The sequence below is a fragment of the Cupressus sempervirens genome, chromosome 2 (assembly GCF_028749045.1).
Source record: "Cupressus sempervirens isolate cs-2001-9-10 chromosome 2, ASM2874904v1, whole genome shotgun sequence".
Taxonomy (NCBI): Eukaryota; Viridiplantae; Streptophyta; class Pinopsida; order Cupressales; family Cupressaceae; genus Cupressus; species Cupressus sempervirens.
This window is the reverse complement of record NC_143119.1, coordinates 773,055,096-773,343,453: the sequence shown is the minus strand read 5'-3', so window position 1 is coordinate 773,343,453 and position 288,358 is coordinate 773,055,096. Positions and strand designations below refer to the sequence as shown.

The window sequence follows — 288,358 nt, the reverse complement described above, 5'->3', positions numbered from 1 at the left end:
ATAGGTCATATTGCCAGTGTTTGCAAGTGCAAGACTGAAAATTAGAATCCTAAGCAAAAGTTCATGGGTCATCGCCATAAATACAACAAATAAGGACATCAGGCACATGAATGCAGAACCAAGACCTTGAGCAAACAAAGATTTGAAGGATACTGCTACAATAGTCAGAAGTAGGGACATAGAGCATATAAATTCAAATCCAAACCTTAATGGTCATCAAACAAGCAAACAAACATAAAGCACAATGATAACTCTTCTAATCGGGATTATAACACTAGGTATAGTTGTCACTATTGTCAAGAGTATGGACATGTTGCTGAAAACTGCATAAAAACACATTTTAGAAGTGACTACAAAAGATGGTTGAGTCAAACTACATGTTTTAGTTGCCTAAAGACTGGTCACATAAGCAGGAATTATCCAACAAGGTCAAGAGCTCCAAGTAGTGAATTGAACAAAGGCAAAGGAAAGGCATATGTTGAGAATGTTAGAGATGAGATGAACAAGACATGGAAGAGAAAGGAGGATTGCATTACATCAAGTTCAGATGGGATCACTTCACCCAATGGGTTAGGTGATCAGACCACCTCTAGTTAAACAATCAAGAAGTATATGTAGCACTAATATTTTAAAGATATACTATACATCAGTTCCAAGGATTTAGTTCTAAAAATATTATATTTTCATGAAGAAAGATGCAAAGTGTTGTTTGGAATCTTGAAGAAATTTTTTAGTTTTTCATGTTATTATCGAGCATGAAATGTTTCACTTAAGTTGTCGAGTGAAATTTAGTTAATATTGAGATATTGCAATTGATAGTGTTGATCAAGCTTGTAGTGGCTGTTGAGTGTAAAGGAAAATTCATGGAAGCCAAATGAGTTGAAATTTCTATTCAAATCGAGCTTATAGTTGTGTAAACACTAAGCATTAAGCATTAATTGTAAAGTTTTAAGGTCTATATGATCGATTTTTGACTCATTTGACATCATTCAAATCTAGAGTGAGCATGAAGGGCTAAAGGCGAATTAAAGAGATCATTCCAAGAATTTGCAAAGTGAATTCAACTACCGTTCAACACCATTCATCAAATTTGTGAAGGTATTTATCATGTGTTGAGCTACGCTATTTGAATTTGTGCAAACCCTAGGTATTGAATATGGCGTCTAGTTCTTCTACTACTAAGGTCAAAGAGGGAAAGGAAGTTTTAAATGTCAATTAATCAACAATGAGATTAAACAACCAAATTTCAAGTAATTCCTAACATTTCTTATAAATAAGATCTTTTTGGTGCATTATTCATGATACCACTGCAAGTCTTAATGATTCAAGATGTGAGATGTTGTTACACCTACAAGTTGGGTATCATAGGTGACATGGAAATCAAAGATATATATGGAAAACTATGTGAAAATAGAATATTGAAGGAGGAATAAAGATTGTAGAAAGAAAAGGATTAACTCATAACCTAGATTTCTCAAACGTCTTTAAGACAGAGTGGATAAAGATTATTTTTAGCAGAATTCATGACAAGTTAGTATGGTTAGAGAATGGACCTATAGAGATTACAAAGAAGATTGTACAGAGGGTAATAGGGTATCCAACCCTAGACAGACCCAAAACCATGAGAAGTGATGCAATGTAAGTTATTGAGAAAAACACATGGGTAGTGTGGAACAAGAGAGGAATGACAATTGACACCATCATAGATCCCCTAATTTCTTTTGCAGTAAGGATTATATCACACAAATTCTTTCAATCAAGTAGGTTGAGTAGTGTACCTTATATTGTTATTGACGTAGGTTATAAGATAGTGAAGAAGGATCATTCTTATGACCTTATAAGCTACAGTTGCAACAATTATCATAAAATTTGGGAGCCATAAGGAAAACCAAGAGTGCACAATGCAAGTTTGGATCAATACTTGTATGTATATTTTTCTATGTGTAGAACACATTTCCTTCCTTTGGTAAAATTGCATGGAAGACAAACAGATCTATTGCAGTGCAAATAGGTGAATTCATTGAGCAAACGGGAGAGAATTTTGAATCTATTATGACTAGTTACTTTGAGGACTTCAAGAGGTCAATGAAACAAAGGCATAGGATTCTAGTGTCACTAGTTGAGAAATTTTTTTATGATGTTTTCTTTCTAGTTGATATTGATTTCACATATGTATAGGTTGTAGTACTAAGGGTAAGATGGTTAAGACCTCTAGGATATGAGATTAATGTGGATGAGACATCTGGAACATTCAAAACCTTGCTTGTAGAAGAGGTAGACATTAAGGCTATTGCCTTTAGCAATTATGATGTTGCAAAATCAAAGATAACTATGGACTTGAAGACAACATTAGTGATAAGAAAGAAGAACAAAATTATTAAGAAGATTAAAGAAAAAATTGGTGAAGGAGTAGAGGAAGACGAAGAAGAGGAAGACAATGAAGATGAAGAAGAAGAAGAAGTTCCTACTCAAGCACTATTAGCCATAACATAAGGGCAATGTGAGGATCAAGGTGAAGCCTAGCTTGAAGAAGGTGCCAAGGAAGCACCTATAGCCATAGAGAAGTAGAAGAGAAAATCTAAAGCTCCAGTAGTTAGCAAACTAAAGAAGGTTGTAAAACCTAAGCCTACAGTTCTAGCTACCAAAACCAGCACAAAATTTATTGCTAAGAAAGCTCAAGAGGTGGAAAAGCTAAAAGAAAAGATGGCCAGGAAATCTATACAAGTTGATGAGTCTAAAAAGAGACAAAGGAGAAAGTAAATTTCTCTAGTCGAATTAGATGAGGAGAGGATAAAGTCTGATGATAATAGCCAATTCAAAGTGGTAAGTCACAGTCCTTTTGATTTGGATAATCTAAGTGAAAATATAAAGAATAATGTAGATTTGAGTGGATTTTCACATTTTGAATTTGATAAGCTTGGAAAGCTAGAAATGGATAAGGTAGAAGAGTTAGTATATGCCATGATGACAAAATTTAAGATGACTCCAATCGAGGTTTCCAACTTTCTACCAAAGAACTTATATGATAGAGTTTAGCAAAGATGAAAATATAGTCTCACAATTGAGAGAAATATATGAGAAACTACACTTGCAAGAGTGATGTTAGATTTAGATAAATCTAAGATGACAAAGGCCATTAAGAATTATGTAGGGAGATTTGCTCCAAAGTACTGAGCATTCCATATTTTGTAGAATAAAATTGAAGTTGTTGTTGAGCAGAGTACCCAAATCTGGAAGGTAATTTATGGGCTGACAACACCTAAGGCAATTGAGCAGACACATATTGAGGTAGGTGATGAAAAAGGTGAACAAGAAGTAACTGAGGTTACTAAAGTTGATATTGGAAAAGATGCACATGTGGATGACACTAAGACAAATGCAGATACATAAGCAATAGCTGAAAATGAGAAGCAAACTAAACAGAGTATACTAGATATACAAATGTCAAGTGCCAGTCCACAAATTGTGACAAAAGAAGACATCGATACTATAAAGATCAAGAATGTTTCTAACAATGTGACTCAAAACATCAATCCCTTGACAAAGGAGGACATGTGGAAGATATTGCTAAACACCACCACCAAGGCATGACTATGTATTCATCCTATATTGGTGAGTGTAGATGAACATAAGAAGGAAGAGAAGACATTTGTAGAGGTGGAAACACAAGACATATCACAAACCCCTCAATTTATTTTTATACAACCTACATTACCCATTGCAGTGTCTCAAAGAAAAGAGACATCCATGAAAGACATCAGCAAATTGGTGCACTCTATATCAGTACCAAAAGTTTCTACAGAAGCACAAGATGGAACACAAGTTCAAGCAGGTTAGGTAGATACTCTTGTACCTACAACACAAGTTCAAGGTGCAACTAAAATCAAAAGGCAAGAAGAGAAGAGGACTGAAGAGTCAGACTTTACTACACAGCCCGAGGAGCAATTAGCAATGCAAATAATGGTTTTTTTGCCAACAACTGCTACTCCTCCAAGTCAAGCACTTCATAGGCCATGTGTAGAAGCTACACCACTATAGTCATCAAGGCCTAGTCCTAGTACATCCAAGGTAGATGAGGCTACATCATTTGGTGATGTAAACTTGGATGAAGTGATTGTTCTACTAGAGTTTGACCTTGCCACAGTAACTATTGAACAAATGGGCATACTAAAGGATGTACTTGCAAGGAAAAAGCATCAAGAACTGCTTAGAAGGGAACTTAGGTGGAAGCAAGCATTGCAAGACATCAAGGATATATTTCTTGATGCATTCAACCTACCAATACCTGAAGAAGACAAGCCAATCATGGAGCAATTGGTAACCATTGTAGAATAGATCAATGATACAGACCTGGATTCAAATGTAAAATTACTTAAATGGTCTTAAAGAAAATCTCAAGGAAAAGTCACTAAAAAGATATCAAGTGCTATTTCACTTAGTCAGGTTGAGTTAACAACCAAGTTTGATAGTGTAAAGAAAGTCTTAGAGAATTTTTTCTTGGTTTACACCAAGTTGTGTGATACAACTCTATTCACACAAGAAGTGCATCAACATATTGAAAATCTAGAGGGAAATATGAAGCTAATAGGTACTACTCTACCACATTCTCTAGCTTAGAGTCAAAAGCACTTCAAGAATTTGATGAATTCCCAAGGTCATTTGGCATCTTTGCATGCTCAAAATGCACATATTTGAGCTACACTAATCAAAATCTAATCCATGTTGACCCCACACATGGAAATACTTCACAAGGAGCTAGCCTTTGCCAATATATTAATGCAGAAGGATCCCATTCTTTCTACACTTAAAGGCTTAGTTTATCTTGTTGCCGAATTAGCCATCCAAATCAAATCATCAGAGGTAGCTTGTGATAACTAGAATACATCTATGAAGTTAATACTTGAGATCCACAAATCTTTCTTGGATAACGCACTATACGTGTATAACCCTTTGTCATTAATGTCAAAAAGGGGGAGAAATAAGTTTTGCGGAGCACTAAGTTTTGAGAGTGTCAATGAATTCAAGGAAATAATAGATATAATTTTGGGGGAGACCAACCCAAGGGGGAGTCAAAGATAGAAACATAGTACAACACAGTTCAACATATGCATATTTACTCAGGAGGAGTATTGGTTTCAAATTCAGAACACTACAATCAACTCAGGGGGAGTTATAAGATTTTGATGTACGACTGTTAAGTCAAGTTTTTGCAAAATTTTGAAAAATTGAAAACTTGTACACATGTTGAGCTGAGATAGTGAGTATCTAAGTTATGCTTATAAGTTAAGATCATTCATGCATGAACAAGTGTTTTTGCCACTCATGTCAAAAGGGGAGATTGTTAATCTTAGATTGCTTTTGACATATGAGTGGCAATACACTTAAGTCATTTACTTAGTTCATGCCAAACATGTAATACATGCCGAGCATAAGTTGTCAAATAATATATGCCAAGTGAGAGATATACAGTATGTGCCAAGTAACTAGTAAGTGCCAAGTCACTCAAGTGTCGAGAAAATAGTAAGTGTCAAGTCATTTAGATGTCGAGTAATCAATGGATACCGAGTCATTCAGAGGCTGAGTTACAACATTGAAGTTACATTTGATGCTGAGCATCAGGGACTTCAAGTACCAAATAATACAGTTTTGACATATTTTTTTGTAATGGCACAAACTACTATGTAAACCATTTTCAAGTTGACTTGAGGGTTGTTTTATGATATTAGATGATATGAACGAATCTTAATTGAGAATCCCTATGCAATACATGCAAACAATCAGTAAAAAGGATGATTGAGTAGCTAGATGGATGAATCACAATCATTGATTCATACCTAACCCTAAGTCACCTAGGTCTTCTTAAGGAGGACAAACCCTAAACTTTTTATGAATGTAGAATGAGAAAAGAGAGAAGTTTTCATGATCAAATAGAGCATTCATGGTGACTAAGAAGTTGTCAATTGAGATACATTGCAGAATTAGTTAGAGTAGAATAGAGGAAAGGAATTAGAGGATAAAAGAGATACATTTGATCAGAAAGATCAAGGATACATGTAAAGAGGTGATCTGTTATCTAGCAGCAGGGTGCTAACCATAGGATCATTGCTAATACATTCTAGCAGGTGAATTAGTTAAATCTCTTAACAGAGTAGTTTTAACAGGATGTTGTAAATCCTTTGATAGGGTGCTTACTTCATTGTAAGTCAAAGTCCTTGTACCAAGCACACTTCTAATAGGGTGTTGAAATCTTTTAATAGGACAAGATATAACAATCTTGTAAACCTTTAACAGGACAGACCTTTCACAAGGTAGATCGTATTTCATGGTTAAATATTGTAACCTTCATTGGATACACTTTATTATTACATTAGTGGAGATTTGTGGGTATCATCCCCACCCTAGTTTTACCTTCTCATTGGAGGGTTTCTGGTTAACCAAATATCTTGTGTCATACATGTGTTGAATGTTTATTTACTTTCAAGTTATAAATGTATATGCTTAATTTGGTATTTTAGTTTACATGCATAGATTGTGAGATGGATGTGTGTGAATGATTTCAAGGTTGAAGTTTTAAGTACTAATTCAACCCCCAACCCCCCAGAGTTTACTTTCCTTATTTGTATTTCCAATAGGCATGATCTTCTAGAAATAGATGTTAATTAGGAAGCTTTTGGAACTAAGGGCAAAGGGTGTATTGTGGATGACCTCAGGAATAAATTAATCCCAATGGTTGAAGAGGTTAACCTAAGAGCTATTGAATCTAAGGAAGCACTTTCAAACTCTAATTTAAATAAAATTTTAAGAAAAAGAGGTATAAGTAAGTACTTGAATAAACTAAGATCCCAAGTTGCAGAAGCTAAGGGGAAAACAAAACTAACTGATTTGTTTGATGTAGGGAAGGGGAAGTTCCTTCCCAAGGTGAAATTAAGATCTTGAATTGGAATTGCAGGGGCCTCAATGTCCCTAACAAGCAACACTTACTTAAGTGGTGTTTAAATGATTAGAACCTAGTATTGTTCTATTAAGGAAACCAAAATGAATTTAGAAGAATTATTAACCTTCAAAAAGAGACTGGGTTTCAAAGATATTATTAGTAGCCCAACCATGGGAGCTTGAGGGGGCTTGGCTATCATCTGGAATCTCCACAATGTTGCTCTTAACCCTTAATACATTGATGGGCATTGGATGAGTGTTCATGTTACATGTTTCAATTCCAAATTAAAATTCTCCTTAATTAATATAAATGATCCTACATCCAATGTTGATAAAAGAATCCTTTGGTTGGAACTAGACTACCATCTCTAATTTATTTTTTCCTTCTACATAATAGGAGGAGACTTTAATGCTATTGCCTCCCCACCTAAGAAGAAAGGTGGATTATCTAAAATATCTCAAGATTAGTTGGATTTCAACAATCAAATTAATCATTCTACTTTGTTAGAAATTGCCTCCAAGGATAACTCATTCACTTGGAATAATAGAAGGCAATGTTTCAATCATATTGCAGAAAGATCTTGATAGGTTCTTCTCCTTGGGTAATATCCCTAACTAGGTTTCCTACCTCGAGTCCGAAACCCTCCCATTTTTTGGGTCTTATCATTACCTGGTCCTATTGGGGATGGAACTAGAGGAAACACCCATCATGAATTCTTTTAAATTTGAGTAGATGTGATTCAAAGATGAGTCTTTAACCCATTTATTAGAGTATTGGTGGATAAATTCATATCAAGTTCAAAGTTGTACAAGGTAGTCCAAAAACTTAAAATCATTAAACGAAATCTCATCCAAGGGAATAAAAATTAATTTGGGAACATTTTCAATCTTAAGACTAAAATAGAGATGGAATAGGTAAAGGTCAATACAAAGGTTATGAAGAAGAGTATGGGTGAAAGGCTCTTATCTTTGAGGAGAAAGCCTAAGGCTTAAACTGGAAGACATTTTGGCAAAAGAGGAAATATTCTAGTAACAGAAGTCAAGAGAAATTTGGTTGAAGGATGGGTATAGGAATAAAAAATTCTTCCATAATAGTACAAAACTAAAGAGATCAATAAACAAATTTTCTAAGATTAAAATCAACGAAGGAACTCTCCATGAATAATTGAACTGAAATAGATTTAGAAGACATCTCTTTCTTTGAAAAAATCTTAAATAATATTGATAGTTCATCACTATAAGATCAAACATCCTCCCTCAAGATCATCCCCAAGATCTTATCCAAAGATCATAACACCATTCTTTTCCAAGGATGAGGTCATTACAACCCTCTTCCGAATGCATCCTGATAAATTCCTTGGTCCCGATGGATTCCCCTCTTCTTTCTTTGAAAAATGTTGGCATTTCCTAGGGGATGAGGTTACTGAAGCTTTGGAAGGTGTCAAGAACTTAGACAACATTCTCAAAGAGGTAAGCCATACTTTTCTAGCTTTGATTCCTAAGGGGGATTTTTTTGAGATCTTTAAAAATTATTGACCAATTTCTTTATGCAACACACTATATAAATTACTATCAAAAACTCTAGCCAAGTGTATGTTGAAACTTCTTTCACTTCTAATCAATGAGGAACAAACTAGCTTTGTACATGGGAGATCTATATATGATGAGATTATTATAGCTTAAGAAGCATTCCATTCTCTTCAAAACAATGGACACTCAGGTACTCTAATCAAATTGGATATTAGTAAGCATTATGACAAGGTGGATTGGAGGTTTTAATACAAATTTTTAGAAGCTTTTGGTTTTGCTAAGACTTGGATTAACTTGATATCTAAATGTATCTCTACTCCCAAGTTTTCAGTCCTAGTTAATGGCTCTCCTAAGGGTTTCTTCTCACCATCTACGGATCTCAGACAAGGGGACCCAATGAATTCCTTTCTCTTCATCTTAATGTCAAAATATTTGGGTAGAGAATTTTGATATTATTGCTCTAATTGGTCACTTAAAGGTATTCAACTTATAAATAATGAAGAACCATTCACTCATCAACAATTTTGAGATGATACAATGTTGTATGGGGAAGTTAGCATACAAGAAGCTAGAGAAATTAAACACATCCTCTCTTTTTATATGTTAGTTTCTAGGGAAGAAATTAATCCATCCAAATCTTCAATGTTTTCTCTTTAACACAAAATCTAGTATTCAAAAACATATTAGCAATACCTTGAACATTAAGACTAGAACCTTTCCTTGTAAATATTTGGGTAATCAACTTGAAGTGGGTAAGAATAACTCATAGAGTTGGGATAGCCTCTTTGGAAAAGTAAAATCCAAGATCTAGTCATGAAAGGGAAAATGACTTTCATTGGCATGTATAATAACTCTTCTAAAGGTAGTTTTAACTAGTATCCATATCTACCAACTTTCGGTTATTAATTTGCCAGTTCAAAAAAGGGACAACTTGAATCAATTCTTAAAAGACTTTTTATAGCAAGGATCTAGAAATCATCATAAAATATCCTTAATATCTTGGGATAAAATTTGTAGACCTAAAGAAGAGGGTGGTTTTGGGATAAGAAATATCAATGATCATGCTTTGTCTCCTAGGGAAAAAATGAATTTGGAGAATGATCAAGAAACCCCATTTAACATGGGCAAGAATCCTTTATAATAGGTATCTTAACTCTAGGGATCCATTAAGCCTTATTAGGACTAAAATTCCCTCAAGGGGATCCAAGTTGTGGAGCTTTATGCTTAGTTGTTGCTTTGTAATTCTAGACAAGATCACATGAAAATTACTAAGGGGAATTAAGTGAATTCTATTCAAACTCTTGGGAAGGCTATCAAATCATTAATAATATAGCCAATCTTTAGTATGCAAAGAAATCTTGGTAAGAATTATAGGTCCTTATTTGCATAATTATGTGGTCTATGATGATAATTGTTTAAAGGGATGGAAATGGAAATCCTTTTCTGACTACAATATCCTCCCAAAGGAAGTTGACATCCTCAATAATATTATGAAGGAGAGTAGGTTTTCCCTTTGTTAGCAAGAAGATGTGCTAGTCTAGGATGGATCTAAAAATGGATAATAGAATACAAAGGATGGTTATAATTACCTTACTAGTTTAAGGAACCACCCCAAGAAGGCTATTCCCCACTCTCTGTGCTGGAACATCCTTTGTATTCCCAATCTCAGAGCATTTTCCTGGTTAGCAATCCAAAATATAATATTAATTGAAGATAAGTTTAGAAGGATGGGAAATGAAGGGCCTACTTGATGTCCCTTGTGTGAAAATGTAGAAGAGGATCCATATCACACCCTCCTTAATTGTTATTATGCTAATACTCTGTAAAACTAATTCTTTCAAAAAATGAACTTTAGACTTTCTCTCCCTAATTCAATCAAGAACCTCCTCCAATCATGGCCAAGGTTGAATATAGATAACATTTAAAAAGGCCTCTAGATTATATCTTCCTCTGTCATATTATGGGAAGTTTGAAAGGAAAGGAATAGAAGAATCTTTAAAAACCTGAGTATGAATCATGATAAACTTATGGGCCTACTCGATGTCCCTTGTGTGAAAATGTAGAAGATTGTTCTTATGCTAATGCTTTTTAGAACTAGTTCTTTCAAAAGATGAACTTTAGACTTTTTCTCCCTGATTTAATTAGGAACCTCCTCCAATCATGGCCAAGGTTGAATATAGATAACATTTAGAAAGGCCTCTAGATTATATCTCCCTCTAATATATTATGGGAAGTTTGGAAGGAAAGGAATAGAAGAATCTTTAAAAACTTGATTATGAATCATGATAAACTTACCCTCAAAATGGAAGCCTTAAATTAGGTTCTCTACTTGCAAAGGTTGTAGAGATATCTAAAATATTTAAGAATGTTGGTGAAAATAAGTATTTACTATTTACACTTTACTTAAGTTTACTTAGGTTAATGCATTTTCATATTAGTTGTCATGTAGACACCTAGGAGTTTTCGTATTCATATGAGTTGTCATGTAGACAACACAGTGGTCTGCACTCCAATCGAGCACATATTGTCTACTACATCTCTTTATGAGATACACCTTTACATTTTTATCCTCTTATTGTTGCACGTACATTCATGCACAATGGAGGATAATCCACTCTTGGTGGACATGTGCTTAGTTGGTATGCTAATCTCTTTGCTAACTCCTAATCATATTAGTTGCCTTTATCTACAAGATACTTCTGTGATGTATTCATCCAATAATCTAATATCCATTCTCATTTGATCATATCTTGTCTCTCTTGTGCTATCTCTTGAGCTTCTAGATCTTTGCATTTCATTCTTGCATCAGACAAATTCTTACATAGTATCAAAGCAATAGGAGTTTCATTGCATAGCCATTAGAGAGATTTTTTTTCGCATGGTCAATATTGGAGCTTATTGGTGCAAATAAAATGTTGGTGTCACATTTAGAAGGTCAAAAAAACCCCTAAATCAGATTTTGTTTCATCAAAATTGGATATCTAAGGTGAAATCTAGAGTCATTTTTTTTGGAGGTGCAATGACAGCGATTCAAGAAAAATAATTATAGAGGTGATTTTCAAACAATGATATCTCCCTCATACCAACTCCTTTTTTCAAGCAATATTTTTTGTTTTGGGGTAGAATTTCGTGATCTACACATTGCTGCAGGTTGTTTGCAATCTTTGTTCTTGATTTTTTTTGAAAATCGCAAATCCTAATTTTTGCAACTTCAAAGGCTTTGTTCGGGCTCATATGGACATATATTCAGGTGCTATTTTTTTGAAAGTGCATTTTTTTGTCTACTTTCTAGATCTGGTATCAGTTTGGAATAATTTTGAGTAGACATAATACTTTCAACATTTGGTCGTTTTTGGCCTATTTTGGCACTTGTAATTAATTAGATCCTTGAGAGGTCTTGTGTCTTATCTTGTTGAGTCAGATATAGCTTCATATTTGTTGTTGTAGTCATCAAAATTAGAAGTTCACTTTGGTTCAGTGGTATTTGTACACACACTAAGTATAAAGTGCCAAAATCATCCATTTTGGGGTTCTTTGATTGAGTGATTTGGGGGGTGTGTCTTGAGTGTTTGCACTTCTCTTTCTTTTGTGTTCTTTTATTTTGCATCTTGGGTTCTCTTGGGCTTCCACTTTTAACTCTACATAATTATGCCACATGGAAAATTAAAGCATAAAGTAAAATGATGGAAAAAGGTTTAATTGATTATGTTGATGGAACCATGGTTGCACCATCTGATCTTGATAAACTAAATGAATAGAATCATAAGAATAAGGTTGCTATTGGTACTTTGAGGAAGTAGGTACATAAAGATCTTATCTTCCATATTGATAATTGTAAAACAATAAAGGAAGCATGGGATAAGTTTGCTAGCTTGTATGCAAAAGTAGACAAAGCTAGGGGTTTCAAAATTGATGAAAATCTCGTATCATTAGATCCAAAGGAGTTTGACACAATTTAAGACTATATCACCAAGGCACATAAGCTAAGGTCAATGGTTAAGGATTGTGGAATTACCATACAGGATGAAAAATTGATCTATAATTTGATGAGAAAACTTCCTCCAGAGTATGCATCATTTGTTTCAAGCTTCAATAGTCATAAGTTGACCTTAGGTTCTTCCTACACCATGCCTTCATTTGATTCCTTCATAGAGATTTTGATAGTAGAATAATCAAAGTTGATGAGCATGGGGATTCTCAAGTCTTCAAAGTCCAAAGCATTGGTGGATAGTAAAGGAAATCAAGGAAAAGGGTCTAAAAAGAAGCATAAATTATGGCAACAAAATTCACAAGAAGAGAAAAAACACTCAACCTCCTCACCATAAGACAACTCCAACAATAAGGAAAAATCATCCAAGAAGGAGTTTCTTACTTGTGCATATTGCAAGAAGAATGGACATGAAGAAAATCATTGCTATAAGAAGGAGATAGATGAACTCAAGAATCTTCTTAAGAAGAATCAAATTGGTCTACCATCAAGAATGACTACTTCACCATCTTCTTCGCATTTAGATTTTGATAAAGGAAAGGATCTCATGGGAAAAGGTCAAGCCCTAGTAGCTACTTCAAATCAAAATTTAGGGAGATGGCTTCTAGATTCAGGGGCTTCTCATCATATGGCATCTTCATAGTCTATGTTTTCATCATTTGATCCTTGTCATACTCCACCTATCTTGATAGGAAATCATACTTACTTGAATGTTGTTGGGAAAGGAAATATTGATAAAGGGGAGGGATACTTCAAAGATGTGTTGTGTGTACCTCACCTAAGTCATAATCTTCTTTCCATCTATCAGCTCACTCATGGAGATAGAAGAAGGACTGTGGAGTTCACACCTAATTCAATTTTTATCAAAGACTTGGAGACTAGAAAGATCATTGCTACAGGGGTAGTTGATCATGCATCTCAGCTATGCTACATTTCAGGCTTTGGTCATGATGATGACAGTGATTATTTAGTAGATTCTTCAACAAATTTTGATCACACTTGTACTGTTGATTCAAACTTTGAGGAGAACTTTGGCTACTTGAACTTAGGTGTTCTTACATATGATCAAGTTCTTGAGCCTTCCATTTCTTCTCCTCCTACTAATATTCCATCTACTATTGTTCTTGATGATATTTGTATTCACATAGCCATGGATTCAAGTGATTCAGTGCAGTAGGATATTCATTGTCTTCTAGACTCAATTCCATGGGATGACTACTTGACAGACATTTCTAGTTTGTTTGTGGAGTCCTACATTGCAGATTTGGGAGACACTATTGATGACATTCATTTTCTCTTTGGTGAAGATGATCCTTATTTAGTTGTTGTGAGGGAGCATGTTGACACATCTTCATTCTCTATTTGATTAGTCTTTTGAGGTTGACATGATGATAGATCCTTTGATACAACAATTGGAGGAGGTCACTTTATTTTCAGAGAAGATATTTGAGTCTTTGATACATGTTCTACATTCATCCTCGGTTGAGCCTGATTTGTCTTTTTCAACAGAGTGGCATAGTACACATGATTTGGAGGAGGCACCTTTTAGTATTGACATGGGGACACTTGAGCATGTTTTAGAGATTTCATACATTTTGAGGTTTCTTCCTACAAATGGGAGAGGCTTCATTGATACACCTTTGGTTCTATTTCTTCCTAAGGGGTGGAATGTTGTTCTACACTCATGGTGCAGTTTCTACATCGAGCTTGGAGCACCTACCATAGGTGTACATTCTAGATTGAGGGGGGGGGTGTTACTTGGTCTATCTTCCTCTTCTTCTCTCTTATGGGGGGTATCTTTTCCTCACATGAGGTTTTCTTCTCTCTCATTTTATTTTATTGTACTTATCTCTCCTTTTGGAGGGGGGTTTCCCATGTGGTTTTCCCTCTTTCTCTACTTTATGAGAGATTGCATTGCATATCTTTTTCACTTGCAATTTTTACATGGGTACCTAACATGGCCTAGTAGCCAAGACACTTCTTACATTATTATCTAGATTTTGTGAGCTTAAGTACATTTCCCTAAGTTTCACTTAAGGGGGGGTGTTGGTATAAATAAGTATTTACTATTTACACTTTACTTAAGTCTACTTAGGTTAATACATTTTCATATTAGTTATCATGTAGACATCTAAGAGTTTTCATATTCATATGAGTTGTCATGTAGACAACATAGTGGTCTACACTCCAATTGAGCACATATTGTCTACTACATCTCTTTATGAGATACACCTTTACATTCTTATCCTCTTATTGTTGCATGTACACTCATGCACAATGGAGGACAATCCACTCTTGGTGGACATATTCTTGGTATGCTTATCTCTTTGTTGACTCCTAGTCATATCAGTTGCCTTTATATACAAGGCACTTCTATGATGTATTCATCCAATCATCTGATATCCATTCTCATTTGATCATATCTTGTCTCTCTTGATCTTCTAGATCTTGGCATTTCATTCTTGCCTTAGGCAAATTCTTACATGGTATCAGAGCTATACCAAATTCTCACAAAGAATTAAATGCTAATCTCGTATCTTTAGGGAAAGCAATAACCTTGCCAATAATTAGATAATGAGGGTACAAATGGTATTAATGAAACTATCTTTTATCCCCACACTTATCCTTCCTAATCTAGCTAGGTAATTAAATCCTTTGTCCTTTACTTTACCTGATAATTAATCCACATATTTATTTATTTTGCACTCTAACCCCATCTTGTGTGTTGTGAAATTTCTTTTTCTAATGATATGTTTATTCCCACAATTGAGATTTTAAAAGATTTTTTGCATCCCTCCCTCAATCAGCTTATGCATTTTTTTTGTAATTATTAGGGTGGTTTCCTTTAGTAGCATCAAGCTCTTATAGAAAGGGAGTTGTTGTTCAGAATTATTATACTGCAATGATGGATACTTCAATTAAGTTTAGATTCCCTAATAGGGTGATGGCCTTCAATACCTCAATAACCATTAATAGGATTAGGCAATTTGTCATAGTTAAAATCAAGGTAACATAGAGGGCAGTGCTCTGATGTGTTGGTATCCAATACATCAATTATCCCAATAGATTTTGGTCCAATGCAAATATTGTAGCAATGTTCATTGTTGTTGATAAACATATCTATGAAGACCAATGCATCATAGCTATCTTATGTAGAGAAATATTCAATGAAGAGCTTCTCAGTGACCTAGATACGGTCATGGTTAACATCAGGGATGACCTAACAATCTCTCTAGCTGCAAATGATTGCATCTTGTATATTAGGGGGGAGTCTGTTCTTACCTACCCAATTATTTTTATGGAGGACCCAACTAGTTTTTGGGAGGACAGAGATATCTATGAAAGGAACCTTTGCTTCCTTATGTTTTTCTTTGCCATTCTTGATGTTATTGAAGAAGATTGGATTGAATCCTACTTTGAGGATGAGGACATTCTACATGAATGGTCATTGCATGTGACCATTGATGATATTAGGGAGGCATTTATGGAATAGGGTGATTTCTTCCTAAATGTTAGTTTTTAAACTTCTATTATCAAAGAACTAGTTTAGAATTTTAATTTGTTGAGAACCTACATTCTATGGTTTTAATTGGATACATAATTTTTACACAAGGAGTTAACAAAGTACAAAAGGGGCTTACTGATATTGATTTATGTTATGTTTTATGGTTATCATCTACTTGAAAATTTTAAATTCTAGAGAACCTATGTACTTTAGTTTTAAATTGTTGCTTAATTTCTGAACTAACAAGGAACTTAGCAAAGATAGTGAATTTTCTAAGAAAGATTTTTTTGTTTTATCATATTATATTTAGTGGCTAATTTGAACTTGGAATGGATATGGTATCTTGAGATTTTATCTTATATCATAAAGTAAAGAATGGGTTATGGTAGCTTGAATGGTGACCAAGGAATTTTAGGGCCCTCTCTATATTTCATAGCTTTGGCTATGGAGAGCTTTGGAGGAAATATCTTATAAGGGCATCTTTTTCCTAACTCTTTTGGTTTTTACAATTAATTTGTTTAATAAGTTTAAGAAGTTGAGTAGTTTTATTTCAAAAAAACATCAAGATTTATAATAATATGACTATGAAGGTTGTATATTGATCTTTAGCCACTTTCTGGATAAGTACAATGGTTATGTTTTGTATTTAAGTCTAGGTTCTTCTAGCCTTGTGCTTCTCAAGCTTTATGATGTGTTGTGTTGTGGAAGATGACCTTATCTATATAGGTTTTAATATCTTCTTATTTGTAGGTTTTCAATGATCGATACATATCCTCTTTTAAAAGAAACACCAAAAATCTTTTTTTATTCATTTAGGAGGATTATAGATTTACCCAAGTAATTTGTAATTTTTTGTAACCATCCTAAAGGCATAATCATGTAAAAGGAGGAATGCCTCCTTTAATCTATATAATAGGAAAACTATGTAATATTGAGTAAAGTTAGGCCTTGTTACTTATAAGCTTTAAGAGTATTTGGTGTAAAGGAAGGCATGCCTTTTCAAAGTTCCTGAATGGGCAATTGTATGTTTGATATTATACTTTGATCTTGAGCTACACCAGGGGTTTTTTCCCCATTCCTTTTCCCCCAGTGCCTCCACTTTAAACGGGGAAAACATGTTAATACATTTGATATTAATAAAAAATGAGCATTTGCCTTTTATTGACCAAAACAAACATATTTTAAGAACTACATTATAAAATTTTAAAATTAATGAAACTTTCGCATGATAAAATTTTAAAAATAAAACAAGATTTATAGGAAAACATTTGATGGATTGAAGACTTCGAAATAATGAGATTGTTATAAATAATTCATTATATTTGATTATTTGAAAATAAAAATTGTTTTACAATTTATGTTTCAATTCATTATGTACTTGTTTCTAATGATATACGAGTTTAAAATTTTATGTGGTGTTGCAGGCCTCTATTGTAGAATGAGCAGATGAATGTCACGATACTAATTTTCCAAAGTTTCTCATGATTAAAAAAAAAATCAATCCTTTAATGGGAGATTTTGTTAGTAATGCTTACAAAAAATAAAATCTACAGTTATTTATGGGTAGCACACGAATGGAAGATTATAACCCAAGAAGTTTATTTTCCACATGTAAGCCACTTTATTTATAGCTAGAGTAACATATTATTGTTGTGGTTTCTCCAAAATAAAAGAATAAATGTTATGCTTTATTGTTTAAGTAAATCTTTTTAGTCATCATTCTTTCAGCTATGCTTGGAATGAATATTCTTTTGGTAGCTTGAAAAAAATCTAATCAAATCGATAGGAAAATTATATTTTTTGAACCTCCTCTACTTATAATTACAATTGGAAAGTTTCTAATTCTCTAACCAGTCTCTAATTTTCCTCAAGGATTTATCTATAAAATAAAATATCTTATGAAATAACTGAGTGGAAGTGTTTTCTTTGTAAGAACAACTTCACCCATGCGAATGTCTACCTTTGCACCTTATCCTTGAAATATATTTGTTGAGATAATGAACCTTGCTTTTTGTTTTTGATTTTTTCTTCCAGCCATTTGTATTTGTTCTTAGGCTCTATGACAAGGGTTTGATCTTTGTAAAATGTCTCAATACTTTGTCACATGATTTTTGTTTTTATTTATAGTGCCACTAATGGAGGATTTTATGGATTTCTATGCAACAACATATAAGAAAGAGACGAGTCTACAATGGAATATAGGAAAATATATTAGCTTTTAGAAACATATTGGTTTTCCAAGTTATTAAAAATACAAATGATGATTGCAAGTACCATTTATAAAATATAAATATTATTATAATGTGTTTAAAATAAATAAATTAGTAAATACATTAAAAGTAGAATTATAAAATTTTCTCTATAATCTATCATGTACTTATTGGTATAAACTTAGTTTAAATTATATATAATATATGTTTGTTGGGAGCGTTATTAGATTCCTTAATTCAAAAAACAATTTCTATGACTTTAAAGTCTTCTCTATAGTTTATAACATAATTATTTCGTATAAATTAATTGGTTGGCCGAGTCATTTAAAAAAAAAAAGGTTTATGCTTGCCCATAGTTTTGGATATGGCTTTGAGAGTTGTCAAAGATCTAGATGTTACATTAGGTGGTTTAGGAAGTTAGGTTTTAAAGGCTCCTTAGTTTGTTAGTTGGCATTCTTTCTTTGGTAAAATCTTCATCTTCACAGTGAAAACATTCCTATTGTCCCATCTTTGTGCATTACAAAAACACACAGCTACTAGTATAAGGTTTTATAACCTTATGTTAGAGTGATATATTTAAGAGTTTACCTAAGACAGAGAATAAAAATGACAAGATTTAGAATCTCAATAGATAACACAATAAGAGAGACAAAATGATATGATCCTCAAATGACCAAATTCAATGATGATTAATAGTTAAGCAATAATAGGGATAATGGATCAAGATACCCAATACTCATATTGAGTATAATGTAGATGTGCCCCAATATATAGGCAATACACAACAACTAGGAGTGATGCAAGTGATAACCTATCAACTAGACAAGGTGTAATCACATGTCCACTAAAAGCGAATCATCCTCTATTATGCAAAAAAGTATGTGCAACAACAAGAGGATGATAATGTGACAAGAACATAAAGGCGGAGCTCACAAACAATGAAGTGTGAACAAAAACTATGCACAAGTGGAACTATGTTAGAATAAATTGCAAATTCCTAGTTGTCTCAATGATAAGTAATATGTAAATGCATTATCCTAAGTAAACTTAAGTATAATGCAATTAGTAATGTTTAACTATGCCAACAATACAAAATGTTATAAGGACATTACACCTAATAAAATTGGGTAAAAGCACAGATTTGTGTCACCGCTTAGGATACCAAAACTTGTTTTGGTCAAATCTCATTTCTCTATCAAAACTCAATTTTTTTCAAAAACTATAAATACACTTTTATATATCTCAGATTCAATATCATCATTATATAATTTTTTGAGTGTTTTGATTAGTTATAATATGTTATAATCTCAAAATATTATAAGTCGATATTTCAATATTTCAAAAGATGCTCCCTCAAAAAAGGAAAAAAAATAGTAAATCATATCAAAAAATTTAAAAAATCATATTTATCTCTAGAGGAGAGAATCCCTTTCACGAATATGTGATTTTTTTTCAAGAAGGTATAGATTTGATAGGGAAGTTTTGACGGGGGAAAAAACTATTGGATTTTGATAAGATCAAAATTGAGTACTTATAAAAAAGAAAATATACATTATATATATATATATATATATATTCCCTAGCTATACATGTCATCTATCAGATATTTTCAAAAAGATGATTTGCATATACTTGTTTGACGGGAACTACACCCTATATTTTTTACAGTTCAAAAAAGGCACTTCAAAATAAAATAAAATAAATAAAGTCTTACTCTAAAAAATTATAAAAATTATAGGCATAAAATTTGTCTAATTCTACACATTTCATCAGTTTACATCATCTTCATAATCTAAACACAAATACCATTTTTTTTGTCATTAATGTTAAACTGTCGCATTTTGATATCTTGTTTCTTTATAAAAGGTGACACGGGTTTGTGCTTTTACCCAATTACATTCCAATAGACACGAATACACAAGAACTAGGTTAAATGATGTTGAATTGACAAGACTTAGCATAAACAAACAAAACCATAAAGCTAAATCTAGAATGAGATTCAGAAAGGAACTTGATATTGAAATTTGGAGCTAAAAATAATGGTCAAGTGTATCAATGAACCTAGACCAAAAGGTATATTTCAACTATAACTTTAGATCCTAGGTCAACAAAATTTAACAAAAAAATATCAATTAAGGTTAAATTTTATCATATACCAAGGGTTTTGGCATGTTTAAATACTATAAGTGTACATACTTCAACTCACTTTATAGAATTTCCCTAGCTTTCGACAATCAAATTCGTGACTTGCATAGAAAGTGAGGGAGAAATATTATTCTATAGAGCGGCTTGTTTAATTCACAACCCAAGTAAGTGTTCCAACCCCACAATTACAATGTTGGTTAAAAGAGATCTTTCCCATACTAGGAAAGAGGCTAAAAAACTTAAAGGAAATTCTTAAATTAACAAATTATACATTTGATATTAGATCCCTTGCCTTGAAGCCTCACACAAAGCTTAATGTTGCTTGATAATAGTTAATGCATAACTTTGTCATGGACCACATACAACCTGATCGTAATTGTTCAACTTGAGCACTTGACTTTGGATCTCCTCTTAATTGACTTGAAAATCCCTCATCTAAAATTTTAATTGTGTTGGAGTAAATAAGTATTTACTTATTACACTTACTTAAGTTTACTTAGGTTAATGCATTATGTAATTATTTTGCATTATTTTATTATTTATTTAGGTGAGACACTTAGGAGTTTGTGTACTCTCATGAGTTACGCAACTCTAATTATGCACATGGTGTCTACAACACAAGAGTTTGCATCATTCATTGAGTTGTCACGTTGACAACACAGTTATTCGCACTCCTAATTTAGCACATGTTGTCTACACCACTGATTTGCATGCTACACCATTTTAGGCTTATCCTCACATCATTGCACTTAATTCCATGCTTAATGGAGGATAACCCATATCTAGTCGACATGTGCTTGGTTGTATGACTTATCATGATGTTGACTTTTATGCATTCTAGAAGCTCTCTCGAGGCCTTTATATACAGGCACTCCTAGTGTACTCTCAAGTTGACATATTGAATGAATATCGTCATTCTGATCATACTCTCTCTATTTTGGTCTAATATTGTGCTTTTGTTGAGTTCTTTGTTCTTGGGTGAATTCTGGCCTAATCCAAATTCTTACATGGTATCAGAGCTGAGGGAGATTCTCTACACATAGCCATTCGAGACCATTCATGCTTCAGCACCTCGACTTGAATCTAGAAGATCTATAGAAATTGGGAGCATCTAGAGTCAGATCTGACCTCACCATTGTGTCTGAAGCGTCGATTTGGTGAAGATCGACTATAAATTTGCCTATGCTGGGTGAAAGTTGATCATGAGGCAAAAAAAATTTGCAAATCAGATCTCGGAGGCCCCAATTTGCAGTTCGGGTATGATCTAATTCGATCTGATTATTTGCATTTTTGGATCTATTAATTCTATGTAATTTTTTGATTTTATTTTTGAAATAATTGTATGCCCGATCGGGTAGGCAAAGAATTTTTTTTGCCAACCAGGCAGTGACACCCCAGCTCGGCTCTGTATTTTCGATGGAATTTTTTATTTATTCCTAGGGTATTGGTATTTTAATTGGTGGAAAAAATCTACATTATTTTGAGATTCATTATACCTATGGCCAAGCACATAATTCAGTGAGCATAGAGAACCTCTGAACGAATCTGACAGATATCAGTGAATCGACATCTACTCCAAGCCAGCGGCTACCCACAACCCATGACCTTTTTTTGTTTGGTAAGCGTGAAAGGTTTAATTTAAAAAGTGCATAAGCCTCCCACCCCACGCATGTGGGATTTACCACATACATTTGATGACGATTATTTAAATTTTGATAGCATCTTTTGCATATTCTAAGTGCAGTTCAAAATCTGGACCCATGAGTAAGAACCTGGCAGCTTTTTCAGTGCCAACAACATATTTTTTTTTAGAGTATATTGTAGCAAGAACAAGGTTCTGGTGCCATTTATTTTTCTAGCGATGTCGAATGAAAACCAGCACGCAAGAACAATCTACAGCCTCTGCTACCCCTTGACATGTGGACTTTCTCCGATGTTGCCATGTGACAACTCTTCATCAGCCTCAGCAGCCACATCCATTGGATCACTGAAACCCAGTCAACGGTGAATCATTCACCACACGAATGATGTGTGAGGCCCAGATTAGAACAGTGCAACACATAGTCAACACTTATTTGGTTGCCAAGTAAGCAGTCCAATTGGCAATTGTACAATCCAAGTAAGCTGCATAGTCACTTGCTTTGTCAGCATTTCGTATAGTAGTTGTTGACACGTCAACATCCGACCAGGATCTATGTCATTTTTTGCTTCAACTATTTGTACATTATGGTCATTTGGAATCGTACAACTGACATCATCATCCATATAGCTGACGTCATCATAGCGGCTAGGTGTGCTGATGTCATCCTTTCACTAGCTTAAAATTGATGGTTGTCTGACTGTCATAACAACATAAATTAAAACTACTGCAACGACCATATGACCGTCAAATTTAACCCCGTCATTCGCTGATGCAACCCCTCTCCAGATTGATTTTTAATTTTGCAATCCAACTTCAAGAGGCCATAACTCAAACATCTAGACTCCAAATTAGGTGCATTTTTTTTTGAAATTGGGTAGAATTTTCTAAATTTTTTAATGGTGTGGATATTTTCTAGTTTTGGTGCAAGGATTTGTTAGAATTTGCATTTTTTTGGCAATTGTACCTACATAATCTTGCATTTTACAACTTCAAATGCTCCATACGGGCACATTTGGAGTCAAAAATAGGTTTCATTTTTTTTGAAAGTATGTTATTTTTTGTCTTCTTTCCAGATCTACTATCAGATTGTAGGGTTGTGTGGACAAAAGTGTCACTTTCAGCAATAGGGTCTTTCTTTGCTTTGTAAAGCTTCAGAATTGTAGCACATTGTAAAGTTCTAAATTTGTAATCAATCAAGAGGTTGTAACAAGCAAAATCAAAAGTCCATGAAGGTCAAAATTGGCAAGTGGCCCTTTGTAATCGCACTACTGATAAAGTGCCCAAAGCATCTATTTTGGGGGGGTTTCTTGATTTAGTGAAAAGGAAAGGGGAGGTGTTCTTGGTGTTGTGTTCTCTCTTTTCTGCACTTTTCTTTCATTTTCTGCATTATGAGAAATTTTAAGTTTCCTAAATTAACTCCTCATAACTATGCTACGTGGTCAATCAAAATGTGGTATCACTTAATGCATAATGGAGTTTCACAATATGTAGATGGTACTCTTCCTAAACCAACAGGTGATAAAGTTTCAGATAGTGATATTTCAACTTGGGTAGCAATGGATAGGAAAGCCCTAGGTGATATATGTTTGGGGGTAGATGATAAAATCATGTATCAAATCAAGAAGTGTTCTACATCCAAGGAAGCTTGGGATACCCTCGAAAACCTTTATGGTAAAGTGTTTGAAGAGGATGTTTTCAAAATCAAAGATGAGCTTGTATCCTTAGATCCTAAGTCATATGACTTCATGCAGGATTTCATCATCAAGGTGAATGAACTAAGGACTAAGCTTACCGATTGTGGGAGTTCTATCAAAGATGACAGATTGATTTATCTTATACATAACAAGCTACCATCGGAGAATTCCACATTTGTATCTTCTTTTAACACCTCAAAGACTACCTTAGGGTCTACCTATAAGAAAGTCACTTTTGATGAATATGCTAAACAATTGGATGATGAAGAAAAGAAATTGAAATCAATGGGGATTCTCAAATCACCTCAGTCCAAAGCATTGGTGGCCAATGAGGGTTCTCAAAATTCAGCTAGACAGTCTTCAAATAAAGGAAAGGGTAAGAAGCAATGGAAGAAAAAAGCTGAGGATGCAGAAAAGACAACACCATAATCCAATCAACAAGGCAAGTCCTCAAATTCCAACAAGAAGGGGGACAACAATAAGGAGAAGAAGAAGTGCACTTATTGCAAAAAATTGGGTCATGAAGAGCATGAGTGTTATCTCAAAAAGATTGATGAGTTGACCAACATCATGAAGAAACATAATGTTCCATTGCCTACTGCTTGCAAGGAGAAAGGGTCTTCTTCAGATTCAAAGGGCAAAGGGCAAGCACTCATGAAAAATTCAAACTCTTCAAAGGAATGGATATTTGACTCAAGTGCCTCATATCATACGGGTTCTTCAAAGGAGGATTTTTCTTCAATGAAGCAGTCAAAGGTACTACACATCTTCATGGGAGATGATAGCAAAATGGAAATTGAAGGAAAAGGAAAAGTGGAAATGTAAAATGGAGAGTTTCAAGATTTTCTCTATGTTCCAAACCTAAGTTCAAATCTCCTATCAATCTACCAAATCACTCACCTCGAAGATGGACATAGAGTTGAGTTCCTTCCAGACTTAGTAAAAGTGCATAGTCTTAAAGACGATTCATTGGTTGTAGTGGGGAAAGTGAATCATAACAAAAGGTTATACTCTTTCTCTCATTTTGTGCCCAAGTCTCCTTCAAAGGCCTTATTATCACAATCCAATTCAACAATGCAATTATGGCATCAGTGGTATGGTCATCTTGACTTCCACTACCTTCAGCAACTTTGCACAAATAGAATGGTCAAAGGTCAACCTCAAATCAAATTTTCTAAGGGTGAATGTTCAATAGATTTAGTGGATATGCATCTAGAGGGGAAGTTACAGAGAGGGAAGTCTTCTAGAGCAACACGTGTTCTACAGATGGTTCACATGGTTTTAGCAGGTCCTTTTGCATTCAACTAGGGTCACTACATACTTACCTTCGTTGATGACTTTTCAAGGTTCACTTGGGTCTATTTTCTTCATAACAAGAATGAAGTGTTGGAAAAATTTCTAGACTTCAAGACTCATGTAGAAAGGAAATCAAGAAAGGCCATCAAAGTACTTCAAATGGACAATGGAAGCATGTATGTGAATAGAAGACTTATGGACTTTTGCAGACTAGAGGGAATTGATCTTCAGACTCCGCCAGCATTCAGTCCACATAAGAAAGATGTTGTAGCATTGAGGATCTAAACTCTCAAATCTATGGCAAGTTGCATGATCCGTGCCAAGTCTCTAGATCCATCATTAGAAGTCGAAGCAATCTCCAGTGCCACTCACATTCTTAATCGTTCTCCTCATCTAGCCTTAGATAGCAAAAATCCTTTTAAGGCACAGTGCGGCATACAACCTATTGCGATACACTTCAAAGTCTTCAGTTGTCCTACATGGGTAAAGATATCTTTCAGGGGATGCAAGGCATAGTCATCTTGGCCTTGTACTTTCATTAGTTATGAAGATAGTGTGGAGGCATACATACTTCCAGATCTAGAGACACATCAAATTTTTGTGGAGAAGGATGTGTACTTTGAGGAAAGTTCACCAAGCTTGTCCTCTACTCCTCTTTGCACATCATACAGTGTGGAAATTGATAGTGACACTAGCGATAGTGCTTCAACAGATTCAAACACGTAGAGTTCTATCGACAATTGCAATGAGAGGTCACTATATCAGTTTAGTCCATAGGCATATAGCCACAGTGATAGGTCCAGAATAGCAGGGTACATCCAATCTTCTAGATACAGGTTCAGTGATAGATTTGGGAGATAGTATTGGTGATCTGCTTCTTATTCTTGATGCAAAAGTACCTTCTTCAGTTGTCACGAGGGTTCCATATAACTCTCTTGTTCATTCTCTACATGATCGATCCTCACAGGTTGAAGTGATTGTGGATACTTATGATCAGTAGTTGTAGCAAGGTTCTTCATCAATTGCAGAGATAGACAATTCTTTGAGACAGGTTCTTCAGCTAGTTGAGCAAGTTTTAGAGACATCACTTATCCATGGGATTCTTTCTATGCATAGAGAAAGCATCTCATTTGTACCTTGGGCATTGTTTCATCCTAAGGGGAGGAACACCACTTTGCAGTCTTGAATCAGCTTCTTCATCAGAGTAGTCATTGTTCAACATTCTTCTTTGGGGGGCGGGGGAGTTTATCCTATCTCTCTTCCTCTTCTCATCATTCTCTTATGTATATACTGGATGTATGTCATAATGGGGGGGGGTCTTGATTACTCCATCCATCCCTATTCATCTCTCTTTTTCCCATGAGGTTTTCCCTCTTTCTCTGCTTTATGAGAGATTGCATATCATTATGTATATGGGTACCTAACATGGCCTAGTAGCCAGGACCCATCATGCATTTCATCCTAGATTTCATAGGCTTAAGGGCATTCCCCTAGGTTGCACTTAAGGGGGGGTGTTGGTGTAAATAAGTATTTACTTATTACACTTACTTAAGTTTACTTAGGTTAATGCATTATTTAATTATTTGGCATTATTTTATTATTTATTTAGGTGAGACACTTAGGAGTTTGTGTACTCTCATGAGTTACCCAACTCTAATTATGCACATGGTGTCTACAACACAGGAGTTTGCATCATTCACCAAGTTGTCATGTTGACAACATAGTTATTCGCACTCCTAATTTAGCACATGTTGTGTACACCACTAATTTGTGTGCTACACCATTGTAGGCTTATCCTCACATCATTGCGCTTAATTATGTGTTTAATGGAGGATAACCCATATCTAGTGGACATGTGCCTAGTTGTATGACTTATCATGATGTTGACTTCTTGCATTCTAGAAGCTCTCCTAAGGCCTTTATATACAAGCACTCCTAGTGTACTCTCAAGCTGGCATATTGAATGAATATCGTCATTCTGATCATACTCTCTCTATTTTGGTCTTCTGTTGTGCTTCTGTTGAGTTCTTTGTTCGTGGGTGAATTTTGGCCTAAGCCAAATTCTTAAAAATTGGAATGATAGAAGAATTTATTTTTATATGCACAATGTATAAGATGTTTAAATGGATAGGGGGTGTATTTATACACAAGTTACACCTTCTCAATGGGCTCATATTTTGAATAAGGGGAACATCAAGGAACACTTTCCCATCAATAAAAATGTAGACCCTTGTGATTTTAAAATTATGCCAAAATAGGTGGAGTACATGTATAGTCCAAGAGGTCTATGGTACTAGGTACCATTGTCCAAATAGTTTAGGCAAAAACTAGGGTTAGTGACCCGATGATTGTGTCAAGCTTTTGGAAATTACCATGGATTGAGCATAATTAGACATCAAACAAGTACACAAGAGAAGCCACCAAAGTGATCCAAAGTGATTCCAAAATAAGTGTAAAATTATAAAGAGATAAAATTTATGATACTACAAATGCTAATGCTAATACACAAAAGAGATATCCAACAAAATCTTGACTATTTCCTTCCACAACTTATAAGACATGACCTATGCAAATAAAATTATTGTGGTCTTCCATATACCTTGACAATAAGGGGACCATAATGATAAGTGTATATTCCTATAAAGCTAGCACTCATTAAATTGGAATCTTTGTGACATATTGGGTTGCACTTAGTGCTCTTCTTGATTTTGGAATGCTTTGCAATTAATTTTCCCATCGATCTTTATTTTTCCTCTAAAATATCAAATACTCATTGAACCCTTGTACAATTTTCCTTGAAATTAGCCCTTCTAGGTAAAGGTCACTTTTGTGGCAACTTATACCTCAGGGGTTTTGTTTTAGTAAATGTTGGTCCTCAATGCAAAATATTTTATTTTCTCTCTCCTAGTGGAGTCAACCTTTGCAAAAAATTGACCCCAAAATAAATACAAAAGGCTACTTTCTCTCTTTATTTTCACATCACAACATCTCAATCCATTAATGAAAAGCTACATAGAACTGCAGGATCTCAAGCATCCACTCTCAAGCAAGCTATTATGCATTCAAGGAGATCAAGCAAGAAGTGATTCATTAAAGGCATTTAATCCATCCATTTATCATGTATTTCTTTCCATGAATCTAACTTCTTTATTCATAGGAGACAAAGGAGTTGACCATCAAAAGAGGAGATCTATGTCTATTGTTCTTCCTTTTTTCATTTAAGCATATCAATTATTCATACATCCATCATCTATGATTTCTGTATAGATTTATCACATAAGCAAAGGCATCCCACATTATACATTCCTACATTCAACATACATTCAAGAAATTATACTTCTTTCTTGTTGTAAGTGGTATGTATCCATTCACAAGGGTTTGACAAGAAATTTAATACCTATATTTTACATTTTTTTTACATGAATTACTTATTTCATTTCAAGGTTAATGTCTAAATAAGGGCTTGACCAAGCAAGCCACTTTCCCCCAATCATTTCCCCTTGCAAGTGCAAATTCACAAAATTTCAGATTTGGAAATATATACTAGACTATATCTTATGTTTAATCAAATTTTCATTATTATTTAATCACTGATTCTTGATCAAATCTTATTTGATTACATCATATGGTTTAACCACTTTATGCCAAGCCTTTATTTAGTTAGAATAATATGCCCCCTTTTATCCTATGCATGGACATGAAAAAAGAATTTCCTACTTTAAAAATAAAAGAAAAAGACTTTTTTCTACACATTGAATGCACACTTTCCAAGGTGATTTGAATCTCTTTTGCCTCTTAAACAAAACCATTGATTTTTCCTTTTGAGAATCTTTTGCATGAAGTCAAAATGAAAATAAACCTACATTGTTGATTTGTTTGTCTTAATTTCTATCATCCACTTTTCATTAAAAAGAGGCTCTCTCCTTATACTCTCATATCTTACGCTTTCATGCTATAGTTGCAGTACTGAACACTCACATTTGCATCCTCATTTAGTTTACTTGTATATTAGCTTAATATTTCCTTTATTAAAATTATCTTAGATTCACATAGTCTAATTAGGAGGACTGATAATCTTGATCTTGTTAGATTAGCTTTACTTTCCTTATACTTGCATTACATCGTAGATTAGCTCTTGTATCATCATCTTAGTTTACTCTCATTTGCACCTATATTTTCACTTGGAAAATCTTGAATATTAGGATCTCGTTGATATTACTCCATTGAATATTCCATCTTGTAGTGCACTTTGCAAGGGTCTCTTATCTTGGTTCATTTGAGAGTCACAAGAACAATACTATGTTCATTTCCCTTGCACATTATAAGTAGGAAGTTATAAACCGCTTCTTGAGACTCTCTACTTCATGGGTTCTCTCAAGTGTAATGATTTATAGAAGTGTACCCAAATTTTGGTATACATTTTTGACACCCATAGTATAGCTAGAACCAAGTTTCTAGGTCCACTTGCTCATTTTTTTAATTTTTTTTGCGGATCTATCATTTTTATTTCTCTGGAAAGGAATATCATATGACATTTCATAGGTCTATTGGGATATTTCTCTCTGTATTATAGGCGGTACTTGTTCAGTAACACTCTGTCATCTACTAGTTAGCTGGAATATTGCCTCTTGTAGGTGATTTATCATACAACTATTGTTTTTTCTATTTCTCATGGCTAAAATATTGTCTAGTTCACAAAGAAACATTTCATGATATTCTGGTGAATTATGAAATATCATAGAGAACTATTATTGTTTTCTTCTGATTTTTTATAAACTAGTTTGTTTTCCTTTCATTGTATTTTGGGTTGTTCGATCTCTAATAGATCCTAAGAAGTTGTTTTACAAGGTTTTTTGCTTTTATTTTGATTATATGTACTAACCTTGTCTTGTAGGAGCTTGCATTTAAAATAGCATTGAAAAGAAAAAAATAAAAGAAAAATCAAGTGTGCTTGTTGTTAGATTTCATTTTCATAGGCACTTAATTACTCATTAGTAAGGGTTCTCTTGTCTTTCCAAGGCAGTAAACAATCTTGATACATTAGTGTGAATCAAGAAAGTGAGTGGAGAGGTCACTCTCTAGTTGCTTTAATTAACTTTGATTGTTGTGTTTGGGAGAAACATTTGGAGTGGGAAAGTATCCTCTTGGCCTCTTTGAGGTGAATCATATATCTTGACCTCCTTGTGTAAATCCATTTTGTGTCTAATATCTTAGTGATATTATTACCTTTAGAGGGCCTATTGTTGGGGGAAAAATCACAATGGGGATGACCCAAGTGGGGGCAAGTGAACCAGGCTACCCAAAACCACTATAATCTCAAGGCCCTTGGAAAAGAGTAAATTCTTGGAGGGATATAGTATCTTATTTCACTCTAGTGAGGATGCTCATGGGATTGTGACAATGGGAAAATTATTAGTTTCAATACACTTGTGGTTGTGAGGCCCTAGTTCCATTTTGGATGTAAGGGGGGTGCTATGAATGGAGACCCTTACTAAGAACTTTAGGTTAGAAGATACCCTATTTTAGTTGCTCAATATATTTGTGTGTGATTGACCCAAGTGGATTACCTAGGTCACCCAAAGATTTGACTCACCATATTTGTACTTTTAGATGTATTAAAAACACTATATGACAAAGCCAATATCTATTGTAGGAAACCACTTTGTGTGAGGCAGAGGGGCATCAATTTGTGGGAAAAGTTATTGATTAAATTTTGCATCCTTTAGGTAACTCTTTCTTGATGTATCTTCATTTTTGCTAAGACTTGTAGAAATAATTGGAACATACACATGACAATAACATTTATAGGTTTTTCATTTTTTTGAGATATCCCCATGTGTTTGCGTCATCCAAGATTTATTTTTCCCTTGCTTTATTACTTGAAAACTATTGTATATATCATATTTGTTTGCCAAAAATATGGCATCTTAAATGTCAACTTGTTGTCACAGCTAAGTTTTCTTGCTGTAAAAATACTTCAACTTGTTAAACCATAAAAAAAAACAATTTAAACTAAGTTCCTTAGTCTAAATTTGATCATTTTTGTAGTTACTATTTTCTTGGTCACTTTGTCACTTGTTGATTAGGGCATCTCAAACATGGTTTATTTGGTCATTAGTTTGCTCCAATAGGTCAAGAGGTTGTTTCTAGCTAAAAAATATTACTTGAATCTCTTGATTACATACTTGGTTTGTCAAAATTATTCACTTGTCCAAACATTCTTTCATACATCTTTTCTCTTTTGTCTTGGCTTAGCTTTGCTTGTTCACAAGTGTGGTACATAGGGTCCACTATATCCACAACTTGGGCACCTTGTGGCAAGTCTATCTTTCCTAATTTAATCCCTCTTTTACACTTTTTTCTTGCTCTTTAGACTGGTGGACATTTTTCTAATCTTGTTTGGACATCAAGCTAGATAGAGTCACCTTGTTAGCTTTCACACTCTCTTTCATGCTAGTGGCAACTAGGTATCAAATCTTATGAAGTGAAAATTCCACCCTTACTAACTCATAACAAAAAAAAATAACAATATGGAGACAAAGAGAAGATAAAATGCTTTATAAAACATTCATTAATACTTTAAATTCATTACAAGTTCTCCAAATGAGAGAACTCCAAATTCTTACAAGATAAGAGAGCTTTCACACTAAGAGATTCCTACTAGCTTGCATACAAAGAACTTCTACACAAGAAGAAATTCACCAAGAAGAACCTTCCTCTCAAGATCTTACACACCAAGATATTTCACCTCAAAAGCTTGATTACAAATTCTCATATGCCTTGCCAATATAGGTACTTACCACCCGAGATATTACAAACACAACCAATGTGGGATAAAAGATAGATGCAACTACCTTACAAAAAATATTAAATTCCCACTCAAATACAACCAAGCACCACCATGTGGGCCAATTCAAAAATTTCATTTCCTTTGTCGATCACAACAAATGTTAAATGCATGATTTAATGAACTTTGCACAAACTTCTGAGATGCCACCTACACACCTTAACAAATGAATGACAATTTTTTTTCATTTTATGCCACCCATGCACCTTGGTAAACGAAAAAACCCTCTTCTCTCCATTTTCCATTTTCTATTTTTTTCCTCTAATTTTCATCACTTTCTCTCTCCTCTATTTTTTTTAAAATAAAAAATTATCATGACCTATTTCATTTTGTGATGTAGATGCTCTTGCATCAAAATCTAACAAGGAAAATAACATAATATTATTTTTGATAAGTTACCTTGACAACTAGACATTATTATCACCAAGGAAAAGAACCTGAAGTGATCTTTGATGAATCATCTAAATGCAACTCTGAAAATTGGTTTGATCCTCTTGGTAGCATCTATGAGACACCACTTGCTTCACCTAGGTCAAAAAAAAGTCTCTCTTTTACTATGGATAGAAAGGACTATGAGAATCGTGTACATCATGACCCTTTTAGGGAGAATGAAAGACTTAGACAAATTGAGCTAGGAAAATGAGCCTACACGAAAGAGGAAACTAGGCATTTGGCTAAAAAATTTAACAATAATTTTTTTTTTGAAAACTTTGTAAACTTTGGCAATAATTCATCCCCAAGCACACCTCCAATATCACATCCCAATCTCAGGTATCATTCACCACCTCCTAGGTTTACACATACTAGGCATGCCTCACATGAATTCCAAAATGGAAATGACTCAGATCCTGAGGTTCCTGAAAAAGAGCTCTTATGCTTTCAACAAGATGATCACTTTCAAAAACTCATAATGAAGGCCTTAGAGGAAAATGGTGATCAATACTTCACACATCTAGCTTTTGAGGGGTAAAACTTTCACATAACTTTGATGTAGACTGTGATATCCCCATTTCGGCATATAAATTAACGAAGTATTATATATAGTATAATATTAATAATTGATAATTTATGAAAGAATATTATTATACTAAGATACAAATATAATTTGTTATATAATTACAAATATTAATTATACATATATATGTATGAATATTTATATATAATTAGATATTTATATGTCGTAGATAATTAATACATATATGTATGACAATAGTCTATGATATTATATCTTGTTATGATTCATATATAATCATATATAATTAATATAATAATATATAATATATAATCATTTATTATTATAAATCATATATAATATATAATCATATATTATTAATATTAATATATATTATTAATTTATAATCATATATAATTAATATAATATAATATAATAGAACTACCTTATTAAATTTAATGAAAAGACACATCCCTATGAAATGCTAAATATATAAGATTATCAAAGTTGAAGAGGATATAATGGAAAATATTATAAAATTGATTTAGATAAGAGGAAAACCTGAAGATGTCTTGAAGCGAGACATTACAAGTGGTATCAGAGTAGGATTTCCTACCATCCTATGAAGAATATATCTTACGCATGAGAAGAATCATAATTGCAACTACATATAATATTTGAAGAATAATAGTACCAAAGTTGAAATAGGATATATTTATTTGGATAGAAATATGGATGAACTTAACTCTGTCTCACATTATCAGTAATTCACAAGAGAAAAGGATTTGAACTAATTCAATCAAAGGTCATACTTATTTGAAGCCATACTCTGCACTTCTATAATACAAAATTGTTTCTCTGCACAAGTTTTAGATCAGACTATTAATATGGAAAGCATTCCATTGATGCTATTTGAATAAATCAAGTGATGATATCGGGAAGTACATATGTTTCAAGTGGGAAAAAATGTTTGTTTGTGGTTTAATTCTTATCTACATATCTCATCGGAACCCTATAATTGATAAATTGTAGAAGATTACACATAGTGACTTGATTGAGAAATTCTTGGATTGATGTAATTAATAATAGAAGTCTGAGTATTATTCTCTCATCATGAGCAATAATCTTTATCATGAGTGATTTCTTTATCTCGAGCCACAAGATTCCACTCATTGCATCACCTTTGGATTATTTTTTGGACCTCTAGACCATTGCGTCGAGATCTATTATGAATCTTGGCTAAATCAGAGTAAGGAATGCTTGTTTAAATTGAGCATACCATAAGATTTTTAAAAAATATACTCATTTGATAGAAAGCACCTTCAAGGGGATGGCCTTTGATTTGAAGAGCTTTTTGGGCATCTGAATATCATTGGGGATGATCACAACAAAATTTATATGGTAGAGCTGCAGGGATAATGGAGTTGTAAAGGAAGCACATAAATGATGATTATTTCAACAAATTTTAATGAGGATAATAGTATATATTTTGAAGAGTCTCAAGGGCACATGTTCATCTCTTAGACAAACCTGCACTAGGAATGAGTTGAGCTAGGGGCTACTATGCAAGAAGCAATAAAGTAAAATGTGTAGAGGGAAGATGTATTCTTCTGAAGGTCAAGGAATAATCACATGCAAAAGCATATTTATAATGCTCGGGTTCATTGGAGAAAGGAGTTGCGGCAGTTCACATGAGTGAATTGCTGAAACCCAACATGCTTTAAGACCAAATATAACTTTGTGTGCACCTTTAAGTGTCAACACTTATTGGTATAAAAAAGATACCTTTATCATTGAGATTTCCATGTGCTGGTTTTTCTCCTTGGAAATTTAGTCTGTGAAGTTGTTTTGTATTTACCTTTCCATATATCTTTGTGTAAGAGAATGATTTCAAAGGATGTTATGAGGAGAGTATGCTCTGCAATAAGATGCAGATGTTGATGCAACTAATGTGTGTTGATCAACAGGACTGATGTTTTAGATGACATGCTTACTTGTATATTAGGCCTTGAGCATTTAGGCCTTGAGCATTTGCATGCTTTCAAAAATATTTTGAGGGAGGTTTGCAAGATTGATTAGGTTAAGAATGGAATGCTAGAAGCTAGAAATGTGCCATATTGATCAACATCGAATAAGGGAATTTAATGTGGAAAGTGGATACGAAGATTACTTGGTATTCCTAAATTACCACTTCGATACATAAGGTAAGGAGGTAAGTTATATATCTTCTTCAGATTTTGTTATCATATGAAACATTGTTAACATAAGATATAGTTATTAGTATCTTTTTTATTATGATTGAATAGTTATAAAAAAAAATGAGATTGATGTTCAATTTGATAAGAAATAATCGATTTATTATGATTATTATTATCAAATATGTTATTTATGATTAATGATTGAATAGTGTTAAGTTTTTGATAAATTGAATTCTAAATGAAATTAGTTTTCACAAATAATATTATTAAGTAAAATCAATAAGGTTATCATCTTCCAAGATGAGATAAGGCCTACGGTGGAATGGGCTGGGTAACACCACTCGGGGTACCAAATAAAGCCTATGGGTACCAGGTAAGGCCTATGATGGAGCGAATATCCCAGGTTACATCATACAAATGCACCTTCTTAGGAATGATGATCGGAGTGAGATGATAATAACGAGGGAGAATGGTGAGGCCCACTAATTTGGGTAATAGGGCACCCCATTATGGTTTCTCCTCCTATAATTGAATGATAAGATTAAGTATCTGATATTTCAAAGATTATGGTTTAAAAGACTTCTTATTGAAAAATAGTTGATAGAATCACCTTAAGATCACAATTCTCCAATGATGAGATAAGGCTTACAATGGAATGGGTTGGGTGACACCACTCGAGGTACTAGATAAAGCCTACGGGTACTAGGTAAGGCCTACGATGGAGCAAATACCCCAGGGTACATCATACAAAGGCACCATCTTGGGAATGATGATTGGAGAGAGATACAAATAATAAGGGAGAAGGGTGAGGCCCACTGGTTGGATAATAGGGCACCCTATTATAGTTTCTCCTCCCATATTTAGAAAATGATGAGTTAATAAATGGACTATACTTTGATTGACAAGACACTAAAATTGAGACTATAAACACCTTGATAGGAGATTAATTTATGTGTACTATTGATTTTTTTTGGTTGCAGGTTCACAATTAAAGAAATGCATAACATGTGTCTTGTGTGTTTGCATCGTGTTTGCTTCATGTCTTCATCTGTTTGCATCGTGTTTTCTTCGTGTCTTCATCTATCTGCACTGTGTTTACTTTGTGTTTTCATTCATTAAAGATGTATATTTGATAAATCTTTTAGGACTTTGTATGCAAATATGTTTTCTATCTATGAAGCAGTTTTTGTGTGAATGATTTTGTTTGAGGACAAGCAAATTTGAGAGGGGAGGATTGTGATATCCCCATTTCGGTATATAAATTAAATAAGTATTATACATAGTATAATATTAATAATTGATAATTTATGAAAGAATATTATTTTACTAATATAAAAATATATTTTGTTATATAATTACAAAGATATATATATATATATATATATATGAATATTTATATATAATTAGATATTTATATGTCGTAGATAATTAATACATATCTGTATGACAATAGTTATGATATTATATCTTGTTATGATTCATATATAATCATATATATTTAATATAATAATATATAATATATAATCATATATTATTATAAATCATATATAATTAATATTAATATATATTATTAATTTATAATCATATATAATTAATATAATATAATATAATAGAACTACCTTATTAAGTTTAATGAAAAGACACATCCCTATGAAATGCTAAATATATAAGATTATCAAAGTTGAAGAGGATATCATGGAAAATATTATAAAATTGATTCAAATAAGAGGAAAACCTGAAGATGTCCTGAAACAGGACATTGCATTGATAGATTGATTTAAAAGAAGGAACCCTCACAAATAGAGGTTGTGTTGAAAGAAATACAAGACTTGAAAATTAAGGTGGCATGCATGGAGAAAGAAAAGGAAAAGCCTAAAATTTCATTTTCTATTGACTCTATATTTCATTTTCCTTTCGACAAAGGTTTATATTTGACTCCATATCCACGAAAAAATGAATTTCATAAATATGATAATTATGATGGGAATGGAGACCCTTATGATCATGTCAAACAATTCTGCACTTTAAGAATGGAATTTGTGCATGATGGCACTTACCTCATGAGGTTGTTCCTAGAAGTCTTTGTGGTCAATCTATGAAATAGTTCACTAAAATATCACCTCCAGTTAATTCCTTTGATGAGCTTGGACAAAGATATTTTCAGCACTAATCTTACAAAATTCAACAACCAATCACTATGTTAGATTTGTACAATCTTAAACAAAAACAAGGTGAGCCTTTTGTCACATTCTAGCAAAGGTGGGGGAGGTTGCATTCAAGATACCTACGTCAAATTCCTTAAAAGGAAAATTTTAATATCTTTGTGAGTAATCTTGTGCTTGAATTACAGTTTGACCTTAGAAAGCAACTATTTGACATGTTTGATACCATGATAGAGGGTGCTTTCCACATTGAAGATGTCTTGGTCAAACAAGGGATACTTACCTTAAATAAAGATAAATACAACGTCAATAACAACAACAAAGATAAGAGTAAGACCAACTATTGGAACAAAAACAAACACATTGTTGATGGTGTGATTGATGCCTCTAAGCCTAAGGAGGACATTTTTAATCTGTCAAGTGTAATCCAAGCTACAAAACTTTAAGAGGCTTCTTCAAAATCAAATGACACCAAAAAGTCTAATAATTTCAAGGGTAAACCTTCACAGGCATCAATGCCTAAACACAATTTTACACCCTTAGGAGACTTTCTTGATGTGGTTCTAAAGACCTTTCTTGCAAATAAGATAATCATTTTTCCAAACAACACCAAACCGTATTAGCCATAAATAAAACCTAAGTGGTGGAATGACAACCACTATTGCAACTATCATAGAAAAGAAAGACATAAAAATAATAGTTGCATGAGACTGAAGACCGTTATTCAAGATCTCATTGATAATTTAAAAAGTTGGTGTAGATGGACCACTATCTAATTCTGACCACAAGGTTTATAATGAACCTTTCCCTAAGTATGAACAAGGGGAAACCTCCAAACCAAATAGTGGAGATGGAAAGATTAACTACACCTACACTAGCATGGACAATGTGATCAACATGCTTGAACCTTTAAAGGAGGGTGTTAATATGATCTAATTGAAAGGAAATAATACCAACTATGACTAAGATGTTGATGAACCACCTAAAGTATCCCTTAGAGGTTGAGGTCATGCATCCTCACATGCTCATTTAGTATTGAAGCTAAAAATGAAGAAAAAGCTTTGATTATTCTTAGAGGAGTCAATTCATATTCCTTTGAGATTCTAAATGTAGTCACTAGGATTCAACCCAATATCATTCTTAAGGGTCCCAACTCCTCTCAACAATCCAAGTCTAAGAAAACTGCATAAAAAAAACTACATCTAAGAAAGTGTCCACCTCAAGTAAGTCAAGCTATAATTTAGTGGACCAATTGCAAAGGAATCACAAATAAATATCAATCTTTGAGTTTCTAGAATTTTCTCCAACTCATAAGAAAATCCTAGACAATGTATTGCACACAACTAGTGTTCCCAAAGACATTGATGTAGATCAATTGCAAACTATGGTTAACCACATTTCTACACCTCACTACCTTTCACTTTCCAAAGAGGATGATAAATCACTAAGTCATTCGCACAATATTGCCTTGCACATAGAACTCTTAATCCATAAAGCCTGTATTAGATGCATATTAATAGATGGAGATGCAAGGCTAAATATTTTTATAGATAATTCACTCAAATAGTTGGGCTTTTTAGAGCACATCATTGTTCTTAGGAAGAAGATTACTATTAGATCTTATGACGGAGAGGAGAGGTTTTCCAAAGGATTAGTTGTTCCAAGTACTTGATGTAGGTCTACTTGCTTACATCTTTCTAGGGAGACCATGGATTCACATTATGCAAGTTGTGCCATTGACTTACTATCAATGTATTAAATTTCCTTATAATGGCATTGGAGTATCTATTCCTAGGGATAATACATTATCAATCAATGTGATCACCGCTGAATCATTTGTACCTCACAATAGAGGTGCACAAGAAATCAACAAGAGGAACTCGCAGAATGTGAGAAGATGCTTAAAAAGTTGTACATAGGAATGGGGGAGTATAGATTAGAATCTTTTGCTAAACTTCCCATTTCTCCATGCTCACATGGTCAACCCTTTGAAAAGATGAAACCTTCATCTTTAGCTATGATAGTTTATGGTACCTTTTTCTAGTCTTCTATGATGCCAAAAGATGAGAATGAGGAAACAACAATTATAAATTGGATCTATCACGGAGAAGAAAATAATCTAACGAAACTACTATCACAATTGAAACATCTCCCAAACAATATGGAAAGGTCTATGAATTTCTTCATGAGATGGGTTTCTGGTCATGGTCCATTGAGTGCTAAAAAGAATGCTATAATCTATGAAACTTGGGGTAGATGTCATCCATACTTATGAAAACCAACCCAAAGTGGATGATGAGTCACACATAGGACCTAAAGAGTCAAACCCTCATGTCAACTTATTGATCAAGCTGACCACCTTAGGGGACCAAATGATCTAGGTATCTTTAAAGGGGACCCTATAGACTCTAATTTTCTTCTCACTGGAAATTATTCTTCACATATCAATAACCTCAAATCTTTCACGTCACTCTCGCATGTGCATCCCAATCTTATAGATTAGTCTCAAAAAAATCAACAACCAAAGATATTGACTTTTTAAATTGACCATGAGATCAATTTTTACTTGAATGGCATAAAACTTGTAGTGTCTTCCACCAGTGAACCAAATACGAATATGGCTAATTTGGATATCAAGTACCTAGTCAAAAAATAAAATTAAAATTAAAAAAATAGGCACTTTGTTGGTGAAAGCCATCTTGTAGTGGTGTTAGAGCTGAAAAAAGTAAAAACAAAAGATGTATCCAAGGGTGAAAATCTCCCTTAGGTGCTCAAGGATAACGTACTTTGTAGCCTGCCTAGTTATTTTTAGGAAAAATCATAAGTATTGATAGAGTCTACACATATGATAATCTTGGAACATAAGAAAATTCTCAAATCATCCACCTAGCTCAATCTTTATCAATGGAAGAGAAAGAGGAATTCACCAATTTCTTTAGAGATAAGAAAATAAATTTTGCTTGGACATATTCTAATATGTCGGGGCTTGACACAAATATGATTATGCATCACTTTTCCATAGCTCCCGATGTAAAAATAGTTAAGAAAAAGGTAAGAAATTTGTATCCATGTGTATCTCTCCAAGTTAAATTGGAGTTGGAAAAGATCCTCAAAGTTGGATTCATAAGAGCTATTGACTATGCCAAAAGGATTTAAAATATTGTACCAATTTCAAAACATGACAAATTCATTCTTGTATGCATAAAATTTTGAGAGCTCAATAGAGCATGCCCAAAAGATGGCTTTATGCTTCCAAACATATATATGATAGGGATATGTCTGTGGGTTATGATATGTACTCTCTCATTTGTGGGTTCTCAAGATATAACCAAATTAAGATAGCTCTTAAAGACTAGCATAAAACAACTTTTACATGTGCATGGAGAACCTTCTGCTAGAATCTCATGCCATTTGGATTAAAAAAAAATTGGAGAAACTTATCAAAGAGCCATGACCATAATATTTCATGACATTATGCATAAATCAATGGAAGATTATGTGGATGTTCAGAGCTTGAGATACAGTTTAGATATACATGGCACTTGGTTCAGAATCAAATTTAATGATCAAATTCTGACTTACGGTTTCAAAGATCACCCTCCAAGCCCAACTTCATGAGCATAAGTTGTCAGTTCAAATAATGAGATCATCAGTTTATAAGGTTAGATGCATAGTTCAAAATTGCAAGTTTTTCCAAAGTTCAAATGTGAGTACAGGGTTCAAAGTTCAGAATGCAGATTCAAGTTTATTTTAAGGTGATCATGGCTTAAAGGATAATGAACATATGTAGAGTGTGTTTTTCCACACGTATGGCTCCACTGGAATCAACTTTCATGGCATTGAGGTAAACCACATTCTTTTCAATAAGTATTGATTAATCTGCATCGAAATATATTAGTTCAGAATATCAAAGAAGCATATCAAATAAGGAATGAACATCTGAAGTTTTCAATATAAACCCAATGGTGAATCGAAATAATGCATGAGACCAAGCATTGCAAGCTAGGAATATTTTGAGACTCCATGAATATGGGAGATGTCATGGCTATTAATAAAGAATCAAAGGAAAATCCTCAAAGTCTACATCACATGTACAATATGCATTCTAATCAATTAATAAAGACATGTTTGAGACACTTATTGGGAGCCCCAAATTGCTCATTAGATGGGCCACAAACTTCTGCATAGATCCCAAGTGTCTTGTAGATGGAAACCCGATTGTATGAAATTCAATGACAAATTCTATCAATAGAATTAGTCACAATAGTGTGTTTTGATGTTAAATAGCTATCCTTTTCTTTCATCGAGAATGTCAAAGTTTAAAGAGAAAGAACTTATCATTATGATGGTATCCAAACATAAGAACTACACAAAGATATGAGCACATGGAGAATAGCAATGGATTCCTTGTATTGGTAAGAAGACCCCAAAATTTGACCCATGACTACATGGATACAAGATAGTTACCAAGTCCATCACATGCATGTAGAAAAAGTGTTAAAACCAATCACATACAAATAAGAATAATGTTCACTAAATTTTGTTTGGGGGTGACGATGAATCGTGTAGGTGCAGCATGGAGAATATGGTCAAAGTGTTTGACCAAATGCTGATAGTCTCCATCAGGTGATTAGCTCAATGCATTATGTGAGCTTCAAAATAGCTCATAGTTACCCGATATAAAGGAGGATCTAAATAATAAGATGAAGGAAATGTTTCAATATGGAGTCTATGCTTTGTCCTATGCTCATGTCCTAAAAGATACAACCGCGACTAATTGAAGGTATCTTTAAATACAGTCAGTGAGTCTTTCTTCATGCCAAAATCCATAGAAATCATGGTGACTGTTTGACAAAATGTCAATATAGTCACCACAACACTAGAGGTCATGCGACATCACCCTTTCCATAATCACAATGAACAATGCACTTCATAATGGTGTCAGTTATACCAAGGAAGATGTCAGAATCACATAAAGAATGTACCGATTCAAATTTGCATCATGACCAACATTCTAAGGAGCGTATATACATGAATGGTGAATAGCACACATCGTCACTTGAATGAGGATCTAATCGAATATGGAAGGTCACGAAAAGATATATAAGAGGAACTTGATGTGTGCACCATATGTTTGACCAAATGTCTAAAGTTAATAAATTAATTTTGAAGACACTGAGTGAGAGGGATTGACTATAAAGACCTCATCATGTACTCTTCAATTAGCGGAAGTCATCCACATTCAGACTTCGACAACAATCAAGATTCCTAATTTCATTATTCACGACACATGTTGATCAAAAGAAATGGGAATTTGGGAAATGTTTAATCACACTAAGGAATCATCTATAACAAACTCGACTGTAGTTAACCTCATAAACTATAGCTAGTTCAGAATATTTAGATCAAAGGAGAATACATCTACACAATTCCAAAGGCTCATGGGATGTAAAATGGTTACCAAAGCTCATAAAATAAATGGGTCTTCTTCATGGATTGACCACTCTAACATGTCAAGATGTTTCTAATGGTGATAAATCTGCATATAACAGACTGACAAGTCATGACATTTGAAGAGACATGTGTCTTGCTAAGTTAAAAAGAGATTGAATTGGGAAAATTTTGACACAATACATCTTACATCAGAGCTAATTAACAAGAACTGACACATTATGTGGTGATTCATTCTTGAGAGATTTGAATCCTCAAATTGACATGTGGCATGCTCAGACTACTGCAGTGGCAGAGAAGAGAAACGCTATAGGAGGCAACATTGTTGAAAATGTAATAGGGAATTTAATGTTATTTTTTAAATGCTTTTAGTTTTTGAAGTTTGTAATAACATCCTACATGTGGTGGCATACCTAGAGTAGCAGTTCGATAAGCTCTCCAGATATAGCCACCTAGGACCAGGTGTGTGGATCTTAAATTAGAATAGTTTTTTTTTAGTTCGTAGGTGGAGTGTTTAATGATTTTTAGAATCCAATAATAGGTAGTAGGCAGTTTTTGGAATATTCCTGATTTAGAAAATGACTATTTAATATTGGTAGAAAAAATGTTTCAAATTCTTATCCTTTTTTTGGATAGAAGACGTTCTTCTTTTCTAAATAAGAAGAAAACGTTTCACATCCTTTAATAGGAAAAAGAAAGTCAGTTTTAAAAGAGAGCCAGTCGGCTATGTAAGAGGGGAATCGAATTTGGAGAGATATGGAATGTTTTTCATTTTTTTCTTTGTGCAAGTTTTCAATGGTCTGAGTTTTGAACGAATTTTTCTTATCTTCTCACTAGAAATAAGTTGATAGTTTGCAGAAGATTAAAAAGTTTTAGTTTTGGGTCGAATTTGGTATGTTTTGCAAAAAAATGTACTCCGATGCGTGGTCAATATCTCGGGTTTGAACCATTGGATTTCTCTCAAATTTTTATATGTTGTTTGAAACCTAGTTACGCCAAATCTCAACGGTTAGATTGAGTAAATATTTTTTGGTTCGAAAGTTATTCATGTCTGAGTGCAGGTCTATCCGGAGGCAGCAAGAAGATATTTTGGGAGATTTTATTTTCAAAGTTTTGTTTTGAATCTAATTTTAGTGTGTGATCCTGAAGGTTGTAGATGCCCCTTGAAGCAACTCAGTTGAGTGACTGATTCCTCCTGACTTTTCCAAGGTGTGGCTCTGCATCACAGACAATGGAGAATAGTATTCCCTCCTATTTTAAATATTGCAAAGTAATAAATCCCAAAAGCATAACCACATGAAAGGATGGGAAAGTTAAAAGACAAAAAATGAAAGAGCTTGCCAAAAGATTAAGTTTTAATAACTAAAGAGGAAGACTTACCACCAAAAAAAAGAATAAATGGGAGAGAGAAAAAGATTGAGGGGTCTTCTTTTCTACAAGAGACAGAGAGCTTGAGTAGGGGGAAGGAAATTAGTTTTGTTTTTCTACATTTACATTATGCATATTAAGAGTTTGAATTTTTGTAATAAATTTAGCAAAAACTGCAAGCAAATAAAATCTGAGCATTCTTATTTGTGATGTTCTAGGCAACGAAGTTTTTAATTTTGAATCAGAGCATTTAGTTATTTCTCCTATGATTATAATCAATCAAAGTATTGTTGTATTTGGTTTTGGATATCATCTTGTATCTTGTGCTGAATAATGAATGGGTTGTAGATTGAAGTATTTGCAGATATCCCTAGTACGGGAATTGGGATTATTTAGTTTTCTTTTTATTTCATTTTGCACTGCATTTGCATAGTTATCATTCACCTTGCATTACCAATGTTGGGGAATCATAGGAAGTGTGAATTCTTGGGGTTGGCTAGGTTTAGAACTAAATTCACTGCCTGAGTTAGTTCAGCCTAGGGATGGCTTGGTTTTCCTCTTCCGTTCTCAGGTTAAGAACGTACCCAGTTAATTTAGGAATAAAACATGATTCATTGAATATCATTCATAAGGGAGCTATACCTTTCAATTTAGAGGTAATCTATCAACCCTATGATAAATTATCCAACTGTTGGTATCAAATTGTTTCTCACGGATTCAGACATTTAAGAGTTAAATTGAAAAGAACAATTTGTTTACCAACGAATCCCTTACAAGAAATTGGTTGACGATCAAAGGAACTACTTTACTTTTATCATCTTTCAACAAATTCCTAGAATATAAAATAAATTGGTTCATGCTATAGAAACCTTGGCTTATGTCATAAATTTGCACAAAAATGAATCAAGGTTTGAATTCCTAGTGGAAGAACTATGTTACCTTGCGTATGAATTCCATGAAAATCATTTTATTTGCACCAACATTGGTCACAATTCATCTCACTATTCCAATATATATTCTTATCTTCATGACTAAATCATCCCCAATTGCTCAACCTATAATGAAAAATACCAATCCATCTATAACACTTCCTATTATAGCCTCATCTCTAGTGACTTATTTGGGAGAAGCCTAGACGTAACACTTTTTAGGTGTTCGGAGAAATAAGAATTTGAATGTGCACTTGTTGAAGTACACGAGGGCATATGTGGGTCTCGTTCCAATAGTATTGTGTTAGCTCAAAAGTTTCTTAGGGTTGGTTACTACTGGCAGGGAACTTATACCATTAGGTATACCTTTCCCTTTTTAGCAGCAGGCCTTTGACTTAGTAGGCCATATTCACCCCAACTCATTAGGAGGTCACAAGTTTATCATCACTGCTACAAAATATTTTTACAAAGTGGGTTGAGGTTGTACCATTATTTAATGCTATAGGAATATAGGTCTCTTTGTTTATCCTAAATTAAATCATCTATCAATATAGTGTTGCATCCTCCATAGTTATCGATAATGAGAGAAAATTCAAAATAAGGATCTCAAATCCTTGTACAAGAAATTCAAGATCACACAACACTGGCCTTCTATTTAATTCCCCCAAGGAAAGGGTCAAGCAAAAGCCTCTAATAATATTTTTCTTAATATCTTGCAAAACATTGTTAACAAATCAGGTAGGGATTGAGACCTTCAAATCAACCCTGCACTATAGGCTTATAGAACTAGTAAACATCACCTAAAAGAGTTACATCTTTTGGACTTGTCTATGGTTCAGAGGTTTGTTTACCCCTTGAGGTTGAGATTCATTCACTTAGGATAGCTCTTAAAATTCTTTTGATAGATGAGGATTACACAATTATGTGTCTACGAGAGCTAGAACTATTGGATGAGCATAGGAAATATGCCTTTCATCATACGAGGTTTATTAGAAATGGAAGCTGCAAAGCTACAATAAGAATTTTCATTCTAGGGAGTTTGAGGTTGGAAACCTAGTCTTGCACGAGAATCCCAAGAATCAACAAAATAGAGTTCAAAAGGGGAAATTTGAGCCTAATTGGTTGGGTCCATATATCATTACTATTGCCTTTAGATTTGGTGCATATCTTCTCTCAATATGAGGAAGAACAATTCTCTGATCTCATCAACATACTCCATCTAAAAAAGTTCTACGCTTGATGCTCTCAACATCTAGAGCTTTGTACATATCTTATGATGTCGAAAGAATCCAAAAAAATCATAAAATATCCTAAAAAATGACCGTCATTGTGAAAACCTAGCAATAGGCACTTTGATGCATTACCAAAATAAACAAATATAAAAAACCATAAAAAGCATTAAATATAAAGTTTCTTCCAAGTGACAAAAACATGGACATAGGAGCTAATTGAGACCTATGTGCCTCTATCCATCAACTTGTCACTTTGACTTAACCATTCGATCCATCTCACACTTGTTTCCTAGTCTAGAATTGGTCTTTATCTAGGTCTAGGGGGGCATGAACTGTGTCATATTTGGTCTCTAGGATGTGCTAGTATATAATGACACTACACAAATAGAATTTATCAACACTTTTCGTTTGACACTGAGTATTTCTAAACACTTTTTGGATATTGTACTTAAGGCTTACACTTAGTCTATAGTCTAGTTGTGTGATATATCTCACTTGTAGCCATAAATATAGAAATTCAACAATTTTCTTTTTCTTTTCTTGTACACATTGCCCTTAAACTGAAACGACTGAGATATTATTGTTGATTTTCTGTGTGTTGCTTGTTATTGATTTTCACTTATGTTCCCTCTGTAGCTACTTTGGGATGTCACTCAATTGGAGGATTGGGAGAATGGAACATATTTTCTTTTCTTTTTTCTACCCGTGGGTATAGTTTGATGACCTTAGGTGTCTCTTGCTTTGACCCATTGGACACTTAGGTGATTTGGAACTATGTCCCTAATTTTTTCATTATGTTTGTCTTGCAAGATTGTGCTTATATCCATCTCGAAATTTTGTGTTTCTATACAAGCATAATCTTGCTATATTAACTTGGAATCTAACTACATTGTCATCTCTCCTACTTTGACACATTGGACACTTAGGTGATTTGGAATGATGTCCCTGATTGTTTCATTGTGTTTATATTGCAATATTGTGCTTATATCCATCTCAACATTTTGTATCATGATGCGAGCATAATATTGATATATTAACTTGAACTTTAATTGCATTGTCATATTAACCTCTAGGTCTTCAATGCATAGGTTAGATTCCTACACCCTATCTGGTAAAGATCATATTTATAGCTTTATAGTTTCACTTGCACTAGTGATGATTGTATGATCTTGTGATGTTTATTACTAATGCTTGATGATAAAAATAATGACCTATTAAGGAGACCCTTGCATGTTTGAATTTTCATTTCTCACCCTAGTTTGCATATTAGGTTGCATTTTAGTCTAGCATTCGAGTTAGGAGAGAGTCTCCTTCATCACTTTTTGGATGTCTCACTATCAACTACTTTTGATCATATTTTCTTCTATCTCTTGATCATGTCTTCATTACCCCTTGTTTTTTCATCATCATTTCTCATCAATCTTCTTCTATCCTAGAATCAAAGGGGTTAATCTTATCATCCTATCTAATCTATCCTTTTGGACCCCTTATATAACATTTTGACCTAATTTTCAAAAGTCTCATTTTTTAGCAAAAAATGTATCCTTACCTAATTTTGATGTCCTTTATCCATTTTTGGGATAAAAATAAAAATTCGGATTCATGCTGACAATTAGAATCATGATTTAAATTTATTTATTTTGTGCATAGTTGACTAACCCTTTTGAGGCAAATCTTTTGATTTTTTCAAGGAAATCATCATTATTCTCATGTATTCATTATTTCTACCTCTCTATCATCTCCTCTTTCTCATTCCATCATATTTCTTCTTTCATTTGACCAAATTTTTATGGTTCATCATTTCTATCAAACTAGGGTATATTCTTAAAGTTTGGTAGTCAAACTCTGTTGTATGATCTTTGCATTGCCTATCTATCAGTATGGACCTTATCTTAGCTCAATTTGATCAAATATATCTAGTTTTTGCATCTCCTTTATTTCATTTCAATTTTGATCACAATGGGGTAGAATACCCTAATATTTCAAAACTGCAAATTGATTTTTCTATGCTATCAATCACTCCGGACATCTCAACTTTATTGCTTCACACCAAGTTGAGATCCTTAAAATATTTTCTTCTTTGTAGATGCTTGACATAATATTATCACTCTTGGACATATCAGTTCTCATCACATAACATCAGTTCTTATTTTGTGTTATCAACCTTTCCCTAATGTTCAGTTTCATCACTTCACTAAGCATTCAGGATTACCAACCTCACTAACTTTCATTCACCACTAGTTCAGAGTTAGTTATCTCACTACATTTCATTCACTACTAGTTTGGAGTTAGATCTCTCAATTAGCTTGAGAACACCATTCTTTGAGCTAATGTGTTCCTAGATCTCTCACACATTAGTTAAAGATGGGCAAATGGAATCACCCAAAAAATGGTCTAGTAAATTAAGCACCCTTTTTAAAATTGTAAATCTCTATACTCGACTACATCATATGCTTAATCAAATTTGCATAATTATTTAATCGCTAATTCTTTATCAAATCTTATTCAATTATATCCTATGGTTTGATTGCCTTATTCCAAGTCTTTATTTAATTAGAAAAACATGTCTCCATTTAATTAAATAAACCCCTCTTATCCTATATGTGCACATGAAAAGGGAATTTATAATTTAAAAATAAAAGGAAGACTTTTGTCTATACATGGAATTCACACTTTCCAAGGTGAGTGGAATATCTTTTTCTTCTTAATCTTCTCCACACATGTTTTTCCATTTAAACACAACCATTGATTTTTCCTTTTAATCTCTACCATCCTCTTTTTTTATAAAAAGAGGCTCTCTCCTCACTCTTTCATATCTTAGACTTTCATGCTATTGTTACGCCACTACATTTTCATTTGAACACTTAAGCATTTACATTTACATTCTCATTTAGTTTACTTGCACATTAGTGATAGTACTATGTGTTGAGATAATAGGTGTTGCACACATTGCATAGTATTGTTATATTGTATTGTTTTATTTTATTATGTAATGTTGCATCTAAATGGATGTGCAACATGTAAAGATTTCCATGGGATATACTTGATGAGTTGTATTGTAACATCGTAATAACATTTTATGTAATAATTTAATATTAGGAAAAAGAATTAAAATTCCAATATTAAATGTGGGGTCAATGGGTTAGGTAGTACATGGTTTATGTAATACCACTTGGTAGTTTTGTGGGACTTGCTACTATATAAACAACTATAAGGGTAGTTGTTGTGTGACTAAGAAAGAAGGCAAAAAGGGAAAGAGTCAAGTGGGACAAGGCTTGATAGGTTAGCCAAGGGAGCATTTGTGAAGTTTGGAAACATGGCATGAGATGTGTGGATTCATGCTTGTTCACATAGATTGCTTGGTTATGGCTATGGCTTTGAAGGCTTCCATGGTTGTATTGTAATGGTATTTTTGTTAAATAATACATGGTGATGGATGCTTTTGCAGACTAAGTTTTTTTCCCTCAACGAAGGTTTCCCAAGGTATATCTTGTGTCACAATTTTTGTGGGTGTGTTGTTTATTATCTTGCTTGTGGATTTTAATTTTGTATTTATTTAAGATCTATTATGGGTTATGTGGAAATAATTATATTCTTTGTTGCAAGTTTCCTTACAAATGGTATCAAAGATATGGTTTTTATTATTGTAACCCTAGATTGAATCCATGGAAATGCATGAGAGGATAAAAGAAAGGGAAAGATGTATGAGTTGTTTATTGCAGATTTGTGTTTGTTGTCATGATTGGATATTGGTAGATTTTAGGCATGTGAAATTGTTGGTCAAAAGAATTTTTTGGATATTTCATGTAAATGAGGGTTTTAGAAGGAGCTTGCAAAAATGATCTCTTGAGTAAAAATAGACCTCACCATTGGATCTGGGTCAACATTTTCATAAATTTTGATTTATAATATACCCCAATTTGGCCATGTTTAGATGAAATAAAAGAGTTTTTTAGTTCAGCCCACGATGGCCGTCAAATTTAATCCCGTCAAAATTTTCATCACAAAAAAAATCATAGTGAAAATGGTAAAAAGACTGTCTTAGTAAATGACCATAACTTTCTCTCAAGATATTAGATTTTAAACTTCTTATGGGCATTGTAAAGCTAATTCAGAGCACTACAACTTGGTGTAAGTTTGGTTCTATGATTTTGACAATGTGTCAGGCTTTAAGAACCTGAAGTTAGATGTTATTTATTTTAAGCACATATTAGGGCATAACTTGGGCATATGGAGTTGAATTTTGGACTTCGAGTAGTCAATGGAAAGCTCTTGGAGAGCTCTACACATTGGTTCAAATTTGGTGTAGGTTTGGCATGGTTTATTTGGTGATATATTGATCTAAACTATTTATGGTATATATTGACTATGGTAGCATTGCGAGTTTATGACATTGTATGTTTGGAAATTTAAGATTTGATGCCATTGTATACTCAGTTTATATTTTAGATTAGTCTAGTGATGATATGGTTATCAATGTTTGGTTTGGATATGTATGATGATTTGTTGTGTCTACAAGTTGTACAGTGTTGTAAGCGGTCTATACTTACATGTTGCATTTATAGCTTGGAAATGGGTTGTCTTTGCCCATTGATTTTTCATTAGTGATGCATATTCAGATTGGTGGCTTGGATTTGGGTTATCTATGCTCTAAGTCACATGATTTGCTAATTTTTTCTTCTTATAGAAGGGATGAGATGTTGTTACTAGGTGCAGTCATGGTGGAAGATTGTGGTTGACTATTTTATGTTGACAAGTTGGACACATATTGAGAGCCAGATGCTTGATTCATGGATGTTATCATGGTGCCATGGATTTTGGCATGATATGATTGGATAAAGAGGTACATCCTTGATTTTCATTGGTTTGGATTCTTGATTTGGTTATGGTGGTATATCTTCTTGGTTGAGGATCATGGTTATTTGGTTTCTTTTAAGGAGCCCATAATGTGCACTTTGAGTTCTTTGGTGGTTTGATGCCTTGGTTGATTCTCATGGTTAGAGGATGGTTTTTCATCATGATGTCATGGATAGCTTGGATACATGATTTAGTGGGAGCTTGTGATAGTGATGAGGTGACCGTGTAGGATTAGTTCCTGGTTTGGTTTGTATCTTCTTGGTTTGGAGATCTTGGTTTCATTTGGTATTGACACTTTATTTGTGAGTGTAGACCTTGAGGATCTTCATGTAGGAAATAGATTTTATGATGCCATAGGTGACTTGGTACCACAGTTGAGTGGGAGTTGTTGGCATTGATATATTTATTGAGTGTTTGTAGATTTTGGAGGTTTGTCTTAGATCTTGTTGTTGTAGAAGCATCTTTGACAATTGCATGGTGCACTTGTTATCTTCATGGTGTGTGAAGATAGTTAGATCTTGAGGACTCATGGGGTTCTTGGTTATATTCATTGTGTATAGAGATGATTTTTCATGGTATGTGGAGATGGTTTTCTTCATGTTGTATGGAGATGGTTGCATCTTGAGGACTTGTGTGGTTTTTGGTAAAGGTGTGGTTTATGCTTTCATTCGATATGTTATCCTTGGTGTGAGGATGGTTTCATTATTATGTTATGATATACTCTTGTTATGCATTTAGATTTTTGACATGTTGTAGTATGTTCATATGGAGCATGTTAGCTTTTTGGTTGAGATGGTTAGATCATGTTGTCATGTTTATGTTCTTGAGGCCATGGTTGGAACTTTGACATTGATCTTGGTTTAGTTTCCTTGTATTGAGTACATTGATCATAAGCTAGGTACTTCATGATATTGTTATGTTGCATTTGGAGTTGGCATGGATTGATCAATTACAGGTGCTCATAGATACTTAGACATGGTGGTGATGTTGATTTGTCTTAGATTAGAGAAGTATTTGTTGGGATAGTTGATGATTTTAGTAGGAGAGTTTGAGGGGAACTCACCTAATATGGACATGAGAGGAGATGTTCTTAGATGAGTCTGGGCTTGAGACTTGGATATCTTGATGAGCATTCTCATTCCCCACTCTTGGTCTACTCAATAGTTTTCTACTTGAGAGGTATAGACCATTGTTTCTCTTAGGTCCATCATATATATAATTTTCTTTCATGGATATGGATCTTGAGCTATGGTATATGAGTTAGTTATGGAGGGTTCATTTGAGAGATGGTTTAGCATTGGTTATCTCCATTTGCATATGTTCTTATGCTGGTTGAATTTGGGAGATGGTTTTATATTGGGCATATTCCTTGGATTAGGAATGGTTTATGAGTTTGATCTTGTTGTGAGAGGCTCACATCCATGATTAGTTATATGGTATGGTTTGGGTGCTGATGTGGCTTCTTGGTTGGGATTTTATGGAGGAGATCATACTTGCATAGTTTACATCTAGAGGTGTGTGTAGAAGGACATGATACAAGTTATGATTTTCATGCTTTCCCTTTGGTCTTGGTTGTCTTCCTAGATGTTTGGTTTCACTTACATTGGATTTGAGATTGGGTAGAGATTGTGATCACTGGTTTGTGCTCATGTATGTCATGTGAGAGATGACATGGTTATTCTTTTATCTCTTTCCTTTGTTGGTTGTGGAGAACTTGGGAGAGCATTGGAGACTTTTTATGGGTGTTGTTCTTGCAGGTTATTGTTTACTGTGTTGTGGATCTCCTTGAGACTACATGGATTCACTTCTTTGAGATGTTGTGAGTGGATTGGTTATAGATTTGACATTATCTTTTGTAGTGGGAGCTTCTTGGTATATATGTGGTAGATATTGCTCTTGAGGTTTGTGATTGTAGGTTATAGATTGGATATGTTGATGATGTGAGATTCACTTGGTATACCTTTGGAGGTATGGATAGTTGGATGATTTTGGCACTTGTTGTGTGTGCTATTTCAACTATGGATATTTTGACAACTACAGATACATATGATTACCTCTGGATTAGGTTTTTTTGTGCTTGATATTTTCAGTTGGTACAGGATTTTATGATCTTCTAATGTGACAAGTTGGGTGGCTTTCTCTTTGGATGGCTTCCATGTATGTCCAATGGTAGTGGCATAATAGGAGGTGAGATCATTCATGTTTGAGATGCTAGATACTTTGGTTTTGTTGCAGGTACCAGGATGGAGCATACAGTGTATTTTGATCCATGATGGTGGATGTGCTAGGAGGGATTGTTCCCTTGTTCATTTATGTGGCTATAGATTGACCCTATGCAATGTATACAACAAGTGGGAGATTGTTGAGATAATGGGTGTTGCACACATTGCATAGTATTGTTATATTGTATTATTTTATTTTATTATGTAATGTTGAATCTAGATGGACATGCAACATGTAAAGATTCCTTTGGGATATACTTGATGAATTGTATTGTAATATTATGATAATATTTCTTGTAATCATTTAATATTGGGGAAAATAATTAAAATTTCAATATTAAATGTGGGGTCAATGGGTTAGGTAGCACATGGTTTATGTAATACCACTTGGTAGTTTTGTGAGACTTGCTACTATATAAGCAGCCACAAGGGTAGTTGTTGTGTGACTAAGAAATAAGGCAAAAAAGGAAAGAGTCGAGTGGGACAAGGCTTGACAGGTTAGCGAAGGAAGCATTTGTGAAAATTGGAAGCATGGCACAATATGTGTGGATTCATGCTTGTTCACATAGATTGCTCAATTGTGGCTATGGCTTTGAAGGCTTCCATGGTTGTATTGTAATGGTGTTTTTGTTTAATATATACATGGTGATGGATTCTTTTAGAGGCTGGGTTTTTCCCTCAATGAGGGTTACCTAGGGTATATCTTGTGTCACAATTTTTGTGGGTATGTTGTCTATCCTCTTGCACGCGGATTTTAATTCTATATTTATTTTACATCTATTATGGCTTATGTGGAAATGGTTATATTATTTGTTGCAAGTTTACTTACACTATGAAATGGTATAGTTTTATTGGATTTTATGGTTATTTGAAGGGTTTTTTCCTTATAAGTTCAAAAGACTTTTTATTATATACTTTATATAAGCCTATAGCTACCATGCTTTGTTATGGTTTTGAAGACATCATATGATTTCATAAATATAATGCTATAGTTAGAGCTTATATGTGATAAATGAGATCATATGTGTATATATGTTGGTAGATAGAATACTTTCTTCTTTCAAACTTTTAAGGGGTGGGTCCCTATACCCATATGTCGTGAGCAAGGATTAGTATATCTATGCATTTAATGCTATCCATGAGTTATTAAGATGGATATATGTTTTGATATTTGACATGTGTACTAATCCTTTGCAAGAAAAAGTTAAGGAGAACTAGAATAATCACGATCAAGGGAAGTAATGACAAATTCATGCGATTGCCCTGTGCCAATGGTTCAGCTGAATATCAAGTAAATGCAATTGTCACCCGCCCAAGCACAAATCCAAAGTTATGGCATGCTACATTTGATGAAGACTTGTTCAATTAGGAAGAACATGTTCTATGTTGATGTATTTCATTAATGATGTTGCTAAATCCTTTTTGTTGAAGGATCCTAGATGTAGGGAAGATTTTTTCCTTTTATGTTATAAATAAGTTGTTAATTTGAACCTCTGAGTTAGTTCATAAGTGATTATAATTTATAACAACATTCAAGATATAGTCTATTATTTTTAAATTGTATTGTTGATGGTTTTATATCAATAAAGATGACACCATTATTTTTTAGCACTTTATCTTGAGTTTATATTCATTCACTCGTCCAAGGGGGCTCACTTGGTGAGTGAATCTAGTTAGTAGGAGTAGTTTTTCATTGTTCTTAGAGTAGATAGAACTTTGTTACTCCTACAACCATTGGTAATAGAACTATTGGTTGTTCCTACATTAAAGGAAAAAAATGTAGAATCCTATTTGTATTTTAATTTCTGTAATCTAGATTAATTTCTTAATCTCGTACTCATGTTGAGTACTTTCATTTCCAATAAGTCTAGAATTTCCATTTTCATAGATTAGTAATGGAAAATAGGAGGGTTTAGAGCATATACTTTGTAGATACCATTTCAAGTCTATGTCCCTAGTTGATAAATTAAATGAGTTCAATGGGGCACTTGTATGCTACTTAGGATGTTCAATCCATAAGCACAAAGCTCTAGTTTCCAAACCAATCATTTGACCAAGAATTTTTGGCACCATTTACGGGAATGGTTTCAATCTAAACCTTTCTCAGGGGTCATTTTTCCAAGTTTCATAGGATAGAATTGTTATTTTCATTTATTTTGTATGAAAAGAATAAGAGATGATCTTGGGAGATTCCTTCCTCATAATGACCCCTTAGAAATAGAAGAAATTATATACCTAAGAAAGAAGATCCCCAAGTTGAGAACCAAGAAGAAGAGAACCAACCTATTGAAGAAGAACCAATATTTGAAAACCCATTTTTTGATGCCCAAGAAGAGTTCCCTTTACCACCATATTTTGAATCATCATTGCACTTGAGTGACCTTTTTGCTGGACCTAAATACTTGTAATTTACCAACCAAGACAAGCAATACCACCTCTACCACCAAGGATGGCTCATCCAACTTTTCCCTTTCGTTTACCTAACCTACATGATAATAAAAATTTAAAGAACATTCCTTCTTCTACATTGCGAAAATTCTATGGCCTTATTATTGAAGACCCTAAGGCCTTCTTGTTTGAGTGGAGCTATGACTATATAACTAATGCCCACAAATTGAAGTTGTTTCCAAGTATTCTAAAGGAGGTAGATATGAGATGGCTTATGGGGTTGGGTGTAAATACTATAACCGAATGGGATGCTATGAAGAATTTTCTTCTTAAAAGGTACAAGGAGTATTGCAGAGGTTGTGATATGAAAGGGGATGAAATTTTTAAGATTTCACAAAAAGAGGACAAGACATTATAATATTATGTCTCTAAGTTCATGTTCAACTTCCAAAGGAACACTCAACATTAGTTGAATGAAGAATCACAAAAATATATTTTCCTTAAAGGTGTTAACGATGAAAGTATTGAAGCATTGGACCTCATGGTGTGGGGTGATATTACCCAAAGAAGTTGGCATGATATCAAGAAAATATACCTTAACTACTCAACGAAAACTGCAAAGAAAGGAAGAGGAGTTAGGAGTACACCTAGTAAAATTAGTGGTTTTGGAGTATCAAAGGTGGAGATTTCTAATCTGTTATATGATTTCAAGCAAAACATTATAAATAATGTTGTTATACAATTGGACACCATCTAAGCAAAAAGGAAGCATGATGAAGCTGAAGCAATGCTCACTAAATTTTGTCTAGACTACAAAGAAAATAACAAGAATTACAAGTGTAAGACAGTGACCAATTTGGAGGCTCATCTAATGCCAACTAAATTCAAAGCCATAAACGAGAATGAGAATGTCCTTTATGTTTCTCAATGTAGGAAGTGGGCCCAAAGACAAGGTATGCCTCAAGATCCTTTGCATAATTCTGGTTATAATAGTAGTCAATAGAAAAATTAATATTTCCCAAATTCTAGACCTCAAGGTCCTAATTGGAATAATAGTTGGTCTAATCAGTCCCAAAATTAATGGAATAGTCAATGGTAACAACCCCCACCCAATAAATGTAAATAAAATAAGAATCAATGGCATCAACCTTATCATAAGAGGATGATGATATTATTACATCTATTTTGGAAAATGAGTTTGGTATTAACTTTTCTCCATGTTAGGACAAATGTTGTTCCTTAGAAACAATTCTTCACCTCACATTTTTGAGACATCTCATTGCCTTCATAATGTATACCTTGTGATATTCAGTAGCCTAATTTATCTGAAGTAGCCATGTTAAACAAGATATCCAAAGTTGAAGTCAGTCTAGGAAAAGAATTGAATGTTAGAAAAAGTCCTTCCCCAATCCACCAAAAAAGTCTTCTCAAGTTGCTACAAGAAAACCAACAAGCATTTGCATGAGACTATAAGACATGGAAGGACTTGATCCTAGACTCTATACTCACAAAATCTTCATTAGTCCAGAGTGCAAACTAGCTAGACAACCTCAAAGAAGAATTAATCTAGTCTTAAGAGATATAGTGAAAACTAAACTACAAAATTTGTTAAACACAAGGCTCATTTATCCAATCTTTGATAGTTAATGGGTTTCTCCTTTGGTTATAGTGCCTAAATAGGAAGGTAAATGGGGATTTTGTGTGGACCATAGGGAGATAAACTCAACGACTAAGAAGGATTATTTTACCTTGCCTTTCAATGATCAAGTCCTTGATACCTTGGCTGGTAAGAAATACTTTTCCTTTTTAGATGGCTTTGTTGGAAATATAAGAGGAGTAATTGAGAGGGGAGGGGTGAATTAGTTAATACTAAAATAAATCCTAGATCCCTTAGATGTCAGTACAAAATAAACTCTAAAAATTGAATACTGCAATGATCGATAAACACACATAAAATGTTGTAACTCGGTAGGTGTTTAAATATGCAAATCTTTAAATGTTATCTAATATTATCCTTACTTCAATTTAGTTGCAAACACATAAAATAAAATAACATGAACATATTTGACACCAGGATTTAATGTGGAAACCCAGTTTGGAAAAAACTACAAATTGCAACTAGTTACTATTTTCACTCTTCTAAAGTGAGCCCTGTTAGGAGCCAACCTTGTTAAGGGTTACAAAACACACTATTAGGTGTGACCCTGTTAAAGGATTTAATCACCCTATTAGGAGTGGCCTTGTTAGAGGTCTTAAGACAATTCAATAGAACTACAACCTTTGTAGAGAATTTACAAATAACTATTGAGTGAACTCTTTTAAGAGATTTAGATCACTGCTACAATGGTTAGAGAGTAACAATGAGATGACCTGATTTGAATGCAATTGAATTGTTGATTATAGATCTTCATTCTAGCTTGTACTTGATCCTTCTTGATCAAATATAGATTTTCTGCTCCACAAGGATATTCTACTTATCCTTCAAATTCACGTCCTCTCTTCATCATTAAATCTTCAATACGTTCATCACATCTTCACACTTGCACTTGTACACTTCCAGACTTTTGAATTCACAACTTGACCTTATGATTATATCTTTTATATTATCAAGTTAGCTCATATACAATTTAGAATAATGAATATTCATCACAACATTCGGCTAAAACCAATAGATGAATCAATTAAGCTCAATATGCCAAAATAAGAAAATCCTTCTTTGGCTGACCCAACTTGGTAGACATTAACTCAAAAATGATTTCCTATGCTAACCAATAAAAGCTCGATTAACACTACATATATGCAATGATCCTTTGGCAACCAAGTGAGCTCGGTTAACAATGGTTCCATCCAACTTTTCTTCATTTACTAAGTGAGATTGGTTAACACTCATCTTCCATAGACTTCCCTTTGATGCTCGAGTGAACTCGATAGACATTATCATCTTAGCTTGGCAAACTCATGAACTCTCAGTAGACACGAAAAAATGTATTTACTACCTGAGTGAGCTCGGCATATGCTGAATGATAATGATATGACATTTGTGTAACATTAAAGACAATACACAATTTAATCAATTGTATCCTACATGTTTTAGTGGTTATAATCAAATAAAAATATCACACGAGGATTAATATATGACAAATTTTACTTGCCCTTGGGGAACCTTTTCTTATTCAGTTCTACCTTTTGGTCTATGTAATGCACCTACCACTTTTTAGAGAGTTGTGATTAACATATTCTCTTATATATCTATTGATTGTATGGAAATATATAAGGATGATTTCACTATATATGGTTCCACTTTTGAGGAGGCACAAGCTAACTTGGAAAAGGTTCTCAAAAGATGTCAAGATTATAATCTCTCTCTAAATAGTGAAAAGTTCTACATGATGATGGAGGAAGGAGTTTTTTTGGGGCATTATATTTCTTTGTGGTGTTTAAGTTGATTCAGCAAAGATTGGGGTAATTAGCACATTGTCAACCTCTGAAAAGAAAAAAGATGTTAGAAGCTTCTTTAGGCATGCTGGTTACTACTGGAGATCCATCAAAAACTTTAGTCAACTTGTAGCTCCATTATAAAATCTCTTGAAAAAGGATGTTGGTTTCCCATGAAATTCATAGTGTGACAAATCATTCAACCAATTAACAAAAGTTTTGACTACAACACTTGTGTTACGTGGTCCTAGTTGGAGTCTACCATTTCATATTCATACTGATGCTTCTAATTATGCTATAGGAGTTGTTTTGGGGAAGAAAGAAGGAATTTTTGAACATGAAATCCATTATATTAGTAAGAATTTTCAAGGAGCATAGTTCAATTATACCATCATAAAGAAGGAGCTGCTTGTAATGATCTATGCACTTAACAAGTTTAGACACTACATACTTGGTTATGAAATGTTTGTGCATGCATATCACTCTACTATCATGTATTTGATGAATAAGCCTATAATTTCTAGTAGGTTGGATCATGAGTTGTTGCTCATGCAATAATTTGACATGACCATTGTAGATAAACTAAGGAAAGCTAATGTAGTGGCTGATTTCTTTCACGCTTACATGCTCCAAAAGACCCTACGATAATTGATTATAGCTTTCTGGATGAACATTTTTTCTTTATATAAGTGCAAAACTAATGGTATGCTAATAATAAAAATTACCTTTCTACAAGAAGGACAACAACTCATTTCTCTTTGAAAGAGCATAGATTGTTAGCAAAGAAAAGTTTCAAATTTTCATGGATTGTTGGTTGCATGTTTTACGCTGGACCTGATCAAGTAATGTACATATGTGCTAGGGAAGATGAGACATATGAAATCTTGAGAAAATGTCATGATGAGCCATGTGGAGGACAATTTGTAGCCAAGAGAACAACATTCAAAATTCTTGATAACAAGTTACTACTGGCCCACTCTACACAAGGATGCAATAAAGTATACTAAAAAGTATGACAAATGCCAAAGAATGGGAAGGCCTACTAAGTTTGATGAAATGCAGGTAATTGTTACACCTTTTGATAAATGGGGAATTTGATTTTTTGGATACATAAAACCTTCATCAAATGGGAAATCATACATTTATTTGTATTGGTTATGTTACTAAATGGGTATAGGATAAATCTATGAAGTATGCTAGGGATAAAAATGTTGCAGATTTTTTGTATAAAGCAATATTCACTAGATTTGATGTCCCTAGGGAAATAGTAACTAATTAGGGGTCACAATTCACTTCCAGTCTAATTACTACCCTCGTGAATGAATGTACCATATGACATGGCACATCTGTTGGAGTTGAGGAAAGCCAACTTCGAAGACGTCCAAGATCACCTGCATGCGTGAACCTGTCAAAAAGAAGCCAAGAAGAGGAAGAGCATGGAGCAAGGGAAAAACCCTAAATGGACATGAGAGACCACATATGTGCAAACATAAGAGAAAATGTATTTACAATATACACAATGTGATGAAAATACAAAGAGAGAGAGGTTGCTTATAAAGACCTCATGGAAGCTTGTAGAACAAGATGGAAGGTTGTAGAAGATAAGCTTGACAACTCAGCACACATCCACAAAAGGTGGAACATGCTAGAAGGGAACAAACTCCCGTGTTGTCAACAACTAACCACTACATGCATTAAATACAAAATATTAAATAAATGCATTTACCTAAGTAAACTTAAGTAAATAGAATAAATAATTAATAAATTAATTATTTACTCTAACAACCCCCCTTAAGTGCAACTTAGGGAAATGCCTTAAGCTCACAAAACTAAGATGAATGCAGAATGGGTCTCGGCAACGAGGCCATTTTAGGTACCCAAGTACAATGCGAAGAAAGACGCAACCTCTGTAAATGGGGAAAGAGAGAAAACTACGTGGGAAAAACCCTCCCCCAAAAAGAGGTAACCTAGTGAAGAACTAAAGAAGTCTCCAACTAGAAAATTTGTCCCCTAAAATAGGAACAAGGAGTGATCATGAAGAAGCATCACTAAAGCATGAAGAAGTCGCAAATCTGCCAAACTGTTGATCTGAAGAACCTCCATGGAAGAAGAAGGCACGAACCGAGCATGTCTATATGGTAGATGATCCATCTCACCGAAATGCATAGGTAGCTAGCCACTGCAATTGCCTTGTACATAGGATCAACCACTGAATACATAGTTCACACTATCGAACCATCGAACCACGGATGCATTAGAACAACAGAATAACCCCCCCTTAATGCAGACGGGGTGTGATGATAGGCAACTGAGAAGGTGGGCCAAAGTCTCTTGCAGACGAACCAAGAACGAGGAGAGAGGGAAAGAGGTACAGACACCTATAAAGACATGATCAAACTGAATCTACATGGGGCTAATGTCGTGGAAGGGACACTCACTTGACAAAGGGAGAAGGCCTAAAACAACAAACAACTATCCCCCCATGGTGCTTTATGAAAATAGTGCAAGTACAACTGACTCAAAACAACGTTCATAACTCCTAGAATGCAAAAGTGGCACTTTATCTCAGTGCGATACAAAAAAGTGCTTCAAAATGATAGCTAGAATGATCAACACTTATAACAAGCTGCAACAAAACAAAGTAGAGCTAAAAAAAAGAGAATCCATGCCAGGAAAACGATCCTCGGGCCTAAAACACTCAAAATATCCACCATATAGCAAAAATGCCAAAACTATGATAGAAAGAGCAAAGGTCAAAAAAGAAGAAGAAAGACTACATTTTTGAAAAGGTGATAGAACCAGCTTTCCAAAAATATAAAGTTTTCAAAAAACAAGCATGGGACGCAAAAGATATCCATGTCGGAGTCAAAAAAGAACTTCAGACTTCAACTACAAAAACAGGCAATAAAATATCATCAAAACCTAAAAATACCTACACCAAATTCTCCATCTCGAAACCAGCTTTTCGGTGCTTCTTTCAGATCGGAAAAATACCTCCGTATGCAAAAGTTATGGCCAAAAAACCAAAGGTAGGTCCAAAAGTGAATCAGGAGAGGTGCAAAGGGCAGATGATGCAAGCAATGACATCATGCTGACGTCAGCAGGTCACTAGTTTAAAATTGACAGCCACGTGGCCGTCGCCGCAAAAAAGGTGCCACGTAGCACCTAGGCCACGTGTCACCCCCACAGTTGCTGACTGTGCTGTCAAAATACTGACGTGGCAACTGCACAAGTGCTGACAGAGCAGGTGCTGATGTGGCAGAAAATCCCTGCTGGCGCTAACACCTGTCGCTGACGAAGACTGGGCGATGAACACCTGTCGAGCGAAGCAAAAGGGAGACGGAACCAGGGCTGAGCGGCAGAGGAGGCGACCGAAGGAGCTGAGCAGCGGCTGAGGTCAGAAGCGCCACCGGTGGAAAGCTGCAGGCGGGCGGCGATCGAACCGCGGCGGTGCAGGAGCTGCGCAGCAAGTTGTAGTGGCCCGCGAGCGGAGCGCCGATGCTGCGACGATGGCCCAACGGTGGCATGGTGGCGATGCATAAAAAAAGATGTATTTTTTTAATTTTTTGCTGTCGGAATCGTCCGTACAATCCGTACAAAAGCTCCTGATGTAAAAAAAAAAAAAAAATTGCCTCCCGGAGCTAAGTCTCCAAATTTGACAAGTTTTATATGAATCCTTACTACAAACGACCTTCTAGATCCAATGGTGATGTCTATTTAGTCCCAATGTGCTCCAAAAAATTGCTAATCCCCTTATTTGAAGAAAAAATGCACAAACAAACTAGGGTTTGTGACTTCAAATCATGGCTTCAAAATTTCTTCAACCAAGTAGCAGCAGGAAGGCTCTGATACCATGTTGGAATTGAGGAAAGCCAACTCCGAAGACGCCCAAGATCACCTGCATGTGTGAACATGTCAAAGAGAAGCCAAGAAGAGGAAGAGCATGGAGTAAGGGAAAAATCCTAAACGGACATGAGAGACCACATATGTGCAAACACAAGAGAAAATGTATTTACAATATACACAATGTGATGAAAATACAAAGAGAGAGAGGTTGCTTATAAAGACCTCATGGAAGCTTGTAGAACAAGCTGGAAGGTTGTAGAAGATAAGCTTGACAACTCAGCACACATCCACAAAAGGTGGAACATGCTAGAAAGGAACAAACTCCCGTGTTGTCAACAACTAACCACTACATGCATTAAATACAAAATATTAAATAAATGTATTTACCTAAGTAAGCTTAAGTAAATAGAATAAATAATTAATAAATTAATTATTTACTCTAACAACATCTTCCCCTTATCATCCTCAAGCCAATGGCCAAATAGAATTCACCAATAGGGAAATTGAAGCCATTTTGACCAAAATAATATCTATCCGTAAAAAAGCTTGGGCATATCATCTACCTGAAGCAATTTGGGCTAATAGAACAACATGTAAGACTACAATTGGTTTCACTTCCTTTGAATTCGTCTATGGAAAACAAGTTGTCATGCCTATATAATTTCAACATAAAACACTAAGGATGACCCTATTACTCAATATTGATCTCACTAAGGTACAATGAGAAATCATCTTATAACTAAATGGCCTAGATGAGTATAGGAAATCTGCCTTGCACAACACTAAAGTTATCCAACAAAAAAGGAAAAATGACATGATAAGTTTATCAAGGATAAACAATTTTATGTTGGTGATTGGACGCTTTTGTATAGTTCACACTATCAACACACTCTAGGTCAATTTCAAACATGATAGTTGGGGCCATATGAAATTGACAATGGTGTAGTACAACTTTCTACAGTTGATTATTTCTATTTCAAATTGTCTTTGAATGGTCATAGGCTTAAGCACTATCATAAGCCACAAAATAAGGAGGATTACCTACACCAGCTTGAATTTGAAGAACCACACAAACCTCTTGTGACCATAGAAGTTGGGTATTCTACCTAGTTTGCCTCATCTCTTTGACTCTACTCAAAGACACATAATAAATGACCTCACATTCTTTGCAATAATTCATCTTAGATTCTCTCTTTTCCATTTTATACCTTGTCCTCACTTCAACATCAAAGTATGGAGCAACAAATTTTTCATCAACAACATTACCAGGTTAGTATCATGATTTTGTACATATATTTAATTTATTTAACTTTGTAGCTTAGCAATATTATGTACATTAGCAATGTTTTCTCATGTTTGCATGGTGGGACCCATGCTCTCATTAAATTTGGAAGGAATTGTGTGATATTTCTGATTAAGTATGCATTTTTTTTTTTTTCACATGATTATGTTGATTTCAATATTATAATTAAAGGACATGACATGTCATATTTTTAAAACCTAATTTATTGATGTGACACTTAATCATATAAGAAAAATGGTATGAATGTATGCATTTATGGAATGACAAACATGATTAAGTTAAAGATTAATGATGTTATGACATTGTTAGTGAACAAATTGTCCTCCAAAAAAAATACATGCAAATACCCTGAATGCCCAAGTGAGAAGACTAATCAGCACTAACAGTTGAACAGGTTATCATTGGATTGATAACCTTCTTTTGAATTTTATCAAGTACAGCTCCCTGTGTAAGATATATAATGAATTAATAATGGATGCTTTTAGCCAGAAAGAACGAAAGGTCTACAAACATCTATCTGTAAACACACAAAGTAGATGCAAAAACTTAAGAAATTGAAAAGAAAAGAACAACAAATGACAATAGATGACACAAAGTTCACTCGCCCAAATGCTACATTACATAATGAAAATGAAAATATATCTTCCATCCTCTTCAGAGAATTAAAAATCAGAGCTTTAAAAGATATTTTGAAATGATAGTGTAACAAGAAAACAATGACATTAGGATGTATTTCAAAGAAAACTGAAAATGACACAAAGGTCATGATCAGAAGGAAAATACATCATAATCAAAGTTCTGATGTGATTAACCTCTAGTCTCCCTTCCCTGATTGTAAAAGACCACAAAGACTCTTTTACCCATTTACAACCAAAATCACTATCTAAAGAAAAACTGAAACTCTTTTCAATATTACATTAACAATCAAAATCTTATTCCTATCTCTAATACATAGTTCAGATAAAGAAAATCAGCCCATGCTCTGCCTCTCACAATCTCTCAAGAAAATGGAATAATCTAGAAAAAAAATCCTCCCTACTGTAGCACATAGTCTGTAGTCTGGAAGAAAGAAAAGAATGGAATCCTTGTATTCACTTGCTATTGTATATTTTATCTTTTCTTTGTCAGTTTCAATTCAATTTGTGTAATTGATTCTTTGAAAGAAAACCCATCTTTTTATCTTCCTGAGGCATTAGATCAACTCTAATATTTTATAACTTGACATCCCCTTTAACTTTTAAAAAGTTTTCCCTTTATAAGATAAGCTTTACCGCAAGTTCGATTATTTTCAATGGCCTCCCATCTTTATAATATCTTGCTATGTTAAATAGCTTTCAAGGCTTTTAAACAACATTTCAAGATTTCTCTTCGACTGCATTTAATTATTTAATTAAGCACTTTGTGAACTGTTAGAATCTGAAAAGATTAATAACCCAGAAAACTAGTGCAAAGAGTAAATATCTAAACTATGAATGCAAATGATACAAAATCAAAATAGCATCATAGAGTTAGTCTCCAAGAGAGTAATGCAAATGCTGGAAGCAAAATAGCATTAAGAGGATGCAAAAACAAGAGATACAAATACAAGCCAGGTAGCATGCTTATATAGGCTAGGAAGAGGGAGGAGGTGGCAACACCAACCAATGAGGAGCAACCATCTATTGGACTAAAGATAGAAAAGTATCTTCCCAAGATAGCTAATGGATGCTCACATGTAGGAAGGTGACACCTCACAACCATTCACCTAATAAGACATGCTTTATTAACCTAAGAAAGATTATTAAAAGTGTAGGAAAAACCTATCAAAATAGGAAAAATAAAAAACTACACTAACACCCCCCCATAAGCGAAGCTTAGGTGGATGTAGAAATGGGTCCCGGCAAGTCAAGCCTGATGAGGTACCCATGTACATAAAATTCCCCCAAAAGAGAGAGAGAAGAGACCCCCCAAAGAAAATTAGGACTCCAAGTGAGAGGAAGCGGCCCCCCCAAAAGATGAAGCATCCCATACCCCCAGCAAAGCTTGCAAATTTTGTCCGGTAGATCCACTTACATCGAACAATTTTTCTTCCCTTAGATAAAGGGACAATATCCCAAGTGTGGTTCCTCATCAAGGAACTATACTCTTCCTGCATAGCTATATCCCACTCAGAAATACCAGAAGCCTCATGAAAGGACTGTGGATTTGAGGCAGTAGCAATGAAGATATGTAGAGCATCCTGGAATTGTGAACAAGTCTGCTTGGTGTCTGATGGATCCCCAACCCAATCACCTGCAAACTGCAAGGTCTGTCTAGCCCAAAGTGGACCAGAAGATGGAGAATCTAGAGGAGAATCATCAACCTGTGAATGATGACTAGGAGAGGAAGGAGGTGAGTCCTCTGAATCACTCTCTACATCAAAAGTGGAGGTAGAAGACTGCTCAAGTGAATCTGACCCATCAGAAGATCTATCATGTATTCCAAGTGACTCCAATGTCAAAGTAGAAGGCAACCCTGTGACCATGCTCTGCTGGTTAAGCTGATGCAAGTAGTGGAAGTTAAGATGGCCAAACTGCTCATGCCATAATCTGCTCACATCATTAGAGTGAGTGAGAAAAATAGTCAAAGGAGGATCAGGAACAAAGTGGGAAAACATATAGAGTCTTGACTGATGATCTGCTCTCCCAACTGCAATTGTAGAATCATTGTGCAACTCACGTATCTCCACTGAATCAGGAGTGAACTCAACCCGCTTGCCTAAACCTGTGTGAGTGATCTGGTGTACCGATAAGAGATTAGTTGACAATGAGGGTTCATAAGGAACATCATGGAATGTGCCATCCCCCACATCAACAGACCCTCTCCCACACACCTCAATATGAGTGTTGTCACCCATCAACATAGAAGGCATAGTACATTGCTCCAAGGATGCAATTTCTTCCTTAGATGAAGCCATGTGGTGTGAAGCACCTGAATCAAGAACCCAAGTGGATGGTGAGGAAGCAACTGCAAAAAGGGCCTTGCCCTTTCCTTTCCCCTTGCTGTTTTCTTTTTCTTTGTTAGACCCTTCATTAGAACTTTGTTTGATAGACTCAGGAACACTGATATTATTCTTCTCAAGAATGTACGTCAAGTGATCAAGTTGTTTCTGCAAACATTTATGTTCATCATGACCAGGTCTTTTACAATAAGCACATTTGACCTTTTCTTTCTTAGGTTTATCGCCCTTGGAAGATGGTGTATCAATAGTTGCTTTTAAAGAAACTGGCATCTGATCCTTCTTCTCCTCGCTATTCTTTTGTTTCTTGTCCTTACTATTGTTATTACTACTTTGTCCTTGATGTTCTTTTGTGCCTTGGTTGGCAGCCAAGGCATGTGACTTAAAGGACTTAAGAATGCCCATTTGGATTAGCTTGTCCTGTTCTCGAGTGAGATTGATAGCAAAATCATCTAAAGATGGCATGGTGAATTGAGTACCAAGTGCACCCTTAGTAGCATAGAAGGTAGAGACAAACACAGAATATTCTGAACTTAGCTTAGAGAGAATACTAAGAATCAGTTGTTCATCTTTCTTTTCAATTCCACATTGTTTTAACTGCAGCCTTAGTGATTTCAATTTGGTGAAGAAATCTTGGATTGTGTTGAAATTACCTGGACTCAAACTAATTAATTCATTTTCCAACATATGACCCCTCATTGAATCTTGTGTACCAAATAGTGTCTCTAGCTTTGTCCATACTTCATTTGGTGTATCCAAAGACTCAATGTGAAGTAGCAAGTCAGGAGAAACAGACAAACACAATGTTCCATATGCCTCATCACATTTGTTAAACCACTTAGGCTTGTCTTCATCTTTAGTAGGTTCAGTTTCAAGTCCCATAGTTATCCTATTTAATCCAGCTTTCTTTAAGTGAATTGTCATGCGTGATTTCCACTCAAAGTAATTGTATGGAGTTAGGATGGGCATATTTTTTTGATCCATGATGAAGAAATGCAGAGAAGAAATGCTAAAAAGAAGAGAACCCAGCCACGACAATGCCCCCCCCCTCTTTACTCAATCAAAGAACCCCCCCTCAAAGAAATATGATTTGGCACTTTATTTTAGTGCATTTACAATTACCACTAGAAAGAGATGTTTAGTGGTCTTGATTTCAATGCATTACAAACCCTCATGAAGAGCATATGCTAAAAGTGAAACTTGGGCACAATAATCAAGGAAACAAATAGCACCACTGCGATCTACTCGAAAAATCATGCACTTTCAAAAAAAGAATCGCCTTGATACGAGGTCGTATGAGAAAGTTATGATCCTCCGAAGTTTCCAAAACGAGAACTGTGCACAGTCACGGCTGAGAATCTGCAATTTCTGAAGAATTCATGCATGAAAATCAAAAACTAACTCCATTAGTGGATAGAGCACAAAAAAATAGCCAAGTTCATAACAAGAATCATCAAAAGCGGAGTCCGTATGAGCAAGAACGAGACATTTGAAAACTGCATTCAGATCTGCGGCTGCCAACGGAGAGGGGTATGGCTGTAGCTTTGCATGCTCGATTCCGAAAAATATACAACTTGCATGCAAAATCTAAAAGATACCCAGATGGTTTTTCGGGGCTGCGAACAAAACCCAGAAAGCGTTTTTCTTGCTGATGAACAGAAGATGTTGCTGTAGTGTAAATCAGACGCTTTTAACAGTAAAAAACGGCTCCAAAAATCAGAAAACGACCCCAGCAACCAAAATATGACATGCAAATGCTGGATCAGCTTCTTAAGTCCATCAATGGCATGTTGGAACCTGCAAAACTGATTGAAAACTCCAAATATGCAAGTTGGTTGTCAGATTTGAGATTGAAACCCCAGAGAAAAACTGTTTTTGTCAAAACTTTTCTGATTCTCAAGATCATCCAAAGATGCAAGAGAAGAGCATACTTCGTTTTTCAAAAAACTAAAATAAAGTTTATTTGCCCCCCCCCGAATCTCTCAAATAAGGAAACTAAAATCTACTCTTGCACATAAAAAAGCTCTGATACCATGTTAGAATCTGAAAAGATTAATAACCCAGAAAACTAGTGCAAAGAGTAAATATCTAAACTATGAATGCAAATGATACAAAATCAAAATAGCATCATAGAGTTAGTCTCCAAGAGAGTAATGCAAATGCTGGAAGCAAAATAGCATTAAGAGGATGCAAAAACAAGAGATACAAATACAAGCCAGGTAGCATGCTTATATAGGCTAGGAAGAGGGAGGAGGTGGCAACACCAACCAATGAGGAGCAACCATCTATTGGACTAAAGATAGAAAAGTATCTTCCCAAGATAGCTAATGGATGCTCACATGTAGGAAGGTGACACCTCACAACCATTCACCTAATAAGACATGCTTTATTAACCTAAGCAAGATTATTAAAAGTGTAGGAAAAACCTATCAAAATAGGAAAAATAAAAAACTACACTAACATGAACATCCCTGTGATATATGCATGGACAAGTGGCATCTTCAAAATTTGAAAAGGAAAATGAATATTATAAAAGATAGGTGCCCCGTGGCCCATGTTTCTTTATGCAACACCTTTAGGCTTCAAATAATAACCTCCATTATTCTCATATGATAATAGCAGAAATTAGGATCTTGTTCTATAGATGATTATTTCATCATTATCTCCATGCCGAGCATCTCTAATACTCTACAGTTTTTGCCTCATATTCCCAAGTTCCTTTCTCTAATTGTACTAATTGCTTCCATCTCCACTTTACAACAACCCAGAGAACATCTAAAAATGGGTTTATACCTGATGAAATTCGGGTTGGATCTCACCAGGAAAACAATAGTCCCTTCTTACATGTGAAATAGTATGTACTAAGGCCGATGCTAAGAGTGAATTGGGGTCTTCGGCCAGGGCTTTCAATAATGGAGAGATTCCTCAACTAACTCATGTAATAATACATATATCTCTGAGTGTCGATTTTGATGAGTGATTGTGTATTGTAATTCAATGACCATCCTACTTTGTAAGTTATCACAACACATTCTGGTTATCTCTATCCCTTTTATTTTTGTGCTGGGTGATGGGGCACGTACATGTACCTGTTCTTCAAAGTACTCAGTGCTTCCACTCGAAACATGTCCTCTACAATTGTTTGTTTTTGTCATGGGAGAGCCTGCGGGTTCTTTTATCAGGCTTGTATCAGATTTGAAAGGAAACTTATTCAAATGCCCTTTATGTTTTTACTGAAACTCGCATTTTCCCGATAGAACTAATGGACCATGGGGCTTCATTCTTCCTCCTCAGCTTCCAATGAAATCTGCCTGATCTCCATTGTGTATGGCCTTGTTGTGAGCATTTCACATTTGTGGCCTTTCATGTCTTGAAGAGAATTGCTTCCCTCATATTCGTGGCATTCTATCAAACAATCTGTCTACATAACCTGTGATGTGTTGTCTCTCTCAAGACATAAGCACCATGCTATTCTCTTTGTAGAAGCATTTAGGTTTCACTTTCATCATTAGACTATAAGCTGTGAGTTTTATTTAGGTGTCAAAACCATCAAACTAATTCGTGCCCTTTAGAGGAGATCCGAGGTCATAGGGAATGTGCATACAAACTGTGTTTTCCTTTGACCCTGCATGCTTCCACCTTTGTATGCATTTGGAAATTCTTTAAAAAAATTCTTATTGCACTTGTATATACCATTGATGATGCCTTGGTATATTTTTATTCAAGTGTCTTTACATTCGCATTTGCCCAACAGTTCACATACACTTGCTTGAAATTCTCCTTCCTCAGATGAGATTGAGTGGCCTTGCAGGTGAGGCAAATATTCATTTGGTGATTCCTATGTTCACCTCATTGGATTTATAGATCCATGTTTTGATTTTGAACTATAGCCTTAAAAACTCCTTGATTAGAATATGTGCCTGCATCTTTATCAAACGATCTCCTCTTTTAAAGTTTGAATCATCAATCTGACATAGGAGAGTCGTAGGGCCAAAATATGAATCATTAAACCTGAGGTTCTCACTATAGCTTTGCACATTCTGGGCACGATCTTTTGAAAATACATGTATTAAACCACTAATTTTATTGAACCTTTGAAACTGCTGATCTAAACATGCATTATGAACTGAGTTTGAATCTGGGTATTAGACTGAGCATGGATTCTGGACTTTGCTTCAACATTTCCATCCCTAAACCCTTTTGAACTAAGCCTTCAAATTTGTGAATTGAAAAACTGCATCTTTGAACAAGAAATGAATCATTGAACCCATGCCACTGAATTGAATATGTGAACCTCTCAAAATAGATCATCAAACCTGCATGAGCACATTGAACTGTTTTGAACCACTTCAAACTACTTCAAACTTTATTCGAAGTGGTTCAAAACTCTACACTTGAAATTTTAAAGTTGTTTACATATTAGGTACTAACAGACATGATCTAAGATAGATACGCTTTTGTAAACCATTCTATTTTCTTTGTTTTGTCATCACTTTCAAGAGAAAAATAAAAATTTATGCTCTGCAAAATTTTGAAGCTAGTTTCATTGCCAAGTTGTGATGATTCGTGATGTGGGTATGCTAATGTAAATAATTAATCATTATTACACATTACTTAAGTTTACTTAGGTTAATGCTTTAACATATTAGTTGTCATGTAGACACTTAGGAATAAGCATAGACATATGAGTTTTCTTGTTGACAACACAAGAGTTAACAACTTATTTGAGCACATGGTGTCTACAACATCTCTTTATGAGATACACCCATGTAAACTTATCCTCTCATCATCGCACAAACTCCTGTACTCAATGGAGGATAATCTATCTTTGGTGGACATGTGTTGAGTTGTAATCCTTATCTCTTTGTTGACTCCTAGCCATTTTAGTTACCTTTATATATAAGGCACTTCTAGTCTATGTTCATATCATATCCAATTATATCATATCCAATCACTGGATATCCATTATCATTTTGATCATTATTGAGATTCTCATTTGATCACTATTTGTCTCTCTTGTGCTATCTATTGAGCTTCTTCATCTTGGCATTGAATTATTGCCTTAGGAAAATTCTTACATGGTATCAGAGCTATACCAAATTCTTACATGGTGTCAAAGCTATACCAAATTCTTACATGGTACATAGCCATTGGAAAAAAAAAATTTGTAGGTCAAGATTGGAGCTTGCTAGTACAAATTAGATGTTGGCATCACATTCAGAAGGTCAAAAAACCCCCAAATAGACTTTTGTTTCATCAAAATCAGACATCTTAGGTGAAATCTCGAGTCATTTGATTTTTGGAGGTGCAACGACAGTGATTCAGGAAAAATAATTGCAGAGGTGATTTTCAAACAACAATATCTCCCTCATACAGACTCCTTTTTTCGAGCAATTTTTTTTTATTTGGGGTAGAATTTCATGATCTACACATTGGTGTAGTTTTTTTATTGATCATTGTTCCTGAATTTTTATGAAAATTGCCAATCCCAATTTTTACAACTTTAGAGGCTTTGTTGGGGCTCATATGGATACATATTTAGTTGCTTTTTTTTTTTTGAAAGTGCATGATTTTTTTTCTACTTTCCAGATCTAGTATCAGTTTGGAGTAATTTTGAGTAGACATAGTACTTTCAAATTTTGGTCTCATTTTGGCCTATTGGCACCTGTAATTAATTAGATCCTTGAGAGGTCATGTGTCTTATCTTGTTGAGTCTTATATAGCTTCATATTTGTTGTTGTAACCATCAAAATCAACACTCCACCTATGCCCTAAATTAGCAAGTGGCCATTGTAATTGCACTAAATATAAAGTGCAAAATCATGCATTAGGGGGGGTTTCTTTGATTTTTTTTACATTTTGGGGGTGCATATATTATTTGATCTTATGGAGTCATGTCAAAAGTGTCACGTTGGTTTAAGATTCAAATTGACAAAAAGGAACTATCATAAATGGAGTGCTTTCATGATTGATCGTCTAAGAACATAAGGAAGTGTTTCCTTATCTATATTCAAAAATATTTCCACCTAATACTAATTGGGGACATCTTTCTCTTCTTCTTCGCTTTATGTATAACAGTATGGGTAAGGAATCTTTTGCTCCTCTTAATAAGGCAAGTAGTCCTCATGACGTTTGGATGTGTCTTTGGGAAGCATATGGAGATCCAAGTCACTCCATTACTACAGGACATTCTACCTTCAGTTACTCCAATTTTGGTACCTATAAATCCAGTTGAGATCATACCTCTTGATGCTCCTATTGCTTCTATTGATCCAGTTCCAGTCATCTATGCTCCTAATTTAGTGCAGTAGGAAATGCCATGTCTTCCTATTTCAGCTTCATGGGATGACTTCCTTCTAGACATTGTAGCATTTTTTGTGGAGTCTTATATTGAAGATGTGGGGGACATTATTGATGACATCCATCTTCTCTTTGTTGAGGAGAATTCTTCTTCACTTGTTGCAAGGGAACACTCTGACCCTTAACCATTTGATCTTTCTTTTGAGAGTACCATGATTGAGGACCCTTATTTTCAGTAGTTGGAGGAAGATTCTTTTACTTCAAAGGAGACATATTAGTCTTTGGAGATTGTATACCAGTTTCCTCAGACATCATATCTTTTGAGGATTCTTCCTACTAGTTGGGGAACATTCTCTACTACACCTATGGCACCACTTCTTCCTACAAGGAGGAACATCATTCAGTTTTCATGGTGCAGCTTCTCTAGTCATCAAGGAGCTTCTTTCATGGGTCTACATTCATCATTGAGGGGAGGCTACATTGCTTCTCTTCCCATATATTCCTATAAGGATGATTCCTTGTCTTTAGAGTTTGATTCACTTTCATACATGGACATGTTACCTTGTTTGCCACCTTCTTTTGGGCATCCACCAGATTGGCTTGTGGCATCTATATTCATCAAGGACTTGTCAACGTATGAGCAGACTTCAAAGGCAACATCCATAGCATACTACATATGGATTCCTCATCCATCTTCCTATCCACAATGGAAAGTATACTTGCACCTATACTTGGTGTATCTTCTTCCTAAAGGGAGAAATGTCATTTGTAGGAATTCGATACTTTTTTGTCTTCATGACATCCTTGTAGGATATTATTCAATATGGAGGATACCATCATGTATTTTTTCTTATGGAGGATATATGCTCGTATATGCATGATGTATGTCATACAAGGGGGGTATTGATTACTCCATCCTTGCATGCATCTTGTATTTCTTCATCTCTCTTTTTGGAGGAGGTTTTTCCCATGTGGTTTTCCCTCTTTCTTCATTTTTAGAGAGATTGTATTGTATTGCATAACATTGTATGTAGAGCATTCCATTTATGCATGGGTACCTACCATGGCCTAGTAGCCAGGACCCATTGCATCTTGCATTTAGCTTTGTGAGTTTAAGTGCATTCCTCTAAGTTGCACTTAAGGGGGAGTGTTAGTGTAAATAATTAACTATTATTAATCTTTACTTAAGTTTACTTAGGTTAATTCTCTGACATATTAGTTGTCATGTAGGCACTTAGGAATATGCATAGACATATGATTTGTCTTGTTGACAACACAGGAGTTAGCAACTTATTTGAGCACATGGTGTCTACAACATCTCTTTATGAGATAAACCTATGTAAACTTATCCTCTCATCATCGCACAAACTCCTATTCTCAATGGAGAATAATTCACCTTTGGTGGATATGTGTTGAGTTGTAAACCTTATCTCTTTGCTGACTCCTAGTCATTCTAGTTGCCTTTATCTACAAGACACTTCTAGTGTGTATTCATATCATATCCAATTATCTCATATCCAATCATCAGATATCCATTATCATTTTGATCATTATTGAGATTCTCATTTGATCACTATTGTCTCTCTTGTGCTACCTATTGAGCTTCTTGATCTTGGTGTTGAATTATTGCCTTAGGCAAATTCTTACAGGGTATTAGCTCAATTTGGTGAAGTTTATGGATAGCGGTCATGGGAGAATATTTGATACAGCATGAACAAACAATTCATGACATTATTCTATGAGATAATGTATGCCATCCTTTTTTTGAGAATCAAAGATGGTTGTATTTTTTCCTAAAGTTCATAGCATGGGATGATGAAGTGGCATTCCAATTTATGAATTCTCTACACAATGGTATTGTTGTAGTTAAATAGCTTAGAGTGGAATCCAGTGAATAAATAAATTTTGAATTCTTTGGGTTGTTGTAGGAAGGGGAAATTTTTGAAGAATATTTGGACCCAAGATCAGCTAGGGCCCAATTCCGCCTACATACAGATATGCAGTTGAAAATTGATAGGACACAAGGAATGAGAATAATATATGTGCAAGAACCCTACAATAAATGTTCCCTCTACATGTTGTAGTACATTACTTGATGACATCTTAAGGTAGGCATCAATGGTTGTATGACATTCATTTCAAGCTTCTAAGTTGCCTTCATCATGAGAATATACCAGTGAATCTTCCACATTTTCTATCTAGTTTGTTGAAGAAAAGAGTAACCTTTATTTAGGAAGGTAAGATTAACTTTGTGTCTAATTTTTTTTTGATTAAATTATTAGTTGTGTTGAAAGGAGATTGTTGAAACCTATCATGGAACAATCATTATTTTGTCAGTGATGTCAAACCTACTATTTGTTGGTAAGACAATTGCTTACTTTTGTTTGAATGCTATCTATTGTTTGATTAATAAAGAGGATTTGAAAAGAAATGATAACAAGAGAACTTTGAGAAAGGTTGAGCTATATGGTGTATAAAAGGAGCAGCAAGACCAAGCAAGACATTGATGATGTACTATATTGTTTATCTACTTAAGACTATAATGAAAGGATACTTAAAAGACTAGAAGAAGGCTAAGTAAAGAAATGTGTCTACCAAGCTTGACCGAGAAAATAGTGCAAGCCAAGTAAAAAATTAGTTGAAGACGAGCAATAAGTTTAGTATGAGCCAAACAAGTAAAATATAATTGGTGCCAAGTGAAGAAAGTTATTATGAGTCGAGCAAGAGAAATCTAGTTGGTGCTGAGTAAAAAAAATTATATGTGTCGAGCACTAGTAAAGACTTAGTGGATGTCATGTAACCCAGTGTTGGCCGAGCATCAAAAGATAGTGTTTTTCGAGCAAACATAGTGTTCTTGTCAAGTTCCAGTAAAATGTATTGCTTCATATGGTGGCTGAATAAAAGAGTTTGCAATTAGCATACAAAGAAAGAAGGCTTAAGGTGATGAAGGCTTGAAGGGTGAACAAGCTGTCAAAGATGAAGAGGATGAATGCCAAGCATAATAGAGAATTTAATGTGAGATATGCAATCTGCAAGTGAGTTGTTACTATTATCAGATCAAGTCTTGTTGTTACTCTCTAACAATTGTATCAGTCTTGATAAATCCTTTGGATTAAGGTTGACCTAATAGTCATTAGTAAATCCTTTAATAGGGTGACATTCTAATAGAATGTTCTAAATTAGTACTCTAACATGACTCACTCCTAATAGGGTGATTGAAATCCTTTAACCAGGTCACATTTAATAGTGTACATTGTAACTTTTAATAGGGTTGGCTCCTCATAGAGCTCACTTTAGAAGAGTGAAAATTGGTACCATGTTACTGGTGGTTTTTCCCAAATTGGGTTTCCACATAAAATCCGTGTGTCAAAATGTGTGATTAATTTTGTGGTATTTCATGCTTACATTTTTGGAAATCTATTTTGATATAGGATAACAATATGCATATGTTTAAGATATTTAATGATCAATGCATGTATAAGAATAAGTTGCAGTACTGAAAAGTTTTATTTGTACATTTGGACCTTGGATAATTGATTCACACCCCTTCTCATTGTAAGACTTGGCTCACACTCAAGTTATGGCATGCTACATTTGTTGAAGACTTGTTTAGTCAGGAAGAATGTGTTCGGTGTTGATGTATTTCATTAATGTGTTGCTAAATCCTTGTTGTTGAAGGATCCTACATTTAGGGAAGATAGTTTTACTTTGATCTTATAAATAAGCTATTAATTCCAATCTCTAAGTTAGTTCATGAGTGATTGTAATTCATAACAAAATTCAATATATAGTACATTTTTTTCAATTTATGTTGTTGAACTCTTATTTCTTAGCACTTTATCTTAAGTTTAAATTCATTCATTCATCCAAGGAGGCCCACTTGGTGAGCGAATATAGTTACTAGGAGCAACTTTCATTGTTCTTACAATATATAGAACTTTGTTGCTCCTACAACCATTGGTAATAGAACAATCATTTATTGCTGCAACAAAAGCAAAAAATTTAGAATCCTATTTGTATTTTAATTCCTACACTCTAGATTAATTACTTAATCTTGTACTAATTCCATTTACAACAAGTCTATCATTTTCATTCCCATAGATTAGTAATGACAACTAGGAGGGTTTAGAGCATATACTTTGTAGATACCATTTCAAGTCTACGTCCTTGGTTGATAAATTAAATGAGTTTAATGGGGTACTTGGATGCTACTTAGAATGTCCAATCCATGAGAAAAAATCTCTAGTTTCCAAACCATTCATTTGACTGAGCAATTAGCTTAAATTTACTCAATCACAAGTAGCTTCTAGATTCACATAGTTTAATTAGGAGGACTTGTAATCTTGATCTTGTTAGACTAGCTTTACTTTCCTTGTTCTTGCATTACATAATAGATTAGCTCTTGCATTATTATCTTAGTTTTCTCTCATTTTCACTTGAAAATCTTTGGATGTTAGCATCTCATTGCTCTTATTTCATTAAATATTCCATCTTGCAGTGCACTGTTGGTCTTAGATTGGTTTTGACAATTGAGTGTCAACACACTTAAGAAATTTCTAAGATGATGTCGAGTATAATATAGATGCCGAGCTACGGTATGTGCTAAGCCAAAAATTCAATAGGTGCCAAGCAAGTTTCAAGTGCCGAGTGACAAGTAATGCCGAGTCACTACAGGTGTTGAGCAAAGTATATATGCCAAGCGAGATAGAGTTACTATAGGAGCCGAGCAAGACAAAAATCCTATATGTGTTGAGCATTAGTAAACAGTAAGTGCCAAGCAACACATAATCAACATATGAGTTTGTGCCTCCACAAAATCAAATGTAAACCATTTTTGAGCTTACTCAAGATGAATCTTGAAGGATCTAAAAGATAAGATTGAATCTATTACATTTCCTATGTAACCAGCATGCAACCAATCAAAAAAATGTAGAAAACATGCAACCAATAGGAAAAGTGTACAGAATTGAGCGAGAAAGATGGATGAATCTCGATTGTAGATTCATACAAAACCTTAAATCTCAAAAACCTTTATGAGGAGGTCTATACCCCATAATTTTAGAGGATGTATGTAAGAGGTCGTGTGGGAATGCATGAAAGAATGCTAGTGAAGTCTTGAAGGAAGAAAAAGGGGTGTAAGGACTTAGAGGAAGAGCAACACTGCAAAATCAAGTTGATCAAAACAGAGCATCAACACTATGAACAAAGATATATCAGATCAGGAAGGATCAGATCAGATTGAGTAGAACAAGGATCTAGAATTAACAATTAAAGATTGTAAGTCATTAGGTCAAGACATTCTACTATACTTTCTAACCATTATGTTAGAAGAATGAAAATCCTATGATGATAGGTTGGTTTAGCAGCCATATTGTAAATCCTTAACAAGGTTGTAAATCATTTAACAAGGTAACATTCCAAGTGAGTGTTTGTAAATCCTTTAACCATGTCACTTTTAACAGGGTGTAAAGCCTTTAATAGGGTAGGCCTTTCACAGGGTAGACCATTGGTGGTCGTCAAACTTTGTAACCTTAAGTAGTTACATAATGCTGCTACAGTGATAATTTGTGGGTTGTCATCCCCACCCTAGTTTTACCTTCTCATTTTGGAGGGTTTCTGGGTGACCAAAATCTTGTGTTATCTATTTTTCATGCATGTCTTTACTTTCATGTTAATTAGATGTAATACATGCATGTGATTAATCTCAGTTAAAAGTTTTGGAGGTTAAAGTTTGATACTTCTGATTCACCACCACCCCCCCCCCCCTCTCAGAAGTAAATCTTCCCACTTGTAAATTCCAACAATTGGTATTAGAGCCTAGTTCTCATAAGGAGAAGCCTTACAACTTGGAGAAAAGATCTAGAAATGGAAGTCTACAAACTTGGGAAGATCATAGAAAACCAAAAAATTGAGATACACCTCATTCTACATTCTTTGGAAGAAGCCAAGGAAGAACTGAGAAAATCCTTAAAGAGAAGAAGAGAGATTGCCATAGCTAAGAATGATACACAATATAAGGAGATTGACACCTCAAAAGTGTTTGCAAATGGAGATTCCAAGGAATTTGATGCAGCAATAGCATGGAGAAGAATAGAGCTCAAGTAGAAGAGATCAGAACTCTCAAACTTGAACAAGAATCTCAAGCCATGATGCTTTGTGATGTGGTTGAATAGAAGAAAAGAGCCATTGAAGTTAAGGCTATGATAGAAGATGACAAGAGAAACCTTGCCAATAGATTGGAGGAAAAGTCAATTGAACTTGCAAGAATTTCCAACATGTAGCTAGACACCCTAAGCTAGATGATGAATGCACATCATGAACTGAATGTTAAAGATATTGAGATCTCCACACTGAAGATGCAAAATGAACAACTGCAAAATGACTTGAAAAGAGAGAAAGAGATTGCAAAGAGCTTCAACAAACCCAATGAAGCCATCAAGTACTTTGAACAACTTCTTAAATCACCAAGAGCCATCAATGATACTTTAGGACTAGGATACATCAGCACTGAAAAAGGAGAGTCATCAAAGACTACAGAAGAAAGAAGTGACAAAGGTAAGAACACTAAACCCACTTGTCATTTTTGTGGTAAAAAGGGACATACCTCTAATGTGTGTAGGAGTAAGAACACCCATCAGTATGACAAACCTAAGAACATGGGTCACTATCACAAGTGCAACAAGAAAGGACATCAAACACATGACTACAAGACTAGAACTATCAGGACACCAAGATTTGAAGGTCACTGCTACAATTGCAAGACATATGGACATAAAGCTTTTGAGTGCAGATCAAAGCCAATGTGGACACCTAATCAACTAGCAAGGGGAAATAATTATGGACATCACTACAATTGGGACTACGACACTAGGCATGACTATCACTACTGTCAAGAATATGGACACATCCTTGAAAATTGCATAAGAACACATTTCAATGGAAAGTACAGTAGATGGTTGAGCCAAACTACATGCTTTAGTTGTTTAAAGATTGGTCATATTAGCAAAAATTGTCCAATAAGGTCAAAGCCACCCAACTCAGATTTCAACAAAGGAAAATATAAGGTAGATGTTGAACACATCAGAGGAGAAATGAATAAAACATGGAAGAAGAAAGATGGAAGCAACACATCCAATGAAGGGATCACTTTACCCAAAAGGTCAAGTGGTCACACTTCATCCAACTAAGCAAAAGAAGGTATGTGGGACTGATATACAAAGATTTATCATACATCAGTTCCAAGACAAGTAAGTACTGAAAAGGAGAGATCAACATGAATAGAGATGCAAAGTTAAGATTTCAAGATTTTACAAATATTGTCGAGTTGCTTTTAGATGTCGAGTAAAATCATAATACATGCCGAGTTGTCTACCAAAGTCAGTAGAAGGCAAGTGATTGGTTGCAACCGAGTTAGTAGTGGATGTCGAGCAAAAGGAAATTTCAGTTGAAGCCGAGTAAGAGAAACTCCAGTGTATGCCGAGTGTTTGAAGACAATGGAAGCCAAGTAAAGCAGAATTGCTTAAGGAGCCGAGTAGACAGTTGTAAACACACTAAGCATTAAATGTTATGGAATAAGGGTATATGATCACATTTTTAATTATTTTTCACCATCATTATCAAAGAGCAAAAGACAAGAAGAGTGTAGAACAATTTTTGAGCCAAGTTTGAAGCATTTGTACAGATTTCTATAAAGATTCAACATAGTTTCTTTGAATACAAGGTATTTATACTAGCATCGAGCTATGCAACTTCTTTGTGTTTAAACCCTAGTTCAAAGAAATGGCCTCCAGTACTACGAAACCTCATGAGAAAGAGCCATTTGAAAGTTCAACTAGTGTCAAATGAAGTTAAGCAACCTGATTTTTGACCTATCAACAAAATTGTTTGCAACATTATATAAAAATTTTATTATATGAAATTCCATTGCTGCTACTTATAAATTGAGAGTGAAGATTCATATAGCTACTAGAGCCAAGTTTGTGTTGGCCAACCTTTTGTAGTCTCGCTTTTGTAGCTTTTGATGTGTCCTACAGTCTATGAAAAATTTGAAATATGTTAGATTATATATTTACAAAGATCACTAATTAGTGTATGATTACATTCTACTTAATATTATCAATACATACCTTCTTTATCCCTTTTCTGGTTCAATTCCTTTACCATGTAGCCTTTTCTCTTTTGCATCTTCTATTATTTCATTCCACTCCATCGGTGGAATTATAGGAGGATGCTCATACTTTGGGTTATCCTTTAGACCCCTTCTATATTGGTCCCTCATAATATTTATATGTTTGGATGCTCTTTTAAGAAGTAGGGCATTGTCAAAAATATTTTTTCCAAAGAGGTCCTCAAAAGATGTAATCAGCTAATTTTTTAAATTTAGGACCCTATTCATTCCACCTTTTTTTTAAAATAAGATTGTTAAATCAATAACTTTAATATAGTACAATAATTGGAAGAAAAGAAAAATATTGTAGAAATGATACGAAACTACATACCTTTTATGTATAGTGGGTCCAAATAGCTTCAATGTCATTTCAAAAAGATGATCATAGAAAACATCATTTCCTACAAAAACATCATGGGATTATCAGTCCAAAATGATTTATGTATAAGTAAACTACAATTACACTATAAATAATAACAATTTTAAAGTATCTAGAAGCTTTGGTAATTTTAACAGAAACATAGTTTTCTTGTTCAACAACAATGTCCCCGCAAATGAACTAGTACTAGTCACACAGGCTACTCCAAGAAATGGTTTAACTTCACTAGTAGTGATCTCTGTTGTTCTATCAACTATAGGTGTATCTATTAGTGCAAAAAATAGGTCCATGAGTATAAAATCCACCCAACAAAAAAAATAATGCATGATTAGCACATTACAAAATATAGCAAACCAAGGTTTTACCAGTTGTACTTGGTATAGTCAAAGATGTATGCAAGCTTCTTGTTGTCGACAATGCAATTAGAAAAATCAAAGTGGTGACCAAAGGAGGCATCCGCACTTCAAATAGGATACTAGCTAGAAGCATCCAAAAATAAAAATTAAGTGTTATAATATTGATGAAAACAAACAATGTTGCACTAGTAGGGCCACACTCTTTTGTTATTGTTCATATTGTTTCACATGTAGCTAATGAACTTCATGTACCAATTCTTTCATTTGAAGCATCATATCCAACTCTCTCATCATATTAGTATGGCATGATTGGTTTCTATGGGAGAAATGCATAGCTTCTTGTTGTGGTTGCACATACAGATGATATGTATGGAATGATGTCAGTTGTAGTTGTGATTGGTTTCTATGGTTGGAAAGATATTGTGGTTGCATATACAAATGATGATTATGGGAGAAATGGAGTAGCTTCTTTGAATGATGTGCTAGAAGACATTAATGCTAAGATTGTTAACAAAATACCATTTCCTCCTAGATTCAGTAAAAATAACATTGGAAGTGTGTTGGTGTAGTTAGCTTTGATGGATTCAAGGGTAATTTTTGTGCATATGAATCCAGACATAGGTATTGATCTATTCTCTAAGGTACTGTACCTTGGAATGTTGAACAATACCTATGTCTGGATAGCCACACATTGGCTCTCTTCCCTTCTGGACTCTGATGGACTTGATTATGAAACCATGAATTCAATCCAAGGAGTCCTTGCCATACACAAGCATATTCCAATTTCAAATTGGGACCATGATTTTAGAGTAAGGTGGAACAATCTTTACAAAACTAAGATAATTGATTTCCACTTGAATGCATTTGGACTGTATGCTTATGATACAATTTGGACTGTATGCTTATGCTTCATTATTGATGTGTTTGTTGCTGTAGTGGCCTTGTTACCTTATGCCCTTCTATACAAATTTGAACCTCTTGGAAATGGAAAATCAAACCCCAATTATGATGAGCTTATGCAACAGGTTGCCTCAAAGTTTGGTTTGTAAAAATATTCTTATATCTGCTACTATACTTTAAGATAATCATATACAAGTTATAGTTCTCATATAATTCTCACATTGCATTTTTTGGTGCACTAGAGTTAATTTGCATACGCATACTAGGGTTATCTATGTATAACTGCAGTAGTGCAAAAATTTGATGTAGGAATGTGGTGTACAACTGTTGTATTCTTTCTTCTCATAGGAGTTTCTTTATGGACTTTGGAGCATAAATCAAACTGTGATTTTCAAGGACGTCCAAAGGAGCAAGCTACATTGTTAGCAAAGACATTTGCAACATTATTTGTTTTCATTTGCAATGGATAAAGATCAAAGTTAAGTGTTATAATATTGTAAAGAGAAATTATTATTGCTTAAGATTAACTACTACTTACTTTCAAAGAATTAACTCTGAGTATCAATTCTTCTTTTAGTGCCTTTGTATCCTTGGTTATGTTTTGATTGAGGACAAGGTTAAGAATTTCATCACTATATTTTTTTATAAGTTTATGGGCCATGAAGACAAGGTCAAAACACACAATGTCATCTACAAATGATGCCTGAGTTTCAGATCACATTTGATCTGCATTTTCACTTTTCCCTATCAATAAGTATCAAGTTATGACATCAATGTCAATAAAATTCCATCAAAATAACTCCAAAGCCATAAAGAAAAGAACATAATAATATGACATTTGTTTCTATATAATTTGTACAATTACACTAATTAAGGTTTACCTTCACTAAAGAAGATGTATGAAGTACATCCTCGCCTATGCCTTGTGGTGTATCCATGTCACCCTGTGAAAAAAATTAGTAATTCGTAGCAATCAACATGGAAATGAAAGTAATAGACTTACTAAAATAATAATAAAATAATAGATTGTATATTGGGGTCAATATTAATTGGAAGCAATTGGTTTAAATGTTATACTTACCAATCGCATGATAGAGATTTTTTTTGTATCTACATGATTCAAATTGTAATATACTTTATGTGTAGTAGCTATGCAATATCATTGTATATACTCCATGTTAGTAGAGTTCAACACATAATAACTTAATTATAAAAACATACAAGTCATACATTTCATCGATCATGTCATTGATCATCATCTTCATCCATGTAATCATCATCACCATCATCGTATTTGTCACTTTGATCATTGTCATCACCACCACCATCTTCATTGCCATCATCATCATCTTCATCACCATCTTCATCAGCATGATCATGATCATGATCATCATCACCATCACCAAAATCATCATCATCCTCTTCTTCTTCATCATTGTGTAACAATCAAAATTTTTGAGTATCTTCTTCTTCCATCACATTATACTTTATCGGCCTTCCTCTTGGATCATGTCTAACAAAAAATGACTAACTTGATTTATGTGGAATACCAAAGTAAAACACTTTCTCACATTGGCTTGGAAGAACATAGGGCTCATCTCTAATTGGCTCAAATGACCTTGTATTAATCATTGTAAATTCACTATCATGTTCAATAACAATCCTATCAGAATCATTTCGATTTACCTGTAGCCTATACCATTTGATGATAAAGAGAACTAATTTGAATGAATTAAATTTGCACTCAAGTATATCATCCAAAATTCCATAGTATCACTTTTCAGATTGTTGAGGATGTATGTCATTTCTAGACGAAATATTGGTAACCTTGAAGACTGCACTTATCCCAGAATCACAATTTTTTCTCATTTCGTCTAATTTTTTAATGCAAAATTTATAGCCATGGTAGTACATAGCTTTGTGGTGTTTGATCTGCAATTATTCAAACATGTCAAGATTATTTGCATTAATCTGTGAGTTGATATTAAACTTATGGGTCATGATTAGTAATCTTCTATGTACCTTTCTATATGTTAATGTAAGGAAACTCAGGTGCGAAAATAGCTTCCTACACTAATCTCTTAGGAGAAGTATGGTGCAAATCCTATTAAAATCTTCTACACTTACAGATCCAATATCATGTAAACAATAATATTACAACCAAGCAAACATAAGGAACATAGACAGAGAAAGAAACACATAACAGAAAGATTTGTCGGTGGGGAAAAACCTCTTGTTAAAACAACCCCACCCCTTCAGAACCTATACAATGTATTATCTTCAACACAAGGTTACAATACACTTGCAATGCAAGTTCAACATCGACAACAGAAGACTCTAGTAGCAACTCGCAGTACCAACAATACACCTTTTTCGCATCCACTCTTCGCAACCCTAAAAATGATTATAACATGCGCTTCACTTTTAGGGCTACTCCCAAAGGTAAACCGTATTAGGGTTTTACCATTCTCCGAGAAAATAGGAACCATATGTCTTCACCTGTCATTGAATCTTCCTAACATAGCTCTTACGTGTCATAGGAATCCGTCATAACCATTTTAGCTATGATCTCCTTATACACAATTCAAGATGCCGACACATCAATATTATTTGCAAGAAATACATTTTACAAAACAAATAATAAGAATAGGAATTATCCAAGGTTGAGACACCTTATTCCTAACAGTTAAGCCATATGCTAGATCAAGTGTCATTGGCATAACATTGGGATCTTCGTTATGATGAGCTTCTTTAACCAATGATGCAATACTATCTCATGTTAATGAGCAAACATTTTTTTGAGATTGTTGAATCCAAATTGTCATTCAGTCAAGATTGTTTGCAATATACAAATGTAGTGCATCCCACTCACGACCAACTATAAAGAAAACAACTAGACCAATTAGAAACAACTTATATTGATGATGGATAAGAATTAATTAACTACAATAACATCTTATAATTACCTCTCACTTTTCTCAATCTACCTTTCCCCATCAAGTATTCCCCTTGGAATCTGTTAATGGATTTGGGATCCCAAATGTGATCTACATGGATCTTTTATTCAAACTTGGGAAGATATTCACTAATGTACACCATGGTTGAGTATACTATATATCCCTCTACCATATAACCCTTAGGACGTGCTCTTTGTCGAACCAAGCCCTTCATAAATTTTAAGTGCCTCTCAACCATCCACATTGACCTAGTTTGTATAAATTCACACAATTCAATCTCTTCAACTTGATGTATGAGGTAGTGTTCTTGAGCATTGAAAAAATTTGAAGGTAGACACTTTTTCATTTCACACATAAGCTGTGGAATTTTTCTCTTCAATATTTTATATTTTTTTTATCAATTTCTTTAGATGATAACCACCTAAAAGCAATTCAACATGCAAGAACATATAAATGAGATTTTAGATAATAATATACAATAAATTGCATAAAAAGTAAAGCATGTCATAAATATAATATATGTACAACAAATCTAAGAAATAACACTTCTAACCTCGTGTATTTTCTAAGATCATATATAACTTGTTTAATACTATTGTCAAACTGGTGTGGGAGGGATAGAGGTAGGACATACCACAACCATTAAAAAATATTATTTTCAATATATTATAAAATAATACAATAGATAGTACATGCAATTTTACAAATATATTATAAATAGAGAACATGACTTACCTTGATGAAGGTATGCCAATCATGTGTTTTCAACCCTGGCCTATATATATATATATATATATATATATATATATATATATATATATATATATATATATCTTCTTTTAATGCATCACTTTGTTGCTTCATTAATTACCAAGGAAAGGTGCTCGTAATTATGCGGTCTCCATAGCTATTTGATTCAATGAAATTTTTCAGTGCATGATTAGATTAATGAATGTCATTACAAATTTTGACAATTTTTTCTCTATCACGCCTTCCGTCCAATATTTTTCATAGTGTCTTTGTTACATTCTTTCCAATATGCATAACATCAAACAAATGCACGATTGGAAAATTGAGTAGGATAATTTTTTATTCCTCTAGGAAGTTGATCATCGATGCCTTGATGACTTCACGAGCATCAATTACATCATTACTAAATAAAAAACAATATCACAATATAAATTTCAAACTTTGGACCACAAACTAGACATTACCTCGGTGATTTAGTTGATTGTATTCCAACTTCCATAGATGAGGTGTCATTATTCATGGCCTTGATGTTCTCTCTTCTTTCCCATTAAAAAAATATTTTTTAGCAATTTGATACTTATGATTATTGTGGAGAAAGTGCATAAACTCATCGAACACCTACTTTCCTAAACTTCTTGAATGACAAGATTTCATCTCTGGACCATAAGCTAAACATGTGAATTTTCCCTTTGTCTAAAGACCTCAAAGATCATGTACAATTATCATGCACAACTTAAACATACAACAATAATGTGTAAGCACTATAACAGACCAAAAATATGTGACCTTAAGAATATAAGATACCACAAAAATGAGTTAGCCCATGGGCATCATGTATTGTCTATACAAGCATTGCATAGAATTGAAATTGTCTTTGTCCTATTGGTCTAGAGATGGAATACATAGTAAACTCATTCCATAACTTCAACAACTTGTCAATAAGGGGCTCAATATATATGTTCATATCTTTAACTTGGTACTTACCTAGTAATTGAATGAATAGAAACATTACATAATTATTATGACCATTTTGGTGCACTTTTTATAAATTAATTTAGAGAACTATTAAATGAAAAAATACCTAGTACAATCATTAACAATATTATGTGTTCCCTCTTTATGGACATCCAAGGAGGAATGTTATTTTTAATAACAAAAATAGGCCACACCGAGTAAACAAATTTCGTATCTCCAAATGGATTGCCACCATCTGCTACCAATAAAAGCCTGAGATTACGAGGCTCTTCTTTAAAGTGTGGCCATGTTTTTTCTATGTCTTTAAATGTAGAACCATCCACAGACATTCACATAATGTCATCTTGACTTCTATTGCATACATGGTAATACATAAATTGTGGCAAGCTAGTGCAGTTGAATAATTGTCAAGACCTAGAATAATGAGAATGTACTAATGAACCTTATAAGGCACCTTTTTGGTTATTTGATATGGCCGATATCTACTAATTGTAGACACCTAAAAACCTTTAGAAAATAAAGTATTTTTATTTTCTGAAAAAAGTCCTGATGACATCATCATTTATTAATTAATTAATTATTTAATTAATTAATCAATTTTTATGCCATTAAATCCCTTTATCTTAATTAAAAATATTTAATTAAGGAATCCCTCCCAAAAATGTTTAAATCTTATTTAAACATTATTTTCTTATTTATTAATTATTTAATTAATAAATTGACCAAAAATCCTAAAATAAATTAAAAATTTATTTTTTGCCCAAAACTTGGCCAATTTCCTTATGACCAATAACCTCTTCCAAAATCTTCTAATCCTTCTTTAATTTTGATTAAAGGCTAATCCCATCATTTGCTACCCCTAATCCCAACTCAAAATATTTAATTAAGATTAAATATTAATCCTCATGTTTATTAAAAAAGTTTTAATAAATATCTCCTCAACCCAAACCCTTGAAATAAATAAAACTTTATTTATTTCCTAAAAATCTAATTTATCCTCATCCTAAGAAGTTCTAGACTCTTCTAGAAAGTCTTTATCCTCATCCTAGGAAATTCTAGACTATTCTAGAAAGTCTTTATCCTCATCCTAAGAAGTTCTAGACTCTTCTAGAAAGTCTTTATCCTCATCCTAGGAAATTCTAGACTATTCTAGAAAGTCTTTATCCTCATCCAAAATCTAGACTCTTCTAGAAGATGTCTTTAAACCTAATCCTAATCCCCTCCTAACCTTGTCACATTCCCTAAACATGGGTTAAAACTTACTAACCCAAGCCAAAGTTAACAAATATCTCCTCCTTCACCCACCCTCATTAAATGCCATCCACTTGCCTATCCCTAAGCTAATCCTAAACCATCCTAATCCATCCTCTAATCATTTGCACAAGCCTAAGCAAGCTTAAAACCTTCCTAATCAAGTCCAAGTCAAATTTGCTCTCATCACCCTCAAAATATCTCAACCATAAAACTTTATGAAGTCCACTAGGTCATAAATGACTCTTACAAGCCCTTTTATTGCTCTTACAAGTCATTATGAGGGTCTTTATGAAGATTTTATCTCTTGAGCCTCCTTTGTTGACTCATCCTTGCCCTTTCCTCCATCCTCTCACCATGTGACATGTGTCACTCCTTGATTGGCTATAAGGAAGCACAATCCATGTGCTCTCCTCTCATGCAATCTGAGCCCTCCATAAGCTTTTTCCCATCCTTGCATCTTAGCCCTCAAACCCTCAAGCCTCTTGCCTATAAATTGAATCCTTCCCCTTTACAAAATAACACAATCCATGAAGTAAAGTTATAATGCTATTTTGAGAGCCAAATCCATACTAAAGCCATCTATCCACACCAAAAATCCACAATCATCCATTGAAGCTTTTGGAAGCATATTGAGCATACATCCTATCTATTTAGACAAAGCTACTCAACAAGAGAGCTTCTTATTGAGAGAGTCCATTAATGGCTCATATTCTCAATTGAGAGCTCATCTTAGTCTATCTTGAAGTTTATGAATTTTGTTTAGTTTGTAGAAGCTTTATTTAAATTTGGTTTCTATTAGCATACTAACATTGCTCATATACACTAATATGATAATTAGAGCATTCTATCGTAAATTCATGTTGTTTATGATATAGAATGTGATCATTGGGTCATGCATGTATTGCCTGATACTTCATTCCAATTTGATTCATAATGGTAGATAATTCTTGGTACAAATGAGGCAGAATGTTTGATGGTGGTAACAAAAACTCACCTACAAATACAAATTGTTAATATAATGAATAATAATTGTATGCTAACATTGAAGATGACAAAAATGGCATACCTTAGCATACATAACATTGCTACATTGGATAAACCATTCATAACCTTCAATTTCATTGACAACATTATAGCAGAGAGAAGAGTTTTTTGGGAGCTTTGGTATAGGGGCCCATATGCTTTCTCAAGTATAGGTGTATCAAGACCATCTTCATCATCATTATTAGATGTGCTAGTACCATCATCGTGATCATCTTCATCAGATGGGCCAATACCATCTTCTTCAATCATGTCCTCTGGCACATTATCATTTTATTATGTGGGAGTGTTATCCTCAGCTTGGATATTTACACCTCCATGTTCCTCCAGTTGGAAATACACATTCACCAATCAATAAAAATCATGGCCCCCTTCAACGTGACCATGTTGCCTACAATGACTCTAGGCCATTGTGATTAGAATTGTTTGTTTCTTTAAGCCCTTGTACTTTTTGCAAGGATAATTAGATTTATCAATTTTTCTTCAAAACTGAGACTAGAATCTAGCAATTGTCTCGTTATTTTGTTCTGGGTTCATATTGCCAGGCGTAGTCTTTCTTCACAGGAAAATATATTTGCAAAATTATTAGACATGTTGTACTCAATGTTTATATCTGCACATATGGTTTTGAAAGAAAATTTTGGTGTAATTAATGTGTATATCTACAAAAATATTGGACATCTTGTACTTAATGTTTATATCTGCACATATGGTTTTGAAAGAAAAAATTGGTCTAATTAATGTGTATATCTACAAAAATATTTGACATGTTGTACTTAATGTTTATATCTGCACATATGGTTTTGAAAGAAAATTTTGGTCACCTCGCTCAAATTCACCCATATTATAATAAATGAAAAGTTGTATGCTTACAATGCTCTTTATTAATATCCTCCTTTGTGTCACTTCATTCTTAATTCTTCTTGAAGATGTAAATTCTTAAATATTTTTTATTTCGTTGGTTTCTGAGCTTCATCACTAAAACACCTAATTCTTGGTTTTTGAGTGTTTTAGTGTTCAATAATGGAAAATGTTTGTTTCACCTTATACATGCATTTCATTCCTAAAGGTTTGGGATTAGTTGGTTTCCATTATGGTTAAAAATGCAAAAAGTATTTGACAAGAAATTGCAAATATGCAATTTTGGAAAAGTTGTCAAAAATGTGTTTTTGGCTTCCCAATGTTCATAACCATCAAAAATTGGTTTGAACCAATTAGATGAAGGTATTTAAGACTCATTGTGTCCATTTCAAAACTGATCATCAAGTTGTACAAAAGAATCAACATTTTATGAAGGGAAAACTTGAGACCAAATTCTAATTCAATCGAAAAATCAGAAGGTACATCACTCATACTTATTTGGATTTGTGATGACCTCATTGTTAACCTAACAAAAAGATAGAAATGAAACACATATATGGTCAAGGGGAGGCAGACCTTGAGCACCTCAAGATACTAAATAGAAATTGGCAAATTGTACATAGTAGTTAGAAGTTCAAGAAGGTAATTTGTATGTTCTTTCAATAAATTCAATAGCATCAAGGTCTTGTCAAGGAAAATTGTGAAGTCTTATATATATGATGATTCTCCTATCTAGCTTCAAGTAACTACACAAGAGAATTGAGATCAAGTGATGTGAGTCAGGGTTGAAGATATTGAGTACCTTTGTCAACATAGAATTGAAGTATGATCTAAACATCGAGCTCACATGTTATCAAGTATAACAATTGTTTGAATGCCCAACACCCACCTTATCAGTATGTGAATCATGAATTTAGTAAATAATGATAATTCCATAATCCATCATGTCCTTAAGATGACATCCTTTATCGATCATCATCTAGAAAACATGAAGTATGATTCCTAATGAAGATATGGTTGTCACATCATAACATTCATTCGTTGATCATATATGAATACAAAACCTTATCATTAATCATACACATATGAGATAATAAAGTTAGCAAGCAACATGATCATCCAACAATTATTATCACTGAGGAGATAACCAAATAGAACATCAAATACCAAACCAATCTGCAATAAATAGCAATGTTGACCATAAATATTCAATTAACAAGCATGTCAAGATTATCACCTTATGTATTGCTCAAATGATCATCATAATCACCCATCAATTATAACCATTACAAGAGGAATTGATTAGGAAGATTGAACATCAAAGGACAAATTTTGTCACACCATTCAAGTGTTCCCATGTTCACATCAAACAACATAAATGCAACCATAGTTGTGTGTGTGTGTGTGTGTGTGTGTACATATGTATGTAGTTTCCTATTAGCAAATAGACAGTCACATTATCAAAAATCAACATGTTATTGTCTTTATCACCACCCATGGAAGATTAATCAAATAATGACAAGTGAAGTGAATGAACTAATCAATATTGATTATTCTCAACTATGAAAAGACAATGACTAACCATTAAATGCCCATTTCCGAAAAAGAAAGGTGTTATCCCAACCTATGGTGGAAGTATCCAATAACAATGAGATCTATTATAAGAATCAATCCCATTCTCAAAGACATCATCGATTATTTTTTATCAACTATTTATCCTTATTGGATTGCTCAAGGGAGTACTTGCCTTTCAAAAATCAGTTTGCAAATATTGAAGGAAAGTAATCATGAAGAGCCCACTATCTTGTATATTTCCAAAGACAAGGTAGACATAACAATATCATTACTGTAAGCAATATTGATGACAATTGCATACATATAAGGTACATATCAAAATTAACAATATCATCACTAGAAGTGATGTTGGAGACAAGTACAAATAAGAAATAACTATATCAATGCTATAAGTGATATTGACATATTTATGCACTTATAATATAGATCAGGAACAACAAGATACATCATTTCTATAAGTGATGAAAGTAGACTTCAAAATATTAGTGCCATATCAGAGTCGACTATCAACACATTGAGAAGACTTGTAGCATATCTTATATTGATAAATTAGAAACAATTGGAAGGGGACTTCACACAATTCATATTGTTATAATAGAAGTGCAGATCTGATTTATAGTAGAGATCATATTGGCACAAATCTCATCAATATATCTGAGATAGATGTGATACTCTATTTTATTGATAAGTAATATATCTTATAGCGTCATATTATAAGAAATATCAATTGTAAGTCATAATATTTTATTCTTATAATAATTGGTGTCAATTACCGTCATTACAAGTCTTGTAAAGGACTTTTAAAGTCTTCTTGGAAGGAAGTTTCTCACTGATTTTTGTGAGTTAATTGTCCCTAATTCCTAAGAATTAATATAAGGGGATATTACAAGATTGATAACATTATTTTAGACCAATCTACATCCACATTTATAACATTCCATCCAAAATTGGAAAAAATATATATTGAGAAGGTGAGAGTCTCTAACATTGAGACATTTGTAATCCTTTGGGGAACAAATAGTTTCTCAATTAACAAGTGAAAGACACATTTTTCTCCTCAACATCTACCCAAGAAAATTGTCTCTTAATAACATCAAGCATTTTTGCCAAAGCAATTGACATATGGAATAGAGAAATAATATATTCATGGGAAGAAAGAGTGAAAGCATTACTAGCTTGTGGGAAGCAAGCCATTTGCATCCTAATAAAGGCCTACCAAAATAAAGCTGAAATCACTCATTAAACTAAACGAGCATGATAGACTTGGAATGCATAGTGAGTTGTGGGATACAGGAAGAGCTATTGTAGTAGATGAATCAACTGCACCAGGGAAACATAGCAGATTTTGGAAGCCAGAAGATGTTGAACTAGTTTTAATGAAAGAAAACGTGAGGTTTTGAGTTCTCTTTACTTCATTCTTACTCCCAATACTTTTCTAGTTCTTACACGAAATTTGTGAAGTGATAGTTAGTTTCCTTATGAACTGTACCTAACATTGTTGTAGGCAGAAAATTTGAGATGTGCTTCTAGTTTATATATTTATTTGGTATTTCCATTGGATTTCATTGGTATGTTGCATAGGACAATAATTGTTTCTATTTCCCATACAATAATTCAAATTTAATACTAGCACTTGCTAATAAAATGTATCGATTGCAACTTGATCTGGGAACATAAAAGGTGAGATGTCCTATCTACCTTCAACAAGATGTAAGACTTCAAACTCATAGTTTTCAAGGAATGTGTCAATTGCAATTTCTTTGGCTTAATGTAGCTTACATAGAGAGATATTATAGGAAAATGCCTGCAAACTTGAAGTTGCTAAGATGGGAAAAGTGACCTCTAAAATGCTTTCCATGTGAATGGAATATGGAACATTTAGTAGGACTTGATCTAAGCTTCAACAAAGGCATTGAGGTGCTGTGGTCATAGGCAACCAATATAGAAGCAATTTCTAGAATTCCATCATTTGAGGAAGTAAAAGAGATTGAAGACACAATCACAAAAGCTTTAGTGTTATAAAAAAAAAGATACAAAGACTTGCTTGATAAGTTCCTAATGATACGCCTTCCTATTTGCAGGGTCCAACAAATCTTAGAGTACTTAAGTTGAATTACTACATAAATCTTTAGGTCCTTCCAGGTTTGGAATAAAATGGTAGATTTAAAAATTCAAAGTATCTCAGAAAAGGGAAATATGAAGATTCTTTGGACTTTGATGAGGTAGGAAACTTTGAAGATAATAGCAGATTTACAAATTCAAAGTATATTGGATGAAAGAGGCAAGAGGCAAAAAGAGATGAGAAACCCTATCCCTAAATGCAGAAGAAGAAACTTAACTTCACCAAATAGCAGGTGGTGTTGTTTTTTTGGCCCATTTCCACCACATAGCATGCTTAGGTCAAGGAGTTGTATGAACAAATTTAAAGAAGCTTTTTGGATCAAGCCAAATTGGAGAGGAACTTTTTGACAAAGTAAAACACTTCAAAATTATGATAATTACACAATTGAATAAGAATAGTAATTCCATAGATAAAATTGTCAATGAAATATAATAGGAAATAAACTTTCTTTATTCAGTAACAAACTTGAATCCTCAAACACCGATGATCCGAACCCACAAAGATAAGTTTATTGAAAAGAAAGAGAATCAAATATCGTTGATATAGTTACACATATAAAATTACTTACACATCTTAAAAGGACGGATGGACTCGGTAAAATATATAGTATTTGTAAATTATAATAATTTTTATTTACTATTTTAAATACTAATACAAAAAATATAGGGTTGTGATTAGATCTTACAACATACAATTTTTCCAATTTAAACCAATTCTCTAAGACTAATTACAGCTCTACAACAATTTTATACTACAAGAATGTTTGGAAGAACTCTTCTTACCTAAAATCCAACCTCATATATTGCCTACTCATCAGTTAGCATGCCACTACATCCAAAATCAAACCAAAATTGTTACATCATTAAACACTAGTTCTATCTATCTATAAACCCAAAACATTCTAGCCATGCATGAGGTACAATTAAAGGAGTGTTATATGGTGGTATCCTCACTTATAGAGAATATTAAATTGAAATTCATGGTAGCGCAATTATAGGTACTGTAGAATACCAACATTACTGATTCTATTGGCAACAGAACTTTGATCTTACCAAATCATATTACAATGCCCCAGAGACCCTTGTCAAATTTGCACCAAACAAAACAATACAGTTTGAGGTAAAGTTTAAGTAGAAATGACACCAAAGACACTACCATTCACTTGAGGGTTTGGCTCTAGTTCGAAATCCTACAACTTATAACCTCCTTTTGCATTCACTTGCTTTCTACCATTACTAAAAACAAAAATGAGCTCAATTTCTTTGTGATTAGAGGGCATGACTATTATAACCTCCTTTTGTATTCACTTATGTTCAAAATCCTACAGCTTATAACCTGCATCCAAAATGACATGGGGTCAATGACTTACTAAAGAAATGAGCTCGATCCCTCCTCCTGCGCCCGCGAGTGATTAGCTCGTAGTGAAAATCAAACCTCCCACACACTTTTCTCTCTCTTTTTGTTTATAATCCATGTTGATCAAAATTTCAACCAAACAAACTCATGTTCATCGAATTTTCAACCAACTCGAGATCTTGACCAAAAAAAATTTAAAATCAAATGGAAAATGGCATAAGGTAAAAAATGAACGCCAAATCTACTAGTGACCTTGTTGCATTACAAGCATTAAAGTAAATAAGGTTAACCTGTGAATAAACTATTGTGTAATTGTTTTAGTTGTGAGTTTTCTTTCAAACTACATTACCTTCGTTATCTTGGTGAATCACCTTAGTTTAAGTTCAAGTTATATTATATGCACTCCCTCTATCCCTTTTCCTATCAATTTCACTCAAGTTTTTGTTAGGATTAATCTAGATAGAAATAACAATTACTTGCAAATATAACCAATATCAAAAAATAATAAAATACACATAAGAACATAAGATACAAAGATTTAACGTGGTTAACTCAATCCCCAGGCTACGTCCACCAATAACGAATCCAATATTCTCATTATCTAGTGATTATAGACTAATTACAATCTAAAATCCCTTACAACTCAATATTTTTGCAAGAAACTACTATCTCATCATACATAATGAAATCCCTAACCCTATTCCATTTTATACAAGCTTTTGTCACTTACAAAATTAGTGCTAGATTACTTTTTCTACATAAGTTAACCTAAAAAATACTTGATGAGTCAACCTTGGGAAATGGTTGACGAGTCAACAAAAAAATCCTTCACGAGTCAACCCAAATTTTTTTCGGGGGTGATGCATTGAATCCCAAAGAATTATAAAAAGTGCACAGTAATTTCTTGATCAGTTATCACATATCAACAATTTTATTAGGTAATTCAAGGGAAGCCAACCCTTTGTACCAGATATTGATCCTTATCATGGCATATCCATAGGCCAAGGATCATTCCATGTTTCACTAGATTGCTGAATGTTCATTTCAACAAGAGGGTGCAATCTAAGTGACAAAAAAAACTTTAATATTTAATTAATAGAGAAAGGACTATTCATAAAAAATTTAAAAAAATATAAATGTAGATTTTCATATTATTTTCTCTCTCTTTTTGTTTATAATCCATGTTGGTCAAAATTTCAACCAAACAAACTCATGTTTGTCGAATTTTCAACCAACTCGAGATCTTGACCAAAAAAAATAAAAATAAAATGGAAAATGGCATAAGGTCAAAAATTAACACCAAATCTACTAGTGACCTTTTTGGATTACAAGCATTAAAGTAAATAAGGTCAACCTATGAATAAACTATTGTGTAATTGTTTTAGTTGTGAGTTTTCTTTCAAACTACATTACCTTTGTTATCTTGGTGAATCACTTTAGTTTAAGTTCAAGTTATATTATATGCACTCCCTCTATCCCTTTTCCTATTAGTTTCACTCAAGTTTTTGTTAGGATTAATCTAGATAGAAATAGCAATTACTTGCAAATATAACCAATATCAAAAAATAATAAAGTACACATAAGAACATAAGACACAAAGATTTAACGTGGTTAACTCAATCCCCAGGCTATGCCCACCAATAACGAATCCAATATTCTCATTATCTAGTGATTACAGACTAATTACAATTTAGAATCCCTTACAACTCAATACTATCATAAGAAACTACTATCTCATCATACATAATGAAATCCCTAACCCTATTCGATTTTATACAAGCTTTTGTCACTTACAAAATTAGGGCTAGATTAGTTCGTCTTAATAAGTTAACCTAAAAAACACTTGATGAGTCAACCTTGGGAAATGGTTGACGAGTCAACCCAATTTTATTTTTTGGGGGCGATGCATCGAATCCCAAAGAATTATAAAAAGTGCACAGTAATTTCTTGATCAGTTATCACATATCAACAATTTTATTAGGCAATTCAAAGGAAGCCAACCCTTTGTACCGGATATTGATCCTTATCATGACATATCCATAGGCCAAGGATCATTCCATGTTTCACTAGATTGCTGAATGTTCATTTCAACAAGAGGGTGCAATCTAAGTGACAAAAAAAACTTTAATATTTAATTAATAGAGAAAGGACTATTCATAAAAAATTATATATATATATATATATATATATATATATATATATATATATATATATATATATATATATATATATATATATATATATATATATATATGTAGATTTTCATATTATTTTTTAAATCCAGAAATCAAAGGAATCAATCAAATATTTAACTAAAAAGAAAAAATTCTAAATAGGCAAGAGCCTACAACACAACAATAAATTGTGAGCCTCTTATGGGGGAGGTCTTGGGTTTGACTCTATGTGCGTTTAATAAATCACAACACAATAATTAATTTTGGCTTCAACCTCTTATCGATCGAAAAAAGAAGAAGAAAAAAGAACAAGAAAACATTCAAAATATTATTAAACTTATATTTATTATTATATATTCTATAATTTATAATATAATATATTATATTGTGATTAATATGTTTGTAGGCCTCTTTTTAGGGATTGAATCGATAGATATGTAATAGTAGAATCAATAGGAGCATGGGAAAATGAAACATAAGCAAGCATGGAATGCTTGGATACCTTAGTAATAGAGGATTGAGGGATCTCAGAGGAGGAAGTTCTTCAATTCCCTTCTTTTATGCCTATTTATTGACTTTTCATCTAGACTATGTACTTTGAATTCAATTTTTAATAAACAAATGCTTCTTATGTTCATCTTTATTTTTTGTACAACTTCTTTGACTAGTTATTGTTAGTTTTAAGACCTCTTATCTCTTTTAAAGTTATATGGATTAGAATAAATGATAAATTCCAAGTTTATGGCTTTATCATATCATGACCTAACATATTAACAAGTAAACTGGGAGTTGTTTGGTGGTTTGGTTGTGTTATTGGAGGATTGAACTAGATGAGGGGTATTTGATTGGGCAACATAATGCTAGAAGAAAATTGCGATCTGCATATTATATCTCTATTTTGTACTTCTTCAAATGTTAGGCAAAACTAAAGGACTTCTACCAAAATCTATCCTTTCATTGCCTCTCAAGACGAGTTGTAAATTTTTAATGTTTTAATCGATGGCTTCTACCTCTTGTTTATAATATTAAAAAAAAAACAAAAAAAAACCAAAAAAAGAAAAACCCTATACATTAACATAGTTGTAAAATATTGTTGAAGGATTTTATTTTTTATTTTTTTCTAAATAGATCTAAGGAAAACTTTACTTCTTACTACATTATTCTTTATCTATCTATTCAAATGTTCAACCAACAATAAAGTATTTGTTATACGACTTCTATATGATTCCTTTTATGACATATACATTGTTTCATATGATATTATGTTAAGTGAAGTTAGGGTTGCACCTATAAAGGCAATTGCTATGGTTTGCCTCATTAGTTATCTAAAAAAATGAAAAAATGTGTTAAGGTAGATGGCCTAAAGTGGTATTAAATAATATATTGTGCAAACGTGAAAAGACATGGATGCAACAAAACATCAAGTGGATGAACAAATGAAATATTCATTTTAGTACGTATCTTGCAAATAATAAAGAAATAACGATCTTTGTTATGGAGAAATTCTATAGGAGAAATTAGGGAAAGGAATTTGGAAGAAATTTTTTTTATTATATTAGCGAGTTCAACTCCACATGTGATCAACTCCAAAAGGCATACATAGGGGCCAACATTTCTTGGAGAGCTAAAAGTCTTATTGCACAACTTAGAACCAATTCTCATCAATTGCGATGTGAAACCGAGCGATAGAAGAGGCCAAAAGAGTCTTGGGAAGAAAGAGTTTGCATGCTTTTCAACTTTGGAAAGGTAGAAACTAAGAAACACTCTTATGTTATAATGTGAGGTGTACAAGGATATGTGGTTCAAATTTGTGGACATTATATTTGGTAGCTCTTGGCACAACTTATTTAATGAGGAGAACATTGAGAAGTTAGATAGGCTCATCATTAGCATGCATAGAGCCAAATTGTTAGGTGGACTCAATAGACTCCTTGTTTAGAATGTATTTTGTACTATTCCTTCACTAAAGAAAACTATTTTTTTCTTACAAATGTTAACATTGATATCAAAAAAAACATTCCATCTAATGTACGAAGAACTTTTTTTAAAAATCTTTTAATTTTTTTTGAAGTGTCATCAGAATTTGATCATAGCAAATTGATTATAACAGCTCAGTTTATATTTTTAAGGAACTTCGTTGTACCCTTGTCGATAATGTTTTCGATAATATTAATGTTCCATGCAATTCAAACAATGTTAGATTATCTGTAGGGTGTGCATACCGTGCTCTGGTCGTTTGTCTATCGTTGCCCTTTATTTATCCGATCGATCGACAGTCAGTGATGGCACGTGCAAAGATGAACAATCACCATGGAAAGGAATGCAATTGTTGTTCCAAAAATGCTTACGGTATAGCAGAATCCATGGAAGAAATGGATTTTAATCGAAGTTTATGGGGATCATGCGTGATTGGTGATTTAGAGCGAATAGAGAGGCTGCTTTCCAAGGGAGTTGATGTCAATGCAGAGGATTCATCTGGATATGCACCCTTGCACTATGCTGCCCGAAATGGCCACAGCCAACCGTGCTCGGTTCTCTTGAAGGTACCCATTTCATATTTCAATTTAGTTTTGCTTTTCAAAGTTGCATCTATTTAAATTTCAATTTGATTTTCCTTTTCGAAGACGCATGAATTACATTTTTAACGCCATTTTTGTAAGCCAAATTCTCTAAAGAAGTTAAGCAAGATGAATAATTCAGCTTCCCCATTTTTATGCTTGACATTAGAAAACTTGAATAAGCAGCAACGAATGCTGATTAATAAATGTCCTATATAGAATTAAAGGGTTGAACACTGAATTGTGTAAAATTCTTTGCACGGCTGTATAAAATATATGACAGATCTAGTGCCCCATTTAAAAGTGAAAATAAAACCATGTTTATTTTATCTAAGAAATTCAAAAGCTTTTAATCTTCCAGCAAAGAATACTAAAATTAAGTGCTCTACATGGATTAAATGGTTGAAGGGTAAGACACTATATATTGAATTGTACAATCGGGACAAAATTAAGAGGCCCGGTTATAGGTGTAAACTCCAGTTTGCATGTTTCTTATCAACATGCAAATGGATGCGAAAATGGGATATCAACATCCAATCTTGCCTGGATAACATTAAAGAAATAAAGAAGTTTGTCAATGAAAAATTCCGCAATATTCTGTGGACAAGACACTTAGGGCGGAAAAAATCTTATTACATTAAAGAATTTAATCCCACTTCTAGTCATGATGAAAAGGCCTATATAAGAGCACCTATTAACTGGAAAGCAAAAATGTTGATGGCACAACTTAGAACTAGTTCACATCAGCTGCGATGTGAAATTGGTAGATGGCAAGTTCCAAAGGAAGAGTGGGTAGACAGAACATGTTTATTCTGTAATATGGGAACAGTTGAGACAGAGAAGCACTTTGTCAAGGAGTGCCTGGCTTACAATGACATCAGATCTAGTTATACAAAAATACTGCAGAACAAGGATTTCAACTATTTATTCGAGGAAGATCAAGTGAAGAGAACAGCGGATTTGATTATCAAACTTCAGAGAAGGAGAGACAAGTTAACCAAAACTTTGCAACTGACTAGTTCCGCTCCTGACTCGGGAGGGTGACTGCATGGGTCCCATAGACTACTTTACTCTCATGGACATCATTAAAATCTATCATATCATATCATATCATATCATATCCCTTAGAATTTAAAAAAAAAATAGTTTTACCTTCTTAGAGAGGTGTAGACTACAGAGTCAATCTGAAACCTAATTAATTTTTACTTTCTCTTTTGTATTAGTCTCATCATTTTGATAGCTTAGGGCAAGTGTAGTGAGGGGTATTTCATTGTTTCTACAAATGATTGTTACCTTCATCATGCCACATAGGTGTCAAGAATCACATTCTCTACAAATAAAAATGCTACACAATCTAGTTCTTCTGTTTTTGACATTGAATGCTGCAATACATTTTCCATCTTTGTTGATGAATTCGTTCAATATAGAACTGCAGTGTGAACATCTTATTGTGTGCTAAAGTTTAAACAATTTGAACTAGACTTTATGTGCTAATTTGTTTTACCTTATCTGTTTTATTATATGTATGAAGTTCATTGAGAGTTCTTGTGTGAAATCTATCATAAAGTGACTTTATAAAGAAGTCTACTATGCCAGCAAATGAAAAGGTTGACATATTTGTGAACCTGAGAGTTTAAAGAAGATAAATTTCTGGACTTATACTTCTATGACAGAATGGGGCACTTGTGAATAAGAAAACACGATCTGGGCAGGCAACTAGTCTGCACCGTGCAGCATATGCAGGTCATGAAGAAGTTGTAAAAGTTCTCCTTGCTGCTGGCGCAGATCCTTGTGCTCAAGATTCTTATGGCTGCACTTCATTGCACAAAGCAGGTTTGTAGTGTTTTGCTTGTTGTCTGCATTTAGTTAACTTTTGCTTCTTTTGTTGAAGATTTTGGTATATCAATATGGATTACTATTTAGGGTTTGTTTATGCTATTGATTGATTCGTAATTTTGATGAAGATTTTGTTATATTTATATGGATTACTATTTAGGGATTGTTTATGCATTGATTCGTTCTATCATGTAATATCCCTTTTTTTGAAATTAATCCAAGTTGAAAACCCAAAATGTCCATGGGTCTTGGGAATTTCCTACAAAGGAAGTAGGATTAAAATTATAATTAGGGGGGCCTCGGGAAAAGTTAAAATATCAAACAAGGTCTTTTATGAAGAGCCTTGAATTTTGGAGGGAAATTTTATTTAATAGAAGTCAAGCAAGAAGTGGAAAATATTGATAAACCATTCTGCTCCTTGTTGGAGCATTGAACTTTAGTTCAATTAACTTGAGGATAAAAACCCTCTATATTTGGAATTAGAGGATAAAAAGTTAAAAACTAATAATTACTTGGAGTGAGGGATTTCACATGGAGATTGTTGGCGAAATGGTCAGTGCTCCTGTCGAGATTCATAACAAAGGACTAACTACCTCCTGTGGATTCTATAAGTCTAGTGGTTGGATCAGGCATTGGTAGGTCGATCTTTTGCTGCAACGACAATCACACCTCTAACAAGTGGTATCAGAGCTTGGTCACAAGTTCGAATCCCCTTGGGTAACCCTGAGGGGGAGATTGTTGGCAGAATGGTCTAACACTTCCCTAAGAATTCATGGACTAATCTTCTCTTAACGGTCCGTTTGGTTCGTGGAATTTAAAAAACCAGGATTTTTACAAACCTTGGTTTAGCCAAATCAAGGTTTTGCAAATCTTCATTTTGATTTTTGGGATTTTACTTGAACTGTTTGTTTCACTCGGAAGATGCGTGTGAAGACACATTTTTATGCGTAAGCTTGGAGTTGAAGGCAAACTTCAAAGTAGTCCAATCTGTTGTTTTTACACTCTTTAAAAAACATAACCAAGTTTTGATTTTCAATTCCTACTTGCTAGTAGGAAGTTGGAAAACTTGGTTTTGAGGCAAAATTGGAAGTCTGGTATGCTAATTCCATTTTGCCAATTTTGAAACAAATGCAAAAAAATTCAAATGCGGATTTTGAAAAAGCCAATTCCTGTCATCTTCGAGGAACCAAACAGACCATGGACCTGTAAGTCTGGGGGTTGTATTGGGCATTGACAAGTTGATCTTGGTGCAATGGCAAACATACTTGTAACAGAGATCACCATTGTATAGATTTGATTAATATAGTGGAAGCTGCATTATCTTTAGAAATATGAATTGCAGCTTTGGTAACTGAATCAAATCTTGTTTATCTTTGCTGCCATTTTCTTAATTTCTATCGTACCGTATAGAAGAAGGATAGTTGGTCAAAGAGGAGCTCAAACCAATTTAATATACATTTTGCTAACATTTTACCCCAGCTGCTTCATATCCTATGACTAATGAATCGATTCCAATTTGCTGAACTCTTGAAGACATTAAAGTGATCATCATTGCTGCTTTCTAGGGTATAAACTCTGACAAATACCAATGTAACATTTTGTTATTGACATGTTTTATGATATTTTTCTCAACCATTGATATTTTAATAGTAGCTATAATAGCTTGCAATACCCGATAAAGACTAACTGCAACCCCGTAAGGTTTTCATAAATTTGAACGAAAGACTATTGATTTTTATTTGCTACCATATTTGATTTAAAGGTGATTGCAGCATATTGAGATTAGTAGCTTCCGTACAATTTCAAGTTGTAGTTAAGTCTGCCGAATGCTTATCTAGCACGATATATATTTTCCTTAGAATAAAAATGAGATATATTTCGGAAAATTATAAAATATCAGAAAGTTTGAAGGGATATACGTATTCAAGAGCTGTTTTTCATATTCTCACTAACATCACCAATTGTGTGCACCATAATTTAAGTCTGCAATTCATTAAATGTTTAAGGGTTCAAATAAGTCAAAGATTTAATGGTGGACCTAACAATTGTCTCATGATATTCTGAAGTGTCAAAGAGATAATTGGTGACTTTGTGGCAGATTTATTTCTGAATCTAGCTACTCAAAGACATACATTCAACCTCTACAGAGCTTTATAATCGGTGTTTTTGTTTTTGTGTTGATCATTATATATAAATTAAATTATATAAAATATTTCCTCCAGGATATTAACATTTTGTATGATCTATTTGCAGCTGCTACAGCTGCTCTAAATTGAGGATAGGAACCCTGAGTTTGGAGAAGGAATTAAAAAAATGTAAGTCTGAAACTGTAAATATGAAAACAAACTGAAACTCTTGATTGATAAGGAAGCTTTGAAATATCTACAATGACCCCTATCTTGAAAGTTGTAATCTGAAGTGAGAATGATACATGAACGTCTGAATCATTTTCTATAAACCCAGGTCTGAAATTAAGATTGAACTGGGAACTGAAATTAGATAGTACTATGTGTTTGATAAATTCTAAAATTTGAAAATTGGATTGTAGTGGAAATTGGGAAGCTGCAAGAAACCTGATGCCAAAGGAATTGCCAAAAGAAAAACCTGATGCAAAGTTTCTTTTACGAATTTTGCAAAGGGAATGCCTCTAATATTGGCTTGCTAGAAACTTGGTCTTAAATGACAGAGAAAATAAGAAAGCTTCCTTAAGAAGGTTTTGATGAAACTATACGTGGAATTGCCAAAAGTAAAATCTGATTCTGAGTTTCTCTTATGAAAACTGCAAAGAGAATGACTATAAGATTGGCTTGCTAGAATATAGGTTTCAAATGAGAGAAAGAAGAAGAAAGCTTCCTTAAGAAGGTTTTGATGTCAGCTTGTGGCCAAATCAAGAACAGGACAGTGACAGTCTTGGCCAAAACACAGTCTCAGTTCTTTGCCTAGAGATTTACTTTCCCAAAGTATGTACCACACGAGATTCCATTTAATAAAATTTTGGCACTTCAGGTCTTTTGCCTTTTGCACATGTGGTAATTCAATATTAACATACAACTGAGTATCATAAACAGAGAATTTAAAGTGAACATAAAACAACTCCTAGTGGACCTATAAGATTCACACAGAAAATCCTCCACTAACTTAAACAGACTATTCTTTTGATATCAGAACAATCTATGCGTATTTTTGCTTGTTTTGAAACAGTCTGAACTTTGAGTTTCAGATTCTAAGATTATGATCAACGTAAATGAGAGGAAATGTGAGATTGAATGGTATCTGTAATTTGTTAAAAAGGCTCTGTTCAGTATGACACTATCCCTCCTATTGCGAATCTATTTATTTCCATGTTTCCATTATTATAACTACCATTTTCTGGGAAATCTCAGGTAAATTTATTATTATATCTTTGAACCAAGTCACTTTCTGCTTGGAATTGTTTGAGATGGAAAAGAATTTTGGAAATATTAACAGGATTGTGTTTAACATCATAATTACTTGTATGAGGGAAGGTTTGATATGATAGAGCTAAAATGGATGATTTAACAAATTATTCCACCAAGCAAAGAACCGCTTTCCAACATCTTGTATCTTTAAATGCATCACTAAAATTTGTGATGAAAAGCACCTTAGAGCAACATGGACAAAGAAATCCTTGTTTGCAAGTCCTGTCTTTTGGATATCTACTCTTACAGCTTGATAATTGGGCAAAAATCATTGAACTTGCATATTGGAGCAAATTAAGAAATGCATCAACATCTCTTCTATTTGAAGCAGAAATTGCCTTCAATAATGGGATATCTACAGTTTCTCTATGATGAAATTGTGATAGGATTAATGCTTAAGCCTCAAAAATGGCTTCCAAGCTTCTGTGTCACTTTCCTGTAAATCTGACTGTAGCATATTGCTAGCCAGAAGCTTCTAAGTTCAAAGGCTTGTTCAGGTTGTGAAACAGTAAGGGAGCCTACAATATCGTGCACTACTGCTCTCTTCTTTCTGAGACCACATTGCATAAAACGAGAGTAATCCATAGCCTTCAGCATTGATATATTTCTTTATGGGTTTCAAAAGATTTTAGGTCTACACATTGGGGATCCTTATTTCACATAACACTTTGTCTAACACCAGAGCATACAACAACCTTAAGACTAGGGCTACCTCTTTATTGATTTAAAGAGAAACTCACCACGGCTTTAGAGTAATTAAATGGTACCTTCTCCTGGGGAAAAAACTAGGAACTTCTTATTTTCTCCCTACAGTACCTCTAGATGCATGCGAATAATAGTTGATCTCAAATACATTTGAAACAATTTGCAGATGACTACTGGGGTGACGAGTTCTTAGGCAGGGGATATTCTTTAGGATTTAAATGGCATCTAAGGGGTGATGACAAGTTTGTGGATGCGGTATATTCCTTAGTATGACTTAAATTGCATCCATGTTTCATTGCTACCATCCCCATTGAACCTCCAGGTTGTATGCTTCTTTGTAGACTTTTATGATGCTTTTATCTCCACCATCAGAGGTTCTTCATGCGTGGCAAATTTTGGAAGCATAATTTCATTATTTTTATTACCGTGACTAATATTCATGTTCCTTTGCTTGTGCTTGGGCTTTCTCCATGCTCTTTCTTCATTTGTAAGATTGGGTTGCAGCCTTTAGTTATTCAATCATTAGGAAATTCAGCTTTTCTTAATAATCATGTTGCTTGGGACTTCACAAATAATGTTTTAGGTACAATCTTACACTTTTTTTCTTAGAATCAATGGAATTGATTTTCTCTTTTGAACAGTGAGCCAGGGACATAAGCGGATTGCCAGTATGCTAACAAAGGTCAACGCGAAGGCTTCTGAGATACAAGACAATAAGGTGAGCTTATGACACCTATAAACTTGAATTGTAGTTGTATTTGAGGTCATATATGCATTCATGTGTGTTGGAGAGTCAGATAAGTTCATGTGTGTTGGAGAGTCTATTGAATCAAAATAAATCTTTGGGATCCAAAAGAAAATGTTTGGGGAACTTGGATCAAGCTAACTTCTGTTATAATTAACCGACACCAAGATATGTACAATTTTGACTATAATAGGAACTATAAGAAATCTATTTAAAAATTGTAAAAATGTCCGGCTCATGTTAAACTGCTTAAGCTTCTGGTTGTTTGGAATTGTATTTTTGGGTTCACTGTTTGAGGGTTTGTCTGATGGATGTTACTTTCTACGGTAGAGGTACTGCTTTTCGAAAGTTGAGGTACATCACATCTTAACCATCTATTTTGATAATGTATTAATATGATTATAAGATAATGAGTCTATCATAAATATATGCAAGTACTTCTTGTGATCTATGTATTGTGACTGCCATTTCTTCTTAATTCCTTGCCATTTCTTTTTAATTCCTTTTGTCTTTTTCACATTTGTGATCAAAAGATCTCTCTCTATGATATTTCTCAAGGTCTTTTTCTGATGTTTATTATTTTTTTAAACACTATGTATGTGTGTTTGTGTGCGTGTATGTTGCTTAGGAGCCATTAGAGAATTCACTTTCTTCAACTTCAGTTTTGTTGCTGAATAAGAGAAACTCCCTCTTCAACTATAATTTTGAGACTCCATTTAGGCAATTTGCTGGTATTCCATTGGGCATTGTCATAAATCACCCAAAGAGCATGTTTTCTGCTCGTAATGTTTCACACTCAACAGTATTTTAAATAAGAAATCTTTTTGAGGGAATTATATATCCTGCAAACCACTTGTAAGTAAATTTTTTTTATTAGTTATTGCTAAGGGGATAAAATTGAAGTTGAATTGGTGAAATGAAAAATTGAAGCCATAAATGGAGGGATATTGACTGCCAATTGAATATTTCTTGGGACATGAGTTGACATTTGAAATGTTGGTATCAAATGTTCAATCTAGAAAATAAAATTATTAACAAAATGATTAATAAAAAGTGCGGATTTTCCACTCATTGCTTTATCAACATGAATGTCACATGTCCCAATCAATTATTGGTCGATCTAGTTGGGGATTTTGAAGCAGACTTTTTATAAAACAGTCCTTGAAATCCTTTTTGTAGTTGTTAAATGCAAACAGGAATAAAGAAAATCATAGGAGTAATTAGAGAGCATAAATAAACATGAAAATTGATAGAACATAAAAAATGACTTTGAGAAACCCAATGTGAGAAAAAAAAAAAAAAAATCTGGAAGAGAGGGTATTTTTTCCCGTATGCTAGTATCCCCTTGCTAGTTACAAAGGTATAATGTTTTCTTGAGGCCTTTCTGGTGCAGTCAATTTGATTCTGCAACACCTGAGTAACAATGCCACTACTTGGCCTTCCCATTTATGCATCAACATAGCTAACATCACTTGATTATTGCAAAAATGCACAATTACAGTATGTAGAGTAGAAACATCGAATTACTACGAAGGCCAGTTAGACCCCTCAAGGACTCAATATCCACTCCAAGCAAACTGTCAGGGTACCTGAACCCCTGAGTTTCTTATTAGGATGGTCATGTGTGTATATATCTGTGACGCTTAAAGACAAAAGTGTTTTGACTTCAGAAACCAAAAGTACTAATTGTCAAGACCTCTTGGACAACTCTACACATTCTATCTAGGAAATATGCACTAGTCAAGGATGATAGGGCAGCACACAAGCATCATGTATATATGAGGTATTATAGCTAGTACCAAAAAATGTGAGGCAACTGAGACTTGAAATTGATTACTAAATGTGACTAATACGGTAAATAGAATAGTAGTAAATAAATTGTTGTGCAGATGAAGAAAACAAAGGAATGCTCACAGAGGTCCAAAGCTAAAGCATCCAGCACAGACTGCGGTCTTCTTTGTTGTACCTACACATGAAGAAGTGAAGGTGAAAATGTTGGGGGGGTTGTGATTTAGAGTTTTGCCACAATCAAACCCTCACTTTGGTGTTTTGACCTCCATGGACAACCAAGATATAATGATAATAAAAATACAAGTAGAGAAGATGCAAAGAAACTATGCTATTATCGAAGACAAATGGAAAGAGCAATGTGATAACTTGGAAGGAAGAAACTTTCTTTTGACACCACAAACTAAAGGCTTCACGACGTGAGGAAATAATGTAAACCTCCCAAGACGATGAGCGAAAGAAGTAGGGGAGAATCGAGACAACTAGCCAAGAACCTGAAAGTGTGAATTTCAGAGATAAAAAGTGCTCAAGAGTGTAGAAGAGAGAAAATGAAGCAAAAAGAGGCAAGATAAAGGGACTCGCCATTGTACCGAAATTGTTGAGTGTCCAGAGAGACACGTAATTGCCAAAATTAGTAGGTGTAATGTCTCAATGTCCACCTTTAGTTTGGAGTATTGCAAGATGAACATGCGGCATACAGATGTGTTTGCACACAAGTGTTTGTGAATAGTCCAAATTGAAACTTTAAAAAATGGAATAATTGTATTAACAAATCACACAAATAAATAGAGTTTACAAATGCTATAAAAAGTGTGAACTAATAAGGAAAGTTGTATAAATAAAAATAATGTCTAAAAATCAAAGTTGCATGGATATAGACATAGGTACAGATACAGATACGGTATCGGGTACAAATACAACCATTTTTTAAGACCTCCAATATGAATACAGCTGGATACAACATTAATAAATAACACATACACTTGTATTTTATACAGCGTTCTAAGTTATGAGAGGAGGTTTTCATTACTTCAAAGCAATATTGACACATAAATGCTACATAAATATTTATAAGTTAATTTAACACTGTACAATGTGCAAAAATAGTAGAGTTGCATTAGAAAATAACCCAGAGTTTTGAGTTGCTGAAATAGAAATACTTTTTATGTCTTTCTCATTTGGTGCACAATTTTCTTATTAAAAATTGCATAAATATATATTTTTTAAATTTAATTTGGGGAGATTTACATCAAATCTTTAAAAAATTTAAATCACGTAGTATTTGGCACAGTTGGAAAATAAAGTTTTTTTAGGTAGACATGTGTACAATATTTGATGCGCATTCGGGCAAATATCGGATACATTTCCAAGTTGGACGGGGATACCCGCGTCCAAGGAGGGGCATGGGAGTTTCCAGCAACTCTACTAAAATAGATCAGATTAAGATAGCTAAAAATAAAGCCTAAATGATCATTAAATAAGGTTCTAGAATAATGAGCTAAATATAGCAAGAACCTGGGATACTGAAATTATTCTAATACAAACCAAAATCATCAAGAAGACATGTGGTGAAAGGCGGTGGAGTGGGTTGAGCAAGCCGTTGAAGTGGAAGTGTGACCATTGTCTTTGATCTAATCGAGGTGAAGGCCTTACGTGACGTGAAATTGCACTAGGTGTAATTTATGTCTTACATGTTGCCCCCACTTTAGCTAGCATAGAAAGATTCAAGACAGAGTAGAGAGAAAGGGTTGAGAGGATTATAATTTATAGCAATGTCCTTTATTCACATGGAGTTTCTCCTAGCAAAATATCTAGTCAACCAACCAAGAGCAATAAAGTGTGAATTTGAGAGCTAATAGCGTTCAACAATGTAGAATATGGATAATGAAGCAAAAAGAGGCAAGATAAGGGACTGAGCGTCATATCAAAGTTGGGGGGCATCCAAAGAGGCGTGACATTGCTGTAATAGTAAGTATAACATCTCAACAACCGCCTTCAGTGCAAGTGTTTGTGAGTAGTCCAAATTGTAGTGATTAGGATGATAAATGATGTAAGGTGGTGGAGTGGGTTGAGCAAGTTCATGAAGTGGACGCACAACCATTGTCTTTGATTTGGCTAAAGTAAATGCCTTATGTGATGTGAAACTACACTAGGTGTAATCTACGAGATTACATGTTGGCTCCACTTTAGCGATCATAGAAAGATGCAAGCTAGAGTAGAGAGAGCATTGAGAGCTTTAACTTGTAAAGGAAAACAAAGTCTTCTATCCATGCGGAGTTGCCCCTAGGGAAGAGATTTGACTCGGACCTTTGTGAGATAGTGTTTTGTCATCGTAACCATGTCAGTTGCAAATGAAAATGTTACATGAAAAGTGAGAATTTAATACAAAAATGATAGTAGATCAAACATATATTTTGAGATCATTCATAATCTACAAAATAACGATCATTAAGATATATGATCATGGAGATAGTGCCTGTATGGGTAGCAAGTTGTGTTATGCTAGATAGCCATAAGATTAGTCAGCATATGACTGCCAAAGATTGCATTGTGGTATAGACACATAAAAGATAGGAAATTAAATTCGATAAACATGATTTTTTTTTCCCCTCATGCAAGGCAAAAGCTATGATGATAATTGCAAACATATTTGGGAAAGTAATATTTGATAAAAGGCATGAGATCAAAATGAATATAATGCATATATGTTTTCCCCCTTTAGAATTGAGATGTATTACACATAGAGAAACATTAGTCATTGTAAGGAGAAGAGGGAGGGGGGATCTGATTATTTGGGGTTAGTAGAATGCATGGCAAGACACGTATTATGTGTGTATGAATTACTTATCATATTCCTGAAGTGTTTAGACCATATGAAGAAGATCGCATGCAGACAAACATGAAATAAAAAATTGTGACAACATTGAGGAAGGCCTAAATGCCCCCAATACTTTGTATCATCCTTGAATGCTGAAAGTAAAGCTAAGATGAAAAGAAGAATGATTAAACAAAGAGAGGAAGTGTACAACATATATTATCCCCTGTTTCCAAGTGCCTACAATGTAACTGGGGTCCTTTAGGAGAGCACAAATATATAAAATTAAGTACGGGGGAATGCAAAACAAACACCCTCTAATCTAAAGATAGAAGCACTACTCTAGTAGTCATCCACAAGCAGGTCCTCATCCTCCCAATCAAGATCTTAAGGGGAGGGAACGAAAATCTGAAAGTGAACGACAGCTAATACAGCACTAGATTCTTCACCATAAGAGCCAAGGATGAGAGCGCCTCGACATTCATATCCAACAAAACTGTGAGGCGAGAGTAACAATTGTGTTGGTATAGTTGACAATGCTGTGATTTCTTCCAAACAGTCAAAACATACACTCTGTAGAGGAGTGAGGTGACTCAACTGTTCTCTTTCTGCCTTTTTTTTTTTCATCAAACTTCTTCCACTTACCCTTGAAGTTGACTGGAAAAGCTTTCTATGAACTCTCATTCCAATTGCTACTACCTTATTTTTTCCACCTATCTTATTCCAAAATCTTAGTACTCAAATCATCAAATATCAGGTTAACATTAGTAGTAGCAAAATTAAATTTTTGAATAAACTGCTAGAAGGAAACAAGTAATAGAATGATGATCACCATATCTTTTTCTTTCATTGATCACCAAATGGTTTTCAACTACTCACTGCTCTTGCAACAAATCATTTTCATCTTTAGGAAGAAAACTAGATCTTTATCTGAAGTTCATGCAAACTCTTAAAACTTTGCCAAATATTTGTCTCGTACTACTTCTAGTCAGCATTTCGTTAATAATAGATAGAGCTTGATAAGCTTTATGACTTTCTATTGTGCTCATAAAACTTCTTCTGATTTCCTCTTTCTAATGGAGGGCCTACCCCAAGACAAGTTGATCCAAGCACCTGTACTTAAAACTTTAAAAGTAACGAATTTCCTCTATTTCCAGGTTTCATAGCTCTTTTCAAACACTTTTGGTTAGCTTCGACCGATATGTACAACAAACTAACCATGTTTAACAGAAAATTTCAGTCTAGCTGTTACTGCTGGCATTGTGCTTTAACATAAAAAAAGATCTGTTCATCCATCAAACAGCAATCTGAAAAAAATAATAGACAATTTTTATTTTCAATGTAGCAGTCTATATGACCACTGTAGCAATCAGTATAACTGATTCAGTGCTTCACATATGCAGCAGCAAAATCCTGAAAAAAATTGTATTTCCTCGATTGAAAATCCTTTCAGCTCCTTAGTACACATTGAGAAGTAGTTCATTGGTTGCCACTGATCAACAAAATCACTAGGCCTTCACCCAATTTATATTTGACTTACTCTCATTGCAGCATTGATACCATACTATGAAAACCAAACAGAAAGAAAGGAAGCATGTTGAAGAGAAAACTAAAAATTAGAAACACTTGATTGATAATAAAATGGAGACTGCAAATATCCTCTAATACAAATACATCATAAACCTGAAAACCAAAACCTAAAACAACTCAAACGTACCTTAAGTTATATTTATAATTTATAGGTTGCCAAAGTAACTTCACAATGAAATGAAGAATGTTGAAGAAAAAAACTAATAATCAGAAACACTTGATTGGAAATAAAAAAGATCTCTTTATAAAATACATCATAAACCTGAAAACCAAAACCGAAACAACTCAGATGTACCCTAAGTTGTATTTATAATATTATGCTGCCAAAGTAACTTTATTATGAAAAGTACATAAAGTAGTTATGACTATCTAAAACCTAAGATACCAATGCGCCCCCTAGCGCTGGGATCTGGAAGCGGATGCCTGCAGAAGCCAATGCGGGAGTGGATGTTCTCTGGCGTGCACAGGATGCGTTGCTCTAGAGTTCACAGGGTTTGTGGAAGTATGGTGCCTGTATATATTTTATAATCTGAAGTGGCTGTTTGATAATCTTTTCCAAGCTATTTGATAATACATGAATTGTAATCTTCTCACGATCGCAGCTCCTCCTGCCATGGCCTTCCTACCTCTGGCAGCCTCATCTCTACTATTTCTCCTGCTAGTGGTGACACCCTTGAAGGACTTAATTTCAGTTTGTGCAGCATCCCAATGGCCGTTGCTCTCCCTCTTTCCTCTTCTGCACTGGATTTGGGGATGTTGGACAACCTTGCCATTGGCTTAGACGCCGGCACTGCACCTGTGTTGTGCAACACTCAAAACAGGGGGTGGTTACCACAGCATGGTTGGGGGCACCTAAGCCTCCATTTATTTCTGCATTAATGATGTCTTTGTTGCCCTGCTGCACACAGGTTTTGGCCTGATCGGATGGAGTTTTTGGTAGGCATATGTAGACAATGATGTCTCAAATATGACTCTCCATTTGGGAAAGATTATCAAAGAGTCACTTCCCATGCCTATATGTGTGTGTGTGTGGGGGAAAGATTATCAAAGAGTCACTTCCCATGCCTATGTGTGTGTGTGTGTGTGTGTGTACACACACACACACACACACACATATACACGCATCCATACGCATCCGCATACCCCCTCCCCACCCCCCCCAAAAAAAAAATTCCCACATCCGACACCCACTTCTTGCATCCACTTCCGAATCCGCACCCGAATCGGTAACTTAGTCTAAAACTAATAAATTGCCATTAGAATAATGTGATACCAACACAACATATAACACTGGGAAATGAATAGTTTTTGGCTTTAAAAAAAATGTAAGATTGCATGTGATGGGTTGTATTCAATTTAAGATATAACTTTAGATGTGAGTGAGGGAAGCTTTTCAACGGCATGCTTTAAACTATGGGGAACTTCATGTGTGGCCAGATATTGCTTTCAGGATATTTGGTTTCCTATTTATAACCCTAATCTGAATGGCACTTTGAATTCTCAATTTTTTTGTTAACTACAAGGAGATAAGTTGCATATTATATCTTACTAGGATTAATCATCTCCTAGATCAGAGTTCAAGGCATAAGTCATGGCTGCTTGTATTTTTTGTTGAATTCCCATTCAATTGGATGCATTGTAGGTTATAATTTCATTAAAGCGATTCTTTTACAATCAAGGTCATAGTGTCATCTAGATTCTAACTAATGAGGAATGAGTAACAATTATCCATTACTTTAACTGGACATGTACTTCAATCTTACAAGTAATTTATTCTTCTAATAAGTTACTCTGATCATTACTCGTTACTTTCATTAACTCGCTTCTATAAAATGCCATAGGTAATATTCTTTTTTTTTGTGAAATTGAACGTGCTTTAATTTTATGCAATAAACATTACAGGGCCTCTTCCCAAGCAACTATTAGATCCTATACACTGGGATTGGAAACTGATGCATAACAGGGACACTTTGTTGATGCAGCATCACAGGGCAACTTTGATATTCTTAGAAGATGTGAGTAAAATGCAATTCCTTTTCATATTTATTGACTAATGATTACACATTTTGTGTGGTAAGCTTAGTTGGAATTTTCTGAATTTGTAGTATAAGGAAATACAATCAGTAAGTTCTCTAAAAATATGCTTGTGGAAATGAAATTTTTGTCCTAGCTGAAACTCCTTGAATAAACTCCAACAGAAATAAATCGACAGTGTGTTAAGAGTGATATAAATTTGCATGGAATTTGTAAACTATTTGAATAATTATGAACAACATAAGGAGAAGGAAACAAGACACATTAGAAACCTTAAGGTGGGGAAACTTAGTTGGAAGTGGCAACTGCATGTCTTCTTGTCTTGATTAATTAAGTCAATGCAATTAATTCTGAGAGCATAAACTTACTCTTTGTTGTCTCCTATCTTCATAGTATTGTCATGGAAAGATTTTTGAGAGGCATATAGTTCTAAACAGAGTTGGACTTCTTGAACTCAGCAAAAACTGGCCAGGCCCAAAAACCTCGACTTGGCAACTCATAATATTGCTTAAATTTCATTAGGAACAGATTGTTTCGGAAAAATTCAATGAGAAGATACATCTAGTGAGTCCATTAATGAGTACAAAGGTGGTTTCTATTATATTTGATTGATTTGAATGCAAATTGAGTACAAAATGGCATCCTCGTGCAGAATGCTGATGGCTGATAGACTGAAACAATGAAAGTTGTAAAGTATGTTAGTAAAGCTGGGGTCTAGTCCTTGGAGTCTATTTTGGCTCCTACCCCCCACTTGGCATGACAGGCTGTGGCTGGACCTCCATCGTGGATGTAGATGCTGGTGGTAGTGACACGTCGTTAGCCTCATCAATGTCTAAAGCTTTCTTGATCATCTCCTAGAGTGAACTTGGTCCAAGGGCCTTGACCCACCCTCTCAATGGGGCCAAAACTCCTTCTATGAATAGGAAGATTAATCTCTTTTCAAATATGTTTGTCACCAACACTGAGAATCTTTGGAGTTCGGCAATGTAGCTGTCAACTGATCATCCTTTCTTCAGTTGTGACAACTCTTTGAAGTTGAGTTCATGATCCTTCCCATCAAACGTCTCGATAAATCTCCTTGTGAAGTCGGCTTATGGAGTGATTTGATCATGTTGCATGACCATTTTGTGATGCCACAACTCATGACCAATTCTATCAGGATTTAGTGTTGTGAATATGATTGCTCCATCTTCTGGCATGGGGCTGAGCTGAAAGTATGTGTCCACTTTCCATACCCAGGCACATGGTGTTGTCTTCCCCGAGCCATCAAAGAATGGTAGACTAAGCTTGCCTATCTTCCTCAAATTTTTATTGTGGTCTCTATTATCCCTGTTGATCAAGTGTCTCATTCTTAGGTCCATGTAGTTTTTGAGGGACATACCCAGCTGTAACCCCCCACCTAACCAATCTTACTAGAATTGATCCGATCAATGTGGGAGCATGACTCTTTTGATGCTCAATTCTAGGCAAGAAGATGGGCTTCATGGGCTTTGAGGACGTGAGTCCTTCCATTGAATGAGCTGTGACCTTGCTCATTGTTACTTCCATCATTAGTGTCATTATTCTTTGATTCTAACATATAGTCTATTGCTTTGACTATTCATTGCTGACCTATTGACAAATCACGCAATATCACCAAATGGCTTAGATCCGGTTGAAACAGGATTAGACAATTGTGCCTGTTGCCTTCTTTGGTAATGATGTATGCTACTTCTCCACCACTCATAAATCCTCAACCCAGCAAACAACAACATACAAAACGTGGAAATCTCATGAGGTCTTCAAGTGCACACAACTTGAATTTTTATTTGGATCTGAAACTGTATACAATTTGAAAATATTTGCATCTTGCTTATGTCATTTTATGTTTTGGAAGGAGTGGGAGATGATGATTCTGGTGTTATTGGACTGAAGGGAGCTCTTAGGACAGTCTGTCCAATCTTGAAACTATTATTACCCTTAGAAATGCTCGGATCAGATAGCTGTGTTCATGCCAGCTGATTGCCACTCCAAAAACTTGATAAATAGTTCTCAACATGTGGCATTGATGGAATTGACGAAGTGTCCATCCTTGTATATCATTTACCTTTTCTAGCTTGAATTACTTTTCACTATGAGACAATTGATCGACTTTTTGCAAGAAGGTGCAGATTGATCACATCTCTTGTAGAACACTTATTGGAAACATATATGTCGTGCTATTGTTGGAGACATATATGTCACAATATTGTTGGAGACATAGATTCAATTATTTGATCATACTCTTCTGGTAGTTCTTTTGAGCATTATGGAGAGCTGAAATCACACTTGCTTGATAATTCGTTTGCAATCCTTGATGTGTGAACCAACTCGAGGTCCCTCAGACTAAGTCTGCGGATTAAGTATTTCGTTGCTTTCGGGACAACAATATTGGAACAATGAAACTGTTCCTTCTGCTTAAGATTTTGTAGTCTCACAGAACGATAATTGTTAGTTGACTGCTCGCACTACCCAGCAATAATTGCCTGACATATTCCAGTGATTTCTCAATAAGTACAATTAAGCAATTAGTGAATAATACAATCAATCCACACCACACACTTGGATTAATTCTGTTTCTTTTTGTATCAAACAAGGATGGCAACTCAATGATTGGTGAAAGGACACTTTTGGTGTTTGTCAACATTTGCCATAGGGCCCCAATATAAGGCCTCACTTCACTGGTTATCACTCTACTTACAATGTTCAACAGAATTCAATCATGACGTGCTCTGAATTGATTCGCAGGACCACCTAATTTCGAATTTTGAAATGCTTCAGTCCACTATAATTATATGACACCACTCCTACATAATTTTCTCTTCCTTGACTTGTCTGACATTCACACCAATCTTGATACAAACTGATCTTAACTACTGGAGCCTTCTTGGTCAGATCTTCCTTCACTTCTCCAATTTGTAAATTTGTCTCCAGGTGGAGACTTCATGAATTTGATCTTGGAGACTAGGGTGGTAGAAACTCCACCAAAACTTCTTTCAGTCTTCAACTCCTAAGCCTTAGACAATAAGAAGAAGAAATCCAAGAACATGCATGCCTGATGTTTTGCTCAAACTCTCCTTTTGTATACCCCTTCTAGAACCTTTTCCTTCCAAAACATTTAGATTTCAATTGGGAGGGAAAATATAAAGTGGCCCAAAAATAACATTATTTCAATTCCACTGGAGCCTTAAATTAATTTATTAATCTATCCCCTTAATCAAATAAAGGGGGCATGACAGCCCACTCTTCCCGGATGTTACTTACCCTCAAGAAATTACAAGCGTCTAATACTCCCAACAGTACCGGGTTCCCAAATCAATGTAGGGCCAGGGTATGTTGACATGCTGTACTCCATCAAGTTTCCACTGCTCCACTCTGATGTAAACATCACCATGTCCAGAGTTGTGATATGCTCGCCATGATTCCACTGAAACAATGCACCAAACATGCCACAATTCTGTCAAGTTTCAACTGCTCCACTCTGATGGAAACATCACCATGTCCAGAGTTGTGATATTCTTACCATGATTTCACTGAAACAATGCACCAAACATGCCACAATTCCATCTGAATCTGAAAGAATTCGTCTTGATTGTTTAATCAATCCTCCCAGTCTTCTATATGCTTCTGTTATCAATCAGAACACCGTCTATGTTGCTGGAAATTTCACTCCCCACGATGCACCAAATTCCTCCTGTGGCGGGAGATGGTAGGAGCTTCTTGAAATGCCACACTCCAACAAGTAGAATATGATTCAAACATTTCCGCTCCTCTCATCAGCTGCTGCCCTCAAAGGACAAATGGAAACCTCTTTTATCAACTGTACCGAACAACCTGTAAAGTGAGCAGCTCCATACTCCATTAATGCAGCTCGAGGGAAAAGTGTATTGAGAATTTGAGAGTGTCTGCATAACCAAGCAAAACAGAATCAACAATGCCACCATCAATGTGCAATCCCTCATAGGCTGATCCAAAAGATCTAAACCCTACTGTGAGAGCTCCTAGAAGCGGTAGCCCCCTAACTCTCCACGGATGACCACAGCTTAACCAGGAATGATTCACTGATGTCTCTCTTTACATGTGTAAGTACAATGCTAGAGGCTGATCCCCTGAGCGTGTGCTTAATTGTCACATCCTTATATAGCTCTCCAAAAGAGGACAGTCACGATTCTCATGATATATTCAAGATACCTCAATAGATTTTTCAGAATCATGCTTTTGTTCACCCCCATCTACACATTCCTCTTGCTTCTTAATCTCATCCTCTCTTCTCCCTCTACTTGCCTTCATCAGCTGGAAAGAAGAGTGATCGAATATCAGCTTCATATCATTGTCTTATCTGATCTGTTTGATTGTAGCTCTTTTTGATCTCTTGGAGACATTGCTTTGCTTGGCCTGCTAGCAACTTGGCCTTCCTAGCTCTTTATATAAACCATCACACATCTCTTGTCTTAAGAATGTCCCCTTTGATGCAATGAACAAAATTTGATTCCTTGTGGCTCGTATTGACAACATAATCTTCATGTTTAGATCCTTCACTGTGTCTGAAAATCACATCCATGTGCCTAGCTGAAGTGTCTCTAGATCCTTCTTTAGGCATGCCTTTAAAGACCACCTTCTCCCTGTTCACCTTGAAAGTGTACTCTAAGCTCTTGAAGCTTTGGGAATACTTCTCGAGAGACTTCATCCATTGAATGGCCAACATAACATCAGTGTCATCCAGTGCTACAATATAAAAATCATTGGTACTCATTTAGTCACTAGGAAACCAATTGTGTGCAAGGCAATTGATGACCACTAGCTACCTTAACATCAAATCTCTCATGTTCTACCTATAGCTCTTTCTTGGCAACTGCAGTAGTACCAACGAAATTGTGAGTGGGCCCACTATGAAGCATGATAATGACTTGTTGTCCTTGTAATATACCTTGCACCCGAAAAATATCATTTCGTGAAATACCAAATGGGCAAGCAATAGTTCCTCTCCGCTTCCCAAGGGGTGTTCAGTTCTTCCCATACACCGCCTTTAGTGGACAATCTCTAAACTTAGTAAAAAAACAACAAATTTGTATGTAACCTTTGCATGGGCATCTGATCCACAACCAATTAGATTTGATCTAACCCAAGTGCTTTGTAACTCATGGAATGCTACAATGGTTGACATGCACAACATGCAAACCTAGGAAAATGACAAAACTGACACCATAAAGGAGCCATTGACATATTTTTATCTTATTTAATAATGTATGTTTTAGTTTCCTAATATGTTAAAAAACGTGGTATTGTCCTCGTGTTGTCCTCAATTTTGGCTTCAAAAAACTGGGGCAACTCTACGCAATTTTCATATGGATTTGTATGCACATCCTCTTTGTTTTAATTTGTCGATAAGGTGTCATGGAACAATTCGCTATCCCTAAAGTGTACTCTATGTGATCCTATCTCTGCATTCTTTTTGAAGGTTTTTGTTGAGTTAACTCTCAAATTGTTTGCTAGTGTGAGTTTTTCTTCTCTGACCGCAAATGCTCGACTTTTGGCAAACTTTTGTGTCTTTTCTTTATTTTTCTTTGTGTTGTAAATATCTTTAGTTACATATTAAATTTAATTACATAAGACACTTTTTATTATTCATTGCATATATCAACATGCAAATCACTATATGAAAACCCACTTCCAATAAATTTTAAGTCCCAACATCATTAAAGTGTACTTTTTCAAAGCGATAACACATTTTAATGTGTTAAGTGGGCTTTTAATATGCATTTACATATTTAAAACTTATTAAATCAATGTAAGTGGCAAATTCTAACCCATTTACATATGTTTTTGCATTTATAAGTTCATTTTAATGTTTTAATGCATTTAAGTGGAGTTTTTCAAACCTATGATATATGCATTTTTAAAATTGTCACTTAAGTGGACTATTCAGATTCATTTACATTTTATTATAACATGCAAATACATGTTTTAAGTGAGTTTTCACTTAAGTAAACAAAAATGTTTTTTTTACCCTGTTGCATATGTTTTTGGCTATGTTCCCCCAAGTTTCCGGTACAGGGACAGTGAGGGATGGCGGGACAGATTTCCGGGATGGCAAATTTTTTTGATGATTTTGGGGAGGGGGGGGGGGGGGGGGGGGGGGGCGGGGGATGGCAAATGGGGACGGCTATATATATATAGGGAACTTTTAAACTATATATTGAAATTTGCAAATATACATGTCATTCATATGAGCATGTCATTTAAACATTATAGAACCATAAAATACAACATTTGAATGCCATCTAGGAAATAATATCCGATTTTAGTACCCAATTGTCAAAATGCATATCAATATCAGTGAACACTAAACAATGAACATTAACAATTGTCAATATCATAATGTCATAATTATAAACATGATAAATCTGAAAATCAAAATCAAAATATGCCCAAAGCTATAGGCCCAAAGGGTAGAGGGCTGCCATAAAGTCATAAGTATCAATGTATCATAATCATGTTCATGTTCAAAATAAAAATGAAAACGTAGAAAAATGAAGCAGCCTGCTGCTCCTATTTTGCCTCTACTGCCTTTTAGGGCATTTGGAGAAGTGGGGACAACTTGGCCGACCAAGTTGGAAGCTTTAAAAAAAAAATTATGTTAAAACTTTTTTAATTTTATGCAAACAAAAAAGGGGGACGGCCACCCTTTTTCCCCTCAGGGGTCCCCAAGTTTCCGAGACGTCCCCTGCATTTTTTCACTTTTTGGGGATGGTTGGGGGACGTCCCATACCTGTCCCCTCGTCCCTGGGACGTCCCCGTCCTCGAAACGCTGAGTTTTAGGCCGGGTATGCGTCCCCGGGGAACATAGGTTTTTGGTAAAAGAAAACCCATTTCTATAAGCCAAAACTAGATGTGGCGAATTTTGATCCCATAAAAGGTGTTTTAAATACTAAAAGAACATATATATGCGTTGAAAAACCCCATTTTTCACATAAAGATCATAACTGACAATTTTTCATGCAATAACATGTAGTTTTAAACATGCTTTTCACTTCTAATGCATTTAAGCAAGAGTGGCAATTTTAGACCCATTTGCTTATCATTTAAACATGTAAATAGTTTTTATGGCTTGTAGTGCATTAAAATTTAAAGTGGCGATTTTTCCAGCCATTGCATATGTTTTGAACATGCAAACGCAACCCAAAAGTGTGTTTAACTTCATAACATGAGGCTTTTTGATCAAATACCTCATAGTGGCAATTTTTAGTCTGAAAAACGCATGTTTTTGGCTCTCAAAACTTCATTTTTTTGGACATTTTTCTCCAAAAACGGGTTTTCCAGCCTTCAAATGCTCATATCTTGAGCATTTCTTGGTCATTTTTTATGATCTATAGGTCATTTTTGCCTAAAATCACCCAAAGAACACACTGGGCTACTCAAAAAGAGAGTTTGTTGAGTGTTTTCTTCATTTCTCAACCCATCTAGGGCATGTTTTTGCTCAAAAATGCCCTAGTTTTGAGCAATTTGCACCATTAAAACATTAAGTGTTTGAGTCAAGGTAAATTTGAAAGCATTTCCTATCCTTCCTCACTTGCATTCAAGTCTTTTAAATCACTTGATATGCTTTTGGTGCCATTTTCCAAATTCTTTGCATGTTGTACATTGTTTGGTCAAAACGGTTGCTAAAATAATTCAATATTTTGCTCTAACTTCCTACACTTTGGCAAGCTACGAATTTTAACTCATCTCTTGCAAAGATCAAGTCAAGATTTGAAGTCTATTTAACACTTCATCTTGCAATTTTTCTAAATCCAAGAAATCTCTTTGATTGCATTTTCAAATTCTTCATGTGTTTAAAACGACTTCTTCTTTTGCCTCTTGATAAAAGGGTATGATTCCTTGTTATTTTTCTTAAGGTATTTGTTGTGTTGTGTATGCAAGTCTCGTCATTCCCATTTTTAGATTTGCATTTGTTTTGTATATGTCAAGTTGCTTCTTCTATTATTTTGTCTTCTTCTCCGAGTTGCAAGTGCAAGGTTTTATTTACTTGCATGTGCAATCGGATGTAAAATCTCGTTCTCAAAGGAAAGACAGGTTCATTTTCCCCCCACATGCGAATGCAAGCTAAAACCCCACTCTCACGCATTCCATATACCTCCATATGGGTGCCCTATGGTTGAAGTTTCTCCCATGTGCTTGCCGAATAGAGTATCACTTTTTGCACTTATTAAAACATGCTATGCCCAATGTGTTACTCATTTATTCTTCTCATTCACTTTACTCCAAGCTTGTTGGTTGTACATGCAGTGGACTTTGAAAAACCTTAGTTACCAGATTCGTGCCCTAGAGGCCGGATCCGGATTCGGGTCCAATCCGGATCCAGATTCGTGCCTGGATTCGTGCAGATCCGAGCAGGATCCTTGTTTTACACAGTGGATTCGTCCGGATTCATGGCCCATGAATCCTGACAAATCCACTGTGTAAAACAAGGATCCTACCCGGATCTGCATGAATCTAGGCACGAATCCTCAAGGATCCAGCATGAATCCTCAAGGATCGACGGGTTTAAGTGAGTCTAAGTTATTTAATATGACTTTTTTAAATATATTTTTTTGCTTTCTAGTGCTAAAATGACCTTTTTATGCATTATATATACTAATAAATGAGAGAAACAAATATATATATATATATATATATATATATATATATATATATGTATTCACGAATCCTCCACGAATCCTAATCGGAAAAAAAAAAAAATCACGAATCCATGGATCCGATTCATGTGCCCAAATCGGATTCGTATCCCGAATCGGTAACTAAGTGAAAAACCCATTTTTGGGTTTTCTAATCACTTTTTAGCCATTCCGAGCTTAACCCATTTGCTCCTTTATTGTCTGCAATCATTACATACAATTCCCTATTCATATTGTGCCCAATGGACCCATCTATGCTTGAAAGAACAAGCGTTGGTTTTTCTAGAAACTCAATAACGACATGTATAACACCAAACATGCAAAGAAGAAAGAGGAATGCGAAACAAGAGCGATCACATAATGAAGCTTACAATGAGATGAGAGAATGATTGAATGCATAAAATGTTTTCAAAACAGAGATGAAAAGAAACAAAATGTGTTTTTGAAGAGACAATCACCATTTCACTACAGAGCAAGCAAGGATGCAAGTTCATGTTCCAATTCAAGAGCTTCCACCAAACCTGAGCACGTCAACCATTGACCATCCTATAGCAACATGAAGACCAATTAAAGCTTGATGTAATAGAATTTGTGTCTTGTAAGGCACTTAGAATATTATTTGTAATTGACATATTACATGTGATGGATGTCATGTCCCCTTCTCAGTTCAAGTTAGATGGGCGCCAATTTAATCTATCTTCACATCTGGATAGGTTAAAAATATTATTTGGCAGGATGTCTACCAATCACAACAGGGGTTTAAAATAATTTACTTCAAAACTTTATTAAAGTGAGAGAAGATTAAGTCATTTTAATGTTATAAGTTACTTTATAAAATGACTTTAAGTGACTACAGTACGAAAATGGAGTTTTATCCCACATTCTTTACTCCTTGTGATTTCCCTCATTTCGAGGCTATAAAAGGGAGCTTACATTGGGGTTATCAACACACAACAGAATTTATGAACTAAATGTTCTAAGTTCTAGTTGCTTTAATGTGAGTGGTCTGAGACATTGAGGACGAAACCCCTCAAATCTGGAAACACTAAGGGAGTTGGACATAGCCTCAATCTTCCTCTATTTTTCAGTTTGCATTGGTGTGGGCAAAAGTTGGCAATGGCATGAAAATGTGTAAGTACAATTGCTTATTATTTCTGGAAGAAATCGTTTACACAGGAGTTTACTTGCAGTGTAGCTTGGTTGATTGAATTAGCACCCAGATTCCTTTAGACGGCTGAGATAGTATACAATTGGAAGTGCATTATTTTTCTATCTGCTAGACTGAACTACGTCTTGGGTCGGGTTCACCATTACCCACTGGAAGGGGTATTTGCAAAGGTGAAGTTGGAGTCAAAAGATTGAAGTCACGGCTTAATACAAGGCAGACATTATGCACAGAACCAACCAGTCATTACGTAAGGCAGGAGGTATGACATCCTGAGTTTGCTAAGAGACCTTCACGGCATGTCACGTTTAGAATAGCTATAGTGTGTGACAGCTTTCTCAGTGTCGTGGTCCATAATACCAGTCGGACTATGATTTTAAAATGAGTTGGTATTTGAAAATAAAACTCTAGCCGTTCGTCCTCCAATAGCATTCAAAGGAAACCTTGCCGTCAACATAACACTGGACATCATCTACTACAGCAGTCGAAGGGAGTGAGCCGGGATACACGACTCTTACAGTGGACTAAGAAGCAAGAGTATATATCACCATCTGCCATAAATCAAGGTCGGAATACTTCCCAGTTGTGGTCGGAATTGAAGCATCACTACAGTCGGGCAAGAGTCAGCATATAATCCAAGTGGAGTTTGAATCCTTCCAGTATGGGTCATACTTCTTTGTGTTCAGGTCTATTATCTCTGAATCCCTGTGTTTCTTTATGCTATAATTGCTATTACCAGCACAGGTAGTAATAAATACAAATGCCAATATAAAATCAAATTTCTGTCTATCGGACATATTTTGTACTGAACGTTGTATGCTGAACAAATTTCCAATATGATTTTATGTTAGAAGCCATTGAATGGATTGAATAGTGTTAATGTTTTGATGTATGGTTAAAGGGGCAAATGTTTGACGAAATTCCTACAGCCAGAATCTTATTGTTGATCAGTATTAGCTGAAAACTTTACAGTTATTATTTGACCTGTATTAGCTGAGAATATTACAATGGTATTAGAGCCACAAGACCTGCCATCTTGTGGGAAAAAAGATTAAATTTTTGCAGAACTCTTTCATTCTGAAAATGAGCTAGGAATGAGTAGAAGGCCGCATAAATTCAGTCACCTACAGTCGGAACATGCAGATTCCTCAGTGCACGTTGACATTGAAGATAGTTTCTCGGTGGATTAGGAAATAATTTTGGAAACACGTGAACACGCTAATATAACTCAACAGGTTGAACCAGAAAACAATAATCAAATGGCACATAACAGTGATGAATAGGACAGGGAAGTACGGGAGACTTTACGAGCTATCAGAGATGGACAAAACAACATTGCCAATGCTATTCAGCAATTAGCAGGTACTATGCAACAGTTGCTTCCAGTCCAAAGAAGGGCTCCTAGTCATCATAGCAGTGGTGGAAGTATAGCTGGGTCTCCCCGGGCAGCTAGAGCTCACACACATAATACGGACAAACCTTTGATGCCAGTTTTTATTGTTGAAGAAGAGGAAGTTGTATCACCTGCAGCCCCGAATGTGTTACCAGATAATGTTATGGCAACTTTTGATGAGTGGGATTTGTTTCTGGATCAAGTTAAGCAAAATTTGACTTTTGTGCAGTATTTAAATCAGAAAAGGGAGGCTGATAGGCAGCAGCAAGACCGAAGACCGAGGGCACCTAACAGGGACTTAAAACATGTAATAAACAAGCTTACTCTTGCCACCTTTGATGGTAGTAGTCAGACTTCTGCTAGAGCTTGGATTCACAAGCTAAATACTTATCTGACACTTAAGCCAATGGCTGAAGTGGAAGCTATTAGATTTGCGACTATGCATCTAGAGGGAACCGCATACGATTGGTGGCATCATGGGTTAGTTACGCAGAATCATGGTCTCATAACTTTATACGAGATTTTAACCTCTAAGTTGATCACCCGCTTTGACAGGAAGGATATTGAGGTTTATTACAGGGACTTGGCTTAGTTACGTCAGAGTGGATCATTAGATAAGTACATAGTGCCAGACATGACAAAGTAGCGAAAGGTGATGCTATTCACAGAGGGTTTACAGGATAGATTTAGGAGTTTGGTTAAGGTTCTTAAACCAAACACTCTAGAGGATGCAATCAAGATAGCTCATGATTTGGATTCACCCTCATCTATATTACAGCCTCCGAAGAAACCATACAGGGGATCTACATCAAATCAAGGGAATAAAAACCAGCAAAAAATCACTCCTCCCAGGTTGGATTTTGAAACATGGAATGAGCTCAAAAGGAAGAAATTGTGCTTTACATGCAAGGAGTCGTGGACCCCAAATCATGAATGCCTTGGGAAAGGCAAGATACATTATGTAGAGGTTCTATCCAAGGATGAAGGGGAGCAGCAGGAAGGTGAAGGGGGTGAGGACAGCGAAGAGGAAGAAGTTGAAGAGCAGACCCTAGAAGATAAGAAGAAGAAGAACATTACGGAACAACCTCCAGTCATAGCCACTCTTTCCAGTGATCCGGCATGTCATCCTTTCAAAGTGCAAGGCGTGGTTAAGGAGCAACGAATAGTATGCCTTTTGGATATAGGGGCTTCACATAACTTCATCAACACACGGATGGTAGCTAGGAGGGGTTTACCGGTAGTCGACATTCCTGAGTTTGAGGTCAAGGTAGCAGGCGGTGAAGTTCTAGGGTGTATAGGGAAGGTAGCTGGTCTTCAGATACAGTTTGATGATTATCTTTTGGAGACTGACTTCTACGTTGTTGACTTGGATGGGTTGGATGCCATTTTGGGAAGACAGTGGTTAAGGACTCTCTGTAGGTACACCTTTGACCATGAGACTATGCAGTTGGAGTTCTTACAGGGTGATCGATTGGTAATCCTCATAGCCATACTAGATAGTGGACCCAGATTGATTTCAGCTCACAGGATGGAGGCCATATTGAGACGTGACGATATAGAGTGGGCAACACAGTGTTTCATCTCCTCCAAGGAGACACAGGATCTAGGGCAACGATATCATTGTGACATTCAAACAATTATAGATAAGCACAGGAAAGTGTTTGAGGATATACCTCCTGGGATTCCACCAGATAGAGGGTTTGAGCATATTATTGAGCTTGAGGAGGGAGCCAAACCCGTTATTACTACCCCTTATCGTCATCCTTGGCATTACAAGGAGGAAATAGAGAAGACGATAAAGGAGCTTTTGGATATGGGGCATATCAGACCCAGCTCTAGCCCCTTTACCTCTTCAATAGTGTTGGTCAAGAAAAAGGATGGCACCCTTCGAATGTGTATAGACTACCGCGCATTGAACAAGAGGACCATCAAGAACAGGTATCCCATTCCCCACATTGATGAGTTGTTGGATGAGCTTCACGGGGCAGTTTATTTCTCAAAGATAGATCTTCGATCTGGATACCACTAGATTCGAGTCCGTGAGGAGGACGTGCAAAAAAAAAGCTTTTAGATGCCATTACGGACACTATGAGTTCTTAGTGATGCCATTTGGGCTCACTAACGCTCCTGCCACTTTCTAGTCATGCATGAACCATATTTTCAAGAAATAGCTCAAGAAAAGTGTTCTAGTCTTTTTTGATGACATTTTAATTTTTAGCAGGACTTGGGAAGAGCATTAACAACATTTGGATGAGGTCCTTAATCTCATGGAGGAGTAGTCCTTATTTGCAAAAGAGTCCAAATGCGAGTTTGGGTTAACAGAGATTCTTTACTTGGGGCATGTGATTAGTGCTGAAGGTGTTAAGGTGCATCAAGAGAAGATATAGGCAATTCTAGATTGGCCACCACCTAGGGATGTATCGGAGTTACGAGGTTTCCTTGGTCTTTGTTCCTATTACCGGTGGTTTGCCAAGGGGTTCTCACAGGTAGCAGCCCCCCTTACAGATTTGACACAAAAAGGGGCATTTTCTTGGATAGAGGATGCTGAGGCAGCTTTTGATAGGCTGAAACAAGTGATGAGTTGGTGTCTAGTGCTAGCACTTCCTAGGCCTTTTGTGTTAGAGTGCGATGCTTTGGGTAGCGGGATAGGGGCAGTATTGATGCAGGAATGCCATCCCATTGCTTTCGAGAGCAAGAAACTTAAGGGCAGCGAGTTGTTATATTCCACCTATGATAAGGAGATGCTAGCTATCATGCATGCTTTAACCAAATTTAAGCAGTATTTGGTGGGAAGTAAATTTACAGTTAAGACGGATCATAACAATTTGTGTTACTTCCTAGAGCAGAAGGAGTTGAACGAGAGGTAGCAGAAATGGGTCAGTGAGATACAGGCTTACGATTTTGACATCGAATATGTCAAAGGGAGGAATAATATAGTTGTTGATGCTCTTTCCGGACGACCCCCAGTGCTTGCATGTTACTCTATTTCAAAGATTTCAGCAGATTGGAGACCCCAGTTAATAGTGGAGTCTTCCAAAAATACTCATGCTTGTCAGATTCTAGATGGTATACTTCAGGACGAGCGATACAAGGTAATGAATGATGTTATTTATTACAAAAACAAAATTTACCTAGTACCTGAATCTAAACTAAAGGACATTATGCGCACCATACATGATGCACCAGCAGCAAGGCACCCAGGGTTTTCCAAAACCTATAGGCAGATCAAAGAGAGATTCTTGTTGAAGGGGCTTAAGGATGATGTATTACAGCATATCAGAGAGTGCTAGACTTGTCAGTAGAACAAGTCAGGTAGGGTTTTCCTGCAGGAGTACTTCAGCCTCTCCCTATTCTAGCTTAGAGATGGGAGAGTATTTCCATGGATTTTATCACTGGGTTGCCAAGGGTCTAGGGTAGAGATTGCATCTTTGCAGTGGTGGACAGATTGACCAAGTACGCACATTTCTTCGCGATAGCTGCAGACTGGTTAGCTTCCCAGGTAGTTGAATTGTTTTTTCGAGAGGTTTTTCGGCTCCATGGATTACCCAAAACTATTGTGAGTGATAGAGACAGTAGGTTTCTCAATACTTTTTGGCAGGAGATTTTTAGATTGACTGGTACAAAATTGACTCCTAGCATGAGTTATCATCGACAGACTGATGGCTAGACCGAGATAGTGAATAAGTGGGTGGAAGGTTACTTGAGGAACTACATTGCAAGACAACAAAGGGCGTGGGTCAAGTGGATGTATTTGGGAGAGTATTGCTATAACACCACCTACCATATGTCCATTCGGATGGCACCCTTTCGTGCTCTATACGGTTATGAGGCCCTATCTTTTATTGATTTGGCATTACCGGATAGTCGAGCACCCTTGGCCAAAGATTGGATAATGAACCAACAAGATATCCTTAGAGCTCTCAAGGATAATATTCATCAGGCACAGAATCAGCAGAAGCTATACGCTGATTGACATCGCACCGAACAGAGTTTTGAGGTGGGCGATAGAGTTTTTCTTCGTCTCTAGCCCTATAGATAGAGTTTCTTGAAGAAAAGTGGGTCCGAGAAACTCAAGCCAAGATTTTATGGACCTTATTATATCACCAGGAGGGTAGAAGAAGTTGCTTATGACCTGGATTTGTCGGGTGATAGCTGAATTCACAATGTTTTTCATGTCTCGTGCCTCAAGAAGGCTGCGGGTCAGCAAGTTGTACCTTCTGTGAGTTTTCCCCCGCTTGATGAAGTGGGTAAGCTTATTTTGGTGCCAAAAGAAGTGATTGAAACCCGAGAGAGGAGGCTGCGCAACAAAACTGTCAGGGAATATTTGATCTGTTGGAAAGACTTACCTTATGAAGATGCCACTTGGGAAGGTGAGTCTATATTGCAACATCCATCATTGAGATTTCTTGAGGGCAAGCAATCCCGGGAAGGGAGGACTGTCGTGTCCCCTTCTCAGTTCTAGTCAGATGGGAGCCAATTTAATCTATCTTCACATCCTGATAGGTTAAAAATATTCTTTGGCAGGATGTCTACCAGTCACAACAGGAGTTTAAATTAATTTACTTCAGAACTTTATTAAAGTGAGAGAAGATTAAGTCATTTTAATATTATAAGTTACTTTATAAAATGACTTTAAGTGACTACAGGACGAAAATGGAGTTTTATCCCACATTCTTTACTCTTTGTGATTTCCCTCACTTTGAGGCTATAAAAAGGAGCTTACATTGGGATTATCAACACAGGAGAATTTATGAACTAAATGTTCTAAGTTCTGGTTGCTTTAATGTGACTGGTCTGAGACATTGAGGATGAAACCCCTCAAGTCTAGAAACACTAAGGGAGTTGGATGTAGCCCCAATCTTCCTCTATTTTTCAATTTGCATTGGCGTGGGTAAAAGTCGGCAATGGCATGAAAATGAGTAAGTACAGTTGCTTATTATTTTTGGAAGAAATCATTTACATAGGAGTTTACTTGCAGTATAGCTTGGTTGATTGAATTAGCACCCAGATTCCTTTAGACGGTTGAGACAGTACACAGCTGGAAGTGCATTATTTTTCTATTTGCTGGACTGAACTACGTCTTGGGTTGGGTTCACCATTACCCACTGGAAGGGGTATTTGCAAAGGTGAAGTTGGAGTGAAAAGATTGAAGTCACGGCTTAATACAGGGCAGACGTTATGCATAGAACCAACCAGTCATTATGTAAGGCAGGAGGTATGACATCCCGAGTTTGCTAAGAGACCTTCACGACATGTCACGTTCAGAATAGCTATAGCGTGTGACTGCTTTCTCAGTGTCGTGGTCCATAATACCAATCGGAGTGTGATTTTAAAGTGAGTTGGTATTTGAAAATAAGACTAGCCATCCGTCCTCCAACAACATTCAAAGGAAACCCTGCCATCAGCATAACACTAGACATCATCTACTACAGCAATCGGAGGGAGTGAGCTGGGATACACGACTCTTACAGTGGACTAAGGAGCAAGAGTATATATCACCATCCGCCATAAATCAAGGTCGGAATACTTCCCAGTCGTGGTCGGAATTGAAGCATCACTAGAGTTGGGCAAGAGTCAACATATAATCTGAGTGGAGTTTGAATCCTTCCAGTACGGGTCATACTTCTTTGTGTTCGGGTCTGTTATCTCTGAGTCCATGTGTTTCTCTATGCTATAATTGCTATTACCAGCACAGGTAGTATTAAAGACAAATGCCAATATAAAATCAAATTTTTGTCTATTAGACATATTCTATATTGAACGTTGTATGCTGAACAAATTTCCAATATGATTTTCTGTTAGAAGCCATTGTATGGTTAGAGTGGCAAATGTTTGACAAAATTCCTACAGCCAGAATCTTATTGTTGATCAATAGTAGCTGAAAACTTTATAGTTATTATTTGACCCTTATTAGCTGAGAATATTACAATGGAAAAACAAGATGTAATTGCATGTGATAGTGTTATGTGCAAAATTGTCATATGTAATCAAGTTGCAATCTCATTAGGCATGCAACTTTGAATAAGTCAAATTAGTTAGTTAGAAGTTTGTTAGAGAATAAGTCAAGATGGTTGAGGATTTCCCCTTTTTGCTTCACCTTTCTCTCTTCTATTTTCTTATATAAAGGAGGAAGTTCATTGTAAATAATCATCTTTGGCAAGTCAAGAAAATTCTACCAGTTTATATATGCACTCTAAGACTTTGTGCTTGGATGTAAATCTAAGTTGCTATCAATAAAAGAGGCAACTTGCTTTCAAACTTTGTGTTGATTGAAGGTGTCATGTGACGACATTTTGTGGATATTGATTGTGAGTTTTGATCAAGAGGGATTTGAATTTAATCGTGCAGACTTTGAGCTGCCTATTGCATTTAGAGCCAATTTGAACTTTTGAAGATTTTGTGCTGCAGGAGGACAAATTGTAAAAGATAGTTGTGGCTGCAATTACTTAGAGCTTAAGACTTTGGGCTTCAGTTGTAAGTGTTTTTATTAAATTTGAGAGTATCCAGTAAGGGTCTATTTGGTTGGTGGAAGATGACGAGAATTGGCTTTTTCATAATCCGGATTTGAAATTTTTTGCATTTGTTTCAAAAATGGCAAAATGGATTAGAATACCAGACATCTAATTTTATCTCAAAACCAGGTTACTAGACTTCCCACTAGCAACTAGGAAATGAAAATCAAAACCTGGTTATGCTTTTTGAGGAGTGTAAAAGAATTAGATTGGACTATTTTTTGGAGTCTACCTTCAACTCCAAGCTTACACATAAAAATGTTACTTCCCACTCATCTTCCAAGTGAAACAAACGGTGCAAGTAAAATCTCAAAAATAAGAATGAACATTTGTAAAATCTTGATTTTTCTAAATTGAGATTTGTAGAAAACTTGAATTCTACAATTCCACGAATCAAACGGACCCTAAGAGACTTTGTGCCTTACTGTTTATTCTGCTTGAATCTTCATTTGAGACAAGTGCAAGAGGCATTGGGTTCCTGTTTTTGTTTCACAAAATATAAAAAGTAAATTGCTGCCCCTGATGTTGTTCTTATGTCAATTCCAGGGTCATCGGTATTATCATAGCAATAAGGAACTTATTTGAAAGTTGGAAAGCTAGAGTTGTATGCAAATCATTCTTGAAAAAAGAGGAATTAATCAAAAGAATCATCCTTTTTGTAATTTCAATTAAGTTCCTGTTGCAGCCACCTACGGTAAGAAGGGAGCCTCCCCTATTGTTGAGAGGAGAGAAATCTCATGAAATGTTGGCTAAAGTCACAATTTTGTAAGCCGTAGTCAATTATGCACAAAAATTTTAGCCAACAATATGCAAATCTACAAGCCTAGTAACATTTATCATACAATTAAATGTTGCTATTTTATATGCCATTGTGTTTATGTGTACAAGGTCTTTCATTGTATGTCACCCACTGATGACTAGTCTCTTCTTGGCAATGACACTCTCAATGGAAGCGTTGATATTTGTCATGTCACAATCACGTAATAGCAGCAAATTGTAGTTAGTCCTTGTTTTCAAATTCTTATAATCAAACTATTCAGAATTATTACTAATGGCTATAAAATAATGTTCAACAATTTATATTTGGGTACAATAGTAGCTATACCTCATGACTATCATAACTAAGACCATATCATTCACAACTGAACATTTTAGTTAATGTATACTTAACAATATTAACTTGTATACAAGTAATAATGCATGGTGAAATTCAGGGCTATGATAAGTAGATTTCTTAAAATCCCCCTTGTTTTCTCAACAAGTGGAATTGATTCCTTTACTTACAGAGTAGAGTTAAATCATTTACTTAGAGCATTTGGAAACATATACAAATTTGAAGACACTTGTGGAATGCTACTCAATGCCCATACATGTGAATGCAAGTCAGCATGTTCTTTGCAAACTATACAAATGTTAAATTTTTTAATGCAATAATCAAATGAAATTTTCTCACCATTATTTGCTTGCAATTTTAATGAAGATATGTATGGATGGTTTTCTTCTTAACTATTGTGCTCTTCTAGGTGCTTCCTACCCATTTGATTGTGGTAACCTATTCTTGCTTTTGTCATTCTTTGTGTGAAGATGTGGATGGAGTTTCCAATACTTTCCACCCCAATGTCTTCCAGGTTTAATAGCTGGAATCATTGATGTAAAAATCGCCTGAGGAGATTAATCGCCTAGGCCTGAAAAAGTTTAATCGGGAAAAATCGGGAAAAAATCGAGAACTAAAAAACCAGTGAATTTTAATAAAAAAAAGGATCTTTTTACAGAATTCAATGGTTTTTTGCATCTAATGACTTAATTACTAACAATACATAAGAAACAATCATGTTTAGATATATATCAATGCAAAAAGAGTTATTAATCGGTAAATTACTAACAAGTAAGTAGTGACAAGTTGTAAATTACTAACAACTAACAAGTTCACAACACATGAGAAGTATTCTCATAAATAAAATGTCAAATGTAAAGAGTTCAAGTAAGCACATCAACATGACTACAAATAAGTACAAATGTCAAATACAGGACTACATCTTCCTCTTCCCAGTTGCTTTACTAGCGAGTGCGAGAGAGGGTAAAGCTCTAGAACTAGAACCCCGCAGGGTTTGTGCCCGTGTCTGTGTTTGTGCCAATGCAGGAGATGGTGTAGCTATAGAACTAGATGTCAGTAGCTCCACATTCGCTGCGCGCAAGATGTCAAGGTCCTCTGCAATAAGCTCAATGTCATCATCCTCATCATCGCCCTCCTCGATGTCATCCAAATCAATGTCATATCTAGTTCCACCCCCTTCCTCCTCCACAGCCTCCTCCGCGGCCTCCCTCTCCAAATTGGAGATGTCCTCCTGTGTAAATAAAGGAGCCTGCTCCTGTGCCGTCCAATCATAATAAGGATCTATCTCATCCAAATCGATTGGCCCAGGAGGATCTTGTTGTGCCTTTTTCATGCGCAATTTAAGATTATATTGCACATAGACCATGTCATTCATCCTCTTTTGGGACAATCTGTTTCTCTTTTTTGTGTGGATGGCCTCAAACGAACTCTAGTTGCGCTCACAAATCTGATGTGCTGCAAGGCTGTGATAGGATTCTGAGAGCAAATTTTGCAAGATTTGGAGTGCTTGCACCCCAAGTGGTCCACCAAGCCACTGCATCACAAAAATTGTACAAGTTAGAAAATACTAATAGACAACAAAAAGTGAAACATAAATGTTAATTTAGCATTTGAGATTCAGAAGTTTGCAAATGTATTACCCGGGGTTTGTGTAAGCCTTGCTCTCTTGCAGAGAGAAGTGGAGAACACCTTGCCCCCTGCTGAAGTGATGATCTCTTGCGCAACGATGATTTTATCTCTTGTTTCCTCGCTGGTTACCATCTTTTCAACGCACTCACTTAGGCCTCTGATGACCTCTCCATCAGGATCTGCATATGTATCATCAACCCTAAAACCAAAAACCAAAAACAAATAAGTCTTGCAATTTTAGTACACACCCAACACCCTACGAAAGCAAAATGAACTCAAGTCTTCGTTAACTTAAATTTGAGTAAGAATGAGCTTACGGTATACCTAAAACGTGGGTTGAGGAAATATCTTGTTGCATGAATGGGTTGGTGGAGCTGATTATTCCACCTTCTATCAATGATCTGCCAAATGGGTTCATATTTGATGCTTTCCCCCTTGTAATTTTTGACAGATTCTTTGGCCTTGTCCATGGCCTCATATAGTTCACCCATTGGCATTTGGTCTCCATCAACCAAATGGAGAACTCTGACTAAAGGCTCAGACACCTGCAATATAAATTTGAAATTAGTTGATAAGTTACAAAATTATTATTTACTTGAGTTACAAACTTAGTATGTTATAAAGTTTTAAAGTGTAAACTAAAACTTAAAGTTTTGTAGTTACCTTTACTATTTCATCAGCCTTATCTTCAAAATATTTATCAAACACAATCTGCACAACATTCTCTCCTTCACTCTTCTTTGAAAATGTGGAAGCAAGCCATTTTTTGGAAACAAACATTTGCTTCAAAGAAGCCAAATTATCGAGAATGCTTTGCAATGTCAAAAAAATCGTTGCAAACCTTGTGACGGCAGGCCTGACAATTTCTTTGCCATCAGTGTGCTCTATCATCAGGCTAAGGACCCATGGGTGATTGTATATGTATTTTGTCACCCGCCTTGCATCCTCCACAATTGGAGTGACCCACTCAAGTTTGCCCATGTCCTCCAAAAGAAGGTCAAGGACATGTGCTGCACACGGGGTCCAAGAGAGAGTGGGGTGCCTCTGCTGTAGGAGTTTTCCTGCCAATTGTAAAAGCAAATACTAATTAGTTTCCAACTTTTCAAAAATATCAAACTATTAAAAATTCTTGTTGTGAAATTCACAATGCACATGCAACATAAAATTACGGTTTACCTGCTGATACATATGCAGCAGCATTGTCTGTGATGATTTGCACCACATTTTCAATGTCAATCTCTAAGACCATGTTCTCCAACATCAATGCCAATGTCTGCGCATTTTTTACCTTGTTGGAGGCATCGATTGATTTCAGGAACACCACATTATCATTACAGCGGGCCAAAAAAAAAATGATGGTCCTGCTCTTCCCATCCGTCCACCCATCAGAAAGAATGGTGCAACCAAATTTTGTCCATTCTTGTTTCTGTTCGTCAACAAATGCTTTGGCCCTCTCAACAACATTTCCAATAAGCCTACAAAAACAAAATTTAGTTATGCCTTAGATTCTTAGTAATTTAAAATTGATTTAGACTTTAGTAATCAACATTCTAATTTCTAGATAAATTAATTAAAATTTAGAACTAAGTAAAAAGTTAAAAATTAAAAGGAAATTGATTGTAATAAAATTATTCGCTTACCTGCCACCCAACACAAAACGAGAAGGGGACTTGTACCCCTTTCCTGCAACTGTCAACCCTGTGGCCAAAGCCTCCCAATAGAGACTGTCAACAACACTAATAGGAAGGTTGTTGAAAACCCAGAAATCTGCTAGTGCATTGTCCAACTGGTCATGGACCTCCTTATTCCATCTAGTGGCCTCTAATGAAGGTTGTGCACCAGGTGTGTGCCTCGGCACAAAATAGCTCCCTATCCCAAAAGCACTTGCTGATCCTGATGGTGCGGAAGTGCTAGGAGGTGTAGGAATGGGAGTGGGAGCGGAACTCGTGAAAGAAAAACCACCCTGTTTGCGGACACACGGCCCACGATAAGAGCCAGCCATGCTCTCAATGGCTGCCTCCTCCTCCTAAACATCAATGAAACTGCCCTGGGTCTCTGCTATGGCTGCCCTGACATGCAATTTATTCCGCTCTCTTTGCAATTTTTTTTGCTCTCCAGCTGCAAGCAAGGCATTTGCAAACCTTTTTATTTCTTCTGTTGTACTCTCACAAGGATTCGTATCATGTTTTGAGATCCTTGCAATGTGATATTTGAACCGGTAAATGCCCCCGGATATTACTTTTTCACATCGAATGCAAATCACTTTGGTTGGTTCATCGAGTGCTTCATAGGCATATTTCCATGCCTGATCTCTCGCATTCTTTAGCTTGGTGCCAATGTAGCCTGAGGGGCATGGAGTCAATGGCCATTTGTCTACCATTTAAAACTGCTGCGGGCTGCCTACACATACAAATTTTTAAAAAAACTATAAATAAATTATAACAAGATCAAAGTTAACAGTTAAACAAAGAATTCAAGCAACATTCCAATAATAGCACCAATAAATTGAAATCCAAATAAGATTCAAACAAACTAGCTGCTAGGGTTTCAAATTTTTCAAAAAAGTGCAAATTTCTAGCATAAATTCGATCTAGAATGGAAAAAAATGCAAATGAATGCATTTAATCTTGCGTACATTCATCAAATGCATTCTTAACTAATTAGGAATGTATTTTTATCCATTTACATGCAAGGAAAAAAAATACAATCTCTTGCAAAAATAAAAAACAAAGATTCAAATCACTTACCTAGTAACGAAGAAATCGAATCAAAACGCCTCCAAATGCATTCGATTCTGCCTATTTCTTGCCAAGAACTCCTCCTCTATCCTCTCCTCTCCAAAACGCCCTAAGCAATGTAAAAACAGAATGAAAAAAATGTGTTTTTTCATCACCTTATGTGACTGCCGGGCGCGGGTGATTTTTTTGCAACAAATCGCGAATTTTAGGCGATTAATCTGCGATTTTTTGGAAAAAATCTGCAAAAAAAAATCACGATTTTTGGGGCGACTAAATCGCCGGCCCCAAAAAATCGCGATTTTATCTCGTATCGCCAATTAATCGGCGATATTCACATCTATGGCTGCAATAGTTGTTAGATTTACATTTGCTCAAGTCAAGTGATCACTCACATTTTTGTAGATAGTCTTGAACTCTTTTAATTCGCTTCTAAAGTGCATACCTCTTTGGATGTCATTTTATAAAAGCTTGGGACCTTTAGCAAGAGTTTGCTTCTTTTTGCACATGCTCACATTTTGGTAAGCTTTACCACAAAAAGTACATGAATTGAATGCCAACATTCATGTTTAGCATGATCTTTCTACGTTGTGAACAATGACAGAAGTTATGCTTTGTATTACAATAATAGATAAGTCGTCTATTATTAGTTAATGGTTATGTATTGTAAATATCTAGTTAGCTTTAGTTTGCTTTTGTTTTTTGCTTTCTCTAGAATAAAATGTTTCTATTTTTTACGATGATTTCCTAAGGAAACATCGTTTTATTGTTTTGTATAAATTGACCTTCTGGTCTCTATTAAAAATAAGCAAGTATTTACCAATTACTTCCGTAATATGGTATCAAAGCAAGGGTGAACCTTTTTTTTTAAATAATAATTTCTTATTGAAATTTTCAGATCTTTATTTTCAAAATTAATTCTACCTTAAATTACCTACTTCAAGCAACCAAAGTTCGGCGAGGGAATTTTTATCCTAGTATCTGTAAATCGCAACTGGATGTTTTGCAAAAAAAAAAAAAGAAGGGAAATCGCGACTTTTTCTTTGGTCAAACTCCTCTGGAAATCGCGTTTGGAATCTTAAAGGAGCTCGCAATATTTCTGCAATATTTTCTCTACCGAACGTGCGTCATTCTTTGGACCATTTTACAGGGTCAAGCGACGGGTTTTGTAGTCATTTCTTCCTCTTGGTCGCACGCTTGATAATTGCTATACAAATCGCAAAAACAAAGGTCGTTTTTCATGCCCATGACTAGAAAAATCAATGCCTCTTTTTCCTCTGTTCACGTGACCTCTAGGCATCGGTTTTCTGAGTTTATATGCGCTTTTCCTCCATGTTGCTGTGACCTCCTTCCAGCATTGATCGCCTGTTAAAACTGTCATTTTTTTACCCAGTTTCTGCAACTTTTTTGCCCAAACCGCCATTAGTTGGAACTTGTTTTGCTATCGGATAAGGTTTTGCCCAAAACCCTAATTTTTGGGCTTGGATTTTTATTTATTACAGATTCTTGGTGGGTTTTTCGAGAGCTCAATTGGGTTTTTTTTTTTTTTTTTTTTGGGTGTCTCGATTTTTGGACGAGCAGATCCAGAAACCGACAGCATATTCCTTTTGGGTTTTTCAAACTCTCTTCTAGGTCACTCCGATTTTTTTGGGTCTTTCGTATTTTTGCCTCGAAGAATGTGCCTTCACAAATTTTTACAGTTTTTAATTGAAAAACATGCCATGGCATCTCTGACAAACATTCTGCTCGAGCATAACTCCAAATTCAATGATCGAAATTATGGCACCTGGAAGCAGCGTATCATTGCAATTTTTGAGTATTGGAACATCGATCAACTTGTTCTGGGTGTTACTAAGCGTCCGACTTCTCTGGGTCCTGATCAAGATACATGGGATCTGAACAATTGAGAGGCAGTGATGCTTCTCAAATTATCTGTGGCTAATGATCAGCTTCCTTAGATTCCATCCGGCGAGACAGCTACCGAAATCTGGACACATCTCAAAGGTTGTCATGAGACTGCTAACAAAAGCAAAGCCTTCTTTTTGGAAAACTTTGTTTTCTATTGTCATGGATGAGCGCACCTCGCTCCAGGCACACCTGAATCGGATTCAGGAAATTTGTGATCAGTTACTTGCCATCGGTCGCAAGATGGAGGAAGATGATATTGTGGTTATCACTCTTCGGAGTTTACCAAAATTCTATGAGCATTTCACAAGACTCAACATCACATCTTCTGGTGTTGATTTGAAGTTCACTAATCTCTGCATATTGTTGCTTTAGCAAGATCGGTGGAAACAATAGTTTGGTAGCAGCTCTAGTTCCACCTCCACAGAGCAAGCCTTTGCTGCGAAATCCTTTCAGAAGGATAAAAGCAAGTTTCAGTAGCCATCTTAGCAAAAGTCTTCTACTCCAGCATTAGATGGTTCTCGAAAAAACATTCAATGCAACTACTGCCACAAGTTTGGACACATGAAGGTTGAATGTCGAAAATGCTTCGCTACACAGTCTAAGCAATTAGGTTCGCAGCCCAAAACACACTGAGCAAGCGGAATATGTCTTTTACGCTTTCATGGCTAAAAGACTTGCAGATCATGTGAAGTCGTCTACTTGGTACATTGATTCAGAGGCCTCGTCATTTCACTCACTGCAGAGACTGGTTTACTGACTACCAGCCTTATTCAGATTCTGTTATTTTTGGTGGCGGAGAAGAGTACACGGTTGTCGATAAAGACAACATTCAGATTCACTCTATTGGGAGGAATCTCATATTCCTTGATGTGTACTACGTTCCAGGGATGGAACTAAATCTACTCTCAGTCAGTCAGTTGCTGCGATATTCTCCACACTTGGCAATCACCTCCAGTTCACATTAGTGTACAATCACTTATCGGGCGACTAAGTCTACTGTTGCAGTAGGTTTTGAGGATCATTGTCTTTTCAGACTTACTGATTCTGGTGATTCTCAGGACTAAGCTATGGTTGCTCGACGGTTTTTTGTAAGCACACTTTGGCATCAGCGATATGGGCACTTAAATGTGCATTATCTCTCACAGTTTGCTTGGGATGAGCTTGTTCTTGGATTGCCAAAGATTTAGACTCAACAGCTTGGAGTTTGTGACGCATGTTAGGCTGGAAAGCAACAATGCACACCTTTCACCTGGTGATACTTGGTGAGCTTCTCAAGTACTTCAACTTGTTCATGCCGATATCTACAGCCCTATGGCCACTCCTTCTGTTCTTGCGTCCAGGTATTTTCCATTGTTTGTTGATGATTTCAGTAGAAAAATGTGGGTGTATTTCCTTAAAAAGAAATCAAATGCACTTCCTGTATTTCAGAAGTTTAAACCTTTAGTTGAAAAAGAGTTTGGAAAATCTATTATGACTCTTGGATCAGACAATGGGGTTTTGTTCTAATGTTTTCTCTAGCTTCTTGGATACACATGGCATCAAACGCAAGTTAACCACACCCCACATGCCACAACAGAACAATGTAGTTAAACATCGGAATAGGACGATCACCAAGATGGCTCGATCTATGCTCAAACACAGACATGTTCCGAAGCAATTTCGGGTAGAAGCAATTAACACGATAGTTTATCTATTGAACCGGTCACCCACAATGGCGGTCAAAGGTAAAACACCGGAAGAGGCTTGGTCAAGTTGCAAGCCCAGAATAAGTCACCTGAAGGTTTTTGGCTCCCTTGCTTTTGTTTGGATCCCTAATGCGTCACGCACCAAGTTGGATGCCAAGAGTCAAAAATTGATGCTTGCTAGATATAGCAGTCTTCACAAAGCCTACTGCCTAATCGATGTCGAGACATCTCGTCTCATCTACAGTCGAGATGTAGTCTTTGATGAGCAGTGAGGACCATTCATGCCTGTTTCTTCTGTTCTTGATCCAGTAGACCAGCCTATGATGGCTCATGATTTGGGAGTTCAGCTTCCATTAGGTCCACCTGATGGGAGGGCTTCAGTAGCTCCTGCAACTCCAGTTATACCAGTGATGCATGTGCAGACACCTCCGGCTTCTCCTGCAGGATCACCTCGCTTTGTAGATGCTTCACCTGAGTTTGATCCAGATTCTTTTGATGAGGATCCTGCTGATCAAGCATCTCCTAGTACTAATGTTGGTCATTCTCCTATCCGGCCTAAGTGGTGGGCTAAGGCACTTGCTGTTCTTTGTGATGATGAGCTCATTGATGGGAGAACTACTCGGAAAAAGAGAAAAACTACAAATTCTATTAACTTTGCTCTCATGGCCAATATTCATAGTGTGTTTGAACCTCAAACATATTCTGAGGCTAAAGGAATTTTACAGTGGGAATAGGCCATGACATCTGAACACCAGAGCCTGCTGAAGAACAACACCCGGGTCCTTTCTGATCTTCCACCAAGGACGAAACCCATTGGCTGCAAATGGGTCTAGAAAATCAAAGACAAATTGGATGGTACTTTGGATAAGTACAAAGCTCGTTTAATGGCGAAGGGCTTTTTTCAACGTCAAGTCATTGATTATGAGACCTTTGCTCCTACTGCAAAGATGAGCACCATCAGATTAGTCCTAGCCATGGTAGCACAGTTTGACTGGAAGGTCCATCAAATGGACGTCAAGAGTGCTTTCCTGAATGGTGATCTCCATGAAGAGGTCTACATGACGCAACCTCCTGGTTTGAAGGTTGTTGATAAAGACCATCAGGTTCTCAGATTGGTAAAAGCTCTCTATGGCTTGAAGCAGGCCCCTCGGGCATGGTACATAAAAATTGATAAGTACCTCAATGATCAAGGCTTCAAGAGGAGTTCTTCAGACTCAAATCTATACATCAAGACTACTGACAGCGACATCATCCTTTTGGTTATTTATGTGGATGATATGATCATCAGTGGCAGTTCGACATTTTTGATTGAGGGAATCAAACAAAATTAATGCCAGTCTTTTGATATGACTAACCTTGGGCTCATGCATTATTACCTAGGTGTTGAAGTTTGGCAACAGTCTTCTGGTATATTCATCTCTCAGTCCAAATATGTCAGGGCCCTATTAGACAAATTCCGTATGTAGGATTGCAAGCCTACATCTACACCTATGGAGAAAGGTCTCAAGTTATCAGCAAAGTCTGATTCTCCTTTTGTTGATGATACTACATACAGGCAACTAGTAGGCAGCCTCATCTACCTCTTTGCTACCAACCCTGATATCAGCTTCGCATTCAGCTAAATTTCACACTTTATTACAGCTCCTAAGGCTGATCATTGGATGACAACAAAGCGTATGCTTCGTTATGTGAAGGGCATTTCAAATTATGGACTTTTGTACTCTCGAAGTTCTAATCCTAAGCTCAGTGGGTTCACAGATTCAGATTGGGCAGGCGTTGTTGATGATAAAAAGTTAACCTCTGGATATGTGTTTAGTTTGGGATCCGGTGCAGTCACATGGACTAGTAAGAAGCAACAGACAGTTTCTTTCTCCTCTACAGAGGCCGAATACAGAAGGACTGTTAAGGCAGGATGTGAAGCTGTTTGGCTTCGTTGGATGCTTGGGGATAATGCAGATGTCACCAGCAGGATCGACTACTCTGTTGATAACAAAGGCATTATCAAGTTAGCACGAAATCTAGTCTTCCATGAACGAACCAAGCATGTGGATGTTCACTGTCATTACATACGATAGTTGGTTGAAGACAGGACTACAGATTTGCAATATGTTCCTACCACAAGTCAGACTGCATACATTCTCACCAAGCCTCTTGGTCTTGATAAGTTTGTCAAATTCAAAGGACAGCTTGGTATTCTAGATAGATTAACCATTAAGGGAGGTTATTACAATAATAGATAAGTCGTCTATTATTAGTTAATGGTTATCTATTGTAAATATCTAGTTAGCTTTAGTTTGCTTTCGTTTTTTGCTTTCTCTAGATAGAATGTTTCTATTCTTTATGATCGTTTCCTAAGGAAACATCATTTTATTCTTTTGTATAAATTGACCCTCCGATCTCTATTAATAACAAGCAAGTATTTACCAATTACTTCCATAAATACTTTGTACATGCCTCTTCTTAATACCTTAATGCTTGCTTGTTGCCTGGTTTGGTCTACCAAATGTTGAGGTTGGTAAGAGTTTAAGTTCCTCTTTCCTCTTTGCTTTTGCTAGACATGGATTTAGTAATATCCCTTTTGTTTTGAAGTGCTTCCTTTTCTTTGTGAGGTAGATCCATTCTTCCTCTTTTGTTGTTAGTTTTTGTTCAGCCTTTGGAGTCTCTCTGCGTTTCTTCTCAAGACTTTACAAAAATGTTGTAAACTATATATTTACATTCTTTGGGTGGCACTTTAGATTTGTTTGAAATCTTCCTACATGGAACCTTCTCTTCCTTGAGTTGTGCTAGAGCATTTTCCAATCTTCATTTATCATATCCATGGCCTGGATATTGAGGACTTTACTTAATCGAAAGGGAATTAAAAACTTTGCGACCATTATTACCAGGGTTTCCTTCCATCATAACCCATCCTCATTACTAACTTAAAATCATAGAATTGATTAAGCATCTCAAAACTTTTCATGGGTTCATTTAATGTATAATTGGAGGAATTAAGAAATCATGAAGTATTTTCCATGCATACCTCCTATATATTCTTTGAACTTATTTTTTGTTAGACACTGCTCCTCATTTTGTGTCAAACTCTTCTCCTTTCCACTCCAACATAATGTATTGTTTTGCCAATATCCCTTAAACAACAAATCTTGTTGCGGATCCTCTAAGATAGGAATGAAGAATTCTTCTTAGTTAGTCCATTTAACATGCAACTCTTATCTCTTCTTTTAAGTGTTGTGCCACCATTATTAATGCTCTACTCTCCTCTTGTCCTTGAATATGACAAGCTTTGAGCTCCTCAAGCTTTCTATTTAATGTTTTTGTCAAGATTGTTCTATGCATCCACCAATTCATACAATACTTTGTCAAAGAACTTTGTAAATATTCTTGCTATGCACATAAACTCATGTTTTAATTTCAATTAAAAACATGTTTGTGGACAAACATTTTGATTTTCCACCCCTGCTTCAATTACTTGAATATATCGATGTAGTGGTTTAAAAAAAATTAATGTATTCAAAGTAGTCAAAATGTCCTCAAATGTGTAGGTTACTTCCATAACCATGGACAATGTGAACAAAGGAAACAAACAACATAGCAATATGATTTTATTCCCAAAAACCCAAGACAAGGAAGACCAGCTGGACATGGCAGTTGGTTTCTAATGCTGCTATAAAAAGATTTACAAGGGGTAAAGAGTACCAGTTTAGAACAACTAGTTACTCTAGAAACATCACCAATCAGATCTGTCAGTCATGCATATTCTATCTCATGCATTACATCAAATGAGTGTTGCATCATATAAATAAATGCTAAAACATCTTTTCAGTTATCATTGATCAAAGGATGCTCAGGTGTCTCAAAAATGAAGAGATATATTTTGTTTGTTACTTTTCCCATATGATTTCTCATGACAAAATTGCCACATTATGTAGTTGGCATTAACAAAACCAGTACATTCTGTAGGTGGCTGAAATGAAACCTACCCTCGACAAAATAAATCCTCTGTTTTTACAAAACTGCCCTTTAAGACAAGTTGTTTTGATAACGTAATGAAATTTCCCCTTTACCGTTAACAAAATCATTGTAGGCCATAACTTCTGCATACGACTTGAAATAGGGTTCTGTCTTTTTGAAGTCCATACATTTTTTAGAGAACCACATATGTTATAAAAAATGGATGATTGATTAGTTTAGCCCTTTTGAGGTTGATACTTCTTTTTTCAACTTGTCTTTCTTTTATTGTTCTAGACATGTCTCGAGTATATGATCATTTTGATGAATTTCTTGGTTTCTTGCTGATTAACTTGACTTTTTTCAGGATAGTGAAGCAATTCAGAGCAGTGTCCTACATAGACATTATTGGAGTAAGTTTGAGCATTTCGTTTAATGATAATTTCTTTGTTGTTTGTAAATGATAACTCTAGCATTGTGTATAATGTATTTAAGTCCCATTCTGAGAACCTATAAACTACTTATTCTTCATATGATTAGCAATGTCAATATTTCAATCCTTTCCCATGATTATATCATGGGATGTACAGAATTTGAAATAACTATTGTGGTATTCCACTTCAGAATCCATTTGTTGCCATAATGGCGGTTGAAAACTACAAGCTTTTATATGAAACCCACAAGCTGGGAATAGTTGAATCAAATGATGAATTGTGCAAGTCCCTACTACATTTACAGGTCTGCAAATAATTCTGTCTGAACCCAAATATAAATATTAGTTGCCTTCAATTGCATAAAGAACATTGCCCACATTGTGTATTGCATTTACTCTATTTTTTTTGGTGTCGCGCATTCACTGCTTATTCATATCTTTAATGGGTGTATGTAATTTACTTTTGCATTGAAAGGTAAATGAAATATTTGGGTATTAAATATTATTTCTATTAATATTGCATTTTTTTTTTAATATTCAACTAACATAGAGTAGGTTCGTATCTTCCAAACTTTGAAGGTGTTCATGCCTTCATCTAACATTCCATCTATAGAATTTTGCTGTAACTCATTCATATGAGATTGTTATAAATTATAAAGGTTAAAACTGTTTTATTTAGAAATTTCATCCAATTTTTTTTGAAATGATTTAAACTAACAAAATGTATTTTTTGAAAGTATATTTAAGTTTGTAATTTTAAAAATAAAATAACATTTTATTTGAATTTACTTTAATTAAAAAGACACTATAATTTATTTGATAAAATTTTGAAAAATGAAATTACAGGGGACATCAAATTTTACATAGTTAATGTATCTTACTTCCTTGAATATTTTTATATATTCATAACTTAACTTTAGTTCATGGATTTAATTTTTTTAATATGTATTTTCAAAATAAAGCTTAAATTTTATTTAATTAAAATATACATTGGTCTTAATCATTTATCTAAACTAGAAAAAGAATATATTGATAGATTTTTTTGGTCTGAAAAAATAGATGAGTCGATTAAGTATTTTTTCTTGACAAGATAATCAAGCTTATATTTTGTATTAATAGTCCACTTTTAATAAAAATATATGGATAAGAACTGATTAAAATATTTAAAAAATTATATTTTCGAAAATTTAAGTTACAAATTCATTTAAAGAATATTTTTAGTTTTAAGATGTGTTATTCATAAGACTAAATAGTTTTCTTAATTCGATATTAATAGTTTATTAATATTTGAAGCAAAAGATACATATAAGCCACTTGAATTGGCTCATTTGATCGTGATCCTAATCTTGATCCAAACAAAGTTAACCATGTTCTCTTTACATAAAAACATATTAGATCCATTTGATTACAACATTAAACTTAACCAAACAAAACCTTCTACATACCATTAACACTATTAATTACTATACTCGCTTAGATTATCTTAACAAAACATATTACATCACATATTTTCAAGCCCAACATGCCAAAATTGTTGTCCAACCAGAAAACTAAAACATCTTGATAAAGTGAACAAAGACCAGGTGAAAATAAAGGTGTTCATCATACCCTTGAGTTTAACATTTCTTCTTTGGACTCCCTCAATATGAAAATTTCACTCTACATCTTGACTTTCCCCTTCTTCCTCTCCCAAATTCGCTTGACTAACTCCTCAATGCCATTTGGCCTAAGCTTAGCAATGGATTTACTTCGAGAGAACTTCATCTTCCTTCATCGTTCACTCTCAAATCATTCCATTTCATCCTCTGCTTCCACCAAGTACAACAAAAGATCCTCCCAACTACCCCTAGCCTTCTCAATTTGTTTTTATTTCAGTTTGGAAGAATTTCAAATGATAAATGGTTGAAATTCCCTGCTTTTGCCCAAACTTAAACACGTCACGAGAAATTACTAGTTGTCATCCTAACCCTTGGTTTGACTAAACCTAGCCTTGAATCATCTCACCCACCCACTGTGACTTCATGCACGAGTGCACTGCTTTCAATGTCGCCTTCTTGGTACCTAATTGAAGAGCCCATACAAATAACAACAATAATGTGTCCAAATGTTTCCTCTGTTTTAAGTATGTCTTCAAATACTCACAGTAACTCTGCTAATATAACCCAAGAATAGGGGAAAGGACTCAGTAATTTGAGTGCATTCCAATGGTTTAGATAGGAGTTGTTCAGTTGATACACACACTTACTAATTCAATATCCATACTTAGTATCTTAATGCCCAACTTTTTTGGCAATATTGTGCTAATAATTGTGAGTTTAAAGTTGAATGAAATGTACCCTTAGTTTTAGAAAGCAACCAATGATGTGATTCCACATCACCTATGCAAACATGGGTACCCTTTTTGTGTCGATCTTCTGAGGATCGCTGCAAATTTACTAAGCACTGCCATATATGTGGTATGTGTTTTCGATTTGCAACCCCCCCTTATATTTATAAGAGAGTGAGAGAATATATATATATATATATATATATATATATATACACACTCCCTCTTAGGTAGGGAGGATAAACACATGACCATATATTACCTCTATGTAATATAATCTGAATATCTTTGAGTATTGGCCTTCAGAATATCAACATTTGATATTCACCATGTACTCAATAAGGCAACGGTCTCTAGAATATCAACATGTGATATTCACCATTTTGATATCACATATAAGTATTGGTTTGTAGAATAACAATATATGATATTCACCAAATACTCTTTGACTAATGGCCTTCAGAATGTTGAGATGCAAGATATTCACCAAGTATTGTGAGTAATGGTCTCCTGAACATCAGGTTGCATGATACTCACCAAGTACTAAGTGTAATGGCCTCTAGAACATCAATTTGCATTACATTCACTATGTACTAAAAAATGTTTATAAGGTATGTGCACACGCATTCTCATAATGTGTACCCTATAAACATCCGCCATGCAAAGTATAATCTATCATGATCTACATAAACATTGTAAGATATCCATCATAATAGAAAATTAAATTATTGTAAAATTGTCACCTTTCAAAAACTTCTGCAAATACAAGTGACATCAATTGGAAGTCGTCACTTCCTCATGATGTGCACAGGGGGTAGGCCCATTAAAATTACATAGTCCTGAGGTATATATTCATGAATCATAGTCCTCTTGACTGCTACAATTTATTGATCACTTGAGAATCTAGTTTAACATGGTTTACTCACTCTGAATCAATATGATCGAGATCACCGAAGGTTGACTGAATCATTTCTTCTATCTGCTCCCTCAAAGTTGACTCTAGTGAAATGTAAGGCTCCCCCTGAATCTCAATCTCCCTATTTTCCTTTCAAGAACATTCTCTTATATCCTTCCATCTTTACCTCTCTTCCTTCCAAAATGTAAATTGCATATATTTTCTTCTTTTAATGTAAAGGGTCTTCTAATAATTGTTTTAACCCTTTCACCTTTATACTTAATATATTATATTGATCTAAAAATATATCAATTATTTCTTAAATAAACATTACTTGTCTATTTAGAAAAATTCACAATATTCTATGCAACATATTTACATTTTACGGAACATATATATTTTCAACTATAATATCCCACATATTGATATGGCAACTAAACAAATGTCAAAAACAAATATTTATACTTGCCCCACTAGTCCTCGTGGTGGTCAATGGCAGGAATGACCTCTTGAATGTTGTGTTGATCATTTTCATATATTCGATCGAGGGCTCCAATGTTACCTTAAAACTAAATTTATCGCAAATATCACGTCTCTTACATCTTCCATATTGTCGATTTCATTCTATCTTTGTCTTACGTGACAGTGTGGGTAAAGTAATTTCTATTCTCTGTTTTCAGACAACTTAAACATCACACACTAAGCTTTATTCCAACACTAGAAGTGTTAAATAGTCAAAGTTGACTTATTTTTTCTAAGCTCAATTTTCTCCTTAATGTGTGATGTTTAAAGGTGGCCCTCTGTTTTAACCCGTAATTCTCCTACCATTGGCAACATTTATAACTTCCTCTTATTTTTATTTTTATTTTTCAATTCCAAGTCACGATGACATTGTTTTCCTATTATGCATGTCGCATGGAGGATGACACTTCTTGTCTGACTACTTGGGGTCTTGGCTAAACCTTGATTCCCTTAGTTGGAAGATTTGTACAAACACACCTCTGGTTGTATCTTTTGTTAGTCAATTTGATATAGACCAATGTCTGAGTCCGGACCCTTGAATTATATCTTCATTTCTTAGTTTTACCCTCTCATGTGTCATCCTCTCTAATCGATGTTGTCAGTCCTTTTAAATGGTGATTGGACTTACTCTCTAGCGGGGTATGTCAATTTGTTGTTCAGGCATATAGAACTCTTTTTTTGCTTATTCACCAATGTTCCAAGGTCTTCATTCTAAAGTTGTTGCTCTTATATTTCTCTTTGGTTTGAATTGGGTAACTGTGGGATTATTCATCAAAGAAGATGGAGTGGACATCAATACCCACATGATATGATCCACTGTCAACATTTGGATTTGTACATAACCAATCGACGATCTGATTGTGCTCCCTTGGAATGCCAGTCAGATCCTATTGTGCCACTTCTCGCTCAAATAGCTCCATTGTCGGCCTCTCTGTAGCAACATGGATCATGATCACACACTGGCAATCGATCACCAAGCATCCATCAAGCATTGTAGGGAGTTATCCCAACAAATCATGATCCCCTCTAATCTGCACACACCCTCCGAGAAACCCACACACATTTGGAAGAATCAACCACTTCACAATGATCTATTAGAGACATGGGTTATACAAAGTCAGATGGCTTAAACATCACACACTAAGCTTCATTCCAAGAGTAAAAGTGTTAAATAGTCAAAGTTGACTTATTTTTTCCAAGTTTAATTTTCTTCTTGGTGTGTGATGTTTAAGGGTGGCCCAAAAAGTCATTGGCGATATGCGAAGGTCATTGATATCCTAGCATGTGATCCTTGAGCCACGATATCCATAGTGGAAGTCACAAGATATCATCAACAGAGATCACCAACGATTTGCAAACACACTATTCATGTATATATGTTCAATGATGTTGGTCAACTTTGATCAATCTTCCTGTGGGCAAGTGTGTTCGGTATGCACTTTGCAGTATGTATAATAACCTCTATAATTTGTATCATCCTATTCCATTTATACTCTTTAGACTTTGCAAGTGCAAATGTATTTTTGTGATATGTGCCACGATAACTATGTTATCTTCTACATTTGCAATTGGCTTTGATATCATCTTGATCTTCTGCGGATCGTTGCAAATGTACTAAGCAATGCCATGTTTTTTCCAACTGCATCCTCCTCATTATATTAATAAGAGAGTGAGACAATAGACATGTCCCTTCACGGAACATGTATGTTATTATCATAATTAAACTTTTGTGTGTGTGTGTGTGTGTGTGTATCTTGATGTACTTTATTTGAGTAAAGCTACATAACATCAACATTTTGCACGACCAGTGGTCTCACTTTTTATTTGGCCTATTTTGGACAACTTGGCAAAAAACATGTTGATGTGACATCATAATTGATGATGTGGATTTGAAACCTTAGTTATAAGCAGACAACTTACCAAGTAAGTTGCTATAAAAAAATTGGTCATTTTTTGAAGTTTGCACATAGGATTTTGATAAGCATGAAGTCAAGTATCGGGTCCTCTCTCTTATGTCATCGTCAAATTTGAAAACACTTTGCCACCTCCACACAATGATTTCCTCTTTAATCGTTGGTAGTTGGTTTGGTGAGTTGAGAGAAAAATTGTCTTGCATCCTTACCCCTTTGTCATTTTCTCTCCTCAACAAGTCGTCCTCATGAACAGTGCCACAGGGTTTAACACAAATTAAGTTGATAAGTAGGAGATAATTTCTCCAATTAAGTTTCTTTCTAAATTAAGTATGGTTTAGCACAAATTAAGCTTCTTTCCAATGTGTTTCAATCTCTAGTAGTGATGTCATCACACACTACGTCTAAACCTACACCATGTTGCACCATCATTAATTTATTGTAGGCAAAGAGACACCTTTGATAATGATTTTAATGTATCTGTGACATATCTTAGACCAAAGGGCATGTGCACCATAGTTAAAAATAAATATACTAATAACCAATGTCCTTGAAAGGCTATAAAAAAATTCAATCCAAATCAATTTCTATCAATACCCTAAAATCTTCAAGTAGCTCATCATTACTCTAGTTGAGTAAAGTGACTCCAACATTAGAGAGCGTGTCTGCTACATCATTTTATTCCATTTATAATGATTTGCAAATCTCCTTCAACTTCATTATTTGTTACAATTGGAAACCTTTTAGCACCAATCATCTATATGTTTCCTTGATCGTCCTTTATCACACATCCATCCCTGGATAGACCTAGATTCCCTCTAAATGCTCCATCAAAATTGAATTTTGTCCACCCAAAATTTGGAGGTTTCCAGTCCTCCTTTTGAGAAATTGAAAAAGGAGGTTGAACCTTCAAAGGCCCATGAACATGCTTAAATTTGATCATTGGCCATTTATATTGAATTCTAAGATCATTTTGGGTGAATGAGAACTTATTCACATTAATTTGAGATGTTGTGTTGCTTAATAATTTTGATGTAACCCACTCCAATCTCATTAATAATTTGGATACGTTTTCTTCCTTTTCATGAAAGATTCTTCAGTTTTCTCCTTCCAAATCTCCTAGAAAATTGTTGAAGGAACCATTTTGCCAAATAACAGAGAATGTGGATTTCTCTTTCGAAATGAACCATGAATATATCCATTCCATAACAACTTGTGGTAGTGGACCTTGCCACTCCAACGTACATAAAATAAATTTCCAACAAGACTATGAAAATTCACTATTGAGAAGCAAATGATCCAAAGTCTCCTTAGCCTTGTTAGACAGAAAACACTTGAATAGCCTATCAAAACTAAGTTTGTTCAGTCATCAAAACGTGACTAGCAATATTCATTGTTTGTTAATAGAAATAGTAAATAAAATGCAATGAACAATATATGCAATTTATCTTAAAGGCATTCTAATTAAGGTAAAGAAGATACTATAAACGAATTATCTACATTTAATTCATCTCAAAGATTATACCTTAAAAAAGAATTTTGTATCATACTTTTTATAAGCTCATCACTTACTCCATGAACTAAAAATAAAACCTAATTCCTATATGGAAATTTGTAGTCACACTAACATTTTTTACATAATTTGAATGATAAATCAATTAAATAAGTGTTCATAATTTACATGCAAAATAATAGACAATACACCCACAAAAAAGGACATAAGATATACCCTAGAAAAATAGTACATCCATAAAAACCTTTATAACCCCAACTATCAATGAACAATCCAGGTGACAAATATTTAGCTCCTCCATCTCTTTTGCTTTCAACCTTAACAAATGTTAAATATAGCATACCTTGAAACTACTACCTTTATGGTTACTTTTATAGAGATAAGCTCCCATGAAACCACCAAGTTGTATGCTAAAATCATGTGCTACCTAGCCCATTGACCCTACATTTAATATTGGGTACTTTAATAATTTCATTTCTCCAATAATAAATAATAACAATAATTATAATATAATGTTACAATACATTAGCAGCCTCAAGAATAGTCCAAAAGAAATCTCTACATGTTGACCATCGAGGGGCTCCTACGTGCAAAAACATTATAATAAAAATAATACAATAATAGACATTATGCAAGATGTACAACACAATTTTAACAACATTCTCCCCTTGTATTCATTGCATAAAGGTCAATAACTAGACACAAATATGAACAAGGGAATACTCCCTCTAAGCACATATACCATGATGAATCAAACTACTTCATGTGCTCCATCAAGAAACCTACAACAAAAACAAAGTTGCCACCAAACAATCATGGCATTTCCACTCAACATACATCTGAGGTCATCCACAAAGAAAGCCACATAATCTTCTACAAACAAATCATAAGCCCTATCAGATGTGATATCCCAAAAGTAAACAACTGAAATATTTTTAGTTGAAATGGTACTAGAAGGAAGTGCTATCAATTATCCATACCTCCAAGGTACATACAAATCATTCAAATCAGTCCCATATCATCAACATATACAACCTGTAACATGCAACCATAGGCTCCAAGTGCAAATCCAGTCACATAAACACCTAGAAGTTCTCACTCCATAGATAATGTCAAATAAAAAATGAATTCACTAATAGCATCACATAGAAAGTGTAACCATAACCATGTAGCATCAAGCACTATCCACAATAAGATGCATAACATGTAAACTAATAACCTACAAGTATACCTCTTACAACAAGTCTCTCACGTGACAACACATGAACACAAACTAGCAATCATATAGCTTCAAACAATTTCAAATTCAATGTAATATAAAACCAAACATCTAGAAACATAACAAAGACCAAAGATAGAAACATTGGAAATCAAAACGTATAGCGTGTGCTTCTCCATACAGATTTAAAAGACAAATATCTCTAAAATTGAATCGTCCTTAACTAGCAATTCATTCATAGCTCAAGATTATCCATAAAAGATAATGAACATAATGCATCTGAAAGAAGCAATGGGTAATACCTCTAAAGTAGGTAAATTATTGAGTATGGCCAAGAATGAGGAATGAGAATGTTCATCAAGATATCTAAGACCATTAACTCATCCAATACTAATTGAATGCTCATTCTTTCTCTTGAAACCATCATTCGTATAAACACTATCTCTAACCACGAGAAAATACCAACATACTCAAAACAATTGATACATAAACCACATGATAAATTAAGAGAATAGTCAATATAGCCACAAAAACCATGACACGAGATATAGCATGTAAATTTATCTTAAAGACATTCTAATTAAGGTAAAGAAGATATCATAAACAAATTATCTACATATAATTAACTCAAAGATTATATCTAACAAATGAATGTTGTATCATACTTTTTATAAGCTCATCACTTAAATCTTATTCCATGAACTAAAAATAAAATCGTATTTCCTATAAGGAAATTTCTAGTCAAGCTAACAATTTTTTACATAATTTGCATGATAAATCAATTAAATAAGTGTTCATAATTTACATGCAAAATAATAGACAATACACCCACAAAAAAGGACACAAGACATATCCTAGAAAAATTGTACATACATAAAAACCTATATAACCCCAACTATCAATGAAAATCCATGTGACAAATACTTAGCTCGTTCATCTCTTATGCTTTCGACCTTAACAAATGTTAAATATAGCATACCTTGAAACTACTATCTTTATGGTTACTTTTATAGAAGTAAGCTCCAATAAAACCACCAAGTTGTATAATATAAGTTGTATGTAAAATCATGTGCCACCTAGCCCATTGACCCTACATTTAATATTGGGTACTTTTATAATTTCCTTTCTCCAATATTAAATAATAACATTAATTATAATATAATGTAGGCAAGGGCCTACGACACAATGGTAACTTGTGAGCCTTTCACATGGGAGGTCTTGGGTTTGAATTTGCTTGACACATAAAAAAATTAATTACAATAAATAATAATAATTAATCTAGGCTTCAGTCGTTTATCGATCCAAAATAATAATTATAAAATAATGTTACAATACATCAATAGCCTCAAGAATAGTCCAAAAGAAATGTTTACATGTTGACCATCGAGGTGCTCCTATGTGCAAATACATTATAATAAAAAATTGTACAATAGTAGACATTACACAAGATGTACGACAAAAATTTTCCAACATTATCCCATTGCATTCATTGCATAAAGGTCAATAAGTAGACACAAATATGAACAAGGGAATACTCCCTCTAAGCACATATACCATGATGAATCAAACTACTTCATGTGCTCCATCAAGAAACCTACAACAAAAACAAAGTTGTCACCAAACAATCGTGTCATTGCCACTCATCCCTTTTTGTTTTGGTTATCTTGGTCTCTTTGGCCTGTTGTCTTGTAGTTTGACATGGTTCGGGACTAAATGTCTTCTTTTGTAACCATGGGATTTCAGGTTCTCGTTTAAAACTTGTTTAGGTGGTAGTAGAGCACTGTGTTATCTGTGAGGCCACCCTGGTCACGTTGTTTTGTTGGGCGACCTGTTTCATTTAAGGTTTGTTGTTTTTAAGTTTGGGCTTCTTTGAAAATTATAGGATCTGTAAAGGGTTTCAAGCACGCTTCAAAACCTATTTTCCTTAATCAAAAACATACATATGTGGTCATCCACAAAGAAAGCCACGTAATCCGCTAAAAACAAACCATAAGTCCTATCACATGTGATATCCTAAAAATAAAGAAATGAAATATTTGTAGTTGAAACGGTACTAGCATCAATGCTACCAATTATCCATACCTCCAAGGTATACCAAACATTGAAGTGGGTCTGAGATCATCAACATATACAACCTGTAACATGCAACTATAGGCTCCAAGTGCAAATCCCATCACACAAGCACCTAGAAGTTCTGACTCCATGGATAATGTCAAATTTAAAATGAATTCACTAATGGCATTACATAGAAAGTGAAACCATAACCATGCAACATCAAGGACTATCCACAATAAGATGCATAACATGTAAACTAATAACCTACAAGTATACCTCTTACAACAAGTCTCTGAAATGACAACACGTGAACACAAACTAGTGATCATATACCTTCAAACAATTTCAAATTTGATGTAATATAAAACCAAACATCTAGAAAGATAACAAAGACCAAAGATAGAAACATTGGAAATTAAAACCTATAGCATGTGCTTCTCCATACAGATTTCAAAGACAAGTATGTTAGTATGATCTCCTCCATAAACCCCAAATAAGTAACATATACAATGTAATTAACACGGATGTAAGCCTCAATGTCAAACCAATACCATTCCCAATTCAAGGAATGCCAAATGAATGCAATCATAATAACAAGTCAAATGCACAAGGCGATAACCAATGTCAAACATCTTTCAAATTGAATCCTCCATAACTAGCAATATATTCATAGTTCAAGATTATCCATAAAAGATCATAAACATAATGCACATGAAAGAAGCGATGGGTGATACCTCTCAAGTAGCGATGGGTGATACCTCTCAAGTACATAAATGAATGATATCTTCAAAACTCAATTGCCAAATGGGTGATATCTTCAAAACTCAATTGCCAAATGAATGCAATCATAATAACAAGTCAAATGCACAAGGCGATAACCAATGTCAAACATCTTTCAAATTGAATCCTCCATAACTAGCAATATATTCATAGTTCAAGATTATCCATAAAAGATCATAAACATAATGCACATGAAAGAAGCGATGGGTGATACCTCTCAAGTACATAAATTGAGTATGACCAAGAATGACAAATGAGAATGTTCATCAAGATATCTAAGAGACCATTAACTCATCCAATACTAAATGAATGCTCATTCTTTCTCTTGAAACCATCATTTGTCTCAACACTATCTTTAACCACAAGAAAATACCAACATACTCACAAAATAATTGATACATAACCCATATGATAAATTAAGAGAATATTCAATATACCCACACAAAACATGCCACAAAATATAACATGGAAAACCCCTCTTGAGATATAAACTTAGCCTTCAAAAGCATCCATCATCCATGTATTATTCAACAAAGAAATATTACAATAAACTCGTAAAAGCCCTCAAAAGTCTTCAAAGCTCACATAAAACTACCAATTGGTATAATATAAATTACATAATAAAACTATGTTCTACCTCAATCCTCGACTCTACACTTAATATTTATTCATTTTCATTTTTCTAATTTTAAACAATTATAATATTACACTACAACATCAAATTGTCCCAAAAATATTTTAAAATGAATCTCAACAAATTCTATATTTGTCTAGGTGCTCCTAGGTGCAAATCTATAGTAAATAAAAATATATAATAATAAACATTTATTTTACAAGGTGTACAACACCTATTTATATATAATATTTAGTGTTGGAAAAATAATGTGTTGGTTACCTACTTCCTAAGCTAGAAAAATGAATTAGAATGGCATGGTATGAAAACTTGGGACTCACATGAGCTCAACAACCAAAGACTTAAACTTGTCACACCACACCAAAACAAAATAAAAACTGAAGTCCATCTTTTTGTGTCCTAAAAAGTTGTGACCTCACTTCAAAAGTTCATGGCAACCATGAGACCCTCAAATCTTGGCAAATTCGTGGGAGGTCCCGAGAGTCTATGAACTATGTGCAACCGTGCAAACAACTTTGGAAAGTATTATTGTAATGAGCAAATCTAAATTCATCTTAGTAGATGCCTAGCACTTACCGAGGTTCTCTACCAACTTCACAATTCCTTCCCCACTTCAGAAAAAATTACAAAGTTGAAATCATTGAAACAGCAACAGTGTTCAAACCATAGGCTTGAGACCACCTACGCATGCGTAACAACCGACACACATTACCCATCAAAAACAACTACTGAACAACCAAGACACATTTAAAAAATCAAAATTGCATGGATACGGATACCGATACAAAACAGATACAAGGTATTGGGTTCGGATACGGCCATTTTTTAAGACCATCAATATGGATACAGTAGGGCACAACATTAATAAATAACACAAACATATATTTAACATCAAGTTATTATAGGAGAATTTCATTACTTAAAAAGCAATATTGACACATTTATGAATTAATTTAACACTTCACAATATGTAAACATACTAGAGTTTCATTAGAAGATAACCCATAAAATGAGTTGCTGAAATAGAAAAACATTTTATTTGTCTTTCTCATTTGGTGCAGGTTTTGTTTAAACCATTTTTCAAAAAATTGTTTTAATTAAGTTTTTTAGCAATCTAATTTGGGAAGATTTACGTCAAATCTTTTAAAAAATCAAACCCCATAGTATTTGGCATGGTTGGAAAATCAAGTTTTTTACGCAGACATGGGTTCAATATTTGACATGTATCCGGCAGTATCAGATACGTTTCCAAATTGGATACAGGGATACGAGCGCCCAAGGACGACAGGAGTTACTAGCCCAAGGACGACAGGAGTTTCCGGTAACTCTGTAAATAATGTTACTGTTCTCTGTCTCCAGTAGCTAAAATGTCATAAGCAAATATCTACCATTGTTAGAAGGGAAAAAACAATATAACAAATGTATTTTAATTGCATGCATAAGCAAATTCTGATCAAATGTGCAGGTACAATGGGCAGTTCAACAAATTTCCATCTTCAAACATCAAAACTCAATATTGAAATATACCTCTAATTCCTAAGTAAAATTAAAAACAATACCAAATCACAATGCTAAAACATAGAGAGATTTTATACAGAATCGGTGCATAAAACATTGTTTTTATCAAAATCCAAGTGACAAATCATAAAGAAAATGTTGATGAGCCACAAATACAGGATCAAAATGCCAAGTTCATATGACCAATGCTTCAAACATATTAAATTACAATTCTGAATTTGATGGAATCCTGAAATCCTAGTAGTCCCTATTTATTTCCCTTTCTCCGTTTATTTGCATGTGCAGATCCTTGAGAACTCTTCCTCTTCTGAGACAGGATTTTATCTGCAATACTTTGACCGAAATGCTTTTTAGAACCCCCCTCCTTTGGTTTGCCAGAATGCATGCTCTTGCTTGACTTTCCCTCTTTATGCTTATCCGTTTTAGCAGTGCTCTTTCCAGACTGCTTATATTTTCCCTGCTTTGTGTTTTTATTTTTATATCCTTTGTAATTTCTATCTTGCGACCTGGAAACACCCATTAAAAACTCTGCACAAAAGAACCATGAAAATGCTTAAAACACAAAATTGAACTACGGCTAGAGCATTTAGCAAAAGTTATTAATTGTAAAGCATGAAACATAATGAGCGGATGACAGAGAAAATAAAATAACCTGAATCGGGTTCTTCACCAACTTCCCGGCGATACCACTCTGAATCATCAATGTCCTTATTATCATTTTCTTCACCCTCGCCCTCACCCTCCTCAAATTCCATGGGAGCTTGACTTGCTCTATTTGACTTTTGCTTCAATGCTTGCTTGGCAAGTCTACATTTTCACATCCAATACATCAATTAAAATCTTATATTCAAAATTACAGGGATCCACATAATATCCTTTTGCAAAGAAAATATGCTTAAATGTACTTGAACAAAGATGCCAGTGCTAGTTTTGTACATTACTTGTCAAATTTATGGATGCAAACATGAATAATTCTAGCCTATTGCTATCATCACCACAAATGCTCTCTACTTGTTTACCTTGTTATTCTAGAACAGTTCAACATCAGGTTCCTAGGAAGACCAATGGCTCCAATAAATATTGGCAACTACAGAGCTAGAGTCCAAAATATAACCAAAATAAAGGAAAAACAGGAAATAACCAATAAAATTTAATGATAGCTAAATCTCAACCATCTAATTGTTCAGTGAATTGGGTTTTTAATGTAAAAAATCAATTTTCTTTGTTCTAGGGGACACATTGGCATGGGCAGTTTTCCTTGGCATCAAAACATTTAGAAAACAAATGCGCATGATACCATATGGATTTTATGTCTCAAAAAATAAGTGCTGCACAGAAAGGAAACCAACATAACCACACATCTTTTGACAGGCTTATTATTTGACTATGAGAGTACTTAAAGAATACTTACTCTTTCCGACGAACATTTGCTTCTTGCTCAGCTTTCCTCTGTTTCCGCAATGCTTCCCTCTGTTCTATGCTATCTCTTAGCATCTTAATCTCTTCAGGTGTCTTTTTCACTGTAAAAAAAGAAATTATACCAAAATTAAATAGATTAGTTGAATGGACTAAAACATCAAGTGTGTATGACAAAGCAATAAAACGAATGTTACAATCGAATACTGATGCATCACACTCCTCAAGAAGTGAAATTGCAAAATTGTTGCATCATTCAATACAACTATTATATTGTTCAAAAATTTATTAAATTCCAAGAGAACTAGAAACAAAGTTGTGACCCAAGCTAATGAATGCAATACATGGAAGAAACATTGGTGAAGAAACTTAAGCTTCACAAACAGACATAGCTTGGTCTCATACAAATTATGCAAATAAATGATAACAACATGAATATTATAACATGAGTCTTTCTGGACAATTCCATGAGAAAAATTACACGGTTAAACTATGCAACACTAGTAATCTGATATCATGGACTGTAAACTTTAATATGACTATCGTTACCTTCGATAGAATACATAACATACTCTACAAAATGTCTTAACATAGAAAAAAAATTACTTGAACAGTTTGGTTCATGTGAAGTTATATGCAAATGTATCAACCATCTAAATCTGGCTAAAATTTTCTCAAAAAGGAACAAGAATCATTGCAATGTGCATCAACATACCAAATTCATGGAAGATGATGCCTCCTGAACATAAGCCTTCTTCCACCTTCACAAGTTGCAATGTCATCCGAGGTCCAATTTCCTGGAGCTTCACAGAACTTTGAGAGGATGCTCGATTTACTCGACCACAATCATTTGCAAGTTCAACTCTTGCTGCTTCATCTTCCACCTCACTTTCTGATCCATAGTTTGGCCTGTCTTAACCATTTTAAGTCAAGAGAATCCAACAAAATCAAGTACTAGCTATAGGCACACATGTCCACAACTTCCATAAAAAACTAAATCATCACTACGATTAAAACTATAAAAACTTAAAAGAATCTACCCATAAATCAAGGTTACAAAAGACGCACAAAAATCAAAAAATAATAACTTATTAAGAAGGAAATTAAAAGTTAGAAATGCTCATTACAATGAACACCTTCTGTTAGTTAAGGATGAATAAGCAAAAGAAAATTTCATTCTTTGAACACTTTGAGCAAATGAATAGGATAGAAAGCTTCAGAAGCTTGAAATTCCAAGCAGTAAACTATTAAAAGTATTAATGTTTATCATGTTGGTAAACCTGATGGATAGGTGCAGTTTAGACTAGCTATATAACATATACCATAACAGCACTCTTCTTACACAGTACTAACACAGCTAATGGAAAGTGTAAAGGGAATTCAATTGCTCGGATTCAAAACAGGAAAAACTTAACAGACTAGAAAATACTGAAATTTTCATTAAATATGGGGAAAAAATTTTAAAACTATCATTGTTATTTCATGCCAAATATAATGCAAAGAAAGAGAAGAAAACAGAAAAAACAAATAAAGAGTTTGTTCAATGTTGCCACTGAAATTTTTGTAAAACTAAAATATGATAAAAAATTGTTGTTGTTATTGATGTTTCATGCCAAATATAGTGAGAAACAAACATAAGACCTAAATAAAGAAGTTGTTCAATGTTGCCTGTTGCTCTCAAATTCTCAATCAGTTTTTCTAAATATAGGTGAATTCAAAAAACCTGGGGTCTGAAGTTAAAAGGAGCAGTTTGAATGAAAATATGAGATGAACCTGAAAACCCCAGAGTTTCAAGATAAAAGGAATAAGCAGGTTCTTCCCAAAAAAAATCCAAGCCAGAATCCAGACATAAATACAGAATTTGTTCAATGAAGCCTATTATTCTCAAATTCTCAATCAGTTTTATAAAAGAAGGATTTTAATGATGAAATCTACATTGCCAGTGCTGGTTCGGATCTTTATTGTGATTTACAAGTTTGATTTGTACATCCAATTGAGATATTTTTAGGCTTGGGTTATTTCATACAAAGACATAAAAAACATTAGTATTTATAATTTAATCTAGATAAAAAGCAAGACATAAATAACAATATATTATTTATTAAACTAAGTTGAAATATCTTTTAACATAGATATTAGAAATATCAAATATATATATCAAATAAAAGATTGGATGAATGAAACTCTGCGTGTAAGGAATCTCCAGGTAGTGATAATGAAAATACAAACATTTATATAGAATAAAATCGAAAGAATCGTGAATGACCTGTGGAAGAAAAAATTCTGCAGGCTGCAGGAATAGAGACCATATTAAACAGATGCTAAGCATGGGGTCATCACCGTGAAGCCTTCATGGATAAAGCTTTCTCCAGGACTTAAATGGCCATGACAGAGGCATCTTGCACGGCCATATAAGCGTCCATTTGGAACTGTAATGGCCATGCCCGAGTCCAATATCATGTCACTCCTCACAACCCCCACTAAACTCAAAGCATGAAAAAAACACAGGTTCAGTTATGGTTAGACTAGATCCTGTCAGATTTGACAAAACTCAAAGATGAACCCACTACCTTATGGAAACTCCCTGCCAAAATTTAAAGGCCAATTGAATCAGACCACATATCTGAATCAAACCAGACTCAGATATGACAACATATAATGTGAAATGAAATTGAAAAGCCTAGAGTTTAAAGCATAGCTTGTAATGTCCCCATTTTTAGCATGTTCTTGCAATTGGTTTGGTCAGTTCATCATCGTGACCCTCATGAGATTTGAGGGTGTCAGTTGTGGAGTTATTAGGGTTTCCAATGGCATATGGTGAGTTTTGGCTCCGTTTTGAGGGATATACTGGAGTTGGGTAATGCTCTCAATTTTTATTTTTGGCTTCTGGTTCAGACTCCAAGAATCTTGGAGGGGGTGTTTATTTTTAGTAAGTTGCCCGTCAAGTTCAACTCATCAAGATCACTCATGTGTTGTTAGATTTCGATTCTAATGCTTCTTCAATCATTTTCGCAAGACGGGTGAACTATTATGATTATTCAACTAAATATGTTTAGGTTGCTATTTTTGTTGGTATTGTATGTTGGCCACCTTAGTGTCATAGCTCGTTGGAACCGGATTGAAAAGCTTTTAATCTTGGACACAAGAAACAATGACCTCGCGTGTCAGAATATCATAATGTGGTTAAAAAGCTAAGTTGCCGGTTCGGATTCTGGTTCGGATGCAAGTTCGACATTCAGGTTCGAAATTCAATCAATTTTTTTTGGGGCTGGGTTTGGGTTTGTTTTGGGTTCGTCCATACAAGATATATTTTTATTTTTATTTTTAATATATATTTAAAAATATGCTCTAGAAAATAAGTTAATACACCACTATATGAAGTGCAGGGGTGTTTTAAGGTTGGGTCAGTTGGATAATAAATCAGATTATATTTAAACCAAAAAAAGGCCTTTCCAAAACAATAAAAACATTAAAAATTCAAACTTTTTGGTTGCACACCCAAATTCACTCTGAATTCACAGTCATTCTCTTGGGCTCTTCCGTCAACTACAAAATTCACTCAACATTCACCCAAATTCATCCAAGGTCCGAAAAAGAGAATCCGAAGGGAATCCATCAGATAAATGACGAATTTGACAAGAATCGGAACCGACTTCAAATTAGCTACGAATCGAATGTTGAATCTGCATGCTAAGGGGTGAATATGGTAACTTAATCAAAAAGGTTAAATTATATTATATGCCACAGTATAAAGCAAACAAGTTTTTAAGTGAAAGGTGTAGTGTCGAAGCTAAGTTGTGCAAGTGAGATTATAAATATGGTTCTCATTATAATCTCAAATGTTATCTATCTAAAAAAAATGCCAATAGATATCCAATACAAAATGATTAAAATTTAATTTACTACACCCAAAACTATTTATATTTCCTTTATCTCCATTTCTTTTTTTTCACTAAAGCTTTTTATTTTAATTTCTAAAAAAAACATCATCATTTATATCTCCAAACATTATAATTTTATGAAACATTTTATGTGGTGTTTATTGAAGTACTTTTTAGAGTATATTTTGTTTATAATTAAATTTAAATTTTTGACGTATAAATGGTTGTCATATTTAACCTAGAAAGATAAAAGTTAACATTAACACACTTACAGCATCCCACTCCACCCTTTATGCCATTGTAGAATGCCTATCAACATTAAATATGGACCTCATTTTGAGAATTGGCATCCAATGAATTATTAATCTCTTTGATATTCGGCGAGGAATTGAGCTAGAAATTCTGGAAGTATTTCTGAATTGGAGTTTCAATTTGTTGTTGCAGCATAACAAATTTAAGGATCTTTCCCTACTGTGTTTTCTCGTATTTGGGAAAGAGGATTTTCTGCATATGGTGAATTGTTGAAGAGCTGCATCAAATGCTAGCGTACACCTGCAATTTGGAGAGTGGTTTTAAATTTGAAGGGCTGCAATTTTCTGGTTTGGCAAATTGGCTAGCATTTTCTGAGGCTACCGTTTTCCATAGGCAGCGATTTGTAATGTCCCCTTCTCCGCACTAGGCCTACTAGTGCATTGTTGGTCTATCTTTCATCCAAATAGGCTCACGGCATTTATCTTCAGGATGCCAGCCAGTCACAAGATTCTATTTGGTTTCGTTGGGGAGATGATTCAGTTGTGGAGCCTTCTATAGTTAAGTCACTTTATTTTATAAAGTTGATTTATAAAGTTACTTTATGACTTAAAGTCATTTTATAACAAAGTAACTCAAGTGACTAAAAGATTAAAATGGCTTTTATCCCACATTGCCTAGTTGTTTGTATTAACCCTCATATCAAGCTTATAAAAGCAAGGAGCTTCATTGGGATTGGCACCATGAAAATATATCAACATATTGTTTATGAAATCGGTTGCTTGAATGTGACTAGCTTTCTTAAGGACGAAACCCCTTAAGAAGTTTGGGAGACTGGACATAGCCCCAATGTCTCTTGGAAGTGTGTACACAAGTTCAAGTACGGGAATTGTAGAATAGTGTTTTGTTTCAGTCCCTTTTCCAGCAGTTAACAGTGAAGATTATTGGGAGTTTTAGTTTGCATTAGCAAAAGGGGAAAACGTAGAATCAGTGATCCACGATATAGGAGAAAGGGAGAAGAGTGTGATAATCGTCGGGCCAAGGCAAACTACGGGCACGTAGATATACTATAGACGTGAGGTACCCTCACCATAGTGAAGGAGAATGGCAATGTTCTGTGGTAGTCTAGCGTGGAGAGTGGGAGGCAATGGGAAGTATGAATAACCTCCATACGGGTCAGGAGATAAGCCTAGGCCTTGTCTTCAACCATTAAACATTGGGAGACCCAACTATGCAATAACAAATTTGTAGGGGGGAAAATTACACATCCGGACTATTGTCCGCAAGCCCTGCACATATCGGGGGTGAGTTAAGTGTGTCGTAAGTGGAACAAGGAAGCCGCAGATCCATACTATCCCACTAATTTATTGATTCCTAATTTCCTACAGCAGACAAGAGTGCAGGAGTGGCATTCAGAGATGGGACTTGCAGAAAGCACGTACAATGAAAGGCGGATAAATGGGAACCATATAGGCAACTAGTACCATCAACGATCACACTCAAGTTCTTGCTACCTTATTTTGTATTGTGATCATGAAATCAATATTGTTTTAACGATTCAAACTCTGCAAATGAATGTTTAATTTTGTCCAATAGTTATTCCACTAATACATTAGGGGTCAATTTGCGACGACAGGCAAATGCAATGTGTTTTTGGCTTTTTTTTTTCAATTATAGCTCGATGACGTCGCAATTGCGACGTCGACGGGATATAAGAGAAAAAAAAAAGGAAAACATTGCTCATTTGTTATAGCTACCAGACGCGGCAAGGGCAAGTTTGAGGGCAAGTTTGAGGGATAATGAGCGATCAATGAATCAGCCATTGCAAGGGCAGGCGCAGGAACAGAGAAAGAAGCACCCTGCTGTTTCATAATCTATTGACCCAGCAGCTGACCGAGGAACTAGTGAATGCGCCAGTGCAAAGGCATCCCCACTATAAATTATATATCCAATAGCAGGGGAGCAAGCCACTAAGGCAAGTCTGTACTCGCGCACGGGAATTGGGGCAAAGGAGCATAGAAGAAGAACAGCCATCGGTTCGCAGGCCATCCCACATCATCTAGTCCATCAATATCCATAACCTCAGTAGCAATTCCCACCATACCAGGGCAACGATATAGCTAGAGCCATTGAAAGGAGACTCATTGCCCTCTACTCCAGCCGCCTATTCAACGTATCGAATAACAAATGGAGGTGCAATAGCAAGTTGTGTTTGATCGGGAAGGTGAGCTATCATTTTAAAACCTTGATGGTTTGCCCCGTTAGAGGTAATCTCTGATTGCAAAGGAGAATTAGATTCCTGCAAATACAATAGCAGTAGTCAATGTAGTATAAGTCTTTCGATTTTTTCTGTGTTAGCAGGGTTTGGCGCTGCAAGGTTGGACATTTCATATGTTTTCACACATTAACTAGAGATCATTGGCCTCTTCAAACTTATCGTCCAATTTCCTCAACAAAAATGGTTGGTCAGGTAGGACTCGCTTCAAAATTGTTGCATTCTGAATCTTGTAATGAAATAGCTTTTCGTGGGTGAATGAATGTAGAAAAATAGATTTAGTTGTAAACATTAACAGTGCCTACACTTTTTAGCGTCCCTGGATGCTCATCTAATCAGAGCTTCCAAACATTACCATGCCTACACTTTTTTGCGTCCCTTAGATTTCAAGGAGCATAGATTTAGTTTAGAACTCCCATGAAATCATTGGTAAGTACATGAAACTAGTAATCCATGCATTGATTGCTCACAATAGGAAAAGATAAATGAATACCACAACCTATCTTAAGACAAGATACATGAAAGCTATATATAAAATCAAGATTCAAAAGTAAAGGCAGTTGTCCCTTGATTAAGACGCTTCAAGCAATACCTATAAGCTGCTAGTAAAAATGTAGTTGAGGTATAGACTCTGGAAGCCGCACACATCTACATATGGCAATCAACTTTCTTGTCCAAGCTACATTTTAAGCTTTTTCCTCCAGTTGATCAAATGTACACTCAAAAGTTGTATTTTCTCTCATATTTAAAGTGGAGGAGATTTGGTTGTATTTTTATGCACAGTGAACACTCCTAGTGGAGATTGGTCATCTAGTAGTCACTTAGCAATACCCTCACTAATAAATGACAAACTCAATAAACTCAATTATTCTAAGGATTTTTATATACTCCAAATTGTCCTAGGTAGGATCTCGGAAATACACTCCAAATACATTAGCATTGACATATAGGCCATATCCAATCAAAACAAAATGTATAATGGTCCCGGAAAAATCATTCAACCTGATTGTCATCACATCAAACCATCTATAGACAATGCCTTAGGTTAAGCCACCCTTGTACTTAATAACAAATGGGCATGTTTAATGCTTTGGTGGCCCCAACCAATCATTAACATATCAAGGCTAGCAATATTTCTCTTTTTCAATGCTCTATTATGTTTTGTACATACTTCACTGATAAAGTGGAAATGAGTATTCATCTATCACCTACTACATTGCTTCCCAATTTGCAAAGTTTACACAAAGAACTGACAATGATCCTTTCATCATAAGTGATTCCAAATATTCTATCAGTTTCTTCTACTTAAACTATAACCTTTACAGTCAAACACAACTTTTGTTAAGTCAAGTTGTAACTAACTACCATATCCCGCAAGTCATCTCCAAAAGCTTTCCATGGAAAATAGAGGTTGGCCAATGTCTTCTCAACTTAGGCCTATTCAAAGGATCAACCCTATGGGTTATTTCCCTGTATCACACCACCACTCTATCCAACAGAAATTCAATGAAGCAAGGTAAATCAATTCTTCAAGTGGATAAATTTTATTTGATTTACTTTCCAAGTTACTTTTAATTTGTCCTTGACCAATTTAATTTGGCCACAAGGGGGATTTTAGACTATACCTTTTCAGCAACTTGACCATGTCACCACATCGTTAAAGGAATACCACATTCACTTGGGCAGTCAGTTGACCATGAATTTGTTAAGGGGCCCCTTATAAAATTTAGCTTTCTCTCCATGTACAAGGATTAAACCAAATGTGTCAGCAAATGCTTTGGATGTTTTAGGTCTTTTTGTAGAGGCTGGAATAAAAAACTCAAGAGAGGGGAAAGTATGATCTTATGGATATGTTTAGGTTTGTACAATAATATCTATATAAGTTATCATCAATTTTAACAATGAATACATAGAATGTTAGGTAGGACATCATATTTACATCTTGTGTACATAATACAATCCTATCCTTTCAAATAGTTCCATGGATTAATCGACTCTTTAATAGAACAAACATGTGGATGAATACAATTCAATCATTTCATTAATTCGTTTAAATTGAAGACTAAGATGATGGAAAAAAACAATGGAATTCTGAAAATAGAAGATAAATAATGAATGCTCCAGCAAAGGTACAATGGCTGAGATGAGATCCATTCTCATTTTGTCACTTTCCAGCACTACGACTACTGAAATCCCTAGGGAGATAGGAAAAGCATATCACATATCCTATCAAATGACCCATGATAAAAAGGTCAAGAGCCTTCTGCTAGTTGATCAAAATTAGTTCTTTTCCCACGATTGTAGTTCCTAGTACTAGCTAGTCTACTTAATTTCATTAAGTGAAGTGTTTGAAAAACCAGGTAGAAAGGTTTATAAACCTTCTATTTATGAAACAGAACAAGGATAGTGAGGTCTTTGTTTCCCTCTGGTGAAGTGGTTACCTAGGACACTATAAGGTGTCATGAAATTGACACCTTATATTTATCCTTACAAATTGGATTCTCAATTTCTCACCCACACAAAGGACATTCCTATATCACTTGATTCATTAGCTGCTTTCATAACCTTCAACAAACCAGCCAATCCAATCCTTTGATCCCACTCGAAACACGTAACATCAGTTCACTGTCAAACTGTGATAGGCATGCATTATTCCATTGAGATAGTCACAAAGTGGTTCATTAGGATACAATTAAGATTCATCCTTGCATGCGCTTATAGCCATATACCTTCAATAAATTCCCTATGTGAGCAAAATCATGACTGATTTATCATATCTCTATTTTATGCAATCTGAGACAACTTTTCATGGTTTTGTTTGATCAAATACACATGGATTCTTGTCCATGGGTTCCTGCAAAGAAGAGGTAATATAATACACCTTTTTCCCCACCATCTATTTGAATTTGGGGTCTTGGTCCACATTTTATATTACAGATTTATTTGTACAAAGTTACAGATTACCCTAGTAAGGGTTTGGACAGCTTACACAAAAAGTTGAATATCTTTTCATCCACATAATGAAATTGAGTGCTTCACAAACCAAAATAAAGTAGATTTGACCCTCTATCATCTACAACAAATGGATCATCAGATGGGTACCAATATTGCCAGAAAAGGACACAGAAATCAGACTTCTTTTTTACTGATCAAAGTAAGGATTATGCAGGATTCAATTGAGTTTTATATCCTAATATAATACATAATTTGAGTGCAGATTCACTTCTCAATTTAAATATGATTACAAGCTACCCCGTGGCACAAAATAGATATATCTAGGCTCCCTGGTCATATCCTACAGACAAAGAGTAAGTGATATATGTACTTCTTCAATGCATTATTGTGGTTATCTTTCTCAGCAAGAACATAGTGATGCATGCTGTGGAATCAACTTACAAGATAGGAAATGACGATAAAGTTGTTCATCTTTTTATGTACTTATTTTACATTTAAGCTTCTATCTACAAGGTTATGTCTTAAAATGCGGCAGGAAGGTTCTGCAGTTATAAGCAGCATCGCTTTTAGATTTACCCTTGTTTTCAAAATATGATTCGTTTGAGTCCTTTGTAATGTCCCCTCTTCCACAGCATAATCTAATGATAATAAGGGTGGAACAATTAAATGATAAGCAATTATAATCGGAATATATTAATTGATTAATTAAATAACAATAAATAAATAATAAGTATTATAATATAGTCTATTATTTTCTATTATCTTTATCAAATAGATATATTATAATATCAATTTATATATTGTAATAATACAATATAAGATAACTTTTACGATAAATTAAATAATAAACTTATTACTATTGCAAATATATTTTTATTGTAAAGATATTAATTCTAATTGATAAGATTTAATGAAAATAATAATTTAAATTCTAGATAAGAAACATTAAATAAATATTAAATGAAGAAAGAAAGAAATAATATTTATTATTAAATATATAATTAATAATAATAAAAATATGTAACTATAATCTATTATTGAATGATTGTTAATACATTATAATATTCTTATATTATAATTAATGATATCATTCCACGTATAAATGGAAAACATAATAGACATCATCAAGTATTCTAATACTAACATATTTATTAAATATCTATTTATAAATATAATAAAAATGAAATAAATTATATATACAAGTTATATTATAGAATGAATAATATAAACTAAGTCTCTAAGTGACAAAACCTTAGCAAAGATTCTAACATAAACATTACAAAATATTTATACATATAAAAATATTTTAAATAATGGCAACCAAGTCTAACTATCGTGACCCTTCGTGCTTTACAATATATTTAGGGGATGACGGGTCTGTTTGAAGGAGGTACACGGCATCAACAAGCGGATTATATCTGAAGGTCACTATTCGCAGAAGAAAGTGATTGAACCTTGGCCTCTACATTGTAGACGAGATAAGAGAATTTCCAACACCGAGAGCAGAGGAAGGATACCTACGCCAAACATTGCAAACAAAAGACCATAGCACAATTTCCAGTAAGATCGATCACGTTCAGACAAAGGGTTCGGTTTAGAGCAACCAGGCTTTATGTCCTGTATGACACAACTGGTGCATGCACTGAATAAGGAGAAAGCAGATCAGACGTAGTCAACAACAACCATTTGAATTAGCGCATTTTTACATAGGCAACCCACAACAAACACACTCAGCAAGAATAGTCCAGATGAAAAGGAGAATATAGATAGAGCGGTGAAGAGTCCAATGAATATCTTAGTTCATGATTGAGGAAAGTATATTTGAGAGGAATGATTATAGAATAAAGAGTCCAAGCAAAATGAATACTATATCTTTTCACTCTAGCATTGGCATCACTGGTGTAAATATGTTGTGCAGACCCGTATCAAAATGACTCAGAAATAACATTCATATATAGTGTTGACGTCAACCTTCATACATCAAGATAATAGGCCAACTGGAATAGATATATATTTCTACAAGGGGACATTACAAATTGATAGATATCCAATCAATAGGAAGAGTATATTTCTCTTATATCACAATACATCATTAACATTTACATAGAGTAACTATTGGAGATATATATTGATATTAAGAGGAACCCCACACTCTACAACAGCGAGGGGTCAAAAGCTCAAATAAGTCATAACCATATCAATCTCTGAATTAGGAACCCATCACAATCCGAGTTATAATAACATTGTCCTAAAATGACCAAGACATCAAATACGGGACATTAGATCCTTGAATGGAATTTAGTTCTCAGTTCATTAAGATTCTAAATCTATCCAAACAATAGTTATTTTCATTTGACTATTCATGGCACATTATGTTTATTTTTTTGGATTGCAACTGCTCATACCGTTTTGCATTTTCTTTAAGAGAATTTTGAATTGGCCTTTTCCTCTAATATCTTGGAAATAATATGTTTGATCTTAGTAAATTATGAATACGAAAATATAAAATTTTGGAAGACAAATACTACATTGAATATTCTCAGACATATCAATTCTGGACGGATTGCATTTGATCTCTTCAATGGCTAGCTCTGAGACCTGGGTGCTGTTCATTTTAGCTTTGGCATAACCTTCTCGTCTAGGTTGGTAGATTGATCTTGGAAGTCAATTAACATTTGTAACATCCTTCTCATTTTGGAAATCATTATTTGTTGTCTAAGATTTAATCTCAAGGTTACCATTTACAAAGAGGACTAGAGCAACAAGGCAAATGGAAAATGAGGGCAGGCCTTAACTCCTCAAAGGTGTGCTGAATCAATGTATAGTTGCTGATTTTACTACGAGGTTGGTAGAGGACTGCAGTAGATTGCATAAAGAGAAACCAGCTTGGAAGAGCCTAGAATTTTCTGCCCTTTGTTTCAGAGGTTTTAAGGTAAGAGCCAATGCTTCCATTCTATGTGGAAAAAAGTACAAAGATCACAACACCTCTTCAACACAAACACGATAACCTGAAGATTACGTACTCAAATCTTCTTTTGCCATTCTGGTACATGGAAAGTGCAAATTGAAAATGAAGTGTTTCCACTGCTTGAAAAAGCATATTGCACGTGTTTACATTGCATGTTAAATTGTTATATTCTTCAGCTACAGGCACAAGTTTTTAAAACGACTTTCAGAAAAAAAATGCTTTACTACAATCTACTGAAATATATAGCACTTTAGGATCATTTTTGATCACGAACCCTCTTTTCCTTTCATGCAGTATAACTGCATTTTAAATAACTCAATTGTTGATATCTGCTTTTAATCATATTGAATATGTTTATGGGATTGTTGTGTCTTGATTTTTGTAGGAAAATAATTTAGCACTCTGCATTGTGGAGGGGCAAGGCCATAGAATTTTGTTCCTATTCTCTTAAGCAGATAAATTTGTGTGGTTTCTTACCATCTGTGCTTTTATCTTCAGCAGGAGAAAAGAAAATGGGTTTTGGTTTTTGCAAGATTATTTTTGGTGGTTATTGGTTCAATTATCTCCCATGCCACTCCCGAAGGTTTGTATTTACTGCCAAGGCTTGTCTGCTGCTACTTCTGTAGAATTATTTACTCATAATTGTTTTACATAATAGAAAGTACTGTCATTCTTTAAGAATGTGGCAGAGACACATATATTGATCTGCATATGAAAAAAGTGTTTGCCACACTCTTGTAGAATTTCCTTTATCTATAGATGATGCTTCAAACTTGGTTGGTCATTTATTTGCACTTTGGAGAGCACATCTAACAATATTCTCAAGCTAACAACTTGCACATTAATTTTCTTGTTCTAGGAAATGCTCTTCATGTAATACAAGAAAAACTCAATGGAGAAGCAAACTGGACAGGCGATGATCCTTGCTTAGCTTGGGATGGTGTGACTTGTTCTCAGAGTCATGTTGTTGAATTGTGAGCTATTTCGGTCTCCTAGAGTTTCTTTTTAGAGCATGCAATAAATTTTACTTGATAGAAACAATTGAAATTTTTTAAAATAGTCTGAATTTTATTTCAGAACTTTGTGATAATTTGCAGTTTTGCATACACTTTATTTTCTATGATTGACATAACGAATACAAGATTCAATGAAAAAACTTTATTGGAAGGGGATCGACAATTTCAAGTGCAGCAGAAGCATCAAATTAGACAAGAAGTTGTCTGGAAAACATATAACAAGTAAAATGTCTTTTAAGTGATATTTAATGAGTCAACAAATTTGTCTGATGGTGAAGTAATTGATCTGTCAAATTATGTTCTAGGTCTTATGCAGTTTCTCCAGTGTAAGTTGGTTCAACACTGAGCTTTTATTGTTTGGTAAATGTATCTTTCTGTATTGTATCCTGAGTGTAATATTCTGAGTTATATTAGTGGATTATAAACTGAGAGAGAGAGTTAAATAGTCATTCTGTCAAACAGTTCTCCTGCAATCTGTATTATGTTCTGATAACATTCTGTTCTTAAACTGTTAGGACAGTGATTAATATATCTGGATTGTGAGTTCGTCAAACAGCTGCAAAACCCTTCCTAATGTAGCTTGGAACCTCTTGGAATCGGTTTTATGATTACATGAGACTTAGGAAACTATGAAGAGAAACATGAAATCAAGAGGGGTGTACAGTTTCGAATGAACAATTTTAAAATGACTAAACATGCACGGAAACTGATAGCAGAACCTTCAGACTTAATCGTATATCAATAACAATATTACTTCAGCTTTTACAACCTGAGGGTGATCCAAACTAATGAATACATTGATGTCCAGAAGTTCACTTGAGGAAATTTTAACGTGTTTCAGCAAACAACTCCAAAAAGGGGGGTCTCGGGCATGGACGTTACAGACCTCGTGTGTTCTGGGCTTGCTGGAGTGAAGTCTTTGAAGACGCCTGCGCTGACTACCCGAGTCTGCTATCGACCCGCCTTGGTTGCCCTCCGCCACGCGATAGAGCCGGTTTCCTTCAACCTGTGGCAGCCTTACTCGCGTTTTTCCCAGACCTCCAACCGGTATAGATTCAAGCTCTCAATGCCGACCATCAGTGACCACCTGCTGCGAGCCCGCTGGAAAATATTAAAACGTGCGCCCAGTGGATTCAAACGCCCACACACCTGCCGACTGCGTGTCTCTTTATGTCTGGCGAAACCACCTGACGGAACGCCCACTCAACTTGCGATTACTGCTCTGTATCAGCCCCTCCAAATGCGTGGTGATCCCACGGGTTAAACTCCAGAAGGGACGTCCAAGAAATATTACACTAACAACCAATGGCACTGTCGTCTCTCCTCTTAACTATTCACCCGATTTAAGCACCTCAACAGACTGTAAGTAGGAAGTCGAATTTGCTGAATGTATACCACAGACTGGAAATAATACTCAGATCTCCTTACCTCCACAAGCTTGTTCCACCGCGTTTTTCAGACTTGCCGATTTATTGCCCAATGATACTCCTAGGAAAGAAGACTAGGGTGACGTCCAATCTTCCTGAAAATCTCAGTCCTGAGGGTTTTCGTCCTCAAGGCTCAGCCAGTCACATTTAAGCAACCAGTATTATCTGAATATTTAATAACATTCTTCTTGGTGATACTCCCAATGTAGGCTCTCCCTTTTATAACCTCGAAGTGAGGGAAAGACGTTGGCACGATGGATGTGGGATAAAACTCCATTTTCGTCCTGTAGTGACATAAGTCACTTTATAAAGTAAAATACTTTATAAACATGAAATGACTTTATTTTTCCTCTCACTTTAATGAAGTTCTGAAGTGACGTTGCTTTAAACTCCTGTTGTGACTGGTAAACATCCTGCCAACAATATTTAATCTATCTGGATGTGGAGATAGATTAAATTATGCCCATCTCTTCAGTACTGAGAAGGGGACATGACACTGAGGTATACCTATTATTGCTCAAACTAATGCTTAATACGAATCTGGCTTAACTGAAAATCAATAAGAACAAATCTGAAATTAAAATTGCTTGCACTCCTGGTACCATAGGACAATCTAATTGGCTCAGTAGAAGTAAGATAATATAGGTGGTGGGCATGCTCAATATTGTTTTACTCTGAAGATGTAGCTTTGAATAGATGCCAGCAACCACACAAGTTTTAATTAGGATCACATTTATTGCATCAGATTGCAGACCTATTCAATTGGGTATTTTTGATAGATTAGAAAAGTAAGCAAGATCAGAAGATTCATTAAATGACAATAATGAACAGACACAAACACAAATCAAACATAACTCATCACCAAGCCCTCCTAGTGGTCTCTATTCCTGTCAGAATGATGTGTAAGAAGCCAACCTTGCTATGTATGTAGCAATAACTCTTCCATTGAATCAACAAATTGAATGAAAATCAGCAGCAATTAAAGATAGCTGCTACAGGTTTCCCGAAAACAGTAGTCGCTGAAGAATGGGAATAAATTTTGACTATGACTTCTAGACTATACTCACCCTCTAATAATTACATTATGCAGATATTAGTGGTGGTGTATTGTCATACCAACAATTTTGAACAGAATATAAACAATTACAAGACGCAAATCAAATTACTACACTAGATTTTTCTCCTATTATTAATGACAATATCGACATTATGATAGTTTGTAGCAAGTCATTACTGCCACTAGGTGCAGGCCTTTGGTTTGTTACTAACATTAAGAATACTAGTGCTCTAATATTATACCATTACTATCCCTAATAGGATTATAATATTATAATATATTATTATAATCATACCATTGCTGTTTTTTTTTGAGTAATTTTGGAGGATTCTATTTGAAGCCCCACCAATAATATTGAATAATAAACAAATAATTTTTTTTTTGTTTTACTTTGTAACTGTCGCATTTGCGACGTCAACCCCCTGAATTGCGACGGGGATGCTGTAGCGGCGACGCCTAACGCCCATCGCAATTGCATTGGGATCCATCGCAATTGCGACGTCAACCAAGGGGATTGCGACGGGGTTGCTGTAGCGGCGATGCCAAAATCCTGTCGCAATTGCATTGGGATCCGACGCAATTGCGACACATTCCACAAGAATTATGGCCAGATGATGCCAGAATAAAGTGGCAATATAGCGACAGATAGCTGTCGTAATTGTGACAGGTGATGACAGACGTCGTAATTTGCGACTAAAAACGAGCGACGTCTACTACTGTCGCACTGGCAACACATGGCTGTCATAATTGCAACACATAGCCGTCGCAAAACAATGCCAAATGTATTAGTGTTCTTGCAAATTCTAAAGTAGACAAAACGTTTACTTGGACTAATGTATTTAGAGAATGATATGACTTCAAAGTTGCTTTCTTTCAAGTTGTCATAATATATTGGATTTTCTTAATCATACTACTGCATTACTGGAGTTCGGGATATTACAGTGGTATCAGAGCCACAAGACTTGCCAATTTGTGGGTAAATTATTGAAGTTGCAGGCTGGTTAAATCAGGAAAAATGTTAGATAGACATGAATAGGAAACCATATAACTTTAGTCACATCCGACCTGAACAGGCAGGATCTTCAAACCAGATTGATATTGAGGACAGTTACTCAGTTGATGAGGAACTAACCTTTGAGACAAGCATACAAGGTGAACAGAGTGAACAGGTTGAACAAATTGCATAGGTACAGGTCACTCAAATGGCTCACAATGTGGATGAACAAGAACGGGAAGTGAGGGAAATTTTGCGGGCTATTAGAGATGGATAGAGTAATATCACTACTGCACTTCAACAGCTTACAAGTGCTATGCAACAGCTAGCTCCGACACATAGGAGAGCACTGAGTCATCACAGTGGAGGTGGTAGTGTGGCAGGATCACCTCGGGCTAATAGGGCCCCCACACGGAACACTGACAGGCCATTGATGCCATTTTTGCTAAGAATAATGCTGAGGAAGAGGTAGCCCAACCTGCAGTAGCAGGCTTACTTCCGGATAATGTTATGGCCATGTACGATGAATGGGATCTGTTCCCTTATCCGATTAAACAAAATTTGTCTTTTGTTCAATATATGAATCAAAAAAGGGAGACAAAGAGACCACAACAGGACAGGAGGCCTAGGGCACAGAATAGGGACTTGAAGCACACCATGAACAAGTTATCCCTCCCCGCTTTTGATAGCAACAATAAGACATCTGCTAGAGCTTGGATTCACAAGCTAGACACCTATCTAACACTTAAGCCCATGTTGGACACAGAAGCCATTAGATTTGCCACAATGCATTTAAAGGGAGCAACATATGATTGGTGGCATCATGGGCTGGTCACTCGGGATCATGGTCTCATTACATCTTACCAGACTTTCAGCTCTAAGCTGATCACCCGTTTTGACAAGAAGGATATTGAGGTCTACTACAAGGATTTGGCGCAGTTGCGACAGGGTGGATCTCTAGATCACTTCATTAATGATTTTCAGCGGATCTCGATTATGGTTCCGGATATGACAGAACAACGTAAGGTAATGTTGTTCGCTAAGGGCTTACAGGACAGATTTAGAGGCTCGGTCAAGGTCCTTAAACCAAACACATTGGATGATGCTATTAAAATCGCTCATGATCTGGATTCACCTACTTCAATACTATAGCCTCCTAAGAAACCTTATAAGGGGTCTACTTTAATCCAGAAGAACAAGAATCAGTATAAGACTTCCCCTCCCAAATTGGACTTTGAGACACGGAATGAACAAAGGAGGTAGAAGCTATGCTTCACTTTTAGGGAGCCATGGACATCAAATCACAGATGCCTTGGCAAAGGTAAAATACATTATGTCGAGGTTATGTCTGAAGAGGACGATGAACAGCAAGGGGGCAGCAATGTTGATGGCAGTAATAAAGAAGAAAGTGAGGAGCAAGCTCCTAAAGAGAGGAAGAAGGAATCCACTCCAGGACAATCCCCCATCATAGCTTCCCTTTCTAGCAATCCCATGGGTCACCCCTTTCACTTGAAGGGTGTAGTTAGAGGGCATCACATAATTTCATAAGCACACGCTGGGCATCAAAGAGAAGATTACAGGTTGATGATATATGCGAGTTCAAAGTTAAGGTAGCGGGAGTTGAGAGATTAAGGTGCACGAAAAGTGCCAAGGCTCTCGATTCACTTTGATGACTATATCTTTTAGAGGCAATTTTTTATGTAGTTGACTTGGATGGGTTAGACGCCATGCTGGCTAGGCAATGGTTACAGATAGTCGGCAGGTGCATAGTTGATCATGATAAGATGCAACTAGAATTAATACAAGATGGCCGACAGGTGATTCTCAAGGCCATGCCAGAGGGTGAACCCAAGTTGAATTCAGCGCATAGGATGGAGGCTATTATAAGGCATGATGACATGGAGTGGGCAGCGCACTGTTTCATTTCCTCTAAGGAAACATTAGGTTCAAGACGGTAGCTTCATGTTGACATTCAGTCGGTGCTTGATAAGCACAAGAGGGTTTTTAAATGTTACATCCCAAATTTTGCCCTAATTTTTTATTTGATTATAGCTATTGGTTTAACAGATTTTTTTTTTTTCCTGATCATGTGAAACAAGTTAGTTAATTATATACATTGTATCAACTGTTACCAGATTATTTCTTTTTCCTAATCATGTGAAACGAGTTAGTTAATTATATATGTTGTACCAACTGCTAACGAATTATTTCTTTCATGATCATGTGAAATGAGTTAGTTATTATAGACGTTGAGGAAAATAATCAAACAACCTATAATTGTCATTAGATGATTGACAATTGTTTGATTGAAATTAACGATCAATATATTTTTGAATTAATGTCTTAGCGAGAATGTTTTGCTTGGGTAATTGCAAGAAGAGGACTGAAGAGAGGGGAAGCATTGCTAAACGGGATCATCGGAAGGGGATGGTCGATTGATCCAGTCACCAGGATGGACAGGTATGACCTAAGACTACCTTGGAAAGGATACGAAGACTTGACCACAGATTGCATTATAGGACCGCATGAGCTATTAGGAAAACAATATAATAAAAACTTAAATAATCTAAATTAAATATAATTCATACCTTTTAAGATTTAATATTGATTTTCTCTTATTTAATCATTATTATAAACTCGTAAATACAAACTCGTATATATAAAAATGAAGTGGCACCAATAAATTATAAATAAATAATCTAATGATACCATCTCATCGATATACATACATGAACGTACATAAGAGCTTATAATAATAATAAAATAAAAGATTTAATCATTTCATTTTCTCCTCATTTACCTTCCCGCTTTTATTCCTTTTCAATTCGAAATTCTTGAAGCACTGAACAGACTTCTTGAAAAACGTATGGAAGCCGAGGAATCTCGGCTTTGTACTATTAAGGAGCTACGATCAGGAATGAAGAAAGGTCTCTCACATATTAGGTTCACTCCACCAAGTTCATTGCGTTACTCTTTCCTTACCACCGATCATCATACTATTTATGCTTCTGAATCCTTGCAATTACATCAAAAGTCATTTGCTGTTGATACCAATACATCCTCTGCTACCGAAGTGAAGCCGTAACCAAGCTTCAGATTTGCTGGAGATCAAGTTTCAATCGAACTCCCAGGTCATACTCTTGTTTGGTAATCCTTGATCAACCGATTGAGTAGTGTTTGCAATGGCAAGTTTTTTACTTAGAAACAGTGATAGATATGGAACCGATTATACCTGAACTTAGCCGAATGTAAATAAATGCATATGTATTCTCATCCATTATTTTTATTCTGCTCTCTCTCACTCTGGTTCGACATATTCTCCTCAGCTGGTTAGGATTGACTAGTAGAGATAATCCAATATGCTATATGTTGTTGTCCGAGGTATTTATGATACCAATCTCTAAATGATCTTGAGCTTACATCAAATATGCAGCCTATTGAAAACTGGGATAACTATGAATGTTGAATGAATCCTTATGATTGTAATAAACATATATACCAGGCATGAAATCAAAATACTTGACACCAAGGAGTTCACCTGGCATTGAAGCCATAGTATGGGTGAAGAGGTGTAAGACCAAGTCAAAACCATGAGAACACTAAGGAATTCACCCGGCAAAGAGGCCAATGAGTGGTGAAGAGGTGTAAACTTAACATGCAAATAAAAATAAAGAAATCAGATTGGAATAAATAATTAAATAGCTCATGCATGTCCTCATAATGGAACCTGTTGTCAAGTCGAGTGGTGGAGATCGAGTTCACAAACCCAATTTGAAATCCTTGGCCAAGGTAGATATAGGTAGATGTGCCAATCATGGGATTTTTTTGTTTGTCCAGAAGCTTCAATTATTTAGGAATAACTGATGGGACACTCAAACCACCAGGTAGCTCGAATGGCTGGACTTAAGAACATCCCAAGTCCGATCCCAAGGTAGGGAGGGTCGTCCTATTAAGTTAAGATGTGTGGGGATAAGTATGGTCCGTGGTTGGGAGGTTAACCCTATGTCAATGCTTTTCCTCTCACCAATGCCAAGGCTTGAACAACATGACAAAAGGATTTCTCCATTAATTTTTGTATTTCTTTGCACCTTTACCTTTAGATTCATTGAAGATTAAATAGATAGATGTTACTTTTCTTTCAGCTGAACATGTTATCAGTTAGATTAAAGATATTAGTTGATAGTTGTATTTTACTTTCAGCTGAACATGTTATCAGTTAGAATGATTAAAAATGTTAGCAGCGTATTCATTTATTTATTTAATTTCAATAGATAATTTTAATTTGTAAACTGATTAGGAAGCAATTACTCCCTTCTAGTTAAAAATAGTTAAAGGAAGTCTTTTTCATGTGAAATGGAATCAGTTATTAGATCATTAGGTGTTTTAATTTGGTTAGGAAAATTCGTTTGTTCCATTGAAGACATACCCCCGAGTATTTCCCCCAGATAAAGGGTTTGAGCATATCATTGAGTTAGAGGAGGGTGTCAAACCCGTCATTACCACTACTTATTGTCACCCCAGGCACTATAAAGAGGAAATAGAAAGGACAATTAAGGAACTCTTAGACATGGGACACATCAGACCCAGCTCCAACCTTTTTGCTGCTTCGGTAGTTTTGGTGAAGAAGGATGGTACTCTTCGCATGTGTATTTGATTACTGAGCTCTCAACAAGAGGACCATTAAGAATAGGTACCCTATTCCTTGCATTGATGAGTTATTAGACAAACTTCATGGGGTTGTCTACTTTTCAAAGATAGATCTAAGATCTGGATACTATCAGCAATGGGTTCATGAGGAGGATGTGCATAAGACAGCTTTCGGTGCCACTACGGACACTATGCGTTCTTGGTTATGCCATTTGGGCTCACTAATGTGCCAGCCACATTTTAGTCATGTATGAACCATTTTTCGAAAATAGTTGTGCAAGAGCGTGTTGGTATTCGTTGACAATATCTTGGTTTTCAGCAAAACTTAGAAGGAGCATTTGCAACACTTAGATGAGGTACTTAGCATTATGGAGGAGCATTCTTTGTTTGCGAAGGAATCGACGTGTGAGTTTGGCTTGACTGAGATTCTTTACCTTGGACACGTGATTGGTGTAGATGGGGCAAAGGTACACCAGGAAAAGATGCGAGCAATCCTAGATTGGCCACCTCCAAGAAACATATCAGATTTAAGGGGCTTCCTTGGTCTTTGCTCTTATTACAGGAGGTTCGCTAGAGGCTTCTCTCAGACAGCAGCTCCCCTCACCAATCTCACACGAAAAGGGGCATTCAGGTGGACAAATGATGCAGAGGTGACCTTTGATAAGCTCAAGAAAGTGATGAGCACATCCCTAGTTCTAGCACTTCCCAACTTCTCTTGCCCTTTTGTCTTAGAGTGTGATGCTTCAGGGAGCAGAATTGGCTCAGTTTTGATGCAGGATAGACATCTGATAGCTTATGAGAGTTAGAAGCTCAAGAACAATGAGAGATTGCACTCCACCTATGACAAGAAAATGCTAGCCATTATGCACGCTTCAGCCAAGTTTAGACAGTACTTGGTGGGTGGCAAATTCACGATTAAGACAAATCACAACAGCCTACAATACTTCTTAAAACGGAAGTATCTGAATGAAAGACAACAAAAGTGGATCAGCAAGATTCAAGCCTATGATTTTGATATCGAGTATGTTAAGGGTAAGAACAATATAGTTGTTGATGCACTTTCCAAGAGACCTTCAGTAGCAAAATGTTGTGCCATTTCTGAGATATCGGCAGTTTGGAAGTCTCAATTACTGGTTGAGTATTCTAGGAATACTCAAGCTTGTCAGATCATAGATGGACAACTCCAGGAAAACAGGTACAAGGTAATCGATGATATGATTTTTTATAACGATAGGATCTACCTCGTACTAGAATCCAAGCTTAAGGAAAAGATTATGGATACTCTTCATGATGCCCCGTTAGCCGAACACCCAGGTTACTTCAAAACCTATAGGCAGGTCAGAGAGAGGTTCTCATGGAAGGGTCTCAAGGACGCCATCCTTCAGCATGTCAGAGAATGCTAGACTTGTCAACAAAACAAGTCAGAGCACAAGTTCCCAACCAGATTATTACAGCTTCTTCCTATTCCAATACAGAAATGGGAGAGTATTTCTATGGATTTCATTACAGAATTGCCAAGAATGCAGAGCAGAGATTCCATTTTTGTGGTTGTGGACAGATTGACTAAATTTGCTCACTTTCATGCTATAGCGGCAGATTAGTCGACCTCTCAGGTAGCGGAGTTATTTTTTCAAGAGGTTTTTCGTCTACACAGTCTCCCTCAGACCATTGTGAGTGACAGAGATAGCAAATCTCTCAGCACTTTTTTGCAGGAATTAATCAGATTGGCAAGTACGGAATTGACAAACAGCACAAGTTACCACCCACAAACGGAGGGGCATACTGAGATAGTAAACAAATGGGTGGAGAGTTGTTTCCAGAACTATGTAGCCGGGCAACTCAGAGCGTGGGTCAAATGGTTATATCTAGGGGAGTACTGCTACAACTCCTACCACATGTCCATCCAGATGACACCGTTTGGAACCCTCTATGGCAGCGAACCACTATCATTCGTAGCTCTGGCCTTACAAGACAGCAGAGCACCGCTAGCTAGAGATTGGATACAGGATCAACAGGACATTCTCAGATCTCTTTAGGAGAACATTTTACATGCTCAGAATCAACCTAAGATGTACGCTGATCGTCGTAGGATAGAGCAGATTTTTGAGTCAGGTGACATGGTTTACCTTCATCTCCAACCTTACAGGCAAAGCTCCTTGAAGAAGAGTGGGTCCCAAAAACTTCAACCTAGATTTTATGGTCCCTATCGCATTACTCAGAGGGTTGGAGAGGTTGCTTATGAGGTGGACTTGCCAGATGACAATAGAATTCATAACGTATTCCATGTGACCTACCTCAAGAAGCCGATTGGTCAACATGTAGTGCCTTCCATTGGATTGCCCCCCCTTGATGTGGAAGGGAAGTTGGTTTTGATTCCAGCCAAGGTGATTGAGAACAGAGAAAGGAAGTTGCGTAACAGGTCCATCAAGGAGTATCTAATTCGCTAGAAAGATGCCACTTGGGAGGGCGAATCAATCCTGCAGCATCCGGCACTAAGATTGCTCAAGGGCAAGCAATTCCGGGAAAGGAGGACTGTAATGTCCCCTTCTTCACGCTAGGCCTATTGGCGCATTGTTGGTCAATCTTCCCATCCAAATAGGCTAACGGCATTTATCTTGAGGATGCCAGCCAGTCACAGGATTATATTTGGTTTCGTTGGGGAGATAATTAAGTTGTGGAGCCTTCTATAGTTAAGTCACTTTATTTTATAAAGTTACTTTATGATTTAAAGTCATTTTATAACAAAAGTAACTTAAAGTGACTAAAAGACGAAAATAGCTTTTATCCCACATTGCCTAGTTGTTTGTATTTGCCCTCATGTCGAGGTTATAAAAGCAAGGAGCTTCATTGGGATTGGCACCATGAAAATATATCAACATATTGTTTATGCGACTGGCTTTCTTAAGGACGAAACCCGTTAAGAAGTTTGGGAGACTGGACATAGCCCCAGTGTCTCTTGGAAATGTGCACACAAGTTCAGGTACGGGAATTGCAGAATAGTGTTTTGTTTCAGTCCCTTTTCCAGCAGTTAACAGTGAAGATTATTGGGAGTTTTAGTTTGCACAAGCAAAAGGGCAAAACGTAGAATCAGTGATCCACGATATAGGAGAAAGGGAGAAGAGTGTGACAGCAGTCGGGCCAAGGCAAACTACAGGTACGTACATATACTACAGAACCGAGGTACCCTGACCACAGTGAAGGAGAACGGCAGTGTTCTGTGGCAGTCTATAGCGTGGAGAGTGGGAGGCAGTGTGAAGTACGAATAACCTCCATATGGGTTGGGAGATAAGCCCAGGCCTTGTCTTGAACCATTAAACGTTGGGAGACCCGACTATGCAATAACAGATTTGTAGGGGGGAGCATTACACATCCGGACTGTTGTCCGCAAGCCCTGCACATATCTGGGGTGAGTTAAGTGTGCTGTAAGTGGAACAAGGAAACCACAGATCCATACTATCCCACTAGGTTATGGGTTCCTACAGCAAACAGGAGTGCAGGAGTGGCATTCAGAGCTGGGACTTGCAGAAAGCACGTACAGTGAAGAGCAGATAAATAGGAGCCATATAGGCAGCCAGTACCATCAACGATCACACTCGCGTTCTTGCTACCTTATTTTGTATCATGTTCATGTAATCAATATTGTTTTAATGGTTCAAACTCTGCATATGAATGTATAATTTCATCCAATATTTATTCCTGCAAATTCTGTAGTAGACAAAACGTGTACTTGGACTGATGTATTTAGAGAATGATATGGCTTCAAAGTTGCTTTCTTTCAAGTTGTCATAATATATTGGATTTTCTTAATCATACTGCTGCATTACTGGAGTTTGGGATATTACACAATGGGAGCTTTTACAGACATGTGATCAACTTTTAGTGGCCTGAGTTAAGTAATTAAGGGCCTGCAACTTGTTTCTTGGTGGCCATGTACACATTTGGAGTTGCTACTGGGTAGATTGTTGCATCATTATTATATCGGATATGGGTCTGCTGCAAATCATCCAAGTGTTGGAAGTTAACAGGTTCATTTGTCTATAATTGTCTTAATAATGTTGCAGCAGCAGTATTGGGAAAATTAATATGTATTGCAAGTAATTCAACTGTGGTATTTGCAAATGATAGTTGATTAGGCTGGAAGATCGAATTATATTTTGTTATTCACTCTGGCATTGTTTCTCGGTGCAAAACAATAATCTGCATTGCAAGTTCATTCATACTGTGTTAGTTGGCATATATATATTTGAGTGATAAATTGTTTCCTGTTCCAATATTTGAGTTTGCTTGCCAAGTGTTCGACGGAATGTGGAACAACTGATTAGTGGATGAATTTAGAGTTTGTCTAAGATATAACCAGCAGGGGTTATTACATAGTTATCAAAAGACAGGTACCAGTACTGGTACAACCATACAAGAGATGAGGACCACTACTGATACACCAATTTTAGAAAAGGTCAGAGACAAGAATATATATATTTATATATATATAGGATATTAAATAGTAGAATGCTAAAAAAAAATTAAAAAGCTAACATTTTGAAATGTTGAAATGGATTGTTATATTTAAATTTGACAATCACTATAATAATAGGGAAAAAAAATATAATCTCATCTGGAGATGACAAAGAAACTGGAGGTGAATCCCACTAATTTTAAAATCATAGTATGGGGAAGGTTGGAAATGTAAAGATGATTATTATTACTATCAATTGATAAAACTCCAATACATATACACACCTTAAGCCTTCCTAAAAAATTTGTAAAATTATATGAAAAAATTACAAGATTATTAATGTATTCCATTCTTTTAATTTCTCTCAACTACACATGAGTACTTTTAGAAATACAATGTAATTTATGAAATATATTCACAGGAGTCATGTTGTAAACTTCCACAAGTTTTAAGGGACGCTTATAGAGGATGTTTCTGCATTTTCAAATGATGCTTATAGAGGACGTTTCCACATTTTCAAGGGATTATAGGGGATGTATAGGAGACAGGAAAAAACTCCACCTTAAGTCTTCTAATGCCAAGAGATGCGTCCATACAGGGCCATGTATCTGATACAAGAAACTGGGGGTCGGGCTACATGTCTTCCTGGTAACAATGGTTTGAAGCGAAATAGAGGCAAGTTTTTCCCCAAAAACGCCCAAGGAGGTTGAAAAACCAGCTGCATCCCAGCCCCATCTCACTGTTGGGAGTGGTTAAACTGCTTTCTTTGGGTATTGTTACAGGAATCCTTCTATAGATTTTAGATCCACAGATGTCTTATACGTTTAATGAAACACACTTCCTAGTGCAAAACTTAACAGGCTATGCTAAAGCTCAGATCTTAAAGGAGACAGACTTATTTATAGTTACTATTTCAAATAGGGTGCAAAAGCTTAAGGAAAGAGCTCTTACATGGTAATAAATTCACTCACGTCGTTGAGATTCCTTAAATCTGGAATCTGACGGTTCTGCACAAACTTCCTAATCCTACGAGAAACACCAACAGGTTGTAAAGTTACCGCATAATGTCGGAAGTCAATCAGCTTGGTCTCTTTATTGTAACTAAGTAATACTACTCTTTGACATGAAGACAGCTTCACCTGTCAAAAAGAAACGGTTTTACTGTTGGCTGCTAAAAGAAAAATACTTGAAATCTCGTAGTGGAAGGGAGATTATTTGTGGTATAAAATGAGGTGCAGAGTAATACAATTACAATTCAATGTGCTTTAAATACTCACAGTATTCACATCAATGACCGGAAATATATTTTGAAACATAACAGATGTCAGCTTTAGCTGTTGCTCTTCAGATCCAAAACCAGCTAAAACAATCTGCAAAATAGCATAAACACAATACTCTGTCAGAAAAAATATTCATGGGTTAACTAAACAAGGAATACTAATCAGCCAGGTTAATTGTGAGGCCAACTATTTGACATACCCAGATAGACACTATTTTGATTTTGTCAATTTGATGCAGCATGATACACTATGTTGTCTTGATTATCATGGTTTAATATATATGCTCCCTTAGTTCCTAGTTTTTTACTTACCTTCAATTGTAGAAATGACTGAATGTGTTAGTGACATGAACTCTATCAGATTCATCATAAGCTTATTATGCAATTTATTTTGTAATGTTGTAATGAGTTAGTAGTGAAATTGGTAGAATAAATGATTATAGAAAGAAAAAAATTGCATAATATTATTGTTGCATCTAATTGACTTTGGAAAAGAATAAATCTTGTTTAGGGATACGCATGAGATTATCTGATTTAATAGCTTCGGCCATTATGTGTTGGAAGTATTAACATGTAAATTCAAGCATGCACAAACATTATTCCATGGGCCATGAAAAACTGGAGATACCTTGGGAACCCTATGTGCTGATAATAAAAGCCAAGACCATGGCCCATGTGGAAGGGCTAAGGTCTTGTATTTATTGTGTTTAATTTCATGATATGTTGAGCATGTATGTCATTATGTTTAAAAGTGAGTAGTCCATATTTGCGGGTAAGGGTTTTTGTTCTATCATTTTAATTTTCCAATTTCGAGTGCATACTTTATCAACATTTTTAAGTGACGTGAAAAGCAAAAATTTGTCTTTTTTTACTAGTTTTAAACACCCACGTGGTACCTATAGGTTGGGGGCTTATTTTAAGGCCATATATTGGGCAATATCCAAGATATGGCCCCTCTTATTTGCCCTTAAGAAGGATGAGAGATTTGAGTTTTGTGGGTAGGGTGGAATGTTTGTGAAAAGGGTCTCAAGTGGTAGATGTCCAACTCTCACCAACCCTCTCTTAAAAGAGTTGAGGACATTTTGGTTGGAGTGGAGAACACTCTATACCCTTTGAAATACCCAAAAGTCTCACTCAAGTGTGAGTACAAGAGAGGGTTTGAGCTAGCCAGATAAATGAGAGATTGACATTGTCATGCTCTCATCCAAGGGATCCTAAATGAGGGTTCCTATGAAACTCCATTAAAAGAATGGGAAAGGGTTCTCTTTTTGTTCTTTGATTTGCATTTGAATTTTGGGAGGTAAATCTTGCTTGCTTGGAAAATAAATAAGTGGTAGAAGGCTTGGCTTGGAGCTCTTAACCAACCTCCCATCTCTTTGAGTAAATTTGTTGAGGGCATGTTTTCAATTTAAGCATGTGATATGAAATGTTAACCGTGTTGAGTATTTCCTCTATTAGGAGAAATTCCCCCTTAGAGGAGATAAAATGGGCATGAGTATCACATTTGAGCTTTAGTATATCGTGGAGTTGGCTGAAACATGGAGTATGGGTATGAAGATGTGGTAGAAGTTTTTGGGTAAATGATGAATTAAGTTATTTGAATTCAAAAGTTTCAAACATCAGAGAGAATTGGGTATTATGATTTTCCATAATGTGTTGTTTTTGTTGTCAGTTTGAGTGTGTATCCAGTACCTCATCAGGAATCTCCTAGCTTTGGGGTGGCCGATTTTCCCACCTAGGCTGGGAGTTGTGCATCCCATGGTCTTTAAAAAGGATTGTTAGTCATGTGTAGATGGGGGAAGACTAAAGACTTCCAGATTTGTTTTGCACAGAAAGTTCCATCACCAAATATGGCTCTTAAAAACAGAAATGTATTGTAAAACCATTATGTAGTACAAAGGAAAATACTGTAGGTGTATGAAAGTATGTGTAAGGACTGTGATGGATAAGCTGCTGTATGTAAACCAAGCCTTCCAAGAATTCTGCAGTAGTTCTCTCTTTTTCTAAGAAAAGAAAATACATATGTGAAAGCTCTGTTTGCAATATTCCTTGTATTTTATCCAAAAAATAAAGTTCCAATTCTCAGTGTTTAACTCTTAAATTTAAATAATATACCAATGGCCTGCATTGTGGATGCAGTATTTTAGAAAGCCTGCAGTTCAAATATTATGTCTTTTGAGGGAAAAAAAATAGTTGTGCTTTGCCTTGGTTAAAAATGGCCATGAGATTAATGAGAAACAACTACAACAGTTCAGACAACTTCCCTAGATTCGCTCAACTACCAGTAAGTTATGGTATTTTCTTAGCATCCTAATGTCCACCAATCCTAAATAGAAACAGCAACAAAGTCTACATAATAAAAAAGTGAAAAAATTTGAAGGAAACATATGCTACAGCAGAAACATAACATTTCATGTAGCTGTAACACTCAAATCTAATAAGTAATTAAATTTATCTTCACTCTCTAGCAGCTAAGTTGTACAGCCCATCATTGACATCATGGCTGAAACATTGAAAATACTGATAATAACAGATATAGTAGCTCATAAAAGACTCACCAAAGGTGGGGTTTTATAAAGTGTCGATGATGATGACTTGGGCCTTGATTGGGAGCGTGCAATATCAGCTGCCAGTGAATACTCATGTATTTTGAATGTCAATGTTGGACCATGCGGACACCTTGCCACTCTAAGATAAGGGGCATTATCTGTATTCGACACCACCAATAAGTGCGTTACCCCAAGCGGTGCAGCAACATGCACAAAATCTTTGAGAGTATTCTTTCTCTTTTCCTGATCTCAAAAATGGAAATCAATACAATTAAACAAAACTTCAAAGGCTTAATGCTTAAAACATGGTTGTATTCAAATAAATGTTCCAAAACACTACAAATCTGGAAGAGGAAAACAAATAAACTAGCAAGTAAGCAAAACTACAATCATCCCAGCCACCAAAATAAAGAAAGATATTTACTCACATCAAAAATTATGCTGTCCTAACCAGTAAAAGAGTGAATTAAACTGGTAAAATCTATCTTGATTGTCAGGCACTCAAAACATCATGTTTTAAAAGGAAATTCTTAACACAACCTTTAAATCAAGGCACAACTTCAAATCTCACAAGGCATTCTTAAGTGTGGACTATAGAAAAATGAACATGACTAGAACAGATTTGGCAAAATAGACAAACATACTCACATATATGTACATGCATATGGCAGGGGCGGGCGGGGCATGTGCATGTATCATATGCACACACACACACACACATATGGCCCTTCAAAGGAGAACAGTGTCCAGAGATACCTTTAGTCATATCAGCAAAATACAAAAAAAAAATAACATGCAGGGATTGGCTCTAGCCAGGCCCCCATTTGTGATGTCCTAATTACTAAGCCCGTATATCCTCAAGCCACATGAACTAATTCAATCCTGCAACTGCTATCCATGTTTTTCAACAGTTTAACCATCTATTATATACCCCTGGGAAAGAAACGTAGAAAGATACAAATAAGAAATGTGCATTTAAGGATGTTTTCCTTTGGCTATTTTTCCCAATCGCCTAATTTTTTACAAAATTCCAAAAAGATAGAATTCTGCTCATTAAATCTAATATCAAATATACATGTTTTACTACTGAAGTGTATCTTATCTCCTCAAAAGTCAGTTTGGAGTTCATTTCTAAAAATTTGAACAAAAAATATTCACATATTCGACACTACAGAAAAGTTTGACTCTTTAATATTTTCTTGTCTACATTCACACACTGAAGGAATTGATAAAGATCTAAAGTTGAATAGCTATTTTCTTGCCTATATTTCAATATCTAAGTTGCATTTACATTAGATATTTTACCTAGTTCAACCAAAAAAGAGTATAGATAGTGAGGTCAAGCTAGATGCTGCTTATGGCAACATGTCAATTTTTTTGTTTGAAGTTGGATTAAATGCTAACCTTCAAATTAAGAGCAGTATGGGGAAGCATAAGTTTCCGAATGTCCATCTGTAGCTGCTTTAGCAGTGGCGGCAATTTGCCCCTTGATATCACAAAGCTCTTTGGCACCTTCTCGCTCTCCTTTTCCCGTGACTCTGGATTAATTGCATGCGTACGCTTCTTCTTCTATACTCCCCAAAAATATAACATTAAATATTCAAAGCTGGCCCAAAAAACAATTCTGAAAAGCAAACAAAAGGAAAGATAATTCTAATATGAAGGAGAAAAGATGGTCTAAGGATCCAAATTACCCTTCCAGTGCGTGCCATTGCAGAACTTCAATGAGATCAGAGTTTTACCGACTACCAAATGCAACTATAGGAGGTGCAAGAGATGTGTCCAGGGAAATTCAAGAAATTCAAGGAAATGCCTTCATCCTCTTCTCCCTACACACAACCATTATTATCTTCAGATTTTAATTGTACAAGATTTTCCACAAGCCATAATATTTGTTTACACCCAAAATAAGCAAATGCAGCTACAAGATTATTAGACTCTTGTAATGATACAAAATACAAAATAACATTTCATGTCATTGTAAAATGAAATACCAGGTCATGTCAACCTGTACAAAAGTTTCTTGCCCAAAAAAACTTCAAAATATACATAGATGTAGAAAATATAAAACACGTTAATTCGTATTTACTCTTTTGACAAGCCACAGTTGTTTAGATTAGCACCATTATTTTTTTTAGTAACATGACAGAACAAAACCAATAGAGCTAAGAAAAAACAGTCAAATAAGCTCGAATTTTTGAAAAAAATTGTCTTTACATGGGTCCTTTATTTGCTCATCAATTATGTTTTACTTAGCACATATGATCAAATAGCATCTCCAAATTATTTGAGATTTAAACAGAATCACCTCACCACATTGTCATAAAGTTGTATGAACCCTAAATCTTTATTGAGTTAATTCCATAACGAAAAAAGTTCCTAAATGTCATAGGAAGTAATACAATCATGTCAATAAATTTTAGCTCAATGATGTACTTTGAATTAAGTCCTCTTTAATAATGCGAATGGAATTATCATGGCTTTGGTCAATGGAACAAGAGCTTTAAAATAATCGGTAACACTTATAATCACTTCAATTAAGATAAATAGTTTCAATCATTTTATAAATTTCAAGAGTAATCTATTATGGTTCCTCTTTTATTCCTAGAATGAACCTTATACAAGAACACATTGTAGTATGTAATAAAGTAATATTGTAATTAGCATTAGTTAAGCCCTACTGGGTCAAGTAGTTAGGAAGCGGGGGGTTGCATCCATTGATTCTCCCAACCGACCGACCATTATATAAGAACTTGGAATTATGAATGACGTACTCATGTTTTTGGTAATCAATAAAGTAATAAAACTTCCTCACCAATTGGTATTCTGGTAATGAATGTTTTGATGGTATTGTTGAATCCATGTTATATTGTTTTGTATATTGTGCATTGATAGATAGATAGATAGATAAAATTTTAACATCCACGAGGCTAAAAATAGCCTATGGGACAGCAAGACAACTCAAGCAGAATTAAGTAACAATGTTCGTTGCTTGTGTAGGATGATGATGAGTCCACCCAATTGCTGAATGTACTCTTCGTTGAATAAGTTATGCCAAGAACTGTCACATATAGTGTCCACAAATTTATCTCTACTACTCTTGTAGGCTTCACATTCTAAAATAAAGTGCTGTTCAGTTTCCACTTTCCTAGAATTGCAGAATCTGCAAATTCTTTCTTCCCAAGCCACCTTTGGCCTCTTCCAACGTCCGGTCTCACAACGAAGTTGGTGAGAGTTGGTTCTCAGCTGAGCAATAAGAATTTTAGCTCTCTAAGAAATGTTGGCTCCTATGTATGCTTTTTGGAGTTGATCACAAGCGGGGTTGAACTCATTTATATAATATAATTTCTTCCTTCCGATCTCGCTTCTCCAATTTCTCTTGTAGAATTTCTCCATGACAAAGACCTTTATTTCTTTATTATTTGTGGGGCACATATTGAATTGAATATTCCATTTACTCATCCATTTGATGTTTTGTTGCATCCATGTCCTTTTTCGCTGACATAGTGTGTCACTAAAGACCACTTTAGGCCATCTATCCTCTTCCATTTTTTCGATTCTTTTTAGATAACTTAGAAGGCGAACCATAGCAAGTGCCTCAATAGGAGCAGCCCCCATTTCACTTAGCATGATATCATATGGAACAGTGCTTAACCATTCCACATTTTGGTGTCGTTACCTAAGTCCAATCCTAGAGGTCGTCAACGAGGCAGGATGGAGTAATGGGGAGACCCTTCTTACCACATATACAAGTAACAAACAGTGATGATGAAGAGGAGGAAATAACAAGAGAAGATCAGTTGACATGCAATCTGATGACGGCCTAGGAAGTCTCTATCGACTAGTATGCCCGCAAGAGAGTGGTTTTAGAGAGCACGGTACGGAACAAACTTTTTGTATCGCCAACGATATACGATCTACTTGGATAGATCCCTCAACTATTGGCAAGAAACTTGGTACGTGTGGAGGAAGAAAGAGCGAAAGTAGAAAGAGAACGAAGAAGACAACATGTGCTACAACAATTTGCCGAAAGGACACGGGAACGGGAACTGGAGGAGCGGGATAATTCAAAAAAGATAAATAGGCACTAAACCAATTAATGACCCTGATTCCAAACAAATATTTGAGGCAGGTGCCAAGTTTCCAATCTCCCAACCTCCGCTAAGGTGGTAGAATTTGGTGGCACTACTAGGGATAGGGGGACGAAATCCCCAAGCCCCGATGCATCCTCGTCTCTTAGACGTGGGGCAAAAAGAGAGGGGTTGTGTCTCCGTGTTACTGAGATATTATATAATTATAATATTTGGTTGGAAGCAACATGAAAATGTCATGCTTCCAAATAAGAACTGGCTTGGGCAAATTTTCAAATGTATGAATACTGATCTACAAAAAAGAAAAACCATGAAATACTTTGTTTTTCTCATTTTATTTGTTGTTCTTGTAGACTGATGTAGACCAGAAAATTTTATTATTGAATTTGTTAAACTGATTCTAGATTATATGACCTTAAAAAATTTAGCATATTTAAGTTAAAAAATTAATGTGAAAGTGATAAATCAATTTAATACGAAATAATCTGTTCTATATTTGTTTCCATACACAACTATGTCTAGATCTCCCATGAACTTTCATTTGATACTTATAACTATGAATGAACCCAATTTCTGCCTATCAGTCAGCCTTAAAAATAGTAAATAATAAATTAAATGTTTAAATGGTTACTTGGTCAACTTGGCATATGGGGCTGACTTGTTGCTTATGACACTTATTTGAAATATCTTTAGTGGCCAATTAAGTTGGAACTAATATTCGCAGGTGTGATGATGGTGGCAAAAAGCATCACAGGTTTGATATTACTTATGCATTAAACAAGTGCAAAAAAGAGACTCAAACAGAAAACTGAGTGTCCTCTTCTAGTGGTACATAGCCTCTTGCTAGCACCTTCATTTAGTCTTTCTTGTTAAATCATTTATTACGATGTAATTTGTAAAATACTTACTTGTTATTAACAAAGACCTAGAGGTCTATATATACAAAAGAATAAAGCAAAGTTTCCTTAGTAAATGATCGTAAAGAATAAAAATATTCTATTCTAGCTAAAAGAAAGCTAACAGATAACTACAGCTAACTAAATATTAGAAACATTCTAATATTTACAATAGATTACAAATAGATTACCATTAACTAATAATAGACGCTTATCTATTATCGTAACACCCTCCCTTAATGGTTAATTTATCCACAGCACCAAGTTGTCCTCTGAATTTGATAAACTTATCAGGACCAAGAGGCTTGGTGAGAATGTCTACAGTCTAATCTATGGTAGGAACATATTGCAAGTCTATTGTCCCGTCTTCAACCAGCTATCGCATGTAGTGACAGTGAATATCCATATGATTGGTTTATTCATGGAAGACTAGATTTCGTGCTATCTTGATAACGCCTTCATTATTAACAAACAAAGTGGTTGGTCCTACTAGTGACATCTGCATATCCCCAAGCATCTAACGAAACCTAGTATCAGAGAGGTATATGAGGTTGCCTACTAGTTGCTTGTATGTAGTATCATCAACGAAAGGAGAATCAAACTTGGCTAATAACTTGAGACATTTCTCCATGGGTGTAGAGGCAGGCTTATAATCCTGCATTAGGAATTTTTCTAACAAAGCCCTTGCATATTTGGACTGAGAGATGAATATACCAAAAGACTATTGCCAAACCTCAACACCTAGGCAATAATGCATGAACCCAAGGTCAATCATTTCAAAAGACTAGCATAAATTCTACTTAATTCCCTAAATCAAAGATGTCAAATTGCCAGTGATGATCAAATCATCCACATAAATAACCAGAAGGATGATGTTACTGTCAGTAGTCTTGACGTACAAATCTGAGTCTGAAGAACTCCTCTAGAAGCCTTGATCACTAAGGTACTTATCAATTTTCATGTACCATGCCCTAGCACCCTGCTTCAAACCATGGAGAGTTTTTACTAACCTAAGAACCTGATGTTCTTTACCGACAACCTTGAAACCAAGAGGTTGTGTCATGTAGACCTCTTCGTGGAGATCACCATTCCAAAAAGCACTCTTGACGTCCATCTGATGGATCTTCAAGCCAAACGGTGCTGCCATGGCTAGGACTAATCTGATTGTGCTCATCTTTGTAGTAGGAGCAAAGGTCTCCTCATAATCAATGCCCTAACAATGAGAAAAGCCCTTCACAACTAAACGAGCTTTGTACTTATCATGAGCCTAATGGAAGCCTAACTCCCAAATCATGAGCCTTCATAGGTTGGTTTGCTGGACTAGGAACAGGAGAAATAGGCATGAATGTGCATCGTTGCTCATCAAAGACTACTTCACGACTATACAGGAGACAAGATGTCTCAGTGTCAATCAAGCGGTAGGCTTTGTGAAGACTATTGTATCCAACAAGCACTCTTGGCATCCATCTGATGGATCTTCCAGCGAAAAGTTGTTGCCATGGCTAGGACTAATCTAATTGTGCTCATCTTTGTAGTAGGAGCAAAGGTCTCCTCATAATCAATGCCCTGATAATGAGAAAAGCCCTTCGCAACTAAACGAGCTTTGTACTTATCCAAAGTACCATCAGATTTGTATTTGATTTTGTAAACCCATTTGCGGCCAATGAGTTTCTTCCTCGGTGGAATATCAGAAAGGACCCAGGTGTTATTCTTCAACAGGCTTTGGTGTTCAGATGTCATGGCCTGTTCCACTCTTTGTAGAGATCACCATTCCGAAAAGCACTCTTGACGTCCATCTGATGGATCTTCCAGCCAAACAGTGCTGCCATGGCTAGGACTAATCTGATTGTACTCATCTTTGTAGTAGGAGCAAAGATCTCCTCATAATTAAAGCCCCGACAATAAGAAAAGCCCTTCGCAACTAAACAAGCTTTGCACTTATTCAAAGTACCATCAGATTTGTATTTGATTTTGTAAACCAATTTGCAGCCAATGGGTTTCTTCCTCGGTGGAATATCAGAGAGAACCCAGGTGTTATTCTTCAGCAAGCTTTGGTGTTCAGATGTCATGGCCTGTTCCACTCTAGAATTCCTTTAGCCTTAGAATATGTTTGAGTTTCAAACAAACTATGAATGTTGGCCATGAGAGTAAAGTTAATAGACTCTTTAGGTTTGCTCTTTTTTCGAGTAGTTCTCCCATCAATGAGCTCATCATCACAAAGATCAGCAAGTGTCTTAACCCACCACTTAGGTCGGAGAGGAGAACGACCAACATTAGTATCAAGAGATGCTTGGTGATCAAGTTCCTTATCAAAAGAATCTGGATCAAACTCAGGTGAAACATCTACAAAGCAAGGTGATCCTGTCGGAGAAGCTGGAGGTGTCTGTATAGGGATCACTGGTATAGCTGGAGCTGCAGGAGCTACTGGAGCCCTCCCATTAGGTGGACCTAATGGAAGCCTAACTCCCAAATCATGAGCCTTCATAGGCTGGTCTACTGGACTAGGAATAGGAGAAACAGGCATGAATGGGCATCGCTGCTCATCAAAGACTACTTCACGACTATACAGGAGACAAGATGTCTCAATGTCGATCAAGCAGTAGGCTTTGTGAAGACTATTGTATTCAACAAGCATAAGTTTCTTACTCTTAGCATCCAACTTGGTGCGTGACACATTAGGGATCCAAACAAAAGCAAGGGAGACAAAAACCTTCAGGTGATTGATTCTGGGCTTGCGACCTCGCCAGGCCTCTTCCGAAGTTTTACCTTTGACCACCATTGTGAGTGACCAGTTCAAAAGATAAATTGTAATGTTGACTGCTTCTGCCCAAAACTTCTTCAAAACATGTTTGTGTTCGAGCATGGATCGAGCCATCTCGGTGATTGTTCTATTCTGACGTTCAACTACACTGTTTTGTTGTGGTGTGTGGGGTGTAGTTAACTGGCGTTTGATGCCATGAGTATCCAAGAAGCTAGAGAAGTCATTAGAACAAAATTCCCCCCCCCCATTGACTGATCTAAGAGTAATAATAGATTTCTCAAACTCTTTTTAAACTAATGGTTAAAACTTCTTAAATACAAGAAATGCATCTGATTTCTTTTTAAGAAAATGCACCCACATTTTTCTACTGAAATCATCAACAAATAGTAGAAGATACCTAGACCCAAGAGAATAGGAGTGGTCATAGGGCTGCAGATATTGGCATGAACAAGCTGAAGTACCTGAGAAGCTTGCCATGAATCGCCACTGGGAAAAGGTGTGAGATGTTGCTTCCCAGCCTAGCATGCATCACAAACTCCAAGCTGTTGAGTTTGAATTTCTGGCAAACCAAGGACAAGCTATTCGTAAGCAAGCTGAGAGAGATAATGCAAATTTAAGTGCCCATATCACTGATGCCAAAGTGTGCTAGCAGAAGACCGCTGAGCAACCAGTAAGTCAGAAAAGACCACGATCCTTAAGACCTACTGCAACAATAGACTGAGTTGCCCTATCAGTGATGGTACGCTGATGTGAACTAAAGATGACATCCAAGTGTGGAGAATGTCGCAGCAACTAATTGACTGAGAGTATATTTAGTTCCATCCTTGGAACATAGTACACATCGAGGAAAATGAGATTCCTCCTAGCAGACTGAATTTGAATGTTGCCTTTACCGACAATGGTGTACTCTTCTCCACCACCAAAAATAACAAAATCTGAATAAGGCTTGTTGTCAATAAATCAGTCTCTGCGGTGGGTGAAATGACGAGACGCACCTGAATCAATGTACCAAGCAGATGACTTCACATGATCTGCAAGTCTTTTAGCCATGAAGGTGTAAAAGGCAGATTCTATTTGTTCAGTGTGCTCTGCATTATTCGCTTTGGGCTGCGAACTTGATTACTTAGATTGGTGATGAAGGTACGCTCTGATACCACTTGATGAAGGGCCACACCACCAATAACATTTCTACAAGATCCCTCAAGATCTAATCCAAGCCCAAGCTAGTCCAGATCCACACTCTAGTAGAAACTTCTGAGATCTCAACTTGTGCTCGCAAGCCACCAAGCAACCTCCTTGTTTCTAAACCGCAATCACTAGCTCTTCTCCAATTTTATGCAAGATCCAAGTGTAAACTGCCTCACGTTCGGTGCTCTATCTACACACTCACAACTCTATCACAATTCTGCTATAAACTGCCTCACATTCGGCGCTCTGTCCACAGACTCAGGAAAACTCACTCTTCACTTCCTCCTTCTCTTTCACACCTTCCAGCTTTCCGCCTTGAAGCTTTACCTTCCAAAGCTTTCCTTTCGACTTCTACTTCTCGAGCTTTCACACCTTGAAGCTTTTCCTTCCAAAGCTTCATTAGAAATGCTCATATGCCTTGCTTAAATAAGCACTTACCACCCAATGCATGACTTATCCACAACCTTCTAGAATTCCACCTACACAATATCCACAACCTTCTACAACATCCACAATTTTCTAGAATTCCACCTAAATACAACTAAGCACCACCATGCGGCCCAATTAGAAAATTACATTTCCTTTATGGATCACAACAAATATTAAATGGATGATTTAAGGAACTTTCCACAAACTTCTAAGATGCCACCTACACGCTTCGATTAATGGAATGACAACTATTTTTCTTATTTCTCTATTTATGCCACCTTTGCACCTCGAAAATAGAAATTCCTCTTTTCTCCTTTTTTCCTTATTATTTTTTTTTTTTTTTTTTTTTGCCTTCTATTTTCGTCACTCTCTCCTCCAGATTTTTTTTTTTTTTTTTTTTTTTAAATTTTTCCATGCAAGGTACTCCTGCATCAAACTCCCCCAGTAGATAGAAAAGTGTGTCCCACACTTTGACGCCAAAAAGAAAGATTTTTTTTTTTTTTTCCTTCTATTTTCGTCACTCTCTCCTCCAGATTTTTTTTTTTTTTTTAAATTTTTCCATGCAAGGTGCTCCTGCATCAAACTCCCCCAGTAGATAGAAAAGTGTGTCCCACACTTTGACGCCAAAAAGAAAGATCTACAACCATCTTCATCTTCACCAAAGGTTTTCACCTCAACAGGGACAAGAAAACCAACGTGCAAATCTTCCACATCTGCATCCATATGTTAAACACCAGAATTTCAACCATCCAATCAACATGCTCACTCCCAGGAACAAACTGAACATAATACTTCATCAACAAACCCTCATTCACATCAGCAACTAGTGAATCCACATCAGTAGCAACAAACCCCGCATCAGCAACAACAAACTCCATATCAGCACCAACATGTAGATCTCCATCAATACATGCCAAACTAGCAATATCATTGCTCACAACAAGATGCTCTGCAATACATAACTCACCTCCAACAACAACCGGATCATCCACAACCAAGTGCTCTACAACATACAAGTCACCACCAACATCAACTAGATCATCCACGACCAAATGCTCTGCAGTCTCCATGTTAGACTCAACCAATTGATCATGAAAACCAACCTCCATCCCAACATCAACAAGGTTATGAATATCTTCAGCAACAACCTCTAGTTGCTCTGCAGGTTCTGCATCAAGCTCCACAAACTGATCAGCAAAACCAACCTCTGCCACCTTGACCTTCTTAGCTTGATCAGCCAATCTAGCATCCAACTGAGCAAACATCTTAGAAAAATTCCTCTCCACTATACCATCGATTTTCGCAATCATCTTAGGGTCCAATCCTCTTGGAGGCATCTCCCAAGATCTTCATAAACCCTCTGCAACAAATTCTTCCCACGCTCCTTGTGACAACCTTGAATCGTTTGCAAGTTAGATCGCAACCTGCCACCTTGCACGAACAATCAGGAACCACATCACAAGTCTAGGACAACGGATCTGCAATCCACAAGCTCTCTACGATCATGCCTCAACAAGTTCAGTCTTCCATCTCCACATCCATCGATCAATCTGCATGTCCTCCCAAGGTCCTAGTGCAAACTGCCTCAACTTCAGCGATCTGTCTACACGCTCAGGAACTCCCGCTATGATAAACTTCACCCAACCAAGGTCTTGGTACAAATTGCCTCACACTTCGGCGATCTACTTGTACACTCAGGAACTCATGCTCTGATACCACTTGATGAAGGTAAAGAAAGCTGTTATAACTACAGCCAACTAAATATTAGAAACATTCTAATATTTACAATAGATTACAAATAGATTACCATTAACTAATAATAGACGCTTATCTATTATCGTAATACCATTGCATGTATAAACACTGATTGCAGTAGATGCTCTAATCTTTACTAAAAATAACTCTATTCACAGGACGTAGTGCAACATACAAATTTGGAAGAGATATCAGAAGCATCAAATCAGATAGTAGTTGAAGGAGAATTGCGCTGACCAGTAGCTAGAGGATTCACATTGATTCTAGGACGAGGATCTGACACAATATAATGAATACCTACTCCTGCAGCGGTGATATTGATATTCTCTTTAGTTTTGTCGATCAACACAGCAAAGCATAAGTATTAGAAGTGACTATTGATCCATTTCTGTGTGAGGTTAGTAAAGACAGCAACATCATTATCTGAACCAGGTCGTTCTGTGTAATGAGTAGTGTGGTCTGAGGACAAATATGCCATTCCGAGGCTCTATCCAATTGGCATTGTCATCAAACCTTTAACTAGTGTGGCGCTGTGGTTAACCAGGGTGCAATCAATCAGGTTCCTGTAAAGATTTGAATAGTAATAAGTTGTACATCTAAGGCTTTTGGAATGGGTTATCCATTCAAATACAACTAAACTCATTAATGTTCCCATTTAAGGTTAAAATTGTCAACGTGGATACTATTCTATGTTAAACATGTAATGGTCTATATGCCTGAGCTACTGTTTGCAGTCTATATTTTTTAAACGTTCAGAGTAAAACATTCAGTTTCAAGTATAGTTGCAACCTGAGTTGGTACCTTTCAGACTGCATTTGATGTCTATCTTTATTGTTAATGGTATGGCGCTATCGTGGGTTTCTTTAGTTCACGACTGTCCCATACAGCCCATGGCATTCCTTGGAATGTAGGGCCTTAAAATATCAAAAACTAATGATTGAATTGGTAAAATCTCTGCCAATTCCTGGCAAACCCAATGTTGCCCGATTTGGGAAAGTCTACCTCATGATGTAACAACCTATTCTCTTGGTTAAGTGATCCTGGCACCTCATGTAATGACTGTCCTATTGGGTTTGAAACAGTCCCTTGTGCAACATGAGTTGAAGCTTCCTTAACAGGTGACATTCTTACAGTTAGCTTTTTATCCAATTGTCTCCGTCACTCTTATGACTAATATAACCATTCCTTAGTATTTGTCACAGTCCAATTTATCTTCAAGGGGCAATTTATGTTAAGGAGACAATCTATTGTGAAAGTTGTGTTAATTTTATTACCAGAAATAACGATAATCTGATAAACAGCAATAAACAAATTAATTAACACTAAGACACACAGATTATCGTGGGAAAATACTCCCCTAGAGGATGAAAAACCAGCCACACCAAGAACCAATATTTTATTGAATACACAAAACTGGATACAAAGCACTCAAGCTTAATCCGAAGATGAATCATTCACAAAGATCGATAACTCTATCATTCATCACTAGTATGTCTTAAGAAAAACAATCTGCTTGACATCTACAGTACACTTAAAATCACCGATGCAAAGACACAAATGATCAGCTCGTATAATAATCACACATCATACAAAATACTATACTGTCTGCAGAAATCCTTAAAGACAAACACAGGAATGTCTAATACGAATACCATTCAATCATTACCCTGCCATATGCAATACACCCCGAATATATAACAATTGTCGGGGCCAAAACGAACTCAGACTGAGTGTTTTTTTCCAAATAAGGGAATTTGAATCGAATATGAATCACTAACACATGCTCTCCCATCATGATTAACTAAAACGGTGACAGTTGAGAATAGAAGCCGACTCATCTTCAATCATTGTTGGCCACTATGCTGCCAACTGTCATGTAGAGCCGCTCCATAAGCTGGAGACAATGATGCTACATAATAACTCATTGCTGCGAACTCAAAACAATTTGATCAAAGAGGAAGACACATCAGTTACTAGACAGTGAAGCTTCATAGTCTAGACTGACTCAAACAGTCACAACATGATTCTTCAGATGACAGAAGAGTCTCAATACTTCCCAGCAGATGCGAACAGGTTCAACATCAACATAGAAGAACTACCGCAAGTAGAAATGGTATCTCCTGTGGCTACCAAAAACATTAACAAATTGTCCTATGGATGCATGACTCTTTCCGTTGCTAGCACGGTTTGTTGACAGTTATTTCATAGTATAGATGAAATAACATTTTTGTGGCTCTCTTTGACAATATATTACCAGTAGTACAACTCTTTAGGTATAATGCTGGTGTAACATCCATGCAATGACTCGTGTTTGATAGCTATAACAGCAACCATGCAAATATGGCTGTGCCCCTCGGGTAACACTCTATTGAGCCTTCATGACAGTCTTTGGGTTTTGAATTTCGTCAGTTGTATATTGTGGATGACAATCATAAGAGTCTAATGTGTCAATGACAATCATTATCACAGTGCGGAGATGAAGGATTGTCCATAACAACCTTTTATAGCTTGTCCTTTATGCCTGCATGACAGCTTTAGGAAGTTAAGAGTAGTGTAGAGCTTGAATTGAGTGATAAAAATCTGCCATGAGTAACTACGTATGATAGCAGCCCTCTTGGTGATTCATGACATCTTTATGACTGTTATAATAGTCTATAACTTGGCCTTGACAACTGTATGTACCTCTAGACTGTTAGATCAAACAAATACTACTACGCATGCTGACATGATAATTTCACAAGGGATTAGGTGGTCTTTGTAAACTACATGGTGCATTCAAATGACATTCATTGTCGCCTATGCCTGTATTGCTAGCTTAATGTTCATCCCTAAATCTCATCAATATCCCTAGTGTATTGATTATCATTCTGTCTAGACTGTCAATAGAAGTGAGAATATGTGCATTCATTCAAGCACCGTGGAGATGATAATAGTGATCTCGGAGAGTCTATAATTTTTTTATTTTATCTGTTTCGATTCTAATATCTAAACTTGAGCTGACACATAGCCTGACAAAAGTAAGAGATTGGGACAGGGTAATGTCTAGCTGCAGTTAGAATGCTGGAAGAAATTATCAGATTGGCTTTACACCTGCCAATTATGTGGCAGGTCGTTAAGCAACATTTTTTTGACCATTTTATCGAGCATTGCACCTATTTCTTTAAAAAAATCCATTTTTCGTGGTCCTGCATATTAGCGAGGCATTCTTTGAGAACTATTGATACCATATACTTTTGGCCTCTTCTTCTCTTCATTGCACTTTTCATTGCTGCCTTACACCACTGACGGAAGCAAAATGGAAGAAAAGGATGAAGAAGAAGAAGGGGCATGGCAACAAAAGCTTGAGCATGTTGTGAAGGCATTCCATCAACTAGAGAGGAAAAGAGGTCCATCCTAGAGAATGCGGCATCAGGGTGAGATGCTCCACTTTTCCTCCAAGCTAATGGATGAGAATAAAATGTTAGGGAGCAATCCTTGTCGGAAATAAGCCAAAAAAGGAGATCGTCTTCAGTCAGTACCCAAGAGGATGGATGATAATGAGTCCTGCTAAATTATACTCCTACAGCATGATCATCCAAACCCCTGTTTTTGTTTTGAGATCTTTACAGAAAGTAACAAACTCGTAAATAATTGAACGCCTACATGTTACTCTTAACATAGCAGTAGCAACCATTGCATATACACCATCAGAAAAAGCTGGTATCAATACACTAGTAAATAATTCTGTTGGGAAAATTCCTCAAGAACAATGAAAACAAAATAATTTGAAACTACCAAATAAATATAAATTTCATTTCCCATTCATAAATAGGATCCAACACTAGGTATTACGGTAATATCGTATATGAAAACAGCCATACATTGATTCACCGAAACACTATTTTCATTTACCAGATAACAATAGCATTGTTTTAGGATGAAATAAACCAAAACAGAGATTGCAAAATTAAGCAGCATTCGCTGAAAACCATAGCAAGTCCCTTACCTCGAGATTCTGCACAGACTCTGGCGAGCTGTCAACGATGCCGACAAGAAAGAAAAAGATAGAGCTTGCAGAAAAAATGATGCAAAACCCTACCAATGCAGAATTTTTCTTTTAAATGAGACGAACATGAACCAATCTCCCTACGGCTGCTGCTTCAGTATATTCACATTAAACAAAAAGAGGAGCTTAAAGATGTTAGCGCTAGTGCGATGTTGAGCTCGACACAAGATTTATGCAGTCTTTAAACGAAAATATTAAGTGCTAGTTAAAATTTGTTTTCGGACTCAGGCGACGAACGTTTTAACTGCGTGAGAGTTGTTTGTTGCCGAACGCGAGAAGCTGATACGAAAAAGTAGCCTGCCAGTAATAAAAGGTCATTGTTAGGGTTTATTAGGGTTTGCTATTTTATTATAGATTTTAATGTTTTCAGCGTGCAATATGCATACACGAGACGATCATAACCTTCTGATTTGTGAAATGTTAGTCCCTTCATTCATATTATAAAAAAAATTGTTAAATAGAAAATTAAAATTGAATATTTTTAATAATTTATTTATACAGAAGAAAAACATGTGAGACTATAGATGAATCTAATGGATAGCTACATGTAGAATATCGAATGCTAAACATGAAGATGTTTTTGGATTTCTTAGTTGTTTCACAATTGTTCATCAAATGTTTTCTTTATGTTTCATATATATTCTAGGTCCAAGTCTAAAAGTTTGTTCTTTATTTGATAGTTTGTTATCAAAAATCATGTGTAGTTTACTCTCTTTTTTAAATTATAATCACTTGAACTTAAAAACTATAATGTAGACCACGTTCAAGATTGATTGCTCTTGGTCCACAAACTATAAAATGTTTCTAATCATGATAAAATCTCACTGTAGTTCTTTGCGCTCCTAATAATATATACATTTTTCTAATTAAAAACCTCTATGGTTCATATTCAAGTACATCTCTTTGTATAATGAGGTTCTTTCTTTGTTTTATCTTTATTTAATATCTCATGGTTTCACATTTGTATCATAGTTTGATAGTAAATATAGATTGTGATATTGTTATCAAGATTCAACTATGTAGTTTTCAAGTCAAACTCATTGATCCATGTTTCACAAGTAGTGGTTTGCATGAACTCATCTCTCGTGAGAATGGATGGAACACTTAGGACTCATTGCATCTCGATGATGCTCAAGGAGGTGAAGTATTTGACCTTCACAAGAAAAAGTACATGGTTATCATGTACTGACAATGGGCAATGATTGCCCAATTGACACAAAATATGGAGGCTATCTCTTAGAGATTCACTGAGCAAGAGGACTTCTAAGAAACATGAGTTTAAATACTTCCAGATTAAATATAAAATGAAGGATTTTGATGAAAGAAAAAAGAGAAGGTTGGAAGGAGTTGATGAATCACAATACATTGTCATAGTACAACAAATGATTGATGACTTGCATCTGGATGACTTAACTTGCACAAAGGAGGAAGATAGGGAGACTATGTGTAAAAGTGACATACTTATTGTGCTTGGGCTGACACTTAAAGAATTATTATTATTAGATCGGGTGAGAAAATAAGTAGATTCAATGTTTGCCACTAAAATTGAGACACTTGAGAAAATAGAAGGGTTTGAATATAATCCAAAAATAGAGACTTTGGCTATTTGGGTTACATTCAAGGGTGATAAACCTAAATTTATTGAAATCTCCAGGGGAACGCGAGGAATTCAAACAATAGATAACACCAATCCCCTGGTTTCTACTACTGAGTCGATGTATAAAGCTATGTTTAACAGGACTCAGATGAAGCATATGAAAGGGAGAATTGAAGAGTTGTAGATAAGGGATATGGGCATGAATTCGATAATGAATAAAATGCATACAAAGACTAGATGGATAGAAAGTGAACTCCACAGTCTGAAAGCCCTTCCTACACTAAGTGTTATTTTTGTTCACCAGGCAACCCTTGCTATTGCAATTGAAGAAAAAAAACCCAAAGAAGTCAAAGAAGAAGATGTACATAAGGAGTGCACTTATCAAAACCTTGAAGGTATCCTAGCATTTAGGACGAAAGTGATTTTGGGAAAATACAATGAAATCCATGAAGGATTCCAAAGTGTAAATTACATGCTTGATTTCTTTACAAAAAATAAGGCTACCTTGTTGGAATTAAAACGGAAATTAAATCCCTCCCTGTTTGGATTGGGTAGGCTCTACAAGATTACTAATAGGGATCTTGATGCTCCTCAACACATTAGGGGTACTGTTGACATGTTGGAGTTCATATCAAAGAATTTGTCATACATGGAAAAAAAGCAACAAAAGATTGAGAAGAAGGCAGTACTCATTACTTATGCTAAACATCGTCATACTCGCATTGAAGGCTAACAAGGGAAGGACAAGAAACTTAGAGCAATGGAGGAATGACACGATGAGACTATCTCAGAGAGCCTTGACCCTCTTCGAGGAAAATAAAAACTTTTAGATTAATGACTTTAATACTTTATTGGATGAGATTATTACTCTAAAGAGAAAATTTGTTGGATTCCAAACTGATGTACATGTTGCAACAGGGAAGAAGTGACAATATTTACAAAGGTTCATCCCTAAAGTCTCCCAATTTGTACGGTCAACACACCTAAATTTTAAAATGGATCAATAAATATGTGACAATCCCTGAGCCGGTGTAGGTGGAAGCAACAACCAACGAGGAGGAGGAAGTCACTATTGGAGAATGATGAAACATGAAGCTTTATTGAACAACTTTTAGTTAATATGCATAGTTAGCTTATAATCTAATAGTTAGTTATGAATAGTTGTATTATGAAGAGGTTTGAAGCTTTGTTGCACCCCTTCATTTTATATGAGAAGGAGCATCATGATCTCATTTTAAAAAGATATCAATTTTAACGAAACAAATACAATTTCTACATATTGGACATAACTCCTTTTTAATGCAATATTGCAAGACAAGTTAATGATCGACGATGTTTTAAGGTTTCTGCAGACTACATTATTTTACTATTGTTCCTTATTTCAAATAGAAATATAAAGACACTCTCCTTTGATACTCAATTTGGATATCTAGATGTTCAATAACTTGATTGTGAGTATTGTCCTTTTAATTCATGTTATTTTTTATGGATTTAACTTTATATGCATCTTTATTTATCAAATATTACATGCTTTGTGATGTTTATCTAATTGGTCTCCATCACTGATCTTAATTTCTTTCGGACTAGGGTTCATATTCATCAAGATCTCTATCCAATGATTGTTGGTGTGCACTATGTCTTCAAAGTTTGATGATATTGTAATTAGATGAGTCTGACTCTATTTACCCAATGGAAAGGGAGTGGTCTAGCTAAGATTAAATTGATTAACAATTATAATTGGTGTTTTTGTTTACCTGATTACCTGCATTATATCACTGTAATTATTTCCATTCATTCTTTACATTTTATTATAAGCTTCCAACCGTTTGACTTCTCCTTGGGAATTTCTTGCAATATCAAGAGCATCAATTAAAGAAATATGCATAAGTAAGATCAAACAATTTTCATAAGGTATACCTACCTATGTTAGCAAATTCTAGAGAGAAGAGGATTTGATCATCAAGTGCAAATCCTATCCATTGGCCAAATTGTGTTGAATTACCCAACATTGAGTAAACAAGGCTCACAGGTCTTTCAACCAACAATTTGAGGAACCACTTAGCACAAGATCAAATAACCCCTTAGTTAATGGAGAAAAGGATAGATGAGAAAGTTGTCAACCATAAAGAGGATAAGAAGATGAAAGTTGGAGAAACTACGTAGGTAAATAAAAAGAAAGATGATTGCATTTGGAGCCCAACAGTGGAAAAATGTGAAAAAAACTTTTTATTAGGACAAGAAATATTAATCCTCTAACAAAAGGAGAAAATAAGAGCTATGCAAGATGCCAATTCTATAGAGGAAAATAAGTATGGGGATGAAACTACAAGAGTTAATAAGAAGTTGATTAAATCCATGAAGGTGGAACTGACATGATGTCTTTCTAAGGATAAATGGGAAAATAATCTTTCTATTTGTATTTCGGGAGATGAGGCAAGTCAAGAAGTTGTCAATGATTTGGATAATGAATCAAACTTGTAAGTAGACCTAAGCTTTGATGGAGAGGAGGCAATAGGTTTGGTGAAAAGGTGCATTGAACAAACTGAATCCAATTTAAAGTAGCCAAATGTCAAAGTAAAAGGAAAGAGATGACCAATGTATAACAAGGAAAAACTAGAAATTATTGCAAATAAAAAGGGTTAGAGAAAAATAAGTCTAAGATTAGGGAAGGAGGTTCTCCTTTCTCAAGGGAAACAAGCTCCTAGCATGGTGTGTTAGGGACATTAATTCCCTTAACAAGTGTTGCCTAACCAAGTGTTAGATAGAACAAAGCAAGGCATATTTAATACTGTTGCAAGAGACAAAGTGGAATATAGAACAAAATGTGAGAAGAATCTGTATGGAAACAATGGAGTGGCGAGTTTGTATACTATAAAGGGTTTGTTAGAGGGCTTTGTTGACTTGGAACCCATTAACTATAAAATTCAATCTAGAAGAAAGAAAGTAGGGAGTTCGATGAATGTTAAAGTGTAAATTCTTATAGAACAATGTTAACTTCTACTCGACTAATGTGTATGGGTTGATCTCCATAGTGGCTAAAGAAATGGATGGCACCAAATCACTAACAAATTGAGAAACCAAGGGAAATAAGTTATCAATGGTAAATTTTATGAAACTTTAGAAAATTGTGAGAATGAGGAGAGTTGCATAATCTATCCACAATGTACTTGGATTTTGAGCCCTTCATTGATGTGAATTGGCTCTAAGACATTCATACTAAGAATGAAACGTGTACTTGGACTAGTCAACTGAAGGGTTTCACAAAAATTCCAAAAAGGCTTGATTATTTCTTCTTGGTTAGAGACCGAGAAAATCAAATAGACATAAGATAATAAAATTCTACCTTGTATCAGATAATGTAATTTTATAGTGTACATGATCATTAGACCAAAGGATCCCCCAATGGTAGCTATGTTAATATTGAGAATACGTGGCTTAGAGACCCAAGCCTATATGATTTGATCAAAGAATTGCAAAGTAAGATCAATCTCATAAGTTATTCCAAGTTGTTTCAACTATAGAAGAGATTATGCCAAGAATAAACTTGAGATTTGGAACAAGGAACACTTCAAAACATTCCAAGAAAGAGAAATGTTGGAGAAAGAATTGGTCACCTTAAATAAAGTAGTGATTGATAAATAGATGTGTTGGTGTAAATAAGTATTTACTTATTACACTTACTTAAGTTTACTTAGGTTAATGCATTATTTAATTATTTTGCATTATTTTAGGTGAGACACTTAGGAGTTTGTGTACTCTCATTGAGTTACACAACTTTAATTATGCACATGGTCTCTACAATATAGGAGTATGCATCATTCACTGAGTTGTCATGATGACAACACAGTTATCCGCACTCCTCATTTAGCACATGTTGTCTACACCACTAATTTGCGTGCTACACCATTTTAGACTTATCCTCACATCATTGCACTTAATCCCGTGCTTAATGGAGAATATACCATATATGGTGGACATATGCCTGGTTGTATGACATATCATGATGCTGACTTCTATGCATTCTAGAAGCTCTCCTGTGGCCTTTATATTTAGGCACTCCTAGTGTACTCTCAACCAGTTATTGAATGAATATCGTCATTCTGATCATACTCTATCTATTTTGGTCTATTGTGTGCTTGTGTTGAGTTCTTTAGTTCTTGGGTGAATTCTGGCCTAAGCCAAATTATTACAAGATGAATGCAAATGATTGCAAAATAGAAGAAAAAATTAAGTCAAGAATTGGTTATGGCTAGGGAAGAAGGCTATTGGAGACAAAAGAAAAACATGGGAGATATGGATTAAAGAGGATGACAAAAATACTTATTTTTCCATGGAATGGTTATGACCAATACAAGACAAAAAAAAGATTGCTGAGGTAAAAAATGAGAATAAACTATGATGCAATTACTTGAAGAAGTAATTTTGAAATGGTTAGGTGTTTTGAAGAAATACTAAATAGGGAAGTGCAAAATCACATTAGGGAAAGGACCAAGATCTTAGCTTATATCCTAACACTTCTAAGAGAAAGATAGTGAAATGATCTATGAATAAATCACAAAGGATGAAGTCAAAAAGGCTACATATAAACTGAACTTTGGAAAGACCCTCGAGTCTGATGGCTTCTCTATCAACTTATTCTAACATTTACAAGATATTATAGAGGTGTATTTGGTCGAGGATGTTGAAAAGTTAGGGAGGAAAAATATTTTTATCCAAAATAATTGTTAATAGATTAAGGGAGTTCTCAAGACCATAATTTCAAAGGAGCGGAGTGGATTCTCAATTGAATGATCAATTATAGAGGGATTAATTGTGGTGCATGAGGTGATTCTCCATGCAAGAGAATCGAGATCAACAAGTATGATTGTAAACTAGATCTTATGAAGGCACATGATTTGGTTGATATAAAATTTGTATCTTGGTTTCTAGGAAAACTTGGGTTTAGAGGTTAATCAATTAGGTTCTTATTTGTACCAACACCCCTTTTTTATTTGTTCTAATAAATGATGCATTACATTTGTTTCCTACAATAAGAGACATAATATATGGGAATGTTTTTTTGCCTTTCCTCTTTGTAATCATGACAGATGTATTAGGAAAAAGTATAAGCAATATCAAAGTAGAAGGAAGATGAAGCAACGTGGAGGTCATGCCATGACACTAGTAATTCATCAATTATGTTTTAATTATGCGTTGTAATTCAACACAAAAAGAGGGCTTGCAGCAAGAAAAATCCTCTCCCTCTAAGATAAACATTGCAAGGCTTTATAATAGTCCATTAATTAGATGATGTTGGAAGGATTTCCATTAAACATCAAACCAAGTCTATATATTGAGAGAGCAATATTTTTGGATCTAGAAGTGGAAAACTTTCTTAGAATTTTTTGGGGAATACCTTTTTTGTAGGAGTCAATGAGAAGAGACTATCGAGAAAATCTAATTAATAGCTGCAAAAAAAAGGATGAAATCCTACAAGAGGAAATGACTCACATCAACTAGGAGGGTTTTGATGAAAAATGTAATATTAGCATCTATTCATGCCTACTCCATGTCTTGCGTGAAAATCTCCATGGAAGTTGAATATCTCCCTTATCAAATTATGAGATAATTCTTCTAGAGTGTGACAAAAGAACAACAAAGTGATCTCTCATCTTATGGGATAAGTTATGTAAGCCACAAGAGACTTGAGGGACTATAATCAAAAGACTAAATTCATCGTTGTGCCAACAAATCTTTTTGGGGATTTAAACACTAAAAAAGGGCAAAAATTGGTGTATAATCTAGGAAGAAAAAATTTAGATTCAAATGATCCTACATGTATTTTGGCTAGACAAAACTTGAGAAAGGGGTCAACAATATGGAATTATATTCTTGATAGCAATTTTATCACAAAAATATATTACTTGGGAACCAAGAAATAATATTAGTGTATCATTTTACAATGACTCATTGGAAGGTCATAAGCCACTAGTGACCATCTCCTGCTTGGAAGACACAAGACTAGAGATGTGCATCTAGAGAAATAAAATTAGTAACTAAAGTAATGGAAAAAAGTAGGATTATATTGGAATTTGTGATCAATGGATAATCTAAATGCTCCCTAGAAAAAGATGACTACCTTGCAAAAAAATAAAAAAATTAATAGATGCATTTGTCCTTCTAATAAGGTTGATGTTATACATTAGAGTTTCTCAAACACAAGTGGATGTCAAGTGAAAAACATATACAAGGTAAAAGAAGTATTTCATGCTAGAAAAAATTGTCTAAATGACCATATTATCATGATGTAAGTGTTGTATACCTTAAGCGATGGTTTTTATATGGACGACAACCCATAAAACAAAAAGTAATGCAATAGAAAAATATCAATTTAGGCATTTATGGCCAAGGAGTATACAACTTGTGTAAATGAAAAAATGAAACAACAAACAATCTTTTCTAAAATTTCCCCATCAAAAAATCTTGTTTGAAGCACTTAATGGAAAAATTAAATATTTTTAGTGTCTGCTCCCACAAGACTTGATGTATAGGTTAACATGTGGCCATGGAAAGCCAATAAAGTGTATTTAACAATCTATGGTAACTTATCCCATCCACAATAGCATGGTGATTATGGAAAGAACGTGATCAAAGAGTATTGCAAGACAAAGCTATTCTTAAAGAAAAAAATTTATCAGGGAAGTAAAAACATAAGTAACATGAATAATGAATAATGTTATTCATAATGGACCTTTTCATGAGAAATTGTTCACAAATTCAAATGAGGAAATGCGAAAGAATTATAATGGCCTATGAGTACCCCTAATTAATGGATCTAGTAAGGTTGACCTTCCTAAAAAATCCTAAAGAAATTGAAGTGTGTGCCCTTGAGGAAGGATGGATTAAAATTGACTTTGATCCCCACACCTTAAAGGATAAACTTGAGCCAAATGGACTAGATATATGTGTTGAGATCTCAATAGTAATATATTAGCTAAAAAGTATATTTTCCTTGGTGAAGCCACAAGAAAACTAACTGAATTTAGATTTGTGCTAACATGACTACAAATGGCCAAGGGATTGAATCTAGATCATTTAGATCTAGAAGGGGACTTTCTTATAACTATCATTGTAATTTGGAGAAAGGTATCACCTAATTAGAAGCTATATTAATGGCTAAACTAATAGACGATATGATCTAAACATTTCCAAACTTTTGACTAACACATGTATATCTAAGGGTAATTACAAGGTAGATTTTTTGGTTAAAAGGTCCATGACGGAGGAAGATAATGTATGTTGTGCCTGATGAGGCCAAGTGATCTTTATTTCTATCAAAACTCTACTTGGTTTTACATTGGTAGTAGTAGAATGATGGACCGACAATAGGCATTTGTAAAAATTAATAGTATGATAAATATGATGGCTAGGATGGTCATGATGTTTAATAATTGTCCAAATGGTATTTTCTAGTTGGCATGTATGACTACTACCTTAGAGATTTTTAGTTTGATGTGAGCATGAAAGTGATTTGATAATCACATGCATCAATTTTATTTTATATTTTATGACATGCTAAATTGATATCTCGACGGTAACAAATGTTTATGTTATCCTTTGCATGGCCTTTAATTGATATTTTAGATATCAAAGGACATATATCATAGTCATTTGAATTCTCTTTCATTGAGGGTAGTAAATTCATTATAAAGACGTGGCTTGGTGACATTTTCATAGGTTGGGATGAATTTTCAATCTTGATAATGCTATTTGAAAGAAGCAGGTTGTCAATCTCTCCACTTTGCCTATGTTTTTCCTTCATTTCTTGTGCCTTTATCTCTACCTATAACTTTCATAGAAACCCCCATCGGGATGATATTGAACAAGATAAAAATGTCCTTGTATGGTAAAAAGGCAAATTAGAAGGATAAGGTACTAACCAATTGATTATTTTGACTGGCCATTAATGCAGTGTGAGAATTTAAAGTGGGGGATTTTCATTCACTCTCCACTACTACCAAGATAACTCTGATGTCATGGTTGTATTCTTGGCACTCATTTTGAGAATTGGTGAGTCCAAGGTTGGGGCTAAAAAATTGTGTTATATTTTTCAAATAACATTTTTTGGGTGATTTAGGCCCAGTGGCTTCCATGTTAATGGGACTACTTTTTGATTATGCACAAAGGTTGATATTTGTCCACAATTTGTCTTCTCTCTATTTGGGATTTAAAGACTTTTGAGAGTACAAATCCCATTAGTGGGAGAAGTGTCATTTTCTACAATAAGTTGCTTGGTTTGATGCTTAGTGAAGGTGGAACTATATACATACATATACATACATATATATATATATATATAATTTTATTTTATTTTATTTTAATGCTAAAGGCTTGAAAAACAAGAACAAAATAAGAATACTATGAGGTGGATATTGTAGAGGATATCCCCAATGCAATCACTGATGAGAAACCTTGGATAAATTTTGGGACTCGTGACATAGTAGTGGGGAGTCTAGATCTTACATGTGAATGATGGGAAGAAGTCTACTAATGAATAGTCTCTTTTCTATTATCTAGATATCTATTAGATTGAACTAGTATGTTTTTAGTTTGGGTCAGTGGTGGTTTTCTTTGAGAACACCATTTTTCTCTTTGGTGTTGCTCATTGTAGTGATGTTCATTTTAAGCTTTTGAGATGTTAAAATGAGGACAGGTCTAAACCTTTTTTTGATGTAATACATTAGGAGTTCCCCAATTAAAACCATTTATTTACTATAAAAATATTACAAGGCTCCTAGTCAACTCATTATGTTACAACTTTATGGAGCTCTTAACTTAATTATTTATGAAAATTAGATCTAATATATTTAGGAATGGAATTGTAAAAAACCTTAAAAAGAAAATATATAGAACCTAAAACCACTTGATATATTATTTAGTAATCAATACCTAAATTACACCTACAAAGTCTTAATCTTCATATATATATATATATATATATATCACTAATTCGAGATATAGATTGATTATGGCACAAATAATAATACCCTCAATATTCATTCTAAAAACTCTATCTCGAGAAATTAATAAAAATGTTTAGATTTAAGATTTATATTTGAATTTTATGTAGAGGAAAGGGTGATGGACCTTTTACACAAGATAGGTTATTCAAATTTGGCTTGGAAACCCACACTTTTCTAAAATACTCAAATGGCTTTACTAGGCTTAATTCATCCAAGGTTACTCAAAGTGCAAACCCATGATAGTTTTGATGTATTTGTGGTGTATAAAGATGGATTAAAGTGGTTTCAAGGTTTCTTGACCTATCTCTTTCTCAAAATGGCAAAAAGACTCCAAACTAGCCTAATGAGGCCTACAAATCAACATTTTGCCCTTTTTGCCCCCTAACACAAAACTTTTCCAAAGGGTGGAATAGATAAATGGTATATTTGGGTACCTTTATGGCCCTACTACAACATATTACAATATTATTATGGACTTTTTTGGACCATGCATGACTTTCCTCACTACGTGACCCTAAGACGCACCAAAATATGGTGATTTAACAAAGAAACTACCATCCAAAAATATCTCCAAGTTCTCAAAAATTGGATAGTATCAAGAAATGTTCCAAAACATCTAAATATAAAAGGAATTAGACCTAAAACATGTAGAACACCAAAAGCCCCAATTTGGTTGCTTCAAACCCTTATTTTGAGGGTTTCTCCAATCTCACTCTTCCAAACCTTTCCAAGATCAATTGGTGATTGATTCACCATTAAATATACCATATAAATCTATTCCAATCATAAAAATACCATGCTATTTAGCCCAAACTCCTGCTGCTACACTTGTGCCATCATTTTCAATGGGAAAATACTCAATTACAACCCTCTGATCACGCTCTCAATCAATTTGCTGCATGTATCAGGTTAGATTCATATAATACAAGGTTAGTATACATCATTCCATGTATTATAGGCGTTTGAGTCCATGGGATGGTTATTTGATCACCAAATAAGCTTCAAAACAAAGAAAGAAACTTAGAAAAGCCAAACTAATATGCTGAACATGAAAGAACAATCATGTAAAATGACTCTCAAACCCTCTAAAACGTGTAACAAAGTCTAAAATAACCTATTTAAACCTTCCAAGACTGTTCTACATAAGATCTCCAATCAAAACAAGAAGTAACAATGTAAAACAATAGAATTGTCGATCTAAAACATGAATTTCATTAACTCTTTGGGTTGTTCCTACACTCCAAGCTTTTCTTGCCATACAATGGAGTTTCAAATACAAAAAAAAATCACTATAAACTTCCTCAACCTCTTCCAATCAGTTTTTGGGAGTAGTTAAGTGTTTAAACTATAAAAACTCCATTTCCCTCCTAAATGACTACTAACTGTTGTGCATTGAGAATTTAAACATTTTAACTATGAAAATGAATTAAAACTCATTAAATCTTCTCACTAAGGTGTTTCCAACACTTAGGAGACTTATTTAAACTTATTTAAAAACAACCTTACCTCCTAAACCTCCTAGACACATTGGGACACTTGAAGACACTTGATGACATTTGATCTCCTTGGACATTTGATTGTCATCAAGTGTCTTCCATTCCTTCATAGTCTTCATAGTTTGCTTGTTGTTCCCATGTGCTTGCTTGTCATTCCTAAGTGCCCCTGCACCAGAATTCAACTACATCATTTCAAATATATTTGATTACATTTTCCAATAGGGTTTTACTCTAACACACTTATGTGGATCTCTTAGTTATATCCATGCATGTAGCATATATCAATCTTAGACACACTTAGTGCTATAAAGATTTAGAATAAATGAAGGGGGGTGGGGGGTGAATCGGTTATCCTCTGGGCTAGATCTACCAATTTAACCTTAAGTAACTTCAAACAAAGTAGTCAATCTTAGAAACCCGCTTGGCCTATATAGCATATCATCAACAATTTAACATGTCATGCAATTACTTAACTCTCTGTCTAGATATAAGTGTCGACTGCTAGTAAATAAACTACTGTAAAATACAACACGCATGACAATAAAATCCACACATGAAAATAACATTTTTGACATTAGGATTTAATGTGGAAACCAAATTTGGGAAAAACTACCAAGAAACATGATATTGATATTTCACTCTTTTGAAGTGAGTTCAATTAAGAGCCAACACTTTTAAAGGTTATATAACACACTAGTCAACTCATTATGTTACAACTTTATGGAGCTCTTGACTTAATTATTTATGAAAACTAGATCTAATATATTTAGGAATGGAATGGCAAAAATCCTTTGAAAGAAAATATATAGAATCTAAAGCAACTCGATCTATTATTTAGTAATCAATACCTAAATTACACCTACATAGTTTTAATATTCATAAGTATATCACCTATTTTGAGATATAGATTGATTATGGCACAAATAATAATAACCTCAATATTCATTCTAAAACTTCCATCTCAAGAAATTAACAAACATTGAATTCAATAACATCATTTCAAATATATTTGATTACACTTTTTATAGGGTTTTACTCTAACACACTTGTGTGGATCTCTTACTTATATCCATGCATTTAACATAAATCAATCTTAGACACACTTAGTGCTATAATGATTTAGAATAACTGGGGGGTGGGTGGGTGAATCAGCTATCCTTGAGTCCAGATGTAGCAATTCAACTTTTAATAACTTCAAACAAACTAGTCAATCTCAGAAACCCACTTTGTCTATACAGCATATCATCAACAATTTAACATGTCATGCAATTACTTAACTTTATGCCTCTATAAGTGTCGACTGCTAGTATGTAAACTACTGTAAAATATAACATGCATAACAATAAAATCCACACATGAATATAACATTGACATTAGGATTTAATGTGGAAACCAAATTTGGGAAAAACCACCAAGTAACATGATACCGATATTTCACTCTTTTGAAGTGAGCTTGGTTAAGAGCCAACCCTGTTAAATGTGACCCTACTAAAGGATTTAATCACCCTGTTAGGAGTGTCTTATTAGAGTACTTTGGATCATTCCATTATAATGTCACCTTGATTACATGATTCACAAAATGGTTGTTAGGTAAACATTGATTAAAGGATTTTGGACTGATACAATGATTAGAATGTAATAGTGGGTTTGATCTATGAAGTAAAACTCACTTTGAAAATTCAAATCTCCATTCACTCATCTGTTGGTTCATTGATTGGCCTTCACTGACATCTCCATCGCTGATCTGCTTGGCATCTCCTCAAGCAATCACTTTTCACAAACTCTTCACACTTCACATCTATTGTTCTCCTCTTCATAACTTCTCCTTAAGATCACCAATCAATAATGAACCAACCTTGAAATTAATTCCTCATGCCTCCTTAAATATATGATTTCAATCTTTTGTCACTTAAACATTACCATTGAATCCTTCCATCTTTTTGTTCTCCTTCTTCTTCTACAAAATTATGATCAAATCCTTATCTTTGATCACATAAAAATATATCCTTGTGCATTAAATATGCCATCTCATTAATCCTTATCTTCCACATACTCAAACTCACTCAAAATTCCAAATATGTTAGCCTCAAAATAAAAAAAATTCTCAAGCTCTAACTTTTGTTCTCACTTGGTATTGACTATGTTCTTCATCTCGATCATCACTATGTAGCTCAACAATCACTAGACTTTCTCACTCGACATCAATAGGCTTGCTCGAAAATAACAAGCACTTGGCTTAAACTATTTTTTTTAGCTTCTACATAAGCTCCTTAATCTTCTACTTTAACTACTTTGTCGACCATGCAATATTGATACTCGGTCAAGCTTATCCTTTTGACTTGTTTCAACTCTTGGATTCAACCAATTGTCTTCTTTACTTCATGTATTGATTGAATAACACATTATCTTGTTTAGGACTAACTTATCAAGCTCCCATTGTATTTCTATGATACTTAACACATCTCAACTCAACCTTTCACTAAGTCATCTCACGATCTCTTCTGTTCAAATCCTCTTCATCAATCAAATGATATGGCACTCTACATTGTTAGTAAATGTCTCACCAGTAGGTTTGACAACATAAAAATTGCTCCAATTGTAGTTTCCAGCAATCTCCCTCTTTGGAATTGATGGCAACACCAGTCTAGTTACCATGCAATCCAAAATACTTAAATATTGTATACTATCATCTCCCTCTATGTTTGTGTTCTCTCTTCTTAGTTTCATTCTAATTCTCATCCAATCAAATTCAGGATGCTCCCTCTATTGTTTTAGTACTCTCACAAGTTCAACAACACATGTCTTCCTCTATAAAATAATCATTCTCTTTGCATAACTTCTAATTGTTTATATCTTTGTAACTTAGTGTACCCCCCTCTTTAACTGATTAATATTGTATGAAAATGCATGCATTCTCTCCCTCTTCGATAACAATGCGAAAGACATCAATCATACATCATCATCATCATGTCACTACTCTGACTAATCTAGCAATGCCATCTCAACATCAACTCCTTGTAGCTTTTATCTACTCATAAGCCAATGTCTTACTTTTCACATCCTTTAGCCAGCTCCTAATGTGTGACCACTTACATCAATGTTTATGATATTTTGATTTATAACATTTGATGCAAGGCAACATCTCTACTTAGTTTGTTCCACATAGGGGGGTAATCCATAACTTACCTCTTAGATACTCAAAAGCACCCTTAGATAGTGCCTTAGTGACTATGTCAGCTAACTGCTCCTTTGTGTTCACATATTCCAGTCTCACTTCTTTATCTTATACCATCTCTCTTAAGTAATTATACTTGATCTTAATATGCTTAGTCTTTGTATGCATCATAGGATTTTGTGATATGTTTATATCACTTGTATTATCAAAATATATCACAACAAGTTTAGTATCTCTTCCTTCATACATTTCAACAATTGCTTGATCCATACAATTTTTGAACAATTCATGTTGTAACAACATATTCAACTTCTGTTGTAGATTGTGAAATATAGTTATTCTTTTTGCTTGTCCATGAAATTAATCTTCTTGGCAAGAAGAAATCTTCACCACTTCTACTCTTTTTCTCATCAAAATTTCCTTCCCAATAAGCATTTGTGTTAACTTTTAGCTGAAACTTATCACTTTTCTTGTACCATAAATTAATTGATTTTCTTGTACCATAAACCATAGTCTTCTATGTACCAGAGTCATACATTCAATAAGTAAACTGAAATACCATGTAAAGAATGTACATCTAAATCATGTAAAAAGGTAAACATTCACACATATATATGACACCAAATATGATTACCCAGAAACCCTCCAATGAGAAATTAAAACTGGGGTGGTGATGACACCCATAAATCTTCACTATTGTAGTAATAGAGTATATCCAATGAAGGTTACAATGTTTAATCATGAAACATGATCTACCCTGTGAAAGGTTTGCCTTGTTAAAGGCTTACAAAGACTATTAGATCTTACCCTATTAAAGGATTTCAACACCCTATTAGAAATGTGCCCTGTTAAAGGACTTTAACTCATAATTAAGTAAGCACATTGTTAAAGGATTTCAATACAGCCCGTTAGGACCACTTTGTTAAGAGATTTAACAGATTCACCTACTAGAATGACTCAACATTGATCCTACGGTTAGCACTTGGTTGCTTGATGATATATCACTTCTAAACTGATGTATTCTTGATCCTTCTTGATCAAATGTCTCTCTACTATATGCAACTCCCTTCCTTTATTCTTCTTTAAATGATTCTATAATGAATTTCACTTTACAATTGCTTAGCCACCATGAATGCTCTATTTGTGCATGCAAACTTCTTTCTTCACTTTTTCCACGCACATTATGTAGTTCAGGGTTTGTCCTCCTTAAGAAGACTTAGGTGACTTAGGGTTAGGTATGAATCAACGACTGTGATTCATCCATTTTGTCACTTAAACCCTCCCTTTATCTTATTGGATGCATGTAATGCATTGGGATTCCAACTTGAGATTCATCCTTATCTCCAAAATATTGTAATTCAATCTTTAAGTTGGCTCAAAATTGGTTTACATGGTAGTTTGTGCCATTACAAACAACTATCTCAAAACTATGTTACTCGGCATCTAAAGTCTCTGATGCTCAGCATATACTGATTTCTATACCATGACTCGACATCTAACTCAGCATGCACTACTTGCTCGACTCCTATATCACTCGACATACACTATCTGCTTGACACTTGAGTGACTTGGCACATGAGTGGCTTGGTACTCACTATGAACTTGACATGCTCTATCTTATACATGTTGTGCTCAGCATGTACTACTTGTTCGACATGAACTAAGTAAATGACTTAAGCGTATAGAAACTCACTTGTCAAAACCAATATGAGATCAACAATCTCCCCCTTTGACATGAAAGTTAAAAACACTTGGTCATGCATTGATATCCTTATTCTTATGAGCATAACAAATCTCTTATTCAGCTTCTATACAAAATTTCAAATTTTCAAAAATTTGCAACAACACTTATACCTCAAAATTTGATAACTCCCCCTGAGTTGATAGGTCTACTCTGTAGTCAAAATTTTGTACTCCTATTGAGTAGATATGCCACAACTGATACTCTTTTACTTGCTGGTTGTTCTTTGCTAATTGATACTCTTTGCTTCTTTCTTCCCCTTAGCTAACTCTTATACTCCCCCTTTTTGACACTGATGTCAATGGGCTATACACTGATAGTGTGTTTTTCCAAGAAAGATTTATGGACTTGTAGTATAATCTTAAGAGTTGCATCCCAATTTTCACATGCTACATCCAAAGACTTAATTTGGATATCTAGCTCGACAACAAGGTGGACTAGGCTATCTAATGTAGAAAAATTGGGGTCTTTCTTTATAAGAGTTTCTACATAGCCTAACTCCTTCTGCAAAATCTCCATGTGAGGAGTCAAAGTGGTTTGGATGCTAATCAATTTGGCCCTTATAATGGCTTCATCTGTAGATAATGTTGCTAACTGACTTTGTGCTTGCAATACAGTTTTAAAATGTTTTTCACTTTGAGCTGGATTCATAGGCAATTTTGCACCTGATGAATTAGCTTAACTTTCCAAGCTCAAAATGTGACTCCTTGTTTCTTGTGTGAAGAGTGTGGGGCTAAATAATTTGGTGTACAGTGAGAAAATGTTCTCAAGTACCTTCTTCACACTTTCTACCTTAGTAGCCAATGCAACTTGTGTGAGTGCTATATCACCTGGTATTTTGTCATTCACTTTACTTTGAAATTTCTTTGTAGACCACTCTAATAATTTAGCATTTGTATCAAGGTCTGCATCACTTACTTTTTCCACTATATTTTTCAGTTGTTCAATCAATGGCTTGGTTTCATCTGGAGTAGGCAAACTAAATGCATCTAAGAAGATGTCTTTAATATCCAACAATGCTTGCTTCTTCCTATGCTCCCTTCTAAGTAGTTTCTGATGCTTCTTTCTAGCCAAGGGCTTCTTACAATATACCCATCTGCTCTATTGTCATTGTGTCAAAATCATACTGAGGTAAAATAATCTCTTCATCAAGGCTTACATCTCCACATTGTATTACCTCTTTTGCCTTTGATGAACTTGGACTCAGCACTAAAATTTGTAATGGTGTTGCATTTATGCTCAGCTTCTTAAAAGTGTGACTGGAAGGAGTGCCAAATTCTAGTAAAGTTACCAGGGCTTGAATGGCTACTTGTTCCTTTAGCATTGGTGTCAACTCGATCTCTTCAAGCTTGTCCTTATTTTTCACAATGCCTTGACTTGCACCTTGTACTTGTGTTGGAGGTGTAGATAGATTTATTTGACTTGTTTGACTCTGTTCTTTAGTAGTGGCTTGAGTTTCCACTGTATCCTTTCCAATTGTATCAACCTTTGTTGATGTAGCTTCTGGGACTTTATCTAAAGGTTGTACATGAGTGACTTGAGGGGTGATGGTAGGTGATTCTTGTGTCTTCACCTCTTCCCTTGTAGTGTTAGTCACTGAATTTTGAATCTCATCCACACTCACTAATACAAGATTATCACACAATTTTTCCTACAAAGTAGATTGCTCTAGTATCTTTTTTAAATCTTCCTCTATTAGGGGGTTAATGTTTTGAGTAGTAAGATCAGAAACATCCTTCACTAGTACTATTTCAGTATTTATACTTGTTATATATTGAGGGTTGACATTAGGCAATTGTGTATCTTGTACACTATGTTCTTCTTCTTATTGTTCTACCTTAGTTGTTGCCTTGTCATATATATTCATTTATGTACCTCCCTCGACTATGTCTTCATTGTTGTCATATTCTTCATCATCTTTAACCTCTATAGGCTCTTGTTCACTTGCCTTTACTATAGCTAATCCATATGTGACCTTCCACATCTATGTGGACTTCTTCACAACATCTTCAATATTATTCTGCAATATGTTGAAGGCTCTATATTTTGGAACAAATCTAACTGCATATTTCTTCATAGCCTTAGCAATTTGTGCCTTACCAAGTTCAGGCATTACTTGAGCAAGGGATGACTCCCTGCTTTGCCTTTCTAAATTTAAACAATAATGTTATTTTTGCTCTACTCTTTCATATAAACTTTTAGACATAGAGTTTTCAATTTCTAGTAGGGCTTTCTTAAAATTTTCCATCATGGCATATATTGCCTCCTCCACTTGATTCTTTTTCACTTTACCAAGATTATCAAAATCAATATGAGAAAATCATGTTAAATCTGCACTATTCTTAACATTTTCACATAGATTGTCTAAATCTGAAGCTAGATTGTGACTCACCACTTGGAATTGGCTATTGTCATTTGATTTTGTTCTCTCCTCATTAGATTTAGCTTGAGCAATGTACTTTCTCCTAGGCCTTTTCTGAGCTCCTCCTTCCTTCTATGCTAGTTTGATCTTTTCTTTTGCCTTTTGTGTAGTGAGACATGCACTAGCCCTTGTGGTAGATATTGTAGGCTTGGGATAGCTTGGTTTGGCAGTCTTCTTGGTTCTTGTCACTGGTTGAGCCTTATCTTTTCTCTTCTTTTGATTAGTAGGAGTAGGTGCTTCCTCGACTTCTTCTTCCTTGGCACCTTCTACAGTCTTTGTCTCTTCCTCTTGCTGATCTTCTCCCATTCCTTGTGTTAATACAAGTGGTGCTTGGGTCTGAGTGTCTTCTTACTCTTCATCCTCTTCATGATCAACACCTTCACCAAATTTATCTTTCAATTTCTTGACCAATTTCTCCTTCTTCTTTATAATAGACGCAATCTTTAGTTCCGTGGTAATATTGGATTTGACCATCTCATAATTACCAAATGCTTTGGCATCCTTATCTATATCTTTAGCAAGTAGTTCAGTTATTGTTGCAGAGGCCTCATGTACATTAATTTCATATCCTAATGGCCTTAGCCATTTTACCCTTGGAATTGTTTCTTGAACAAAAGTATAATCAACATCAACTAGGAAAAAAACATCATCATAATGTTTCTCCACTAGTTATACTGGAATCATCAATTTCTTTTTCATAGATTGCTTGAAGTCCTCAAAGTAACTAGTCATTACTGATTCAAAATTCTCACCCAATTGTTCAATGAACTCACCAATTTGAACGACCACTAAACTATTTGTCTTCCATGCCATAGTGCCACATTTAGGAAATGTTTTTTGAACATAAAAGAAAATGTATATCAAAATAGAACCAAATTTGCACTGAGCACTGTTTGTTTTCCTCATTGCTCCTAGGTTCTCAACCAATTGTTGTACCTGTAGCTCAGCAAGATCATATGTGTGATCCTTTTTCACAATCTTATAACCAACATCTACTGCAGTATAGGGCACACTTTTTAATTTGCTTGATTGGTAAAACTTTTGTGAAATGTTGGAATATTCAAATATGGAAAGAGTACTTATGAGAGGGGGGGGGGGGTGGTGAATCATAAGTATCATACTTTAGCTAATAAAACTTTTAACTGAAAGTAAATTGCATGCATGTAAATACATCAAATAAACATGTAACAAAACACATGCATCAATAACACTTAACACTGGAATTTGGTAATCTAGAAACCCTCTAGGAATAAGAAGGTAAAACTGGGGTGGGGATGATACCCACAAAAAATTACTGCAGCAATATTGTTCAACCACTTCTGATGGTTTGCCCTGTTAAAGGCTTTACACTGTGTCAATAGTGACCTGGTTAGAGGCTTTGAAACACTTAACATGAAGTGTTACCCTGTTAAAGGATTTTATCACCTAGTTAAAGGATTTATCGAAATAGCTGTTAATCTAACCTATCACCATAGGATTTTTTTTCTAATACAATTGCTAGAAAGTATTAGGTACAATAAACCTGACTGATTACAATCCTTGATTACTGATTGTAGGCACTTGTTCTACTTTCTCTGATCTGGATCCTTTTGTGATCTGATAATCCTCACTTCTGAAAATAGAATTCCTTGCGAACCCTTGTATATCTTCTCATACCTCTCATCTCTTTTGCATTTTACAATGAAGTTTCGTCTTCCTTATAAAGACATTTGAAGATTTAGGGTTAGGTATGGATCTATGATCCATATTCAATCTTTATTTTCTGCTCAATACTTATCTTTTGTTGATTGGTTGCATGTCGTAGCATTTTTCTTATTGGCTACATGCAAATTACATAGGAAAAATAAAAGATTCGATCTCATCATTAAATCCTTCGAGATTTACCTTATGTTGGCTGTAAAAACTGTTTGCATCATAGTTTGTGCAATTACAAACTTTTATGTTGATCTACTGAATTACTCAGCTCCTGAAGTATTTCTGATACTCGGCACATGTTGTTTCCTGGATAGCTCGGCACCTTAACAAAATTGTATTACTCAGCACCTTATGTTACTCGACACTTGTTACCACTCGGCACTTATTAACACTCGACACCTTGTATTACTCGACACTTATGCTTCACTCGATAACTGATCTTTACTCAGTATCTGATTTTCACTCGGCAGCTGATCTTCACTCGGTATCTAATTTTCACTCGGCAGCTGATCTTCACTCGGCATGCATAATGTACTCGGCATCCAATGTGGAATATGATTAAGTGTGTTGGCACTCAAGTGTCAAAAACATTATGATGTTAACAATCTCCCCCTTTGACATGAGTGACAAAAACACTTAACTGACCTTATAAGTACATTTACTAGTCTGATTGGTATGTACATATTGAAAACTTTGATCAAAATTTATGACTTACAATCTTACAATATATACCTCAAAAATTTTGTAACTCCCCCTGAGTTGATTGTACCTTATCTGTATATTATTTGTATATCAATGCTCCTCCTTTGTATCTATTCTCCCCTTATTAATCCATATCTCCCCCTTTACAATCTATATCTCCCCCTTTTTGACACTTATGTCAAAGAGTGTTTAAGGGTTAAGACCATATTTAGCCAAAAATGTGCTATTTACCTCCATAATCATTCTGAGAGCTGCATCCCAATTGTTCAAAGCGATTTCTAATGACTTATGCTGGATAGCAGTCTCGGCAGCAAGTTGAATAAGTCCATCTAATGTAGAAAGATTTGGATCTTTCTTGAGTACATGTTCAGCATATACTTGCTCTTTATGAAGTATATCTAAATGTGGGGTAATGGAGGACTGGAGTTGTATTACTTTGGCCTTAATATTGGCCTCATCTGCTGTTAAGACAGCTATTTCTTTGTGAGTGTGAAACGATTGAGCAAAATGCTTCTCACTTTGAGCTGGATCACTCGGTAGTTGCATGCTTGAAATGCTTAAATTTCTTTCCAAGCTTAGTATCTTTTGGCTAGTTTCTTGTGTGAAGTATGAAAAATCACACAACTTTTTATACAGTGAGAATATATTCTCAAGTACCTTCTTCACCTTATCAATAAGCTTTGCTAATTCTACTTGTGAAAGTGCGATTTGTCTTGATATTTTCTCATTCACTTTCCCTTGAAATTTTCTTTCTGACCATTCCATAAGTTTTGCATTGGTTTCTAGGTCTTCATTTGTCACCTGGTGAACAATATCTGTTAGTTGCTCTGTGATGTGCTTCGACTCATCCGGTGATTGCAAACTGAAGGCATCCATAAAGATGTCCTTGATCTCATAAAGTGTTTGCTTATTTTTATACTCTTTCCTGAGTATTTCCTGCCTGTTCCTTCTATTTAGTGCATCCTGCACCTCATTGATTTGATCAATGGTTATTGATTTTGAGTCATAGCTCAGTATGACTATCTCTTCATCTAATTCAGGGTCTCCATAGTGAAGTACCCTTGCAACTTTGGCAGTACTAGATGATGGTACTGAAATCTGTAATGGTTGGTGTGAAGGAGTTCCCGAGGTAGGAAAATTTATTAATGTTTGAATTTCCTCCTGTTCTTTAGGGGTTTCTACTATTTCCTCCTCCTTCTGTCTACCATGATCAATTATTGTTATCTGTGGAAGTGTACCTTGTATTTGTGCTGTAGGATCAGATGTAATAGTCTGTCCTGATTGTTCTTTTCCTTGTTACAGCTGCACTTTGCTTTTGTCTTGCAACATCAATTATACTAGTTGACATTTCAAATTGACTACTAGTAGTTGTGATAGAAGGTGGTTCTTGTGTATTCACCTTATCTTTAACTGTACTTTCTACTAGTTTCTGTAACTCATCTATACTGACCAATACTGGTTCTGTACATAATATTGTTTGTTGTGTTGATTGGTGAAGAATTCTTTTCAGATCTTCTGCAATTAATGGATTGACATTTTGACCAGAAGTGTCAGGAACATCAGTAATTGTTATAGTATCTGCAGGTGGGATGGATGCTTGTGGAGGGCTAGGGGGTGGCAATTGTGTGTCTTGCACACTCTGTTCTGGCTCAGCTGTTGCCATTATATCCTATTTTTGTGTTTCTTCCTCTTTTCCATCTTTCTTTTCTTCTTCTCTTTTCTTTTCTTCTTCTTCTTCCCTTTTTCTCCTCTCTTCTATTGGTATAGCTGCTTCTTCCTTGTATTCTTCCTCAAGAAAATCTTCAATCTTTTTGTACAAATTCTTCCACGATTTCATTGTTCTTTGAACAATCTTTTCCATTCTGTTTTGAAGTATAAAGAATGCCCTATATTTGGGTGTAAACCTGTTATTATGCCTTTTGACTGCTTTGCTAACTTGTTCTCTGGTCAAATCCGGCAATACACTGGCTAGGGTTGATTCCCTCATCTCCTTCTCCATTTTTAAGCAAAAATGCCATCTGTCTTCTATAATTTTTGACAGCTCCTTTGGCAATTGACCATCTAGTTCAAGTGGGGTGTACTTGAACTGTGCCATCATTCCATACACTGTTTCTTCTATCTTATTTTGTTTTTCTTTATTAAATTTACTAAAATCAACTTTATTTAAATTATTCAAGTCACCACTTGCAATCCTTTTACATAGGGTATCAACTGATGAATTGCTTACCTCTTCTGTTTGCTCTTCATCATCAGTGTCAGGTTGAGCCACATACTTTCTTCTTTTCCTCGACTCTTCTTGAGATTCCTTGACTTGTTTCTTCTTGGCAACTTCCTCTTTAGCCTTTTGAGTAGAGGCTCTTGTTGATGCTCGTGTTGTCGGCTTTTGAGGTGATGGAGTGGCAACTTTCTTCATTCTGGGCTTGGCTAAAGGCTATTCTATTGCCTTTCTCTTCTTTGGCTCGGCTTCAGTTGGTGCTTCCTTGGCTTCTTCTTCCTCTGCACCTTCCTCCTTGTCTTCTCCAAGATCTTGGGTTAGTTCTATTGGCCCTTGTTCCTGCTCATCTTCATCCTCACTGTTTTCTTCTTCTTCTTCTGCCTCATCCTCAATTTCTTTGCCAAACTTCTTCTTGATCTTCTTGATTAATTTATGTTTCTTCTTCAATGTAGAAGCAATTTTTAATTCCATGTTTATTTTTGATCTTACCACATCATAAGTGCCAAAATGTGGTGCATTTTTATCTCCTTCCTCTGCCAATAATGCAGTTATTGCTACTGATGCCTCATCAATATTGATTTCATATCCAAATGGCCTTAGCCATCTTACCCTTGGAATTACTGCTTGGATGTAAGTAAAATCTATGTCAACTAAGAAACATATGTCATTTGTATGCTTTTCTACTAATGAAGCTGGTATCCTTGACCTTTGCTTCATGGATTTCTTGAAATCCTCAAAATAGCTTGTCATCAAGGTATCAAAATTTTCTCCCATTTGCTCTATATATTCATTAATTTGTTCAACAATTGTTTTATCTAGATTCCATTTTACTTTCCCTATAGAAGGAAATCCTTTCATCAGATAGAAGAACATACACATCAAAACTGATCCAAATTTGCATTGAGCTCCCTTGCTTTTCCTTATAGCTCCCAGATTTTCATTAATCTGTTGAAACATGAGCTCTGCCAGATCATAAGTGTGATCTCTTTTGATTATCTTGTATGCAACATCAACTGCTATACAAGGTACACTGTTCAACCTGCTTGATTGATAGAATTTGTGTGAGATAATTCTCACAGCAAAGTTTAGTAGGGGATCTGTGACTGTGTCGATAGTCATTCCTTTATTGTTCCATTTGGCACCTGTATTTTTCTCTATTATTTCCCTTTTGTCACTTCCCAGGGTCTTTGGCCGATCTAGGGTTGGAATACCAGTAACCCTATGAACAGTTTTCTTGGTAAATTTTACTGGCCCTGACTCTAACCAAAAAGCTCCGTCATGTATTCGGCTCAAAATTATCCGTACCCATTCTATTTTGAAAACAGTCAGAAATGCTAGGGTTTTGGTCAATCCTTTTCTTTCTACTATTGAAAACTCATTTTTCAGTACTTTGTTTTCACACAGTTTATCATATGCGTTATGAATTTCTAAGTCTCCTATGGCGCCAATTTTTCAATTGTAACATTTCCTCATATCTTGAACCATTACAACTTTTGGGGGAATGTGGGAGAGAGCTCCGGCTGGGTTGTTTTTGTAGGCAACTTCGGGAATAGGGCAGAAATCAGGTTGCTTCACTTCATTTGAAACTAACTAGACTTCAAATGACTCTTTTTCTTGGGTTTTCTTTGAACTTGATGCCATTATTGCGAACTAGGGTTTATACAACAAATGGGTATAAAACTGTGTAGCTTGGCACAAACAAAAATACCTTTAGATCGATGAAAAACGTGTTGAATGAGTTTGCAATCTGCTTGAAATACTGGATTCTTACTATGAAGTCGCTCAGCTCTCTTTCTTCTCCTTTGCTTCTTGATCGCGATGCAAAAAACTGATTGAAATCGCGATAATATACCCCAATTTTATCGCATTGAATGCTCAACTGCCAACTCGGCTTCTATTGGAGTTATCCAACTCGGCATCAATTTTTAGCTCGGTCGCTGTTGGGAGCTTGACATCTATTTTAACTCGGCATCCAAAGGAAGCTCGGCATCAACATTTAGTTTTTGTCTTGACATCTTGTTTCATGTAGTTTTATACTTTGCTTAGCTTCTTTGTCTTGGGACTGATGTATGATATAGCTTTGTATATCAGTCCTGTGTACTTCTTGTGCTTAGTTTGATGAAGTATGATCACTTGACCCATTGGGTGAAGTGATCCCTCCACTTGATGTGTTTCACTCTTCCTTCTTTTTCCAAGTCTTGTTCATTTGCCCTCTTATCTTTTCAACATCAATCTTTTGTTTTCCTTTGTTATCTTCAGTCTTGGGTGCCTTTGATCTTGTAGGACAGTTTCTACTGATATGACCAATTTTCAAACAACTAAAACATGTAGTTTGATTCAACCATCTTTTGTAGTTTCCTTTGAAATGTGTTCTTATACAGTTTTGTGGTATATGTCCATATTCTTGACAATAGTGACAACTGTACCTGGTGTTGTAATCTCAAAATTCATGGTTTGATGTCTTTGCTGGTTGATTTACTGTCCACATAGGTTTTGATCTGCATTCAAATACCCTATGTCCATATTTTTTGCAATTATAACAATGTCCATCAAATCTTTGAGTCCTTGTGACATTGGATTCACAATTTTGTGTCATATGTCCTTGCATGTTGCACTTGTGATAGAAACTTTTGAGTATATTTGATTGATTGAATCTTCTACTCCTGCACACATTAGTTGTATGTCCCTTCTTATTACAGAAATGACAAGTGGGTTTTGAATTCTTACCTTTATCACTTCTTTGTTCAGCATTCTTTGATGATTCTCCAACTTCAGTGCTATTGTATCCTAGTCCTGATGTATCATGGGCAGATTTTGGTGATTTCAGCAACTGTTCAAAATACTTGATTGCTTCACTTGATTTGTTAAGATTCTCTGCTACCTCTTTTTCTCTGTTCAATTCATTCTGCATTTGTTCATTTTGCATCTTCAAGATAGAGATCTCAATATCCTTTACATTAAGTTCATGATGAAGGATCATCATTTGGGCAAGTGTATCCATCTGCATGTTTGAGATCCTTGTCAGTTCAGTACATTTTTCTTCAAGTCTATTTGCAAGATTTCTTTTATCATTTTCCAACATCACTTTGTCTTCAACTGATCTTTTCTTGTGTTCAGTAATTTCACATATCATTATGGCCTGTGATTCATGTTCCATCTTAAGAGATCTTATCTCATTTGCTTGGATTTTGTTTTTCTCCATCAGTTCTGCTATTGCTGCATCAAACTCTTTAGTGTCTCCACTGGAAATTATGTTGGTGGTATCAATCTCCTTGTAGTGTATATCATTTTCAGCTATGGCTAGATCCTTCCTCTTTTTTAATGAGTTTCTCAACTTGTTTCTGAATTCCTCCAAGCTATGCAAAGCAAGTTGCACATCTATCACCTGATTTTCAATGATCTTTCCAAGTTTGAAAGCTTCCATCTTTAGATCTTTTCCTCCAAGCTATTAGGCTTTTCCTTAAGAGAACCTAGATTATGCTCTGATACCAATTGTTGGAATATTCAAATATGGAAAGAGTACTTATGAGAGGGGGGTGAATCATAAGTATCATACTTTAGCTAATAAAACTTTTAACTGAAAGTAAATTGCATGCATGTAAATACATCAAATAAACATGTAACAAAACACATGCATCAATAACACTTAACACTGGAATTTGGTAATCCAGAAACCCTCCAGGATTAAGAAGGCAAAACTGAGGTGGGGATGATACCCACAAAAAATTATTGCAGCAATATTGTTCAACCACTTCTGATGGTTTGCCCTGTTAAAGGCTTTACACTGTGTCAATAGTGACCTGGTTAGAGGCTTTCAAACACTTAACATGAAGTGTTACCCTGTTAAAGGATTTTATCACCTAGTTAAAGGATTTATCGAAATAGTTGTTAAGCTAACCTATCACCATAGGATTTTTATTCTAATACAATTGCTAGAAAGTATAAGGTACAATAAACCTAACTGATTACAACCCTTGATTGCTGATTGCAGGCACTTGTTCTGCTTTCTCTGATCTGGATCCTTTTGTGATCTAATAATCCTCACTTCTGAAAATAGAATTCCTTGCGAACCCTTATATATCTTCTCATACCTCTCATCTCTTTTGCATTTTACAATGAAGTTTCATCTTCTTTATAAAGACATTTGAAGATTTAGGGTTAGGTATGGATCTACGATCCATATTCAATCTCTATTTTTCGCTCAATACTTATCTTTTACTGATTGGTTGCATGCCCTAGCATTTTTCTTATTGGCTACATGAAAATTACATAGGAAAAATAAAAGATTCGATCTCATCATTAAATCCTTCGAGATTTACCTTATGTCGGCTGTAAAAACTGTTTGCATTATAGTTTGTGCAATTACAAACTTTTATGTTGATCTACTGAATTACTCGGCTCTTGAAGTATTTCTGATACTCAACACATGTTGTTTCCTGGATAGCTTGGCACCTTAACAAAATTGTATTACTCAACACCTTATGTTACTCGGCACTTGTTACCACTCGACGCTTATTAACACTCGGCACCTTGTATTGCTCGACACTTATGCTTCACTCGGTAACTGATCTTTACTCGGTATCTGATTTTCACTCGATTGCTGATCTTCACTTGGTATCTAATTTTCACTCGGCAGCTGATCTTCACTCGACATGCATAATGTACTCGGCATCCAATGTGGAATATGATTAAGTGTGTTGGCACTCAAGTGTCAAAAACATTATGATGTTAACATGAAATTACCCTTACTACAAAATCTATCAAAGGATTTGTGATGGTGTCAATAGTCATTCCTCTCTTATTTCATATGGCTCTTGTATTCTTTTCAATAACCTCTTTTGAATCGCTCCTCAAAGTCTTAGGCCGATCTAGGGTTGGATACCCTATTACCTTATGGATTATTCTTTTGGTTGTTTTGATAGGCCCATTGACTAACCAAAGTGAACTATCATGAATCCTACTTAACACAATCCTAATCCATTTAGTTTTGAAAATATTCATGAAATCTAGGGAACGAGTTAACCCTTTCTTCTCTATAATTTTGAATTCTTCCCTTAACACCCCATTTTCACAAAGTCTATCATATGCTTGTCTGATTTCTATGTCTCCAATACTTCCAATTTTACAGTTGCAACATTTCTTGACATCTTGAACCATTAAAACTTCGGTGGTATCATGGATAATGCACTGAAGGGATCTTGTTTATATGCAATATCAGGCATGCCCTTGAAAATTAGTTATTTGAGCTCATTACTAACCAGATGAACATTCAAAACCTCTTTGCCCTCTACACCCTTTAAACTAGATGCCATTTTGTGAAAATAGGGTTTATGAAAGTAGAAACAGCGTAGCTCGACACATGTTAAATACCTTGAAAGATCTGATGAAATGGTGTTGAATCATTGTTCAAATCTCTTGCAATCACTTTTGATGAATTTCTTGATCACTTTTAGCTCTCCTTGCTCTTTCTGAATTTTGAAATGAAGTAAAATGAGCTAAAATCGATCAAATAACCTTTTGAAAAGATGCAATTAATGCTAAGTTCTTACACAGATGTAAGCTTGACATCAACCAATTTCAGGCTCACTCAACAACCACTAGCATTTTCATTCATTTTATAATAATTATGAGCTCAACATCAACTAGTCAGTCTGTAAGCTTGACATCCTCTAGCATTTCACTTGGAAATCACAAGAAACTTTTCATACTCAACAAAAACATGAAAAACTTAAAGATTTTCTTTGATTTCTAATAACATCTTGCATATTTATTCATTCTAATGTAATCTTTTTAGAACTAAATTCTTTTGGAACTGATGTATGATATAACTTGTGAATATCAGTCCCACATACCTCTTGATTGCTTAGTTTGATGAGGTGTGATCATTTGACCCATTAGGTGAAGTGTTCCCTTCTCCACTTGATGTGTTGTGATCCTCCTTTTTCTTCCATGTCTTGTTCATTTTATTTCTAAAATTTTCAACATCTACCTTGCCTTTGCCTTTATCAAACTCACAAGTTGGTGCCTTTGACTTTGTTGGAATATCGACTAATGTGACCAATCTTCAAATAGATAAAACATGTGGTTTGACTCAACCACCTTTTGTAGTCACTTCTGAAGTGTGTCCTAATACAATTCTCAAGAACATGTCCATACTCTTGACAATAATGACAACTGTATCTTGTATTATAGTCCTAGTTATAAGAGTTGCCATTGTTGTTTACCTTTGTTTTCCTGTTTGATGACCACATGGGTTTGGATCTGTACTCAAAAGCTCTATGTCCATACTTCTGACAGTTATAGAAATATCCTTCAAATCTTTGTGTGTGAATGGTCATAGTTCCGTATTCATGTGCCTGATGACCTTGTTTGTTGCACTTATGGCAGTGAACCATGCTCTTATATTTGACATTCTAATTTACAGTCTTGCTCTAGCACACATTAGCAGTATGTCCTTTCTTACCATAATTATGACAAGTAGGTTTGAAGTTCTTACCTTTGTTGCTCCTTTCTTCAACACTTTTGGATGATTCTCCTTCTTCAGTACTTGTGTATCCCAGTCCAGATGTATCATTATTTGATCTAGGGGATCTCAATAATTGCTCAAAGTATTTGATGGCTTCACTTGGTTTATTGAAACTTTCAGCAATTTTATTTTCCCTATTTAGGTCATTTTTCAATTGCTCATTCTACAACTTCAATGTTGTTATCTCAATGTCCTTGACATTCAATTCATAGTTGGCATTCATCATTTGACTTAGAGTATCCAATTGCACGTTGGAAATCTTGGTTAGCTCTGATGATTTCTCTTCTAGTCTGTTGGTTAAAACTCTTTTGTCTTCTTTAATCATGGCTTTTTCTTCCATATCTTTCTTTTTCTATTTAGTCATCTCACATAGTATTATGGCTTGTGATTCTTGCTCTAACTTGAGATTTCTGATTTCTTTAGCTTGGGCACTATTATTTTCCATTAGATCTACAACTGCTACATCAAATTCATTGGAGTCTCCATTAGCAAATAGCTTAGTGGTGTCTATCTCTCTGTATTGCGTGTCATTCTCTTCAATGGAAATTTCCTTCCTTCTCTTCAAAGATTTCTTTAGTCTTCTCTTGCTTCATTCAGTTGGATGTAGAATGAGTTGTATTTCAATTCCCCAATTCTCAATGATCTTTCCCCAACTTGTAGACTTCCATTTCAAGATCTCCCCTTAAAGCTGCAAAGCTTCTCTTTCAGAGAACTAGGCTTTGCTACCAATTGTTGGAATTACAATAGGAAAGGTAAACTTCTGGGGGGGTGAATTAGTAGTTTAAACATTGACCCATACAACATTCACCACACATCCATCTCGTACATTTAATAAGTAAACTCAAATACCATGTAAACCATGTACATCTAAATCATGTAAACAAGTAAGCATTCACACATATATATGACACTAGATATGATTACCTAGAAACCCTCCAATGAGAAGGTAAAACTAGGGTGAGGATGACACCCACAAATCTTCACTACTACAATAATAAAGTGTATCCAACAAAGGTTATAATATTTAATCATGAAACATGATCTACCATATGAAAGGTTTGCCCTGTTAAAGGCTTACAAAGACTATTAAGTCTTACCTTGTTAAAGGATTTCAACACCCTATTAGAAGTGTACCTTGTTAAAGGACTTCAACTCATAATTAAGTAAGCACTTTGTTAAAGGATTTCAATATAGCCTATTAGGATTACTCTGTTAAGAGATTTAACTAACTCACCTGCTAGAATGAGTCAACACTGGTCCTGCGGTTAGCACTTGGTCGCTTGATGACGGATCACCTCTAAACTGATGTATTCTTGATCCTTCTTAACCAAGTGCCTCTCTGTTGTATGTTATTCCCTTCTTCTGTTCTCCTTTAACTGATTCTACAATGCAATTTCACTTTACAATTCCTTAGCCACCATGAATGCTCTATTTGCACACACAAACTTCTTTCTTCACTTCTTCCACACAAATTATGAAGTTTAGGGTTTGTCCTCCTTAAGAAGGCTTAGGTGACTTAGGGTTAGGTATGAATCAACAACTGTGATTCATCCATTTTTCCACTTAAACCTTCCCTTTATTTGATTGGCTACATGTAATGCATTGGGATTCCAACTTGAGACTCATCATTCTCTCCCAAATATCATAATTCAATCTTTAAGTCAACTCAAAAAATGTTTACATAGTAGTTTGTGCCATTACAAATAACTATGTCAAAATGGTGTTACTCAGCATCTAAAGTCTCTGATGCTTGACATATACTGATTTCTATACTGTGACTCGACATCTGAATGACTCGACATGCACTTCTTGCTCGACTCCTGTATCACTTGACATACATTGTCTGCTTGACACTTGAGTGACTTGGCACATGAGTCACTCGACACTCATTGTGAACTTGGCATGCTCTATCTTATACATGTTGTGCTTGACATGTACTACTTGTTCTGCATGAACTAAGTAAATAAATTAAGTGTATAGATACTCACTTGTCAAAACCAATCTAAGATCAACAAAAATAGCCTCTTATGCCATAACTAAACATTTTCACACTATGCAAATACACAAGTATCTTCAAATAGGTCTAGATAGAACAAGATACCTCTTGTTTTCTCTCTGCTTCCAACTAGTTCACCATTAGCATCATAGATCTTTGGCTTCTTGTTCTAGAAATCAACTTTGTAGCCTAAACCTATCAACTATGTCACACTTAGCAAGTTATATTTCAAACCATCAACCCAGTATGCATTGTAACATTTGATCTTTTCATCTAGCTTAATTGATCCTTTACCTTTCACATAACATAGTGCATCATTACCGAACTTAACACTACTCTCATTATAATGTCCTAGCTTATCAAACTTACTTGTATTACTAGTCATATGATATGAGCAACCACTGTAAATTAGCAATCTATCATTCTTACTCACATGTGAGATCAATGTAGTTTTCTCATCTTCATTAGAATATTTTTTGTTGCAACATAAACAAATTCTTCATCATGATCATCAGAGTAACTGTCAGAAACATCCTCTTCAATAATATAGCAAGATTTCTTACCTTTGTCCTTGTTGTCTCTTTTATCTATGTTGCTTCTATCATCTCTCCTTCTTTTGTACTTGAAATATTTCCTTTCATCCTTCTCAACTCTATTAGGAAATCATGGAGCAATATGACCAACTTTGTTACATGTAAAACAAATAATATGAAGCTTACCTATGTATTTTCCTTTCCCTCTAGGAATTATTCTAGCCAACAATGCTTCATGTTCATCAAGGTCATCATCAGATCCACTATCACTTTCTACATACTTATTTTTCTTAGATTCATCAAGGGCCAGTTGTGCTTTGAATGCAAATTCAACACTAGCAGGGGAATAATTATCAAAATTTGATAATTCAAATGTAGTAAGCCTGCCAATTAGACTATCCAAGGTCAAATCATTACTAGGTATACATCTTAGTTCTTGAATCACAGATACTCTGATTGCATAGATAAGAAGTAAAGTCCCCAATACCTTACTTATCACTGTCTCATCAAATATTTGTCCTCCATCTCCTTTGATAACATTCACCACTTCTTTGATTCAACCACAATATTGTGCAATATTATCACCTTTTTTTCTTTCTCATGTCATCAAGTTTTCCTCTTAAGCTTTCTGCCTTAGCTCTCAATCCTTTTTTTTTTCTCCACCATGGTTTTTTCAACTTGTCCCACATTTTCTTTGTAGTGGTGCATTCCTTCAAATCATCAAATTCTGTATAACTTAGGGTTGCTGCAAGTTCAAACATCATTTGTTTGTGCTCCTAATTCTCTTTCAATGTGTTGATTGTCCAAGTAGTTAGATGTGGAATCTCCAATACTAGATAAGTGCAATCTCATCAACCTTTGCCATGTTGGGAAGTTCCCCTTATTTAGCTTAGGTATCTCTCTCTTGTACATCTTGATCTTTGTCTCGAGTCCTTCAAACTTTCCTTACAAGCACCAAAGCTTTGAAACCAATTATTACAATAATTTAGAATAACTAAGAGAGGGGTGGAGGGGTGAATCAGTTATCCTAAAGTCCAAATGTACCAATTCAATTTTAATAACTTCAAAAAAAAATCAATCTTAGAAACCCACTTGGTCTATATAGCATAACATCAAAAAATTAGCATTTCGTGCAATTACTTAACTCTCTGCCTCTATAAGTATCAACTACCAGTAAATAAGCTACTATAAATATAGTATGCATAACAATAACATCCATACATGAAAATAACACTTTGACACTAGGATTCAAATTAGAAACCCAATTTTGGAAAAAAACCATCAACTAACATGCTACCAACTTTTCACTGTGAGCTCAGTTAAGAGCCAACCCTGTTAAAGTTATACAACTAAATGTGACCTTGTTAAAGTATTTAATCACCTTATCAAGAGTGGCTTTTTTAGAGGACTTTGGATCATTCCATTAGAATGTCGCCTTGATTAAAGGATTTACAAAATGACTATTAGGTCAACCTTGATCAAAGGATTCTTGATTGACACAATGGTTAGAATGTAACAGTAGGTTTGATCTTTAAAGTACAACTCACTTTTCAAATTCAAATCTCCATTCTCTCACCTATTTATTCATTGACCAGCCTTCATTAACATCTCCATCACTGATATGATTGGCATCTCCTCAAAAATTAACTCTTCACAAACTCTTCAGACTTCACATATGTTGTTCTCTTCTTCACAACTTCTTCTTAAGATTTCCAATCAATAATGAACCAACCTTGAAATTCATTCCTTATGCCTCCTTAAATAGGTAATTTTGATCTTCTTCTACTTAAACATCATCGTTGATCTTAGGGCTAGGTCAAATTCATCAAATTTTTCCATCTTTTTGTTCTCCTTCTTCTTCTTGAAAATTCTGATCAAATCATTCCCTTTGATCATGTAACAAACTCTCATTGTGCATTAAATATGCCAACTCACCAATCCTTATCTTCCATGCACTTTGACTCATTCAAAATTCCAACTGTTTCGGCCTCAAAATCAAATATTTCTCAAACTGTATCTTTTGTTGTCACTTGATAATCATTGTGTTATTTAGCTCGGTCATCACTATGTAGCTCAACAATCACTATACTTTCTCACTCAAAATCAATAGGCTCGCTCGACAGTAAAGAGCACTTGGCTTAAACTATTTTGTTTGGATTTTACATAAGTTCCTTAATCTTCTTCTTCAACTCCTTTGTTGACTATGCAATACTAATACTCAATGAAGCTTATCCTTTTGACTTGTTTCAACTCTTGGCTTCATCCAATTGTCTTCTTCACTTCATGTATTGATTGAACAACACATTATCTTATCAAGGACTAACTTATCACATCCTTCCATTGGGTCATCTCATGATCTCTTCTTTTCAAATCATCTTCATCAATCAAATGATATGGCAGTCTACACTGTTAGTAAATGTCTCTCTAGTTACAAAATTTGAAACTAGGTTTGATATCAATGAAAACATAACAATTGCTCCAATTATAGTCTTCAACACTTAGTAATAAGGATAATATACATTCCTTTCTATCGTATTGGCTATTTGTGGAGGTAGGAATAACCAAGATGGGGTTTGACTAAGGAAAACCCCAATTTAACAATGCACATATTGCCTCTTTATTTTAAAGGTATACATACTTTTTAATAAATCTAATTCAAGTAACAAATATCAACTCCCCACTCCAAGATAGTTCATATCTGATGATTTTAGCCTTTTTTATAGGGACTAGATTAATTCAATTGTTATGTTTTGGAGAATAGGTTGATTGAGGAAAATTAGTCCCCTCAAAAGTAGTTCAAATTCGTCCCAAACTCAAATTTTGACAATGAAAACACAAATTAAGACACATATTGTTGTTGATATTATAGTCAAGTTTTTTTATTAGTGACACACACTTATTCAGACAACCAATATCTACCAAGCTTATTGTACAGTTAACCAAGTAATTCATACTCTATTGAGTTCTATAGTTGCTACCGAGTATCAGGAATAGTATTCAATTTGCACCAAGCAATTTCTACCAAGTTGGTGATTATCAGTGTAAAACAAGCTTCATAGTGTTTACCAAGTCAGTGCAAATCAAGTTGTGTAGTGGTTATCGAGTTCACAGATTTAACAATTTGAATCCAACATTGACCAAGTCATACTGTGTTAACCAAGGGATTTAGTTTATACCAAGCTTGTAGTGATAGCATTGACTGAGCTGTGTAGTGTGAATCAAGTGATTCAGTTTATATGTCGAGTTTCGTAGTATTCACCAAGTCACTAATGCAGACCGAGTTCAAACTACTTGGAAGTGATTAGTATGGACTGAGCTTCTATGTCTATCGAATGCATGATGATGTTGAGCATTGACAGTAGATGCCAAGTATCATAACCTCACCAAGTTAGTCTTCAAAACTCCAGTTCCTACAGTTGGGTTGACTTTGTGTATTTTGGTGAAACTTGTATTATAGCCAACTTTGTTATTTTGTGAATTGGATTGGTATATATGTAATGTATTGTATCACATCCAAACAAGATATTTGATATGAGTATGATGCAAAATTGAAGAGCAGAAGTGCAAAGTAAAAGGCTACAACAATATAAGGAGCAACAAAGATTTATCTATCACAACAAGGTGATCATTACACTCAAAGGAATCACATTCAATAAATCAAGTTGCAGATCAGAGATCAACCACTGTTTCATCCTAATAGGTGGATTAGTTAAATCTTTTCATAAGGTGGACTTATCAGTCTTTTGTAAATCTCTTTACCAAGTGAATACTTCAGTGTATGTTTGAAAATCCTTTTGCAAGGTGGACCTAGCAGTTCTTATTGCTCCTAATAGGGCAGATCATCAAAAGTGATCATTACTAAAGCTTGTGGGTATCATCCCCACCCTAGTTTTACTTTCTATTTGGAAGGTTTCTAGGTCACCATATTGTGTGTCAAAGTGCTACGGAAGTTTTAATGATTTCAATTTTTCATGCATACGATTAGATCATAATTTACATGGAGGATTAATTGGTAAATAAAGATTAAATTTTATTGGTTATTGATTCACCCCTCCCCTCTCATTAACTTAGCTTATAATATATATTTCCAACAATTGGTATTAGAGCTTTGTGGTTCTCAGAGAAGAAGTTTAACAACTTGAGCAAAGATCAGAAGCTATGGAGGTATTCAGACTTGATAAGGTTGTTGATAATGAAAAACTAGATTTGAAATTGGCTATTAGACAACTCAAGAAAGAATAAGAGCAACTCTCTCAATCCTTGAAAAGAAGAAAATATCTTGCAATACAGATGAATGAGAAACTCTAAATTAAAGAAAGAATTGAAGACATCCATTCAGAAAGTAATTTAGATGAAGCCAATGAAGCAATCAAAGAATTGTTAGAAAACAATGGCACACTTCAAGAAGAAATAAGAAAGCTGAGAAGAGAGCGAGAAATTCAATCAATGAGATTGTGTGATGTCATGGAAGAGAAAACAAGATTAAAGAAGAGTTAGAAGGAGAGAAAAATGATATTCAACATCTATCCCTTCAAAAAGCAGACTTCATTGATCAACTCACCAATGCAAATGAATAAATCATGAATCTAAGATCAGAGAATGAAAGATTGCAGAATGATCTAAACACTGAAAAGCAAACTAATGAAAGGATGATGAAATCTCAAGTAGATATGGATCAACTAAATGAGCAAATGCAATACAGACAAAAAGGAAAAGCAAGAATTAGATATACAGAAGAAGGTGAATCATCTAAGCAAGGAGCCCAAAAGAATCAAAGACCTACTTGTAATCACTGTGCTAAGATAGGTCATACATCAAAAAAATGTTGGAGCAATGACAAAGCTAAGTTCAATGGAAAATGCTACAATTTTAATCAGCATGGTCATAGAGAAAATGAATGTAAAGAGAAGCCTAAATTTGAAAGCAAATGTCACAAATGCAATAAGTATGGGCACAAATCCTTTGAATGCAAAACTAAGATATTGAATCCAGCATAACAAATTGTAAAGCTATATTTGGTTGGGACTATAACACTTAGTGCATATGTCATTACTGTGGAGAATTTGGATAGATTGGAATGAATTGTGTAAAAAATCACATGAGGACAAGAGACACCACTAGAAGATGTTTGATTTGTATAGAGCTTGGACACCTTGCCAATAATTATATGAATACTAGAAGAATTGAAGATGAAAAGAAGGCAAAAGTTGATAGCATTAGAAAGCAAATGAGACGACAATAGATTCCAAAATCTTTTGAGAATGCAATCCAAGCAATGAAGGACATGTCACTCAAAAATTGGGTGACTCAAGCATTTCTACTTGATCTCCCATAAGGAGAACTGGATCTAGGATTCTGAAATAGACATCTTATATTAGTTCTAGTTAGCATAATGGAAAGATCCATATCAACATTCAAGATGCAAAGGGATCACTGAGCATTTAATAAAATTCTTGTCATTACCTAGCGAGGTCAGGTTGTAAGACCCTACCGAGCAAGGTCAAGAGTTACTAAATTGTTGTGTGGACATTGAGTCATGGATGACTCTGTCGAGCATTTAATTCAAGTCAAGTGGAAGATAGTCTATCATTAATGAAGTGATTGTACCAGGCATTTATGGTGATTGAAAGACAAAATTTGATAAGAAGGAAAAAATAAAATTCATTTATCATTGTGAATTTTCAAGAGCTATTTATACAAAGTGATTTTAGTGCATCCAAGAGATCTCTGCGAATTATTATTGAAGATTTCCATATCTTTGCAAACCTTACCAAGCGATGGCATCCTCCAACAATAAGAAAAAGAAAAGGTTAGAGATGTTGGTTCGAGGCATTGAATGGAAGGCATAAGATTTCAAGCTTAGTCTAGCTATTGCAGAAACCTTAGATCCAACCATAGCTTAATCTCAAATCCTAGCTAAGGTATTGTTGATTAATGATATTTGTTTGCATTTTTTATGTTCTATCCAAGAGATAGGAACCATGAAAATGGATGAAACTCTAGGGAAATTGTGTGTGAATGGTGTAAACTAGAGCATCAACACATGGAAAAACATTTTCAGTCTTCACAAGCAAAGTTATTTTGTGGTTTGTGTTAGTGATAAGGATGATGATGGTGAAGATGAAAAGGAAGAAGAAGGAAATAATGATGGAGAAGAAACAAATGATGACAATATAGATGATGAGGAACAAGAACAGGAAGCTACTGAGGAAGATCTCCCTGAGGTTCAGAACATTGAGGAGACTGACCCCGAGAAGATTGCAGCTGTGGTCATAGCCTCACTTCCCCATTCTTCGAGTGAAGCATTGAAGACATAAAGCTTAGAGAAAGCTACTATAGAATTGGTTGTGTCAAACATTGCAAGTTCAATTACTCAATCAATATTTACACTTGTTTAGCTCAATACTTCACTAATAGAAGTGACCAACACTTCATCTACTGAGCAGTCAGTACTTTCTCCTCCATCAATTTTGGTTGCACAAGGGATTTCTCCAATAAGTGCAGTATCTACTTTTTCTACCAGTCCTTGTATTTCTACTATTATTTCTATTCCAAGCATGCAAATAATAAGTACAAGGATAGTTGATACCAAGATTCAACCAAGTACAAAAGTTTTTAAAGGAAAAGAAAAGGAAGAAGACATTGATCTTGATGAGGATATAGTTATCCCAAATTGGGATATCTCCAATCTAAATCCTAATTAGATGCATATAGTAGGAGAGCTACTTCAGAAGAAAGCTAAGTAACAGAGGCTTAGAGAAGAAAGAAATAAAGAATTTCAAGTGCTTGAAGATGCAAAGAACATTATTGCAGAGGCATTCAGCACCGAGGTTGGCACTTCTCAACCAATTTTGGCTTAATTAGCAAAAGTAGTCTAGACAATTCAATGAAGATTTGAATGGACAAGAGAAATTATTGTAGAGAGCAGCGAAGAAATTTTAAAATAAGGCATTAGAGCTTATTGCACACAAGATCGCCATATACCAAGTACACAAGATCGACATATTACAAACCCCTCAATTTATTATGATACAACCTACATTACCCATTGTAGTGTATCAAAGAAAAGAGACATCCATGAAAAACATCAGCAAATTGGTGCACACTATATCAGTACCAAAAGTTTCTACAGAAGCACAAGATGGAACACAAGTTCAAGCAGGTTAGGTAGATACTCTTGTACCTACAACACAAGTTCAAGGTGCAACTAAAATCAAAAGGCAAGAAGAGAAGAGGACTGAAGAGTCAGACTTTACTACACAGCCCGAGGAGCAATTAGCAATGCAAATACTGGTTGTTTTGCCAACAACTGCTACTCCTCCAAGTCAAGCACTTCATAGGCCATGTGTAGAAGCTACACCACTATATTCATCAAGGCCTAGTCCTAGTACATCCAAGGTAGATGAGGCTACATCATTTGGTGATGTAAACTTGGATGAAGTGATTGTTTTGCTAGAGTTTGACCTTGCCACAGTAACTATTGAAAAAATGGGCATACTAAAGGATGTACTTGCAAGGAAAAAGCATCAAGAACTGCTCAGAAGGGAACTTAGGTAGAAGCAAGCATTGCAAGACATCAAGGATATATTTCTTGATGCATTCAACCTACCAATACCTGAAGAAGACAAGCCAATCATGGAGCAATTGGTAACCATTGTAGAATAGATCAATGATACAGACTTGGATTCAAATGTAAAATTACTTGAATGGTCTTAAAGAAAATTTCAAGGAAAAGTCGCTAAAAAGATATCAAGTGCTATTTCACTTAGTCAGGTTGAGTTAACAACCAAGTTTGATAGTGTAAAGAAAGTCTTAGAGATTTTTTTCTTGGTTTACACCAAGTTATGTGATACAACTCTATTCACACAAGAATTGCATCAACATATTGAAAATCTAGAGGGAAATATGAAGCTAATAGGTACTACTCTACCACATTCTCTAGCTTAGAGTCAAAAGCACTTCAAGAATTTGATGAATTCCCAAGGTCATTTGGCATCTTTGCATGCTCAAGATGCACATATTTGAGCTACACTAATCAAAATCTGATCCATGTTGACCCCACACATGGAAATACTTCACAAGGAGCTAGCCTTTGCCAATATATTAATGCAGAAGGATCCCATTCTTTCTACACTTAAAGGCTTAGTTTATCTTGTTGTCGAATTAGCCATCCAAATCAAATCATCAGAGGTAGCTTGTGATAACTAGAATGCAGCTATGAAGTTAATACTTGAGATCCATAAATCTGTATAACCCTTTGTCATAAATATCAAAAAGGGGGAGAAATAAGTTTTGCGGAGCACTAAGTTTTGAGAGTGTCAATGAATTCAAGGAAATAACAGATATAATTTTGGGGGAGACCAACCCAAGGGGGAGTCAAAGACAGAAACATAGTACAACACGATTCAACATATGCATATTTACTCAGCAGGAGTATTGGTTTCAAATTTAGAACACTACAATCAACTCAGGGGGAGTTATAAGATTTTGATGTACGACTGTTAAGTCAAGTTTTTTGCAAAATTTTGAAAATTTGAAAATTTGTACACATGCTGAGCTGAGATAGTGAGTATTTAAGTCATGCTTATAAGTTAAGATCATTCATGCATGGACAAGTGTTTTTGCCACTCATGTCAAAAGGGGAGATTGTTAATCTCAGATTGCTTTTGACATATGAGTGGCAATACACTTAAGTCATTTACTTAGTTCATGCCAAACAAGTAATACATGCCGAGCATAAGTTGTCAAATAATATATGCCAAGTGAGAGATATACAGTATGTGCCAAGTAACTAGTAAGTGCCAAGTCACTCAAGTGTCGAGAAAATAGTAAGTGTCGAGTCATTTAGATGCCGAGTAATCAATGGATACCGAGTCATTCAGAGGCTGAGTTACAACATTGAAGTTACATTTGATGCTGAGCATCAGGGACTTCAAGTACCAAATAATACAGTTTTGACATTGTTTTTTGTAATGGCACAAACTACTATGTAAACCATTTTCAAGCTGACTTGAGGGTTGTTTTATGATATTAGATGATATGAACGAATCTTAATTGAGAATCCCTATGCAATACATGCAACCGATCAGTTAAAAGGATGATTGAGTAGCTAGATGGATGAATCACAATCATTGATTCATACCTAACCCTAAGTCACCTAGGTCTTCTTAAGGAGGACAAACCCTAAACTTTTTATGAATGTAGAATGAGAAAAGAGAGAAGTTTTCATGATCAAATAGAGCATTCATGGTGACTAAGAAGTTGTAAATTGAGATACATTGCAGAATTAGTTAGAGGAGAATAGAGAAAAAGAATTAGAGGATAAAAGAGATACATTTGATCAGAAGGATCAAGGATACATGTAAAGAGGTGATTTGTTATCTAGCAGCAGGGTGCTAACCATAGGATCGTTGCTGATACATTCTAGCAGGCGAATTAGTTAAATCTCTTAACATAGTAGTTTTAACTGGATGTTGTAAATCCTTTGATAGGGTGCTTACTTCATTGTAAGTCAAAGTCCTTGTACCAGACACACTTCTAATAGGGTGTTGAAATCTTTTATTAGGACAAGATATAACAATCTTGTAAGCCTTTAACAGGGAAAACCTTTCACAGGGTAGATCATATTTCATGGTTAAATATTGTAACCTTCATTGGATACACTTTATTAATACATTAGTGGAGATTTGTGGGTATCATCCCCACCCTAGTTTTACCTTCTCATTGGAGGGTTTCTGGTTAACCAAATATCTTGTGTCATACATGTGTTGAATGTTTATTTACTTTCAAGTTATAAATGTATATGCTTAATTTGGTATTTTAGTTTACATGCATAGATTGTGAGATGGATGTGTGGTGAATGATTTCAAGGTTGAAGTTTTAAGTACTAATTCAACCCCCAACCCCCCAGAGTTTACTTTCCTTATTTGTATTTCCAATAGGCATGATCTTCTAGAAATAGATGTTAATTAGGAAGCTTTTGGAACTAAGGGCAAAGGGTGTATTGTGGATGACCTCAGGAATAAATTAATCCCAATGGTTGAAGAGGTTAACCTAAGAGCTATTGAATCTAAGGAAGCACTTTCAAACTCTAATTTAAATAAAATTTTAAGAAAAAGAGGTATAAGTAAGTACTTGAATAAACTAAGATCCCACGTTGCAGAAGCTAAGGGGAAAACAAAACTAACTGATTTGTTTGATGTAGGGAAGGGGAAGTTCCTTCGCAAGGTGAAATTAAGATCTTGTATTGGAATTTCAGGGGCCTCAATGTCCCTAACAAGCAACACTTACTTAAGTGGTGTTTAAATGATTAGAACCTAGTATTGTTCTATTAAGGAAACCAAAATGAATTTAGAAGAATTATTAACCTTCAAAAAGAGACCGAGTTTCAGAGATATTATTAGTAGCCCAACCATGGGAGCTTGAGGAGGCATGGCTATCATCTGGAATCTCCACAATGTTGCTCTAAACCCTTAATACATTGATAGGCATTGGATGAGTGTTCATGTTAAATGTTTCAATTCCAAATTAAAATTCTCCTTAATTAATATAAATGATCCTACATCCAGTGTTGATAAAAGAATCCTTTGGTTGGAACTAGACTACCATCTCTAATTTCTTTTTTCCTTCTACATAATAGGAGGAGACTTTAATGCTATTGCCTCCCCACCTAAGAAGAAAGGTGGATTATCTAAAATATCTCAAGATTAGTTGGATTTCAACAATCAAATTAATCATTCTACTTTGTTAGAAGTTGCCTCCAAGGATAACTCATTCACTTGGAATAATAGAAGGCAATGTTTCAATCATATTGCAGAAAGATCTTGATAGGTTCTTCTCCTTGGGTAATATCCCTAACTAGGTTTCCTACCTCGAGTCTGAAACCCTCCCATTTTTTGGGTCTTATCATTACCTGGTCCTATTGGGGATGGAACTAGAGGAAACACCCATCATGAATTCTTTTAAATTTGAGTAGATGTGGTTCAAAGATGAGTCTTTAACCCATTTATTAGAGTATTGGTGGATAAATGCATATCAAGTTCAAAGTTGTACAAGGTAGTCCAAAAACTTAAAATCATTAGACGAAATCTCATCCAATGGAATAAAAATTAATTTGGGAACATTTTCAATCTTAAGATTAAAATAGAGATGGAATAGGTAAAGGTCAATACAAAGGTTATGAAGAGGAGTATGGGTGAAAGTCTCTTATCTTTGAGGAGAAAGCCTAAGGCTTAAACTGGAAGACATTTTGGCAAAAGAGGAAATATTCTAGTAACAGAAGTCAAGAGAAATTTGGTTGAAGAATGGGGATAGGAATAAAAAATTCTTCCATAATAGTACAAAACTAAAGAGATCAATAAACAAATTTTCCAAGATTAAATCAGCGAAGGAACCTCCATGAATAATTGAATTGAAATAGATTTAGAGGACATCTCTTTCTTTGAAAAAATCTTAAATAATATTGATAGTTCATCACTATATGATCAAACATCCTCCCTCAAGATCATCCCCAAGATCTTATCCAAAGATCATAACACCATTCTTTTCCAAGGATGAGGTCATTACAACCCTCTTCCGAATGCATCCTGATAAATTCCTTGGTCCCGATGGATTCCCATCTACTTTCTTTGAAAAATGTTGGCATTTCCTAGGGGATGAGGTTACTGAAGCTTTGGAAGGTGTCAGGAACTTAGACAACGTTCTCAAAGAGGTAAGCCATACTTTTCTAGCTTTGATTCCTAAGGGGGATTTTTTTGAGATCTTTAAAAATTATCGACCAATTTCTTTATGCAACACACTGTATAGATTATTATCAAAAACTCTATCCAAGTGTATGTTGAAACTTCTTTCACTTCTAATCAATGAGGAACAAACTAGCTTTGTACATGGGAGATCTATGTATGATGAGATTATTATAGCTTAAGAAGCATTCCATTCTCTTCAAAACAATGGACACGTAGGTACTCTAATCAAATTGGATATTAGTAAGAATTATGACAAGGTGGATTGGAGGTTTTAATACAAATTTTTAGAAGCTTTTGGTTTTGCTAAGACTTGGATTAACTTGATATCTGAATGTATCTCTACTCCCAAGTTTTCAGTCCTAGTTAATGGCTCTCCTAAGGGTTTCTTCTCACCATCTAGGGGTATCAGACAAGGGGACCCAATGAATTCCTTTCTCTTCATCTTAATGTCAAAATATTTGGGTAGAGAATTTTGATATTATTGCTCTAATTGGTCACTTAAAGGTATTCAACTTATAAATAATGAAGAACCATTCACTCATCAACAATTTTTAGATGATACAATGTTGTATGGGGAAGTTAGCATACAAGAAGCTAGAGAAATTAAACACATCCTCTCTTTTTATATGTTAGTTTCTAGGCAAGAAATTAATCCATCCAAATCTTCAATATTTTCTCTTTAACACAAAATCTAGTATTCAATAAGATATTAGCAATACCTTGAACATTAAGACTAGAACCTTTCCTTGTAAATATTTGGGTAATCAACTTGAAGTGGGTAAGAATAACTCACAGAGTCGGGATAGCCTCTTTGGAAAAGTCAAATCCAAGATCTAGTCATGAAAGGGAAAATGACTTTCATTGGCATGTATAATAACTCTTCTAAAGGTAGTTTTAACTAGTATCCCTATCTACCAACTTTCAGTTATTAATTTGCCAGTTCAAAAAAGGGACAACTTGAATCAATTCTTAAAAGACTTTTTATAGCAAGGATCTAGAAATCATCATAAAATATCCTTAGTATTTTGGGATAAAATTTGTAGACCTAAAGAAGAGGGTGGTTTTGGGATAAGAAATATCAATGATCATGCTTTTTCTCCTAGGGAAAAAATGAATTTGGAGAATGATCAAGAAACCCCATTTAACATGGGCAAGAATCCTTTATAATAGGTATCTTAACTCTAGGGATCCATTAAGCCTTATTAGGACTAAAATTACCTCAAGGGGATCCAAGTTGTGGATCTTTATGCTCAGTTGTTGCTTTGTAATTCTAGACAAGATCACATGAAAATTACTAAGGGGAATTAAGTGAATTCTATTCAGACTCTTGGGAAGGCTATCAAATCATTAATAGTATAGCCAATCTTTAGTATGCAAAGAAATCTTGGTAAGAAGTATAGGTCCTTATTTGCATAATTATGTGGTCTATGATGATAATTGTTTAAAGGGATGGAAATGGAAATCCTTTTCTGACTACAATATCCCCCCAAAGGAAGTTGACATCCTCAATAATATTATGAAGGAGAGAAGGTCTTCCATTTTTTAGCAAGAAGATGTGCTAGTCTAGGATGGATCCAAAAATGGATAATAGAATACAAAGGATGGTTATAATTACCTTACTAGTTTAAGGAACCACCCCAAGAAGGCTATTCCCCACTCTCTATGCTGGAACATTCTTTGTATTCCCAATGTCATAGCATTTTCCTGGTTAGCAATCCAAAATATAATATTAATTGAAGATAAGTTTAGAAGGATGGGAAATGAAGCGCCTACTTGATGTCCCTTGTGTGAAAATGTAGAAGAGGATCCATATCACACCATCCTTAATTGTTATTATGCTAATACTCTCTAGAACTAGTTCTTTCAAAAAATGAACTTTAGACTTTCTCTCCCTGATTCAATCAGGAACCTCCTCCTATCATGGCCAAGGTTGAATATAGATAACATTTTAAAAGGCCTCTGGATTATATCTCCCACTGTCATATTATGGGAAGTTTGGAAGGAAAGGAATAGAAGAATCTTTAAAAACCTGAGTATGAATCATGATAAACTTATGGGCCTACTCGATGTCCCTTGTGTTAAAATGTAGAAGATTGTTGTTATGCTAATGCTTTCTAGAACTAGTTCTTTCAAAAGATGAACTTTAGACTTTTTCTCCCCGATTTAATTAGGAACCTCCTCCAATCATGGCCAAGGTTGAATATAGATAACATTTAAAAAGGCCTCTAGATTATATCTCCCTCTAATATATTATGAGAAGTTTGGAAGGAAAGGAATAGAAGAATCTTTAAAAACTTGATTATGAATCATGATAAACTTACCCTCAAAATGGAAGCCTTAAATTAGGTTCTCTACTTGCAAAGGTTGTAGAGATATCTAAAATATTTAAGAATGTTGGTGAAAATAAGTATTTACTATTTACACTTTACTTAAGTTTACTTAGGTTAATGCATTTTCATATTAGTTGTCATGTAGACACCTAGGAGTTTTCGTATTCATATGAGTTGTCATGTAGACAACACAGTGGTTTGCACTCCAATTGAGCACATATTGTCTACTACATCTCTTTATGAGATACACCTTTACATTTTTATCCTCTTATTGTTGCATGTACATTCATGCACAATGGAGGATAATCCACTCTTGGTGGACATGTGCTTAGTTGGTATGCTAATCTCTTTGCTAACTCCTAATCATATTAGTTGCCTTTATATACAAGATACTTCTATGATGTATTCATCCAATCATCTAATATCCATTCTCATTTGATCATATCTTGTCTCTCTTCTACTATCTCTTGAGCTTCTAGATCTTTGCATTTCATTCTTGCCTCAAGCAAATTCTTACATGGTATCAGAGCAATAGGAGTTTCATTGCATAGCCATTAGAGAGATTTTTTTTCGCATGGTCAATATTGGAGCTTATTGGTGCAAATAAAATGTTGGTGTCACATTTAGAAGGTCAAAAAAACCCCTAAATCAGATTTTGTTTCATCAAAATTGGATATCTAAGGTGAAATCTAGAGTCATTTTTTTTGGAGGTGCAATGACAACAATTCAAGAAAAATAATTATAGAGGTGATTTTCAAACAATGATATCTCCCTCATACCGACTCCTTTTTTCAAGCAATATTTTTTGTTTTGGGGTAGAATTTCGTGATCTACACATTGCTGCAGGTTGTTTGCAATCTTTGTTCTTGATTTTTTTTGAAAATCGCAAATCCTAATTTTTGCAACTTCAAAGGATTTGTTCAGGCTCATATGGACATATATTCAGGTGCTATTTTTTCGAAAGTGCATATTTTTTGTCTACTTTCTAGATCTGGTATCAATTTGGAATAATTTTGAGTAGACATAATACTTTCAACATTTGGTCATTTTTGGCCTATTTTGGCACTTGTAATTAATTAGATCCTTGAGAGGTCTTGTGTCTTATCTTGTTGAGTCAGATATAGCTTCATATTTGTTTTTGTAGTCATCAAAATTAGAAGTTCACTTTGGTTCAGTGGTATTTGTACACACACTAAGTATAAAGTGCCAAAATCATCCATTTTGGGGTTCTTTGATTGAGTGATTTGGGGGGTGTGTCTTGAGTGTTTGCACTTCTCTTTCTCTTGTGTTCTTTTATTTTGCATCTTGGGTTCTCTTGGGCTTCCACTTTTAACTCTACATAATTATGCTACATGGAAAATTAAAGCATAAAGTAAAATGATGGAAAAAGGTTTAATTGATTATGTTGATGGAACCATGGTTGCACCATCTGATCTTGATAAACTAAATGAATAGAATCATAAGAATAAGGTTGCTATTGGTACTTTGAGGAAGTAGGTACATAAAGATCTTATCTTCCATATTGATAATTGTAAAACAATAAAGGAAGCATGGGATAAGTTTGCTAGCTTGTATGCAAAAGTAGACAAAGCTAGGGGTTTCAAAATTGATGAAAATCTCGTATCATTAGATTTAAAGGAGTTTGACACAATTTAAGACTATATCACCAAGGCACATGAGCTAAGGTCAATGGTTAAGGATTGCGAAATTACCATACATGATGAAAAATTGATCTATAATTTGATGAGAAAACTTCCTCCAGAGTATGCATCATTTGTTTCGAGCTTCAATAGTCATAAGTTGACCTTAGGTTCTTCCTACACCATGCCTTCATTTGATTCCTTCATAGAGATTTTGATGGTAGAATAATCAAACTTGATGAGCATGGGGATTCTCAAGTCTTCAAAGTCCAAAGCATTGGTGGATAGTAAAGGAAATCAAGGAAAAGGGTCTAACAAGAAGCATAAATTATGGAACAAAAATTCACAAGAAGAGAAAAAAACACTCAACCTCCTCACCATAAGACAACTCCAACAATAAGGAAAAATCATCCAAGAAGGAGTTTCTTACTTGTGCATATTGCAAGAAGAATGGACATGAAGAAAATCATTGCTATAAGAAGGAGATAGATGAACTCAAGAATCTTCTTAAGAAGAATCAAATTGGTCTACCATCAAGAATGACTACTTCACCATCTTCTTCACATTCAGATTTTGACTACTTCACCATCTTCTTAAGCCCTAGTAGCTACTTCAAGTCAAAATTTAGGGAGATGGCTTCTAGATTTAGGGGCTTCTCATCATATGGCATCTTCATAGTCTATGTTTTCATCATTTGATCCTTGTCATACTCAACGCATCTTGATAGGAAATCATACTTACTTGAATGTTGTTGGGAAAGGAAATATTGATAAAGGGGAGGGATACTTCAAAGATGTGTTGTGTGTACCTCACCTAAGTCATAATCTTCTTTCCATCTATCAGCTCACTCGTGGAGATAGAAGAAGGACTTTGGAATTCACACCTAATTCAGTTTTTATCAAAGACTTGGAGACTAGAAAGATCATTGCTATAGGGGTAGTTGATCATGCATCTCAGCTATGCTACATTTTAGGCTTTGGTCATGATGATGACAGTGATTATTTAGTAGATTCTTCAACAAATTTTGATCACACTTGTACTGTTGATTCAAACTTTGGCTACTTGAACTTAGGTGTTCTTACATATGATCAAGTTCTTGAGCCTTCCATTTCTTCTCCTCCTACTAATATTCCATCTACTATTGTTCTTGATGATATTTGTATTCACATAGCCATGGATTCAAGTGATTTAGTACAGTAGGATATTCATTGTCTTCTAGACTCAATTCCATGGGATGACTACTTGACAAACATTTCTAGTTTGTTTGTGGAGTCCTACATTGCAGATTTGGGAGACACTATTGATGACATTCATTTTCTCTTTGGTGAAGATGATCCTTATTTAGTTGTTGTGAGGGAGCATGTTGACACATCTTCATTCTCTACTTGATCAATCTTTCGAGGTTGACATGATGATAGATCCTTTGATACAACAATTGGAGGAGGTCACTTTATTTTTAGAGAAGAAATTTGAGTCTTTGATACATGTTCTACATTCATCCTCAGTTGAGCCTAATTTGTCTTTTTCAACAGAGTGGCATAGTACACATGATTTGGAGGAGGCACCTTTTAGTATTGACATGGGGACACTTGAGCAGGTTTTAGAGATTTCATACATTTTGAGGTTTCTTCCTACAAATGGGAGAGGCTTCATTGATACACCTTTGGTTCTATTTCTTCCTAAGGGGTAGAATGTTGTTCTACACTCATGGTGCAGTTTCTACATCGAGCTTGGAGCACCTACCATAGGTGTACATTCTAGATTGAAGGGGGGGGGGGGGGGGGGGAGGGGGTTACTTGGTCTATCTTCCTCTTCTTCTCTCTTATGGGGGGTATATTTTCCTCACATGAGGTCTTCTTCTCTCTCATTTTATTTTATTGTACTTATCTCTCCTTTTGGAGGGGGTTTTCCCATGTGGTTTTCCCTCTTTCTCTACTTTATGAGAGATTGCATTGCATATCTTTTTCACTTGTAGTTTTTACATGGGTACCTAACATGGCCTAGTAGCCAAGACCCATCTTACATTATTATCTAGATTTTGTGAGCTTAAGTACATTTCCCTAAGTTTCACTTAAGGGGGGGTGTTGGTATAAATAATTATTTACTATTTACACTTTACTTAAGTTTACTTAGGTTAATACATTTTCATATTAGTTGTCATGTAGACACCTAGGAGTTTTCATATTCATATGAGTTGTCATGTAGACAACATAGTGGTCTACACTCCAATTGAGCACATATTTTCTACTACATCTCTTTATGAGATACACCTTTACATTCTTATCCTCTTATTGTTGCATGTACACTCATGCACAATGGAGGATAATCCACTCTTGGTGGACATATTCTTGGTATGCTTATCTCTTTGTTGACTCCTAGTCATATCAGTTGCCTTTATATACAAGGCACTTCTATGATGTATTCATCCAATCATCTGATATCCATTCTCATTTGATCATATCTTGTCTCTCTTGAGCTTCTAGATCTTGGCATTTCATTCTTGCCTTAGGCAAATTCTTACATGGTATTAGAGCTATACCAAATTCTCACAAAGAATTAAATGCTAATCTCATATCTTTAGGGAAAGCAATAACCTTGCCAATAATTAGATAATGAGGGTACAAATGGTATTAATGAAACTATCTTTTATCCCCACACTTATCCTTCCTAATCTAGTTGGGTAATTAAATCCTTTGTCCTTTACTTTACCTAATAATTAATCCACATATTTATTTATTTTGCACTCTAACCCCATCTCGTGTGTTGTGAAATTTCTTTTTCTAATGATATGTTTATTCCCACAATTGAGATTTTAAAAGATTTTTTGCATCCCTCCCTCAATCAGCTTATGCATTTTTTTTGTAATTATTAGGGTGGTTTCCTTTAGTGGCATCGAGCTCTTATAGAAAGGGAGTTGTTGTTTAGAATGATTATACTGCAGTGATGGATACTCCAATTAAGTTTAGATTCCCTAATAGGGTGATGGCCTTCAATACCTCAATAACCATTAATAGGATTAGGCAATTTTTCATAGTTAAAAACAAGGTAACATAGAGGGCAGTGCTCTGATGTGTCGGTATCCAATACATCAATTATCCCAATAGATTTTGGTCCAATGCAAATATTTTAGCAATGTTCATTGTTGTTGATAAACATATTTATGAAGACCAATGCATCATAGCTATCTTATGTAGAAAAATTTTCAATGAAGAGCTTCTCAGTGACCTAGATACAGTCATGGTTAACATTAGGGATGACCTAACAATCTCTCTAGCTGCAAATGATTACATCTTGTATATCAGGGGGGAGTCTGTTCTTACCTACCCAATTATTTTTATGGAGGACCCAACTAGTTTTTGGGAGGACAGAGATATCTATGAAAGGAACCTTTGCTTCCTTATGTTTTTCTTTGCCATTCTTGATGTTATTGAAGAAGATTGGATTGAATCCTACTTTGAGGATGAGGACTTTCTACATGAATGGTCATTGCATGTGACCATTGATGATATTAGGGAGGCATTTATGGAATAGGGTGATTTCTTCCTAAATGTTAGTTTTTAAACTTCTATTATCAAAGAACTAGTTTAGAATTTTAATTTGTTGAGAACCTACATTCTATGGTTTTAATTGGATACATAATTTTTACACAAGTAGTTAACAAAGTACAAAAGGGGCTTACTGATATTGATTTATGTTATGTTTTATGGTTATCATCTACTTGAAAATTTTAAATTCTAGAGAACCTATGTACTTTAGTTTTAAATTGTTGCTTAATTTCTGAACTAACAAGGAACTTAGCAAAGATAGTGAATTTTCTAAGAAAGATTTTTTTGTTTTATCATATTATATTTAGTGGCTAATTTGAACTTGGAATGGATATGGTATCTTGAGATTTTATCTTATATCATAAAGTAAAGAATGGATTATGGTAGCTTGAATGGTGACCAAGGAATTTTAGGGCCCTCTCTATATTTCATAGCTTTGGCTATAGAGAGCTTTGGAGGAAATATCTTATAAGGGCATCTTTTTCCTAACTCTTGTGGTTTTTACAACTAATTTGTTTAATAAGTTTAAGAAGTTGAGTAGTTTTATTTCAGAAAAACATCAAGATTTATAATAATATGACTATGAAGGTTGTATATTGATCTTTAGCCACTTTCTGGATAAGTACAATGGTTATTTTTTGTAGTTAAGTCTGGGTTCTTCTAGCCTTGTGCTTCTCAAGCTTTATGATGTGTTGTGTTGTGGAAGATGACCTTATCTATATAGGTTTTAATATCTTCTTATTTGTAGGTTTTCAATGATCGATACATATCCTCTTCTAAAAGAAACACCACAAATCTTTTTTGATTCATTTAGGAGGATTATAGATTTACCCAAGTAATTTGTAATTTTTTGTAACCATCCTAAAGGCATAATCATGTAAAAGGAGGAATGCCTTCTTTAATCTATATAATAGGAAAACTATGTAATATTGAGTAACGTTAGGCCTTGTTACTTATAAGCTTTAAGAGTATTTGGTGTAAAGGAAGGCATGCCTTTTCAAAGTTCCTGAATGGGCAATTGTATGTTTGATATTATACTTTGATCTTGAGCTACACCAGGGGTTTTTTCCCCATTCCTTTTCCCCCAATGCCTGCACTTTAAACGGGGAAAACATGTTAATACATTTGATATTAATAAAAAATGAGCATTTGCCTTTTATTGACCAAAACAAACATATTTTAAGAACTACATTATAAAATTTTAAAATTAATGAAACTTTCACATGATAAAATTTTAAAAATAAAACAAGATTTATAGGAAAACATTTGATGGATTGAAGACTTCGAAATAATGAGATTGTTATAAATAATTCATTATATTTGATTATTTGAAAATAAAAATTGTTTTACAATTTATGTTTCAATTCATTATGTACTTGTTTCTAATGATATACGAGTTAAAAATTTTATGTGGTGTTGCAGGTGTAGAATGAGCAGATGAATGTCACGATACTAATTTTCCAAAGTTTCTCATGATTAAAAAAAAATTCAATCCTTTAATGGGAAATTTTGTTAGTAATCCTTACAAAAAATTAAATCTACAGTTATTTATGGGTAGCACACGAATGGAAGATTATAACCCAAGAAGTTTATTTTCCACATGTAAGCCACTTTATTTATAGCTAGAGTAACATATTACTGTTGTGGTTTCTCCAAAATAAAAGAATAAATGTTATGCTTTATTGTTTAAGTAAATCTTTTTAGTCATCATTCTTTCAGCTATGCTTGGAATGAACATTCTTTTGGTAGCTTGAAAAAAATCTAATCAAATCGATAGGAAAATTATATTTTTTGACAAAAAAGTTGTCAACCTCCTCTACTTATAATTACAATTGGAAAGTTTCTAATTCTCTAACCAGTCTCTAATTTTCCTCAAGGATTTATCTATAAAATAAAATATCTTATGAAATAACTGAGTGGAAGTGTTTTCTTTGTAAGAACAACTTCACCAATGCGAATGTCTACCTTTGCACCTTATCCTTGAAATATATTTGTTGAGATAATGAACCTTGCTTTTTGTTTTTGATTTTTTCTTACAGCCATTTGTATTTGTTCTTAGGCTCTATGACAAGGGTTTGATCTTTGTAAAATGTCTCAATACTTTGTCGCATGATTTTTGTTTTTATTTATAGTGCCACTAATGGAGGATTTTATGGATTTCTATGCAACAACATATAAGAAAGAGATGAGTCTACAATGGAATATAGGAAAATATATTAGCTTTTAGAAACATATTGGTTTTCCAAGTTATTAAAAATACAAATGATGATTGCAAGTACCATTTATAAAATATAAATATTATTATAATGTGTTTAAAATAAATAAATTAGTAAATACATTAAAAGTAGAATTATAAAATTTTCTCTATAATCTATCATGTACTTATTGGTATAAACTTAGTTTAAATTATATATAATATATGTTTGTTGGGAGCGTTATTAGATTCCTTAATTCAAAAAACAATTTCTATGACTATAAAGTCTTCTCTATAGTTTATAACATAATTATTTCGTATAAATTAATTGGTTGGCCATGTCATTTAAAAAAAAAAAGGTTTATGCTTGCCCATAGTTTTGGATATGGCTTTGAGAGTTGTCAAAGATCTAGATGTTACATTAGGTGGTGTAGGAAGTTAGGTTTTAAAGGCTCCTTAGTTTGTCAGTTGGCATTATTTCTTTGTTAAAATATTCATCTTCATAGTGAAAACATTCCTATTGTCCCATCTTTGTGCATTACAAAAACACACAACTACTAATATAAGGTTTTATCACCTTATGTTAGAGTGATATATTTAAGAGTTTACCTAAGACAAAGAATAAAAATGACAAGATTTAGAATCTCAATAGATAACACAATAAGAGAGACAAAATGATATGATCCTCAAATGACCAGATTCAATGATGATTAATAGTTAAGCAATAATGGGGATAATGGATCAAGATACCCAATACTCATATTGAGTATAATGTAGATGTGCCCCAATATATAGGCAATACACAATAACTAGGAGTGATGCAAGTGATAACCTATCAACTAGATAAGGTGTAATCACATGTCCACTAAAAGTGGATCATCTTCTATTATGCAAAAAAGTATGTGCAACAACAAGAGGATGATAATGTGACAAGAACATAAAGGCGGAGCTCACAAACAATGAAGTGTGAACAAAAACTATGCACAAGTGGAATTATGTTAGAATAAATTGCAAATTCCTAGTTGTCTCAATGATAAGTAATATGTAAATGCATTATCCTAAGTAAACTTAAGTACAATGCAATTAGTAATGTTTAACTATGCCAACAATACAAAATGTTATAAGGACATTACACCTAATAAAATTGGGTAAAAGCATAGATTTGTGTCACCGCTTAGGATACCAAAACTTGTTTTGGTCAAATCTCATTTCTCTATCAAAACTCAATTTTTTCAAAAACTATAAATACACTTTTATATATCTCAGATTCAATATCATCATTGTATAAATTTTTGAGTGTTTTGATTAGTTATAATATGTTATAATCTCAAAACATTATAAGTCGATATTTCAATATTTCAAAAGATGCTCCCTCAAAAAAGGAAAAAAAATAGTAAATCATATCAAAAAATTAAAAAATCATATTTATATCTAGAGGAGAGAATCCTCTTCACGAATATGTGATTTTTTTTCAAGAAGGTATAGATTTGATAGGGAAGTTTTGATGGGGGAAAAAACTGTTGGATTTTGATAAGATCAAAATTGAGTACTTATAAAAAAAGAAAATATACATTAAAATATATATATATATATATATATATTTTCCCTAGCTATACATGTCATCTATTAAAAAAAAAAGATGATTTGCATATACTTGTTTGACAGGAACTACACCCTATATTTTTTACAGTTAAAAAAGGCACTTCAAAATAAAATAAAATAAATAAAGTCTTACTCTAAAAAATTATAAAAATTATAGGCATAAAATTTGTCTAATTCTACACATTTCATCAGTTTACATCCTCTTCATATTCTAAACACAAATACCATTTTTTTTGTCATTAATGTTAAAATGTCGCACTTTGATATCTTGTTTCTTTATAAAAGGTGACACAGGTTTGTGCTTTTACCCAATTACATTCCAATAGACACGAATACACAAGAACTAGGTTAAATGATGTTGAATTGATAAGACTTAGCATAAACAAACAAAACCATAAAGCTAAATCTAGAATGAGATTCAGAAAGGAACTTGATATTGAAATTTGGAGCTAACAATAATGGTCAAGTGTATCAATGAACCTAGACCAAAAGGTATATTTAAACTATAACTTTAGATCCTAGGTCAACAAAATTTAACAAAAAAATATCAATTAAGGTTAAATTTTATCATATACCAAGGGTTTTGGCATGTTTAAATACTATAAGTGTGCATACTTCAACTCACTTTATAGAATTTCCCTAGCTTTCGACAATCAAATTCGTTACTTGCATAGAAAGTGAGGGAGAAATATTATTCTATAGAGGGGCTTGTTTAATTCACAACCCAAGTAAGTGTTCCAACCCCACAATTACAATGTTGGTTAAAAGAGATCTTTCCCATAGTAGGAAAGAGGCTAAAAAACTTAAAGGAAATTCTTAAATTAACAAATTATACATTTGATATTAGATCCCTTGCCTTGAAGCCTCACACAAAGCTTAATGTTGCTAGATAATAGTTAATGCATAACTTTATCATGGACCACATACAACCTGATCGTAATTGTTCAACTTGAGCACTTGACTTTGGATCTCCTCTTAATTGACTTGAAAATCCCTCATCTAAAAGTTTAATTGTGTTGGTGTAAATAAGTATTTACTTATTACACTTACTTAAGTTTACTTAGGTTAATGCATTATGTAATTATTTTGCATTATTTTATTATTTATTTAGGTGAGACACTTAGGAGTTTGTGTACTCTCATGAGTTATGCAACTCTAATTATGCACATGGTGTCTACAACACAGGAGTTTGCATCATTCATTGAGTTGTCACGTTGACAACACATTTATTCGCACTCCTAATTTAGCACATGTTGTCTACACCACTGATTTGCATACTACACCATTGTAGGCATATCCTCACATCATTGCACTTAATTCCATGCTTAATGGAGGATAACCCATATCTAGTGGACATGTGCCTGGTTGTATGACTTATCATGATGTTGACTTTTATGCATTCTAGAAGCTCTCTCGAGGCCTTTATATATAGGCACTCCTAGTGTACTCTCAAGTTGACATATTGAATGAATATTGTCATTCTGATCATACTCTCTCTATTTTGGTCTACTATTGTGCTTGTGTTGAGTTCTTTGTTCTTGGGTGAATTCTGACCTAATCCAAATTCTTACATGGTATCAGAGCTGAGAGAGATTCTCTACACATAGCCATTCGAGACCATTCATGCTTCAGCACCTCGACTTGAATCTGGAGGATCTATAGAAATTGGGAGCATCTAGAGTTAGATCTGACCTCACCATTGTGTCTGAAGCGTCGATTTGGTGAAGATCGACTATAAATTTGCCTATGCTGGGTGAAAGTTGATCATGAGGCAAAAAATTTTTTGCAAATCAGAACTCGGAGGCCCCAATTTGCAATTTGGGTATGATCTAATTCGATCTGATTATTTGCATTTTTGGATCTATTAATTCTATGTAATTTTTGGATTTTATTTTTGAAATAATTGTATGCCCAATCGGGTAGGCAAAGAATTTTTTTTGCCAACCAAGGAGTGACACCCCAGCTTGGTTCTGTATTTTCGATGGAATTTTTTATTTATTCCTAGGGTATTGGTATTTTAATCGGTGGGAAAATCTACATTATTTTGAGATTCATTATACCTATGGCCAAGCACATAATTCAGTGGGCATAGAGAACCTCTGAACGAATCCGACAGATATCAGTGAATCAACATCTACTCCAAGCTAGCGGCTGCCCACAACCCATGACCTTTTTTTGTTTGGTAAGCGCAAAAGGTTTAATTTAAAAAGTGCATAAACCTCCCACCCCACGCATGTGGGATTTACCACATACATTCGATGACGATTATTTAAATTTTGATAGCATCTTTTGTATATTCTAAGCGCAGTTCAAAATTTGACCCGTGAGTAAGAACCTGGCAGCTTTTTTAGTGCCAACAACATATTTTTTTTAGAGTATATTGTGCCAAGAACAAGGTTTTGGTGTCATTTATTTTTCTGGCAATGTCGAATGAAAACTAGCACGCAAGAACAGTCTGCAGCCTCTGCTACCCCTTGACATGTGGACTTTCTCTGATGTTGCCATGTGATAACTCTTCATTAGCCTCAGCAGCCACATCCATTGGATCACTAAAACCCAGTCAACGGTGAATTGTTCACCACACGAATGACATGTGAGGCCCAGATCAAAACAGTGCAGCACATAGTCAACGCTTATTTGGTTACCAAGTAAGCAGCCCAGTTGGCAATCGTACAATCCAAGTAAACTGCATAGTCACTTGCTTTGTCAGCATTTCGTACAGTAGTTGTTGACACGTCAACATCTGACCAGGATCTATGTCATTTTTTGCTTCAACTATCTGTACATTATGGTTATTCGAAATTGTACAACTGACATCATCATCCATATAGTTGACGTCATCATAGCGGCTAGGTGCACTGATGTCATCCTTTCACTAGCTTAAAATTGACGGTTGTCTGACTATCATAACAACACAAATTAAAACTACTGCAACGACCACATGATCATCAAATTTAACCCCATCATTCACTGATGCAACCCCTCTCCAGATTAATTTTCAATTTTGCAATCCAACTTCGGGAGGCCATAACTCAAACATCTAGACTCCAAATTAGGTGCATTTTTTTTTGAAATTGGGTAGAATTTTCTAAATTTTTTAGTGGTGTGGATATTTTCTAGTTTTGGTGCAAGGATTTGTTAGAATTTGCATTTTTTTGGTAATTGTACTTGCATAATCTTGCATTTTGCAACTTCAAACACTCCGTACGAGCACATTTGGAGTCGAAAATAGGTTTCATTTTTTTTGAAAGTATGTTATTTTTTGTCTTCTTTCCAGATCTACTATTAGATTGTAGGATTGTGTGGACAAAAGTATCACTTTCAGCAATAGGGCCTTTCTTTGCTTTGTAAAGCTTCAGAATTGTAGCACATTGTAAAGTTCTAGATTTGTAATCAATTAAGAGGTTGTAACAAGCAAAATCAGAAGTCCATGAAGGTCAAAATTGGCAAGTGGCCCTTTGTAATCGCACTACTGATAAAGTGCCCAAAGCATCTATTTTGGGGGGGTTTCTTGATTTAGTGAAAAGGAAAGGGGGGGTGTTCTTGGTGTTGTGTTCTCTCTTTTTTGCACTTTTCTTTCATTTTTTGCATTATGAGAAATTTTAAGTTTCCTAAATTAACTCCTCATAACTATGCTACGTGGTCAATCAAAATGTGGTATCACTTAATGCATAATGGAGTTTCATAATATGTAGATGGTACTCTTCCTAAACCAACAGGTGATAAAGTTTCAGATAGTGATATTTCAACTTGGGTAGCAATGGATAGGAAAGCCCTAGGTGATATATGTTTGGGGGTAGATGATAAAATCATGTATCAAATCAAGAAGTGTTCTACATCCAAGGAAGCTTGGGATACCCTCGAAAACCTTTATGGTAAAGTGTTTGAAGAGGATGTTTTCAAAATCAAAGATGAGCTTGTATCCTTAGATCCTAAGTCATATGACTCCATGCAGGATTTCATCATCAAGGTGAATGAACTAAGGACTAAGCTTACCGATTGTGGGAGTTCTATCAAAGATGACAGATTGATTTATCTTATACATAACAAGCTACCATCGGAGAATTCCACATTTGTATCTTCTTTTAACACCTCAAAGACTACCTTAGGGTCTGCCTATAAGAAAGTCACTTTTGATGAATATGCTAAACAATTGGATGATGAAGAAAAGAAGTTGAAATCAATGGGGATTCTCAAATCACCTCAGTCCAAAGCATTGGTGGCCAATGAGGGTTCTCAAAATTTAGCTGGACAGTTTTCAAATAAAGGAAAGGGTAAGAAGAAATGGAAGAACAAAGCTGAGGATGCGAAAAAGACAACACCATAATCCAATCAACAAGGCAAGTCCTCAAATTCCAACAAGAAGGGGGACAAGAATAAGGAGAAGAAGAAGTGCACTTATTGCAAAAATTTGGGTCATAAAGAGCATGAGTGTTATCTCAAAAAGATTGATGAGTTGACCAACATCATGAAGAAACATAATGTTCCATTGCCTAATGCTTACAAGGAGAAAGGGTCTTCTTCAGATTCAAAGGGCAAAGGGCAAGCACTCATGGAAAATTCAAACTCTTCAAAGGAATGGATATTTGACTCAGGTGCCTCATATCATATGGGTTCTTCAAAGGAGGATTTTTCTTCAATGAAGCAGTCAAAGGTACTACACATCTTCATGGGAGATGATAGCAAAATGGAAATTGAAGGAAAAGGAAAAGTGAAAATGTAAAATGGAGAGTTTCAAGATGTTCTCTATGTTCCAAACCTAAGTTCAAATCTCCTATCAATCTACCAAATCACTCAGCTCGAAGATGGACATAGAGTTGAGTTCCTTCCAGACTTAGTAAAAGTGCATAGTCTTAAAGACAATTCATTGGTTGTAGTGGGGAAAGTGAATCATAACAAAATGTTATACTCTTTCTCTCATTTTGTGCCCAAGTCTCCTTCAAAGGCCTTATTATCACAATCCAATTCAACAATGCAATTATGGCATTAGTGGTATGGTCATCTTGACTTCCACTACCTTCAACAACTTTGCACAAATAGAATGGTCAAAGGTCAACCTCAAATCAAATTTTCTAAGGGTGAATGTTCAATAGATTCAATGGATATGCATCCAGAGGGGAAGTTACAGAGAGGGAAGTCTTCTAGAGCAACACGTGCTCTACAGATGGTTCACATGGTTTTAGCAGGTCCTTTTGCATTCAACTAGGGTCACTACATACTTACCTTCGTTGATGACTTTTCAAGGTTCACTTGGGTCTATTTTCTTCATAACAAGAATGAAGTGTTGGAAAAATTTCTAGACTTCAAGACTCATGTAGAAAGGAAATCAAGAAAGGCCATCAAAGTACTCCAAATGGACAATGGAAGCATGTATGTGAATAGAAGACTTATGGAATTTTGCAGACTAGAGGGAATAGATCTTCAGACTCCACCAACATTCGGTCCACATAAGAAAGATGTTGTAGCATTGAGGATCTAAACTCTCAAATCTATGGCAAGTTGCATGATTTGTGCCAAGTCTCTAGATCCATCATTAGAATTCGAAGCAATCTCTAGTGCCACTCACATTCTTAATCGTTCTCCTCATCTAGCCTTAGATAGCAAAAATCCTTTTGAGGCACAGTGCGGCATAAAACCTATTGTGACACACTTCAGAGTCTTCAGTTGTCCTACATGGGTAAAGATATCTTCCAGGGGATGCAAGGCATAGTCATCTTGGCCTTGTACTTTCATTAGTTATGAAGATAGTGTGAAGGCATACAAACTTCCAGATCTAGAGACACATCAAATTTTTGTGGAGAAGGATGTGTACTTTGAGGAAAGTTCACCAAGCTTGTCCTCTACTCCTCTTTGCACATCATACAGTGTGGAAATTGATAGTGACACTAGCGATAGTGCTTCAACAGATTCAGACACGTGGAGTTCTATCGACAATTGTAGTGAGAGGTCACTATATCAGTTTAGTCCATAGGCATATAGCCACAGTGATAGGTCCAGAATAGCAGGGTACATCCAGTCTTCTAGATTCAGGTTCAATGACAGATTTGGGAGATAGTACTGATGATCTGCCTCTTATTCTTGATGCAAAAATACCTTCTTCAGTTGTCACGAGGGTTCCATCTAACTCTCTTGTTCATTCTCTACATGATCGATCCTCACAGGTTGAAGTGATTGTGGATACTTATGATCAGCAGTTGTAGCAAGGTTCTTCATCAGTTGTAGAGATAGACAATTCTTTGAGACAGGTTCTTTAGCTAGTTGAGCAAGTTTTAGAGACATCACTTATCCATGGGATTCTTTCTATGCATAGCAGAAGCATCTCATTTGTACCCTGGGCATTATTTCATCCTAAGGGGAGGAACACAACTTTGTAGTCTTGAATTAGCTTCTTCATCAGAGCAGTCATTGTTTGACATTCTTCTTTGGGGGGGGGGGGGGGGGGGGAGTTTATCCTATCTCTCTTCCTCTTCTCATCATTCTCTTATGTATATACTGGATGTATGTCATAATTGGGGGGTCTTGATTACTCCATCCATCCCTATTCATCTCTCTTTTTGGGGGAGGGTTTTTCCCATGAGGTTTTCCCTCTTTCTCTACTTTATGAGAGATTGCATATCATTATGTATATGGGTACCTAACATGGCCTAGTAGCCAGGACCCAACATGGATTTCATCCTAGATTTCATAAGCTTAAGGGCATTCCCCTAGGTTGCACTTAAGGGGGGGTGTTGGTGTAAATAAGTATTTACTTATTACACTTACTTAAGTTTACTTAGGTTAATGCATTATTTAATTATTTGGCATTATTTTATTATTTATTTAGGTGAGACACTTAGGAGTTTGTGTACTCTCATGAGTTACGCAACTGTAATTATGCACATGGTGTCTAAAACACAGGAGTTTGCATCATTCACCAAGTTGTCATGTTGACAACATAGTTATTCGCACTCCTAATTTAGCACATGTTGTGTACACCACTAATTTGTGTGCTATACCATTGTAGGCTTATCCTCACATCATTGCACTTAATTCCGTGCTTAATGGAGGATAACCCATATCTAGTGGACATGTGCCTGGTTGTATGACTTATCATGATGCTGACTTCTATGCATTCTAGAAGCTCTCCTGAGGCCTTTATATACAGGCACTCCTAGTGTACTCTCAAGCTGGCATATTGAATGAATATCGTCATTCTGATCATACTCTCTCTATTTTGGTCTTCTGTTGTGCTTTTGTTGAGTTCTTTGTCCGTGGGTGAATTTTGGCCTAAGCCAAATTCTTACAAATTGGAATGATAGAAGAATTTTTTTTGATATGTACAATGTATAAGATGTTTAAATGGATAGGGGGTGTATTTATACACAAGTTACACCTTCTCAATGGGCTCATATTTTGAATAAGGGGAACATCAAGGAACACTTTCCCATTAATAAAAATGTAGACCCTTGTGATTTTAAAATTATGCCAAAATAGGTGGAGTACATGTATAGTCCAAGAGGTCTATGGTACTAGGTACCATTGTCCAAATAGTTTAGGCTAAAACTAGGGTTAGTGACCCGATGATTGTGTCAAGCTTTTGGAAACTATCATGGATTGAGCATAATTAGACATCAAACAAGTACACAAGAGAAACCACCAAAGTGATTCCAAAATAAGTGTAAAATTATAAAGAGATAAAATTTATGATACTAAAAATGCTAATGCTAACACACAAAAGAGATATCCAACAAAAACTTGACTATTTCCTTCCACAACTTATAAGACATGACTTATGCAAATAAAATTATTGTGTTCTTCCATATACCTTGACAATAAGGGGACCATAATGATAAGTGTATATTCCTATAAAGCTAGCACTCATTAAATTGGAATCTTTGTGACATATTGGGCTGCATTTACTGCTCTTCTTGATTTTGGAATGCTTTGCAATTAGTTTTCCCATCGATCTTTATTTTTCCTCTAAAATATCAAATACTCATTGAACCCTTGTACAATTTTCCTTGAAATTAGCCCTTCTAGGTAAAGGTCACTTTTGTGGCAACTTATACCTCAGGGGTTTTATTTTAGTAAATGTTGGTCCTCGATGCAAAATAGTTTATTTTCTCTCTCCTAGTGGAGTCAACCTTTGCAAAAAATTGACCCCAAAATAACTACAAAAGGCTACTTCCTCTCTTTATTTTCACATCACAACATCTCAATCCATTAATGAAAAGCTACATAGAACTACAGGATCTCAAGCATCCACTCTCAAGCAAGCTATTATGCATTCAAGGAGATCAAGCAAGAAGTGATTCATTAAAGGCATCTAATCCATGCATTTATCATGTATTTCTTTCTATGAATCTAACTTCTTTATTCATAGGAGACAAAGGAGTTGACCATCAAGAGAGGAGATCTATGTCTATTGTTCTTCCTTTTTTCATTTAAGCATATCAATTATTCATACATCCATCATCTATGATTTTTGTATAGATTTATCACATAAGCAAAGGCATCCCACATTATACATTCCTGCATTCAACATACATTCAAGCAATTATACTTCTTTCTTGTTGTAAGTGATATGTATCCATTCACAAGGGTTTGACAAGAAATTTAATACCTATATTTTACATTTTTTTTACATGAATTACTTATTTCATTTCAAGGTTAATGTCTAAATAAGGGCTTGACCAAGCAAGCCACTTTCCCCCAATAATTTCCCCTTGCAAGTGCAAATTCACAAAATTTAAGATTTGGAAATATATACTAGACTATATCTTATGTTTAATCAAATTTTCATTATTATTTAATCACTAATTCTTGACCAAATCTTATTTGATTACATCATATGGTTTAACCACTTTATGCCAAGCCTTTATTTAGTTAGAATAATATGCCCCCTTTTATCCTATGCATGGACATGAAAAAAGAATTTCCTACTTTAAAAATAAAAGAAAAAGACTTTTTTCTACACATTGAATGCACACTTTCCAAGGTGATTTGAATCTCTTTTGATTTTTCCTTTTGAGAATCTTTTGCACGAAGTCAAAATGAAAATAAACTTACATTGTTGATTTGTTTGTCTTAATTTCTATCATCCACTTTTCATTAAAAAGAGGCTCTCTCCTTGTACTCTCATATCTTAGGCTTTCATGCTATAGCTGCAGTACTGAACACTCACATTTGCATCCTCATTTAGTTTACTTGTATATTAGCTTAATATTTCCTTTATTAAAATTATCTTAGATTCACATAGTCTAATTAGGAGGACTGATAATCTTGATCTTGTTAGATTAGCTTTACTTTCCTTATAGTTGCATTACATCATAGATTAGCTCTTGTATCATCATCTTAGTTTACTCTCATTTGCACCTATATTTTCACTTGGAAAATCTTGAATATTAGGATCTCGTTGATATTACTCCATTAAATATTCCATTTTGTAGTGCACTTTGCAAGGGTCTCTTATCTTGGTTCATTTGAGAGTCACAAGAACAATACTATGTTCATTTCCCTTGCACATTATTAGTAGGAAGTTATAAGCCACTTCTTGAGACTCTCTACTTCATGGGTTCTCTCAAGTGTAATGATTTATAGAAGTGTACCCAAATTTTGGTATACATTTTTGGCACCCATAGTATAGCTAGAACCAAGTTTCTAGGTCCACTTGCTCATTTTTTTTTATAATTTTGTAGATCTATCATTTTTATTTCTCTAGCAAGGAATATCATATGACATTTCATAGGTCTATTAGGATATGTCTCTCTGTATTATAGGCAGTACTTGTTCAGTAACACTCTGTCATCTACTAGTTAGCTAGAATATTGCCTCTTGTAGGTGATTTATCATACGACTATTGTTTTCTCTATTTCTCATGGCTAAAATATTGTCTAGTTCACAAAGAAACATTGCATGATATTCTGGTGAATTATGAAATATCATAGAGAACTATTATTGTTTTCTTCTGATTTTTTATAAACTAGTTTGTTTTCCTTTCATTGTATTTTGGGTTGTTCGATCTCTAATAGATCCTAAGAAGTTGTTTTACAAGGTTTTTTGCTTTTATTTTGATTATATGTACTAACCTTGTCTTGTAGGAGCTTGCATTTAAAATAGGATTGAAAAGAAAAAAAAAAAAGAAAAATCAAGTGTGCTTGTTGTTAGATTTCATTTTCATAGGCACTTAATTACTCATTAGTAAGGGTTCATGTTGATGGTAGGAGAGTATTCTCTTGTCTTTCCAAGGCAGTAAACAATCTTGATACATTAGTGTGAATCAAGAAAGTGAGTGGAGAGGTCACTCTCTAGTTGCTTTAATTAACTTTGATTGTTGTGTTTGGGAGAAACATTTGGAGTGGGAAAGTATGCTCTTTGCCTCTTTGAGGTGAATCATATATCTTGACCTCCTTGTGTAAATCCATTTTGTGTTTAATATCTTAGTGATATTATTACCTTTAGAGGGCCTATTGTTGGGGGAAAAATCACAATGGGGATGGCCCAAGTGGGGGCAAGTGAACCAGGCTACCCCAAACCACTATAATCTCAAGGCCCTTGGAAAAGAGTAAAGTCTTGGAGGGATATAGTATCTTATTTCACTCTAGTGAGGATGCTCATGGGATTGTGACAATGGGAAAATTATTTGTTTCAATACTCTTGTGGTTGTGAGGCCCTAGTTCCATTTTGGATGTAAGGGGGGTGCTATGAATGGAGACCCTTACTAAGAACTTTAGGTTAGAAGATACCCTATTTTAGTTGCTCAATATATTTGTGTGTGATTGACCCAAGTGGATTACCTAGGCCACCCAAAGATTTGACTCACCATATTTGTACTTTTAGATGTATTAAAAACACTATATGACAAAGCCAATATCTATTGTAGGCAACCACTTTGTGTGAGGCAAAGGGGCATCAATTTGTGGGAAAAGTTATTGATTAAATTTTGCATCCTGTAGGTAACTCTTTCTTGATGTATCTTCATTTTTGCTAAGACCTGTAGAAATAATTGGAACATACACATGACAATAACATTTATAGGTTTTTCAATTTTTTTGAGATATCCCCATGTGTTTGCATCATCCAAGATTTATTTTCCCCTTGCTTTATTACTTGAAAACTATTATATATATCATATTTGTTTGCCAAAAATATGGCATCTTAAATGTCAACTTGTTGTTACAACTAAGTTTTCTTGCTATAAAAATACTTCAACTTGTCAAACCATAAAAAAAAAAAATTAAACTAAGTTCCTTAGTCTAAATTTGATCATTTTTGTAGTTACTATTTTCTTGGTCACTTTGTCACTTGTTGATTAGGGCATCTCAAACATGTTTTATTTGGTCATTAATTTGCTCCAATAGGTCAAGAGGTTGTTTCTAGCTAAAAAATATTACTTGAATCTCTTGATTATATACTTGGTTTGTCAAAATTATTCACTTGTCCAAACATTCTTTCATACATCTTTTTTCTTTTGTCTTGGCTTAGCTTTGCTTGTTCACAAGTGTGGTACATAGGGTCCACTATATCCACAACTTGGGCACCTTGTGGCAAGTCTATCTTTTCTAATTTAATCCCTCTTCTACACTTTTTTCTTGCTCTTTAGACTAGTGGACATTTTTCTAATCTTGTTTGGACATCAAGCTAGATAGAGTCACCCTGTTAGCTTTCACACTCTCTTTCATGCTAGTGGCAACTAGGTATCAAATCTTATGAAGTGAAAATTCCACCCTTACTAACTCATAACAAAAAACATAACAATATGGAGACAAAGAGAAGATAAAATGCTTTATAAAACATTCATTAATACTTTAAATTCATTACAAGTTCTCCAAATGAGAGAACTCCAAATTCTTACAAGATAAGAGAGCTTTCACACTAAGAGATTCCTACTAGCTTGCATACAAAGAACTTCTACACAAGAAGAAATTCACCAAGAAGAACCTTCCTCTCAAGATCTTTCACCTCAAAAGCTTGATTACAAATGCTCATATGCCTTGCCAATATAGGTACTTACCACCCGAGATATTACAAACACAACCAATGTGGGATAAAAGATAGATGCAACTACCTTACAAAAAATATTAAATTCCCACTCAAATACAACTAAGCACCACCAAGTGGGCCAATTAGAAAATTTCATTTCCTTTATCGATCACAACAAATGTTAAATGCTTGATTTAATTAACTTTGCACAAACTTCTGAGATGCCACCTACACACCTAAACAAATGAATGACAATTTTTTTTCATTTTATGCCACCCATGCACCTTGGTAAATGAAAAAACCCTCTTCTCTCCATTTTCCATTTTCTATTTTTTTCCTCTAATTTTCATCACTTTCTCTCTCCTCTATTTAAAAATAAAATAAAAATTATCATGCCCTATTTCATTTTGTGATGTAGATGCTCTTGCATCAAAATCTAACAAGGAAAATAACATAATATTATCTTTGATAAGTTACCTTGACAACTAGACATTATTATCACCAAGGAAAAGAACCTCAAGTGATCTTTGATGAATCACCTAAATGCAACTCTAAAAATTGGTTTGATCCTCTTGGTAGCATCTTTGAGACACCACTTGCTTAACCTAGGTCAAAAAAAAGTCTCTCTTTTACTATGGATAGAAAGGACTATGAGAATCATGTACATCATGACCCTTTTAGGGAGAATGAAAGACTTAGACAAATTGAGCTAGGAAAATGAGCCTACACGGAAGAGGAAACTAGGCATTTGGCTAAAAAAATTAACAATAATAATTTTTTTGAAAACTTTGAAAACTTTGTCAATAATTCATCCCCAAGCACACCTCCAATATCACATCCCAATCCCAGGTATCATTCACCACCTCCTAGGTTTACACATACTAGGCATGCCTCACATGAATTCCAAAATGGAAATGACTTAGATCCTGAGGTTCCTAAAAAAGAGCTCTTATGCTTTCAACAAGATGATCACTTTCAAAAACTCATAATGAAGGCCTTAGAGGAAAATGGTGATCAATACTTCACACATCTATCTTTTGAGGGGTAAAACTTTCACATAACTTTGATGTAGACTGTGATATCCCCATTTCGGCATATAAATTAACAAAGTATTATACATAGTATAATATTAATAATTGATAATTTATGAAATAATATTATTATACTAAGATACAAATATAATTTGTTATATAATTACAAATATTAATTATACATATATATGTATGACAATCTAGTCTATGATATTATATATAATCATATGTTATTATAAATCATATATAATATATAATCATATATTATTAATATTAATATATATTATTAATTTATAATCATATATAATTAATATAATATAATATAATAGAACTACCTTATTAAATTTAATGAAAAGACACATCCCTATGAAATGCTAAATATATAAGATTATCAAAGTTGAAGAGGATATCATGGAAAATATTATAAAATTGATTTAGATAGGAGGAAAACCTGAAGATGTCTTGAAACGAGACATTACAAGTGGTATCAGAGTAAGATTTCCTACCATCCTATGAAGAATATATCTTACGCATGAGAAGAATCATAATTGCAACTACATATAATATTTGAAGAATAATAGTACCAAAGTTGAAATAGGATATATTTATTTGGATAGAAATATGGATGAACTTAACTCTGTCTCGCATTATCAGTAATTCACAAGAGAAAAGGATTTGAACTAATTCAATCAATGGTCATACTTATTTGAAGCCATACTCTGCACTTCTATAATACAAAATTGTTTCTCTACACAAGTTTTAGATCATACTATTAATATGGCAAGCATTCCATTGATGCTATTTGAATAAAGCGAGCAATGATATCGGGAAGTACATATGTTTTAGCTGGGAAAAAATGTTTGTTTGTGGTTTAATTCTTATCTACATATCTCACCGGAACCCTATAATTGATAAATTGTAGAAGATTACACATAGCGACTTGATTGAGAAATTCTTGGATTGATGTAAGTAATAATAGAAGTCTGAGTATTATTCTCTCATCATGAGCAATAATCTTTATCATGAGTGATTTCTTTATCTCAAGCTAGAAGATTCCACTCATTGCATCACCTTTGGATTAGTTTTTGGACCTCTAGACCATTGCGTTTAGATCTGTTATGAATCTTGGCTAAATCAGAGTAAGGAATGCTTGTTTAAATTGAGCATACCAGAAGATTTTAAAAAAATATACTCATTTGATAGAAAGCACCTTCAAGGGGATGGCCTTTGATTTGAAGAGCTTTTTGGGCATCTGAATATCATTGGGGATGATCACAACACAATTTAATGGTAGAGCTGCAGGGATAATGGAGTTGTAAAGGAAGCACGTAAATGATGATTATTTCAACAAATTTTAATGAGGAGAATGGTATATATTTTGAAGAGTCTCAAGGGCACATGTTCATCTCTTAGACAAACCCGCACTAGGAATGAGTTGAGCTAGGGGCTACTATGCAAGAAGCAATAAAGTAAAATGTGTAGAGGGAAGATGTATTATTCTGAAGCTCAAGGAATAATCACATGCACAAGCATATTTATAATGCTCGGGTTCATTGGAGAAAGGAGTTGCGGCAGTTCACAAGAGTGAATTGCTGAAACCCAACATGCTTTAAGACCAAATATAACTTTGTGTGCACCTTTAAGTGTCAACACTTATTGGTATAAAAAAGATACCTTTATCATTGAGATTTCCATGTGCTGGTTTTTCTCCTTGGAAATTTAGTCTGTGAAGTTGTTTTGTATTTACCTTTCCATATATCTCTGTGTAAGAGAATGATTTCAAAGGATGTTATGAGGAGAGTATGCTCTGCAATAAGATGCAGATGTTGATGCAACTAATGTGTGTTGATCAACAAGACTGATGTTTTAGATGACATGCTTACTTGTATATTAGGCCTTGAGCATTTGCATGCTTTTAAAAATATTTTGAGGGAGGTTTGAGGGATTGATTAGGTTAAGAATGGAATGCTGGAAGCTAGAAATGTGCCATACTGATCAACATCGAATAAGGGAATTTAATGTGGAAAGTGGATATGAAGATTACTTGGTATTCCTAAATTACCACTTCGATACATAAGGTAAGGAGGTAAGTTATATGTCTTCTTCATATTTTGTTATCATATGAAACATTGTTAACATAAGATATAGTTATTAGTATCTTTTTGATTATGATTGAATAGTTATAAAAAAAAATGAGATTGATGTTCAATTTGATAAGAAATAATCGATTTATTATGATTATTATTATCAAATATGGTATTTATGATTAATGATTGAATAGTGTTAAGTTTTTGATAAATTGAATTCTAAATGAAATTACTTTTCACAAATAATATTATTAAGTAAAATCAATAAGGTTATCATCTTCCAAGATGAGATAAGGCCTACGGTGGAATGGGCTGGGTAACACCACTCGGGGTACCGGATAAAGCCTATGGGTACCAGGCAAGGCCTACGATGGAGGGAATATCCCAGGTTACATCATACAAATGCACCTTCTTGGGAATGATGATCAGAGTGAGATGATAATAACGAGGGAGAATGGTGAGGCCCACTAATTTGGGTAATAGGGCACCCTATTATGGTTTCTCCTCCTATAATTGAATGATAAGATTAAGTATCTGATATTTCAAAGATTATGCTTTAAAAGACTTCTTATTGAAAAATAGTTGATAGAATCACCTTAAGATCACAATTCTCCAATGATGAGATAAGGCCTACAGTGGAATGGGTTGGGTGACACCACTCGAGGTACTAGATAAAGCCTACGGGTACTAGGTAAGGCCTACGATGGAGCGAATACCCCAGGGTACATCATACAAAGGCACCATCTTGGGAATGATGATTGGAGAGAGATACAAATAATAAGGGACAAGGGTGAGGCCCACTGGTTGGATAATAGGGCACCCTATTATAGTTTCTCCTCCCATATTCAGAAAATGATGAGTTAATAAATGGACTATACTTTGATTGACAAGACACTAAAATTGAGACTATAAACACCTTGATAGGAGATTAATTTATGTGTACTAATGATTTTTTTTGGTTGCAAGTTCACAATTAAAGAAATGCATAATGTGTGTCTTGTGTGTTTGCATCGTGTTTGCTTCATGTCTTCATCTATCTGCATCATGTTTGCTTCGTGTCTTCATCTATCTACACTGTGTTTACTTTGTGTTTTCATTCATTAAAGATGTATATTTGATAAATCTTTTAGGACTTTGTATGCAAATATGTTTTGTATCTATGAAGCAGTTTGTGTGTGAATGATTTTGCTTGAGGATAAGCAAATTTGAGAGGGGAGGACTGTGATATCCCCATTTCGGCATATAAATTAAATAAGTATTATACATAGTATAATATTAATAATTGATAATTTATGAAAGAATATTATTTTACTAATATAAAAATATATTTTGTTATATAATTACAAAGATATATATATATATATATATGTATATGTATATATATATATATATATGTATATGTATATATATATATACATATACATATACATATACACATATATACATATACATATATATATATACATATATATATATATATATATACATATACATATATATATATATATATACATATATATATATGTGTGTGTGTGTGTGTGTGTGTGTGTGTGTGTGTGTGTGTGTGTGTGTGTATATATATGTATATATATATGTATATGTATATATATATATGTATGAATATTTATATATAATTAGATATTTATATGTCGTAGATAATTAATACATATCTGTATGACAATAGTCTATGATATTATATCTTGTTATGATTCATATATAATCATATATATTTAATATAATAATATATAATATATAATCATATATTATTATAAATCATATATAATTAATATTAATATATATTATTAATTTATAATCATATATAATTAATATAATATAATATAATAGAACTACCTTATTAAATTTAATGAAAAGACACATCCCTATGAAATGCTAAATATATAAGATTATCAAAGTTGAAGAGGATATCATGGAAAATATTATAAAATTGATTCAGATAAGAGGAAAACCTGAAGATGTCCTGAAACAGGACATTGCATTGACAGATTGATTTAAAAGAAGGAACCCTCACAAATAGAGGTTGTGTTGAAAGAAATACAAGACTTGAAAATTAAGGTGGCATGCATGGAGAAAGAAAAGGAAAAGCCTAAAATTTCATTTTCTATTGACTCTATATTTCATTTTCCTTTCGACAAAGGTTTATATTTGACTCCATATCCAGGAAAAAATGAATTTCATAAATATGATAATTATGATGGGAATGGAGACCCTTATGATCATGTCAAACAATTCTACCCATTAAGAATGGAATTTGTGCATGATGGCACTTACCTCATGAGGTTGTTCCTAGAAGTCTTTGTGGTCAATCTATGAAATAGTTCACTAAAATATCACCTCCACTTAATTCCTTTGATGAGCTTGGACAAAGATTTTTTCAACACTAATCTTACAAAATTCAACAACCAATCACTACGTTAGATTTGTACAATCTTAAACAAAAACAAGGTGAGCCTTTTGTCACATTCTAGCAAAGGTGGGGGAGGTTGCATTCAAGATACCTACGTCAAATTCCTTAAAAGGAAAAGATTAATATCTTTGTGAGTAATCTTGTGCTTGAATTACAGTTTGACCTTAGAAAGCAACTATTTGACATGTTTGATACCATGATAGAGGGTGCTTTCCACATTGAAGATGTCTTGGTCAAACAAGGGATACTTACCTTAAATAAAGATAAATACAACGTCAATAACAACAAAAAAGATAAGAGTAAGACCAACTATTGGAACAAAAACAAACACATTTTTGATGGTGTGATTGATGCCTCTAAGCCTAAGGAGGACATTTTTAATCTGTCAAGTGTAATCCAAGCTACAAAACTTTAAGAGGCTTCTTCAAAATCAAATGACACCAAAAAGTCTAATAATTTCAAGGGTAAACCTTCACAGGCATCAATGCATAAACACAATTTTACACCCTTAGGAGACTTTCTTGATGTGGTTCTAAAGACCTTGCTTGCAAATAAGATAATCATTTTTCCAAACAACACCAAACCGTATGAGCCATAAATAAAACCTAAGTGGTGGAATGACAACCACTATTGCAACTATCATAGAAAAAAAAGACATAAAACTAATAGTTGCATGAGACTGAAGACCATTATTCAAGATCTCATTGATAATAAAAAAGTTGGTGTAGATGGACCACTATCTAATTCTGACCACAAGGTTTATAATGAACCTTTCCCTAAGTATGAACAAGGGGAAACCTCCAAACCAAAGAATGGAGATGGAAAGATTAACTACACCTACACTAGCATGGACAATGTGATCAACATGCTTGAACCTTTAAAGGAGGGTGTTAATATGATCTAATTGAAAGGAAATAATACCAACTATGACTAAGATGTTGACAAACCACCTAAAGTATCCCTTAGAGGTTGAGGTCATGCATCCTCACATGCTCATTTAGTATTGAAGCTAAAAATGAAGAAAAAGCTTTGATTATTCTCAGAGGAGTCAATTCGTATTCCTTTGAGATTCTAAATGTAGTCACTAGGATTCAACCCAATATCATTCTTAAGGGTCCCAACTCCTCTCAACAATCCAAGTCTAAGAAAACTGCATAAAAAAAACTACATCTAAGAAAGTGTCCACCTCAAGTAAGTCAAGCTATAATTTAGTGGACCAATTGCAAAGGAATCACAAACAAATATCAATCTTTGAGTTTCTAGAATTTTCTCCAACTCATAAGAAAATCCTAGACAATGTATTGCACACAACTAGTGTTCCCAAAGACATTGATGTAGATCAATTGCAAACTATGGTTAACCACATTTCTACACCTCACTACCTTTCACTTTCCAAAGAGGATGATAAATCACTAAGTCATTCGCACAATATTGCCTTGCACATAGAACTCTTAATCCATAAAGTCTGTATTAGATGCATATTAATAGATGGAGATGCAAGGCTAAATATTTTTACAGATAATTCACTCAAATAGTTGGGCTTTTTAGAGCACATCATTGTTCTTAGGAAGAAGATTACTATTAGATCTTATGATGGAGAGGAGAGGTTTTCCAAAGGATTTGTTGTTCCAAGTACTTGATGCAGGTCTACTTGCTTACAACATCTTTCTAGGGAGACCATGGATTCACAACATGCAAGTTGTGCCATCGACTTACTATCAATGTATTAAATTTCCTTATAATGGCATTGGAGTATCTATTCCTAGGGATAATACATTATCAATCGATGTGGTCACCGCTGAATCATTTGTACCTCACAATAGAGGTGCACAAGAAGTCAACAAGAGGAACTCACAGAATGTGAGAAGATGCTTAAAAAGTTGTACATAGGAATGGGGGAGTATAGATTAGAATCTTTTACTAAACTTCCCATTTCTCCATGCTCACATGGTCAACCCTTAGAAAAGATGAAACCTTCATCTTTAGCTATGATAGTTTATGGTACCTTTTTCTAGTTTTCTATGATACCAAAAGATGAGAATGAGGAAACAACAATTATAAATTGGATCTACCACAGAGAAGAAAATAATCTAATGAAACTACTATCACAATTGAAACATCTCCCAAACAATATGGAAAGGTCTGTGAATTTCTTCATGAGATGGGTTTCTGGTCATGGTCCATTGAGTGCTAAAAAGAATGCTATAATCTATGAAACTTGGGGTAGATGTCATCCATACTTATGAAAACCAACCCAAAGTGGATGATGAGTCACACACAGGACCTAAAGAGTCAAACCCTCATGTCAACTTATTGATCAAGCTGACCACCTTAGGGGACCAAATGATCTAGGTATCTTTGAAGGGGACCCTATAGACTCTAATTTTCTTCTCATTGGAAATTACTCTTTACATATCAATAACCTCAAATCTTTCACGTCACTCTCGCATGTGCATCCCAATCTTATAGATTAGTCTCAAAAAAATCAACAACCAAAGATATTGACTTTTTAAATTGACCATGAGATCAATTTTTACTTCAATGGCATCAAACTTGTAGTGTCTTCCACCAGTGAACCATATACGAATATGGCTAATTTGGATATCAAGTACCTAGTCAAAAAATAAAAATAAAATTAAAAAAATAGGCACTTTGTTGGTGAAAGCCATTTTGTAGTGGTGTTAGAGCTGAAAAAAGTAAAAACAAAAGATGTATCCAAGGGTGAAAATCTCCTTAGGTGCTCGAGGATAACATACTTTGTAGCCTGCCTAGTTATTTTTAGGAAAAATCATAAGTATTGATAGAGTCTACACATATGATAATCTTGGAACATAAGAAAATTCTCAAATCATCCACCTAGCTCAACCTTTATCAATGGAAGAGAAAGAGGAATTCACCAATTTCTTTAGAGATAAGAAAATAAATTTTGCTTGGACATATTCTAATATGTCGGGGCTTGACACAAATATGATTATGCATCACTTTTCCATAGCTCCCGATGTAAAAATAGTTAAGAAAAAGGTAAGAAATTTTTATCCATGTGTAGCTCTCCAAGTTAAATTGGAGTTGGAAAAGATCCTCAAAGTTGGATTCATAAGAGCTATTGACTATGCCAAAAGGATTTAAAATATTGTACCAATTTCAAAACATGAAAAATTCATTCTTGTATGCATAAAATTTTGAGAGCTCAATAGAGCATGCCCAAAAGATGGCTTTATGCTTCCAAACATAGATATGATAGGGATATGTCTATGGGTTATGATATGTACTCTCTCATTTGTGGGTTCTCAAGATATAACCAAATTAAGATAGCTCTTGAAGACTAGCATAAAACAACTTTTACATGTGCATGGAGAACCTTCTGCTAGAATCTCATGCCGTTTGGATAAATTTTTTTTTGGAGAAACTTATCAAAGAGCCATGACCATAATATTTCATGACATTATGCATAAATCAATGGAAGATTATGTGGATGTTCAGAGCTTGAGATACAATTTAGATATACATGGCACTTGGTTCAGAATCAAATTTAATGTTCAAATTCTGACTTATAGTTTCAAAGATCACCCTCCAAGCCCAACTTCATGAGCACAAGTTGTCAGTTCAAATAATGAGATCATCAGTTTATAAGGTCAGATGCATAGTTCAAAATTGCAAGCTTTTCCAAAGTTCAAATGTGAGTACAGGGTTCAAAGTTCAGAATGCAGATTCAAGTTTATTTTAAGGCGATCATGGCTTAAAGGATGATGAACATATGTAGAGTGTGTTTTTCCACACGTATGGCTCCACTGGAATCAACTTTCATGGCATTGAGGTAAACCACATTCTTTTCAATAAGTATTGATTCATCTGCATTGAAATATATTAGTTTAGAATATCAAAGAAGCATATCAAATAAGGAATGAACATCTGAATTTTTCAATATAAACCCAATGGTGAATCGAAATAATGCATGATACCAAGCATTTCAAGCTAGGAAGATTTTGAGACTCCATGAATATGGGAGATGTCACAGGTTTTAATAAAGAATCAAAGGAAAATCCTCAAAGTCTACATCACATGTACAATATGCATTCCAATCAATTAATAAAGACATGTTTGAGACACTTATTGGGAGCCCTAAATTGCTCATTAGATGGGCCACAAACTTCTGCATAGATCCCAAGTGTCTTGTAGATGGAAACCTGATTGTATGAAATTCAATGACAAATTTTATCAGTAGAATTAGTCACAATAGTGTGTTTTGATGTTAAATAGCTATCCTTTTCTTTCATGGAGAATGTCAAAGTTTAAAGAGAAAGAACTTATCATTATGATGGTATCCAAACATAAGAACTACACAAAGATATGAGCACATGGAGAATAGCAATGAATTCCTTGTATTGGTAAGAAGACCCCAAAATTTGACCCATGACTAAATGGATACAGGGTAGTTACCAAGTGCATCACATGCATGTAGAAAAAGTGTTAAAACCGGTCACATACAAATAAGAATAATGTTCACTAAATTTTGTTTGGGGGTGACGATGAATCGTGTAGGTGCAGCATGGAGAATATGGTCAAAGTGTTTGACCAAATGCTGATAGTCTCCATTAGGTGATTAGCTCAATGCATTATGTGAGCTTCAAAATAGCTCATAGTTTCCCAATACAAAGGAGGATCTAAATAATAAGATGAAGGAAATGTTTCAATATGGAGTCTATGCTTTGTCCTATGCTCATGTCTAAAAAGATACACCCACGACTAATTGAAGGTATCTTTAAATACAGTCAGTGAGTCTTTCTTCATGCCAAAATCCATAGAAATCATGGTGACTGTTTGACAAAATGTCAATATAGTCACCACAACACTAGAGGTCATGTGACATCACCCTTTCCATAATCACAATGAACAATGCACTTCATAATGGTGTCGGTTATACCAAGGAAGATGTCAGAATCACATAAAGAATGTAATGATTCAAATTTGCATCATGACCAACATTCTAAGGAGCGTATATACATGAATGGTGAATAGCACACATAGTCACTTGAATGAGAATCTAATCGAATATGGAAGGTCACGAAAAGATATATAAGAGGAACTTGATGTGTGAACCATATGTTTGACCAAATGTCTAAAGTTAATACATTAATGTTGAAGACACCGAGTGAGAGGGATTGACTATAAAGACCTCATCATGTACTCTTCAATTAGTGGAAGTCATCCACATTCAGACTTTGACAATAATCAAGATTCCTAATGTCATTATTCACGACACATGTTGATCAAAAGAAATGGGAATTTGGGAAATGTTTAATCACACTAAGGAATCATCTATAACAAACTCGACTATAGTTAACCTCATAAACTGCCAAGCTAGTTCAGAATATTTAGATCAAAGGATAATACATCTTCACAATTCCAAAGGCTCATGGGATGTAAAATGGTTACCAAAGCTCATAAAATAAATGGGTCTTCATTATGGATTGACCACTCTAACATGTTAAGATGTTTCTAATGGTGATAAATCTGTATATAATAGACTGACAAGTCATGACATTTGAAGAGGCATGTGTCTTGCTAAGTTAAAGAGAGATTTAATTGGGCAAATGCTGACACAATACATCTTACATCAGAGCTAATTAACAAGAACTAACACATTATGTGGTGATTCATTCTTGAGAGATTTGAATCCTCAAATTGACATGTGGCATGCTCAGACAATGGAGAATAGTATTCCCTCCTATTTTAAATATTGCAAAGTAATAAATCCCAAAAGCATAACCACATGAAAGGATGGGAAAGTTAAAAGACAAAAAATGAAAGAGCTTGCCAAAAGATTAAGTTTTAATAACTAAAGAGGAAGACTTACCACCAAAAAAAAGAATAAATGGGAGAGAGAAAAAGATTGAGGGGTCTTCTTTTCTACAAGAGACAGAAAGCTTGAGTAGGGGGAAGGAACTTAGTTTTGTTTTTCTACATTTACATTATGCATATTAAGAGTTTGAATTTTTGTAATAAATTTAGCAAAAACTGTGAGCAAATAAAATCTGAGCATTCTTATTTGTGATGTTCTAGGCAACGAGGTTTTTAATTTTGAATCAGAGCATTTAGTTATTTCTCCTATGATTATAATCAATCAAAGTATTGTTGTATTTGGTTTTGGATATCATCTTGTATCTTGTGTTGAATAATGAATGGGTTGTAGATTGAAGTATTTGCAGATATTCCTATTACGGGAATTGGGATTATTTAGTTTTCTTTTTATTTCATTTTGCACTGCATTTGCATAGGTAGCATTCACATTGCATTACCAATGTTGGGGAATCATAGGAAGTGTGAATTCCTGGAGTTGGATAGGTTTAGAACTAAATTCATTGCCTGAGTTAGTTCAGCCTAGGGATGGCTTGGTTTTCCTCTTCCGTTCTCAGGTTAAGAACGTACCCAGTTAATTTAGGAATAAAACATGATTCATTGAATATCATTCATAAGGGAGCTATACCTTTCAATTTAGAGGTAATCTATCAACCTTATGATAGATTATCCAACTGTTGGTATCAAATTGTTTCTCACGGATTCAGACATTTAAGAGTTAAATTGAAAAGAACAATCTATTTACCAACGAATCCCTTACAAGAATATGGTTGACGATCAAAGGAACTACTTTACTTTCATCATCTTTCAACAAATTCCTAGAATATAAAATAAAGTGGTTCATTCTATAGAAACCTTGTCTTATGTCATAAATTTGTACAAAAATGAATCAAGGTTTGAAATCCTAGTGGAAGAACTATGTTACCTTGCGTATGAATTCCATGAAAATCATTTTATTTGCACCAACATTGGTCACAATTCATCTCACTATTCCAATATATATTCTTATCTTCATGACTAAATCATCCCCAATTGCTCAACCCGTAATGAAAAATACCAATCCATCTATAACACTTCCTATTATAGCCTCATCTCTAGTGACTTATTTGGGAGAAGTCTAGACATAACACTTTTTAGGTGTCCGGAGAAATAAGAATTTGAATGTGCACTTGTTGAAGTCCATGAGGGCATATGTGGGTCTCGTTCCAATAGTATTGTGTTAGCTCAAAAGTTGCTTAGGGTTGGTTACTACCGACAGGGAGCTTATACCATTAGGTACACCTTTCCCTTTTTAGCAGTGGGCCTTTGACTTAGTAGGCCATATTCACCCCAACTCATTAGGAGGTCACAAGTTTATCATCACTGCTACAAAATATTTTTACAAAGTGGGTTGAGGTTGTACCATTATTTGATGCTATAGGAAAATACGTCTCTTTGTTTATCCTAAATTAAATCATCTATCAATATAGTGTTGCATCCTCCATAGTTATCGATAATGAGAGAAAATTCAAAATAAGGATCTCAAATACTTGTGCAAGAAATTCAAGATCACACAACACTGGTCTTCTATTTACTTCCCCCAAGGAAAGGGTCAAGCAAAAGCCTCTAATAATATTTTTCTTAATATCTTGCAAAACATTGTTAACAAATTAGGTAGGGATTGACACCTTCAAATCAACCTTGCACTATAGGCTTATAGAACTAGTAAACATCACCTAAAAGAGTTACATCTTTTGGACTTGTCTATGGTTCAGAGGTTTGTTTACCCCTTGAGGTTGAGATTCATTCACTTAGGATAGCTCTTAAAATTCTTTTGATAGATGAAGATTACACAATTATGTGTCTACAAGAGCTAGAACTATTGGATGAGCATAGGAAATATGCCTTTCATCATACATGGGTTTATTAGAAATGGAAGCTGCAAAGCTACAATAAGAATGTTCATTCTAGGGAGTTTGAGGTTGGAAACCTAGTCTTGCACAAGAATCACAAGAATCAACAAAATAGAGTTCAAAAGGGGAAATTTGAGCCTAATTGGTTGGGTCCATATATCATTACTATTGCCTTTAGATTTGGTGCATATCTTCTCTCAACACGAGGAAGAACAATTCTCTGATCTCATCAACATACTCCATCT

General features: G+C 34.9%; 3 protein-coding genes across 5 annotated transcripts; 1 reads left to right on the top strand and 2 right to left on the bottom strand.

Annotated features, from left to right (window-relative positions):
- The first annotated feature begins 100,330 nt into the window (after positions 1 to 100,330).
- LOC149575753 (uncharacterized) lies at positions 100,331 to 147,371 on the top strand. Of its 3 annotated transcripts, none has more exons than XR_016359711.1 (5): positions 100,340 to 100,820; positions 102,509 to 102,668; positions 107,458 to 107,534; positions 115,657 to 115,769; positions 146,943 to 147,274. XR_016359711.1 is itself a non-coding variant. In XM_089812263.1 (4 exons), exons 1-4 carry the CDS (start codon positions 100,560 to 100,562, stop codon positions 147,318 to 147,320), a joined length of 624 nt encoding a protein of 207 aa, XP_089668389.1. In that variant the 5' UTR covers positions 100,331 to 100,559; the 3' UTR covers positions 147,321 to 147,371. The 3 variants fall into 3 exon arrangements, 1 of the variants encoding a protein (XP_089668389.1); XR_016359710.1 differs by having other exon boundaries at positions 100,341 to 100,820; positions 146,938 to 147,274; XM_089812263.1 differs by lacking the exon at positions 115,657 to 115,769 and having other exon boundaries at positions 100,331 to 100,820; positions 147,195 to 147,371.
- On the bottom strand, positions 136,283 to 138,296 carry LOC149575754 (uncharacterized). The gene is made up of 5 exons (XM_089812326.1): positions 137,935 to 138,296; positions 137,471 to 137,769; positions 136,958 to 137,355; positions 136,700 to 136,839; positions 136,283 to 136,493 (listed from the first exon to the last, which is right to left on the bottom strand). Exons 1-5 carry the CDS (start codon positions 138,294 to 138,296, stop codon positions 136,283 to 136,285), a joined length of 1,410 nt encoding a protein of 469 aa, XP_089668452.1.
- Positions 147,372 to 160,426: 13,055 nt separating the features above from the next.
- LOC149575752 (peter Pan-like protein) lies at positions 160,427 to 206,987 on the bottom strand. Its single transcript, XM_089815544.1, has 11 exons — positions 206,944 to 206,987; positions 206,647 to 206,795; positions 193,236 to 193,370; positions 192,946 to 193,110; positions 191,551 to 191,784; positions 188,991 to 189,083; positions 188,665 to 188,852; positions 162,507 to 162,700; positions 161,787 to 161,895; positions 161,028 to 161,182; positions 160,427 to 160,903 (listed from the first exon to the last, which is right to left on the bottom strand). Exons 3-11 carry the CDS (start codon positions 193,251 to 193,253, stop codon positions 160,623 to 160,625), a joined length of 1,437 nt encoding a protein of 478 aa, XP_089671670.1. The 5' UTR covers positions 193,254 to 193,370; positions 206,647 to 206,795; positions 206,944 to 206,987; the 3' UTR covers positions 160,427 to 160,622.
- Positions 206,988 to 288,358: the final 81,371 nt, after the last annotated feature.

Bases quoted from the DNA above. Each gene is read 5' to 3' on its own strand.
- LOC149575753 (XM_089812263.1), top strand. From the start codon at position 100,560: ATGGCACGTGCAAAGATGAACAATCACCATGGAAAGGAATGCAATTGT. The intron at 100,821-102,508 runs GTACCCATTTCA...CTTCTATGACAG, and splicing joins CGTGCTCGGTTCTCTTGAAG to AATGGGGCACTTGTGAATAA. The intron at 102,669-107,457 runs GTTTGTAGTGTT...TCTTTTGAACAG, and splicing joins CACTTCATTGCACAAAGCAG to TGAGCCAGGGACATAAGCGG.
- LOC149575754 (XM_089812326.1), bottom strand. From the start codon at position 138,296: ATGGCTGGCTCTTATCGTGGGCCGTGTGTCCGCAAACAGGGTGGTTTT. The intron at 137,770-137,934 runs GTAAGCGAATAA...TTGTTTTTGTAG, and splicing joins CGTTTTGTGTTGGGTGGCAG to GCTTATTGGAAATGTTGTTG. The intron at 137,356-137,470 runs GTAAACCGTAAT...TACAATTGGCAG, and splicing joins TGCTGCATATGTATCAGCAG to GAAAACTCCTACAGCAGAGG.
- LOC149575752 (XM_089815544.1), bottom strand. The intron at 189,084-191,550 runs GTGAGTCTTTTA...GCTATTTTGCAG, and splicing joins TTTATAAAACCCCACCTTTG to ATTGTTTTAGCTGGTTTTGG. The intron at 188,853-188,990 runs GTGAGTATTTAA...TCTTTTTGACAG, and splicing joins CGGTCATTGATGTGAATACT to GTGAAGCTGTCTTCATGTCA.